This window comes from Trachurus trachurus (genome assembly GCF_905171665.1).
Source record: "Trachurus trachurus genome assembly, chromosome: 1".
NCBI lineage: Eukaryota > Metazoa > Chordata > Actinopteri > Carangiformes > Carangidae > Trachurus > Trachurus trachurus.
Genome location: NC_139891.1, coordinates 6,126,574 through 6,391,547, shown reverse-complemented (window position 1 = coordinate 6,391,547; position 264,974 = coordinate 6,126,574). Strand labels below are relative to the sequence as shown.

The following is a 264,974-nucleotide window of genomic DNA, read 5'->3' as shown; positions in this document are numbered from 1 at the left end:
AGCCACACACAGATACTTTGAATATTTCGAATGTTTTGTGTTGAGCTGCTGGACCTGCTGCTCCTACACTGACAGTAACCGGTCTTTCCAGCACTGACCTACATTTTTGGCCGTCATGGAGCAAGTTGTAGCAGTTACAGGAAATAGACTGAGATGACATGAGGGGGGGCGGGGGGGTCAGCAGGTTTGCTCTTCTGCCTCTGCACCCTCATAAGCCTTCAACAATGTGGGAGGTCAGAGTTCACGGTGACAGCTATGTGCGTGTGGGAAAATGTGACCTTTCCAGCTCTGCTGCGTGTGTTCTGGCCTCTCTTCCTATATTCTGAACACACTTTACTCTGCTTCAGCAACGTCACGTCACCATCTCTCAGGCTGATGTCGGTGTGTAGTTGGTTCAGTGGCAAAAAAATAGAAGAGAGAAATGCTGATGTGCTCTCTCTTACTTATTTCTTCGCCTTCCTGCTTCTTTTTGACTCATTTCCTGTGTTTACCTATGTGAACATGCTATGTGGTGCTGCATAACAGTCGGTATTCATTTGTATATCTACAATCAATCTTTGCTATGTGTCATCGCCTCAGCACAATGCCACAGCAATGTTTTTGCTCCTCTGGTGCCCTCGCCCTCATCTGACTATCAGTATGACATTAAAGCATTTTGTGTCTGTGTCCTGGAGAGCAGACAAAAAAAAAAAAGAAAAAAGAAATAACCAAACCAAACTGTGACTTTTCCCCCTGAGGGCAGAGCTTGTGGTTGTGGTTTCTTGTTGTCCTCCTCTGCTCTGGGGCCTCATGCCTAATTGAGTCTTAATGACTTCCAGTGTGCTCACTGCCAGACCAGGCCTCTTCCCTGACATGAACTTACTCCGACTAACATTTGGGGAAGTGGTATCATGTGAGAGCTTAATAAAAAAAAAAAAGAGTTTCTGTTCATCCCAGGTTGACTCACAGAGGATGCTCTTGTGTTTCGTGGAGTGTTTGTACTTTTGAATGGCAGAAAAAAAAACATAATTAGGAGGTTTGACCCAGACTGGGATGCAAAAATAGTAACGCGCACAGCCGTCATCATGTTCATCTGTCGATGCTGCACAATCTGATAGGTTTGCAGATGTGCATTGATGCAGCTATTTTGGAGAAATGACCTACATCATGTCTGGGAAAAATTAGGCCTTGGAGCAAAGATGAACTGTGGCAAATTTCAAGTCAACTCATGACCACTGTGTTACAGCTTCAGTATGTAGGTTCGTCACGTTGTTCCAGTGACACTGTGGGGTCAACACGTGTCATCTGCATTTGTTTTGAACGGTTCATTCAACTTAGAAATCTTTAGATCTTATCACACATGCACTAAAAGAACAGTGGGGCTATCAGCGCCAATAACTAAGCTGGTTGACCTTTATTACAGTTTAACTGATATTTGTTCAGCAGATTGAAACATTTCTGTTCACAACGTAATAAATATATAACCTTGTTGGTGGTACTAATGAGTAGTTGAATGTCACTGTATTAATTCAGAGAGGGAGCGATGAATGAGTTTCACACACTCAAGGTAATTATGTATTTTTAATTCAGTCTATTTTTAATAGTTTTATAGTGAGAAAACAAATCAGTAGGAATATTCACAACAATGTAATCACCAGTTTTTTGTGTTTTTTTTTCTTGTCATCTTTTCTTCAGGCCTCATCAGAGTAAGCTCAGTGGAAAGACGTTTAAAGGCCTCAGTTTCATGTTCACCACTGTGACACAGTGACACACTTTTGTATTCAATGAAAAGCCCTCCTTACAGTCGGCCATGTCCAAAGTCATGTGTCGCTAATTCCAACTTGTTGTGTAAGCACTGTAGCCTACATGGCTGCTGCTCACTCAGCTGAGAATAATAACCAACCACTAATCACAGATTAGTGCGTGGTTACATGTTTTCTTGCATGTGAGGCCGCGGCCGCTGTGTGGTTGTGTTTACAGTAGAATGTAAACATGTCATGTGAACAAGCATTTGTTCTGTGCAGGGGTGCAGATCCGATGTCAGGATTGGGGGGGGGGGGCACAAAAGTGATTTTTATTTTATTTATTTTTTTTGCCCATATGCAACTCATACCATGCCGCCATAAATCACAACTTGGTAGAGGCTCACCATATCATTCAAAAAGTACAGCACAGGGAATTATTTATTGTGCTTACCTTTCTTGTCCTAAACAGCCAACAGCACGTATCACTGACTGTTATATTAGTAAATTATAATTTAAAGGGTCTCGGACATGTAATGTCTACTCACATTCTTATCTTTCGCCTCCCACCGACCCTCCCAGATCCCCGATTCTTCTCACCATCTTCCTTTTCTCCCAGTGTATGGGACTACTTTATGCATGATTAATTGATATGGATGAATATCAAAATATGAATCCTAAGATTGAGGCGGTCGTTTTTTAAAATTTGAAGCCTGCTGATATCATCAACGTCTGTGTAAGAAACTACCCATTCATTTGCATCGTAGTGGAGGAGACCAGAGATTTCTGCTCTGGTTATTTGTTCCACCATTTCAGTCATTTCTTTTTAGATGTTAATCTAAAATGTGAAGAATGTGAAGTCTGAAAATAAATTTGTTCAATTTTTAATAATTTAGGGTATTTTTATTGGGGGGGACAATTCATGTTTTTCAGAAATTGGGGGGGACATGTCCCCCCCGGGATCTGCACCCATGGTTCTGTGGGTGTGCGTGTTGTGTGTCCGTCCAGGCACGTACAGATATACAGCACAGTGGGTCAGTACTGTAGATTTACTCATATTATGCTCATTTTATCATATTTCTAATGCCCATTTTGTCTCCCTTCTCTCTCTCTCTCTCTCTCTCCCTCCCTCCATCTCTCTCTCTCTCTCTCCGTCTTGGAGTGGTTTTACAGTAGCAGGTTTGTGGTGTAACAGTAGACAGATGGGAGAAATGGCTGAGACTAATCCAAAGGGGTTAATCCACTTAATAGCCACCACGAAGGGCTGCAGGTTACCTCACTCACCACACCTCTACCATGCTGTTTGTCTGTCAGGCTGCTGGAACTCCAATAATGTTGGCTTATGTGGCAAAATGCAGACTGTGCATTACTTCTGATGAAACAGCACAGTATCAGCTGTGTGCACTGTATCTGGAGTGAAGCCTCAATCTCAGATAGACATGTAGGTCAGAGCAGAGGATGGGATTGGATTTTTTTTTTCTTCCTAAATCTATCATCATGTAATGGTTGCATGAGCAGGCAGTGAAGTTGTAGTAGTGATAGGCTACTGTCCAAACAGCCATGTTACAACCACCTTTGAGCCATGAGGCAATCTCTTCCAGCACTGCTCTTTCTCTCTTTGAGTGACCGCTTGGGGCTGCATGGCTTGAGAACTAACTCAATCTCCTACAGACTCCCTTGTTAGCCATATAATCTTTACAATAAACAAACACATATACAGCCTTTATTTGTACAGTTTCATTTCATTTCATTTTTGGTTTATTCCATTCATGGTATACATTCTTCACAAGGTTGCCATTGGTCACCATGGTCACCATGGTCACCATGAATGAAAAGGAGCAGGATGAAGAAAACTTATAATACCTGCCCCTCTCTGTGTTTATAATTACATTGGCTCACTTCAACACCAATATTATACCCTATAACATAGTTGTGACAAGAAAACAAACAAAACAGCACTCGTCTATCTATCTTTTTCTTTCTCCTTCTTCTTTTTTGTAGATGCTTATCTTTTCTTTTTTTTAAATTTTCTTAAACTGAGACTACTTGTACAATTTTTCAATTCCTTGCTTTGTGAATGCCATAATTTTACACCTGCAACAGAAATACACATTTGTTTTAAGCTTAGCCTTGCAAATGAATGTTTAAAATCAAGCTTCAGTCTGTTGTCCCCTTCCTCCAGTTTGAACAAGTTTTGTAAATGTTCTGGTAATGATCTGTTCTTTGCTTTAAACATTATTTATAAGGTCTGTAGTTCTATTATATCGGCCACTTTCAACGAACCTGCAGAAATAAATAATCTATTTGAGGGTTCTCTATTGCCTACCTTGTGAATAACTCTCACTGCTCTTTTCTGTAGCAGAAACAGAGGAGCGATAATACTATTGTATATTATATATTGTATGTATAATACTATTCATATAACTCGGTGACCAGCATGTACTTCAGCTGGATACGCACCCCTCTTCTGTTGTATTGGCTGTTAATTGGGTATGGTCAGGTCCGGTGAAGATGGCGACCCGTGGGTGACGTCATGGAGCCTACATCCTTTTTTATTTGCAGTCCTCACTCCAAGTCTGGCTCCATTGTGAGCTTGAGGAGTTTTAGTGCTACACCCCCCCCTCCCCCCCTGTAAGTCTTTTAGAACTAAATGACCAAAACTTTGGAAGTAACCTATTTGTTTTGGCAAACATAGACCACTGAAGTCACATATTAAGCTAGAGAAGGACTGTGGTTTCCCCCACACACATCTTTTACATTTGAGTCATGCTAGGAAGGAATCTCTTCATGGAGAGATGGTTACACCGGCCATAAAACTCCTTTTATGTACTTAAAGGCATGTGAGGATTATATTATGTCAGGCTTGCAAGGCAAACCTGCTAAATGTTTTATTCAGCTGCAGCGCCAAAGAAAAATATAGGTAGTAGCCTATTTTATTAATAACTCCAGGCTGTGATGACCAAGGTCACATCCAGGGTTTTATGGGAATGTCCTCACATTTAACTTGACCTACTGCCTGCTGTTATCATTAAATAATGCCTCATTAACAACTCTTCATTGGAAACAGCATATAACCCCTTACTGCCTTACTGTAAAGTGTCACCAGGGTTCCTCATAAAGGCAGCTAGTCCACCCCCTCTCTGTGTTTAATTAACTTTATTGATCTCCAGAAATGCCTCCGTTAAACTATCTATAACGCAACGATGTGGCAGCTCGGGGATTTAAAACTGAACAAAACTAAAACTTGAACTCATGTGTTCGAGGGCCATCAATCTTCCTCTGGTGTCAGTGAAATATTTGCACAGTACACACAGCTAACAAATATTAATGTTTTTGTGGGAGCCAGCGAGAGGCATTCATGACACCTGAGTCATACTCTCCAACAGCTACATGGGAAACTTGTGTGTCTGGACTGAACTGGTATTCATGATTGCATCAGGTGGCGTGAGGCACACCGTTGGTTGGTGATGTGAAAGTTAGTGGAAAGCTCAGCTGAATATGAAATAGGAGCAAATAGGGCCTATAAACCTCAAGCACACACACATATACTGTTTTCAGGAAGTATATTGACTTTCCTGGTGAATCAGCAGGAAAGTCACTACATTGATTGTTTTAAAACAACAGAAGATTAGATTGTATTGAGGCTACTGGACTTCATTGATGAATGATAGCTACATAATATCCACCTGGAACCTGTGAGAAGTTAGCTTAGTTTAACTAATCTAAGCTTAGCTTGATTTATCTTAGCCAAAGTTACATTTTAGCCTAGTTCCGTTTATCTCAGCTAGTTTAACCCAGTAGTAGACTGCAAACAGGGGAGTGTTGTATCCTGACTCCAGATCATTCCTCGGCTGGGTGCAGTGATCAACTTCTTGACGTGTGGAGGTTGCCAGGCTACCAGATATGTGCCAAACAAAGTTAACCAGTTGTAACCGCTCTTAAGTATTTATTTACACTCTCTTACTGCAGGGTGGTGTCTTGTTCATTTTAAATGGCAAAACTGTTGTGTTAATACAAAGTATGGCCACTGAACGTGGTTTCCCGCTGGTAGTGAGGGGTGATAGCCTACTACTTGCCAAGTTCTTCTCATGTTGGACAAAGGACAGATGATGCTACAGTGTTGATGAGGCCAGGGCTAGTTGGCATGGGGAGCGTACGTCCCCGCTGCTGCTGGTCAATGGACTCTCTCTCTGTCTATCTGGCCTGTCTAGCCTCTACTTGGTCTTTTTACTAAACTTAACCAACTCCTTTCTTCATTGCCTAAACCCAACCAATGGGACAATTTCTCACTCAAAAATAGGCAAAAATCTGCAAAATCACAACTCAGGTATGGGTACAAAAATTGCATGTTCCCCAGGTCCTTTTGGGGAAAAGCGGGGAACATAGGACCAAAAGGGTGATAGTTAAGTAAGTAAAGAAATAATGTTTAATGCTGAAGTTGCATTGTTTATTTTTGATGAATAACTAAACAGCCACTCATGAAAATGTTGGATATGTAGCAGAAAAATAAATTAGGCCCTTTCCTCTTTCTGTTTTAAATGATGGGGAATATGTTGACATGTAGCCTAATCGTGCCATTTTCTCATCTAATTTTGAGCTAAACCATGTTTACAAAACAAACTACAATCCAGGCATATTTTTCACAAAGCATCTGTGAAGGAACAGTCTGAAAACAAGTCAGGCTCCAGCTAGCAGTCTGACAAATTCAACAGACAGATGATGGATCGCTGAAGTCAGTAGCCAAAAGGATATCACTGTCCGTATGCTCCATTTGTACACACACACACACACACACACACACACACACACACACACACACACACACACACACACACACAAACGCAAACAGACTACTTCCTGTAGCACAAGGGCACAAGATATGGTAATGGGACCCAAGGGTGCTTGAGCATTGCGTAACATGGAGCTGATTCATCTCTCTCACACACAAATGCATGCGCGCGCACACACACACACAGCTATTCCTAGTGGCCTACTTTCATTTCAAAAGTGCACAACTTTCTTGTGGCCTATTTTTATGTTGTGATTTAATGCATGAGTATTGTGTGTGTCTGTGTGCGTCGTGTGTATGTATTGTAGTGGGCCACTGAAGTCGGCGGTCAAAATCTTCGTTGTACGCCACATAATATGTAACACTCACACACATACATTGGCTGACCTATTTTCCTGTGCTGCGTAGGGCAGAGGCAGCAGGGACTGAGTGGATCATGACAGCCAACACAGCCCTCCCCTCAGCAAACAGCCAGCCGAGCATGTCCAGCAGAAGATGTCTCTCTGTCCTGCTCTCAGGTTTCGTGCCATCAGACAAATGTTTGGCCTGATTTGGTTTCACTTGAGATTGTGAAATTGCCCAGAAGACAAGTCAACAAACTTCTTGCAGTATATAGAAAAACATATTGATAAATACATGTACTATAAACAAGATCATGATGCTGAACTTATGCTTGAAAGTGCAAATTCCATCAGGAGAGATTGCACAACATCACATACCCATTGAAACTACAATCATCATCAAATGTGCCTGGAGTTTATGAATAGCTCTAATAAATCTCATTGTAGGACACAGAGGGTCTTGATTAGAGCGAGGTCCGGTCACGCTGCAAAGCATTAGAAATAATTGATTAACTGCATTCCTGAGTGATTTATACTTTAATTATAGAACCCCTCAGTGAACAGAGGCAACCTGTGTGTAATATTCGGATAAAATCTGATTATTTTCATCACGATCAGAATTATTTTGATAGCATTATTGTTTACCAGCACCACAGGTTTCTGTCCTGACTGAAATTAATTCTGAATGCAACCTAACCCTCTCCGACGATGAGTCCAGAGACAAATTATATAACTCTGTTTTCACATTAGCAGATAAACACAATAAAAAACATTCAATGAATGTTCTGAATTCAAAGCTGATTCATGTTATGTAATGAGTTTTTTTTTTTTGCAGCGTCAATAATTTTCTTCACTTTAGATCTTTCAGCAGAGATTTCTGCAGTCTGTGATGGTGTCTGAAACAGGCTGAGTGTGATACAAACTGGCCATCCTCCGTGTCAGGGTGACTCAAATTTGTAATTCAGAGGTGTGAACACACACACACACACACACACACACACACACACACACACACACACACACACACACATACATACCAACACAGGGTTGAACACACACTCCTCAGTTCTATCCTCCTTACCCCATCGCTGGCTCTCCCTGTGCTGCTGACCTACATACTGCAGCATCCCAGTTACATAACCAGCCCAGGCTGTTGATCACCGCAGGCAGCGCAGGGCCAACACCCCCCTTCTCCCTCACACACACAAACACGCACTCTCTTGCCTGTGACCTACCAGTCTTCATTAACTCCTGTATATAGTTGAAGGGAGCCACCGTCCTGAGGCGTTCCTCTGCCACTGAGCACACACACCTGACAGACAGGTGGATGTAGATGGTGCGTGTGGGTAAATATTGACAAAAATTCAAATTAGGTCAGTCAGTTAACATGATCAGGAAGCGATTCAGTGCGGCGCTATGTGGTGAGGGGAGAACTGTCATGGAGTCGTGGACCTTCATAATATATTATCTAACAAGCTCTGAGAATTAATCAGTCTCCGTGTATAAATGTCAGCTGTGTGCGTGTGTGTGTGTGTGTGTGTGTGTGCTACTGACCTGCTCCCTCATGCAACAAGGAGAGAGAGAGAGAGAGAGAGAGAGAGCTTCTCTATGTGCAGTTTGCTCAACTTTACACTGTAGAGGCATGTGATGTAACCCTCCCTCCTTCCTCTGCTTCCCTCTCCCTTTTTTCTCTCTCAATTCCACTCTGTATAACCCCCTCCTCTCTTCTCCTCTCCTCTCCTCACCCCTTCCCCTCCCTCTCCTCCATCCTCTCCTATCCCTCCTCACTGACCTACTTTTACTCTCCTAGCCTGTTTTCACAAGCCTCTGCGCAATACAAAGCAGCTTTTACAGCTCAAACATGGGTCGGGAGAAAAAAAAAAGAGAAAGGGAATAAGTAAGAGAGAAAACAAGAGATACTGATGGGGGTGGGGTTGGAGGTGCACTACAAAGCACTGCAGTTTTCTCAGGAATGTCACCTTGTTATAGCTGGCTGGTGGGTGGCATGGAGTGCAGAAGTGAAAACACATTAGAGCTGCAGGTCTATGTGTGGTCATTTGCTTGAACACACCTACATCCTTCCCCTATCTATTACAGGAAGCGCAAGAATAAACCTTCATATGCTAGAAGTGCTGTGGATGCACTTGATTTGCGTCATTAAGTTGCACAACATGAAACTCATCTACTCTGTGGATGAAACACAGTCACAAGTGGTTTTATTCCTCCGTCCTCGGGTTTGTTTAATGTTCCCAGTCCAGAGCTGATGCTGCTTCTGAGATTTTTCACAGAAACTCTGGTGTTTCCCTGAAATTGCAACACCTTCGTGTCCGAGGCTCTCCTCGCTCTAATGGCTCTTACATAACGCTTGTCACTGGCACACTATGCCAACGCCAACTCGGTGTTCCCATCAGCCATTGTTCCATTAACAGCAGGGTCGGATGCAGGCTGCCACACTTTACAGTCTGACGCAGTTTTTCTCCCAAGACAGTTGTGTAACTTGTTTTGCTTGTTGCACCCATTCTGTGATTTTTTTTCTTTTTCTGAACATTTCTCCAACTTAGACACATTGTGTCATGGGATTGAGTAATTCAGGACAGAAACAGAAAAAAATATGTGGAACTGCTTTTTTGACATCAATCTGCTGTGACAGGCTAGTAGCCAAATCACCTATTTCAGTTCTGTCTTATCTACATCAAACACTTTCCACTGCTCAGCTGCTGTTTTATTATTTAACCCCTTTCAATTTGAGTTAACTACTCAACCCTCACATTACATCATCTATAGACTCTTCATAGACAGTTTGCTGTGTAATTTGTTGTTTATACTAGAGTCTTGTATATTTTGTGATTGATTGTGCACATATAAATGTATAGCTACTGTATTATATACATATCTACATATGGCAATTTCCCGACTGAGGTTAAAACTGGACAACAGATTCCTTTCTGTCCTGCTGCAGCACACACAGTGTGTGTATTGTTGTGATTTCATTCAGTCTCAGCCAGTGGGCATGATGCGGTCAACCAGTGAAGTTTTTCTGGCTGTGTCGTTTCTGGTAAAGCTGGGCTCTATGGTAACCCGGGACGTTGCTGTCTGTGAGCAGTGAATCAGCTAGTTGGTCTCCTGCTAGAAAGGGTCTGGTCTGCATGTGTGTGAGTGTGCAACTGATTACACAAGAGTGACTCAAAAAACTTTAAAGAGACAAATATAAATTCAACAACCTTTTTATTTTTTCCCCCATTTTGAATCTTTCACAATCGAAAATGAGTGTTTTTTTTTTGTTTTTTTTCAACCATTTTGCATATCCATGTGAAGTATAGCAAATACATAATCACTTCTGGATAAGCCTTACTCATTTTTTTCCATTTTGGAAAGCCTTTCGGCAAACAACAAAGGTTATACAGTAACACGTAGTACAAATGGTAACTGGGGCAAAGGGCAGCAAGGGTAAATACACAGCACAACCAGGAAGAGCATAGAGCAAAATGACACAACAGGATGACAGAAAAATACACATAATAATAGCCAAAATAATAACCGTATATAATAGAAAATAACAATATTAATAATAAAATAATAATAAAATAATGACAGCAGTATACAAGAGAAAAGAGACAACTTTACATTTATACATAGTGACCAGAGGCAGGCACCAGGAAGTGAAACAGTTAAACTTGTAAAGACTGTATGATCTACTGCAGCTACGTAGCTAAAACAACTCAGTGCGGAGGTGAGTGGGATCATTAAGACATCGGCCAATGTGGGGACGAGGGACAACACAATAAAGAGGCACCTTATGAAGAGAGAGCAGCTTTGCTGGTTGCGACTGAAGAGCCATTTCATTTATTAGAGACAATTTTTGTCTGGAAAATGAAGGATGTATTGATTTTTGTTGAACAGTTGGCAAACAAGGCTCGCCTTGTGCTTGTCAGGTTTTGCCAACAGCGACTGCATAGCCTTCATTGATATGAAAAACTGGCCTTGATTTTCTTTTCTTTTTTTTGACAGCTTCGAGTGTCAAAGAGCTTGGGGTCAACAAAGAGCCCAAGCTTAGTCTGAAAAAAGTGTACCTTTCTTTCTTTTTTTTGTATTTTTTTTTTTTTTTTTACAAGTTGTGGTTCACACTTTGAGTTAAAAGAACATCTTTGAGGCATTTTCTAGACAAAGAGGAACTGTACAAGGTGGTTCGACAAGAACAAACGGATCACTTTTAAGTCTACAACTTCCGCATCCCACAGTTTTTTATTTTTTTGTTGTTTTTGCCACATTTTTCTTCTTAAAATATATATTCCATATATGCAAATTTATATGTCACAGTAATATACAATCTAAGTGCTTCAGAAGTGAAGAGGACTTGTGTGCAGATGATGAGAAGACCAAATGGTACAGTTGTGTTCGGAGGGAGGAGGAATGTAACTCTGCCAAAAAAGGGGGAGATGCTAAAGGAAGGATGTGAATCTTTGGTAAAAGGAATGTTCCCATAATGCCACATAAACGCTGGCCAGCCACCAAGGCAGTTTACAATGATGAATAATTGAGTAATGTCTGAATTTTCCACAAGGGAAATATCCCAGGCTCCAGCTCTGGAGAGTTTCATTCTGCCCCCTCCCTCATTGAGTGATCTATTATTTTCATTGGAGAGATAGGTGGGAGGTAGGAGAGAGTAAGGGGAAGGGGAACAGGTGACACAGTGAAACTTGATGGTGAAATCACATCCTAACCGCGCCTCAAACACAGATCACCGGCTCCCTGTCTGTCTTGTAAGGTGGCGATGTGAATCATAATTGTCCGTCTGCTGAAGACAACAACAAAGAGGTGAAAATGCTCCAGCTGCTCCTATTTGTCCTTTAATCTCGCCTCTTACTACGTCCGGCTTTCCCGCTGCCGGATCCCTTTTTCCCTCCCTCCTTTCTGGACTCCGCCCTCTCGTTCACCTGACGCCGGGCCTCCTCCGCGAACTCAGTGTCATTGTCCAGCTCTTTGCCCTCCCCGCCGGCCTGCATGCTGTGCGGGTTGCTGGGCAGAGCTAAGTAAGGATGCTGCGGCAAGGTGGGAGAGGGGGACATGGAGAAGCTGACGGGTCCTTCTGCTTGCATTCTGGCCCCCCCGTTGGACAGCGCTCTGTACTTGAGGCGGAGCTTGTGAGGCAGGGCGGTGCCCTTGACCTCGCCGTGGCACTCTCCGTACGAGCCGGCAGCTCCCGCCGCCTTCTGGTGGTAGCTGCTGCTGATGTCCGACGAGGACGAGGACGGGGACTCGTCGTCGGTGGAGCCCTCCTTGTCGGAGCTACGCGGCTCCCCGTCGCTGGATGAGGTGTCTTTGGCGGAGGAGTTCTCCTGGTAGAAACCGTCAGCTCGGGGCCCCCCCTCGTAGGTGAGGACCGGGGGCTCTTCGTCCAGTGTGTTGAGGTAGCCGTTGTGCTGTGTGAAGGAGGACTTGCCCTCCTCAGTGTTGTGGATCAGATTGGGGGCGAAGGGGTTCTGGTGGCTCTCTGTGTGCTCCAGTCTGTTCTCCTGACCCTGGTAGCTGAAGTGATGCTGCTGCTGCTGGACGTGGGGGTTGTATTTCTGCTGCAGCTCCTCCGCCGACTCGTCGTGGTCTGTGGTGTACTCGTACTGAGGCGAGTCCAGGGTCTTTGTCCTCTCCAGCTTCTCTGCGACCTCTGAGATGGTCGCCGAGCAGTCGGAGAACTTGGAGGTGGAGGTGTGCTGGCCGTGCTGCGGCGGTCTGCTTTGCTGGGACTGCTGCTCCTCGGACCTCTGGCTCTCCACGGGGTAGCAGCCGCTGCTGGAGCGGTACAGGATGACGCTCCTCTGCGCAGAGGTGGCCTGAGGGGCGGGGCTGGACGTGGTCTCCATGTGGCACTGCTGCTGCTGCTGCTGCTGTTGGTGGTGCTGGTAGTCCATGGCGTTGTCAGCCATCTGGGTGCTCTGCTGGTGAGGGGAAACCAGAGCGGTCTGGTAAACCGCGGGTGGCATTCCGTCGGGAATCCCGCTGCTCTCCAGCCTGGCCATCTCCAAACTTGACGGCTCCTTCTTTATGCTGTAGCTCATGGGCTCGGGGCTGTCTCTGGAGGAGCCGTCAGACATGTCGGAGATGGAGCCGCCGTGGGGAGAGTACTTGTGGAGGGAGCCGTGGCGCTCGCCGCGGCTCGACTGTTCGGTTTCAGACGAGTCTGAGTTGAGCATCACCTGGGACGCGCTTGAGTAGCCGCTGCTGGAGAGGTAGGCGTTGGGGGTGCCGTTGGAGCTGCTCCCGTTGCTACCAGTGTTGGCGCTCATGGCACTGTTGGAGATCTGCTGACTCTTCTCCATGTAGGAGGCTGTGCTGATGAGGCCGAAGCGCAGCTTGAGCTGAAGGAGTTCTGTCTTCAGACGGACGTTCTCCTCGTTCAGCGCCATGACCCGGTTCTCCAGCACCATGTCGTTGAGGCGGCGCTTTTCCCTTGAGCGCTTGGCTGCTTCGTTGTTCTTCCTCCGTTTTTCCCAATAGGAAGCATCTTTCTTCTCATCAGAGATGAACTCCCGCTTGCGACGGGAAGTCACACTGGGTTTGCTACCTTTACCCCCGCGGCTGCTGGACCTCTGTCCGCCTTCGGGATCGGGGGATGGGATGCTCCCGTCGTAGGGAGAGAAAGGTTCCACGTCCATGGTGTTCTTGTTGCTGGTGGATGAGAAGTGTAGACTGAGATTTTCCATTTTTTCCCAACTGGGGGCCAGAGTGACTCTGGCAAAGGGGGGGAAGGGAAAAGATGTAAAACTATATGAACCTTCTGCCTTGTTGCTACGGACTGTGACTATGTCGCAGGATCAGCAAAAATTTCTGGATGAGGTATTTGTGCTCCTTGAGGGTTGCGCCTCATTGATTTCTGTTATGTAAAGTCAAAGTTCAAGTGTCCATATTCTCCAGGAAGATTAAAAAGAGGTGGAACTCCACGAAAACCTCAGACATTGAACCACTGTTGTGAACGAGGAATCGAAAAAAAGGAAACCTCGAAAAAAGAAAGTTTGTATTTTGAGTAGAGCGTCTTCCAGTCAGTTGTTCAAAGTGCTTTCTGGAGTCTCGCCGGAGGTGATTTGGAGTTTATCTGCGTCTTCCTCAATCTTTAGCAGAGCTGTGATGCCTGTCAGGCTGCTGCTTTGCTCCTCTCAGTGTCTTGCACAGGATGTAGGTCAGTCCGTCTACTTCAGGGCTCCCTGAGGATCTGGCTCCAATGCTGCTGTTTGCTGACCACTACCTGGTTTGAGGAGACAGAAGGAGAGAGAGAGAGAGAGTGGGTTAGATTAGAGCTGTGAAAACCACTGCTGCTCATTGTGGCATGCATGGTCCCTTTAGTGAAACCTCTAAAGGCTTGTGATCATTACGCAGTCTGTTTATCGCAGTTCAACTTGCACTGAAAATCTATTACATAACCCTTCAAAGTTGCACAATGTTTGTCTTTCTTGTCTTTGTTTCCTTGACTTCACAGAGAAGAAGGAGAGTGGATGCAGAGCCTGAGTAGCGGCGCACACGAGCACTCAGGACTGCTGCTGCTACTGCAGAGCTGTTGTGTAAGAGGGAGCCACTGTCATAGTCACGTAACAGGGGCTGAGGCAGGCTGACCTGGAGCCAGCTCTGCAGAGACTGACAGATAAAAGGCTGAGGGAGGGAAGGAGTGGACTGGCTGGCTCTGGTTTATTATCTAACCTATTCTGATTTAACAAATAACAACCTCTGCTTATATAATGTAGGGGAATAAAATCTAAGTCTGAACAAAGTCACACTAATGCATCACACCAATTGAGGAATGTCTGAAATTGACCTATATATGTCAGTCATCACAGTTTCTGCCATATCTGGACACACATCTGCGTTGAGGCTCTGTGGTGTGTTTGTCTGTGGGGGAGGAGGGAGGGGGGGAGAGAGATCTCCATTGCTGCTGTAATGTCTCAGTTTCTCTGGTAGCCGTCACACTGTCTGAAATTACTCAACACCGCAAGCTGCTGAACTTCCTTATGTTGTGTCAACATCGTAGTTCAGCAGGAAGCGCCGCTCACACAAACACATCTTGCGCCATAAAGTTAAAAACAATGCCCAGTGCAGCACTCGGTGGTGGATGTGTCGACGGGGGCTCGGCATTATGTAATAACTTAGATCTGCTCTTTGTTTTTAGGCCCGTTTCCTCCGCTTCTCTCACTGCACGGCATTACGCAGTTGATGTGCAGTAATTAATGACACATCGTTACACTGAGTCCTGGAGTCCATTACAAACATGAAAACAACGTTTTATGACACACACACACACACATGCAAAGAGGGAGTGCTGAAATCTAGGTCAGTGTGCCTGTGGGTAACAGTGACTCCTCTGGTGTCAACACGGGAATCAAACAGTGAACAAACATAAAGCTCGCTCTTCACAGACCCACAGCCTCGAGTTTCTCAAATGTTTTCATTTCTTAATAAGGCCAATTTTGGAATAAGTGAAGGCACTGTTTACTAGTGGACACAAAATCATTTCAGCCGCACCTCAGCCCAGTTCGGTCATTTTTAATTGTCAGGGGACTTTTGTTCAGACTTTCAAATCTTTGATAATTAAATGCAAATACAAAGCACATGTATGCAAATAAGACATTGGTGCAGGAACTGTGGTAAGGATTTGTGTTACGCTACTGAAGCAGTAAGGACAAGAAGCATGAGGGTATCTCCTGTGTGCCTCTAAAACTACAAAAGTCAATGCTGACATAGTAAACCGAGCCAAATGAAATGCACAGATAAGTCATGGAAAGATATAGAGGGATTTTTTGGGGTGTTGCTGATGAAAAACAAGCGGTTCATGCTACTGTTTTTGTTTTAGGTTCCCTCTGTATACTGAAGCCTGGAAACTGAGACCAGACATGGCAGAAAGCAGAGAAGCAGACGTGAACAAAGAGGCTCCACACACTGTTCCCGTTATTTAAAACCCGTGGTGATGTCATGAAGGCAAAGGGAAAAAAGAAAAAAAAAACACACGCTCAGTAGAATAAAGGTGGGTGCTATTGTAGAACATATAATCTGCTGCACATTGACCTTCATTGTATTGCTCCCTCATAACAAACCACTTACTTCACACTACACCATTAATGCATCATTACTATTTAATCCAGTCTTCTCCAGACTGCCCCACCTCCCAATCCACAGTCAGTGACCCTATTGCATAATATCACATTAAAAACCCACGTTATGACCTTGAAACAGCTCAACTGCAGCTCAGAATAATTAACCATTTATTAACCGGTGTCTGAGGCGATATAACTAGGTCTAGGTCTAAACGCAGCACGCTGTTTTTTCTTTCACATTCAGTGGCAAAACACGGTTTCTTCCGCCTTTTTAGTTCAACTCCTCTCCTTAAAGAAGTGGAGTAAAGCTACGCTGAACAGAGAGGGATTTGGACGCAACCAGCAACAGATGTGGAAAAATGTAGGGTCGGCCCCCGTCTCTCCGCCTCCCTCCCTCCCTCCCTCCCCAAGCCTGAATCATTTTCATAAAGACTTGCAATGGGGAGGGTTTGGGGCGCGAAACAAAGGCGGGCAAGGAAAGGAAGCACGCATACGTCTGCGCTGTCCCACTGACCTAGAAACGACGCTAAGCAGTAAACACTCCTCCTGTCTTTGACGGTGCGCCATAAAATAGGTCAGTAGGACTGCATGGGAGGGAGGGACGGGCGGGAGAGGGAGAGAGAGAGAGACTATTAGAGTGCACGCTAAAAATAGAGCGACGGAGAAGGGGGAGGGAGGGGGGAGAGGAGCGATATGGTGTGACGGGAGGAATTCAGTTGGTGGAAATGAGAGGAATTTTACAGAAACTGCAGCAGGAGCAATGAAAGAGACAAAGTTGCACGCGCCATCTGCCCCCCCTCCCTTCCTACACATAGGCTACACACACGCACAAAAAAAATCGGATTATGAAAGACCCAGTGATTTTCAACATTAATTCCCGTTCGCTCCACAAACCCTGCGACGCGCGTGCACGCGGCAGCACATAACAATATAATGCGCCAGATGAAAAACGATAGGGAGAGAGGAGTAGGACAGGGAGACGGCATTGACGTCAGAGCACACACCCATCTCTGCAGCCACATTCACAGCTCCCTCTCTCTCTGCCTGGACTGCATGGGGAGGGGCTGCTGCTGCTGCTGCTGCTGCTGGTAGTGGTGGTGCTGCTGCTCCTAACCTACGTGCTCTGAATTTCTCTTGTTGCAGAGCAAAGCTTGTGTAACACATGCATATTACATAGCGGCAGACGCTACAGGTTACTATAGCTGTGAGAGGCTCAGACCCCCCCCTCTCTGTGTTCAGGTCCCTGAAAAAAGCAGGGTGAAGCTACAGGAGAGATGTATGCATTGTGTAGCCTACTAATAATTTCTCTTTCTCTCTATTTTTTTAACCCTCCTGTTGTCCTTCTGGGTCAAATTTACCCAATCTGTTCCTTTCCTCCATCCTTCCTTTCTCCCTCCCCTCCATTTTTCTTTCCTTCCTTTTTCCCTTCGTTCTGACTTCTTCTTCCTTCCTCTTTTGATCTAATGGTCAATTAGACCATTCTAATTCTGTTCACTCCCTCCCTCCATTTTTATTTATTTCCTTCTTTCCACAATCCTTTTCCCCTTCCTTCCTTCCCTTCGGCCCTTCTTCTTCCTTCCTTTTTGACCCAATCTTTTCACCTTCCTTTTTTCCTCCCATCTCTCCCTTTGTCCTTCCTGCCTGCCTGCCTTCCTTCCTTCCTTCTTTCCCTTCGTCCTTCCTTCCCTGACCCAGAAGGACAACAGAAGGATTTTAAAGAGTGATCTGTTGCATGTGTGTTTCCATGTTAGGCTTGGCTGAGGAAAACACAGCCACTTATGCCGCTCAGGGAGGAATGCCTCACCTCTGACCTCCTCTGAGGCAAGTGTGAGTAAAACGCATGGCATCCTCGATTTCCCCTCCTCCATCCTCACAGTGATCCAACACCACACACGTGGATGGGGCCCCCCGGCTAGGAGCCACCATCTTTCCCCCCGTGGTTTTCGTGTCAAGGAACAAAACCGAAGAGACGGAAAGCCAGACATTCCAGGTCAGTTAATGAGACCTGTGTGTGGGTGTCGACCATGTAACACTTCCTCCGAGTCGTATGTGACCCAACACACGTCAACTGGTACCAAGGGCAAGTGACTGAATAAACAGATACAACTTAAGCCCCACTTTTTTTAAAAGAAGGTTACACAGTGAATTGAATAAATAATCTTGACCTTATTTTGAAAGTTGCAAATTCGTACAAATAACATTCACATTTGCTGTTCAGTGATCTGAATCTCACTCGGTCAATAATCTCTATCTTTGTCGGTTGATTCTGATTTCCTGCATCATCCCCCTTTACTAAGAAGTCAAAAGTTTTTGCTACTTACAGTCAGTAGAATAACAAAGCAAAATCAGCAAGAGGAAAAAAAAGTTGAAAAAGTTTTGATAAACAGCCAGTAAAGTTAGAAAACTGGGCCAAAATTGCTTCATTTACTTCAGTATGCATAAGTCTGAGGTCTGTATTCCTCAGAGCCACAGATTGGAGTGGTCAAAGTAGTCCACAGCTTGTCCCGTATACCTCATGTGCCTCCTCACCCAGTTACAGGTCTGACCTATATTCAGAGTGCTGGCTGGGACAGAGCAATGCAGACGGCTCTGAAAACAGACCAGCTGGCAGCAGGCGGACTAAGAGCTCACCAGAGCTCTGCCTGCCTTCGCCAGACAGGGGTTTCCATGCATTGCATCACATCCTGGATGTTCACTTGTTATTCTAATTTCACAACAAAGTCTCACCAAGATCTCACCCGGATCTTGGGAGACAGACCAACTTAGCCTCTACTATTCCATGTTTCCTTTTGGAGGATAAAGGCTGTGCAAGTTAAAAATAGCTTGCAGACCTTGAGTAGCTCTATTACATCACTGATGAGAGCATTTCTAAATACAATTTCCCCTGCGCAGACTTGTTAAATATCTATCTGCTTTAACAATAATGAATATGGGTATGAATGATGAGAAGAAAGCACAGGGTGTGAACGGGAATCAATTACAGGCCTCTCTGTCCCAGGAGAGAGCTGCTGTTTATTGCTTCTCCCCGCTGTGCGCTGGTTATGTCATACCCTCCAACTCCCTCAAAGCGAAGCTTTGTGCTTTACTTAACCCACCTCATGAGTAAAGGAGAATCATCTAGTGACTCACTCTGAGAAGAAGAAATCAGACATTTTGTGCCTGTTTTCTCCTTTGAACTTAAATGTTTATTACTGTAAGTGATAGTGATGTAACCTAAAAGCAGTAGCACATGTTCTTCACATCTGGAGAGAAGTCGTTTTTTATGTGAATATAAGCATCACATTTTTTTTATTGCATTCATAGTAGATTACTTAATATGTTGCAGGTAATATCCCTTAGGTATCTCTTATACTCCTGCAAATGAATATAGGACATCTATTGTTATAGATAAAATGATGATGGGCATTTTTTTTGCATATAATCTTTACTAAATTTAACTATAACCTCCACATTTGCATGAAATTTAACCGTTTTTTCTCTCTCTAAATCTACCACAAACAATACCCTATAAATAAAATTGTAGGTTATTTCTATTAAAAGCCACGCTTTCATTCAGTCTTATATTTGCATCAGGTGGACGATCAGAGAGATTCATTAATAGCTCAGAAAATAAAGTCATTAAGTCAAAAACACGAAAACAATATTGAATCCGCAGCATGCCACGTGCAGGGGCTAATACAGCATACCGTGTGTCTGCATTAACCAGACAACACAGGCTGAGTGCAGCAGCTGCCCCCATTCCCTGGAAAACACCACCATGAGGGAAATTACCTCGCCTTGACATTGAGCAGCCTTCATAATGTGGGGTGTGCGGCCGGTTACGGCTCCGTTTCCTCCGTCCTAACACATGTTTCGTGTCACAAACAAAGCGAGAGCACAGAATAAAAAATAAAAAACCGGCAACAAAAGTAGCAGAGCGGAGCAGACCACCGCGTTTATGTGACAAAAACAGCCGCAAACGTCTCAAAGTCACGGACGCAGGCGCGGGTCTGCCGGTTAGAGCCGAGTCTCCATGTGAACAATAAGCGGCCATGGGCATCACGTCCTCATGTCTAGGCTACTACACGGACACACGCAGCGGAGGCGCATATATGATTAAACCATACACCACCGATTAAACAATATAGATACAAGCAGACAAAGACAAAGGGCGGAATGCGGCTCGCGCTCACTCTACATACCTTTCAATGTCCCGGAGGAGGAGGGGAAAAAAAGATTCAGGCTTTCCCGACACAAAAGCTGTCTCGCTCCTGTTTCCTCTTTCCCTTCTTGTCCCTGAAGAAGAAACCTCCCTAAAAACGAAATACGAAAAAACTTTGTTCTTCCTCTCGTGTCGGTGCTCCGGTCGGTTGTGGTTGAGTCCGTGGGTCTTTGTCGGGTGGATGCTGTTTCGGTCTCTTGGCTCGAGCTGCCTGTGTGTTGTGTGCGGTCGGACACTGCTCCAGTTTCTCTGGCTCCCTTTCTAGAAATATGTGTTAGTAGGTCAGCGGTTGCATAACAGCTCTTAGGCTGCCTAGTCACGTTTTTGTCCTCTGTCTCTCTCCGCGCGAGAGCCGCTGTGTGTGTTATTAACCCCTCTGTATTATGTGTCCTCCCCACCCCTTCACCTATATCTCAATCTTTCCTCCGCGTTGTAATACCAACTCTTTTACGGAAGTGGTTAAGTTTATATCAAGGGCATGCATGCGTCTGCACGGACACCGCGTTATACTGAGACGTCCAATAATAGCATGTAACAGCATGTCCTTCAGCGGGGCTAGCGAAGAGTCAGTGGGACATATCATCTCCGTGTCAATATATATATTTATGCTCTCCTGGGGATACTTTATGTTTAATGGAACAAAGATAAAGTTTATTCTGATAACCTCATGGTCCCAGGACTCTAGTCCGGGAACCTCATGACCCAAAAACATTCTCTGTGTGTGTTTCTTTAACACTTTGATTGCAACATAGTACATATTGGCACATGACACCATAGAGGCTGTTAAGACCAAGGGGGCAGTTAAGACCAGTTGTAAAACATATAGAAAGGTTATACACAGTTGTTACTGATATATTATAAAATCACATTTAGATCCATGTTTTCCCTAATTCTTTTATATAGATAGATAGATAGATAGATAGATAGATAGATAGATAGATAGATAGATAGATAGATAGATAGATAGATAGATAGATAGATAGATGCAATTTTCAGATACTACTTATACTTCACTAGACTTCAGAGGGGGTTGTACTCCTTACTTGTCTAATTGTATTTGGCCAATATAGTCACAGGACTAGGTTTTAGATATGGAAGGCATTCACCTTAGGCTATAAATGTGATTTATTGTTACAGACCGTCCAATAAAGTTGTTAAAAATAACAGTGCAATTTACTGGTAACTTCAGTAGGACTATATATACTGTACTGTATATAGGCTACTGTATGTACAATGTGTGATATCACTGCTATAGATAGATAGATAGATAGATAGATAGATAGATAGATAGATAGATAGATAGATAGATAGATAGATAGATAGATAGATAGATAGATAGATAGATGGATTACTTCTTTTTTTAAATATTGCTATGCTTTGTTGGAAAATGTTGGCATAATTTGTAGTAGAAAGTTTTATTATTATATATTTTCTTTTTTTATTATTATTATAGAAATAGGAAAACACTAAAGCAAACCTTTAATACATTTAAGATAAAATCGGATAAAATCAAATGAGACGAGACAAATGTATCTTATTAATCATGAATGAAACCATTGTTGTGACATTATTTTTTACATAATTTCATGTTCTTTGTTGTATTTATCTGTTCAGAAAAATGTCAGTGTATTATCTGCTTAGGAGCTTTATTATCCCACAAAGCCATGGTGTCCTCATCGCCACCATATTTCATCTGCAGTTACGTCAGCCCTGTTTGGTATCAGACACACATCCAGCCCACTTTCTCACTCATTCACATCCCTTCCCCCTGCTTTGTCTCCACACACACGTACACACACACGTACACACACACACACACACCATCATCATCACCATTAGACCATGCCGGAGAAACGGCAGCCTTGAACTTGTCTAGCTCCTCCCCCCACCAGTCCTCTGTTAGAACCACCAACCCCCAACACACAGCTCCATCTTTCCAGCTGCCTCTGCATGCAGGCATTCCCTTGGCAACTGTGGTAGTATGGTGGGGCCTGCCTAGCAACCAAAAGGCTCTCACTCCCTTGGATGAGGCTCATGGCATGGGGGGCGGGTTGCAGACTGGGCTGGATGAAGATTGATCACAGACAAAGAGCTCATGAGCATCTTGTTGTTGATGTGGAGAGAGACAAACAGCGTAAAAAAAAAAAGAAGAAAAAAAAGAATGGTTCTTCTGCAGCTGCACCGTTCTGCTGATGCCTGTTCAGACTTGACCTAACGCTGTGCTTTGTGAATAAAAATGGCCAATTTGATGGTACAAGTGCATGTGCTTCCAACACAGAATAATAGTGTTGCTTGTTCTCTATGTGCAGCATGTGGTGCTTCAGGAAGCACAATGGAGGAGATGACCTCTGTAGTAACACTGCTGTGAATGAATGAATGAATGAGAGTTGGTGATCCATGCCGGTAAAGACATTTGGCGCCACCTGGTGGTAAATATATATACATATATTTTTCAAAAGGCTGAACACTGAGGACTGAAGATGGAAATATCCCAAGATTTTGTCAATGCAGAATAATGACTAATCCAATTAATCATACATTTCTACAACAAATTCATAATTCAGTACATGCAGCTGCTACATGTGGCCCCCTGGCTTTCCACTGCTATCAATATCTACTGCATTGCTGTATGTTTCTGTCTATCTGCAGGATTTGTTCTATTTCCAGGTGTTGAGATATTCTAAACCTTTATCCTTCACTTCCACACGGACCAATCAGTCTCCACCGCAACTGCCTCAACTCTAAAAATAGCTTTCTACTGCTGACGTGATAGATGACTCATGCAGTGTCTCTCTCCCCTCCCTGCTTCCACCCCTCTCTCACTGTGCACTGCCCAACACCCTGCTGTCCCCCCTCAGTTCAGTAACCTTAGTTCAGTACGAGCTGGCGCCAAGGTGGTATTTATATTTTTTTAAATAGTCTTTAAAAGAAAACAAGGCCAGGAATAAAATCTAAAGTTCAGAGGAAAAAGAGACTTTTGTCATGCATCCTCTAACTCGAGTGCCATGACTCCATGCACAAAAACAGTCTTGCATATTGCACATCGATGGTTTAAATTACATGTGGCCATTACAGTAGAGCAAATAAAACTGTTATTAATATCATACTAAAATATCTCAGTTTGACATAAACGATTAATCAGGCTTTTGGATAAAATATATTTTTATTTTCAAACACTCCATTGAGTTACAGTGATGCTGAAAATGACTTCTAATGTACTCTGCTTTCATAAGATCAACCACAAACTGATGAAGTGAACAAACACAAATCCACAGTACAGTCACATTTAGTACAGATTCAACACAGGATAATGTTATACACAACACACCTTGTGCTGAAGAAATTAAAGGAATGTCTCAGTGACGGTGTGTGACGTGTGTGTTTTAATGTGCACATTAGTGTTGAACACGTGAAGACCAAAGCCTTACAAATCATGACTCTGTGCATGGTTAGTATCCCACATGTTCATCTAGTGTTCGTAACTGACCTGCCCAGTCAAGTGTTCAGAAATGTACAGTGACTTTTCACAACGAAGCACACATGAATCACCTCTATTAAATATTGTTTTGACGGATACAAGTCTTCTCTGGCAGTGGTGTGTTGTTGACCATCCCAGAATGGTTCAATCACTGGATTCAGCTTTTCCTGTGGCATGGAAAATCAAGTCTCTTTGCATCAGTGCAGTGCTTCACAGTGGGAACCAGTCTGTGAGATCAATTTTCTGGAAAAGATTCTGCTGAAATCGGCCGATTAGTTTCAGTCTGGGTTTGACCTGCAGGTTTCTAAGCCATCTTTGAGAGCAGCTGCTTAGAGAAGAGCCTCTTGAGCTGAGCCACTTCCTGAGACAAGCAGCTGATCTGCGATCTCAGACTAACATCCTCTGTTGTGTAGGTGGTGTCCTTGGAGCTCTGCAGAGAGATGGAGTTATAATAACCAGAGGAGGGACCCTGATACTGATGCCCGAGTCCAGGACTGGCCTCTTCCCTGGACCAAGGAGCCTGACCGACTTCCCGACTGTCCCACGCCGCCTGTTGCTGGCTCCGTACCGGGATGTTTGGCCCCACTGTGGCTACAGGTGGTCCACTGTGTCTGCTATCAGAGAGAGGAGATATCTCCCCTCCGTCGCTGCTACAACCAGGGCCTTTGAATCTGAGCTTGTGTGGGAGACTCCTCAAACTCTCAGGTGAGTCGTGTTTGTTTACATACTGACCCTCGCTGGCCTCCAAGGTGGAGATGTGGGAGTCGTAACCCTGCTGCTCCGGAGAAGGTCCGCTCCGTTCGCTCAGCGTGTCGTCAAAAAACACAGGGCTCCCCATGTTTGAGTTACACGAAGTGGAAACAGCCGACTCCTCCGATACGCTGTGACTCGACGTGGGCCCGGCCCCCCTCAGCCCATAGACGGCAGCCTGCTGCAGAGGGTGAGGCTGGATGTAGTGGCTGTTTGCACTCTGCTGTGTGTTGAGGTATGAGGGTCCCTCAGTGTGAGGCTGGTAGTAATGTGTGATAGTGGATGGTTGATGGGCGCAGAGCGACGCAGTGAGCGGCAGGATGGTGACGTCAGACGGATCCTTGACCAGACCAAAGCGAAACTTGAGGGCCAACAGCTCGGCCCTCAGGCGAGCGTTTTCCTCCAGCAGACCCAGGACCCTCCTCTCCAGCACCATGTCGTTGGCTCGCCGCTTCTCTCTGGACCGCTTGGCCGCCTCGTTGTTTTTTTTCCTCTTGTCCCAGTAGCCATCGTCTTTCTTCTCACTGGGGATGAACTCCCGTTTGCGGCGTGCGTTGTTTCCGTTGTCTTCATCACAGCTGCAGCCAGCGTTAGCTTCAGCGTTGGCGAGGCTCTCTTTGTGTTTGAGGGCAAATGTGCGACCCAGCAGGGTTCGGGCCAGTTGGCTCGTGGAGGTCAGGATGGAAACGGCCTCATCAGTGAAAGACCCGGTCCCACCCTGAGGCCTGGACTCCAGTCCCTCCACATCCCGCAGCGCTGGCACTGACAGGTCCTGGATGATGGCTCCCACAGTCTGACCCGTCATGTTCAATCACTTCAGTGCTCTGCAGGGTCTGTCTGATGGTTGGAGGCTGAGGATGAAATGCTCTATAATGGCGCCACCTAGTGGTGAAAATACACAAACACTGATGAGCTCAGGATTTGTTTACAAGGTTGCAAAACATTTCACTGACATCATGCTGCCACTTAGATGTTGTAATTATCAACTGGAAAAGACATTAAAGTCATAAAATAAAAACTTACATTCTCAGGTTGCCTGTATTTAACTGCATTTCCGAGGGATACAGCTGCATTTATATAGACTCATAACTTTTTTTTTTAAATTGAATCCAAAACGGTCTCAAAAATTATATATAGTAACCAGGGACGTTTTAATTCATCATATTCATACCAGCCAATTCACCGAAAGAGCAATTTACAAAGAGGAATTCATTAAGAGTACTTGAAAAGTTTCTAATTGGAAAAACGTGAAACATCCTAAATGGCTGATCATTTACTAAAATATTAAATTTCATTTCAGAAATTGATTTGAGTCAAGTGAATCCAGTCAAACACAAGGTAATTACCCTCATACTACCAAGATGTTTCTTTTATTTATTTAACCCTTAATCCAAAATTATTGTCAACATAAAACCAATACCATTTTCTATCCGATCAAAGATAATAACTGCAAAATATTATTCATAAACCTTAACGGAGTCTATCTAGCTAATTCCACTGGTGTGATATAGTAAAATCAGATCTGTGATAGACGTGGTTAAAGCGGCTCCAGAGGAGCGACTACTCACAGATCAGCAGCTGCTCAGGAGGCTCTTCAGGCGGACACAGGAGGCACGTGGAGCCGCTCCGCTCGTCTGGATGTCTCTGCTCCTGAAAAGCTCCGCATCTCTCTCCGTCCTTTCTTTCCCCGCTCATCGGTTCAGCCGGGGTCGGATCCTCACCCCGGGTGACCCCCCTCCACCCCCCCACTACTACCCGCCCTGCCCTCCTCCTCCCCCCTCCTCCTCCCAACGGGAAGCCGGCGGAGTCAAACCAGCGAGAGACACACTGTAACTGCATCACAACAGAGCAGATCTCAAAGTGTTTCCAAAACAAGTCTCTGTTTTTAATGTAGTTGGAAGGAGGACGAGGTAAGACACTAATAAACTGTAAGCCACAACTTACAATCAACATAATGAAAATCCAGCAGACTGACTCCTGCTGTGTTCCTGTACAGCGTTTTTATAAGTAGGTAACGTTACATGTTTGTTCTTGAGCAGTGATGGGAATAACGGCGTTACTTTTTTTTTTTTTTTTTTTTCCAGTAACCAGTAATCAAAAAAGTTAGTTACTAGTTACAACAGAGACATTCTATTTTGGTTACAAGTTACAACTAGTCGGGAAAAAGCCATCTGGAAGTAACCAACTCACTCAGTAAGTTATTCCTCCGACCTCCGCACAGACAGGCGTCGCAGTTACTTTTCCTGGTAATTAGTTAACTTTATGATGTAACTCAGCTACTAACTCAGTTACTTTTTGGAGAAAGTAACTAGTGACTATTACTTTTTAAACGTGACGTGCCCTACACTGTTGAGACAAAAAGGTAAAATACCAGCTAAGCTAAGAGTACGGTGCAGCCATGCTAACAGTCAGTGAGGTGCTAACGTTACGTGAGGCGAGCTAACGACAATGCTAACACGCCGATGCTACGTACGACGTGTTACCATGGTAGCATTTTCTAATTAGCACAGCACACAAGCTACAGATGTGACTCATGGGTGGTGTCTCAGTTTAACAGATTATTCTTGAACAAAAATGAAACTTTGACCTGATGGTGGAGTTGATAAAAAAAAAAAGTCAGAGCAGAGGACCATGTTACCATAGTTACCACGTTATGAAGTGATAACTACTCTTCTACAGATGTTTCAGTCTGGACGTACAGGGGGTGGACAGGAAACAGAAGACATACACAGAATGAAAGAATAATATAATATTATAAGTAATGATAAGTATAATTTTGTTTGGTAGGTTTAAAGAAGTCCTGAATCCTCTAAAAAATATTCATAAATCTAAATCATGAGACTGTTCCTACTATTTATTAGTTGCAGTATTTGACCACTCCAGTGAGCTCTAAATTACGGGGACGTAATAGAGTCTGGTTTTTAGTTATGAGCAGAGAAAATGTATTTATTGTGATTTTAATAAAGAGAGGATAAATGCTGAGCTTGGTCTCAGTTTTCTCCTTCATTTTTTTTTTTTTTTTTTTAAACTTTCACTGTGTTAGATTAGGTCATCTAGTTTACAAAAGCCTGTGTGCACAGCCGTCATGGTGCCGAGAGCTGTCCTCATTTGCTCTTTGCAGGTAAGTACCCATATTACTAAGCAGTTCAAGGTAACACAGTTACAGGGAATGTGTTTTATGCTGGCGCATGTGTTTTACGCACTCCCTTTGTTTCTGCATGAAAAGATCACATGGTTGTATTTTTATTTCTATCACATTAGATTATCAAACACACTGTCAAAGATTGAACATGAGGATGTGTATTGTCACTCAGTGTGTTTCCTCTTTTTTCAGAGACCGGTGGCTGCAGTGTGCAAGAACAAAGGAAGATAACTGCTGTGTCACTGCACATGTGAGTAAATCCATATGTCATAACCACGTTTTGTAAATAAAGCATGTAAAGGGCCATACAGAGAGAGTGACTCACTTGAATGCCAGTAGATAGTGTAAATGGAAAAGGGAGCTGTTATGTAATACACAGGGAGAGAGAGAGGGAGAGAGAGCATGTGAGGACTACGCAGTACTGGAAGTTCAGTTGGGGTGAGGTTGCACAGAAAAAAGGAACATTGTTCCATGAGCGATCTGCTGGACAGTGATACTTCCTCTTTGTGTATGGAAATGCTTCACACTGGATCGCTCTGTCTCCATGTCAGGCTCGTCAGTTTTTGCAAAACAAGGCAACACTTGACTTCTCGTTCTTTAGCTTATGCATGTAGTATGTCCTCTCTCTGGAGCATTTGGTAATACACACAGTTATTATTGACCTGTTGCCGTGACCTTGAGTGATCAGTTTGAACATGCTGGTGTATGGCTGTGACATGCAGCGGTGTACACACACACAATTCTGAGAAAAGAAAACTGTACTGCTGTCCCGAGGTTCAGCTGAATGAGCTGCCAAGAAATTATCTTCAATGAAACTTTCTGATTTCAGTTTATTCCTCCTGTTGTTCTATTGTATAAAAGCCCCCCACATAAATCAGAAACAAAGGCTTTAACAGCAACAACAAAAAAAGTCTACCCTTAAAATCCAGTTTTCCAAACAAAAAGGATTTAATGGCTGATCTGTTTTCCAGAGTAAATCAATTAGAATTTTTGAATTTGACCACTATAGCGTGTCCTCGCCATGATACATGATCTGATGACTGCTGAGAAATATTTTTTTACCTGGAATTAAAGAGTCTTCGGTGTTTTTCAACCTTGGGGTTGGGACCCCACGTGGGGTCACCTGGAATTCAAATGGGGTCGCCTGAAATGTTTAGTAGGCCCTAATTGATTAAAAAAAAAAATACTGATAAAAATATATATTTTAAACTAATTATTATTATTATTTTTAAAATTATGATTAAAAAAATACCACACACAATCTTAAACAACTGTATTCTATACTTCCACATTCTTTAATATAAATCAAGTTCAAATAAAATGCAGCATATAAAGATATCTGAGTTGGTGCATCTTGATTGACGGCTGTCACGTGATCGCCAGAAATATGTGATGGGGTCACGAGCCAAAAAAGGTTGGGAACCACTGGGTCTGGGTTAGTGGCTCCATCAGGCTGTACTTTGATATAACGCTGGGATCAGCATGGTACCGTGCTGTCTGACTTTTTGATGTTTAGCAGGTATCGTGTATATAATGCTCACCAAATATGTTTAGCATGGCAGCGTGCTAACATCTGTTGATTAGCAGTAAACACTATTGCTGTTCGAATTGCATCAGTTTTGCAGGTATTTGATAAACACACCTATCAGGAGAACAAAGTTGCAGCAACAACAGAGTGTCATTTTGAATCGTTATGCTAAATTTGATGTGGGTCGTTCTGCTCACAGCTATGGAGACTTGTGAACCTCCTGTTGGTGCCAGAGGAACCTCTCGGGTGTCAAAGACATTAAGCTTTATCGTTTGCTGCGATATTTCACTCTGACACAACAACGGACAGCAAGTGGGCTGAGATCATATCACTTGTCACAGTTAAACTGTGGTAATCTTCCTCACACTGCATTTTATTTTTATTTTTCTGAAAGAATCCTGGAAGAGCTCTTTTGTAAAATATAAACAGTTCCATCTGGACAATTGTATAATATCTTTACACCCACCATCTTAAGGATGATTGAAGCTGGACATAGTCTATATTATGTCATAATTGCACTAAAAAACAGTCTAATATTTCACCACAGCGAATCTGTTTCAGCAGTAAAGAGGGCGTTTGCTATGATCTCTTTAGGTGTCACTGTCCGTGGTGCAGTATGTGTGTATATGTACAGATCCTGGACGGACTTACCGTACCTTTGAACATCAGCTACCCTCCATGACGCCAACCATGTCGCCATGTTTTGTGCTGAAGGTTGGTTTTGGAAAAAGATCAACAGTGGGTCTTTCACAGGACACACTTCACTGCAAATGTCTCCGCGGTGCACCATGGATTATGTAACAGAAATATTGTGCAAAATATGAAAGCAAACAGCATGTGTTTTTGCGCATGTAAATGTGCCCTCATACACATTCTTGTTAATGTTTCACATTTCACTGATTGTAAATGTGCCGGTCATTCATCTAACACCACCACAGAATATGCAACACCAGGAGATGTGGAAAACTTTTCATCATGTTGTAGTCGAAAGATAAAGACTTGAGCAGCTATCACCCATAATCAAAATCATTTATTAGGGCCACGGGGCAATCAAAAAACTGCGCAAATTTTGCATTGAAGTCAATGGGACGGGCCGAGTTTTTCTTCTGCTCAGGCATACTTTCACCTAGAAACTCCATTTAAACTTTAAACAATAGACACAAGTCTTGTGTATTGGTGTATTAATCCACGTTTCGATAGGTCATATAATTTGTGATCAATCACTGATCAATGACCATGATCATTTTTGGAGAAATTATGAGATTATAATGGGTGTGTATTGCATGGAATGTTCGTGTCAGAGTGGGTGACATCATCACTTAGAGTGGGAGAAGTTGTCTGAAATCTTCTGAAACTTTTCTCTTTCCACACTCCTCCTGGACACAATTTACACTCTACACACATGATTTTTTTTCAAATTTGTAGACAAACTTGTTTCGTCTCTCACCATGTGCTCAAAAAATCTGCGAGACTTACAGAATTTGAATTGGCAGCCTCTAAGTGCGGCCACGTCTGTCTCTGCTCCTCATTGACTCCAATACAAAGATTTTCTGAGAGAAGCAGAACAGACCCCTGTTTTAAAATCGCAAGTGTCTCCAAAATATTTACTGTAGAAACACCAAATCATACTAAATTGTTCAGGAAGTCCTCGTAACGCTCATGGTCTGTGTTTTTTCTGATAGGAGCTACCATTTTGTCAGAATAAGCCCAAATGTGAGACCAGTGCAGAGGCAGAAAATCGCTCTTTTTCTTGACGTTTCTGTCTGCCTCAGCGTGGGGGGCCTCTATCGTCATTGACAACCACCTCAAGTTGCCGTGGTAACCTCTGAGTCTCAGGCCAGAGCTCGTTAAGGTTGATAAACAATCCACCTGGAACTCGTTAACCTGTTTATAAACACACAGGTAACATACGTGTATGCGTGCACCCCTCTCCCACACTCCCAGGTAACTTCATGTGATTAAAGTTGCAAACACACACAGATACACACAGGTGACTGACTGTGATTACAGCTTCTCCATATCAGTGCTCAGATGTGTGTCTGATCAGCTCTGTCTTGACCTTAAGATCGTGGGTTTGATTCCCATGTTGACAGAGATAGTAGCTATGCCCGGCAGTAACCCCCCGTGGTCCTATCAAAATTTCCCAGAGGACATTTTCTAGTTTATCTTTACATCATGTAAACCTCATATAGATTTCATCAGAAGTTAGAGCACAGTGTTTTTGTGTTTGTGGGGACCATTTTGTTCCGTCTTCGCGTCTTCACACAGCTGTTTAAGAGTTAAAACTTGGTTTTGGGGTCAGAGTGTTGATCACTCCCACAAATGTACTTGTCAAAGTCAGTTGACTAGTCATGAAGAGCACAAGTCAGAAAAAATATGTCTTGGACATGTTCAGACTGGATATGAGTTTGAAAGACCTGTGCGTTTACCGGAGCTTTTTCTGCTTGACCCAAATATAAAAGTTTGGATTTTGACCATTCTGATCCTGGAGTTTGTGGTTTCGATCCCTGGCGTAAAACCCATGCCAGATTAAACATTTGGAAGTTGATTTGCTGACCCCTCACAAGGGGGCAGCCAGGAACGCATTTTGTTCGGTAGTGACGGTCTTCAAAAGTATAAAGTAAGAGTACAGTACAGTATGTGTGTATGTGCATTCATGTGTATGTGAAGTTTCATTAAAGCCCCGAATAACAAAAGCACAAAGTAATGAGTGGGCACGGAGCAGACAGTGGCCTTGTTTAACTTTGTGTGTGTCCGCTCAAGTTCAAATCAGGAGAACTACACCCCCACCCCTCTCTCTCCTCCCTCCCTCCCTCTCTCCCTCCCCCCCTCTCTCTTTCCCTCCTTTTCACATCCCTCGATCCACTTGGGCTCACAATCCCTCTCAACAGCCTCAGCGCTGCAGCGGCTTTCACCACCCTAATCCTCATCCTGTGTTTGGACATCAGGCCAAGATTCCCATTATGTGAGATTGTGTAATCACAAACATGCAGCTCAGTCAGTATTTCTACACACCGATATCAATTTACAGTGACATGCATTGAATTAGTTCAGCCAACAGAGAGAGCTTATTGCGTCAGCCAAGTTTTTTCGCATTAAAAAAAAAACTTATCTGTGCTCTCTTGTGGAGCGTTTCAGTTCAGATCTGTCCATGAATGTTCAACCCCCGTACAAAATTCAAAGTGTAAATAGATATCTCAGTTTGGAGCGACGGTATCAGTGCTGTCCTAAAGTAGCAGGCTTCAATAATGCAGGCAAAATCCATTTATAGATGCTCACTGGAGAGGCAGAGCTCCTAAAATATTCATGCTACAATATTCTGTACGCTGACTGGTGTCTAAGTGTGTGTATCTCTTTGACTGTGTGTTTGTCTGGTGAACTGACGCGGTTCTCCTGTGTCTCTGCTTCTTTTCAGTAACACTGTTGTCACACACCGTTGCCATTCACACGCACATGTTATAGCGTGTCCCTGCCTAGGAGACGAGGAAGGTAAAGGATGGGATGGCATAGAGCTGACTGTAATGTTTACGGCATGTTTTTAAATGTAGCAAAACAAGTATGTTTTTAAGACTTGAATCTTAAATTTAATGTCATAAGGAGGGTTTAAGTAAACATAAAAAAACATGTTATTCATGCGGCACCCAGTAAATGATCAAATGAAATAAATTGTTTCATCTTTCATCCCTCCCAAGTTCCCTTTCCACTTCCTTCTTTCCTGAATCTAAGCAAACAAGTGTCCTGAAATGTCCTCTCCATGGAGAAAAGTTATCCACAGAGACGGATTAATGTGCATTTCTCCACAGAAGAAAACAAGACAGAAAGGGTTTATTTAATTACACATGTGTCCTCAGTGAACCTACCCTCAAAAATCTAATTAGGGGGGTATAATGAGCTTATTTCCATTAATAATTTTACAGCATGCCATGGGGATTTACTGGAAGTGAAACTTACTAACCTACAGAGGAGTCGTCATCTACTAAAAGACGAAGTGCATGAGAAAAACGTTGTTTATGTATGCTGTGTTCAGACTCTAAGCTTTGGCCCGCTCGCCGTCGTAACTAAAATGTCATTGTCGAGCTTTGCTGCTGACCTCTTGTCCCCCCGCTGTATTTTTCAAGGTAAATAGTTCATGTTATGTTCTTGCTGCGTCTTTAGGCATGTATTACATGATATAAACAAGGCAGGTCCTCCTAGAAAAGAGAAGAACAGAGGGCAATTGCTCAGGTTTTGGATTATTTGTGCTTTTCAGTGTCACCTCAGGTCACTCCCCTGCCTTTGTCCTTGTGTCATCTCTAAATCCTGGATCACATACTCCTGAGCACGGCACTAAAACAAACTCATATTGCATATATGACCATCTTCAATCGACAAGTGAAGTAGAATTTCTCTCAGTCTCAGTGGATAACAGATTATTCGTGGAGTATATAGTATATCTGTGACTGATCTGTGTAATTATCAGGATTACTCCCCGTGTGAGTAGGGCAGCAGTGTGTTGCTGATGTGTGTGTCCAGTGAGGATATTACTGGCTCACCTGTAATCATGCCACCCCGGATGAGCAGGTTTAACACTCCAAACATAGCCATGATAGTACACCAAAAAGGAAACTTGGAGTGGAGCTCAGCACTGTTACCAAACAGAGATTAATCACTAGTCCCCTAAAGCTTTTTTGGGCAGAGTAAGGATGAATAAAACCTATTAAACAATTAAATCACCTACAAGTATTTAACATATATTACTAATTTACTATTAAACTCTGTTTACTGCCATAAAGCTGGAGATTCAAAGAAGTAGAGTCTGGAAAGTCTTGACTTTTAGAAACAGGACTCTGTTTATTTCAGTTGCAGTGTGCTTTTACTTGGTATTATATTGTTTGATTGCTTGAACATCAACATTTCTTTTCTGTTTCAGTTGTGATGTTTTGTGCAGTTATGTCGACCCTGCAGATGGGGTTAGTTCATATGGGTTAACAGTTGACAAATGCATGCTAATTCATTTTAATGTGTATATGCTCAAGCATGTGTTGCAAATGATGGCAAGTGAATGTGTAATTGTGTTTGCTTTTATCTGTGTTTGCCTTTCCAGAGGCCACGCATGCCTGTGCATGTGTCTGTGTGTTTTGGAGAGAAGGAAAGAGAGAGAGAGAGATAGAGAGAGAAAGAGAGGGGGAGGGAGCTCCATAATGTGATGACGACTTCCATCATCTGACATAATCAGGATGAATCAGTGAGCGGCGAGTTACATAAACAGATTCTCATCCCTACCTCACCCTCACCCAGATTAGAAACAGTGCACATGCAGCTGCCAACAGACGGCTGATACCAGCCTGCAGGCAGGAGAGCTTCATCACACTGACACCTAAAGGCCAGAGCCCCACATTACACGTGGCATTTGCATATATTTACATTTATTTATATTTCTTAGATAACTGATTTTTCCAGCAGTTCAACTTGAACAAATCGGTTTTACACGGAGGCAATTTTACAGCATTAGAGGTCTTTATTGGAACTATGCTAGCAACAATTAATAAAAAATAATTCATAACTTGAAAAACTTGAAAACACTCCTCAGAGAATAGAAAAACATTGTACAATAATATAATATCTTCTGTTGATATAAAAGATTGTGTTAATAAATATGTTTCTCATTTTTAGATGATAACAGACAATTGAGAAAGATGCTAATTATTTACACATTTAAATTCTGCTTTATGAGAGAGAGAGAAAAGCATATATGTTTTTCTTAAATAAGAATTCCTAAATAGACAAACAAACAAAAAAGTGGGATGGCAAAAAGCCATTAGCCCCTGCACTAACTGTACAATCATATACATAGAGTTACATTCATTATTACCACAGGCGGCACTGCAGTTCAGACAAAAGTGTCAGATCATCCCAGTGCAAGTTTTCATGACTTCATGAATGAATCTTTCAACACTGTTATAACCTATGTTAACACACAATCTTAGTAGGTTTTTGTTAGTGTTTAGGTCTGCTGTCTACATGCCCATAGTGTGTACAGTGTCTGTCTGCTTTGTTGGCCTCTGAAGGGGGAGCAGAAGACTTCTGAGAACCACTGGGAACTCATCACACCAGTCAAGGTCCTCAAAGTCTTAATCCCCAGTGTTGTGCCATAATGATGTCCAGGTAACCAGTCTGACCTCGTGTAATCTGAACTTCAATATAAAAAAACAAAACAAATCTAGATTCTCACATTAAAGGGAAATAAAAGTGTGCTGGTTCTAAGTCAGATCCTGTTACAGGTCTGTTAGAGTACTACAACGCAGCCTTTCGCGGCTCCACAGGAAGCTGCGTGAAGGCCGATTGTAATGTCACTTGAATCATCTCCAGTCGGGGCAGACGACTACAAATCTTAGAATAAAAAAAGTTGAGTTAAAGGGATAGTTCACCCGAAATTCAAATTTCACTCATTATCTACTCACCCTCATGTGGACTAAGAGCTGTGAGAATTTTCAGAGTCCTCCGTGCCTTCTCTGAGTTACGGGGGGGGGGGGGGGGGGGGGGTGCAGCAGTATTTGTCCATATAATGGTTGCGAATGGATACCAACTTTCTTCGTCCAAAAAGACACACCAAAAAACATCCAAATACCTCCATACTGCTCGTCTGTAATGTCCCTCTTGTACTGAAGCCCCGACATGAGAAATTGTTCTAAAAAAATTAAATAAGTCTATATTTTAAGCTTGTTTGTAGTGGTAGCTCCCAGTGTCTCAGTTCACTGCTCTTCCTGTGTCAGTGCAAACCGGCGGAACAATTTCTCATGTTGGGGCTTCAATACAAGAGGGACATTGCAGACGAGCAGTATGGAGGTATTTGGATGTTTTTTGGTCTGTTATTTTGGACGAAGAAAGTTGGTATCCATTGACAACCATTATATGTACAAATACTGCTGCGCGGACCCCCCCGTAACTCAGAGAAGGCACGGAGGACTCTGAAAATTCTCACAGCTCTTAGTCCACATGAGGGTGAGTAGATAATGAGTGAAATTTGAATTTTGGGTGAACTATCCCTTTAAACATCTTTTAGCCCACTCCTCATCTCTGTCTGAAGCTGGAGACTCAGGGCTACATTAGCTGCCTCTAGCATAACACACCTGAATCCACTTGAATCTCCAATTGATATGTTGCATTGTGGGTAATGTAGGTGTCATGCCATGATATCTCTGTCTCTTCTTAATCAATTCTAAAACTTTATCTGGTGATCTTGAGGCTGTGGATATCATTTGTGTCTTCTAAAAGAAATGTTCATATTCTGAATTAGACAAATTGTCACATTTGTTTTTGGATGCAAACCAAAACTAGACATGCAAGTCTGACAATTACAACACCAAACCTTTCCCAGGCAGCATGAACTTTGTGACGCCAACCAACCACTGGTTGTTTTGTCAGTTTTCACAGCCTAGTCTAGTCTGTGAGCCTGTACTATTAATGTTCAGGTAATATCTGATTAGTTTTTTTTTAATTAAAGTTTTTATCTTTTCTTCTTTCTGTGTGTGTGTGTGTGTGTGTGTGTGTGTGTGTGTATGTGTGTGTGTGTGTGTGTGTGTGTGTGTGTGTGTGTGTGTGTGTGTGTGTGTGCGCGCGCGCGTGTGTGTGTGTGTGTGTGTGTGTGTGTGTGTGTGTGTGTGTGTGTGTTCTTGTACTTACTACGTTGTGAGGACCGGCAAGAGTTTTTAACCAACAGAGTGAGGACATTTTGGCTGGGTGGGGGGTTATCTCACTTTTTCCCAGGGCTGTTTGAGGGTTAAGACTTGGGTTAAGATTTTAGGTTATAATTAGGTTTAAAGGCCCCACGCCGTGCACTTTTCTCTGGGTTTATTTACCTGCTGATATCCCTAACAAGATGTATCATTGGTTTTGAGTACCTGTGATCTGCTTAATATCGTTTATACTGCCCCTTTCTGTTGCCTCTTTCTGGAGCTCTAGCAGGCACAGGTCATTTGGCCAATCAGAAGAGAGAATGAGAACCTCTCCTCTGATTGGCTGACTGTTTTTGAGTGGCATGTGGTCGGGCCAATCACAGGCAAGTAACTGAAACCTAAGCTGCATTCATAAAAATTGAAAAAAAAAAAAACTGGTCATGGTGGGCGGAGTTACCTTATGTGTGACATCACAGAAAGGAGGAAGTGCTATCTGCTCGTCTTAAAGAGAATGTTCCTACAAATGGGTGGTGTGCGTTTCTCCGTTTATGACCAGTTTAATGCATGGGGCAGTATTTACGTGGCCCAGAGACCTCCCCAAGCACGAAAAAATAACCAAAATCACATTTTTCATGCCATGGGGCCTTTAAGTTAGTTTAAGAGTAATGGTTAAGGTTAGGCATTTGTTTTGGATGGTTAAGGTTAGGGTAAGGGGCTAGGGAAAACATTATGTCAATGAGTGTCCTCACAAAGATAGCCATACTAATGTGTGTGTGTGTGTGTGTGTGTATGTGTGTGTGTGTGTGTGTGTGTGTATGTGTGTGTGTGTGTGTATGTGAGTTTCAGGTGTGTCTCTTCATGTGCAGAGCCAGGTGGTCGGAGCGGGAGAAGGCCCTCTGACACAGCAGACACTCGTAGGGCTTCTGGCCCGTGTGCTTGCGGTAATGACGCGTCAGCTCATCTGAACGGGCAAATTTCCAGCTACAGCCCTCCCATGAACAGTGGTAAGGCTTTTCCCCTGATGAGTACACAACAAAACCAATGGTAAATATCAAACAATCCATGTATTGAGATCAGATCTCCTTGTCATATCTTTGTGTTAACCCTACCTGTGTGGGTGCGGAGGTGAGCCTTGAGGTGTGAGCTCTTGGTGTAGGTTTTGCTGCAGCCGGGGTATTCACAGCTGTGGATGGCGGGCCGCTTTTTCCCCGTGCTCCTTCGACCACGCTTCCCCTCCGCCCCAGGAGGGGGCAGCTGGGGTCTGACCAGCAGAGGCTGCTGGCGGAGGGGCAGATGACCGGCGGTCTGGCCGTGGGTGTAGTCGCAGAACAGGCTGGCGGCGTGATGACTGAAGTTGGGCATGTAGCTGTAGTGTCGAGGGTCTGGGGTCACAGCTTGAGGTTGGATGAACCTGGCGTCGGTGAAATTCACCATGGTGGGGTGCTGCTGTTGGGCGTAGTAGGGGTTGAAGTCCCATTGAGCGACCTTACTGTGGTTTCCTCTGCTCCCTTGGGGGAAGCCAAAGTGATCCACAGTAGGTAGAGTGGGAGCTGAAGTCCGGCCCGGCTGCTCACTGTTATAACCACGGTGGTACAGCTCCGGCTGGACCACTGAGGTGTCTCCAGGGGACAGCAGCTCGGCCATGAGGCTGCCGCTGTTCACCTGCAGACACTCCTGTGCCGGCGGCGGGTCCTTGAACACACCGCCCTCATGGTACGCCGTGCTGGGGTCCAGCTGCGGGAGATGTTGATCTGTGTTTTCCAGAGAGGGATTGAGGTCGGATGAGGGGTTGCTCCAGTCAGACAGCAGAAACTCAATGTCCCAAGATGCCCGGCTGTCATCGTCCAGGAGCTCCTCCGTCATTTGTTGAGAGACCTGCAGCTGCTCAGAGCCGCCTGGTAACAGTTTGTTACTGAGAGAGTCCGGAGGGAGAGAGACACCCTCAGTCTTCCACACCTAGATTCACAAAACATGAATGCAGAGGTTCATATTTGTTCGTAGCTATTCTATCTTCAAACAATACTCACATGGCCTGATATATTTAAAGCAGAAGTAAGCAGAATGTTTGTGTTAATATAAGTCTTAAATAGTTATATCTTCCGACAGCAATCCCTTTTATAAAGTGTTTAGTCTGAAACACGGGTCTGTCAGTCACTCTGCTCTGCTGTAAGCTGAGGAGAAAACTTTCCTTGTATCCTACAACCTTTATCCAATGAGGAGAGAGAATGGCATAAAGGGGCGGTCCTCTCTATGGCCCTCATTTATCAAACTTGCGCAGGATCTGGTGTAGATTCTGGTGTAAATATCAGTGTAAGCCAAGTGTCACGTGTGATTTACTAAAAGTGTGTACGCAGCTGATTTCGGCGTAGAACCGGCATGGTGGTGATAAATCCGGCGGCTGAAAACCAGCGTCATTTAAATGTCACGCCCCGATATATTCCTGCTTTAGAGGCGTCGCCCTGCCCCTTTTACGACATGGAGACACGGAAGACGGCAAAGAAGAGAGACTTTACTGGCGTTACCGCGTTGAACAGGGAGAGGGCGGCAACATTAACTATCTGGACATTGATAGATTGATAGTTTTTGTGATTGATAAGCGTCATCCCGGTGGATGGAGGCTGCAGACGCGCTTGTCACCGACCACGTCAGGAAAGCCAGCAATCTCATGAAATGCTGCTGCAGTTTACTAAACACAAGTGACTGAGGAGAAATCATATAGGCATATTACTGCTGCGAACGCGACTTTATAACCATCAGCAGTGCACCGCTGGCATGGTTCGGCTGATGGAGGGATGTGAAACACCGGCCCGATCTCCCGCTGACAGGTCCCGGTGACGGAAAAAAAAAAAAAAAAAAACCTCCGCCGCGGAGATCAGCTGCACCTGGACAGGTAGCGGAGCCCCCGCCCCCCCCCCTCTCTCCCCCTCCCCAACCGAGGCTCCGGTGTCCGGCAGAGAGAGAGACTGAGGAGCCGTCCGGTCATGCTCTGGTGCAGGAGATGTTGGAAGTTTGTGTGTGTGATCTACAATAACAGGTCTGTCTGTCATTCACTATTCTGTTGACACAGCTGATTAACGAGCATCTGTCACGTCGTGGTTTTTAATTCATCTCAGTTGCTCAAAATAAAAGTCGAGTTACATTTTCAACACGGACTTGGTGGTATCGTTTTTTTTTTTGGCTACTTTTTTATCAATATAAACAACAACAACATGTGGTCCACATCGCTGCGTTAGACTATGGTTTAATAATCGTTCTGACACAGCAGCACTCCTTCCTGCATGTTCTACGCTGGTTCCAAATGTGCGTACACCTGGTCAGAGCTGGCGTGAGATTTGTGCGTACCGTACGCTCACGCTCAGATTAATAAATGCCGATCCTTGCGGTGAATTTGGTGTACACCCATTTTTTGGTGTACGCAAGTTTCATAAATGAGGGCCATTGTGTGCAGCCAAGGGATGCGCGTGAATGTGGTGATGTAGGGACGAGGGCGGGGACTGCTAACTCCATCGGCTGACAGGAAGTTAGCCAAAACCACCGGATCGCTTACTTCTGCTTTAATAGTTGTGACAAATTGTCACCAGACCAAAAGTGATCTGTCATCTGCAGTTATTAGTCTTTCAAGTACCAAATTCCTATTTTGTTGTGACAGTGAAATAACAATGTCAAAAGAATGGTAAATTAAAATATTGTAAAAAAAAAAAAATGTAGATGAACAGATAAACTATGATAGTCTGAGTGAAAGTCTTTTATATGTCTCTGTATGTACACATGCTGGAAAGTCAGCTTCATGTTTTTCTTCAGTAGTGAGAGGTTGCCAATATGTGTGCAAGGTGCAGGTGTAAAAACATGTAGCTTTTGTGCCAGAATTGGTAGTTTTATTTGTATGTGAATTGACTATGTATAAATATTATTGAGGACAAAATTAATCTGAACTCATCTGGAACCAAAACACCCTAACCTTCAAAAAGATACAGACTTTATTTCTAAACTTAGATGTCAAGGCCTCATTAAATTCAGTTGGACTTTGAGAGTCATTTTTACATTTCACGATGAATTTGGATTTTATTCTGTCACTTGCACTTGCACGTCTGCCCGTCCTGGGTGAGGGATCCCTCCTCTGTTGCTCACCCTGAGGTTTCTCCAATTTTTCCCTGTTAAAAGGGTTTTCTATGGAGTTTTTCCTCAGTGGATGTGAGGGTCTAAGGGGAGAGGATGTTGTTGTGATGCCATGTAAAGCCCTTTGAGACAGACTGCACATTGTAACTGCTTTAGGGAGGGATTTCTTTGCAGCCAGTATGGATGACTGATTAACAATTAATCACTTTTGTCCAAAGCAATTTACAATAAATTCACTCAAACTATTTGATCAAAAACGGGGACGGGTTCCTCCTAAACAACAATTTAAAACAACCACACATATGACTTCTCATACTGTTCAGAAACAGGTTTTGAACATTAATCTTGATAACATAAGTCGACAGAAAAGCCACCTTACGGGCCCACGACCATTACAATATCCCAACAGTTCCCTTAATGAGCAACAACTGTGTCTAAATACATGATGCTGCCACCATTTCCAATTTTTCCTTCAGTAAATAGAAATGTCATTCTATTTCTCTAGAAACAGAAATGTGAAAATCTTCCATCAAACCTGGTTGGACTGAGGAAAACAAGCTTTTCACATGTCAGGTGTGAAAGTTCCCAAGTTCAGGGCGGACACATTTGTAAAATAAAAATTGACTATGAGAAAGAGTAAATTACATGTGACATGTAGGAGTGACTGTCACAGGTTAACATTACCTTCATGATATTCTCAGATTTGCTTTTACATTCATTTTTTGGTTCAGGTTACACTGGACATTATTTAGATCAATTCTGATATTTTTTTTTTTTTTACAGATATTTCTGAGAGTCAAACAACATGGTACTTACTTTCATATTGTCAGTGGAGGGAGCGAGGCTGGAGAAGGAGCTGAAGGAAGGGAGCACAGCCTGTGCAACAGCCATCAAGCACTTTGATGCAACAACAGTTATGTTTTTCTCTTCTTTTTGCTTTTTCTGTTTGTTTGTTTTTTTTTTTTACATGATTTGGTTCATCCTCAGAAAGAATGGAAAGTCAAACCCTAGATCCTCACACCGCTCATCCCAGTTACAGTCCACTCAGAGCTGAAGGCCTCAGAAACAGTTTGTTAAAGCGCTCTCCTGCTCTCCATTCCTCCTCTGCTATCTCTCCCTCCTCTCGCTTGTCTATCTCTGTCAGCTGTGAGTCCTACTTCAAATCTCTCTTTTTCATGTAGGTCTTGACCGTTAGGAGGTGGAGCGTAAACGTGAGTTTCTGAGCTGGCTACTTCTCCTTATTCCTAAAGATTGTTCATTAACACTGATGAAACTCAGCGGTGTCACCTCCACTTACTGTCTTCTTGTGCTGTGGGAAAAACACAAACTGACAAAACTGAAAAATGTGGAAAAAAAAACAAAACACTGCTCTGTTAAATACGTAATGCATATAATACAAACTAATAACTAAATAGCCATGATATGCTACAATCACTTCACACATCTTTACTGAGGACATTCCACTGGTGTCTTAATGGACTGTGACCTTTCCAGAGAGAAAGAGGGTTTAATATATGCTCCAACTTGGGCTGACTGTGCTGGGGAATGAAATTACTCCAAATATATATATATTAAAAAAAAAGTAGCTGAAACATTTTTCTAATTAATTTCTGCAATATGGTATCTAGTTGCAATGTTGCATAATAATGAGAACGAAATAGATCATTTCAAGTGATTTGAACTAAAGTGCATGACTGGAATATTTCCTGTGAGACTTCTCTGATTATGAATGAAGACAAACCAAACATCCTGCCGGAGTTTCTCACTGGCAGATGTAAAAGTTAAGGTCACTTCATCTTGTGAGTGGCATAAAAAGAAAGAACGTGGAAAAATGAACACCAAAATGTGAAGGGAGACATATTAAACTCCCCTAAATGTTTGAGCATCAAGTAAGTCCTCATAAACACCAAGATAAAACATCCTATATGTATTCCTATTTAGAGAGAAAAGCAAAACAAATAATCCCAAAGTTAAGATCCTTCAAAACATAGTTAACCTCGCAAACCACCGTTAAATGTTAAATTCCACCTCAACACTGTAGATCAATGCAGTCCTCACTGTTTTTCATTCACAAGTAAACATTGGTCATTATCAGATGACTGGCCACTATCTAATAAAGCATGCTTTGGCACGGCCTGCAGAGAGCATGTGTGGTGAAGTGTGTGGGCATTTCATGAACATGATGTGTGTGGCACAAAAATAACTTAATTTATTTTCATTAATTAATTTAATGTTCATTTAAACAGTGATCAGAGATGAGTTTTTATTCATTACAGGGGTTCAGTGTGAGAACTTAAACAAGTATTGAATTGAAAAAGTAGAGAGGTGTGCAGGCTGACATCATGAACAATCACACACCAGTATCTAATACATTTCCCATTCTGGTTTAATATCTGTAAAAACACTGTCTTATTTATTTAGCCATCTCTGTTAGTTTGAACACACTCTATATACTTGCATTCAGATCAGTCTTGGTCTTCCCAGTGAGGACGTGCAGTTCTGACTTCTGAGAAGCCCTACAGTATGTGTGAAAGGTGATTATAGTCTGGCTGCTGTTTATCTTCTGACATGTGGCGGAGGCAGGCTGCTGTCTTCCCAGAGATAATGTCCCCTGACTGCTGCTGATGGCCGATGACTAGCCCACCACTGATAAAGACACAGTGACGACTTCTCTACACATCCATTACGCACAGTGAAAGCTTTAGGGGGAGAACCTCACAGAATAAGCCTCCTAATGGCCTAAACACATCACATGGAGTTCAACTATAGTCTGTTTAACAAATGAGACTTCAGTTTAAAAATGCTTACGGCTGGATTATGAATTTATGTGTGATTGCTTTCATTGTATGAAAAAAAAAAATCCTGAAACCAAGTGGAGATAATCTGTGCTGTACATGACCATTATCTGTGTAATTTAGTAATTGTAAACAGTCAAATAAATACTTTTAAATATTTATAACATAATTTGGAAACATAAACAAATAAATAATAGGATGAAACACAAAAAGAGTGGACATTTTCATCCGTATGCTTTGCATACAGAGCCCCACAATCCCCTGTTTTAATTTAGGGGTTCTTAAATAACTTTTTATGATCCTATTTTAATATCATTACCTACCTTTAAATAGCCTACACCTGAAATACTTTTTCAGATAACATTTATTTTGGCCTGAAATTATATAATACAGACTTTAAAGACCTGTGTCCTAAATTGGAACCCAATGGCAGTTAAAAGTTAAGTAAAACAGCACTATAGTGTAGGAAATATTGTTGTTTTTTCTTTTTTTTTGGATTTGATCAATATTTTCAGACTGATGCTCTTCAAGTCTTCATCAGTTGTAACATATAGCCTAACCTATGGCTGTGTAACCCAGGGCGATTGATATAGCTACACCATAATAGACCCATGATAGATCCATAGACACATGTATATGTTAGAGTGCCTCTAGTATATGTCTATGGATCATACTTGCCAACCTTGAGACCTCAGAATTAGGGAGATATTCAAAAGAGGCGGGGGGGTCATATTTTCTGGCGCGCGGGGGGGGGGGGGTGCGCTCACCATTAAAAAATAATTAGCCTACATTATAAGGGAAAAGTCAATTTCCAGCAGTTCAACCCCAACCAAGTAGATATAGATTTCAGAAGGCCAACATTCCTATATTAACAATGCTTAAAAAAAAATTAATTTTATTTGTGGGGATACTGAACTTTAGGTCTTCATTGAATGTTTGCCATAATTATGACTATTAAAATAAACTGAATAAATAAAGACATGGGATGTTGATTTGAATTAGTGACATAGGCCAATTACTCTCCCATGATATTCTAATGCACCTGTAGGCCTACATCAGAAACAATAGGTAGGATATGCAATAATTAACTAACTGTTACAGCATATTTCTTGACAGCTCTACTTTACACTGTTGATTTGTATAATCCCAACAGACATGTCCAGTGATTTTCAGCCTTCTGTGTTTACATTTGTCTGTTGTGATGATACAAGTCAGCAGTCCTAAATGTGTTTCTCTTCTACATCGCGGAGGCGGCGTCTTTCCACTCAGGGCTTCCCTCACCTCTGAAACGGGGCAGAGCTCCGTGGGAAACACCTGCCTGACACAGCAACGTAGGGAACCGTGCACGGGGGATACGCGCCGCTTAACGAGCGCGTATGCCGCGCGTCTACATTATCAGTATAATCAGAGGCACCCGGTGTGAACGCACTGTACTGCTGCTCGCCATGGTCTCTTCTTCTGCTTGTTCTGCCGCGCTTGACTTCGAGCCGGTGTAACCGTTATTATGTCCGGCCGGAAACGGTGCCCAGTGAAGGATGATGTAGCAATATTGTTGTCCGGTGGAAATCGGGAGAAATTCAGGAGAATTGTGGCCCCGGGAGATTTTCGGGAGGGGCATTGAAATTCGGGACTCTCCCGGGAAAATCGGGAGGGTTGACAAGTATGCTATGGATAGATCTACACTTGTAACTTGTAACTGATGTAGAGTCAACACAAAGGTCTGTCCGTGCTCCATCTAGTGGCCATGGGTCGTCACTGCGCCAGAACCATAGACTAAGCAGAAGAGTAGAGTAGAGTAAAAACAAACCAACAATCAAACAAACAAACAACAACAACAAAACCCCGGTATATCTAAAGTTTGGAGCAAACAGCAGCCTCAACACAAAGTTGTTTGTTAGTTGCCACAGCAACGCCACTCGGTTACAGAGGGAAGGACGCTGTGATGAAGCAGGAAGAAAGAGGCTGAGTGTGTTTACAGGAACCTGTGATAACAAGACTGTTTCAGTAAGTTGTTCTTATTGTGTGGACTTGTCTTCACTTTATTCCGTGTAACGTTACAGTCTCTGACAGCCAGCTGTTGTCATTAGCAGGAGCAGCGTTAGCATGTTTAACACGGTGTAGGCAGCTAATCCTGAGCTAACTTACGAAGAGAAAATCAATATCTACAATCACAAAGGTGTTGCTCATGAACTCATTAGTATTTTTAGCCTGGCTGTTTGTAATTGAAGATAATTTATAAGTATATTATTTTTTTTATTCTTGCAGTGGATTTGCTCACATTTAAATTACAGCTTTTTATTCTTCTCTTTATTTTAACACAAACTAGTCAGGCAAATATTATATCTGTGTCCAAAATGTAACAAGAGCAGGCATCATGTTTCAGAGATAAGAATCATGAATAACATTAAATAAACCAAAATTAAGATATGTGAGTAGAAAACAAAACAAACACATATTAAACACACAAAAAAAACATACATTAAATCAATTACAGCTGACATGTAGCTCACAACATAACAGAGATATTTAAATGACACCAAGGGGATTGTGGGTGATGTAGTATTTGTTATGTGTCTGTTAATTACAGATGGAGGCCTTCAGTCAAAGCAGAGCTAGTGGGGGTCTGTGGAACAGCCCCCGGCCCAGCACATACAGCAAGGACACGCAGGACATGCTGAGAGGTGAGCTGATGCTGCTGAAGCTCTGCTGAAGATGAGATGGTTGGATAGAAATGGGATAAAGGTGTAGAGGCGTCTACCACTCTGTGCTGTCTGTTTTTATCACACTCTCCCCTTTTCTCAGTAATGATGCAGGAGTCAAGACTCACCAACCGCCAGAAAAAACAGATCAATGAATGTCTGAAGAGTAAGTTTGAGGTCAATCAATCAATCAATCTATCAATCTATCAATCTATCTATCTATCTATCTATCTATCTATCTATCTATCTATCTATCTATCTATCTATCTATCTATCTATCGTTGTTGAAAATATTTAAATGTGGAGTAATCCCTCAACAAATTATTTGAATTATTAAACTTTCCCTCATTAATAACTTGTATTTTCTTTTTCTTTTTTACAAACCTTTCCTCCACAGACGGAACAGCTTTGCCACTGCCCTCTGACTCCAGGTCAGCTTCTGCCTCTGAGCCTAAACCCAGTAAATCTGCCCAGAGGCACCTGCCAGCAAAACCTCAGAGACGCAGCGCTGAATCTTGTCGTTCTGGGAACAGCTACGCCAGAGAGAAGTTCCGCCCTGCTCCAACAAGTAGGTCCTTGAAGCTGACACCTGAACCAGGATCGACAAGTCTACAGTACACTCTGCCACAATCCAATTTTCTTTTAAGCATTTGGGGGCTTTTTTTTTCGCCTTTATTTGATAGTATAGTTGAGAAAGACAGGAAAAGGGGAGGCAGAGAGAGGGGGAATGGCATGCAGTAATCGGGGCAGACTGCAGCGAGGACAATAGCGTCTGCATATGGGACGCTTGGCTCAACCCACTGCACCACACGGTGCCAGTGGTGAAAAATAATTGAAGAGGAAGAAAATGTATGAACCTGCTGGGCTCTGAAGTTACCATTGGGCATTGAACAATGAGTGCAACCCGGCCATGTTCATCACCATTTAGAGTCCTCTAGGAACACCTCCTGAGTTGTGTGACTGTGTCTTGCATATTGACTTTTTTCTGAATTTGCAGTGTGTTTGTTTATTTTTCAGCTCTCAGGGTCTCTATCTTTTTCTCCTCTTATTCCAGGAGACTTAGAGAAAGAGAAGAGGAGGCTTCAGAGTATATTGGCAACAGGACAAGAAGAGCCTCCCCCAGACGTCTTTACATGTTGTGAGCCGGAAGTGAAGGAGAGAGACCGATATCAGGAAGGTGAGAAAAACAGACCATGTAGAAGAGTTACAGAAACTGTTTCAACAGAGGATTGTGTTTGTCCATTTCAGCTTAAATTCAATTCTACTCTCTTCAACTCTGATTGGCTGAATATGTCCACTGCTGCTTGAATGAGTCTAATATTAACTTGTGTCTGTGCAGTTCTGGATGAGATAGAGGAAAGGAGACAGTTTCTGGAAGACATGGCGTCTCTAGGTCAGGACGAGCAGTACATCTACATAATCAACTCTGAGATATCCCAGGTAAATAAGCAATGGTTTATAGATCCCTTGTACTTTGAAAAAGGTTTATGTAACTTCAAATGTATAATCATAATATTGAAGGGCAGAACAGTAGCATAGTAGTTAATAGATCCTTAAGGCGCCAGATTCTGTGCATATTAAAAGCCAGTAAGTGCCATTTCTTCTCTTTTGAAATAAAACTGTACTGAAACCTGTGTTGTGTCACGGCTCCAATCCAGAGACTGAGAGAACTGGCAGTGCTGGACAAAGCCCAAGGTCACAAGAAGGATGCAGTGACGTCAGAGAGGAAAGAGGAGAGTGCAGAAAATGTGGAAAAGACTGACCGCTGACGCACTCACCTGGAAATTAGCTGCAATAAATAAAAACCACAGAACCATTCGACAGCGACTCCAGATTCTGAGTTGGAGCAGTGGAGACAGAAGATGCATTTGAAAGCATTAAATTCATAAGAAGGAAACATTATCTACTTGCATAACTTATTTTATTCCTCTGCCTTCCAGTGTCAGTATCTTAAATGATCTTACTGCTGTTTCAGGACAATGTATGGTGCTGCAGGAGCCATTGGTTTGAGCTGGACAGGAAGACAGGCACAAAGCAGAAACACACAACAGGGATTACCATTTTAAATGGAGGACAACCGGACAATTTAGATGCCGAAACAGGAACAGAAAGCGTAAACAATATGGGTTTCACCATTAGCTCCAACAAGTGTCGCTAATCCACGCATACAATTAAATAATGGCACTCGAACAGGACAAACAATCTCAATATTCATGTTTTTTTTTCTCCACTTTTTTAAAGGCAACACACTGAAACATAAGGAAAAGGCATGGTAAAATATAAATTAATGATTGCGTATTAAGGTTTCCCCCCCAATGGTTAAAACTGTCGTACAGTTCTTAAAAATACTGAACATCTGCCTTTTCTAATATTTATTATTGCATCTGTGACCTTTTGTATTGATTTAACATCTGCAAGTTTAATACTTTCTACAACACTGTCCTCCACAACTCCTGTTTTCTGATTTTTAAATCCCACTCATAAATGTGTCTGTGTTCATCCACGTGTCTGATGATTTGCATTTACACAAATGACAACATCCCAAAACTCACTGAGGAAACTCAAAACAAGGAAATGATAAACAATCACAGTAAAGCAGCTATAAGAGCTCATCTATCCACTGTAGATTGAGATCAACTTAAAGTGGGGTTCTTCTTAAAAATATTAGTACAAAAAAAAACTTTTACTTTACTAGTACCACAGGTCCAGACATGGTATAAAACCTCAGATATCCACCTACTGACCTTTAAACAAGGAGTACAGGAGACAGGCAGTCAAAGTGTGAGTAAAACATGTTTAAAATGAATGGATATCATGGGTAAAAGCTGGATTCATTCAATTCAACTTTGGAGGAGAACTGCGATATCACGCCACTGATGAAGCACTGATAAAGATCTAAAAAACACAAGAGTGTAGCTGGGCAATGCAGGGAAATCGAAGCGAGAACTTAGAACCGATCAGTGCAGTAATTTATAAACCTAATCTACCGCTTCACTAGCTTGGAAAGTCAGAGAGCTTTACAAATACATCAGCTCTTAAAGCACTTGAGTAATTGTACTGTTTTAACACACGAAGGCAACGGATAAATGTCGCTGAGGAGACTTTTAGGGGAAGCATCAAGTACGATGTGATGAGGGAGCGGGTTCTGAGCACATTAATACGTCAGTTACAGGAAAATGTTCTCTCCTCTTTTCTTCACTTGATGTACTTCAGTTCTCACACCCTTTTTTTTATTTTTGCGTCCTTAGTCTTGTTAAAATAGTCTTGTATCCTGTCGGAGAAGTACAGTGCTCTGCTGTTCAGCTCTTCTCCTTGCGTGGGCTGTGGCTATTTCCTGGTTCTGCCTTATGGCTCAGCCGCTTCAGCACTTTAATGGGTTTGAACTTTGGTGTCTTTTTCTTGGGCTGGTCGCTGTCTGGTTCCTTATGGAAGTCTGGTGAGAAGGAAAACAGTAAAGTGACGATAAAACACAGGTTGTAAAACGTGGAGGATAAAGAAACAGAGAGATGTTAGATGCAACACATGACCCACCTTTCTTCTTCAGCATGGCTTCCATGAGTTTATCCTCCTCCTCTTCCCTGTGACAGAGAGGTTGTTAGATCATTGCAAACATCAGTTCATCCTGGCTCTCTGTAGAGTGACTACGGATTATTGATTACCTCTGCCTGTCCTGATCCATGTTATTGACAATTTGGTTGCGCTGTTCAATGATGGTAACCAGCTCAGCCATCAGCTCCTGCTCCCGGTTCTTGTCCTCCTCAGTCCACTCTTTCTCTGAGACGGAAAAATGTAGGTGTACTGTTTACTACTCATATATTATTTATTATATAAGACATGAGAATTCAGTAAAAATCACAACAGTTATGAGCGCACTTATTTATCAATTATTATGCAGCAACATCAGTACTGAAATGTGTTGCTCCTAGGGATGTCACGATAATAGATTTTCTTGGTACGATTATTGTCAGAGAAATAATCACGGTGTTACGATTATCACGATTATTATGCATTAATTAATTTCACAACACTATTAAAGCAGAAGTAAGCGATCCGGTCATTTTGGCTAACTTCTTGTCAGCAGATGGAGTTAGCAGTCCCCGCCCTCGTCCCTACGTCACCACATTCACGCGCATCCCTTGGCTGCACACACAGAGAGGACCGCCCCTTTATGCCGTTCTCTCTCCTCATTGGATAAAGGTTGTAGGATACAAGGAAAGTTTTCTCCTCGGCTTACAGCAGAGCAGAGTGACTGACAGACCCGTGTTTCAGACCAAACACATATAAGTGATTGCTGTCGGAAGATAGAACTATTTAAGACTTATATTAACACAAATATTCCGCTTACTTCTGCTTTAATGTGTAAAATCAAATATAGTTAAAATATACATTACTAATTATAAAATATCTTAAATATCTATTAAAATATGACCAATTATTAATCCGCCAGGAGAAGTGTTTGAAATATTCAAGTAATTAATTGTCATCGATACCAAATGTTTAAGTTAATTTTAATCTTTTCTTTTAAATTACAAATGACACTCTAGCATTTAAATTCCTACCAATTCAATGCTATGTTAGGTAAATGGACCAGTATCTGTGCATTTACCTTTACTTTGGCTGCTGACACGGTTCATACATAATTTTTTTTTGGAAAGTGACGGTATTTAGGAATCAATTAATCGATCAATTAATTGTGGCGTTTAATACCGCGATTAATTGTGAAAACAACAACATTGTGACATCCCTAGTTGCTGCTTATCCTATCTCCTCTACCATCAGAGCAGATGGCCTTCAGACAGTCTCTCCTGGTGAGTGCAGCACTGAGTGATGAATCACACTGACAGTGATCATGACCAAACACACCTGGTTTGTTGAGAAGACACCTCAGCTCGTACTCCACATCAGCCTGCCTCTCCTCCAGGTTCTGCTGCTTCGCCCTGCAGTGATCAACACAGACTATTACAAACTGATGGTACAAAACAAAGAGTAGTTTGTGTAGCAATAATGTACTATCTTTGCAATGTATTAATTCTGACTATTTTCAAAACTTAATAACAATTAGATCTACTTCTCTGTCCGTCATTATGCTCATTGTTCCCCAGTATCACACTTCCTCCAAACATGGCTCAGCTTCAGTCTCAGCCCTCAAATACAACTGTCACTGCCATAATTAGAACCGATGCATCCTCCTATCTCACTCATTAATAAGGAAGTTATTTGTAATCTTTATCACGTGACAGACTGTAGTTTGTTTGTGACAGTTTCTCTTTGTGCTGCCTGAAACTCACGTGTAGACCAGCTCGGCTTCTCGTCGCACTAGAAGGTGTTTCTCATGGATCAGAGTGAACCAGTCCACCAGCAGGTGCTCCTCATCCTCATCTGAAATCACACAGGAACAGAAGGATACATATGAGATTTAGATCACTATTTAATCTTCTTTTAGGTAAAATTAATTCTTTTAAATTCTTGCCAAAGTGACAACTGTATTTAATTCTCTCCGATTAAGAAATATTTCAATTTTTAATATAGTGAAACTTTCATGTGGTGGCTCAAGCAACTCTCCTCAAAGCATTGCAATATAATACCATTAGGGTTGTCTCGGAGTTTCTTCTCTAGCTCCACTCCCCTCTGCTCCATCTCATCCAGCTGTTTCTCCAGCTGACTCATCTCCCCGTGGATGTCTTCCACAGGGATGAACTGATCCGACTGCACCTGGAGGGAGGTTTGGACACGATGAGCCGTTTGAATACTTCTGTGTCTGACACGGAATTGGAAATGTTTTGCTTCTGTGTCGAAACGTATTCTGTCTTTAGTTAATATACCTTGCGTTTGATCAGTGGGAAGCCGTGACCGGGGGCCGGGGGTCTGGCAGGACGAGGGCCTTTGGGTGGTCTGCTTTTGGATTTAGCAGGAGAGGGAGAAGCTTTCCTGTTGAATGGGTTCTCTTTACATATCCGCTAAAAAGGAGAAAAGAGACACAGCTGGATTTATATAACGTACAAAATCTAAATTTTGTTTTGCATTATTTCATTTTAAAAGGGACAACGAGGAGTTTTGGAAAGCAAAGTGTTCTCACACTACATTTACCATGAGCCTCCGCGCGCACAGTGAAATTCTTGGACCGGACGTCTTGCCAAAAATGTTTTCATTCATCAAGAATGAAAGACAGAGGTTCGAATTTCTCATGTTGGGGCTTCAATACAAGAGGGACATTACAGACGAGCAGTATGGAGGTATTTGGATGTTTTTTGGTGTGTCTTTTTGGATGAAGAAAGTTGGTATCCATTGACAACCATTATATGGACAAATACTGCTGCGCGGACCCCCCTGTAACTCAGAGAAGGAACGGAGGACCAGTGTTAATTTCGTCAGACGAGACGAGACGAAAAATATTCGTCAACGATGGTTTTTTTCATGACGAAAACGAGACGAAGATGAGACGAAATCAATGCCCTTAAACACTGACTGTGACGAAATGTACACACATTTTTTGTTGACGAAAAAAGACGAAACGAAATCTACTTAATCAAATAAAAACTTAATAAAATGTCTCTTTCTTTTTTCGTCACAGACTTTTAAATTAGCTACAATCCAAAAAGTGCCTTCACTGGATGCATGTCATGTTTTTATCCTCCTGCGCTGCTGCCAGGGGTGTGTGTGTGTGTGTGCCTGAGTGAGGAACACACACACCGGTGCTGTCTGTGCTATGTGCGGCGAGTAGGCTACAAACACTGACTGTGACGAAATGTACACACATTTTTTGTTGACGAAAAAAGACGAAACGAAATCTACTTAATCAAATAAAAACTTAATAAAATGTCTCTTTCTTTTTTCGTCACAGACTTTTAAATTAGCTACAATCCAAAAAGTGCCTTCACTGGATGCATGTCATGTTTTTATCCTCCTGCGCTGCTGCCAGGGGTGTGTGTGTGTGTGTGCCTGAGTGAGGAACACACACACCGGTGCTGTCTGTGCTATGTGCGGCGAGTAGGCTACAAACTGGTTATGAGGGGCGGGGGGCGCATGGCCATTGCAGGGGGGTGCGGGCGCTGTAAACCGGCGGCGGAATCGCTGCGAAGCTCCGAGCAACGGAGATCATGTGCGAGCCGGAGCCCTCCCGTTCACATCATCACATTTGTCAATCGCCGTGTTTTATTTTGAAAATTAACCGGATTCTCTCGTTGTTTCTTTGTGCGACTTCCTGCCAGGCTTGACAGGATCGCACGGGGCTGCGCCGCGGCGCTGGTGTGAACGACACAATCGTTAACATCAAAGGGCTTCGCGGCTACTCGCGGTGCTTCTGCTGCTGGTGTGTCCCTGGCGTATAGACGCGTCTCCGCGCTGGTCGGTCGCTTCTGCGCTGTGTGTGTGTGTGTGTGTGCATCTCTGTTTAGATACTGACAAATAGCCTTCATAAACGCACACACAAGCTGGAAAGTTGGCTCATCTGACAGCTGCCTGTCAATATTGGTTTGAGTAGATTAGTTGTGATTAACATTACTGTCAATCTGCTTTCAAAGACTAAAAAAAGACTATTGACTAAAACTAGACTAAAATACTTTGGATTTTCTTTGACTAAAACTAGACTAAAATGCCAAGACTTTTCGTCGACTAAATGTGACTAAACAAAAAAGAATACAAGCTGACTAAATATGACTAAAACTTATAAGGGCATTTGACACAAGACTAAGACTAAAACTAAATTGAAAAATAGCCGACAAAATTAACACTGCGGAGGACTCTGAAAATTCCCACAGGTCTTAGTCGACATGAGGGTGAGTAGATAATGAGTGAAATTTGAATTTTGGGTGAACTATCCCTTTAAAGGTGGGGCTATTACCTTGATGTGCGATTGGGCGCCTCCTGAAGCCAGTGGGCTCGGGGTGGTCGGGGGTCGTGGCGGAGGGGCTCCTTTGCTCCCTGAGCTGCGACTGGTCTGTGGTGTGGCTGGAGCCGAGCTGGCATTGGATGGCATGGGAGAGGGGTACGGGCTGCTGGAGGGATGAGGCAGACGCTCGGTGGAAGAGGAGGAGGGGGAGGGGGGGGAGGCGGCGGAGTCGCAGGGGGAACAGATGGAAGGCTCTGAGACGCTTTTGGTGAAGGCGTGTTCCTGGTCGCTGCTGGCACTGCCACTCAAGGGGGGCTGGGAGGAGCTGTGGTCGGAGCCAGAGGACAGACTCTCTATGCTGAGAGCTGGAGAGGGAGAGCAAGAGGAGGGCTGGGAGTGAGGGGGGGCTGAAGAGGAGGAGGTCAGTACAAACAGAGCAGGGAGTGCAGAAAAGAACCAGGAATCAAAGTAGCAGTGGAATGAAGACAGGGTGGGGGGAAGTACAAAAAACAGTTAATGTTAATAATAAACAACATCTCACTCTCTGTCACTATTTGAATAGAGGGAAACATTTGGTCCTTTTGCTCTGTACTCCAACTTTAGAGTGACTGTTTCTAGTTTGGACTGTGCTGAACATCTAAATCTTTATCTATAGGTGTGTGACAAACTGTTTAGGGGTGGGGAGCTGCACATAACACTTAGACTTAGTTACATAATGTGCACAAGAGAAAGTAGAGGGTGTGAAGCTGATGACATTTGTGGGTTGGCTGCAGCTGCTGAACGCGAGAACAAGAGGAAGTGAGAGGAACTAGAATCAAAAATCTGACAGAGTCAATGTAATGTACTAAATAACAGATGAGCTGTTTGGTGTTTATGAAGGACTACAGAGTGGACTACAGAATACTAGTGTAGTGGTTAAGAAGAAATTGTGCAACAATCATCAAGAGCACCCCACACACACCCCGCACAGGGCCGAGGTGATCGACTGTAGAGCTGTCGAATGTCACAAACTTCATCAGTACAACCTCAGAGGGTAACCACAGCACATAGGACCTCAGACCAAAGTCACACTAAACTAAATGTTAAATTAAACTATAGTTATGGCTACACTTTAATGTGTCTAATTGCATTTCATTCCAAACATTACAAAGTGTATTCAAATAACAACCTCATGGTTTATTTTCAACACCAAAATAAATTCTGTAAAAAGAAAAAAAAAACTGTGGTTTTTCATGAAATGTACCAATAAATGATTTAATACTATACTAACTCCACAGTAATGTGTATAATGTAGCAGCAAATAAAACAACAACATGAGCAGATGCATGCTGTCGTTGTAGAAATGTGGGTAGAAATTTATTCATTTCTAGTTTTACATCTTCATCTGTACAAAATAACCTGCCTGTAAGTGTTTCAGATGATTGTGTTATGTGTTACTATGTTGTAATCTCAGCAATATTATAATATTGTTTTCATAAGAGCTGCACTTAATAACCTCCCACTGTAACCAGCTGTATAGATCCAGCCCCCCCTTCCCTATGCGTGTGGTAATGTATGTTTTTTTTTTTGTTTTCTTCAGTGTCTGGTAGGTGAATGTTTCAATGTCTGGTCAGTGTACATTGTGTTTGTATGTGTGACAGACTGTAAGAAAACTGTCCCCTTGGTACAATAAAAGGCATCCATCCATCCACCCATCCACCCATCCATCCAATCCATCCATCCATCCATCCATCCATCCACTCTGAGAATAGAGGATCAAATCTTTAGTGCTGTCTCTTGTATGTCCTTCCTGCTCTGATAAGAACTGACCTTGGTTAGCAGCTGCTGTTTGAGGAGCGCGGGGTGCAGGACGTTTCTTGTTCCTTGCGCTCCCGGGGCTGGCGGAGCGCGACGAGCTCCCGTCTCGGGGGGGCGTGTCTGTTCCTGTTGCGTCGGCCGCCTGTGTGATGCTGTACCACGGGTGGCTCGCCGCCACCGTGGGCGGGACGGCACCCCCCTCGGTCCCCTCCTCTTCCTCTACCTCGTTGTTTTCGTCATCGTCGTCGTCGTCGTCAAACGGGTTGGAGGGCGGAGGGGGCGTGCTGGGTCTGGAGCCGTCCCCTTTGAGAGAGGACAGAGAGCCGGTATTGGGGGGTGTTGCCAAGCCGGCGGGGGGTGGGGGAGGGGCTTTCTTCTTCTTGGTGTCTGACTGGACCAAGGCGAGCCAAGGTGGGTCTTTGGGTTTATGGGTGCCACTGGACAGGCTGGACAGTGAAGATACACAAATATGGATGGAGGGGTCACACAGGGGAAGACAACAAACCACAGACACACAAAGGAGCAAACCAGTGCAGTGCATGCTGTAACGAGAGAGACTGTGCTGACGTGATTAAAGCAGGTGAAATGGTAACAACGGACAGGAGAAGAAGAGACGGAGCTACCTTCCAGGAGACTGGGATCTCTCTCGAGGTTTGGGAGGAGTCGGAGGCTTCTGGCGTTCACCTGTGATTTCAGGTATAATGTGAGGGTCAGTACCAAATGCTATTATGTACTGTATCTTTATTAGGGATGTCACGATTATACATTTTCTTGGTGCGATTATTGTCAGAGAAATAATCACGGTACTACGATAATCATGATTATTATGCACTAATTAATTTCACAACACTAGGAATATGTAAAATGATCAAATATAGTCAAAATATAATTACATTACTCATTGTTTACACAAAACATTCCCATTATCTATTAATATAGGACCAAATATTAATCCTCCAGGGGAAGTGTCATCTATACCAAATGTTTACGTTTATTTTTTATTTTTACTTTTTATTTATTTTTTGTTTTGTTTTGCTTTTTTAATTAAAAATGACACGCTAACATCTACATTTCTACCAATTCAATGTTACGTTTGTTAAATGGACCAGTATCTGTGCATTAACCTTTATTTTGGCGCACATCTGGTGATATGGTTCCAACATTGTTTTTTTTTTAAATAAAGTAACGGTATTTATGAATCTTTACGATTAATTAATTGTGGTGTTTAATACCACGATTAATTGTGAAAACAGGTAATCATGACATCCCTAATCTTTATAACAGTGCATGTTCAGCAATGGGTACAAACCAGCTGCAAGGCCGTCCGTTGTCCTCGGTAACCGGATCCGCGGGGCAGGACGAGGAGGAGGGGTAGGCTCTGAAACCCTGCGGGGCGCCGGCACCGGCACCGGCCGACTGGCGCCTTCATGATGACTGACGGGTGCGACGGGGACCTCCCCGTTGGCTGTATGTTTGTCTGGCGTTGGGGTGTCTTCCTCTTTCTCGCCCTCTTCCTCCTCTTCGTCGCTCTCGTCAAAAGGGTTTGGAGGAGAAGAAGAACGTGGCGTCTCCTCCGTCGCTCCGCTGCCGTCCTGCTCTCCCGCTGTTTCTGAGGAGTCTGCTTTAGTAGTTGGAACAGGAGTGACGGTGACATCCGAGTCATTTGTGGGCGTGTCTGTGTCGTTTGTTCGTCCCACCGGGGATGGAGTCTTAGCCGGGCTCCTCTCGGGGGGCGAGGTGCGAGGAGTCGTGCTGCGACCGATCCGGGCGGACTGCGCCGCCGCCGGTCTCTTACTGAGATCTGGTCGGCCATTCTGGTTGGCTAAAGCCGACCTCCCGAGGTGATGTCTGCAGACCAACACCCCAGAGTCGCTCCCCAGTTTGTAAGATCCAGGAAGCAGGGTGCTGTGGCACTCTGAACACCTGAGACAACAGTGACACAACAAGACAGTGAAATAATGTCAGAGACTGTTGAGATACTGTATCCACCTTTTTCCCCAACGTCAAAAACATAAGCCGGTTTGCTCTTCCGGTGGAATTGAAGGTTTACGTTTCCATGGTTTCAGTAGTCGGAGTAAACGCATGGATCTTTTTTCTTTTTCATTGAAAATCTGTAAAACGCATGGATCATCACACCAGCTTTTAACAATGGATATAACACAAATGGACATCCATTGTTAAAAGCCAGCATTAATAGATCCATGCATTTACCGCAACTATGACAACTACTGAAACCATGGAAACGTAAACATACAATTCCACCGGAAGAGCAAAACGGTTTCTGACACTCAGAAACTTGTGGATAAAGCTACAAAAGATGAATGATTATTAATTGAGCACAGATAAAACAAAATACAATCAGATGTCTGCTTAGTTTGCGTAATATAAATAACTAGTTTACCTGAAACTCTCATTTTTAATATCATTAACACAGCTGTTTTTAAGCAACAGCCAAAGTATGAACATTATACAGTGTAGTAACCTCTCTATATTAGTCGTTTTCATTGCCAGTAACATTCTCATAAAGCAAAGCAAACATTTCCTCCTGCTTTCATGTAGTCTAACTAAAAGCATTCAGCTGTTGTTATTATGGCCCGATGGAAACAGGCCAATTATTGACTGAGCTCTTCATTAAAGCAATGTGCTTATGTGGCTGCACTGTAAACATACACCAAGTACTCTTATCTTATATTCATTCGATGGTAGATAGTGAGGGAATGTTTGCTAGTAACTGCTGTATTCAAATGTACTTTATAGAGGTGTGCCAAAAAATCGATTCACATAAGAATCGCAATTCTCATTTAATATGATTCAGAATCGATATAATGTCCCAAAATTGATTATAAAAAATAAAAAAAATGAAACAAATCTGCTGGCTGTCGGCCTCCATTTCCTTAGAATTTAAAAGGCAGCATAACTGCACTATTTTTTTTAAATGAAGAGGCACTTTTAATTTTGTTACTTAAAGCAGAAGTAAGTGATATATTTGTGTTAATATAAGTCTTAAATAGTTATATCTTCCGACAGCAATCACTTACATAGAGTGTTTGGTCTGAATCACGGGTCTGTCAGTCACTCTGCTCTGCTCTGAGTCGAGGAGAAAACATTTATCGTATCCTACAGTTTTTATCCAATGAGGAGAGAGAACGGCATGCAGGGCTGTGTGTGCAGCCAAGGGACGCCGTGAATGTGGTGACGTAGGGACGAGGACTGTTATGGTGCGTTCAAGGAAACTCGTTTTTTTCCGACCTGTGAAGTCGTACCAGTTCGATCTGGTACATAGACTGTACAAAAAGACGTACTGGTACGATTTCACGGGTCGGACGTTACGAGTGGCCGTTATAGTGACTTTCACCGGTAAAACAGGTCGGAAAAACACGAGTGGGTTGCCTGGAACGCTACAAAGTCGTAAGTTGTGACTTGAAGCTGTAATTTATGATTTCAAAAGCCTGCCTGGAACGCAGCATTAGCGAAAACGACCGGATCACTCACTTCTGCTTTAAGCAATATGTGATATTGCTTTTATGCAACAGTTTCAACAATGTTTAAAACTCAATAAATGTGGAAAAGACACTCATTCTGTCTTGCAAAGCAGACTGGAGTAGATCATGAGGATCCTTTGCACACCCATAGACTGAAGCAGAAATCATTAGGAATCAAATCATTTTGAATCAAAAATCGTTTCTGAATTGAATCGTAGCCCCAAAAATCTGAATCAAATCGAATCGTGAGATAGTCAAAGATTCCCACCCCTAGTACTTTACATCATGGGTGTCAGCAAATCAACCAAGACTGAAATCTTACAGATTATGACTTCAAAAAACAATATTGTATATTTTTTTCATGACAGTATTAGAAACACAGGGCTCCAGACTAGAGCAGTGTTCACTCAGTCAGCATGAAACAGTAGTGGGATTCACCTGAAGCAGTTGCGATGGTAGAGCTTGCCGTCCACCAGGAACCTCTGCACCAGGTGGACGTGTCTCTGGCAGGCGGCGCAGGTGCTGCTGAGCGTGCCGCGCCTCGCCTCCGCCAACGCCGCTACACCTGTCTGCGTGGGCTGGCTCGGCTAGTGCAAATGACCCGGGACGGTTGTACGCAGGGGGGGGGGGCAGAGACGTCAGGGGGAGAAGGGGGGAGATGGAGAGTAATGGGGGAGGAGGGAGGGGGGGAGATCAAACACGGAGTCAGGATTTGAGGATGCGGAGCGTTCATTCTGTTGAGCTGGCTACATCTGCTCGCTCGCTGTGACATCTACTGCATTGACTCATGTGGTTCGTCTCCTTTTGATTCCAAAATCACACGTTGACTGATACAAAACTATATGTCATGATTTAAAAAGTGCTTAATAGTAGAAAATCCAAACAGCCTGGGTTAGTGGCTCTGAAGAGTCACACGTTTGGGATATGATTGATTTCTAGGTCTAATATATTGTTTTAGGCATTTGTTTTTCATGTAAATAGAAGCAGCATTTTCAAAAACTTGGCACGCAGCATTAGAATAGTGCAACAGTAAGAAAAAAACAAAACAAACGAAAACAAAACGGCTGACCTAACTGTTTAGTTTTCACCTCCGAGCCCACCCCCCACCCCCGTCCTACTGCCTAGGCTCAGGACCAGAGAGTGGAGGGGGGTTCAGATGTGAGGAGGAAGAAGAACAGGAAGAGTAGGGAGTCGAGTGGTTTTCCATCTGAGGAGGATTTGAGGGGTGGGGTGGAAGTGAAGTGGAAGTGGCAGAAGAGGAGGGTGGCAGTACATGGGAGTATGAGGATGGAGGAAAGAGGTTGAAGGCATGCGAAAGAAAAGAGAGAGACAGGATACAAAGGCTATCTTTATAGACTTACTCTACCTCTGATGCTTTGGTTTTCCCCTGCTGTGCAACACAAAGCCCACACGAGGAAGTGGGGATTGTAAAATACATATGTGGATTGGGCATTGTTCACTTAAATGGCAGGATGGGATTTGTATTGTACATATCTGATGAGCTAATATCCCCAAAATAGCTGATGAGATATTCCAAGGCTTCAGATAGACACTGACATACTGCTCAAAAAGTCAGATGTGTTTATCCAGACTTCAGGGGAAAACCATAAAAAAAGATAACCAAAAAAAAAAATGTTTCCATGCAGCTCATGATCCTGCAGATACTGTTAGCATTCAGAGCATGTAGAGTTTACTGTCCTCTATCTAACAATCTACCACATGCACATAGGTACATCCTGCCACGTGTGTGTTCTCTCTCCTGATGCCAAGTCTCGTTCTTACCTCAGACTCAACCACTCTGTCTCCCAAAGCGGCCGGGGTCCTTTTCTGGACTGGCTCATTGTGATCAACAGAACTCAGCCTTTTCATGCAAGGAGGGTTCGCTGTGAAAGAAGGGAGGAAAGAAAGAGGAAGTTACCACTTCAAATGCCTACAATGATGCAATCAACGAATTAAATGTTGTCACTGGTTGTTGTTGTCACTCCCACAAGGTGAGTTATTGTATCTCAAGATGTGCTGGTGGTGGATAGTTCACATGGCTTTCAAATTATGATTCAATGAGAAAAACACTGAATGACTACACCACTAAAATGTAAAGTTAAAAAAAACCCACACATAGTGCCTTTAATAACAAGATAAAAATCACACTGTTTAGTGCACCAACCTTGAGACTTGTTGTTGAAGAAGTTGTAATACTGGGAGACATAGGTGATGACGCTGAGCCGGTCAGGCACTTTCATGGACACCATGTCCTCTGGGTCCAACAGGGCTGGAATCCCCAGCTGTGTCTCTGCCACTTCAAACGCCTACGATGAGGTGATAACGGAGAGAAGGACGGAGGTGGGAGAGGGAGACAAGAGAGAAGCTGAGTTCACATGGATGCTAATAATTTAATTATACTCACAGACAGTGATCTGATCATCACAGCTATTGTTTCTTCATGTGGGCTGACTAATATCTGGGCAGGAGCAGACTTCAACAAACCTTCAATAAATGTTTTAGGACAAATTATTTAGTAGAAAGTAATGGAGAAGGATGATAATGAGGTCTATGGATTATCCTGACTTTGTGATATTGTGTCTAACTTCACAATGCTAAAAGCAACACAATGAAAATCCAATTGCCTTTGGCACAATGAATGTCATTGACATATCAAACCTCAGCAAATAAAACTAAAATTATAAACAACGCTATATGCCGGTTAAGGCAAGCCAGAAAGTATGTTTTAATAATTTGTGTGAATCTACTCTTTAATTAGGCTGTCAAATAAAAAAAAAAGTGAGATTACAACACAGCGTGGAAATATTCAAATCAAACTGAAGCCTTAACTGAGTTCATACTCAGGAAAAAATCAAGTCTGTAATGTGTGCAGCGAACCAGGATGCTTGCCATTGCTCAGCAGCCCGCAGATACTTGATGCCCTGAATAATGTCACTTTGCTGCCAAAACATCAGTCACTTGTTCGCAACGTAGTGGTTAATCCTTTGAGGATAACCATCACGCTGATGAAAAATTCCATTGAAGAAATGAGAGAGCGGCTAAGGTTACATAACACGATACAGTACAATCGCTGGCAGTTGCACAACACTGATGTAGTCCAGCAAACAAACATTATGAACCCTGAATGAATCAAAATGCATTGTACTGCTCTGCACTCTGTCCTTAGTGGTTCTTCTTAGTTCTTCTCCCCATCTATTTCATTGGAATTTCAATAACACCAATCATAGTGAGTAGACTCAGAACATCTTACAGATCCATCACACAGACCATAGTTCACGGCTAACAAGCACGCTGCTACGCCAATAGCTCACATGAACCTACGCTCGCATGATTGTTGTTACCAACAGGATGCAAATATGACTCGCAGCCCACTCACACTGATGCAGCGCTCAGAGCCAGGTTGTTACAGTACGGTATATTGCTACAGTAATAGAGTCTTGTTTATGTCAGTGTTGGTGTGGGTGAAACTGATACCTGCACCCATTTTATTAATTCCCCATACAGTGTAATGTGATTTGACGGTAGCTCTCTGAGAGCTGACATGAGATCAGCCTTCGACAAACACAGGTTCAACATGTATTCAGTGTACCTGCATCTCCTGTATGAAAAGGCTACAACAGATGGAGCTAAAAAGAGGCATGAGCATTGTAAAGCACTTAATGTTGCATTTTTATATGTATGAAATGTGCTATATGAATAAATAAAGTTTGAGCAGATATAAGGAGATCCCATGTGGCTCTTGGACAGGGCCATCTGACCTCGAAAGCTCTGCATATGCTCTTTACTGTCACTCCTGCTTCCACCAACAGCCTCGTTTTCCCTGAGAGCTGCTGGATGACAAGAATGTAAACAGCAGCAGAGCACTGCCAAAGCTCAGCTCAGCCTGAAGATGAGGAAACTCCCATTTCACCTCACCCTCAGTGTTCTGTTGGCAAACGGATGATGCAGAAAAACCCAACAAGGAAAATACATTTCAAAAAGTTCTTGGATTCATCCTACTTAAACTATGAAGCTGTAAAATCAGCACTTTCCCCACTCTTAAACCTCTCTCTACGTGGTCTCTCCACGGGCTTATGTCAGGGATTTTCTTCTTCTTTTTTAATTTTTTTTTATCGTTTTTGGATACTGATTGCTCTGGCTCCCTTCCCTCTTTGCCCTCATCAGGGTCCAACAGGATTAAGCAAGACTTCTCTTCACACTGACAACAAGTCAAATACACAACCACACCCACCATGACTGCATGCATACGTAAGGCTTATTCATTCTGTAGCTGAATGAAGCACATGCAGTGACAGATGGATGCAACATCTGAAGCCAAGAGATGGATAACAATTAGCTCACAGGTGATTAAACTCATGTTCCCTCCAACGGCCAACGGCCACGCCGACATCCACGCACAGAAAAACATCACAGGAGTGGCATATAACTGGAAAACATACAACTGCAGCACCGACTCACCAGTCGATTGTTCTCGTAGACATTCTCTTTAGACAGCGAGCCAAAGTTGCTGGAACGACAAAAGAAGATGAATGTTAATCCAAAGTAACACATAGGACAAGGTTGAGTATGTTATCAATGTGTAACATTATGTAACAACTGCAACTCATTGTGGTCCATTGTTTTACAACAAAGTTCATACAGAAGATCGTAACAATACAATTTTGTGCAATACTAATACAAGTACAGAGCTGTATTTAGCTTCCAGTTATGCTTTACCATCAGTGGTTTGACAGCATGACAGGCAGAAAATGGTTATACTGGGAAGTAGCTATGCTTCCCAGCAACCACCGCAGACAACTGATCCCAAAAAACACGCATAAATGATGCCTGATGTGAAAACTTGCCAGACGAAAAGGAAAGAAGTGGCTGCACTAAACAGGAGAGATGGGCTGATAATTACAAGGCTGCGCTTTGAAATGCCTGGAGCGAGGAACTAAAGCCAGCCAGGCCCTCCCCGTAAACATCCTGCAGTAAAACTGGAAAATGTCTGAGGTGTCGTGGGGATGAAAGTGTGGCCGTGTGTGTGTGCATAAAGTAAATTCATGTTGAGCGAGTGTCTAGCAGAAGGACAACAGCAATGACGGGGGGGAAAAACAACACATCAACCCTGGGGAAAGCTTGTGGAGAGCATGTGGAGCTTTCAAGAAGGCAAAAACCCTGTGAATGGGCTCCGTGTTGGAAACACACAAAGTGACCTCTGTTCTCTCTAATCTAGTTCCCATGGTCACACACACACACACACACTGGGCAGCACTCAGAATATCAAGATCACGTCGAAACAAGTCCACTGGGTCAGGTCAGCCTACACAGGCATGTGCAACTTCAAAAAAAAAAGAAGAAAAAAAACTCTTGTGGGACGTTTAAATGTGTCCCTCAGAGAACAGACAGTCCTGACACCGACATGGATGATGGAAGGCTGCGTGTGATCTGAGTTGCGAACCTAATCCACTGTGACTCAGAGTCTCGCTCCGAGGTTTATTTTGGGAAGGAGCTGCTGAGGAACGGTGTGTGTGGGGAGTATTTGAGTGTGACAGGCATTTAAAATCCACATGATCAAGACCTGGATGGACCAGTATATCCACTGGATCTGGTTGAGTCAAATGGAAACGTTTGTGCTGGGACACGCAGAATTGGGATTTGGTGACGTGAGGTTGTGTCAGTTAAAAATGAAACTTAATCATCCGTGACGAATAATCGGTCATATTAGTAGAGGACCTAGTGAGATAAACAAGTTTATTATGTAAGTTTCAATTGGGAGTGCACACTGAAACAAAAAACAGGGTATAACAGGAATCTTGACGTTAATTTTAATACCTTTTTAAGACTTTTCAAGACATCGCAATATTTTTTAATACCTCATCGCCACTTCAAGTTGTAACCATTTACATCAGTGACACTTTTAACTTAACAGTTTTAGTTTGTGATAAAGACTATAGACCATTATGGTACAAAAGAATTCAAAATAGGCTGGGGGGGTGTCATGTGACATATGGTGCATTTGTATTATGAGACAATTTACAAACGCACCCACAATAGCCTAGTTTTTTATGTACCGGTTCATCTTTGTTTTTTAATAAAATGAATAAATTCACACACTTTCACAATGTTTTTTAGGACTCAAACTCTTGGACAGCTAATTCAGAATTTTTCCAAAATTGATTTATCACCTTTTAATACTTTTCAAGACCCTGCAGATACCCTGAAAAAGCATTAAGCAAAATCTGTGATGTGGGTGAGTGCACTGCTAAATTGCAAAAACAAAGTTTGATTATGAGCGCTACATGAAAATAATTTAATCCTAATGCAATTTTGGCTGCGCCGCCTCATGCAGTTTGGTTAACTAGGCCACTGATGATTTCTTGAAGGCTCTTCAGTGAGCTGAGTGGCCATTGGTCTCAGCTGAAGGAACAGAGATGAGGCCATTTGCTGTACCGCCGCCTCTCCTCTGAATCACTGTGATGTATTTTGATCAGAATCCAATGGCTGCAATGAGTGCAGTGTGGCTCTACAGCGGCCTGGCCCGGCATTAGAGTTAAATCCAGTTTGACAGGCGGAGGTCTCAGCTGCAGATTAGCCTGACGGACTGTCTGCCTGGATCAGAGCACTTTGGCTCGGGCCACTGCAGCGACACGGAGGGTTGAAGAGGGAGGGCGTGCTGCTGGGGCCCAAATTGACAGGACAAACCACAAATGTTTGGGTGTTTTTTGGGTTTCTCCACTATCATACATTGAGTCTTTCTACTACGATGTGAATGCAGATATATTCCACTTCGCTGACTCCTCCAGTGACTGCTCCAGTGAATGTTTGCTCTGCTGCCATCCAAGCATAGCCCAATTTGCTCACAAAAGTCTGGACCACCTCAGAAGTTAACAGCATGAGCAAGATGCCTACTGTCTAAAATCATTCCATCAGATCCCATTCTTCTTCCAGGGGAAAAAAGGGACACAACATGTCATTTTCTAGATACTTAGGCACAGTTTGTTGTGCAGGAACATGGGCTACTGACTTGTTTCAGCAGGAATCAAACCTCAAATTGTGATGCTGTCAACAGGGACACACTCATGGCACAGGGATGCATTTCCACTGTGAGTCATATGAATGGGTGATAATAGTCCCAAATGACACAGATGTTTTTGTCAAATAAATAATGCATACTTTGCACTTTTATTGTGATGGAGCTAAGGCTGGCTCGACTCATGTATCAACTGTAAGTGAGTCATCAGCAGAGAGTTAATAAGAGAGCGTGAGGTTATCTGTTTTGGACGATACCAAAACAATAGAAAGTCACCACTTCCTCATGTCTATAACGGGCCATTTCAGCTCACACAGACAAGGCTGCTGTGTTTTGTGGCGGCTTCTGTGCAGTGTGAGTAGGTGTAAAATGTAGAGAGGAGGGGTGTGTTGTTACAGACAGGGTATGGCTCGTCAGTCTGAGTTACTTACACAACATTAGCCTCTCACTCTCTGCAATGCTCATAAAAATATTTTCACTGGTGGTTTTGACTGAGATATAGGCTATCACACAATGGCACCTTATTAAAAATACAGTGATGATGATAAATTTAACACAAATGGCATATTTAAAGCAACAAAAGTTATATAATCATAAACATAATCACATTCAACCACATCATTCTGGAGGCTTTCTACTTAAAGGAAAAACTGTAATCTGTGGACAGGTGCTTTACATAACCACAGCCCATATAAGACTTTTACCTGATAAAAACACTAGAGCACAGGTGAGTTCATGACCTGGTTACTCAGTGTGCTCTACTGCTCTGTAACTGTATCCTGTATGATTCAACACTGTCAATATGTATCAAAAACCCCAAAACAATCATATCCATGAGTTATCAGCCTGTCCCTCCTGGAGCCACCCTTTCTAAATAAATAAATAAATCACTGTACACCAGCCATAATACTACTGTTAAATGATTGCTCGGTTGTAATTTTGATTTAGTTGCAGTATTACATAGTTAGACTCCAGGCTACTTACATTAAATCCGGTCTGTAGCGATGTATTATGGCACAAAATGCCAACCCGTCCCGAAAGGACGTTGACATGTCCCTTATCTCCACATCGTTGTAGTTTTCACACTGTATCCGACACCACTCCTGCAGAGCCTTCAGAGATCCCATCATACCGTCGTCACAGAAACACACAAAGTATTCCCGTTAAAATTAAACCTACGTTTCTTGTCCCCGACGAGACAGGAGACAATACAAAGTCTTTTCTTCAGTCATAGGCGAGTCATCGCCAGCGTCTCAGTGCAGAGAGGCGACCAGCGAGGCAACACCCGACGTTACGACTCGTTACATTCATCCACGGCCAGTGAGTCACGTTAAAACCGCACTAGCACCACATGCTAGCTGCATGTTAGCTAACTTTTGCAACTACAACGAGCATAATGTCCCCGCTTTATCTCCGGTACCGAGGTTTCCGGTGAATAACGAACAGTTACAGCATCTAAACGTGAACTTTTAACCAGAGCCACCCAGTTGAAACACGGCTCCTCTCCGCGGTAAATGACGGCGTCCTGCCAACAAAGTTCTCGACGTAGCCAACTTGACGTAAGGTTAACCAGCTGACGTTAACCAGCTAACGTAGCCTGCTGCGGTGTGTGCAGTCTGTGGAGTTGCTGCCCGTGTTTGGTGAGCGCTGTCACAGTGAGTCTGGTCTTCAGTGATGGTAGAGGTGATGGTTTCCTCCTTGAGGTTGACCACAACGCTTTTATTGTCTGCTGGTGCAATAACTGCAACACCGCCTGTTAAAACCCTGGATGAAAGGTCCGTTACTCCGCGCGCTGCTCCACGCGCCCTCCTTGAAAAACTAAATTAAAACAGCCCACGGTGCAAAATACACGTCGTACAACTCATGTCGATAAACGCAGCTTGACGCCGGGTGTCGAGCCATGTTAGCTGTATTGATTGAAACACTGGCAGCCCGCCTACCAGCGTACTCTGCCACAATGTCACGGACCGGTGTTGTTTCTCCTCTCGACCAGCTGGGGGAGCGAGCATAGACTGTAAAGGGAGCGAGCTGCACCGACGCCTGTTCACGCGATATGTTAGAAAATCCCGCGATGTTTGGACACTTGTTTATTCCCGAAAGATGGCGGAGGCGCCTCCAGATGAGGTTAGCCTGCAGTCCCGAATCAGTAAGTCTCCATACATTACGATACCAGCTTAACTTGTGAAAGGAAAGCGATAACCGAGACACCGCGGAGGGATAGAGAGATAAACTGTCTGTTTGAATTGGCCATTGTCGACCTCCGTGCGCTCTCTGGGGGATAGTTTTATCTGAGAGTCAAGAGCGAAATGTCATCAAATCAGAAAGTGCAGTTGGCTTTTGAGGAACACACTGGTTGTGATCATGTGTCGTGTTTGCCGTGGTGTGTTATTGCATTGTCAGCTCACGTTGTGTTCAGTGTAGAAAGGCTGAGGGTCGGCGATGTTATACAAACATGTCGCTTAAATTTAAAAAATCCAAATAATTCCCAGCTTAATGCTAACACATCAATTAGCCAGTTAGCTGCCGACTGAGTCATGTCAGCTGAATCAAAGCGACACCCAAACCAGGAACCGCTCACCTCAGCAAAAAAAACACAAAAAAAACAGGATTCAGTCACACATTCAATGCAGACACGACCAACTCTCCTCATTTGCATAGTGCCAACAACCAGAAGCTACAGCTGCTGACAAGCAGGTGTGAGGTAACTTTACCTCACACCTAACCCTCAACTTTTCCCCTGCGAGATGTGTGTGTGTAGAGTGTGTGTCATCAGTTCAGCAGTTCACTCACATGCAGCAAATTTCAAGAACTTTTGTCTATTGTGTTTTTCTTTTTGCACAGACAAGGCAACCAACCCTCTGAATAAGGAGAATGACTGGGACAGTATCAAGGGATTTTGTGATCAGCTCAGCGATGAGCCAGAAGGGTGAGGCGATGTTGTTGGTGGTGATGAGGATGATGATGAATCACACCACTCCTGAATATCTGTTCCTTTTCTCATCTGAAACAAAATGCACAAACACACCAACACCAACAGCTGGTAATAATGCAGGAGAAGACTGTAATTACTGGGTAGACACATTTCTCCCACCCAGTATAGCTGTGTAGGGTCTATACTCTATAGCCCTTATAACACAAAGCTCAGGGTTATTTGACAGATGTGTCATGGTGTCAAACAAAATCACCGTAGTAGTATGTTGTTGTGGAAAATCCTTTGCAGTCAATGACTTCAAATACACCAGCAGATGTTTCATGTTCTTCCTGGTGGTGTTCTCACGGCACTTTTTCTCATTGGGTCTACCAATAATGTTGGTTTGACCATATGCTAAAAATGTTATCCAGTCAGTTTTGAAACTTTTGTTGCTCATCTATACCTCTGCATTCACTATTGCTTCAGTCACGAGTTAAATTATTGGTGCCTGTTTTTTATAGGTCTGTGTATTGGCAAGAATCTGGCAATACGGTCCGTGGCATGATACAGTATGCTGCGGTATTTCAAGAAAGTGATATATTGCATTTTTTTTGCGAAAAAAAAAAAAGTGAGAAGCTACAAACCTGCACTCTCGTGAGATCTCGTTGTTCTGCCAACTAGCAGTCAGAGTTTTAAATACAACACAACAATGAACCACCGCTGTGAATGTTTGTACATAAATTGTTGATTTAAAAAAATTGATACAGTGCTTTTGAATAGCGATTCAGTATTACAAAACAAAATTGTGAGCGATATTTTGTTACAGCCCTAGTTTATTAGTCTGAAGAGATCCACCACCATGTTTGATGGATGGATGGATGGGGTGGTGGCTCTTTTGTTTCTCTGCATATTCCTCTTTCTCAGATTTGATGGGGAATGATTTGTGTTTTCTCTGAATTTGGTTGCAAAGATCCACTGGTCTCATTTGTTTTGCTTTTTAAGGCTTGCCAGGAGCTTGCATCTGTTAGTGCTTTTTTTTTTTTTAAGCTTCATTGTTTTCTTCACTCCTTTACTCTTTGTATACACCTGAATCTAAATGGCCACTCGATCATTTTTACCTTAATTAACCCTGTAAAACCCAAATATAGAAAAACGCAAAAAAAAAAAAATTCAACCATTCAGATGTTGTTGTAGGAGGCCTTTGGGGCTGAAAATTGAGTGTTTTCAAAAATTTTATGTTTTAGTAAGGTTTTACGGAAATGTTGTAATATTGCAACGTTGGGCTTAATGGGGAGCAGAATCTCCTGTATTTCCACTCATTGTCTGAACAGCAATACAGATCTAAGGATTCATTTGCAGGGTTTTGCTTTTCCCAAGCCAGTATATAACATGAATAATAATCTCAGTCATGTTGTTATGAAGAGTCATTTATTCCAACAAGAAGAACTTTGACATTTATTTATATTATTTACAGTGATAGTCCCAGAAGCAGTTCTTGTCCTCTGAAAAACAGAGGCAGACATCCAACCCAGTCTCACAGCATCACACTTGCTTTGGGTATTAGTATACCTTTTTGAATGCTGTACTCATTCATATTTGTTGCCAGAGCTTGAACCATGTCTTCTGACACAAACTTTTGGAAGTATTGCAGTGGTGTGAGGATCATCTGTGAGAGCTGGACCAGAAAAATCAGTATTGGGACTGATAAAATCTTTTTTTTTTGCCAGCGACATCTGTCACGGGGCATGATGTGTTTGTTTGATTGGGGCTCAATGTCCACATTGGCTGGGCAATCAGTAGGTTCTTGGTTTTCTTTGTCCACACAGGCATTGCTATCGGATTCTTCGTCACTTGCATCAGTGTCGTCGAAATCCATGTCCACATGTCCCATGTCCTCTCTCCGTTTTGGACGATGGCAGTTACATCCTGCACACTGTACCGATGATCTCTCCTTGCTGGTGGCATTCTGAAATGGAAAAAATACAATTTAAACAAATGTATATACAAATAACACACATGCTTACTATATTCTAGATGGCCAACAGGAAAGATGGGGTGGTGGGGAGACTGATTTCATTATGAAGTGTTTACAAATTGCACTGAAGTAGCCTGTTCACACATTTCACTGGTCACACAATACTGACCTATTGACCTATTGGAGACTGTGATTATCATCCTTAAAGGTAATGCATGTAGCCTCCAGCTTACAACCACACCTTACATCCATGAACATTAACACCTGTTCCAGGACAATGCCACAGATGCACCAGGAGCATCCCTGCTTTGACTATGAATTGCTAGGAACATTTTCTTATCAATAGAGACTAAGACAAAGGGCAGACATGCACAAACTGAATTTATTTGTAAGAAAGTCCTGCATTCTGTGATAAGGAGAAAATACTGTGTGTTGAAGGTGGTTAGAAATTAAGTAAATTAAAATGTTTAAATATGGCAATATATCTTTGCTCTTTAGTTTCTAATACAATAAAAATATGTAAACATGTAATCCAATATAAGGCTGAAGGCTAGAATGTGTAAATCATGTATAGTTTAAAGTTATATTGTGAAAATGTCAATTGAAGTTCCCCTCAAAAACAGGCTGTTTTGGCTACCACTCTGACCCAGCGTTGTAATATTACAACAATTATAAAACAAGCTCTAAATAAAATGTAGGGCATATTTTCCACAAAAAACTATATATGTTCATGTTCTAGACATTGTAATAAACACAAAAAAAAATATTCAAAGCATTTTACTTACTTGAATTAGATGAATCCAGTCCAGTGAATCGAAGGGATGTTGCTCGATCAAAAAATTGGAGGTTGTGTGACTTCTTGACCTGAGGGCGGGCACTTATATACAAATGTTGGATCCAATCGCAATGTGAGAACAAACTATAGGACCCAATGATCATGTTAATATGGTTGAACCCAAAAAAAAAAAAGAATTAGACGTTTTTGGGGGATAACCAAAATTGTTGTAATTCTGCAACACTGGGTCTTACAGGGTTAAACATCTTTGGAGTAATTGTGATGGTTTAATAAATGGCTTAACTAGTTACGAGGGAGAACTCTCCGCCTTCCACGTGTGTGTCACTTAGCTATTGTGTCTCTTGGCTGAAAAACAACTTTGCAAGATTGTGGACGCCACCCCGGTGTCCCAGCTCCTGTCTCTGCGCCGTGACACAAAACTGTCCCATAAAGCGTAATGTCTTGTTTATGACAGATTAAACTACACAAATATACATGTCGTAACATCGTAACACGTTATCAACCGCTCTATTGATTGATTTCTGGTCGGTAAACAAATGCACGTGGCCGAGAGGAGGGTTAGCGAAACAGAAGCAAAGCCACCGGACTTGCATAGTTCTTCTTTAATGTGGTCCATTATCTTGTCTCAAATTGCATGTGCTGAGCCCTGACCTGTACATTTGGATAACTTGCTTTCATTCAGTTTCACAGCTTTTATGCCATCATAGAAAACATAATCTAAATTATATTTAAAATGTCTGTTCAGTCTTTATTTCAAGGGTTTGCATGCTGTCAACTATTCAATTATTTAAATTTTTATGTGAATAATACTTAGGTCGAGGTGGCGTCTGTGAAAAGTCACCGCGGTAACGCAGTGAGGAGAAATGGAGCGTTAATCATTAATCATATAATCTAAATTATATTCAAAATGTCTGTTCAGCCTTTTTTTCAAGGGTTTGCATGCTGTGTCTGTTGGTACTAACTAAGTGTTTTCCAGTATTGGGTGAAGTGAAGGTTAAAGTTTGTTTTCATCCCTCAGTCCCCAGCTTGCAACCAGACTTCTGGCCCACAAAATCCAGTCTCCTCAGGAGTGGGAGGCCATGCAAGCGCTAACGGTAAGAGATTGCAACATTGACATCTGTAGTTGAACTCAAGTGTTTCATTTCCCACGTGTCATGTGATGTGTCGTCATTGCAACTGTGGCTGAAATCTAAAACCAGCCAACTCTGACCTGTTCCCAGGTTCTTGAGACATGCATGAAGAACTGCGGAAAGCGATTTCACAATGAAGTGGGAAAGTTTCGCTTTCTTAATGAGCTCATCAAGGTGGTCTCACCCAAGGTAACTTCTGTTGTCCACTGTGCAACTATATGTCCATGAAAATTACTATTTGCAGACAATTATCAAATGGTGAAACTATCAGAGAAGTCACAATTTTTTGGTATCATCAGATTTGAAAGAATAAACACATTCATTAAAAATTGTCAATGCCCTCCCTGCTCTCTGTCTCTGTGCAGTATTTAGGTGCCCGGGCTCCAGAGCCAGTGAAGAAGAAGGTGTTGGAAGTGATGTACAGCTGGACAGTGAGGCTGCCAGATGAGACCAAGATAGCAGATGCATATCAGATGCTGAAAAAACAGGGTGAGTGCTCCAGAGGTTTGAGAACACGACTTACTGAAGGACCTGACAGATCCTGTAGTTGTGTATTTTGTCAATTTGTTAAATTAAACAGCACAAGCATAGTGGGTTATTGCGTATACGTATAGGTGTCCACCGCCCCCCACGGGTTAGATTAGCAAACCATCCACAAATAGCAACATGATAAAACAATGCAATTAACAATGATGAGTGAAAATCAAGACATAATAGATGATCATAACACACAATAACAATAAAACAAATTGATTTAAGCATTGTCACATGGAGTCCAGTCCATCTGGATTTCAATTGTTTCTAATGGGTTTTTTTGTTCCCACATTTCACTAATGTGGGTTTTGGTTCCTGACACCGTCCTTGTTTCAACGAACAATGCTGTGCACATAGTGGTATCGGTTCTCCTTTTCATGAGGATGAGAAGCAAACATGAGACCGAAGTCCTTAGTCATGCCAAAGTCAATGTAGTGCAACGGTAAAAGGTTCCCAGTCGAGCTGCTGTGTTACTGCAGAACAGTCAGACCCCATGTTGGGTTGTGTCTAAACCACACCTGAACCACAGTGGTGTCCTTTCACTGTGGGTAACAGACTCCCTTTCTTGTAGAGTCTGTGTTTACAATTTGATACAGTGTTTGAGCAGCAGTGTGTCAGAATCCTGTGACTGACAGCTATGCACTGTAAGGTTTAATGTATAGAATGGAAGCTGCGCCCTTGACCCATAGGCACCCTTGCCCTCTTCCAGGTATTGTGAAGCAGGATCCTGTGCTTCCTGATGACAAGCCTCTCCCACCCTCTTCGACCAGAGCCAAAAGTGCCATCTTTGAAGATGAAGAGAAATCCAAGGTATGATGAAGAAGAAATTGCCATATTAATCAGAATTACAAAGGGAAGGACTAGGAAATAGTATCATCTCCATGTCTGATCTTTACCCATCAAATCCTTCAGATGTGAAGGGGAGGGAGAATTTCTCACGTACCTATGGTTTACAAGTCTGCTTCCCCTCTTGTTCCTCTCCCTCTTGTGTCCTATCCTGTTTTTGTAGATGCTGTCGCGCTTGTTGAACAGCACCCACCCTGAAGATTTAAGAGCAGCAAACAAGCTCATCAAGGAAATGGTGCAGGAAGTGAGTCATCGGTTTTTGTTAACTAAATGTGCTGTACAGTACGTCTACATGTACCTGGATTCGCTCACCGTTTGTATTATGTAGTATGATGCTATTAATGCAGCTCAGTAATACTCCCACGGGCCGTTCGACTATTCAATTATTTACATTTTTATGTGAATAATACTTAAAGTGAAGCACTCGGTCTCCTCCAACACTTTCAAACAGATATGAGAAGCTGAACATCCAATTAATAATCAAGGCTAGGATCCAGGTAAAATCAATCATCAGGCTGGAGGTTCTTTAAAGGGACATTGTGTAACTTCTCCTGTTATCTATTCACAAAAATCAATTATTTGGTTCAAAAGTCTGTTTTTCATTAATCAGTAATCCCCCCATCAACAAAGTGAAGTGTTCCTTTCAGCTCTGAATCTGCCGTTCATATCATTCATATCTACATGGAGCGGGTAAGCTCGGTGCTGGCTGCCATGTGGTGTCTCCATGTTTTTACGTTCAGTGGCAGCGTGACGGTAGGAAACCACGGAAACTCAGCGGAGACACCGGAGCTGTCGGCTCAGGTCGAGGTGGCGTCTGTGAAAAGTCACCGCGGTAACGCAGTGAGGAGGAATGGAGCGTTACACTGATGCTGCATTCACCTGCAGTCGGGCAGACGGCCGTCGGTAGCAAACCAGATGTCATTTTAGTCACAGAAGTCCAGAGAAAGCCGGTAAAACGTGGGTCAGGTAAACAATACCACATCGCCATGACAACATATTGTCACGTGTATTGTTTTGCCTCGTGCTGACGGACCACTTGTTTACATAGAGGCTTGTTTATGCCGTTATGTGCAGCGTCTGTTGTCTGTCTGCCGTCTGCCCAATTCCACGTGAATGCAACATGAAAAATACGATTGAGTACGCTAGATGGGAGTAATTCTTACACAATGTACCTTTAAAATATTTAAAGTTAATAAAATAAAATAAAATAAAATATTAAAAGACACCCTCATACTGTGGCTGTTTGCTGCAGTAGATAAAACTGTAATAAAACTTCAATAATTCCTTGTCACATCACTGATCAAATACGGCCTGGAAATCAAGGTCTGCCAAAAAAAAAATGCTTCGGTTTTAGATTTAAGATTTTCAATGTCTGATCCAGGGCTCAGATACTATTGCTCGTTTTTTTTTCTTTTTTTCCAAGGATCAAAAGAGAGTGGAGAAGGTATCAAAGCGAGTGAACGCCATCCAGGAGGTGAAGGAGAGTGTTAGCCTGCTGAGCCAGCTGCTGGAGGGCTACAGCAAGGAGAGCTGCTCCCAGAGCAACCAGGAGCTCATCAAGGTTGGTGCAGCTCAGCACATTAAAACCACGATTCAGCTTCAGTCTCATTATCCCGCTGGGACCAACTCAGTACAAGTGTGGCTTTGGTGTTTTTTAACGTGGCTCTAATTACAGGATCTTTACCAGCGCTGTGAAAAGATGAGGCCCACGCTGTTCCGATTAGCGAGTGATACAGAGGATAACGACGAAGCCCTCGGTAAGTTGGGTGGTTTGTGTCATGTAAGAAAGAAGACATTGACAGATCTCAGGGAATTAGACTTACAGCAGACTGACCAGAACACTACTGTGATGTTTCCTGCTTACAGCGGATATCTTGGAGGCCAATGACAGCCTGACCCAGGTCATCAATCTGTACAGACAGCTGGTGAAGGGGGAGGAGGTGACAAAAGATGACATGACCTCACAACCAGGTAGGTACATGTGTTTTGCATTCATGGAGTCACACATATGTCCCAGACATTCCCGTGGACTATTAAATCAGATGTCTGGGGGTGGATTTTCTGTCCGAAGCAGGCGGCAGTAGCTCAGCACTCGTAGACCTGATGGGACTCAGTGCATCACTCAGCACAGCACCGTCCAACGCAGAGCCCTCCAGCCTACACACCCTGACTCAGAACATGGGGGTTAGTCTCCTGGATGATGAACTCATGTCTCTAGGTGAGTACAGCTCACTGCTTTCAAATAAACTCATCTGTTTTTTGTTGTTTTTTGTTGTTTTGTTTTTTACATTTCTTTTGGTTTTTTACCATCAGCACATCTCAGTCTGGCTGTTGCCTGGCTGACATAAATTCTGACATTAGCAGTGATTTTTTTTTTCATTGGAAATCTTTTTAAACAGCATTTGTTTTTAATGTTTTAGACGCCCAATAAAATAAATCGTTCAACATTTTGGCAAATTGGCCCATTGACATAATCCCTATAGTTTTAGGAGTAGGTTCGTTCGTTACCTTTAATTGTCAGTGCAAGCTACTTTTAGAACGGCGGAGCAGAGCCGCGAGTTGCTCAGAGCTACGCTACGGAGGCTCTTGGGATTTCTTGGTTTTCATCATCAAACTCCTAGCCTAGCCTCCGTAGCATATCTCTGTGTAGCTCGCAGCTCTGCTCTGCCGTTCTAAAAATGGCTTGCACCAACAATTAAAGGAAACGAACCTAATGCTAAGACTATAGGGATTATGGTAATGGGCCAATTTGCCAAAATGTTGAACTATCCTTTTAACAAACTTCTTGTTGTTGTTTTTTCTCCTCAGGACTGAATGTAATAGAAAACTCTTCACACTCCCACAACACTTTTAAGGTGCGGCTTGTAAAATATTTTTGTACATGCTCATTATAAAGGCAGAATTTCAAGTTGAGACTTTGTTACCGATAGAAAGACAATAAAATAAAATAAAAAGTCTCCTCACTTTAGCATTGAAGTGGACACCAATATAATTTTTATGGTTTGTAATAAGACTAATCTCCTCCCCTGCACACTCCTGACACGTGAACTCTTATCCTTTTGATTTTTTTTCAGTCATCTAATAGCACAGATCACACATCTGCTCCATCGGTACCAGCTGCTGTGTTGCTACCAGCTGTGGTCCAGGCACAGCAGGCTCCACCAGCAGGGGGCTCCACTGCCCCTCCCAAAGCCATGGAGGAGCTGGATTTGCTGGGGAAGACCCTGCTCCAGCAGTCCTTACCTCCAGAGAGCCTCCAGGTCAAATGGTAAGGCAGACAGACTCCTGCTTGCAGGTGACTGGACCCGGCTGTGTGTCCTGCTCCTCTACAGCCTCTGATCATGTTGCTTTTTACATGCAGGGATAAGATCCAGAATCCGTCCAGAGTCACTTTACGAGATCTCCAGACCAAGTCCAGCAACAACTCTAGACCTCTTCCTCCTCCTACAACCACCACCTCCTCTGGTCTAGCTCCTGTCCCGGGGCCCACGTCCGGCCTGTCCGTCCAGTCGGAGCAGCCCGACTCCGTCCTCCTCTCCAACCTCAGCGTCACAGCCGAGAGAGGCCCGTCACCTGCTGCCGACTCCTACGACAACATCTCCCTGACTGACGTTTCTGTGCCTCTGGAATCAATCAAACCTAGTGAGCACACACCAGCAGTGTTGAGTTTTCTCTCTCTATTTAGTTCACCACATCATATTGAGATGTTTGTTTTTTCCTCTTCTCTTGTGTCTTCACCAGGCAGCTTATTACCAGTGACTGTATTTGACAAACACAGCCTCCGGGTTTTGTTCACCTTCGCTCGTGACTGTCCACCATCACGGCCTGACGTGCTGGTGGTGATCATCTCCATGCTGTCCTCGGCCCCCATCCCTGTTAGCAACATTCGCTTTCAGGCAGCTGTTCCCAAGGTGGGTTCATGTGGTGATCCAGTCCTGTTGTCACCTGGATAGTATTTATGGATAATATCTCTTGCAAATAATACACTATGCCTTCACTAACTCTGTGTAGTTTGATGCTGAGCCACTAGTGCACAGTGGGTTTTGGAGGTTTTCTGTAAACTAAGGCCTGTTCAGACCTGGTGCTAATGTGAACACATCACATCAGATGAGGAAATTTAACAGACAAATAGCCAAAATCTATACATATATACCTATACATGAAATAATACACATGGCTGGAAGAACCTCCAGACAGTCTTAGCAGTAATGGAGAGAGTGTGTGACTGTTAAAGGGATAGTTCGACATTTTGGCAAATTGGCCCATTGCCATAATCCCTATAGTTTTAGGAGTAGGTTCATTACCTTTAATTGTTGGTGCAAGCTATTTTTTAGAACGGTGGAGCAGAGCTGTGAGCTGCTCAGAGCTACGCTACGGAGGCTCATGGGATTTCTTGGTTTCCCTCATCAAACTCATCAAATACACAATCCAACAACTCCAAAACGCTCTGGTGGACAAGTTGTGACCTGCACATTCACCACGCTATGAGATAATAACGGAACGTTACCAGACAGAGTTGTTTTAGAGCAGGGGTTCCCAAACTTTTCCAACTCAGGGCCCACTTGACAATCTAAAAATTTTTCGAGGCCCACCTTCGACCAAATGATGCATTCTCAGAGCTTTTTTTTTTTTTTTTTTTTTAATTGAATGATAAAGATTGAGGACTGAACTGAAAGCAGGGGGCATGTAAGCTCCACAGTCACTACTGTAACACAGCTGATGCTGCCAGTTGGAGGAGCATCCTGACTAAATCCTGAATAACAGAGAAGGCTTCAGTTTGGGAGGATGACATGAGTTCACTTTCATGTTCACTGAGAGTGAGACGGACCACAGTTTGGTTTGATTTAAATTGTTGTTGTTTTCCTATAACTCTCCAGAAACACCATTCTGTCCATTTCATTTTAAAGAATATTAATAGGCCTATTTTATCATATTTTTTGTATTATAATATTTTCATTATAAAGACGTTCATGCCTCTCTATTCAATGTTAGACTGCATTAGTTAGGACTAGGCTACCTGCAGTGAGAGGGATAGGCAGCTGTAGGCTACATCTACTACTGTTATTTTGGTAAAATAGGATCTCCTTCTATGGATCTTGATGAATATTTAGCTTTTTTACTCTGAAAGTTTTAGTGCTCTGACTCAAAGCTCACGTCAGCTCAGGTGATCAGCAGGTTATTGTTTCACTTCACTGCCGACGCTCCCGTGTGTGTGTGTCTGTGTACAGCGCTGACACACACACACACACACACACTGTAACCCTGCATCTAGCCTACAAGAGCCTGTTCTTCACGCCGTTGACCAGTCAGCATATGAAACGTGTTACCGCAGAATAAACGACACGAGCAGCTCCGTGTTTCCAAAGTCGGGGTTTTTTCCTCCACTTTCTTACCGGAGTATCATCGCGTTGCTCTGACTGCACGCTGCTCCTCACAGCAGCAACATGAAGCTGCTGGAGCCTCCTCTGTCTCCTCACTGGCCCGCTGCTCTACTGGACACTCAACCCTCTGCCCCCGACACTAATGAAAGCAGGCGTAGCCTACGGTACTTTGCTGGGTCGCCGGTTCGAGGCTTAAAACGCATGACGACCCGACACAGGCGAATGGACGGCGGGTCGGACTGAACCGCTCCACACGTTCGTCACTTTAGTTTCCACTTCTAGTTGCTCCACTTCCACTCTTTTCCAACTTTCACCGTTTCCTTCTTCACTTTAGCTTTAGCTGCTGCAGCTCAAACGACAGCGTTCACACCGGGTGTGAGTAAAATACTCGCTCTACTCGCTCGAGCGCGTTCACAGCCCCGACGGCAGACTGACAGGCTGCTGTCGCATTTATTTCTGCCATAGCCGATAATCGTAATCGCGGTCCAGATTGGAGATTGTTTTATCGCCCAGGCCTATAACATATAATATATATATTTTTAATGTTTCCACAAAAATCATACTATTTTGAAAATGATTTGGCGGCCCACTTGCAATACCGTTGCGGCCCACCAGGGGGCCGCGGCCCACAGTTTGGGAATGACTGTTTTAGAGGTAAATGCAGAGACTGCTTGATGAAAAACTCCCCCCGAGGGGAATGCACACGGCTCTGCTCCGCCGTTCTAAAAATAGCTTGCACCGACCATTAAAGGTAACGAACCTACTGCTATGACTATAGGGATTATGGCAATGGGCCAATTTGCCAAAATGTTGATGTTAATACCAGGTCTGAACAGAGCAGTGACAGGTCAACAGTAAGCTGCTTCATGAATCAGAGGGGAGCTGCAGGTTCCACTGATGATCTCCTCCAATGATTACTGTACTGATGTTCTCTACAATCACCTTTTCACCGATCGTTCGTTCTCACATTGTTATTTGTTAAATAGCTGTTGTAGGAGCTATTTGTTCTAGCCTCTTAGCTGTATTTGTGTGTGTGTCTGTGGATGTGTCTATGTTGCCTAGGTGATGAAAGTGAAGCTGCAGCCTCCCTCTAGTACTGAGCTCCCAGCCTTCAACCCCATCCTGCCTCCAGCTGCCATCACACAGATCCTACTACTGGCTAACCCTCACAAGGTAGATCCTGTCTCCCCTGATTGTTTACAAGGGAACCTGCACAAGAGAGACAGACGTGTCTCATCATCAGTGGTGATGTCACATTGCACTGACATTTTTTTTTCTTTTTCTGTTTCAGGAAAAAGTGCGTTTGCGGTACAAACTAACATTCAACCTGGGAGACAAATCTCACGATGAATCCGGTGACGTGGACCAGTTTCCCCCTCCAAACAACTGGGGGAACCTTTAATGAGAGGGAACACTCTCCTGTCATCTGATCATCTGATCTGCTGCTTCCTTTAGATTTAGGTCGAAGTTGTCCCTCATCACTGGCAGAGGCAAGATGGCCTCTTCACTAGTGTGAAAATACATGAGACCAGTTGTGGGAGTCAGCTTCTACCTTGTGCCTTCCTTCATAGCCTCCCTGTCCTTATTTGATCATCTCCATGTTGCTGTATCCTGTACCTAACATTCCTCTCTTCCAACAATCAGTTCAACGCAGAGATATATAGCAAACTGTCAGAAACACTGGCTCAATGCAGTGACTTCTGGGAAAAACAAGTTGAGCCTTTAAAAAAAACACATACACAAAAAAACAAAAAACAATGTGTGCATTTGTCTGTTAGTCCCACGTCATGTGAAGTACGTGTAACAACTGGTGTCTGACATTATTTGTATTTGTATTATTTTTATTACAAAACCCAAAGTTCAGTTGGAAACGAGTGTCTGAGGCATAATTAAGTCGGGATTCAGAATGTTACATATTCAGAGTATTGTCATAACTTGTGTGTCCAGTGTTTATTTTGAGTGTTGGAGGGAAAAAAAGTTATTTCCTTTCAGTTCATCAATACTGTTTCTCATTTAAACCTAGTCAGCTGAAGGCTTAAAGTCATATTTTATAAGTGCTACCAATCTTACCCAAAGCCAAAAAAAACACCCATATGCATTCAGTTCATTATACAGCATTAGATAACTTAACAGACCTGAAACAGTTTTCATATCAAACGAAGAACTGATTCATTTCTCTCAATGTTTCAGCAGCACTCAGGAGGAGCTGCAATATCAGTGCAACAGTCAAATTGAATCATGCTGAGCTTAGTGGAAAACCTCCTTCATCTCTACCCCATAATGAAAACTGTTGTTTGCTAAGCACAGAGTTGAATGTGGAAATAATCCAATCAGATCCCACCTTTTTAAATCATTACTTGTAAAGAATTCATCTGAAATGCTGTAATAACTGTCTACGCACTGGGAGGAGAACGTTAACCAAGGAGCATACTGTATGTGATTTTAAATATTAAGTATAGTTTTAATGTACAGTGTGAGAGGTTAGAGCTGGACAGTGTGTGTCCACACTGTGGCAGTCATCTCTCCACAGCAGCAACATTAACAGTGTCCCTCTGTCCCAGTAAGCCATGACAGTGGGACAGTGAGTCAGCATGCACAACACCAGGACTCTCAAACTAAAGCAGCTAAATGGAATTCAGCCATCAGTCGTTTTATTTATTATATCTCTGCTTTTTACTACTCTGGTGTTATTAGAGCGTCTCTGGGGACAAAGGCCCATGAAGGAAGGGCAGTGAATCTCCGCCCATTTATAAAACTATCTTTTTTGATTTCTGCACTTTTCTTTATTTTCAGAAGATTGGGACACTATTCAATATTATGTTTCACTCAGGACTTTGATTTGGAGATTATTTTTTTCTTACTAACCTGAACTTCACATGCACTTATTTTTTTTGTTTAAATTTTTGCACATGAAACCATTCCCTTTGACTTTGTCATTCCTCATCCGCTGCCTTTCTACTGTTTATTGACCCAAAGAGGGACCTGAGCTGACGTCGCTGACATCCAGTTTGATTCTACCACATGTGCCTGAGATGAAACTTTTGATTTTTATTTGCTTTGTACATATATGTATACAAAATGACTGATTTGATCTTTTGCTTCTGTTTTCATATGTTCATGTCCTCATCAGAAAAGACTTTGTGAAACAAAATGACGCATTGTACGATGTTACAGTATCAACCGAATATCAGTGGTCATGAGTTGATTGGAGTGTGGGTCTGTAATCACCTCTTAGGGTCACACAATAAAGCAAGATTGGAGGCAGACCAATTCAACCTAAGAAATAAGATTTGTCTAAGTACAGTAGAGATGAAGCTGGAGCTATGGGATGGCTCAAAAATATGTATTCATTTTAACACACACTGAAAAGTAAGTGTTAATTTTCAACCGTGCAGTTCCACCAATCAATCTGTCAGGCAGTTTTCTAATACGATCAATCAGCCTGTTCATCCATTTACGCGGCTAACTTGGCTAGGACTAGGGAGTTGTTTGGGAGCAATAATGAGACTAAAGTAGCCTCAGTGAAAACCCTTGTGTCATTTCATTGATCAGTTGATTGTGGCTGATTGTAAATAATGATTAATAAATATTTGCCTCTCCCAGCATGATTTAAGGTAAACTATGCATTAAGGGGGCTATTACAGCTCTTGATAGGTTTACATCCTCACATTCAGATCATATTCATGGTGGTGTAAGTCACATATGCACATTTGCCTTGTGCCATGGTGTCAAGTTTAAGATCATAGGCTTCATCTTCTCCATCAACTCAAGTATGGTGGCAACCTACTCTGGATGAATAGCACAACATTTGACTTTAGTAGTAGTGGTAGCTCAAACTGGTCATGTTTTGGGAACAACAGACATTGTAAAGGATTTATCCTGAGGAGTAAACTCAATAACTCATCCCTGTCTGTATCCAAATACGTGTTTGACAGACAGATGCACTGACTCCCCCTGAGCTAAAGCCATCTTACCTATTTCATGTCTGGCTTTATCCACGGAGGTCCACTCCCCTCTCAGCAAACCAGCTACAGATTACAAATTCCAGTTTTGGGGAATGTGAGTATTTATTACTACACATTTTACCTTTAATAACTCATGTGATTCAAAATATGGATCAGACAGGACCTCCCACATTAACTGGAACAGGCCAGAAAAACACAATCAACAACTTGGGACACTAATAACTGGATCCAGATTTTTTTTTTTTTTTTGGAATGGTACGCAACAAAACGAGTTAGTGTTAGTGGAGGACAGATTGCAGAGGTCTTTCCAGATATATTATTATTACCGTATATATATCTGAGAAAGATAAAGTCCTTTCCATCTGTGCTCCTGCTGTAAATAAAGGCTTCATGCCATTATCTATGTTTACCAGTAAAAATAACACACGTGTACATACTGCTGGATACAAACTGAGAATGTGATTTAACTGTGTATTTAAGGCAAATAAAGTCATTTGTACAGGGAATTCAATTCATCTGATGTGTAAATAATGTGATCAATAACTTGCTCAGTAAAATAAAAGCTTTGATTCATTCATTTATTAAGAAAACACTGTAAAGAGCACAATGTGTTGAAGCTGAAACAAGACGAACTGCAGCTTAGTTCACAGTCTGCATGAAAACAAGTCTGCATCACCTGATTTCCAAATTAAAACAATGTGAGTTTAAAAGTTACATGCAAACATAGATATTCATTCAGAAGTTAGGGCATGCATGACAAATCAATCTATAGCTAGTGTGACAGCCCATGACACCAGAGAAACATGGTATAGTAATAATAGTGGTTGCATGTCGTTAAATCTGTCGCAGAGGACTCACATTTGAATGTATATTTAGAATAACACAAACCCAAAATGCAAGAATTAAAATAAATTGCAAATATATGTATATATGTCCACTCTCCTTCCAGCTGCACAAGTGAGAGACTTTGAAGCTAGAACAAGACATGACACTGGAATGTGACGGTATATTCAAAATGATTTTGCCCAAAGACCAGCACCTTCAAACACACACCACTGAGGCTCGTTTTCACTCATCCTAACACAGTTGATAAAAGCACAGCTTGTACTAGAGATGGTGAGATCCACACTGTGGTTTGATTTTTCTGCACGATTAATGATTAAGGGCAACTGTCTGAGTCTTTGGAAGTGACAGTCTAGGCTGAACATGAAGACTAAAAGTTCTCTATTTACTTTTTTATATAGGAAAACTTTAATTCCACATGTTGGGTTTATTACAAAGTACAAAACAAATAGAAAATATATGAGCTTGTCAAACCCAAACCCCTCCACCTACACTGTAAAAACTTTCATTAGCACAAAGTGACTTCTACTTGCGGGGAGGTGCAGGGCCTGGAGGAGGAGGGGGCGGAGCAGCAAAGGGGTACGGCGGTGGAGCCATGAAGCCCATCAGTGGAGCCTGAGGCGGAGCAAACTGCTGGGCCATCAGCGGCTGCAGCCCACCACCTGATGCTGGGGGAGGAAGCTGGACAAACTGAGCCTGTGGCTGGTTGGACTGATCCTGACCTCCACCTCCACCTCCACCACCGGCCTGGCCGCCGTTACGGGGGTTGTACCCCCCGCCGCCGCCGCCGCTGTAGCCCTGGTACTGATCTGAGCTGGAGTTGTAGCTGTTCCTGCGATCCCGACTCCTGTCCCTGTAGGAGGAGGAGGTGGTGGAGGTGGTGGAGCGCTCTCCATCGCGACTGTTGCGATTGTCCCGGCCGAAGCTGCTGCGGTTGTCTTTGCCGCCGCCGCCGCCACCGGAGCGCATGCGCCGATCGCACTCGTCCTGGTACATCATGTTAGGGTTGTTAGAGTTGCTGCCACGGTAACGCATTCTGCCACCTGTAACAAAGATTTTTTTTTTTAATCACCTCTTCTTCTCTTCAGATCTGTAATGTGTAATGATTCTTTCTTCTTTTCTTATTTATTCATTAAAGCAGAAGTAAGCGGAATATTTGTGTTAATATAAGTCTTAAATAGTTCTATCTTCCGACAGCAATCACTTATATAGAGTGTTTGGTCTGAAACACGGGTCTGTCAGTCACTCTGCTCTGCTGTAAGCCGAGGAGAAAACTGTCCTTGTATCCTACAACCTTTATCCAATGAGGAGAGAGAACGGCATAAAGGGGCGGTCCTCTCTGTGTGTGCAGCCAAGGGATGCGTGTGAATGTGGTGGCATAGGGACGAGGGCGGGGACTGCTAACTCCATCGGCTGACAGGAAGTTAGCCAAAACCACCAGATCGCTTACTTCTGCTTTAATCATACTCTATTACAAATACTGCTTTCTTTTCACTGCTATTGCCATTTGCTATTTATTATCTGTTTGCTGTTGTCTGCTGCTGCAACCTTATACATTTTCCCACTGTGGGACGAATAAAGGATTATATTATATTTATACATGCCTCATTAACCATGTGTTCCCCCTGTTTTGTTTTGATTGTTTTATTCTTTATAGCACTATTATTATTATTATTATTTGGAATATGTTCGTGTGGGTGTAAGTACGTATGTATGTGTATGTATCTGTGTTTATAATGATATTAAAAAAAGAAGAGATATATAAATACTCCTCCTAACTGCACTGTGACAAAAAAACATGTGTTCCCCTCTACAGTCTGATTATCTGTGATCTTAATTTGAGAAACAGTGACGTCCTCACCTCCTCCTCCTCCACCACGGCCTGAGTCCACAAGCTGAAGCAGTTTTGGGTTGATGGCCTGCCGCGCCTCCTCCAACACCCGCACCAGGTCTCTGGCTTGGCGCAGGTTCCCCGGCGTGAAGAAGGTGTAGGCGGTGCCTTTGTTGGTGCTGCGGGCCGTACGGCCAATACGGTGGACGTAATCTTCAGAGGAGTTGGGATAGTCATAGTTGATGACGAACTTGACGTCCTCCACGTCTTTTGCATAAAGAATGATCAGTGTTGCAGCAGAGGGAAAGGAAAAAGATGATAATCTCAAGAGGGGAAAAAAACATCCAAGAGATTATTCAAATCCAAAAACTGATGGCTTTTATTCAAATAAATTACAATTACAGCTTTTCTTATTTTTTTACTATAAGGATGATTGTTGAAATATTTAAAGGTACATTGTGTAAGTTATCCTGTTATCTATTCACGAAAATCGATTATTTTGTTAAAAAGTACTTTTTTCATTCATCAATAATTACCCCCATCAACAAAGTGAAGTGTTCCTTTCAGCTCTGAATTAGCCGTTCATATCATTCATATCTCCATGGAGCGGGTAAGCTCGGTGCTGGCTGCCATGTGGTGTCGCCATGTTTTTACGTTCAGTGACAACGTGACGGTAGGAAACCACGGAAACTCAGCGGAGACACCGGAGCTGTCGGCTCAGGTCGAGGTGGCGTCTGTGAAAAGTCACCGTGGTAACGCAGTGAGGACTGTGGTGCAGTCGGAAAAACGGCCGCCGGTAACAAACCAGATGTAATTTTAGTCACAGAAGTCCAGAGAAAGCCGGTAAAACGTGGGTCAGGTAAACAATACGACATCGCCATGACAACATATTGTCACGTGTATTGTTTTGCCTCGTGCTGACGGACCACTTGTTTACATAGAGGCTTGTTTATGCCGTTACGTGCAGCGGCTGTCGTCCGTCTGCCGTCTGCCCAATTTCACGTGAATGCAGCATGAAAAATACGTTGCTTGCGATCTACAACCGCACCACTAGATGGGAGTAATTCTTACACAATGTACCTTTAAGGTTAGAAGTCAGAGTAACTTACCTGCTGTATCAGACACTGTGCAAAAATCCACACATCCAAAGTTTCGTTTGAGTTAAACACCAGTGTCATTTGTTAAAAGTTAAAGCTGAATTTAACTTGAGGGTGTCAGGCTCACCGATGAGCAGCCAGCCTGACATCCAGGTGTAAAGGAACCAGGAGTAGTCTTTGTAATCTTCACACCAATGTGATTACTGTGTGAAGACACCGAGTCTGTTTCTCATTACAGAAGATGTGGGGCTCTGACAGCACTGCTGATCAATAAGTCTCCCTGTCCCCCTTCAAATCAACCGCAGCCTGCTGGATCACAGCGTGGCCATGTCCCGGGATAAAACTGTGCTGTGGTTTTGTCTAAAATATGAGCACGGTGGGATGTATGGTGAGCTCGTGGAGGAGTTGAGAGAAAGGGGCGGTGAGGTACTTACCCCCTTCGTGTTGTTTTTACAAAGGTAGTCAGTCCCCCCTGATCAGTCCTGGTTCGTAGGGAGGGGCCGAGGCGGAGGGAGACAGGCTTCATCCCTCGCTTTCTGCGCACGCCAGCAACGTCAGACGGGAGCAGAACCATTTAAAACACACGACACACACATACAGACACACGCCGGCCGGTTCTGTTGCTCCGCTGGCTGCGTTGCGGGGGCCCCTCCTCACACCCTGGCCAGGACTGGATCCACACGAGCCCGTCTGACTCTCTTCCCTGTCTGTCTGCTTTTTTGTTTTTGGGGACAGACCGACGGGCAGACGTACAGGCGCCTCAGGCTGCTCCCAAGGAAGGCTCGTTGGATTTACAAAGTCTGACAATACTGGGCAGGGGGGATCTTAAGTTAGGCAAGAAGAATACGAGGGGGCTTTACCCCCTCTAAAACTAGCCAAGCGTCTACTTTAACGTGACTGAGGGGGCAGTGACAGCAGTGCAGACTGTCATGTGCTGCCAAACCCTGAGAGGAGAAGAGGGGGAAAAAAGAACAAGGATACGGTCATGGGAATTTTGGCAAGTTAAAGACACTTCACTTATCCCCCCTTCTCACATGTAACCTGCCAGTAAATGAGATGTCCCTAGCCTTCCCTGATCTGCAAAACATAACAAAATGCATCCTTTTGCAGAACAGCTATACAATTTACTCTTCTGTGTATGAGATATGTAATATCAGCAACATTCATCAGTAAATTTGTACTGACACCATGAAGGAGACATGAGAGAAGGTGTGCAGGAGCGTCTGCCCCACACACCCCCTTCCTTTTCAGGCAGCGTGCCAAAGAGCCCCGGTTGAAGGAAGCTTTTTCACTGCAGTAACAAGAAACAGACTATGAAGGCCTGCAGCCTCCCTACTGGACGTTACAGCTCATTAAACTGTCAGCTGACAGAGATACGGGTCACTTGATGTTGGATTTATTTCACTGTACATCACTAAATTTAATCTACTGTGTATTTTCACACTTTTGCTGAACACTACATATTTTACAGGCTGATGTCCTGCATAAAAAAACTGTCATAATGTCACCTGAAAAAAAAATTCAGAAGGAAATGCTTTTGTTTTGTTTGTTATTTGTGTTGTGGGTTGATTTATATTTGCTGTCTCTATACAGTATATGGAATAATTACGAGCTGCTGTCGATGCCTTTTGTAGGTGGTCTAGTGATCCACTGTATACTTACCTACTGTCATCAATAAAAAGTCCAGTTATATTTGATCTAGTGATTATGACTGTTGTCATCTTTCTGTTATTCTTTTATGTTTAATAAGCTATTGTTTAAAAATATGACACAAAAAACTCAAAAAGGAGAGAAAAGACCTGATGTGATCAGAATTAACTGTGTGTGTGTCTATGTATGTGAGTCTGTGTGTGTGTGCGTGAGGAGACATACCCAGACCACGAGAGGCGACATCAGTGGCGATGAGTATTGGAGCTTTGCCACTCCGAAACTCTGTGAAAATAAACAAATGAAAAACACACTGAAAATCAAACTGAAGAAAAAGATGGACGTCCACATTTAATCATCATTTATGAATTGTCAAAGTCAACTCAGACAACAGTGGGTGAAACCTAAAAGAGAATTCCGGTCATTTTCTAAGTAACGCTGTACAGCTCTCGGTCCCTGAGTGCGACCTTAGGAAAATATCAGAGAAAAATCTGTGCAGACCGGACCTAGCTCTCCTCCTGATAGCTGCGCTACACTGCAGTTAAACAGTGAAGTAATGGGGGCTGTTAGAGCCATTTTGGGGTTATTTGTGTTTTGTTTGTTTTTTGTTTATTGCCTGCAGTCCACAGTAGGTGGCGCTCTGTACTGTGTGTGCAGGAAGTGTGAAATACAGCCACAGGTAATCACTCAGCAGGTGTGCTGTTGACGGGAAGAGCACACAGTTTTTCGACCGTCACCGTCGTCGTCCTTTGTCGCCTTTTGTTTGTGTTGTGGCAAATATGTGAGCCTTTGTGTTATTCGTATGAACAGTGCGGTTAAGGGCGCGTATCATGTCAAGAGCGCAAGTCTGAATAAATGTCGATGATTGCAAGCAAAAACGTGTTGGATTCATTGGACCCGGAAGACGACGGGCGCGTCAATTACTAAGTTCCAGTCAGCAGCCCCTCAGTGGCTTAGGTTCGTTTTGTTGTTTTATTTTAAGAACAAGTCACTACAGGGGCAGTTCTTCTAACCACCACTTTGGCCTCTATATAATGCTCAAAATATCACTACACATGCTTTGCAACATCCACCAGTTCCTTACCACTCAACACTGAGTGTGCATTACTCCGTTAATATGAGAGAGCAGTGTTAACATGTGTGTTTTTATCACGTAAAAATGATTTTGGATGGGAAAAAAGCATCAATATGAATATAACTGCTTTTTTCCCCATCCAAAATCATTTTCCTCTCTTAAAGGGATAGTTTGGGTCTTTTGACATGAATCTATATGGCATCCCCATCAGTAGTTCAGCATCACATAGCCTATTCAGGTTCATAAAGGTCTCCCTTTGGCTCTGTGCTAAAACAAGGGATGGCTTCATCACTTGTGTCATAGTCAGATATGTTCACGTGAACTATCCGAGCAGTAAACTCCATGAAACAGGTGATGGAAACGCACACAGCCGTCTACAGGCGGCTGCGCGCAGTGATACGGAGGGAGAGAAAATAGCGCCAAGCGATTGTGAGGTCTGACTTTTTCGTGGACAACGGTTTTGTGATGCAAATGTATCACTCTTTTGAACGCATATTGTTTTGAGAAGCAAAACGCTTTATTTTCGTGACCCCAGCCAACTAGCCGGACTACATTCGTCAGCACCAAAACCAGGCCGGAACTCCGCTCACGGGACGCAGTCTGGGGAAAGTCACTGTTGATGCACGTAACTACTGATGGGGATGCCATATAGATTCATGTCAAAAGACCTGAACTATCCCTTTAAATCCATGTTTTCCTCGAGTTTTTGTCTTTGTTGATATGGAAACAGTCCTGAGCTCGACAGTCAACTAGTAAGGTCTACCCAGGAAGATAGAGTAAACAGAGACACATGTTAACACTGCTCTCTCACATTAACGGAGTAATGCACACTCAGTGTTGTGTGTTAAGGAACTGGTGGATGTTGCAAAGCATGTGTATGTGTAGTGATATTTTGAGCATTACATAGAGGCCAAAGTGGTGGTTAGAAGAACTGCCCCCATTACTTCACTGTTTAACTGCAGTGTAGCGCAGCTAGCAGGAGGAGAGCTAGGTCCGGTCTGCACAGATTTTTCTCGGATATTTTCCTAAGGTCACACTCAGGGACCTAGAGCTGTACAGCGTTACTTAGAAAATGACCGGAATTCTCCTTTAAAAGTACTGATGAATAGTCTCAGTAGATGCGTTGACATACTCTTACCTGTGAGAACCCAGTCTCTTTCTGGTTGGCTCTTGTCTCCATGGATACACATGGCCGGCCACCTAGAACACAAAACTGCAATGTGGCATCCCTTCTGTCTTTTATGTCATATTAGCATAATTCATCCTGGAACAACTGCCATCATGTTATTTGTAATTTCTCACCCGTCCCGCCTCATTCTTCTGGTCAGATCATCACAACGCTTCTTGGTCTCCACGAAGATGATGGTTTTGTTTTCTTTTTCAGCCATAATTTCCTCCATCAGCTGAAGAAGTCTGTAGGCACAGAGAGAGACTCAGTTTCAACTGTGTCACAGTTACAGCAGAGATGGTCGGAGCATGGTGTTATTTTACATCAGAGATGCTCTCAGTGGATATCCTTACTTGTTGTCCTTTTCAGTCTCCATACAAACATCAACTATTTGCAGGATGTTGTGGTTGGCACTCAGCTCCAGAGCACCAATATTAATCTGGATGTACTCTCTCAGGAAGTCCTCTGCAAGCTGCCGAACGTCCTTTGGCCAGGTTGCACTCCACATCAGGGTCTGTCTGTCAGGCTGAAAGACAGAAAGAGAGAAAGCATCCAGCTCATCAACGTTCACTCTAAATTCAGTCATCGTGGTGGTAATTAAAACCTTCCCCTACCCTGATTTGATCGACTATCTTGCGAATTTGTGGTTCGAAGCCCATGTCCAGCATGCGGTCAGCCTCATCCAGCACGAGGTAGGTGCAGCGACGCAGGTTTGTCTTCCCCACCTCCAAGAAGTCGATAAGACGACCAGGTGTAGCGATGCAGATCTCCACACCTAGAGGTATATGAATGTCAATGACAAGTTGACCTGCACATTCACCACGCTATGAGATAATAACAGAATGTTATGAGACAGAGTTGAGCAACTCACGGTTCTGCTCCGCCGTTCTAAAAATAGCTTGCACTGACAATTAATGGTAACCAACCTACTCCTAAAACTATAGGGATTATGGCAATGGGCCAATTTGCCAAAATGTTGAACTATCCCTCTAACACTTTTACAGTCATCTTTATTAATGTGCACTGTCCTCTTCAAATAAATACATAAATAAATAACATTTTCAGTGAGATCATCCCTGTCCTGGCAAAGGCTTTGAATTTCATACTAATTTCAATAATCCATTGAATGTGTCCGTCAGCTACCCACCCCTCTCTAGATCCCGAATCTGTGGTCCTTTGGGTGCTCCACCGTAGACGCAGGTGCTTTTGATGCGGGAAGACTTGCCATAATCATATGCCACCTGTTGAACCTGCTGAGCCAACTCTCTGGTTGGAGCCAGCACAAGACACTGAGGAGAGAGGAGACAGGGTTTTACAGACTGTGTATGCTCAGACAGTGATCACATGCAGGGGCTTCTAGTCTGTACGGTGTCCTGGGTGACCCCCCACCCCTGCCTCCCTGACAAACTGCACTGAAAGGGAAAATTTTGGTTTTAGTCTGTTTAATCATCTTAGAAACAAAGGAATGATTGTTTAATCAATAAGGGTCAGCTACTACTCCGAGTTGTAGCTGATGTCGTCGGACTCGGTCATATGGACTGTCTTTTAAGACAATGGTATTCATGTACTTTGAACTGTCTGTTTATCTGTAACTATCTTGTATTTAAAGGGGACCTATTATGCTTTTCCAGCTTTTCAGACTTTTATATGTGTTTAAAATGTTGGATAATGGTTCTAGAGGCTGTGGAAGTGTCATATCCTGAGGTTAATGCATTTGGAGGTAAACCCTGCTAGATAATTGGGATTTCTCTGCACACCTGTTACACTCGGTTGCGCTGAGTTTTTTTTTACATGAGCTCGCGTCTACGTCGATGCGTGCCGGACTCCCCTACATGGTCATGCCGAGGTCTCTGCTCCAGCCGGCCCCGCCTCCTCCCATGCTGTTCTGTTGTGCCTGGTGTCACAGCGGAGAGCGGAGCGGACTACTTCCTGCTTCTTCCCTGCATGTTGTAGCACTGTCGCGCCACTTTACTGAGTTTTATTTAGGAGTTTACGCCGACGTTTCATGTAAGTGAAGCTGTACCTGTGTGAGGACCGACGTACCGCCGGGGCGACGTTGTTCGTCGGACCGACGTAACGCTGGACCACCGGAGCACCGGAGCTCCGGAGCTGCAGCGGCTCCTCACACAGGCAGAGCCCGTCTGCAGGCCTCCTTGGCCGGGCAGGCGCCCGTGCTCATCGCGGTAGAGAAAACCATCGCTAATAAACATACCCGCGGGTTTTTTAGACGTTTACCGCTGTGTGGTTATTCTTTTTAGGAGATAAATGTTGGTCTCATTGATGAAATCTTGTGGCAGTTGAATTAGTTTGAATGAAAAGTGAAGCTGTGAGAAGGAGGAGGAGAGGAGGAGCAGTGCTGCTGTAGCCTAGTCTATGTGCACAAATCACCACATTTACATCAATAAATAGCCTAACTGTTTTACAATGAACTGACCATTCTGCATATATTTTTAATTTATTTTATATATTTATTTTTGCATTTTTATATTACATGTTACATGGTTACAGTAGCCTACATGGCAAAGACTACTCTATACCATCTTTGGTTAGGGTGAGACTAGGTCATGGGCACATTTCATTACACAATGTAGACTGGTCAGATGCAGACTGGAGATCTGGCAATTTGCCTACTGCAGATTTAGCTTTTGTTTGCATACTACATTTTGGCCAAATCAGTATAGGTACTAGTAGTAGACATCGTCATGGTAACACAATGCTGAGGGAGTGGTTCATTTGCATTTAAAGGGAGGGGCCACTGAAACAGACCGTTTTGCAGAGCCCTGTTTTTGAGAATGCTGTGATGTTTGATCTTTGGGGTATTTTGACCGAAGCACGTCACAGACATGTCTTTCAGACACCCAGGAACTATTTTAGTTTGTGCAAAAAGGAGCATAATAGGTCCCCTTTAAGGTTGAGTCATTCGTGTGTCGGTAGTAGTAGTAGGTGTCCAGACTCTTGAGACCTTTGTGGTTGAGAGAGGCTGCACTCTATTCGGCCGAATAGTATGACTCTGTCTTTATTTTGATGATCATTGTTTATTATTTACTGGTTGTTCCCTTTGGTTAGACAGAGAGTTGTAATAAATTCTCGAAACCTCGGGAAGCCTTTGTTGTTTCTTATTCCTCGGCAGAGGGCGATGTTTTTGCCCCCACAGGCACCTGATGCTGTCACCTGCATCTAGATCCACTATGGCTCAGATGATTTAGAATAACATATTTGCTGTAGGTACTCACAATCGGCCCATCTCCCCTCTCCAGATAGGGCTGATGGTTGATGTGCACAATAGCAGGAAGAAGATACTGCAGGAAAGAACGAGACACACGAAAGACAGTTAGAAAATGGGAAACAGGAAATCTGGCCTATCAATTATTTAAACTCTGTCCTTCTGCATCTGCGCTGCTTTTCTTTATGTAACATACAGATAGTATGGCGCATTTTCTTTTATTCTCTATCTTGTGAAATGTGCTATGTAAGGAATATTTACAAACATATCCAATAGGCTAAAGTGTCATCAGCATGCAGTACAATGATAGCCAGGTTTCCATCCTTACAGCCAGTGTCTTCCCTGAGCCGGTCTGTGCAATCCCCACCATGTCTTTGCCACTCAGGGCCACGGGGAAACCCTGAGACTGAATGGCTGTGGGCTCCTTAAAGTTCTGCTGCATCAGCACATCCATCACATACTCTGAGAGAAAATACAGGCAGACAATCACCAAGGCAGTTTCACAGCAGGAAGTACAAGTACAAGTGAATAAATTATGTATTACATTGTGTATATTCATGTTCCCCAGAGATTATTTGTACAGATATTGCCATAAGTGTATGGTATGTGGTTTACTAACGAGGAAAATGTGCCTGGTGAAAAGCAGTGACTGGTTTTGGACAGCCAGAGCCTCTGATGGTGATCTCCTTCTTCCTGCGAAACTCCTCCAAGTCATACTGGGCACAACAGGAAAAAACATAAAAAAAAAACCACAATATTTAATATTTATTAGGATTTTTCAGAATAACCTCTGGTATGAGGACTTTAAATTTACCTGACTGATGTGTTGGACCTCGGGGTGCTCAGTGTAGAAGTTCTTCTCAAATTTTGGCAGCTCATCCAGATTCCACCTCTTCTTGCGCAGACGTTCACCTGGATTCCCAAACTTCATGGGTGGCGGTCCACTGCGACCACCACCGGAGCCACCGAACCGTGGCCTGAGGAATAAGAGACAAGACGTGAGGATCACTGGAGAATCAGGGTCTTCTCCCCAGAAATCACCTGCTGATCATTTCACTGTCTTTATAGTGTTTCTGTGACTAACATGTTTATGGCTGAATCAACATGTCTGGATGAAGTCCAGATTGACAACTTTGTATTTCACTAAATTCACACGAGAGCTCATGAGGATTTAATGTATGTGATACTCACAGTGTGAAAGTGTATGGGTAGGTTATTTAGACATTTATCTATCTCTTAGACTCTTTTATCTAGTGTACTTATATAACAAAATTTGATACTACAAAAATACTATATTTACTCATTTATTCAGTTTGCCTCAGTTTGCAGGGCTGTAATCTGTCTTATCTGTAACAACATCTATTGCACGTCTGTCCGTCCTGGGTGAGGGATCCCTCCCCTGTTGCTCACCCTGAGGTTTCTCAGATTTTTCCCTGTTAAAAGGGTTTTCTATGGAGTTTTTCCTCCGTCGATGTGAGGGTCTAAGGACAGAGGATGTTGTTACGATGCTATGTGAAGCCCTTTGAGACAAACTGTTTGTAAAAAACGGGCTATACAATCAAAATTGCCTTGCCTTGCCTTGCCTTGCCTCAAGTGTTCAGATATCTGTTTGTTGCATGCCTGTGTTGTTTACCCATCAATTGGGAAATATGTCTAGAATTTGTGCTTATTTATTACAAATCACAAAAGTTCAGCATGTGGACCTTTAATTTGGTCCTTCGTGGAGGTCCCTTTCCCAGCAGTTACAGGTTTAAGTATTCTTGGGTAAGTCTCTACATGCTTTGCACATCTCAATTAGGGCAGTTTATCCTTTCCAGCTGGGAGCTGGATGGGAGACATCTGTAAACTGCCGTCTTCAAGTCTCTCCACAGATGGGGCCTGGCTGGACCACCCTTTCACTGTCAGACACTCGTCCTGAAGACATGTCAATGTCAGATCACATGTACTCTGGAACATAGTCTTTTCTAGGTCTCCTCTGTAATTGGCTGCATTTATCCTTGCCCGTTTCCTGTCTCTAATGCTGTGCTGACAAAACCCTGCATCCTCTTTCGTAGCATGGTGCAGACACACCACTATGCTTCAGTTCCTCAGAGTGGGGATGGGACTGATGTGATAAGCAGTGTCTGGTGTTTGCCAGATATAGTGTTTTGAGTTGTGTCCAAAGAGTTTAACTTTTGTCTCATCAGACCAGACATGTTTTTCCACATGCTCTCAGAAGCCTTTGAATGCTGTTTGGCAAACGTAAAGTGGTCTTCCATGTGCCTCAGAGGGGCCTCCATCTGTCATAGTGACTGGTGACTGGTTCTTGGACTGGTGGGCTCTGCTGGGTTCTTGGCCTCCGTGACCAAGGCAGGGCTCTTGCCCATTTTGCCAGATGGCCTAGACTAGAAAGTGTCCTGGTGGTTCCAGACTCCTTCCATTTCACAAATATTGAGATCACTGAACTCATGAGCCCACTGGAGGCTTCAGAAATGTGTTTTATGCAGCTTTGTCATAGTAATCTATAGAGATCTGCTTGATAGGCTATATGATCCTATGACATGTTTTCCTGACATGCAGTGTGGACTCTCAGTCAGTCAGTAAAAGACCTTAATATTAAATATATGTATGTAAAAATCTATGCGTATGTTTGACTATGTGGATGTACATAATGTGTAGCGAGCACGCTTATGTATATGTTTGTGCAGGTAAGCAGATATATGTGCAAATACCCACTAATGTCAGTGAAGACAGATTGCTGCTTTTCCACTTATTTTTTATTGATTTAGATTTTTTTGTTTTTGTTTTTGTTTGCTTGTTTTGTTTGTATTTTGTTTCCTTGTTTGTCTATATATATATATATATATATATATATATATATATATATATATATATATATATATATATATATATATATATATATATATATATATATGGGTTAAACAAAAAAGAAGAAAGAAAGAAACTGTACGAGTCACCCCATCATCGATATTGTTTCAGTATGGATATTTTTGTTGTTGTATCTTTTTTGTTAATTTATTGGAAATAAAAACATATATATAAAAAATAATAATAATAATAATTTTTAAAAAAAGTCAGTAAAAACAAAGAGGGTCTTGCAATCTGGTCCAAGGAGTGCCAGTACTTATAACTTATAATAATAAAATATTAGCCTACTCTTTTTATGTTCAAAACATTTTAAACATTGTTAAAACCACTGTGGCACGTGTTGTACATCAAAACCCGAAAAATAAGCTATAAGATGTCATAATATCATAACATGTAAACATAGAAATTTCGGTTGGAAATTTGAGAATTTTGGTACATTTGTATTCCTGTAGGCTACAACAAACCCATTGTAGAGACCGTGTTACTACAGCGCCACCATCCGACCATATTTACAAAATATTGACACCAAGACCTTATTCCAGACGCCACTTTAAGGTAAATTTTCGGGGAAATTAACACTTTTATAATTGCTCTTTGGACTGTATATGTGAAAGTAAAAGTCTGCAGAGAGGCTGTGTGAGGCTTGTTGTGTTTCTCTGCGCTCAGTGTTCAGGGCCTTGGGTCAAACTTCCTGTGTTGTTTAGACCTTACGCAACACTACTCCTATGGTAAACAACATGTGTGTTTTCATATGTCAACCGAAGAGTTACCTGTCTCGGTCTCGTCCACGGTCCCTGTCTCTGTCTCCATAGGACGACCCCCCTCTCATTTTGTCGAGAAACCCAGCACTATCTCCTCCACTGTTTCTGAGACGTTAGCTTTAACGTTGGACTCCAGCGGAATGTTGACGTTATGCGTCGTAGTGCAAAACGTGCGCAGTTTACGCTTGCAAAAGAAAGTCAGGACTTCATTCGCTTTTAAACATACGTAAATATACGCCGATAATTACGCCTAAAAGGGACTTTAGCAGGCAACTACTGCATGCGTCACGGAGCAAAACAACTGCCTCGTCTCTACACTCCCCAGTCCCTGCCCTCTTTAGCAACGTAACTTCCACTAGTAATTATACGTAGCTTCGCATCGATGGAACGAGCCCTACGTAAAAATGCCCGCTTAGTAGAAATGGTGAATATGATTGGTGTGCGTAGTCGTGCCTTTTAATGGTTGGTGGCGGTGTAGTATCACCCCCGTTAAGACGAACCCGTAGAAGAAGAAAGCCGAGGAGGAAGTGGTGCTGCGGTCGCTGCGTTGTGTGGATGATATGAGATATTATTCAGCCATACGAGGATGAAGTTACAGGTCTTTGTAATAGTTTAGTAAGTGGCTGGTTTAAAAGTGGACTTGGCTGTAGGAAATGCCTTTGTTCATTGAAAACAGAGGACTAGACTGCATTAGTGCGACAGCGGAACTGTTCGACAGATATCCACATTTACAGGTTTGTTCCCAGAAAGTGAGGCTAAATTTAGCTCCCTGACATGATAGCGTTAAGTTAGCAGTATATTTGCTTCAAGTTGCTTATCACTTTATAACAAACTGGCAGTCAGTGCTCAATATAAAATGGTCATTACATGTATGAACCGGATGTGGCTGAGAAATGTGGTGTTAGGTCTACGCAAATCTGTAACTTAATGGACAATAGGGCAAATGTGTCATAGCATCATTTATTGATTTGTCTTATATTTCATAGCTTATTGTCTGTTCTGGGTTCGTGTATAAAAATACAATCAGAAAAAATATCACATAATTGAAAAATGTTTAAACATTTGATGACTTGTGTCTGATTGTTAAATGGTGACTAAGGTTGTGAAGTGACATTGACAAGGAAGGTTCAGTGTTCTTATTGTGGAAGAGGCTGTCTGTTCATGTTTGTGACAGCTTTCAAAATAAATTGTGTAGCCACTTAATACGATTTGTATAACTTCTAATAAAGTAACATTACTGATGAAATGTTTTTATGTACTCAGGAAAACTCAAGAACATTTCGCTCCAGGCCGCTGGTGGACGTGGACCCAAAGTGCCTCCTGTATGTCCAACAGAGAGAGTTTGCTGCAACAACGCCAGCAGACAGTAAGTGAGGCTACATGATGGGAACAGATCATCTAAATATCAGTTGCTCTTTTTTTCCATTCCCTTAATAATATTCAGAATTACTAATACCGGTATTGAATATACTTTGTATATCTTGTTACTACTCACCCTCATGTCGACCAAGGGCTGGGAGAAGTTTCAGAGTCCTCCGTGCCTTCTCTGAGTTACAGCGGGGCTCGGCGCAGCACTGCATGTCCATATGACGGTTACGAACGGAGCTCACTTTTCTTTGTCCAAAAAAGACACACCAAAAAACATCCAAATACCTCCATAGTGCTCGTCTGTAATGCCCCTCTTGTATTGAAGCCCCAACATGAGAAATTGTTCCGAAAAAAATTAAATAAGTCTATGTTTTTTGGTGTGCCTTTTTTGGACGAAGAAAAGTGAGCTCCGTTCAGACCCCCCCTGTAAATTTGAATTTTGGGTGAACTATCCCTTTAATGCAGTAAGCACATGGGCACAATGCGTGTTTTTGAAAACTGAGCACTTGTTGATCTGATTACACTGTTTGGTCTGAAATCTTGCACTTATAACAACTCTCACTCCTCACTTGCTCTCTGGATCACGGTTGTAATACAGGCTGTCTTGTCCCATCTTTCTCAGATAGTGTTTCATTCATTGGATCTGATGATGCTACCACCTGCCATTTGGTTGTGCTGCGACACACCGGTGAGGTTCCTTTTATTAGATGTATGCTGTGTGCCTCAGTCTGCCTCTGTATGCAGTTAGAAATGACATTTTTAATAACTGCCGCGATTGAATCACACTATTTCAAAGGAAGTGGAGCTGTTTGCCTCGCTCACTGTGATGGGTCCAACACTTGGTCTGAAGTGCCGCTCCTTGTGAAGGCTGTAACGTCATTGAGTAATGTGTGCAAAGAGGGAAGGTATGAAACACTCACATCACTCAGTTTGAGCTTCCTTTTCAAATGTTTGAAAATCTCTTTCTTCTTTTATTTGGTTTATTTTTATGTAGACTGGAGCTCCATCTTGTTGGGGGATTTAACGATGAGTCAAAGACATCCCATAAACTCAGCCTTAACATACTGGGTATAGTTCTTTTAAGATATCTCATGTTTTGTGGAAAAAATTACACCAGCAGTATTTGAACTTTCTCAAATCTAAAGAGCTCTTCTCCACTTCACAGCCGCGTTCCAGAAACAGAAAGAAGACATTCACCTGGAAACATGTTGCATTACAGGTAACATTAATACTTCATATATTATTTTATTCATAGTGTTGAGAAATATCTCACCAATCACGTCTTCATTCTCCTCTGTTGCCGTAGAAATGAATGACGTTGTTGTTGATGGAAATCACAGACCAATAGTATATGGAATAGGTAAGTGAGGAATATACTGAAAAGCAGGAACAACACAATGATTTCATGGCATGTGACCTTATATAGTGTCATTGTTGGTGTCTGTGCAGGTGTAAATGTTAAAACAGGAGAAGTGTTCCCTTCGTCATTCACTCATAAAGGACCGGCAGAGGAGCTGCGAGCAGCACGGACCTTCACTGGGGAACAGGTAATCTACAATACCAAGTTTATTTTCTACGTATGAATAATTTTGACTTTTCTGTGTAAACAACTTCTACTCATGTGACACAAAACGAGCAGCTAATGAATATTTCCATTAGTAAATAATTAGATTAATTTATGCATGAACTATTCTATCATTTATTATATTACATGTCAGAAAAATATATTTCCAGAGCCCAATAAAGAGTCCTTACGGTATATTGTTTCCAATATTTCAAAACGTGCCACAAAAGATAAAATCTTCAAGAAACATCTCAAGGCACACTGTAGGATTGGTGATAAAACCTTTTTTTTTTTTTTTAATGCCTCTATTTTACATGGCAGTCATTTTAAAAATCTCTTCATATTATTTAATGGCCAACTATGATTAATAAGTCCTAGGATATTTAAATCACAAAGGTATAAAAGAGAGAGAATTGCAAATTCTCACATTGGAAAAGCTGGAAACAGACTTTTAAAATCTGTTTTGTTAATTAATTAATTAATTATTAGTATTGAGTAGTTATACAATCAACTAATTGTTTCAGCCAGATATTTTAATTTTTTTAATTAAAACATGCACACTGTCCAACTATTCAGATATTTTATCTATATTTTCCAGACACAGTCTCATTTTTATGAAGCTGAAATGGCAAGGTTCATGTTAAAGGTCACCAATAATGAAAATGTCTCGTCCTTGCAGATGGCTGAAATATACGACTCAAGTCGAGGACTTGTCAAAATCGGCCCCTGCAAGTGGTCTCCAAATCTGGATATTGCCTTCTGGTTGTCACAAAGTGATGACACAATTTTAAAGGTAAGGGTATTCTAAAGTAATTTCCCTTTCGGTGTTCATTATCCTTTTTATCACCAACAAGATATAGCAGGAACATCTTTTGGGAATTTCTTCACATTTTGTACAAACATTCACTTGAACTAGAGGATTAACTGTGTAGATTTTAGGCGGTCGAAGGTCACAATCACTGTGATCTCACACAGCACGTTTGTGAATGTAACTCAAGAATTCATGGGCTAATTATGACCCATTTGATTACATTTCTGCTAGGATCAAAAGATGAAGTGATGACTTTTTGCAAGGTGAAGTTCATTTTGTGATATGCTCTGAAAGTCCCCTTATTCAGTGCTGTAAGGAGAAAACGTGACCATGTTTCCTGCAACTGAACTGGTTGGCAGAGGCATGCAACTGCAAACCAGAAATTCCAGTTTTTCATGCAAGGCATCTATTCTGACACACACACTTATCAATGCCCGGGTGTGGATTTTGATTGTGTTTTTGATGGCTGGAGCTGTTTTAAAAGACTATAAAGTATCTACCTATCGAAATGGGCAAAAAATGAAAACGTTTTTTTTTTTTTTTTAACTCTGGTCTTTCTCTCTCCTGCTCAGTACCTGTCCACCTCTCCAATGGCTGAGCCGCCACACTTCGTCCAACACATGAAATCCACCATCCGCTTCCTTTTAGCGCACCCCAATCCTGACAGCCTGTTCCCTGGGGGTCAGCCACAGCTCTACCGCAGGACTGAGAGGGGGGACTGGGAGAGGGCCGTCCAGTCATAGAGACCCCACTCCCATCCCATTATTTTTTTTTTTTTTTTACTGAACCTTAACATGGAGCCTGACAACTTTTGCCTCTCAGTTAATTGGATACACTGTGACCCTTCCATCCGCTGTCTGTTTTTTTTTTTTTTTTTTTTTAATTCATTGTGTCTTAAGAAGAAGGTGAGCCCAGACTGGACCACATGTCTGCTCAGTGGCTGTCCTGACTCATCTGGCTGGTCCAGTAGAGAGATCACAGGAAGATGAAGGGATTCTGTTGATGCCTGCAATAGTTAATTTCCACTCTTACGAGGTGGTATAAAGTGTGCACCTTACACCTCCTGCTGCATTGCAGTAAGTCAAGAGTAAGTCACGTTTTGATTAATTGATTTTTATTTTATTGCTTTTTTAGCGAAAGAGCTGCGACCACTGAGCGTTTTTTCAAAGTATAAATTTAGTTTATACAACTGTAAAATGAAAAATCAACTTGAAATTTGATTGAACTAACTGTATAACATTGAAATCTCACCTGAAGGGAAAACAACGAGCTGAGCAGATAGATGGATGGATGTTGTGAACTAGAGCAAACCATTTTATGAATTGAAGGATGAAGTGGTTTGCTGAGTAGTTGTTCAGTGGTTGACATTTCATTCTCACGCATACTGTACCCGAAGGCACCAACGAGATGTATATGATGATAACCTAACTGCCAAAAAATGAATATGAAAAGTAATTGACCGATCTTTACTCAATTAAATATCTGAAATCAGTTTATTTAGATCAGAACTTTCAAAGGCACCCAAAGACTTAAAGTTATACAATTATATAGGCTATCACTTGTAGTTAACAGGCTTAAACGTGCTTAGAAATATCTGTATGGCTCTTAGATGAAGACTTTAACTTACTGGTGAGGACTAACTCGAGTTAAAGTTTATTTTTCTTTACAAATGCACCTTCGTGATGAGAGTGGAATATGACATTTCATCACATAATCTCCATGATGCTGTACACTTGGCTATGAATGTGTATGTTTTAGAAACTTGCATGTGTAAATGTGTATGTTAATCTGCAAGAGATGATTCAGATTCTATTCAAAAAGCAAAACAAAAATTTAAACTAGTGTGTCTTTTTTTGAAACGGTTAAAAAATACCATGTACTACATAAGGCCTTTTCATCAGACGCTGTGTTCAGACAGTTGCGGGGTGCTTATAGCATTCAGTGCAAGTTGTTGCAACTTGTGAACATGCTGTATTGTTTGCTAAATAAATGGTCAAATCTAATTTGAAACGCTGAGTCCGATGAGTTTCTTCCTGACTTTTGTCAACCATTCATTCCAGTGTCATTTGATAACATTGTAATTAGTGGGTAGTACTGTATAATTACATGACATGGTGAAATAGCTTTGCATATGCTTCTGTTTCTTGACTATCTGCTGGCAAAGATGTCAGCAGATAGTCAAGAAACAGAAGCATATGCAAAGATATTTAGAAACAGTATGTCCAAATTTTAAAGGAATCTAACTGATCTGTAACATGGATAAATATCAGAGGGTTTACCATAACATTTACACTGAATACTCTTTACACCTGACAGTCATTACTCTCAGCCAATTAACTTATCTTTGTCAGATTTTTTTTTTTTAAATCACATCAGTACTAGAGTGCGTCCAGTTTCACTTTTTATTTACATTTTGCTACTTTTTTTCTTTAAAAAATCCAAACTAAATCCTGACCTGTGCAGGTACTGTCTTTGAGCAGTGGTAGAGGTTTCCACTATGCTCCGCCCTTCAACTACTCTCACATTTTTCTACGTAAAAAGGGGCGTAGTGATTTTACGCAGAGCGAGGGGACCCAGCTGGTGACAGGCACGCACACAGTCCCGCGCCGGGTGTTTCATGGTGACCGACGAGTATCCTATCTGACGTTATAATACTTTGACGTCCATCATATCAGAGAAGTATAAAGCCCGTGGTTCGGTCGGTGGATAACCGGACAGACAGCGGTGTACGGAGTGATGCGGCGCAGATCATCATCACAGAGACGTCAGTGTGGTAACGTTAACGTCGGACTAGCTAACTGACCCCTTCACTTCACGTCCGCTCACCGGCTCCAGTAACACGTTCAGCTAACTTTGTGTTCGTCCCACGGGGTGACGGAACCGTGAGATAATGCGAATAGCCTTCCTCAGACATGTCCGCCGGTTTCCGTGGGTCACCAACGTCACTCTGTACGGCTCTCTGTTCGCCGGGGGGGACTTCGTCCACCAGTGGGTCTCGCGGAGGGAGAAAATGGACTGGACCCACACCAGGAACGTCGCCGTGGTCGCGTTCTGTTTCCATGGCAACTTCAATTTCTTCTGGATGCGGTTCCTGGAGCGGACGTTTCCGGGCAATTCCGTCAGGATGGTGCTGAGGAAACTGCTCCTGGACCAGACCACAGCGGCGCCCTTGGCCACCAGTGTCTTCTACACAGGTAGGTGGTGGTGGTAGTGTCTGTGGGACAGCTGCCTGCCTGCCTGCCGGCCGGCGGCTCCCCGGGGCACGAGGGCCTCTGCGGGCTGTAAATGGTTAACTGGAGAGCAGAGCACATACAGTATCACATATCTGTCAATTTGTAACGTGACCCACGTGCTCTCTGTGCTCTGCTCTGGTGCTGCAGAGATCAGCAGTTGTTCATTGTCTCGTCAAACTAACCTTGACTGGCAGAGGTCACGTGAAAGACACGGTTTGGTTTTGTTTTTTTGGAGAGGAGATGCTCCCAGCAGATAATAGACTATGACATCATCAGTGTTACCAGTGTGTGTTGTAGGGTAGGCTACCTCTATGGGAATTTAAATACCTACAAACAATTCACATTGGACACAATTTAAGGCTTATTTCGGGGTGTTAGATTACATTAGAAAAGTTGATCACCATCATTGAAATATTAAATAAATACAGGGATGACAATTACAATGAAATGGGTAATTGCAATAGCTTAACCTTCCTCTGGTGTTCAGGTCACCAGTGACCAGTTTTCAGGTTTTAAATGCATAAAGTACCACATCAATTTGTTCATCATCATCATTCAACATCAAGGCTTCTTGTTCTTGACTTTGTCAGGAACGTCTATTTAAACAAAATAAAACAAAACACTTTTTTTTGGACAAAATTCTAAAAGGCTCTGGTTAAAATGATGACATTCTTGGTGTTAGGGTCAATTTTGACCCGGTTATAACGATATAAAACTGAAATCATAAGTGCAAAACCAACCTTTTCATGGATAAGGAAGTCTAACAATGTAACCAAGAGATGAGAAACAAATGGGATGATAAATAATTGTTTTAATGTGTCAAAACTGACCCTAACATCATAGATGGTAGCAGAACGCTGAGGTTAAATGCTTAATTAAAAACAATGGGTGTCCTTGTGTGGTTAACACATTGTTTTCCTATCTCCTGTGAAACATACAGAACAAACTGTGCATGATTTCATAAAATCAACCTCATCTAACATTTAACATTCTGTACACTCTGTGTCTTTCAGGTGTGAGTTTCTTGGAGGGCAAAGAGGACATCCTGGAAGACTGGAGAGAAAAATTCCTGAATACATATAAGGTGAGAAGGAGCAGAGACAGGCTGTCACATCATGTTCCTCTCGTCTGTGCCGTCTTCAAGTGCTTGTCACTAAACTGCACCGTAGATTGAGCTGTGATATGTAGTGACAGTGAACCTGTGCTGCTTCACATCAAAACAGAGAAGCTTCAGCGAGCACTCATATCCAGAAGAGATGCAGTGGCAGTTCATGTCCTATATATCCACAGTTATTTGTATAGTTAAATTTATCATACATTATTTAGTTTTAGAATAGATGAAGATATCATGTCTGTATTTTACCAAAAGCAACAGCTCTGCCGCTCTGTCACTAAAGTTGAAAGACAAACTTTACGTCTTGTCATCGTAGCTTCCAGCTTTGTCAACAGATCTTTATCCTAAAGTAAAGTAAATCTGCAGCTGACTGTTGTCTGTTCTGTTTGTCTCTCTTTTCAGACAGGACTTATGTTCTGGCCCTTCATGCAGGTAAATATTAACATCCTCTGTTCAGACTCTTGACCTCTGGGAACAGTATGGTAAAGGAAACCCAAGCTGAACAGTCGTTTCACTAATGATTTATCACCATAAGATTGAGTGTGTGTCAATAAGAGGATCTTTACTCTTACAGTCTTTCATTTCTTCACATTTCTATTATTTTATCAGGTGCATCAATAAGAACACAATGACCCGGACTCTGTTTATGTCACAATATGATGATTTTGAAAGATAAATGTGACAAGCAGCTTTTCAAATAATATACACATCCCATTAAAACACCAATCCATTTTCATACTTAAAAAATGGAGTTGGTCTATAAAACTCATACTAAGTAACAACTGCTAAGAGATGTTGTACTTTTAGGAACTCACACCCAATTTTAATTACTTTACTAATCAGTAAAAAGGATGTATGTGCTATTATATGCTCTCTGTCTGTTTCCCTCAGTTTCTGAACTTTGCCTTGGTGCCTCTGTACGTGCGGACTGGTTTCACCGGCTGCTGTGCCTTCGTCTGGGCCACCTTCCTCTGCTTCTCGCGTCAAAGCGGAGACGGCACGGCTGCTGCTGCTCTGGCGTGGCTGTTCCCTGCCAAAGAGGATGAAGCAGAATCCACAGAAGGGAAAGTGGACTCTGAAGACAAGATAGTGAATCACAAAGACGAAACAGCAGCGTCAAAAACCAGCCAGAAGTGAAATATGACGAACAAGTCAAATACAAAACATGAAGAGGAGAACACTGGTCTGAACAGGTCTGTCCTGTCTTTGGCTGATGTTGCATCCGGCAGGGTCTGAGATCAAAGTCTCACTGGGATCGAACTACAAATATGACATAACCTCGTAAGGTGGTTTGGGAACCAGCTTCAGGCAAAAGGAATGTATGTATTTACAGTACATTTTTCAATATTCACACATCAGCTTCGTGGGAAAATACTGTTACAACAGTACCCCTCCATCATCATAGGTTTTAATTATTGTTTTTATAAATGCAGTCTACGTTTCCAACAAGTATCAACTGGAACATTGTGGAAAGGAAGATGCAGATACAGTATGGGATGCAAAAGTTTAACCCATATACATCCAGTATCTTTATTCCTCTGCTTCTCACATAAATGGAAATCTGTGGGAAAGATTTGTCCACCATGTGGAGTGGCAGCTAAGATGTTTAGCTTCATACAGTATGGGCACAGTTATAAAGATTGAAACATCACACTCTTTATTAGCTCAAGCGCTTTGACTGTTATGTGTGCAGCTGTAACAGAGTGCCTCATCCCCACAGACTGTCTGCTTTAGGTCCATTTTACACTCTGGTACAGGACGTGCCAAATACAGATGCACACTGCACAGGTACCAATAAGCAGAATATTCTAACGTGCATCTGTTTATTTTCTATAGGTGGGTATTTTCTACATAGGGACCATCATGCCCTGAGAAAACAGAAAATAGAAAATAAAAATCATAAAAACACACTAAACATATCTGAAAATAAAATGTGAGATTTCTGAATTTTGAACATCTAGTTATTATAATGAGAGACTACTGACGACATCCATTTACTTGAATGTGGAAATGCGGCCTCCCTCTTGTTCTTTATGTTAATGCAATACTGTGGAGTGCTCCCTCTGTTCTCTCTCTGCACCGTTGCCAAATCGTCTGATGCAGTTTGCTACTCTAACATTTATCTGCCTCTTTGTGAAAATGTGACTTTACATGTTTGAAGTGTAACACCAGACGCCTCGTTTCTAAACAGAGTGCAGCTCAGTGTCCATACACATAGAGTATAACATGGTTGGGGCAAACTTTTCTGTCCCAACCAAATCATTAACAATAATATTCAAATGATGTGTCTATTTTTGTGTCTTTTAATGTGATTTTAAAAGATAGTTTGTATGTTATGCATTTTAAAGTAGCATAAGCTAGAGACACTGTGTGATCACATTGTTTGGTGTGTCTCACAGAGCTGAAGTAATACTGTATTGATAATCCTACAGTGTGTGCATTAGAGTACTAAAATACATTGTAGTCATCACTGCTGTTTGATCCCTTTTATCAGATGTTTAAATTGCATCCATTTGTATAGTAATTTAATATTAGTGTGGCATTTGAGTGTTTGTTTCTTATTAATTAACTTATCTCATTGATTAACTTGATAGTTTGTGATGTGCTACACTGGAACTGAACGGTCAGATCACTGAAGACTGAGTCAAGCACAGAGTTCTCTGCTGCTGCTGTACAATTTGAAATTTCTGTCTTGATTATTTTAAACAGACTTTGATATCACAAAGAACAACAAGCTGATTTGTAATGTTGACTATATAATATATAATGTGTTGAACAATTTGGTCGCATTTTGCACTACAGTTACACTGTATAAATGACAAGATGGGATATACTATACTATACTATATACGGGAATACTATTTATTGATGAATAAACTGAAAACACTAATGTCACTTGAGTGTGTTCACTGTGGAGTCATGCAGCTATAGCAACACAAAGGGAACCAGCTCTTACTTGCACCATGCATTTTTCACAAATCACATGTGTGATGTCTTCTGTCAGAGGTGCATGCTGGGAGTGTTATGGCTTGTGTTCGGTGAGAAACCGAACCCAGCCGTGTGTGTTACTCATCATTTAGATGGCTCATCTCTATATGAGAACATTATGTACTTTGAAAGGTTTGTTTATCACACATTCCTAATCTGCATTTTGAGTTTTCACTGTCTTGCCTTATCTGTTTTTCTCACCCTGACCATATCCTCAAAAAATAAACTCTAGAGATGTATCAATAAAGTTGTTTTTCAATTTGTAACAGTCCTCTCCAAGAGATTTCATTTGATTAGTTGTACTTTGTGCACTGAAAAAAATTTGGAGTGTTATTTACTTAGGAAAACCTAGGAAAGTTTTTGCACTTAGAAATTGTAAGTAAATTCTACAAGGGCGATCATCAAGTAAACCTTACTTGCAGGATACAAGTTACTTTTACTAGCAAACCTCAAGTAATTTACTGATTATTATTAATATGGACATTGAATTTTACTCTCTCCTTCTTTGTAAGTTTTACTCAGACTCTGCTGCAAACTGAAAAATCTCACCTAAAATCAATGGCCTTTCAAGGTAATTTTAAATACCTTTTTAAGTTTTATTTATGGACTATATGTAAGTAACATTTACACAGCATTTTACATATTTTCTGCAGTTTAAATTGCCTAAATTTGCTCTTAATGTTTTTGTGTATTGAAACAATGACTTTAAAAATGAGGCAGCTGTTAATTCAACACATTTATTTTTCTGTGAAAAAATATGTTTTTCAATCAAACATGTTCCACAAGGTTTGCAAACAATACAACACTCACATCTGTGACCCTTTGAAAATGGCCCCACAATCCAACAGTTGAGAACCTCTGGTTTACCTTGAAAATGCTGATCTAACTTTCCTTCATTCCTTTTCTCTATTCCTTCCCTTCTTCCTCGACCCGAAGACAGCACGCATTCATTAAGTGCAACAAGTTAAAATAAAAAATAACATAATTAAAACGAGAACATAGACAAATAGCCACATAAACAAATGTGCCGTTTTTTCTTTTAGTTCCCTCTTTGAAAGGACAACCCTTGGGTCAAACATGTGCACTGAAGCTACAAGCTTGTTTTGCAGAGACAGGATCTTTGGGGACAGCTTAAGGACATCAAGCTCTAGAAGAAGCTTCTGGAACACTTCAAAAGTGTGCTTCATTTTTGGTTGGTAACTCAAGTTCATGGCATAAACAATGCCCATCAGCAGGAGACAGGCCTTTGCAACACTTCCATAGTTGTCAAGTACCTCAGTCCCTTCAACCAATCGACACATCAGCGTCGGATGCACCTTCATCTTCTTCTCCTGTGTGGTAGACACAGATCCTCAGGACTTGCTCAGCCTGGTCCTCTTGAGCTGCCTCTCTGCTGATACCCTGTAAAATATATGTGGATCCATGTTCAGGTGCATAGTAGAGCTTAATTTTTTATTCAAGTTACAGACTACTGTCAAAAATATAAATATTTTGATAACAGCTTAAGTTTGCCATCACTTTTACATTCACAAACAACCTGTAGTAAATCAGGCCTTATGGACCTTATGCACAACTCCAGTGATTCCTGAACTTTATTTCCTGTCTAATTATGGAAAACACTAAATACAGATGTGCATGTAGCATGCAGAGGAGAGGAGAAGAGAGAAGGTGGGAGGTAAGAGGACAGAGGAGAAGAGAGAAAATGGGAGAGGAAAGGAGGAGAGAGAATCAAAGAGAGGAGATAAGAGGAGAAAGGAGGGGAGGAGACAGAAAAGAACACAAGAAAAGGGAGGAGAGAGGAGAAAAGAGAAGCGAGGAGAGACAATCGTTACCTCAAATTTTCGAATATCATCGTCTCCAAAAATGATGCGGAGCTTTGCTGGCGTGCCCATCCTGGCAGAGAAAGCTGTATCAGAAACACAAAAAATATTTGTTAATCTTTGCAGACATTCATTCTAATGTTACGTTTAACTTTTAACTTAACTTTTTTTTTTTTACCTGAATAGCCAGATGACGTTGTTTGTGACACTGCTTGCTGTAGTTGCTGCTTGAGAAGGGACTGTGTCAACAGCAGAAAGTCGGTGGTTTGGGCTTAAGGACAAAAAAACATAGACAAGATAAGACATTAAAACTACAGAATACTACACTAAAACTACAGAATCATGTAACCAAAATAAACTGTACCATTGTCAAACCCATGTCGTTTTGATAATATGCTTTCAAAATATTTTAAAATATCACTTTTACTTAAAAAAAACTTGATTGAAAATCAATATAGTTCGATTGAAACTCAGTGGCTGGTTCAGATAGACCGCAGCAGAAGGGGTGCGTTTGATTTCATCTCCGGGCTGCCCAGCGGCACACAAACAGCGCGTGAACGTCATTCATAGAGGCTCCGCCCGCTCGGTTCTAATGTGCTGAGCGTGAACATAATCAACGCACCCACCGGCGTGAGAGAGAGGAGACGCGGTGGTGTGTGTTTGCTGCTGTCAGGAGTCAGGTCTTGGGTACCGTTATACTTCAAACAGCCCAACTACTGGTGGGGAGAGAAGCACCGCGCCGTGTCACAGCCTCTGGCCGCAGAATGTGATGTCTCTCGGTCAAAGCAGGTCAGGAACAACGGCCCCACACCGGTGGTCGTGGCCCGCTTCGGCAGAGAGATCACCACTTTCTGCAGCTGTAGGACACGGTGCTCGTGCTTTGAGCTGCAGGAACGAGTCGCGGGTGAACGTGAAGCAGCTGAGCTCCAACACAACCCGTCCATGTGCCTGTGTAACGTAACGCCAGCGAGGGAGAGAGAGAGGCAGGCGAGGCCTATGGCAAACACTGGATGCGACGGTTAACAAGTGCCCCCCGCCGCAGTCGACAAAGGAGTATTCCAGTAACGTTAGGCTACTACGGTACTCGAGTAGTGACCCCGAACCTTCGGATAGTTAAATATGCCACTCGTTGCAGCCCTAAACATGTCCGGCCACATAACCACCGTCAACTTCACATTAAAGGAACGTGCTCGACCTTCCGGAAGCTACACGTTTCATAAACACAAAACAAACCACTCGTTTTGTATAAACCTAAGATAATTATCAAAAACGATGATATTTGAACTTTTCATATGCAGGAAAACCCCTGAATGACTTACCTTAAAGGTGATTTAGCCGCTCCTGCTGCCATTAAACCTGACCGCCGTCACCGTCTTCAAATGTTGGCGGTTATAGACGCGCATGCGTCCTGGAGGCGAGCATGGTCACAAGGCGCATGTGCGGATTCATAACGTGAAACACTATTAAAACTTACTTGATATTTCTAAGTTAATGTGCAATGACATGAAACCTTTGAATATTATGTGAAAATATCTAATAAAACTTACTCTTCCCACACTGTTTATTTATTACATGAATGACATATATAGATTTACTTGAATAATTCCAGTTCTCACTGATACTTACAATTACAAAATAAAAATTGTGACAGTTAACCTAATAAATATTACTACACCACAAAATCATTTTTTTCAGTGTGCCATAGTGTAATGTAATATCAACATGCTGAATATCAAGTAGCCAATAAGACTGATGACTTCCAGCACCTCTCACATTATAATAAACACATCAAATATAATCCAGTCATGGTGATATTATGCATTAAAGCGAGACACTACAGGCAAAAACACTGTTTTTTCATGCACTGATCAATTTTGAGTTTTTGGGCTATTTTTCTTCCTTAACATGTCTTCTTTCAGAAAAGTCAAACAAAATGGTAGAACATCCACATTAAGGTTTTTATTTTACTTCATTTTGTCTCTTTCATCAGTAGATTTCTCCTAAATTTTACCAAAAGTTAACAGCTACTGTGACATACTGAGCTGTGTCTGTTGTCTGACTCATGTCATGTCAGGTATCATTGTAAAGCTCTCTCTCTCCTGAATAATGTCATAATATCATTCAAAGCCTGATTTATACAACATTTTATTCCTAAAAACATGCCAAAATTAGATTTTTTGGGGGGCTCATTTACAAAGTGATAAAAAGAGATATCCAAAATCCCCTCTGACTTCAATATGTCAACAGATTTCGGTTCTGGAAATGTATGCAAATTAGCGCATATTTCATCATATATTGCCTCATTTACATATTTAAACATACAATTTGACAAAACTTGTAATACAAAAAATATTTGTCTTAATGTAGGCTAAGTGATAAACTTGGGAAGTTTCATGGTGATATCTGTTATTTAAATTTTTTTTTTACCCTTTTCACGTGTCTCCCCTTAAAAACAATTTCTTGCCATAGACTGTAAACAGGCTAAACAAAACTTCGATGCAACTGTGTGTGTGTGTTGTTTTATTTTGAACGTTATCTCGGTGCCAGTGGGTGTCTCCGGGTCCCTCACATCCCTGCCCGCACTGCGCATGCGCCCTACATCCTCTCCTCTCCTCTCCTCTCCATCCGCACGTCGAGGGAGGAAAAGCCCGAACAAAGATGCTCAACGTCTCGGGTCGCTGGAGTCTTGTCACCGGGTGAAGCAGAGTTATCTGGGAGGACACACACTCACACACAAACACACACACTACCTACACTACACACACAGAGGAAGCCGTGCAGGTTTAGCAGAAGGACATCCTCCTCCTCCTCCTCTTCCTCCTCGGGTCTCGGTTTCCAGCGATATGGAGCTGAAGAAATCTATTTCGGACACCGAGCGCGCGCTCAGGAGCTACGGCGCCGTGTCGGAAACAGCGTGGACAACTGACAAAGGTAAGGTGTGCTCAGTCTGTGCTCAGTCTGCTCCTACTGACACACACATCTCATCACATCAGCTCTCCTCTCCGCGCGGGCAGCAGCGTCCGTTCGGCTGAGTGAAAAGTGAAAACCCCCAGCGAGCACGAGGCGGCGCTGAAACGGTTAACGCGTGACTCACAGAGGTTTAGGATCATCATGGATCCATAGGATGGATCAGATCAGGGACCTTGCCCAAAGGCCCCACGCTGCATGCACACCGTGGACACTGCACGGTCTCTCTCCGTGGGGGTTGAGCCATAGAACAGCACTATAACACAAACACAATAGCACCTGCGCAATTTACAAACTTGTGTGTGTTTGATCCAGCCTGAGCATGGACAGCTGTGAGTCAACACCTCTCTGATCAGTGTGTGATGGAGCTGTCACATTTACACTGACATCTGAGTGTGTGTGTGTGTGTGTGTGTGTGTGTGTGTGTGTGTGTGTGTGTGTGTGTGTGTGTGTGTATGAGACAGTCAGCAGCTGTCCCACAAATCCATATAGGTTTTAAGTTTGACTTTAACAATGTGCTGATTTGACTCCATGCACACAAGCACAGAGTCAGCACAGTAACAGCAAACAGTCACCATGATAAAAGCTGCGTATACAGTCTGAGGCATGACGATGGGGCTGATCAGATTCAGTTCAAATGAGAAATAGACTGGAACGCTGTAATTGTGTCATTTTCACCAGAGCAGATTATTTTCTCAGTGAAGTGACTGAGCATGTGATCTGTGAATAGCCCACTGGAAAATGGTTTAAAGAGAGAGAGAGAGAGAGATTTCAATACCCCACTGTGACGTCTGCAGCTGTTTTTTTTTTTAGAATAAAAAAAAAGAAGTTAGAAACACAAAAAACATGCGCAACAATGCAAAACAGACAAGAGCAGCAGAAGTCAGAGAATTCTGTATTTTTGTTTGATAGGTGACTAATTGGCAATTCACCTTCTGTTACCTAATTGACCAATCAATTAAGCTCTAAACCATACCACAAGTCACAGCATCAGAAAATGACAGCGGTGAACAGAGTTTCAACAAAAAATAAACATTAGTAGCTGCAGAGCCGCTGCATGAGACTTTTCTATTGTTTTGTCCACTGACCAGAGGAGATGATGATGATGATGATGATGATGATGATGATGATGATGATGATGATGATGATGATGATGATGATGATGATGATGATGAGGGGGAGTGAGTGACGCATGTGTTGACAGGAGCAACAATGATGTGATTTCAAACGGTGAGGAGAGCTCGTCACAGCGGAGTGAAGAAACTTCCAGATTAACTCAGAGAAGAAGGGGGAGAAAAAAATCTGTGGGTATTTTTAGACACCGATCCAGTCATCGCTCTCTCTCTCTCTCTCTGTCTCCCACAAACACACACACACACACACACACACACACACACACACACACACACACACACACACACACACACACACACACACACACACACACACACACACACACACACACACACACACACACACACACACACACACACACACACATACACACAGCTAAACAAGACAGAGGTAAAGCAAAGCCAACCTCCCTTCTCCAGGTCTATCTCCTCTTATTTCTAAAACAAATACTGCCTGTGTTTACCTTGCACTTTCCATTTTATGCTCACCATCTGTTTGTTTTTATTCTACCTTTGGAGGAGGGGGGTGAGGCATCAGCATCAGCAGCACTGTGTGTGTACAGTGTGACTGCAGGATGTGTCAGGGGCGTCTGCATTGAATGTCATACAGATGCTGACGTTTCCTGGGTGCGGAGCCTCCGGTGGCTGCTGCACGGTGCACCGTTCATTACTCATTATACCACAATCCTGAAGAACACCAACGAGCCAGTTTGTTTGTAATGAAACTGGGAGGTAATTCAATCAGATTAATTAGGTGTGTGGTGGTTTACATCTTGCCAGTGTAGGCTGTTACGTAGCTGAAAGTTTGGAGTGGAACCTGGCGTGGCCCCCGGATGAAAAAGCTGCACTTAATTAGGAAGAAGCATCAAAGCTGTTTGTTTCCTCACACTGTTTTTTAAAAGGCTGAGTATGTGTGAGTGCGTGGCTCTCATCAGATGAGGAGGAGCTGTTAACTGAGCTGGCAAGTCGCCACCTTTAACGGCCCATTTGGGACTTAATGCTGCTCGGTCTTATTGATGGCGAGCACGTGGCCTGAGAGTGAGGCGGTGCGTTCTTGTGTGACAAAAGACAAAGGGACGGAGGAGAGAAACGCACTTCCCACGTTCATCGTATGAACTTTGATTTGTCAGCGTCCGTCAGCAGCAGCAGCAGACACCTTTTTGGTTGATGATTCAGTGTCAGTGTGGCACAAACAAACCCTCCTGTGCACGCTTCTGTCTGCTGTGGTGAGTCAGCTCCGTCCCCCCCAGCAAGCATCCACCAAAAACTACCAAAAACACAGACTGCAGTTGGTGCTGCTGCAGGAGGACGAGGAGATGATCCAGTCCTCTGATGGTGATAGAGATACTGTGAATAAATGTTGAGTGTTACATTTGGCAGCTTAAACATGCAATAGTCTGTTAGGCCCCTCTTACTGTCTGGTCATGCACAGGAGGGATCACTTATAACAACTGTTTTCATGAACATATGGAGAACTGAGAGTCCATATGGTGTCTTCGTTTTGTTTTTTCTTAGCTTTGTGTGATTAGAAACATGCTACACTGAAAGAGATCATCTTGGGGGAATTCTGATGGACATTTTTCTAACAATTTATTGATCAAGAAATCAGATGTTTAAAGCAGAAGTAAGCGATCCGGTCGTTTTGGCTAACTTCTTGTCAGCCGATGGAGTTAGCAGTCCCCGCCCTCGTCCCTACGTCACCACATTCACGCACATCCCTTGGCTGCACACACAGAGAGGACCGCCCCTTTATGCCGTTCTCTCTCCTCATTGGATAAAGGTTGTAGGATACAAGGAAAGTTTTCTCCTCGGCTTACAGCAGAGCAGAGTGACTGACAGACCCGTGTTTCAGACCAAACACTCTATAAGTGATTGCTGTCGGAAGATAGAACTATTTAAGACTTACATTAAAGCAGAAGTAAGCGATCCGGTCGTTTTGGCTAGTGCTGCGTTCCAGGTAGGCTTTTGAAACCGTAAATTACAGCTTCAAGTCACAACTTACGACTTTGTAGCGTTCCAGGCAACCCACTCGCGTTTTTCCGACCTGTTTTACCTGGGAAAGTCACTATAACGGCCACTCGTAACTTCCGACCCGTGAACTCGTACCAGATCGAACTGGTATGACTTCACAGGTCGGAAAAACACGAGTTACGAGTTTCCTTGAATGCACCATAACAGTCCTCGTCCCTACGTCACCACATTCACGGCGTCCCTTGGCTGCACACACAGCCCTGCATGCCGTTCTCTCTCCTCATTGGATAAAAACTGTAGGATACGATAAATGTTTTCTCCTCGGCTCAGAGCAGAGCAGAGCAGAGTGACTGACAGACCCGTGTTTCGGTCCAAACACTCTATGTAAGTGATTGCTGTCGGAAGATATAACTATTTAAGACTTATATTAACACAAATGTATCACTTCCTTCTGCTTTAACACAAACATTCCGCTTACTGAGGGAAACCAAGAAATTCCTTTAGCCTCCATAGCGTAGCTCTGAGCAGCTCACGGCTCTGCTCCGCCGTTCTAAAAATAGCTTGCACCGACAAGGCAACAAACCTACCCCTAAAACTATAGGCAGGGATTATGGCAATGGGCCAATTTGCCAAAATGTTAAACTATCCATTTAATGTTCTGCTCGAAAGTGGAAGATAATTGTTGACGATGTAAATTCACAGGGAAACAACCTGAATCATGTGATTGAGGGTTTATCACTGCATTGTAGTGTTGCAAGAAGCTGCTGAGATGATTTTTCAGTGTTAGTGTTGTACAGCTAGTCCAGATATGTCTTGGTCCCCTCCTCTTTAGCACCCACACTGTCACCACCCGCCACCCACTGTCTGATGAGTGATACTCATTGACTGATGACTTCCTGCAACTCTCACATCTCTGCAATGGATTTTATTATAGAGGTTTGAGGATTTTTTGTCGGTAGGCTGATTGTCCTGAAAGATGTTGCATCATGGGAAGTGTAGGATCAAGGCTTTTTGGGACGTGATGGTTGAGGACATTCTGGCCCCTGCTGTTTCCTATTTTATCCCATCTCTCTCAAGTCCCTGATAATGGAGAAATAATACTGAATCATGTGAGGTTCACTGGAAGATCTGTATAACCCAGTTATGGAACTGGTTAATTGATATGGAAGAAAATAGATTAATGAAAAGATATTGATATGGGATAAACAAATAACTGGGCCTTGGGTCAAGAGATGTATATGAATTCTTATGTAATGTGATGATTTATTTAATAATAATAATAAACTTTTTTTTTCTATAGCACCTTTCAGAATTATTGCACAAATGCCAGTCTGTAGGCTACATGTGGGATTTTAAAATGATACACAGACTCAGCTGATCTGATACTGAGGGGGGGCTTGTTCCATAGCATTGGAGCTAAAACAATTCAATTCAATTCATTTATTAAGGACTGCACAACAAGTCGGCAGAATTTGCTTTCGGCACAGCATAGTAGCAGCACTGTGGCAACAGACAGTTATACATTTAACATACATGAACAGACATCAACATCAGACCAGACATTTTACATACAGACTATACATTTAACACAACAAAACAGTAATTTACAGTTAATAATGAAAAAAAAGTCAGTATTTGAATGTTCAGAGAATCTATACTAACTGAGTATAGTAAGGGCAACATATGAAAATCTGGGAACTAAATCCTTACCAAGAAATTTCTTCACAGTTGTCTTTTGGAACATGCGTAGTATGACGTCTTAAAATGTTGAAATTCAACTCCCGTGGGAAACCCCCTAAAAAACGACTCAAAGTTGGGGTACCCGGTAACTGGATTTTTGAACATTCCGAAATGTTAAATTTGGCCTTAAGTAACTTGTGAGGGGTCAAACTAGGGGTTTTTCATGATTCTGAGTTGATTGCAAACATTAGTTTTACACCCAAAACACTCCTTGGTGGAGAAAAAAACAGCCACACCCACTTTTCTTGTTCATCGGAACCCCCATCACCACCACCAATAGAATGTTGGTGCAGGGAAGTTCCATAGTGCAGTTTCAGCCGACGCGACCCGGCTCAGGCTGCAGCGGCATTCATCCTATTAACCATTTTTCTACCATTGCAATGAGTCTGGAAACATTATTTTAAGGCCGAAAAACTCCGCAATGTTACTTTAATGCAAATTCAATCATGAATTCTTTGGCCTTACCACTGCAACTTTTCTGCAAATTTGCTATCATAGACCGCTGTGGCTACTAGCTGTGGTCAGCTGTGGCCACAGTGTTTCCATTACGTTTTTTTGCATGTCTGTATTTTTATTACTAGTTATTGTTTTCATATAACATTAAGTTGTATGCGGATCGGGAGCGAGAGAGAAGGAAAGACATGAGGTGCACACCAGATTTCACATACCAGTAAAAACGGAAACATACACATAGCCTACACACAGACACACACTTCTCACTATTGGGTACATGTACATTAAAAGGTTGCTTTCTTCTACTTTTTATTCATTGCCATGGTAAATCGGCCTAAGTATTGTTTAGTGGTAGTTGTAGTTGGTTAGCATTAAAAGTGAGGAATTTTGGAGTTAGCTAGTGCTAGACATGTTGAAGCCATATACAACCTTAGATCATTGACAGACACTTTTTACACCTTATGTGAGAGCATAAGAACTTGAAATATGTCATGTCATTGCGTTGATAACATGCATAAGAAACTTAAAAATTGTGGTAACACTTTATTTGATGCCTATCTCTATAATGCATTATTGTCATACTTATAATGGGTTATAATAATAAAAGTTATAATGCAGTTATAGCACTGTATAACTATGGTTATAAACACTCATAAATGATTATAATGCTTTATAACAATAATCATAACACACTATAAAGCATTTTATCTTGTCTTATAAGGTCAGGTATTAATATATTATAACTATTAGGAACTCACTGACAATGCCCACATTGATAATGCATTAAAATATAGTTATAATGTGTTACAATTGGCTTATAGTTGTGTATAACTATCATAATAAACTCTCATAAATTACCATAAGGCTTTATAACAATAAGCATAACATATTATAGACCATTATAACTCTATTGTAATACTTGACCTTAAGCCATTATAAAATGCTCTATGATGTGTTATGCTTATTGTTATAAAGTCTTATGATCATTTATGAGTGTTTATAATGATGGTTATACACTTTTATAAGCCAATTATAACACATTATAACTATATTTACGATGTATTATCGACGTGGGCATTGTCAGCCAGTTACTAACAATTATAACGTATCATTATACCTGACCTTATAAGTCATCATAAAATGTTTTATAGTGTGTTATGATTATTGTTATAAAGCCTTATGATAATTTATGAATGTTTATAATTATAGTTATACAATGCTATAACCACATTATAACTCATTATAAGTATGGTTATAATGCATTATAGAGATAGGCGTCAAAGTCTTACCAAAATGGCTGTTAGTTGGTAAATAACAGTAAATAATATGGTTAGTTAGCCAACTCCTATGTGCGACTGAATCTGATGACCATCTCTGACCATTTTATTTTCCTAAATGCTAGCTGACTGCCCCATTAGCTATCAAGCTAGGAAAACATGGCGTAGGCCTATTGTCATCGCAAGGATTTTTGCAGAACGGTTTAGGCTATTATAATAAAGGTGATCTACTATACTCAATAGAATACATTAGAGATCAGCTATTCCTGTGTATGACAGAGGTTTTCTTTAATGTCACAAAAAAACTTCTACTATTACTACTGAATATTTAATATAACTTATATTCTACCTTTTTACATTGTTGGACATTAATCTAGCTGGATGTCAAAAAATTAATAATGTCAAAAACCTGGGGGCCAGATCTGTCCTGCGACACTTTTATATGGCCCTATTATGTTAATAATGGCCCACCAATATAGCATTCACATTACTCACATTACAAATCCCATAATACACTACAACAGCTACCACGGCCATGACCAAGCAATAGGCCCAAGCTGGAATGAACAAGTTTGTGACACACTGCAACATCTTTTTCCATTCTTCAAAAACGACCTCTTAGAGCCTGGATGCTCGATGGAGATTGATGCTCAGTGTGTGTGCAGATTAACATTACCATGTTTGCAATCAATGTAGCACCACTGTGTATTTTTTGTACTTTTCCCATCTTCATTTCGAACAAACTTGTTTCAGTTGTTGCTGGTATGTGAAATCTGGTGCATGTCCACTGTCTTTTCTCTCTCGCTGCTTGCTACCAATCTGCATAATAAATTACATCTATAATAACTTTTTTAATAAATTTAGCGACACCACAAAATCCTGGAGGGTCTGTAGAAATATAATAGAAAAAAAAATAGAAAAAAGGGTAGAAAGTTATATTGAGTATTTAGTAGTATTATGTAACACAACCTCTGCAATGATAAGGAATGGCTTCTCTGCAATACATTCTATTGGTGGTGGTGATGGGGGTTCCGATGAACAAGAAAAGTGGGTGTGGCTGTTTTTTTCTCCACCAAGGAGTGTTTTGGGTGTAAAACTAATGTTTGCAATCAACTCAGAATCATGAAAAACCCCTAGTTTGACCCCTCACAAGTTACTTAAGGCCAAATTTAACATTTCGGAATGTTCAAAAATCCAGTTACCGGGTACCCCAACTTTGAGTCGTTTTTTAGGGGGTTTCCCACGGGAGTTGAATTTCAACATTTTAAGACGTCATACTACGCATGTTCCTAAAGACAATTGTGAAGAAATTTCTTGGTAAGGATTTAGTTCCCAGATTGGTCAAATATCTGCTAAAATGCCCTTACTATAGGGAGAAGAGGAAAACAAGATTTTTTTAATCAAGATAAGCTGCAGATTGTACAATTCATTTGAAATGTTTGTCGTTTCTTCTTGTAGGAATATCAGCCATACAGTATCTTCATTTAGGCTAATGTTTCTGCATCTTTTTTTGTTGATATTTGTGAAACCCAGAAGATGAGACTGTATTGTGACGTCATCTTCTAATCCCAAGTGGGAAGGGCCAATAAATAAGAATTCTAACTAACTCACCACTGGAGAACGCTTTAACTTCGGCTCCACAGTTGAATAGAATAACAGGCTGTATGTGTGTGTGTGTGCTTTAAGATGCCGGTGTGGCCGGTCTCCTGCAGGTGCTGCAGCATTAGCAGTGGTCAGTGCATTGATCAGAGCAGTGAGTGTCTGGTCGGTGTAGTGAGTGTTCAGTGGTTGCAGTGTGAGTCCGTGGTCTGGCTCAGGAAGGAAAAACCCAGTCATCAAGAATCCACAGCTGCTCATTGATCCATGTGAGGAGGATTATCTCACCTCCACATCAGCAGGCACTTCTCACTGTCTGCCTGTCAGCTGTCATACATCCTGCTTCTCTGCACATACATTTTCACCTCATCACTGACATTCAGTCATTTGTGCCTGCAGCCATGCTGTGACTCTTAACTTCAAATCACCTCTCACAATTACATATGCTGCTGCTTCCTCTCCAAATGCCAGGTTCTTGGCATCTGTGAAAACACATAGAGAGAGGGAAATGAGGTGTGAGAACTTTATTTGCCAAGAAGCTGATGCTACGAGAAAGTTTGCAAGGATAAAAAAGACTGGAATTAAGAACTCTTGAATGCAACTGTCACATGAAATCATACCAATTTCTAATAGGACACGAGCATATTGTCACTGGAATATAGTTTGGTCTTGTGTAGTGAGTATTCTCTGTGATTTAAAGCATTAAATACCCTTTAAACCCTTAAAGGGATAGTTCACCCAAAATTGAAATTTCTCATTATCTACTCACCCTCATGTCGACTAAGGGCTGGGAGAAGTTTCAGAGTCCTCCGTGGCTTCTCTGAGTTACAGGGGGTCTCGGCGTAGCAGTGCATGTCCATATAACGGTTGCAAACGGATACCAACTGTCTTCGTAACAAAAAGACACACCAAAAAACATCCAAATACCTCCATGCTGCTCGTATGTAATGCCTGTCTTGTATTGAAGCCCTGAAATGCAAAATTGTCCCGAAATAAATTGAATAAGTCTATATTTCAAGCTTGTTTTGTAGCGGAAGCTTCTCGAAGCTCCTCTTCCCGGTTTGTCAAATTTGGATGAACTGGGAAGAGGACAGACCCTGGTTCGTCCAAATATGATGAACCGGGAAGAGGAGCTTCCGCTACAAACAAGCTTGAAATATAGACTTATTTAATTTCTTTCGGGACAATTTCGCAGAAGACATGCACTGCTACGCCGAGACCCCCTGTAACTCAGAGAAGCCACGGAGGACTCTGAAACTTCTCCCAGCCCTTAGTCCACATGAGGGTGAGTAGATAAGTAGATTAGTATTAACTATAGGCTACTATTATTAGTAGAAATTTCAATTTTGGGTGAACAATCCCTTTACGCACTGCCCAAGGTAAAAAGAATTGTATAACATAACAGACAAGACAAAGCAGAGCTGTCCTTGTGGATGTCTCTTATTAGAATACTAGATGTTTGTCCTGCCCTCCCTGTCTCCGTCTTATTCATTTAGCTGTGTGTTCTGTCCCATCCCTCTCAGGTCACTCAGACGTGTCCATGGCGGAAAGCACCATGTCTCCAGACGAGATCGAGGTGGAGATGGCCCGTATCCAGCGGCTGAGAGAAGTCCTGGTGCGCAGGGAGTCGGAGCTGCGCTTCATGTGAGTGGCTCAAGTCTCCACTTTCTGTGTTTTGGTTTCACCATATGTGCTTACAACGTGACTGAAGATTTAATCATTACACACTGTCACACCGATTCCCGTTGCCATCCTCGAGCGGATGCAGCGTTGTTGCCATGACACACGGCCGACACTCTCATCATGAGGCACTGCAAAGATATTCAAGTGCTGTGTGTCTTAGTGATATAAGCCGGTTGTTTTAAGACGGTTCGATACTGGAGTGCTGCAGTCCATTTGTCCATCGATTACCCCGGGGCCAATAGCAAGTCGAATGAGTCACCGGCCGCGATCAACTTGTTGGCTCCTCATCAACAACGGCCTGAAGGATCATGGATCAGTGCTGCATGTTGTTTCCTCTGCTGCCTCCGCACTATCAGCACAAATACACAACATGAGTGTCACAGTATGAGTTTAATGTTCAGTAGACACTGGGGTGCAGCTGATAATTATAGTCGTTATAAATTAACCTTTCATCTCAATTAATCACTGAAGGAAACTGAATCATCTTCCCAAAGACTAAGCCTTCTATACGGAAATATAATGAGATGATTTATGTGTATCAACTATGAGAATTGCATTAAAACATTACAGGCAGTTTTGAGAGATGACTAAAATAAAATAAAGCTAGGATCAAGGACTATTTGACTACTGCATGCACATGTTCTCTCACCGAACGCAGCTGGTGATTATACTGTAATGATGTGATTTGCCAAACTGTTATAGCTGTCTTTATGTCACTTTATGTGGACCTACTGTGCTGCTCTCTTGGCCAGGAGTCAGGACCCCCTTGCAAAAGAGATTCTGAATCTCAATGGGATTATTCCTGGTTAAATAAAGGTTAAATAAAAAAAAAAAAAAAAAAAAAAAAATATAGATTTCAATGATTAAATTATAAGAATAGCTGATTTTTTTTAACTGTTTCGTTACATATTGATTGCTTAAAAAACCACTCATCCTATTTATATAACTTTATATTGCAATACGTTTCAATGTTGCACTGTTGGTTGTATTTGTTATAATGCAAAAAAGAGATTTCCTTTCTGTTACATAAACTGTGCTGTTGAAAATGCAAAGTATTACAACTTGTATTATGCATCAGTTCATCTTTATAAAACCAAATTGAACGTGGAAGAGGAAGCCAATGTCTCAGGCAGTTTATTTTTCTCTTGATCGTCAGTATATTTCAGCTTGTATCACCACGGCGACGTGTCCAACTAAACTGTTTATGGGCCATTGCGCTCGCACGGTTGTTGTGTCACATGAAGCTGAGACACGTCTCAGAAACTTCACTCCAGTTTATACTGTTTGTCGGCACGCCCACGTGAAAGGCTTCATTAGGCCGCCACGCTGCTCGTTGCTTACGTCTCTGTTGTCAGGCTCAGTGTGTGACTCAAAAACAGCACATAGACACACACACACACACACACACACACACACACACACACGGACGCGGTGCAGACACACACTGACTAGCAGATGGCGTGTCAGAGTGCAGAAGCTGCTGGAATCCACAGATAGCATTGAAAGAGTGGAGGGAGAAAAAGAAGCTGAAGGGACATGGGGGAGAAGGGAGAGAGGAGGGGGAGGAGGAGGAGGAGGAGGAGGGGGGGCTGGAGGAGGGAGGTGTAAAACGGAGCAACAGGGATAAATGCAGAGGGAGGAGGAGGAGGAGGAGGAGGAGGGAGGAGGAAGGAGGCTGTGGATGAGTCATCGGCCTGATCTATCACAGGGAGAATTAAATGTGTGGTAGCTGTCACAGCTCCGCATAGAGGGAAGTGGGGGTGGGGGGGGATGTGGAGTCCTGGAGGGTGAGACGTCAGGAGGCTCAGGGAGCAGCGTGGACTGATTTATGCTGCATGGTTTCTATCTGCACACACAGGAGGCTGAAGCTGTGACGTCTCAATGACAGTACAGTGCAGCACAGTGATTAGTGCTCAGCTCATGTGTCTATTAGTCAACTATTCACCTGATACATGACAGAAAATACAGTCCCAACTGTTTTAATAGCTGACTAATCATTTTATGATTTATTGATCTATAGATGTTAGGAACAGGTTTGGTATGTCATTATATACTGGACATCTTTGGTTTTGGACCGTTATAATTATGACCAGTATGTTTCATCTATGAAGACTAATTTATTGAAAAGAAATTGATTATTTGTTGTCAAAATATTCAATGATAAATCTAAATGCTAACATGCTCATAGTGACATAACATGCAGATGTTCAGCAGCTAACATTTGCTACAGTTAAAGGGACAACAAGGAGTTTGTATTTGGTTATAAAAAAGTCTCATATTAATGTGGATGAATCTACGTTACCTACACTTGTTAATGGGTCAATTTTCGATAAATATATCGTTTTGTCTCTATCGTTATTTTGTTATTATTAGTGGTGGAAACGCTGGGCGAGCCGACCAGTGTTTCCTTACTTTCGGTTTCGCGGAAGCTGCCCGGCGGGTCATGAGAATAACGCCGCCGAATCGCCGTTTATGGTCGGAACTACGACGGTATCTGATTGTCTTCCAACCTCTGACTTTAATTCTTAATGAATGAAAACATTCTGTGAAAACACATCGTTTCCCAAAACTCCTCGTTGTCCCTTTAAGGCTGATCATGAAGTCATATTTGGTCAGAGCATTGGAGACGATGACCTTTTTAACCTGATGTTGGCACTGGATGAAAAGGCATCAAGGTCGTTACAGTTCATCTTCATGGATACGAATATATGTGCAGCACATTCCATGACACTCCATTAAACAGATGTCGAGAAATCGCAATCACGTGAAACATAAAGGAACAAGGGTCACTAGAGTCAGGAGATACACCACATCACGCGGTATCCATGACTGTCTGTGAAGGATTAGTCGGTATTTGAGGTGTTTTGGTTTGGATGGAGCTGCTAGTATGAATTGAATAGGAGCAGAAATAATCAGGATAATTACAGCACAGGTTGGGATTTTGCATATTACAATTATTGTAATATTCTATACAAATAATTAGGGTTATCTGGCAAAAAGTAAAATATACATACATGCATTTTATTGATGCTTCTTTACTTTATCAATAGAGATCTGGTTTTTCAACTACGTCTGCTTTTCTTAAAGGGCTGGTTCTAGGATACAAAGCTGTCTAACATCATTTCAGTCAGATAAAGATGAATAAAGTGGAAGCAGAAGCTGATGGAGCCAGTGATTAACTGTTTTATTTCTCCTTTTTTCAGGATGGATGACATCCAGCTCTGCAAAGACATCATGAGTTTAAAGCAGGATCTGAGACAGATTGTCGCAGTACCAGGTACACACACACACACACACACACACACACACACACACACACACACACACACACACACACACACACACACACACACACACACACACACACACACACACACACACACACACACACACACACACACACACACACACACAGACAACCACATCAAGACATCCAGCTGTAAGCCTTTCAGGAAACACACCTCTCAGAACTGATCCCCTGTGTGAAGCTGTCCGCGCTCGACCAAAAATAGAGTTTTTTGGCACCAAGCGTTTGTGTTTACAGCTCGCCGGAGTCCCATAACCTCCGCGGGCGTCACAGTGATTCATGGGAAGTGTCACGACTCTAAACTATGTGGGACAGATTGTAAGTCTCAGGGATGTGAGTGAGTTATGAGGGAGAGATCAACGTGCACACACATCAACACACATGCATCATCGCTGTGAAGGCAATAAGAGCGTTGTGGACAAGGTCTCTCTACACTGGAACTGATTTCAGTAAACACTCCTTTTGACTCCCCGGGTGTTTTTGTGGTGCAGAGCGCAGGAACAAATATTAGTCCAACACCTCAGTCAGTTCTTTTATTGTCTCTGTATCTGTAATGCTGCTGCGTCACCCATAGTAACACACTGCACACGGGGAACCTGGCAACAGCATGAAAACACACCTCTCCTGTGAGTGTTTACATCAGGTGTCAGAGGAGGGGCCAGCAACGGGACACTAGGACACATGGGTGCTCATCAGCTGTTCTGGGACCTGTCAAACACAGAGAGAGGGTTTCTTAGTGTGGACAAAATAACAGAAACGCCAGATGGTCCTGTTGTACGATGTAATCCTGTACCTGTACAACAGCGCAGCTGTGTTTGGGCTGTTCAGGGCTAAAAAAAATAAAAAATAAAAATATTGAGGTCATGAATCCGCCCAGTGTGAAACTCCCCAGATACCAACAGGGAAAGCTGACAAGACAAATCCAATTGGAAGCGATCCTGGACAGCAGAACTGTGGCAAAAAAAGGCAATTACAGGATGACGTTAAAGGCTGGAGTGTGGTTTAGTAGCAGCATAAATAGAAAAGAACTCTCTCCATCAGGTAAACAACAGTGTGTGTCTGAAGTTTGCTGACATTAGGTCCTAATAGCCACCAAGAACAAAGTGAAGGCTGTAGCAGCAAAACCTCAGAGCTGAGCCAAGCATTTTGTTGTCTGTGAATTCGACTTCTAATGTATGAGGGAAGATTTAAAGGAGACATATGATGCCCCTTTTGCACAAATTAAAATAGTTCCCATATTCCTTCTATAAAACAACAAAAACAACACTCAGAAAGTACTTTTAAAGGCAAAATAATAATGTATTTACAAATATATAACTAAAATGCATGAACTTTTTTGTACGTTTATGCTGTCACATGACCTCTGCCCCATGGTCAACCTCTGCTTGATGCACGACCTGTAAATTACACAAATATATAGAATTACCATAAAAATACATTTGGAATTAGAATGGCAGCCAATGAGTTAAATGCAAATGAGCCACTGCACACCCTGCCCCGCCCCCTCTAACGGTACAGTTAGAAAACTCGAAAACTAATGACATCATTGTATGTCGACAGAGGGAAATCGTAATGGATATCAACCTTTTTTTGTCAATTCTTTCATTTTGAGGTCTGGTAGGCAAACCAAAAAGGAGCCCTCAAAAACGTATATTTCCATAATACGTCCCCTTTAAGATGTATTTACACACTTGCTCTGGATCTTTCACTCGCACTACATGGTTCTCATCAGCAGTTAAACATTCTCTTTATGTGTTGGGTTTTGTTGTCTGACAGTTTGTGAGTTGTGATGTGACTTCGCTCTCTCTACAGTCTTGCACTGTTCTGTTGTCCGCCCCCTGTCCATTTGGGATGACTGGTCACACACAAACTGCCCCTCGCTGACGTTCCCACAAGCCACTGGGGCCTCATGCGGAGCGGGCGGCGGGGAGGGGGGGGGGTCTGGTATCCCACTGCTGCACACCAGCACAATGAAGAGTCGCTTAACGAACCTGCATGACCCTGCATGTTGCCCCTCTGCTCCTGCTCCTCTGACATTGGAGAGTGTGTGTGTGTGGGAGCCATGATGTGCCCCACAGATTTTCCTGCCCCCCCCACCCACCCACCCACCCCCACTCCCACTCCCACTCCCACCTGCCCCCAGGGGATACACACTGGAGCTGCACTGCTCCACTCTATTTCCAGCAGGAAAAAGAGCTGATGCTTGCAGTCATTTCTCTAACTCTTTTCGGCCTACATACCAGCAGCACCAAACAACCTACAGTACCTCTGCAGCTGTTGGCCAATGTATTTTTGTGTGTGTGTGTGTGTGTGTGTGCTCATTGTTTGGTCTGTTTCTGTGTGTCTTTTCCTGTGCTCCGGAGCGTGAAGGTTAGGCGAGTGAGACAAACCAACAGGGGATGTTGAGTTTGTGGATCTCTTGACTGTGAATGCAAAAACACAGCTCCCCCAGCATTTGCATAATTAAGTCTGTGCCTTATTTGCTATAAATTATACATGAGCACAGAATTAAAGGTCTGTTTGTGATATGACTCAGTGTTCAAGAGCCAGCTGACTTTGCTGTGAAGTCAGTTTTGTAACACGAGTTGTAAAAGAAACTTACGTGGACCGAACCTGCATTTCTATTTCACACAAGAAAATAAAAAATAATACTAAGGCTTCAGCTCTGCCTGCCTGTCCTCCACCTTCAGGCTTCTTATATATTGGTTTATGACTTTCATTCATTCTCTTTCCTCCTTTCCTCCAGAGAAAGAAAAAAACAAGAAGCACAGGCAGCGGGAGGAGGAGCTGATCCTGAAGATCCATAAACTGGTGCAGAAGAGGGATTTCCTGGTGGATGATGCCGAGGTGGAGAGATTAAGGTGAGAGCGTCACTCAGGATCCAGGATGACATTCCCGGGAGCGAACTGTCAGTTTGTTTACTCAGGGAGTGTCAGAATGAAGCGCATCCACCAGTTTCTTCATTCAAGGCGCAGGGTGGATGAGAGGCAGCAGGAGGAGACTCATTAGAGTAAAATGTGAGAGTGAGTGACAGCAGGGGGCGGGGTCACTCCCTTGTCACTCGCAACAGTGGTGGCTGCTGTTGTGTGTGTGTGTGTGTGGCTGTGCATTGTGATTTTCCTCCTTCTCCTCTGTTGTTGCCATAGAGTGTGCTTCAAAGATAACATTCATATAGACAGGATAGAAAATGAGGGAATCACAGTCTGCTTTTAAATCACTGGATGAACAATTTATCTCTGTGTTTGTGAAATATCAGGTTATTATTTATCAAGTTAAACAGCGTATGCACTGAGTCACCATAGAAGTCTGTTCACATTATAATATGTATGTATTATGTAATTAAGGCCACATTCAGACTCAGTTTGCCTCTTGTGTATTATCATTACACAACGGAGCATCACTTTTACCCTGAAGATCTTTGGAGAACACAAAAAGCTACAAAGGTGAGGCTCGGTCCTCTACACATGGTTTTGTATAAAATATTAAGGTTAACCTGGTTCTAATACAAACATGTTAGGTAACACCTTATTTGACGCCTATCTCTGTAACACATTCTAACCATACTTATGAGTTATAATACAGTTATAGCACTGTATAACTATAGTTATAAACACTCATAAATGATCATAATGCTTTATCATAACACACTATAAAGCATTTTATCATGACTTATAAGGTCAGGTATTATATGTTATAATTGTTAGTAACTCGCTGACAATGCCCACATTGATAATGCATTATACTGTACATATCATTGGCTTATAAACATGTATAACTATCATTATAAACACTCAAATGATCATAAGGCTTTATAACAATAAGCATAACACATCATAGAGCATTTTATAATGGCTTATAAGGTCAAGTATTGTAATAGAGTTATAATGCTCTATAATGTGTTATGCTTATTGTTATAAAGCCTTATGATCATAGTGTTTATAATGATAGTTATTTTTATATGCCAATTATAACACAGTATAACTATATTTATAATGCATTATCGATGTGGGCACTGTCAGCAAGTTACTAACAACTATAACGTATTATAATACCTGACCTTATAAATCATGATAAAATGCTTTTTAGTGTGTTATGATTATTGTTATGAAGCAGTATGATCATTTATGAGTGTTTATAACTATAGTTATACAGTGCATTATAACTCATTAGTATGGTTATAATGCATTATAGAGACAGGCGTCAAATGCCGTTTGTATTAGGCTGTTTACAAAGAACCATGAAGGGGAAAGGTGTTTGGCTCCAGTGTCATGTTAGTACGTTAAGGGCCGGATTTACTAAAGGTTTGCGTGTATTAAAACGTGTGCAAACGTGATTGCACGCGCAAACACACGTGGAACCTGATCTACTAACCGGACGCACCGAGGATTGCGTCTCTCAAATGGGCAAAATAGCACGAGCAATCCATTTAGCGTGTTTGCCGTGATGAATATGTAAATATGGGCGTTTCTGCCAGAACACGCAAAATACTGGGAGGAGTAGATGCAAATCGATTTATTTAGCGAGGGCAATGTGATTTACCAAACCAGGAAGAGATTGCGGTGGCTGTTTTTGCGTCTTTATTTACCACGCCTGAAAGCATGTACTAACTGATACAACTTTGCCAAAACTTATGCGTTTATTGATTTGATACCTGTCAGAGCCCCATGATCTTACATCTCTGCATTTCCTCACGTCTGGGTAATTCTGTAACAGTTTTTCAGCCGTGTTAAAAGTCTTTTACGCGCCGTTACGCACGGGGCACGTCTGTCCTGCAGTGCGCTCCTCTCTTTTCCTCTCCTCTCCTCTCCAGTACCTGGCTGCTCAGCTTCGTCTCTCAGTCCCTGTCCCGGACTGTCACCGCTGCGTTCACCCGCCTTTGATCCCTCAGGTCAGTGGTCAGAGCGTTTAGATCCGTGTGTCCCACCTGAGCTCTCTATTAATCCACTGGATCATGGGCGGCATACACACACACGTTATAGGTGTGTGATTGTCGCTGCAGCTGCTGCCTGTTCGTCAGTATATGACGAGTTGGGCCCTGTAGCGATTTGTGTTTATTTATCTAAACAGAGCGCGAGAGAGATAAACACACATGCTGTCATTGTATGCATCGGATCAAATGTCATTCTGTCCCTTCGTCCGTCCAGCTCTCTGTCCACTCTCTCCATGGCGGAAACGATTACCAAGCGCAAAACCCTCATTTACATATTACGGTTTGCACGTGTTTTCATTTAGCGGGTTACTCTTAGTAGATCAGCTGTTTTGCGTGCACTAACCAAACACGCAATATTTTAGAGGGCACAAACAATATAGCGCCCGCTATCTGGGATCTTAGTAAATCCGGCCCTTTGGGTACAAACGCTCGCTACTGCCAAGTATAATACTGTAAGTCAGGTAAAACCAAGTAAGGTGTGTGTGTGTGTGTGTGTGTGTGTGTGTGTGGTACCTCAGGGAGCAGGAGGAGGACAAGGAGATGGCCGAGTTCCTCAGACTGAAGCTGATGCCTCTGGAGAAGAAGCTCAAAGACGCACAGAGTGAGTGAGAGATTAAAACACGACCCAGGGCGTCGCACACCCCCACTCCTATGATGTGTGATCATTTTTTCTTTTCTTTCTCTTTATGACAAGACCCTCCAAAGCCCAAGAGACAAATCCTGGAGCCGCCCCCTAACAAACCATCCATCACCAAGTCAGGAGTGGCCATCATCAAAGACTGCTGTGGAGCCACCCAGTGTGCCGTCATGTAACTGACAGACAGAGACCTCTTCATCAACACACGTCACAAACACAAACATCACATGACATCTCTAACTTCCTGTGACTCAGAGAACCCCAGTTAGCCAGGTCCGGTCCGTCCCCCCCCCCTCCCTCCCTGTGCTGGAGCAGCTTTTGTATGCGAGGACTGCTTGTTATTACAGGGTTATTACATAGATAAAAGCAGATATGAAGCATGAGGACAGGAGACGGAGAGAAATCGGTGTTGTAGATCATGTGTTTAGTCAGAAACATATTTCTTTATCCAGCGCTGCTTTTCAAAGAGGCGATGTGATCTAAAATAATGTATCCGATACACAAGGGTAGAGAACTGCAAGCACAAGGTCCACAATGTGAAATGTAACACGCTGGGTTTCTCTGTGTGACAGGAATAAAAACACCCGCCATCACCTCATCATGTTTGGTAAAGGATATTTCTTCCATTTCAGCCATTTAACATAAACCGGTTAACCTCTGTCACCCACAACTCCTCACACTTCTATCACTGTCACCGAGTGGGTGGAAATGCTGGAGAGCGGTGGTGGCAGCCAGTGGATGTTTTTGTGCTGCATAATTCTCAGTGTAGGGAATTGGCAGATTAAAAGTGTCTGTAGTCTGTGGTCACTAAAAGCTTTGAAATGATCAGACACTTTAAGCAAGAAGGGACTGCGGCATAACTGCAAACACTGTAAGGCCGGATCATGTTAGCTAGAACTGAGACGACGAACTGAACTTCAAGCTGCAAATCATCAATTAACACATTTGTATTTCTTAAAAATGCACAAACCACAGGGCCACGAGACCAAACCATAGGAATAAAATAAAGTGAATTACAAGTGAAAGACCATTTTGTAGCGCCACACTGAAATGTGTGTCCAAACTTTTTGCATTACACAATAAAAGCTCAAACCAACATCAAGCCCATGTGCCACTTTTCTAGTAGCATTCCCACTAATAAAGCTTTCATTATATTGGCTCTATGATTTTATTATACTTTTAAAGAATAAAAAGTAAAAATCCACTTACTCATTCCTTAAATGCAACATAACCCTGGCCATATTGACGTCATCTTAGCCATCAGCTACCGGGAAAAACTGACCGGTAGCATGACATCATTCATGATTATTATGGATATTGCTGACAAACAACCTGCATCCTCTGAATTTAGTCTTGCGTTTTTAAAATGATAAACACCAGGAAATGAATGCAACTTTCTTGCAAATGCCTACAATAGATGGTGTATGTTTGAGTGTATTTAGGACTTTAGTGACTCCTGTCCAGCAAAGTGTTGCTCTTCGTCACTTTACCTTCCCCTCGGATAAACTTAGTGTTCTGTAGTAGTAGTACATTTATGAAGGTCCTAATGTTGAATATTGAACAAATATGCAGAAAATAAGCTGAAACTACCTGTACATATATGTTTAAATAAAGAGCATCTTTCAAGAACATGTCGTTTCTTGCCATTTCCTTCATCGTAACAACCACAAACCAACACGTGATGCTTGTGAAATTTATTAAATGGAAATGTTTTTTGGTCCCTTCAACAATGATAGACTGTTACAGTGACTACTGGTGCAGTGAAGAAATAAAACGATCTGAGTGAAGGGGTGGGGGACATCACTGAGTCAGCTGATGAACATGTAAACAAAACAATACAATACAATCACAAGGCAGGAGTTTTAAGGACACTGCAGTGGTGACTAAAGTAAGGACCCTTTAACAGTAGGTTGCACAGCTGTAGAATTGTTACGTAAAAACTGAGTAAGCAATACAAGGTGACATACAGAACAAAGAGGCCAAAGACAAACATGTTTTGAACCCCGCTCCAAACACTGAACATAATTTCACATGTATGTCATGAACCAAAACTATGCAGAAGTGCATATTTTGACAGGTACAATAGCTTCTCACTGATGTAACCTGATGACGAGAGGAGGTTTACATAAGGGAAGTGAAGTATACCGAGTTAGTTGTCACTGGGGGTACTGAGGAGTTCTACTGTTTGCCCACATACACAAAAAGTCATGCATCCAAATTTTAAATCTAGGCATTTCCTGTGAGCTTTTTTTTTCAGTGATTCTAAATCATTACTTTGAACTGCTCATTCCTTCAAAGAGGTTTCCAGACAGTCGGTGAAACATTGTAGAAGAGACGAGTTGGCAGGTGGAAACGTCTCAGCACCAAAGAGGCTCCGAGTCGAAAATCAAGTCTGACAAAGAAAACTCATGGTATAACACTGCTAAACACCAAAACTGCACAGAAACTGATTAAAATGGGCTCTTGCCCATTCCTTGGACAGCGGCACACGTTAGGTTGTGCTAAACTTCACAGACAGTGACAGTGACATTAGTTGGTGGCAGCAGCCAGCAGCCAGCAGCCTTGTAAACACTTGAGAGGGGGTTGGGGGGTGGGGGGGGACAAACGGAGAAAACCAACACACACCAAGTAAGTAAAAACTCCTCTACATGGGATGAGAGAGACGGGGAGATAACGATGGCGATTCTTTTGGCACCGTGGCAAATACAAGCCATTGTAAAAGCCCGGCATTGTCCAGAGAGCCGCAGAGGGTCCTCTGTGTGTCCGTCAGTCTGTTCAGGAGGCGGCTCAGAGCCCCCGCACCCCGCAGCCCCATCGCCCCCCCTCCCCCCGGCCCGCCTCTCCTCCCTAAAACTCACAACCAGTCACCTCGTCGTTAAAAATCAAAAACTCAGGAACGCTCGCCGCTCCCCTCCAAACGCATCAACTCAGACGGTGAGGACGCCGCCGCTGACGCAGCGGCCCGCCAGCAACAAGGTTGACTCAAAAAACCTTGAGCGTTTCTGCGGCCGCTGCAGGGCGACGCCGACTCTTAAGATCCTTAAAACATGGTGGAAATAAAAGAGTGATCTTAAAGAATGTTTTACGATCATGTGTTCCTGTCTGCTCGTCCTGGGCTTACACCATGCATAAACTCATTTATGCACACCATTCACATTTCACACCACCGACTCCAGTGTAAACCACACACAGACAAAATATATAGCTAAGACAACACAAACGGCAGTGGCTGCTGGCTCAAGACTAACAATCCATTTACGTGTCAGTTCCTGCTGCCTGAGCACACACCTGGCTGGAGTTTAGAAGAGCCACCTTTTCTCTTTCAGGCCGTCATTATGTGGCCACAGAGACGAGCCAAAGTCTTCGTTATAAATTAAGTCAAAAATACTACAAGAATAAAAATTCCTGAGAGCAGTGCTTGTTGCAACATCTAAATTAATCCAAACTTTAACCGTTCAAGAGGCTGTTGGCGTCCGTTAAAGAAGACACTGGCTGAACAGTTAACAGTGTGGTTTCTCTCCAGTTACATCATTGAGTTTGCCACCATGTACACCACATATTTAGGCCAAACTCCTCCACAGACGACTAAATACTCTGCATAATATAAAAGGAACTGAAAATACTGTCCTTAGGCTACTTTACAGAGACAAAGCATGAGAACGTACCTCAAAGAGAAGCTACCTCTTTAGAAATCTACAGAGAAGACAAAAAGAATGGGTCGGTCAGGGGCTTAGCAGCCAGATAGGTTGACATGTCTGGTTACCTACAAAGTAAAATCTCCAAAAATGTGAAATAAGTAAAAAAAAGAAAAAGAAAAAAAAAAGAAAAGATTGAATGGCACAAATGAAACTTTCTGTTATTTGGGGAACACAGCAAGGATGCTTATTATGAAGGTTTCTCAATATGGAACAAAACATCTCTACACGTCTTCAGTTACTTGTCTTTTAAACTGAGGGTGTGGGCAATTTTTTTTTTTGGAATTCATTTCTCTCATTGTTAATTAATACTCTAAACAGTGACAACTAACTCGGTGTCATTCATTATCTGCAAGTTAGCGTGCCCTTCAATACAACATGGTTCTAAAGTCAAGATGCACATTTGTGGGATATAAAATAACTTCACTGGGGGATGAAATCAAACACTTGTGAGGGACGAGTTTGGGAAATTAAAGAATTGCAGAAAATCTGCAAGAGGAAATAAATCACAGCTTGATGAGCATCACTGGAAGAACACGCCGGGTGAAATAAGTAAAGAAGAAAGTAGAAGAATGCAACAGCCTGTCTAGATGTGGAGGGGACGATCACTCCTCCTCTCTGCGGTTTATTCCTGTGTAGTGAGTTTAGTGTAGCCGGTCAACTCTTGCATTCAGAGTTACACTGTGTGTGGACTGGTATTGCTTTGTGTGGATGAGACTGAAGGGGGATGTGTGAGGGGATCAGAGGCCTGCAGTGAAGGAGAAGTTGGCAGCCAGCTTGAATCTGCTGCGTGTAGCTCTTCTGCTGGGACTGTCCACGGACAAGGGAGTCTTGGTGTCGGGGGCCACCGGCGCGCTGTCGTCTGTCGTCTGCTCAGGTGGATCAGGCGTGGCGTCGGTGACTGCGGCAGCTGCCACCTCAAGTTCGTCGCCCTCTGAAATCACAAGAACAGACTGAGCTCGTGCTTCATGGAAGAGGGAAGGTGCAAATAAATGTGTTATGTGCTCATTAAAATGTTTTTTGATTCTCACTTGTAGTGTAATTTTTTTTTTTTTAAACAGAAATCACTCAACACATAGCTATGCCAAGGCACACAGAGTCTTACAAAACGATAATGATTCTAAATCAGCATCTGGATCATCATCAAAATACACAGACTGACTGAGGGACACACCAGTTTGGGAGACTGCTGTAAACTTATATAAAAAAATATAGATAGTTCAAATCTTGTTGCCACTTCAACTTCCGTATTGTTTAGAGTCTGATTCTTTGAGTAAAAACAAGCCTGCAGTCAACGCTTTAATTGGCCGATTGCTATACAGATGAAAAATAAATAAATAATCTGCCTGGATTCTGCCATAACTATTGAAGTGACACTCAAGAAACATGGAGCATTGAAGCCAACCTGTTGGTGGAGGTGTTTTCTCCTCAAAGTGAATGAGGTCAGCCTGCTGCAGGAGAACGGGGTCAGGGTGGAGCTGGGGCGATGGTAAACAGGACGGTACAGGTCCACACAGCAGGTCCACTGGAGACGTCAGGCACAACAGCTCCGACTCTGCAGCCACACGGAGACGTGGACTTTACTTCACAGACATCTAAACTGAAGCGTTACCAGTTCCCTTCATTTCTCATGTGCACAGAACTAAGCTTTGTGCAGCTATATGAAGGATAAAAAACAAAAACAACACTTGCATTACCTGGACTCTGGGCTCCAGATGTTGTGTTGCCAATGGGGCTGTCTCTCTGGCTTTCTGGATTCTCTTCTGGCTGTGGGCTGTTGGGGACCGAAGAGCTTGTCCTTGCTACACACACATAAAAACAAACACACACATACAGATGTCCAATGCAATCTCATGAAATCACTTCCTGACTTGCATTAACGGTTTACAATATGAGAAAATTAAATTTACCTTTATCTTTCATATCGTTCTTCAAAACGATAATCCTCTTGTGACCATGTCCTTTGATCCAGACCACCTGATGACATCACACAAAATGTAGAGATGCTACAAGACTTGTATAAGAGCCATATAAAGGCCTTGAAAAGACTGAAGCGGCACTACTATCACAGACAGGCACTGACATCATGTTCAGTACAAGAGGTGCCATGATTAAAATCATCTACTGAGATTATTCCCACCTGTGGGATGGCGCTGAGCAGCTCGTCGGTGTTGGCGTATCCGTAGGAATGTGGGTCGAGGCTGCAGCCTGTGAATTTGCTGTACGCTCCCTGGAACTCGGTCAGGAAGATCTGGTTGTAGTGGTAGGTGTGCAGCAGGGCGCGGATGTTACGGGCGAACTGGTACAGCCTGGTCAACCTCACCCACTCCTCTCCGTGGTCGGCGGCTGTGCAGCCCATTTGACGGTCTTCATCATCATCAATCTCCTCATGATACAGCTACAGAGATAAAAGCACAAACACTTGTCAGTTGTGCTGTGGAGGCGACGGCACAGATTGGAAATAAAATCGTGAGCTTCAAGCTTCTTTAAATGCATTACAAGGAAGTTAAAATAAACTCGTTGTACTCGCCTCCACTAGATAGGGCAGACTCTTGAGTAACTCGCTGAGGGAGAGGAATCCGTATTCGCAAGGGTTGAGTGTGGCTCCATGGACGGCCAGGTAAAGCTGACTCAGCTCTTCCACCCTCAGACCCGTTGTGACCTGCTCCTCTTCCTGGGACATGAGCAGAGCCAGCAGTTGGGACGTGAGAGAGCGCAGAGACTTCCTGTTGATCAGCTGCACCTCTCGTCCCTCTGAGCCGTCCACCACCTAGAAAACAGGAAAAGCACCAGTTGGTTTATTGGCATTTAATGACTGTATTCAGGCTGCACGATATATCGTTTTACATCGCGATGTGCGCATGGACGATAGCCACATCGCTATGGCAAGTGGATTGAACATTTAAAAGCTAAGTTTGATTATCCGCAATTAACACTGTAGGTATCAACAACGTCTTTCTGACTAGACGCATTACATTTTGAATAGTTGGATTTTTTATTCAAGATATCTGTAATTCAGTTTTGCCTAGTCAAAAAGAACATTTCAGATATTGACAACTACATTCTTCCTAGGACAAATGACATCACTTTTGCCATTCATGTGTATGGGGTTTGTCATTACAGATATCTACTATTCAGTTGTCTCTATTCCTAATTCCAGTTTGAGATCTACAATGTCATTTAGTCATAATTCCATTCACAGATATCTAAAACATCATTTTGCCTGGTAGATATCTTTAATATTGATATTTTGTGAGATTAACAAACAAACTTTTTTACTTAATTCCAAAATGCCAGGACTGCTATGGTTTTAACCATTAAATTAATAAAAAAACAAACAAATAAACCAAACAACAAAAAGACCCAAGAAAAACAAATCCCTTGAGGTTTACCTTGACAACATGGCAGAGTTTTGTGAGCAGAGCTGGCAGGGAGCTGGCATCGTAGTCCTGCAGGCGGAGGCCGTAACCGAAGGTCTTGCTGTACTCTGTGAGCAGCTGGCTGACAGGAAGGCTGGAGTTCTTCTGAGCGCGCAGCAGCTTGACCAGCTGAGCTGCTAAGGCTTTGATTCTCTCCACCTCCGTCAGAGTCAACACTTTCTCCTCGCCACACTCCAACACCTGACACAGGGCGAGGACATCAGATGTTACATTGGTTTCCAGGAATGGGGTTTATACATGGGGTTTATAAGTTCTTTGAACAGAGCACCACATGTTTAATTGGACAAAACATGGATCAAATTTCCCAATTTGTATGGCAAAGGACAAAAACTTCAATGCAGCAGGATCTGGCTCAGTGAGAATTTCCATATCCTCTAGTAGGGCTACACACAAGATTCACTTATAAAGCCCAAACATGAGGCCTTATATTGAATTCAAATTACAGATGTCTTACCATCAGTACATCGGGGATTGCCTCGAAGAGCTCCATCAGCTTGGTGAAGCCATAGTAGCTGAGCTTGCACTGACGGCCAAAGTGATGGTGATAGGTGGGGATGAACTTGCTGAAGGGCATTCGACAGTGAGGCTGGTGACGGAGAAGGTCCACCACCTCCTTTGCGAACTGCTTGGTGCGCTCCATTTCATCCACAGTACGTTCTGACGACAAACACCACAAACATTTGTTTAGATGTTCTCAAGCTGCTGATGTTCTCATCTTAAATCAGCTTCACAACATATTTCACAATACAAATGTTTAGCAATTGTACAATATTTCAATTGAGAGCACTGGATGTTCTCAGAACATTCTGACCACAACTTGAAAAGTAAAACATGAAGATTAATTGATGCAACAAACGTTCACAAGTCACATCCACCTCGATTTTTCACTCAAGTGTCTGGTTTAAATTTACCTCTCTTGGGAACAGAGATGACCGTGTCTGTGCTGTTGTCCGTTATGGTGATGGTTGTTTCAGGGATCTCAGACAGCAGGTCCATCAGGTCACATATGCCGTAATCAATAACCCTCCAGTCTCTGGAGAAACACCTGAAATGCAGGGTAAAGAATATATAATGCACAACCGTGACCCTGATGATTCATACTTTTAAGACCTCTAGAAAACAACGTGAAAGCATTGACTGCAGCTTGGAGCTGTGCTGACTGACCAGTGGTACGCCTGCATGAAGTCCTTGATTGCCACTTGTTTGCTGGCTTGGAATTTGAGCAGCTTGAGCAGGTCTTGAGTGAAGCGCTTTACTTGAGCACGATGGGTCAGGGTCAGGAAACGCTTGGTGCCCATGCCCAAGATCTGCAGGTTAAGATATTTAAATTTAAAAACACATTAGGAAAAATAACAGTACAATTGGGATCGTCGGAAGAGTTTAAAATATGGATGCAATTATAGATCATATGTGATCTTTCTCACTACCTGGAGAACATGCGGCACAGCCTCCAGCAGCTCCAACAGCTTGGAGTAGCCGTAGTCAGAGACGCGGCACTGCTTGGCAAAGTGATGGTGGTATGAAGGTATGAACTTGCTGATGGGCATGGTGCAGGAGGGCTGACTCTTCAGCAGGTCAATAATCTCCCGGCTGAACTGAATGAGCTGAGGGTTGCCCACTGGACTTTTGCAGCGCTGAATCCACGGCTCTGTATGATAAATAAATACTTTTATTTCTCTCGAATGTGTGAAATATGATCATTATAGACTCAGCAGAGTCCCCAAACAGCCTCAAATTAAATGGTGAAGTTTGCAGATGTGCCTACCGGTTTGGTTTGGCGCTGGTGGTTTGTTGTGGATCCACTTGATGATCTTAAAGCCATTCTGAGCTGTGACTATTGTGATGCTGGGGACGCAGGTGATGAGGTGCTCCAGGGGAACGCCACCCTCCAGTGTCTCGTTGCCCAGGTGCAGTGGGCTGAATTGAGCTGCATAGCAGTCTGGAAAGCTAAAGGGAAAACATATATTACTGTTTTTATTATTATTATTCTTCACAATGTATGGCCTTAGTCATCATGGTCTGTTCAATATAAAAAACATATACTGTACATGAACTTAAGAGCTGGTTGTCACCTAAGTAGTGGAAGGGTTCCCTCATGTGACTGCAACAGACTGTGGACCTCAGAGGTTAAGGTGCTCAGAGACATCACAACAAATGGGATTTTATAGGAGTCGGGGTCAAAGTCGGCCTCACTATAGAAAGAGATGGACAAGACACTTATCAGTGAAGGAAACAAGTGAGACAGTCATTTTAAGCAGTACAGTTTAGATAATGGTGCCCAACACTGACCCCACCATAGGTATCCTATTAAATACTGTAAGTTGAGTACCTGAAGTCCTGCTGTGCGTAGTGTTGTCTGCAAACAGGCTCATGGTACTCCAACTCCTCAAACACCACAGGACTGCCACTGGCAGAGGACGAGCCTTCCTGCGACTGGGAAGATCCCAGCGGACTCTGGCGGATTTGGCTGCTGGGCAGAAGGCACACGAGCCTCGAGCCCCCCTGCTCCCGCACCGCCACCACCTCTGGTAGTCTGTACAGATCCCCGACCGCCAGCTTTCGGCAATACCTGGAGATGGAACAAAACAGCATCATCTACTTTGTAATGCATAGTTGAAAATGTGTTTTTAAGTTGTTCAAGTTTGAAGGTTTGAAGTTGAAAATCAGATATTTACTTTTTTTCATAGATCTCAGTGAACTTGAACAGGGGAAGACAATTGGCAGGTGCATCCTGAAGAATGGTGATGATCTCTGTGCTGTATAATGACAAAGGAAAATTTTAATTAAGGGATCTGAAAGTCTCAAACTCTTCATGTCAAAAAAAATCAAAGGAAGCTGTGACCACAGTTTTGAGAAAAAAAAAAGCCTTTAATGTAACTCCATACACACTCTACCTGAGCAAGGCAAGAGATTTGCTTCCACCACCGGTGAGCAAAGACACCTGAATGCGCTTGCTCCCAATCTTGTAGCGGTGCAGGCCGCTGACAGCGCTGATGGCCTGCTGCAGGGACAACATCTGAACCGTGGCCTTCAACTGATAGTCAGTGTGGGGGCTGAGCTCCACAGCTTTCACCTAGACAAAACAAGTCATACCAGCAGGGAGACAACAATTAATTTGATTTCAAAGAGGAATATCTGCAAACACTGTCATTACAAAAAGGAATTATTTCATCCTAAGAGCATTTTGTCAGACAAGATGATACAACAAGCATATTTTAATCATCCATCCCCATCTGTAAATTAACTTTACTGGAATGAGGCTTACCCGCCCGTATCGAGAGAAGGTGTCACGTAGTGTTTGTTGCAGATCCTTGCGTGACATTCTGTAGTCCAGGTTGCCCACCTGAACCTCAGCCCCCTCGCTAAATGGCTCAGGCGGACCTTCAGGACATGGGCTGCGAGGGGCTGTAAGAATAGGTGAGGAGCGGCTGGACAGGCAGGGGGACACGCTCCTTTTGTTGGAGAAGGAGAATATTACATGTAATATCATGACAGTCTGTACATCGAACATATGCGCCTGTGTATGCTTAAAGGGATAGTTCAACATTTGGGCAAATAGGCCCATTACCATAATCCCTATAGTTTTAGCAGTAGGTTTGTTACTTTTAATTGTCAGTGCAAGCTATTTTTAGAATGGCGGAGCAGAGCCGCGAGCTGCTCAGAGCTAAGCTACGGAGACTCATGGGATTTCTTAGTATCCCTCATCAAACTCATCAAATCCAACAACTCCAAAATGCTCTGGTGGACAAGTTGTGACCTGCACATTCACCACAGTACGAGATATAACGTAACATTACGAGATGGAGTCGTTTTTGAGGTAAATTCATGCAAAACCACTGATGTGCGTTCCCGTCTGGGGCGGTATTTCGGCAAGCAGTCTCTGCATTTGCCTCGAGAACAACACTGCATGTATTTGATGAGTTTGATGAGGGGAACCAAGAAATCCCACTGGCTGCCATAGCGTAGCTCTGAGCAGCTCGTGGCTCTGCTCCGCTGTTCTAAAAAAAGCTTGCACCGACAATTACAGGTATTGAACCTACTGCTAAAACTATAGGGATTATGGCAATGGGCCAATTTGCCAAAATGTTGAACTATCCCTTTAAAACTGAGTGAATTAAACGGTTGACACACCTGGAGGACCAGGAGCCCTGGGAGAGGACAAGGGGACTGAAGCTCCTGTGCAGGTTCAGCTTGCTGAAGGCCGAGGGTGTGCTGATCTGGAACTCCCCGGTCCTGTCGACTTGTTCTACGGGGGATTCAGTCACGCTGCGAGGATTGGAACCCTCCCTCCTACATGGAAACATGGGAGGAAAAAAGAAAAAAAAGGACAGATAAGTGCATTGCCTCTAAAGGCTTTGTCCTTTGATAATTGGCTCCACACTACATTTCTCTAGTGACCAGCAAGTCACAGTCATAGTGTTTTTAACTACATCCACACTGCTATGTTTTCGTTTTCTTTTAACACATTTACTTTTTGCGTGTCTACACAACTCCCAAACTTCAAACCTGATTTTCTGAGCTTCAGTGCCCTTGTCTTTGCGAGCAACTGCTGTGCAACTGAATATTGCGTTGTGCACAATCTGTTTCTTTGAAATGATCAATCTCCATCCAGTTTTAACTACAAATCACAAACCAAAAGTGTGGATGTAGCCTACAGAAAGTGCAAGAAAGGCCTGTCCCTCCCCGTGTTTACCTGCGTCTGTATATGGATTCTCCGATGAGGCTTGGTTTGGACAACTGATCCAGGGCACTGGTCTCACCATTACTGTGGGGCGATGAGGAAGCAGCACGCCCTCTGTCCAGTTGGTGGAAGCCCATTCTGGACTTGGCTTCCAAACTACCCAGCTCCTGGATCAGACAGATGGGAGATATTGATCTGCATTGATCGGCTAGATCGTGATGAAGTGCTTATGTGCGTGAATACATGAGCGGGAGGTTGCTTTGCTGTGGGTGCTCATTTAAAATCAACAAGCCACCTAGAAAACACATTAAAAGCAGAGCGGCTGATTGTTTGATCATGTTAGTTACGAAGAACGCATTGACTTGTGTGTTAGTCAAATGTACCGTTAACACAATTTGCTGTTTTCTAGTTACAATGGCAAGAACGCTGATATGCTCAAAGCCAAGCTGAGACAGCCAACAGAAGGCACATAATGCATCAGAGAGATTTGTGATGGCTACTCATCATGCTGTAGGTGACAAGTATGGTAATTCAGGCAGCTAGGTCACGACCATGTCACTGCACCACGAACCAAAGCCATGACAGAAATTTGACTGCATCTGTTTGTGCATCAATTGTGTCATTAGTCATATGACCTTCAATCTGTACAAAAATGTCTACATTAATTTAATATTCTTGGTGGTTTCAATGTTTTCCAACAATTTCAGCATCAAATGTTATTGGACAAATGTCAAATTGAATTTGTGTGGGATCTAGGAACCAAGATCACGCACAAATAATTATTGGCATGGACAGAACACAGAAACTGGCTACTCGCATGACATGCAGTAGTATACCATCACTGATATACTGGACAAAACGTATGATTTTCATGCAGATCTCATGCAAGACAACAAGGGGCACATGAAGCACTGGCGACAACATACATGCTACATGCTAGCAGAGGCAGACAAACGAAGCAAGCAGCTACAAGCCGTTAGTGTCAAAGCAGCAATTACAGGGACACTGGGGGAGGGGGGAGAAGCTACTGCCATCTACAGCCCAGACACGGACAGAGGGTAACGGAGGATAAGGCGAAGCGGGCACTGATGCGAGTGCTGACCTGACGGGGCTTGGCTGGAGCACCACCGGGAGGCCCACTGCACCCCCTCCTGGGGCTGTAGGGCCTTTCAGGCACTGGGCCAGGGGTGTGGCACGGGCGTGTTGCTCGCCGTGGCCTCCTGGGCGACCTGGGCTTCTCCAGGGGCAGAAAAGAGAAGGAGGATATGGATGGGGGAGGGGCGAACACTGACTCCTGGGTTTGAAAGGGTTGGGGCAGAGCCTGAGGCAAGTGATGGGGCTGAGGGTGAAACTCAGACTCAAGACTTGCGTCGTCTCTGGGCCGCGGGGAGAAGGAGAGGCTGATTCGGCGGCCGTACACATCCTCATTTTCCATTCGCTTGCGGGCGCGTGCAGCCGCCTCGGGGCTGCCGAACCGCAGGACCGCTGTGCCCTGGGCCATGCCCAGCACCTTGCCGCCGCAGTTGTCAGACAGGCGGCGCAGCCTGAGCTTCACCGAGTTCCGCAGGCTCTTGTCACAGTTGACAGGGAGGTTGTGCACATAGAGGAGGTTGAAACCGGGCTGAGGGAGGGGAGGAAGAGACAGCGTGCCTGTCTGGTTTGTATTTACACTTTAAAGAATGAAAGCAGCAGTCTTTCTTTCAGTAGAAACAATCAGGAGAATGGCTGAGAGTGCTATAGAGTGGGGGAAATGGTAATGACCCCTACAAGACAGTTCAGTAGATAATCACATTCACATTCCAACTGCCTCACTTTCTGTCCTCTTGGCCCACCATAAAATGAGATTCTGCTCGATTACTTTTGCCAGCATGAACTTACCTTATTTAATACTATCTTAAAACTGGGGTAGGCAGGATTTGTTTTAAAAACAAAATATTAACTTCTTTAAAGAAAACTGTGTCTTCCCATTCAGCTATCAGTAAGGAAAGGTCTGTGTTGGGGCGATCGCAGTGTCCCTCTATGTCTCTGTGTGCAGCAGCCTGAAAAGCCTACAGCTACTCAGTCGTCCTCCTGATTTGTTAGGACAGACTATGGCCGGCCCCTCAACCAATCAGGAACCCTCAGACTAGAATAGATTTGATTGGTCAAGGATACTGGGAGCTGTAGGCTTGTTTTCAAAACAAATCCTGCCTACCGCCGTTTTAAGAAGGAGGCAGGGGGAAACGTTTCTGAGGCATACCTGTGATTTGACAAGCATTCGTGGTGGCAGATCAGCTGTCATCTCCTGAAAGGACACGTGGCGGTGGGCGTGCTGCAGAAGGGCTGAGGATGTATGGTTGCCATGCACCAAGACTACCTGGAAACCATGGCGATGACGCAGGTCACTCAACTCACTTGCAAAGTTCACGTCGGCTGTTAATAACGGAAAAGATAATACTCGTTATGGCGCAATCCGAATTGTGGCAGCAACACAGCAGTCCATTGATGGGAATCTGAGCTGAACTCACAGGATACTAGTACAACAGTAGCAGGGGCAGTGTGGGTCTCAGCAAAGCGTCGCAAGCTCTGGCGAAGTTTGTCATCTGCAGCATTCTTGGCTGTGGCATTGATATGTGCAACAGTAACCTGATAAAGCAAAATTATGTTTAGTCAGAATTAACTCCTGCTCAAAAAAAATTCAACAAAATCAGGAAGGACACTGACATTTTATGTTATTTTAGAGCTAAAGGTTGACATGTAACCAATTACATCTGGCAAGTTAAATCCAAAGCAGAGTATTGAGAACTGTATTTTTCCTGAAAGCTCCAACATCCATTTTTGGTACAAAATGAAATAAATAATAATATGAAACATTAGAATATGAGGTCAGATAAATCTGGTATTAAAAGGTAACTATGCAAGTCCGGTCACCTGCTCTCTGTTCTGGTAGCTTTTTTCTTCACGGAGCTCCCCCTACAGTCTCGGAGTGCATATTTTCAATATCGTAAAAACTCATTGCTAACCCTCCCCTCCCTCCCCCCCGGCCATATGCATTTGTTTTCAATGAATGCCGGCGAGAACGTAATCTGTGGAGCGATGTCTACTGAGGTGGGTAACATTAACAAGAGATCACCGATTACTGCGCATGTTTGTGTCGTAGTTCAATAAATGTTTCTCATGAGATGCAAGATCAGCACCTCAGAACCGGTGTCCAAGATTTTAAGGTTTTCGGCCGAGGGACCCTAGATGGAAGACAGAGAGCCTCCATTCTCCCCATAACAAGTAAATTTAACCATCACAATTACCCTAAGGCTGTTTAATTAAGCTAAAAATATTGCAGGGTTCCCCTTTAAACCCCAAGTTTAAATGGTAAATGTGCTCCTGTTTTGGCCCCTCAGTTGTAGGGGACGATCCCATCAGAGTAACCACGAAAATATTTCCCAACAGACATTAAGAGTTTGTACCTGGCAGTTGTTCAGCTCTTGGATGACAGCTTTACTCTCCTTGCTGATGTCACAGACACAAATGAATTCTGCCTCACGGTGACCCTGGAAGAAACGGCTACGGATACGCTGGACCACAGCTCCAGCAGAGCGCCCACTGGGAACACTACAGTTTTCAATGTCCCAAAAGACACCAACTGGGGGGATGTTCTCAGGACCACTACTCTCTGGTGAACCTGACACACAGTAAACAAGCATTCAAAACACAGCATGAGTTACGTTATTAATTGGGCCCATTATTAGTTATTTCAAAATGTTTCATTCATTGAGCAAATTCCATGGAGGTTCAACCAAAACATTTTGAATCCATTCTATATAGAAAATGTACAAACAGTACAGGACTGCACTCTAAATTCAAGTATTTTATTATGGCATAAAAAAAAATTGAGTGCGGACCTGTACTGTTTGTACATTTTCTTTCTTTCTTTTTATTCATTTATTTATTTGATTAGGACATTGCAACATGTCAGCCAGAGCATCAATGTAAATATGCCGAAGTTAGCATAGATGCTAATTCACATCCGTTGTCCTAAGGCAAGTCAAGAACATACAAACAATATACCAATATACAAATAGATAAAAAACAGTTTTACACAAAAAATAGGTCCCATCACATTAAGAGTCCATATAGAAAAATAGAAAGACAAAAAATTATGTATGAGACTTTATGGACTTTTTGAGGATCCAGCACCCATTTATATTTTTGGAGGGTGAACGCATTGTTTTTTGGATTAAAAATTATATAAAACATTAAGCCTACTAACCATACTTCTGGCCAATCTTGCCATGGTTGGTGGATGGCATGATCATCATGCCATCAGAAGAGGTGCCACAGCCATTGCAAATGGGGATAGGGATAGGAGCAGTCTGGGGAGCAGGAATATTTGGCCACACCTTCTCTGAATCTGATGGCTGCAAATAGTCGTATGCATACATCAGTCAAAGAAAACAGACACGACACCCATTTCTTTAAATAATATTTAACTGTATACATAAATACTGTACATAAACTCCACCTGGGTTTACATGACTGGGGTCATCTATGCATACCATCAAAGTTATCAAAGTGATCTTCATGGCACTCAAATTCAAAGAAAAACCACAGTGAATAAAAGAGAACTCCACCAACCTTCAACAAGCACTCTCGGCAGTAGTGTGCCCCCTTCACACAAACAGTGCGTTCTACATTTAGGTGCATAGGCTTAGAGCAGAAGTGTGCGGAGGTGGTTGTGGTAGTGATGGTGGTGGGGGTTGGGTGGTCACCAAGTGTGCCTCTCTGGGATCTTCTGGCTGACGGGCTGCAGTCCACACCACAGGTGTAGTAGCCAGAAGAGGCCAGGCAAGAACCATGCAATGAAACGGGTAGAGAGGAAACGGAGGGAAGAGAGGAGGCCAGAGGAGCAGAGGAGGAGAAAAGGCTCGGTTGGCTGCACGGAAGAGGTACGGCCGGGCAGGTGTGGAGCAGTCCTGAGCAGCAGGGGAGGTAGGGGTGTGATGAGACAGGCTGAGAGGTAGCGACAGAAGAGGGCAGCTGAGGTTTATAACCAAGACTGAGCAAAGAATCGAGGGTTTCTCCTTCGCTTCTAAAGCTCAGCTTGTTTGAATATTGATGAACAGATGAGGCAACAGAGCAGGGCCCAGACCTGCTAATACTGCTGCTGCTGCTGATGGGTGCTCCCACAGAGCCTGGGGCGATATAGAGTGACACAACGCCGGCAATGCTGCTGCTACTGCTGCTGCTGCTACCACCACCAACGACACCTCCACCACCCAATAACCCATAGCCATCTCTGTTGCAATAGTCACAGCGAGTGCAAATGCTTACTTTGGGGCTAGTCCCCTCATGTTGCTGCTGCGGGGGCTGTTGTTGGTGGGAGCCTTGTGTAAGCTGAGGCGGAGGGGGCAAGCGGGAATGAGGCAAAGGGAGAGGGGCAAGAGAGAAGGGCTGGGATGATTGGGAGGAGGAAGGGTGGTGTGGTGGAGGAGGAGGGACATCTTTCAGTTCCAGCACAGGCTTTCTGCTCTCCATGCAACTGGTCTAGGAAATAAAAAAGGACAAGACATAACATCTCAAATTAGCATGTGTCTATGTCAAATAAGATATCAATATGTATACAGGTTTATACACAGCAGGATACAACTGCCCTGGCCACTGGTAGTGTAGTCCTGCAGAGGGAAGGCCCAAACTCTAATGCTCTTTAACTCACAACTAACTGTCTGAACATGTCATTTCCTACACGTGTGACCAGAGTGAAAGCACCTGTATTGAAATTCTCAGTGTTCAGATTTTTGTCATTTAGTCCTTCCTGTGTGCTAGTTGCTAAGGTTCAGATGTTAATTTACATAAGAGATGACAGTGTCAGCATTGGAGATCCCTCAAAATATGGACATTTCTGAGGCGAGTTATGTAAGTTTCAAGAGCGATGTGTTTGAAGGACGTTAGGCATAGAAGTGCAAAGCTAAAACCAATATCATTATACAGTAACACCTATTACTTTGCCACGCAGTTATGTATGCACTGCAAATTCTGATCACAGTTGCTCAACTGCATGAAAACTCCCTGACCGCATTGATGTGATGATGCAGATACACCAATAGACATTTCTTATGCAAACTCTTCTTTTTTCTATCATGTACTCTTGGTAGGTATGAAGAGAAAACTACAGAACAAGAGGTGTATGGAGTATGGACCACAGCACATCTCCAATCTCATAATGTCCTATGAGATACAGTCAAATCTTCATGGTTTTGATTCTAAACAATCACAACCCATTTTATTAATAACCAGAAATTGTAGTATTGTCTCATTCATAATTAATACACTACTCAAACATGTAGGCTGAAGAAATGTTTGCACCTTTGCTAAAGATAACAAAACATAACAGATAATCAAAACAATACATTTCAGATGTATAAATGCTGATTTGCATAAATATTTCAGATATTCATTACATTCCCTCCCTACATCCAGCTGAAATTACTCCAAACACATCACGGAGGGAGGCAAAGAACAAACAAAACAGTTATTCCACTAAAGTTCGCTAAAGAGCACCTTGGCAGCCACAACACATGTAATTGAAGAGGAAATAAACTCCAAGTTTATCAAGGTATCTTCAAGGATAATGTCAGCTTGGCTATTCCCTTGCTGAAGCTCAGTACAAGTTAGATGATGCAGAAGGACAAAGCCCTAAATATCAAAGTCAATCTACTGAAAATGTCTTCAAATATTTTAAAAAAAAAATAGAAACATTTTGAGTGGCCCAGAGCTTAACCCAAAATAGAGATGCTGACATCTCTGTATATGGCTGACCTGAAGCAGTTCTTTTAGGAGGAATTCTCCTGATGCAGGTCTGAGACCAAAAGCTTAGCTTTTAATAAAGTGAGATTGCATAGATCTAAGTGTGTGGAGATCTCTTTCTTCAGTTTGGACACTTTTGATGCCTCCAGCACCTTAGCAAAGAACCAGCTGGGTGAAGCGGCAGCCCCTTTTTGCAGGTCTGACCAGTAAAAGTGGTTGGATGCAATTAGTGCCAACGGAAGTTTGCCTTTTCCCACCACCACATTTTCTGACTAATCAAGGCAGGGCTCGTGTATTTTCTCTCACCAGTTTAAAACCTACCTCTTTATCCGTGTGATGAGAAGTGGCTGTCTCAGAGGTGGAGAAGCAGTCTTTGAGTTTCCATAGCAGGGTTGAGGCCTCTGTTTGGGGGTGACTGAGCCATGGGAAGGGACTAGCGCTGCATATGGATCTCTCCTTTCCCAGTCCTTCCATCATACAACCCGGAGAGGTCTTTCACCATACTTTCATCTCTCTTCTCTCTCATTCTTTCCTAGTAGTAGGAAACGAAAGTTCACAGTCGGTTAGGTCATCGAGTCAATAAATTACGTGAAACACTACACGTTTAAAGTCCTTCGTGACACATTCACGGCAGCAAAGGTCTGGCCATGATGAAAATGCATTGAATTTAACTCAGCGTCGTAACTAAAATCAATAGCGAAGAGGACAACTCTGTGTAAATACCGTTTACAAACTTGGCAAGTCCAGGCTGTTCTGAAGCTAACAAACGCCGCAGCTATGTTTTTATCAAAAGCCTGTCACCAAAGAGCTAGTTTAACGTCGTTTCTCTACGTGTATAAACCATCGTCTGTGGCAGATTTACCTTGATTATACTGTGAGCTTTGTGTTGCTACTGGATTTAGCTCATTTAACTTACGTTATCGTCCAAACGGTAAGCTACAGCTAGCGTTACATCTGAGCTAACAAGAGTCACCACTCACGTTACATGGTTGTTATGCGCACACTCAGCTTCTCCCACATACTGTGTGTATGTACATATTGTCTTTAGGCAACACAAAAAACCGTTTGTTTTTGTGTGTGAAACATTTCCAGAAGTGTTGTTTAGATACCTGAGAAGGTCTCGTCGTTCACATCTTCCTCTATGGACTGTACCGTTCCCCTCTGTCTGTCGCCCTGGAAACCTGCACCTTTTGTAACCGAAGCCTGCCGGAAAGCCCGCACAGCTGTCGCAAATGTTATTGTCATATCAAATTAAAGATACCGTAAGCGTGATTATCGGGAAATGTGCGTTTAAATAGCCTTTATTTATTTATTTTTAATATGTTTTTAATTAGTAATCAAACATGAGTGTGTTTTTTTATTTCATTCATTCAAAATAGTAATCAAATTTCGCTTTATTTGCTACACTTAATTTACAGTTTATAATGTAATGTATTTGACTGACTAGCTATGACCTGTTTTACTAATGTAGAAGAAAATATTCATTGAGTGTAGTGATTAGACTTTACAACTATGAGTGTCTCTGGTTTACACTATTGATCTTTGGTCCCTCAAACAATGCCACTCACTTATAGCGCGGTGCTTCACCAACCCATGATTATTGGACCTCGTATATTGTATAGGCTAGATTGTGTTTAAATGCACCTATACATTTTCAGGTTAAGATGTCAATGGGTATTTTTTTATTCTCTTCAAAAGATACCTTTTTGCTGTTGTAGCTCATCATCTTCTGTAGCCTTACTCGCTGGATAAAAATAACCACACATAAATAGAATCTTTACTTCACATACATTTTATTTTACATTTACTCAAGAAAAAAAAAAGTTTATTCAGACTATAGGTCCCTCTATACTACTTAAAGCAGATATCAGTGGAATGTTTTTGTTAATATAAGTCCTAAATAGTCCTATTTTCCGTCAGCAATCACTTACATGAAGTATTTCAGCCTAAACACGAGTCTCTCCGTCACTCTGCTCTGCTGTAACCCGAGGAGAAAATTTTCCTTGTGGGATACAAGTGTTATCCAATGAGGAGAGAGAACGGCATGAAGGGCTGTGTGTGCAGCCAAGGGATGCGCGTGAATGTGGTGACGTAGCACGAGGACCAATTGATGCCTGACAAGGGCGGGGGCTGCTAACTCATGGTGCGTTCAAAGAAACTCGTACTTTGTGTTTTTCCTTCCTGTGAAGTCATACCAGTTCGATCTGGTACGAGTTCACGGGTCGGAAGTTACGAGTGGCCGTTATAGGGAACTTTCACAGACAACAGGATGGTAAAAACACGAGCTACGGGTTACCTGGAACGCTACCAAGTCGTAGTTGTGACTTGAAGCTGTAACTTACGGTTTCAAAAGCCTGCCTTGAACGCAGCATTAGCCGAAACGGCCGTGAAGCTGATATCTGCTTTAACAACAAAAAACTAAAAGAATGTAGGCCTACTCTTTTCCATAATATTCACAGCTGGTAATATTCAAAACTCAACCTTAAACAACTACAATAAATAATCCAGTTTTATAGCATAAGGTTAGGGGGCTTTTACTTGGATGGATCATCATCACTGTATTATTATAGGCTGGTTATTTGAATGAAATTTTGACTCCACACCTAGATAGTTCCTCCATTACAGCTTGAAATTATATACAATAATAATAAACTAGAAAATTTCCTCTGGGAAATTTTGACAGGACCACACGGGGCTACTGCCGGGCATACCATCTCTGTCAACATGGGAATCTAAAACCCACGATCTTAAAGGTGTACAGAAATGGCCGTTTGTCCTGTTTGTCGCGCGACACGCACCGAGTTGTTACGAGCTGCAACACGAGTTTACCCGAGTAAGGAAAACGAATTTGATTGGTCGTTATCGAGCGGGCGGGATATTCAAAGCTTGGGGCGAGACCGAGCTCCGTGTGTGTGTGTGTGTCTCAGACGTTTGAATGACGGATTACGGATCCAATGTCAGTGGCTGATGAATCGTGTACAGGCTGACGTATAATCCGTGCGCCTGCATTATCCAATGCGAAAAAAAAAATACACACTTTCATCCCGGATTTACTCAAAAATAGAATTTTGCACAATGGCCTACATCGTCTAAAAGATGAGTTATTACATTAATTTTATGATCCAGAGTGGGCTCAAATTCAATTTTCTTTTCTGTACACCTTTAAGGTCAACTGATCAGACAGACACATGGTCATCTTTCACTGAGCACTGATATGGAGGAGCTGCTGGTGTGTGTGTGTGTGTGTGTGTGTGTGTGTGTGTGTCTCTATCTCTTTAATCACATGAAGCTACCTGTGTTTTTTTTTTTTGTGTGTGTGAGTACTGGCCCCTACAGCTATTTCATATTTCATAGCTGTAAGGGCCAGTGCTCGGTGCGATTGCCCCGTGGCCCTAAAGAACGTTTAACAAGCAGAACTAACTATAGCCTAAAAAAAAACAAAAAAAAACTAATAGACTCACTAAAACCATACAGTCTAACTGAAACAAAACCTGTTTCAACCTCTTTTTTTTTATACAGTCTATGGTTTCAACAAAGATGAACTGCCTTGTGTTGACTTTGTGGACGGTGGATGGCAGTCAGATGGCAGTGAGCGGCTCAGCAGCGCCCTCTGGCGGCCGGTGGCCAGCCCGCCCCTCTCCGCTGTCTGCCCGGGAGGTCTGGGGTTCAGTAACGGGACAGCAGCAGGTTCAATCACCAGTCCCACAGCGGTGACTGACTGGAGATGGGGAAACCATAACGGCTCCGTGTTTTTTCTACGTTATGTCCACTTCTCCACCGCGGGAACTCTTTCATTAGTTTCAACCTCAGACAGTCGCAGCCCGTTTTTCATTCATTGAGGACAAACTGACTCTTCTATCAGTTCTTATTACAACACCGGGTTTTTTTTTTGTTCCCGTCCGTCATGGCGATCGCTCACGTAGCCACAGAGTACGTCTTCTCCGACTTTTTGTTGAAGGACCCCACGGAGGCCAAGTACAAAGGGCTGCGTCTGGAGCTGGCGGTGGACAAGATAGTGACGGTGCTGGCGGTGGGGCTGCCTTTGTTTCTCATCTCTCTGGCTTTCGCTCAGGAGGTGTCAGTCGGTGAGTTGTTTCACATCGTGAGCATCCTCCATCATCTGAGCTGAGTTTGATCGTGTAGAGTAAAAACAAAAAACAAAAGAGTGTGGTGAGGCTTCTTTGTTTTCCCTGGTTTACACAACAAGTGCTCCATGTACTGTAGGCTATGACATGTGTTTGAGTGAGAGCCGCTCCTTCCTTCGCTGTGTGGTGGATGAAACACAGTGATGTAGCCTCTACTGAATGTATTAGTAAATGTCCGCACAGAAAAGAGGTGTGAATGGTGGAGAAGGTGTGGTTTCAGTCTCCACCCTGCTGCTGCTCCTCTCACGCCCAGACACACTCATCCACACACTGCTGCTGATAATCAGAATGATAACAGGCAGCTTCACACACCGACACACTCTGCTACATGTAGGCACACTATCATGGAGACTTCATCCATAGATAAGCTAGTGCCATATGGGCTGGTGTTAACACAGTTAAACAGCAGGTGATGCACTCAGTGTGCAGTGTAAACACAAGCTCAGCTCCATATGGAAGGCCATTTCCACCACTTGATGGAGAAAAATAAGATCCAATAACTCAAAATTATAAGATACTTTCTCAAAATAATGAGAAACTGAGTCAAAAATAACAAGATACAGTCAAAATAATGATATACTTTGGTAACACTTTACAATTAGGCTCCCTTAATGAACGTTAGTTAGTACATTATTAATCATTAATTAACTGTTTACATATTAACAATCATTATTATGTATTACTTAGGATTAGGAAACACATTAATTCATGTAAGCAGTTAATTAATGTTTACTACTCAAAGTTAGTTAATGAATTATTAAGTAATAATAAAAGTTGAATAATATAATTATGTATGCATTACTTATGCATTAATTAACACATTAGTTTATATATTGCTTACCTAACGTTAATTAAGGGACACTTATTGTAAAGTGTTACCGATACTTTCTCAAAATAATGAGATAACTTACTGACTCAAAACAATGTAAATTTCATGCAGGTTTCCCGTGTCTTAAAGCCACACTATCAACAGTTGATTACACAGTTTTGTCTAAGCAAGTACAAATGACAAAATGTAGTGAAATAATGCTGATTTTATGTGTTCTATTTGGCTAAAACCTTAGATGCAAATTAAAGGTAGAGTCTGTATCTCATTATTTTGAGTTATCAGATCTTATTTTTTTTTCCATCAAGTGGTAGAAATGGGCTTCCATAGCTCCACTAGCAGGTTATCACACCCACATGATCCTAATAGTTCATAATGCACACTCATGTTGTTATCTGCTGCTGCTGCCACCCTGCTACAGACACCAAGGCAGGATGGAGCCATTACACTGCATATCTGGACATATCTTTAATTGTGCCTCCAAGACTGAGGGAGCGTTTATTGGCCAAAATCCCACATCGATTTTCCCTATCAAATACATTACATCAACTATAAAGGGTCAAGGGACCAAGAGAGGAAGGCATTAGTTGTCTATTAGAACAAGACATATGGGATGTGGAGCAGCTGTTATTTACAGCAGACGAGTTTGGACTTGTTGCGGCTCAAGCACATGTGTTATTAATAACATTAATAATGTCTCAAGTGTCCCAGTCAGTGTTGACAGTTTGACCACAGCACATGAACCTGAAGCAGCTACATGGAGTTGAGCCATTCTTTACACCTGTGCTTTTGTCACTGCTAGACCAGAACATACCAAGACCAAGACTTTCAGGGGGTCTAGACCAAGACCAATGGGGAGGGCAAGACTTAGGCCAAAACCAATGCAAGACCATTTTCAAGACTGTCAGTAGGCCTACTCATAATCATAACTGAGCAGCCAGTTTTTCAGATGGTTACACAAGCATACACTTTTGTGTTACAATTCACATTATCTTAAAGTTATTGAATTACATTACATAAACCAAAGGGAGCGAGTGACAGAGAGACCATTACAGTAAAAAAAAAAAAAAAAGATGTCACTGCAGCTGTGGTCTTGACAAAAAATCCAGAGTCCAGCTCAACTGAGACCGAGACAAGAGCGAGTAAAAATGGAGTTCATTCTGAGGCAAGGACCAAGACCTTGAAAATGTCAAACTCAAGAGTACCACAACACTAGTTACTGCCACTAACATGTGCAAATGTCATCAGTAAAGAGGGAGAAGAAGGTCCCTGTTTTTGCACATCAGAGATCAGTCTAAAGTGTGGCAGCAAGACACACAGAAATGATTAAAACAGCTATATCAAATAATATGTAATATATAATATATCTTCCAAAGCAGTTAAGCAGATCTATTGCATCCTTTATATGACAATACACTAAAGCAAACTGTAATCCCGAGTTTATGCAAGTTTATTTTGAAGCAAAAATCTTCTCCAGAGTGATGGTATGATACTTTTGTCATTATTACATAATAGTGAACTAAATATTGATTGATATAACAGAGTTGGAGAACTATAGGCTATATGCCATAAATAGAAAACAGTCAGAAAATTGAATTTCTGTGCTTGGTTTGTTTAAATCAACAACCTCTGAGGTTTTAATATGACAGTCCTGTGCTGCCAGAATACCACTGTCTGTTGACTTTCTGGGTCATTTGTGAATTTTACATGCCTGACTGAATTTTCTATTGTACCATAACGAGACGTGCCATAATTACTGACACAAAGTATGCTGTAAACATGAAACGGGGCAGTGAGTGCAGAGGAGCGACTGACACTTGTTGCAGCGATTGGTTCTTTTTTGTTGATTTATCAAAAATACCTGTTCACTGACTGACTGTTCACCGTCCTCATCCAGGAACCCAGATCAGCTGCTTTGCTCCCACTAACTTCTCCTGGAGACAGGCTGCATACGTGGACTCGTTCTGCTGGGCTGCAGTGCAGCAACAAAGCGACAGTTCCCCACTGTGGCTGCACAAGGTACTGATGTGACTCAACATTCACCGCCAGGGAAACTGATAGGGGCTGCTTAATACTATTGAGAGCTAACAAGCAAATATACAGTGCTGTGAAAAAGTCTTTGCCCCCTTCCTGATTTTTTCCCCCCACAATTAAATGTCAAACTTCAGATCTCAGAGCAAACAAATTTAAATATTAGACAAAAATAACCCACGTAAACACAATATGCAAAAACTAGCAAAACCTATACCTAGACCTATGTGAAAAAGTCATTGCCACCTAAACCTAATAACTGGTTGTGCCACCCTCAGCAGCAACAATTGCAAGCTGCAGTGAGTCTTTCACATCGCTGTGGAGAAATTTTGTCCCACTCTTCTCTTCTTCAGCCGCATTGGGCCGTGTTTTCGAGCATAAACGGCCTATTTGAGGTCATGCCATAGCATCTCAATTGGATTCAAGTCTGTATTAGTTTTACACCAGATGTAACAGGACCAGGACGTAGGCTACACCTTCCAAAAAGTTCAGTTTTTGTCTCATCAGTCCATAGAATATTTTCTCGAAAGCCTTACAGATCATCCAGATGTTTTATGGCAGAAATGAGACGAGTCTTTGTGATCTTTCTTATTGTTGAGTCATGAACACTGACCTTAACTGAGCCAAGTGAGGCCTGCAGATCTTTAGAAGTTGTTCTGGTTTCTTTTGTGACCTCCTGGATGAGTCGTTGCTGCGCTCTCTTGGAGTATTTTTTATCGGCGGCCACTCTTGGTAAGGTTTTCACCACTGTTCCAAGCTTTCTCCATTATTGGATAAAGGCTCTCACCGTGGTTCGCTGGAGTCCCAAAGCTTTAGAAATGGCTTTGTAACTTTCTCATCTGTTCTTGGAGTTCTTTGGATCACGGCATGAATCATGATGCGTTGCTTTTTAGCCATTAGACCATTTAGCCTACCACACAGTGTCAGACAGGTTCTATTCAAGTGATTTCTTGCTTCAACAGCTCTTGCAGTGATCAGGGTGTGTTACCCTAAGGGGCATAACAACGGACCACCAACAACCCCCAAAACACCCACACAAATAAACACTAATAAAAATAGGAAAAGATTTAATAACCATAAGGATGACACGATCAAGACAGGCCATTGACTAAATCAAACAAAACCCAAGCTGAGCGGCAGGCAAGCCCAGCAGTCCCCATGTGCTCTGCCTCTGCTTCTGGTCCCAGCTGCAGGGCTTTTAACTCCTCAAGCCCAGGCCAGGTGGGTCTTGTTCACCAATCAGGGCCTGGGTGGAGCTGAAGGGGAACAAGAGGAGGGAGAAACAAAGCCGAATCCTCCGTAACAGTGAAATTTAATTCAACTTTCCAAAAAAAATTGATTTTCCACAGTTAATTCATGATTTAACAAGGATAGGCAATTACTTTTTCACATTAGGCCAGGTTAGGTTTGGATAGCTTTTTTTAGGTGATTACTGATGAATGAAAAACAGACTTTTGAACCAAATAATTGATTTCGTGAATAGATAACAGGAGAAGTTACACAATGTCCCTTTAATAAATGAAATCAGTTAAAAACTGCATTTAGTGTTTGAATTTACATTTATGTAATTATCTGAATAACATGCTCCACATAGTGAAGAGCGGTCCATTGTCCTGTGGTGTCGGGTCCACGTTGGTTTGGTTATCCATTCTGGGGAAGACAGCAGGAAATAGACGTTTTGCTGAGTTGTTGTAACCATTTGGGGCAGGAAAACCCATTTGTGCAAGAATGCTGAATCAGGTTATCCTGGGGGAGGTCAGAGCACCCATGGGATATCTGGATGATCTCAAGGTTTGGGTTAAATGTTAGGTCACTAGTGTACATGTGAGGATGTTCTGGTTACACTGTTCAACGGTGACACAGGAAGGCCAGTTTTATGGCTCTGAGTTGTTTGCAGCAGGTTGATGGTGATGGGGAGGTCAGGCAGAACTGCTGCCCTCAGTAATAGTAGAAGAAGAATCCTGCATAGATACACACCTATGATACACACTGTCTTAAAGGGATACGCCAACATTTTTTTTAGTAGGTAGGAGGCAGGCTATTACTACCTGTGCACTTCCAGCATTTGAGCTAAGCTAATTAGCGGTGCGCCAGCTTTGCCCGTATCTCCCTTCTTACTGCACGCACAGTCGAAAGGATGGTGTCTATCTGCTGGTCATGGACTCAGGAGTGAGGCAAGACACGAAAAAAAAAATGTTGGCGTATCCCTTTAACTAGTTTGCAACATTTTCTAAGCTCCTTGACCAAAGAGACAAGACTAACAATGTTTACCCATTTCTCCATTTACTGAAAAAAGCTAAATGTGTGCTTTCTAGGGTTATTCATATTATTCACTTGGATTTCAGTGCTCTTCATCTAACGAGATGTTTATCTCTGTGACCCCCCCCCCCCCCCCTCCTCTGACTGACTCAGTTCTTTCCATATATCCTGCTCCTACTGGCCATTCTCCTGTACATCCCAGCCCTGTTCTGGCGTTTCACTGCATCTCCTCATCTGTCCTCTGACCTCAACTTCATCATGGAAGAGTTGGACCGCTTTTATAATCGTGCCATCAGACTGGCAAAGAACCTGGCATCCTTAGATACCAAGGATGGGCCTGAGGACACTTCGAGGTAAACATCTCACTGTTTCCTTCTACAACATCCATCTATTTTAAAACCAATTGCTTGGACTAATTGCTATTTTTTTAATGCTTTCTTGGTGTGAGTGGACAAGTTGTAAACATGTGAAAACAGCTGCTTGTTGTATTTGTAAAGTCCACTAAAAAGAGTGGTGAGATGGAACCAAAACAGTGAAGTAACTGTTACAAACAGTGAAAACCAAACAAATAGCTGAATAGTGCTAAAATAATCCATATAGCACTTCAATAGGATGATAGTTCTGAGTGTCTTTGTTTGTGTGTGACACCTCTTCTTTAAAGGGATAGTTCAACATTTTGGCAAATTGGCTCATTGTCATAATCTAGGGATGTCATGAATACTTGTTTTCACAATTAATCGCGGTATTAAACGCCACAATTAATTGATCGTAAAGATTCCTATATACTGTCACTTTCCAAAAAAGATTATGTCGGAAGCATATGCGCAGATGTGCGCCAAAGTAAAGGAAAATGCACAGATACTGGTCCATTTATCTAACGTAACACTGAATTGGTGGGAATTTAAAGCAACATTGCGGAGTTTATCGGCCTTAAAATAATGTTTCCAGACTCACTGCAATGGTAGAAAAATGGCTAATAATCGTGATAATCGTGATACCGTGATTATTTCTCTGACAATAATCGGACCAAGAAAATCTATAATCGTGACATCCCTACCATAATCCCTATAGTTTTAGGAGTAGGTTCGTTCCCTTTAATTGTCGGTGCAAGCTATTTTTAGAACACTATGAGATAGTAGTTGTTGAGTTGTTTTCGAGGCAAATGCAGAGACTGCTTGCCGAAAAACTGCCCTCAACAGGAATGCGCATCAGCGGTTTTGCATGAAAACAACGTTCCATTATTATCTCATAGTGTGGTGAATGTGCAGGTCACAACTTGTCCACCAGAGCGTTGTGGAGTTGTTGGATTGTGTATTTGATGAGTTTGATGAGGGAAACCAAGAAATCCCATGAGCCTCCGTAGCGTAGCTCTGAGCAGCTCACGGCCCTGCTCCGCCGTTCTAAAAATAGCTTGCACCGACAATTAAAGGTAGCGAACCTACTCCTAAGACTATAGGAATTATGGCAATGGGCCAATTTGCCAAAATGTTGAACTATCCCTTTAACATTACACAGTCATTTTGTTCATAGGAAATGATAGCTTTAAGGTCACCACAATTACTACAGTGGTGGTGAGAGAAGATGGGTGTTGTTGACCCTTCCCTGATCAATAGCCTGTCACCAACACATGTATTGGCCTTTAGAACACTGATGCTCCAATAAATTCACCACAACTCTTCACAAATGGAATTAAAATGTTCTCATTCATCATTATGGTGTGCTTCACAAGTGAACTTTTATTTTTGCTTTAAATTCTGCCACAGTGCTTTGGACCTGGCAGAGGGCTGCTTCAAATACCCTTTAGTGGAGCAGTATCTGAAGACCAAGCGCTTCTCTCACTCTCTGGTGGTGAAGTACCTGGTCTGCCGGGGAGTGACCCTGCTGATCCTCCTGCTGGCCTGCCTCTACCTGGGCTACTACATCCATCTGGCCTCCTTCACCGACGAGTTTCCCTGCGACCTGCGGACAGGAGTGCTGAAGAACGACAGCATGGTGCCATCTGCTGTCCAGTGCAAGCTAGTGGCGGTGGGTGTCTTTGGGCTCCTCAGCTACATCAACCTGGGGGTGTACGCCATGCTGGCTCCTCTGGTGGTGTACGCCGCTCTGGGACCAGCGCGCCAGAGCTCCAGCTTCCTCCGGCCGTATGAGATCCTGCCGGGGTTCGGCGCTTTGGGGGTGGTCACGCCCTTCTACAACGACCTGAGTATCTATCTGCTGTTCCTGCAGGAGAACCTGAGTGAGCTCAAATCTTTTAAGTGTCTGCAGGTGGGTCACAAGAGCTGATACTGAAAATATGTCACGTCTTTTGTTTGTTGTTGGTTTGTAAAGGGAGTCATAATGTTTTATTTACAGGTGCTGGAGTTATTGCAGGAGGCTGGTGAAGAGGGCTTTGACACCATGTGCCTGCTGCGAACCCTGGGTCAGGTGAAGACTGACGTTCTAGACAGCAAGAGGACGTGTCCACGCAAAGACACCAAAACAACGAATAAGGCTGCAGAATGATTCCTCTGAGGTGAGGGAACACATGTACACTGTTCGGTCCTGGAGAAATTAGCAGAACATTTCAAGATAGCATTAATGAAGTCAATTGATTTAAACTTAAAATTGTTTTATTTTCCCACAGATCTCTCTACCTTGTTGTTGAGTAACTGACCGGTTGAGGAGAAGCCCTGCTGTGACGGAAAAAAGAAGAAGTGGGAGCAAATCCTGTGCACTTACCTTTGCCCGAATCGCTGCTTATGTATTCATTTACAGCAGTATTTGACAGGAAAAACAGAAGTGACCTACACTCATTTACACATAGTGTAGTTTGGCCGACATAGGTTTAACTGTTTTATTTTTTGTGTGTTATTTACCCTGAAATTAAATCCCTGTTTTTTCGTTTTCGTCTCTGATACATGTGACTTTTCTCAGGGTCTCTGAAATGCCTTCCAATCATTATTTATAATAAAAGCCATGTTCCTTGGACTGAAATCTGTATGTTAATTTGTCACGTGAGGGACCCTTGTTCCTGACCTGTTTGGAAAAGTTTCAAATTGTGCTCAGATGTGTTTATGGTCTAGGCGCAGCAATAAGAAAGTGTATGACTGCTGAAAGTGTGTTCAAAGTAAGCATGGAATAAACATAGATTGTTCGGTATTATTACAACTGCTGGAGCACCTTTGTCTGTACTGTAAAGCATGTGATTTGTGTGTATGTGTTGTTAACAGCAGCATTGTACTGTATGTGCATATTGAAAGGAAAATTGAGCTCTATTTTATACAAAAAATGAATGAATAGTGTTTTTTTTATTTGTTTTTTTAACTATAATAAATAGTAGTTATCAGTTATGGTAGTAGGGCTCCTTTTTCAATTAAATAACATTGCAATGTTGGATGTTTACTATCATCACCAACCATTAGATACTAATATTATGTAAATTATACAAAAATATATAATATCACCATACCAATGTTTACCCTTTTTTTTCATAAACTTGTCATATGGATGATAGATGCAAACCATACATAGTAAAATCAATTAAACATAAAAGCATTCATACCTAATGTAAAGGACTCAACACTGTTTCTCTCTCATTACTCCATAAGTTCCCTGTTGCTTTCATCCAGTCAGCCATTCACATAATGTGCCAAATACAGGCAAGTTGATTTAAAAAGTGATTTACTTCCATGTTACTCTCTCTGTCAAACATTATTAATATATAAAAAATATTCATGAATCATGACCAGTACTCTTGCAACAATTGTACATAATAGCCTAATGTAATGCAAACAATTGCTTTTAATAAATTTGGTATCTCCAAAGTTCAGTTTTAGTTGAGATCTCAAGTCTGTGGTACTCTGAGGATTTACTTTTCAAACTTCGGTCATGAACATTTTTTTTTACCTGCTTGCAAGAAGACATCACTACCAACCCAACAGCAGGGGGCACTAGTCTCGGGGGCCCCGCCTTCCGCGCCTACAAGTCCCAATATGATTGGACAATATTTGCTTCAGGTCAGCGGCGCTGTCCAATGACAAGCGAGAACCGGAGCTTCGTTTATATTTGGTTGTTGAGTCGAGCACCCGTTACAACTCAACGTAATAAGAGATTAGTTTTCAAGTCACAGAAATCGTTTCTTTATTCGTTAAATGTATCAGCATCTCGAAATCCATTCCCTCAGTAGTAGTGTGTTTTAATCGCCTCCTTATATGCAGGTGAGTCCGCTTGGTTCATATTTATCTCTGTTTAGGGATAACACATTCAAGCTAAGGCGCTTAGCTAGCTACATTAGCTTAGCTAAAAAACTTAGCTCAGGTATGTGCAGTGTCCAACACCGCTATTACCTTCAGAAAGTAACAGCACTCTCACATACGTCTTCATATTTTATTATGAAATAGAAAGGGACTGAAACCATTCATATGTGACCACTCCTGGCCTCCAGAGTTCGTCTTCGGTGAAGGCGCTGGTGACTTATATTAGCTAACCTTGTTAGCAGTCGCTAACAGTCTGGTGCTTTGAATTATTATGGTGCTCGTGGGCTCATGGCAGATAAGGACAGCATTAACGACTCTAATGGGATTAATTTTGTTGTCAGGTATCTCATTCACACGCTACTGACTCAGAGCCGACATGGTAGAGCCGACAACACACAAGTTTGCATCCCTGGAGGAGGAGGTGTGTTTCTGGAAGGAGCAGGCAGTCAGACATCAACAAAGGTAACAGCGAACGGCAGGAGCTTCAAGGCTCACACTGCTCGTTAAGAAGTGGCTTTAAATAATAATAATAAATAAAGACAGTACAGCTATTTGCATGTGTCGCTGTCTTGTCATCAGGGCTGACGAGTCTCAGGAGGAGCTGCAGGAGTTTCAGCAGATGAGTCGAGACTATGAAGCAGAACTGGAAACAGAGCTGAAGCAGTGTGAGAGTCGAAACAAAGACCTACTTTTGGACAACAACCGACTTCGCATGGAACTGGAAAACATAAAGGTTAGAGCACCTTTTTCATGTAATGGCCTTGGTTGTTACAGAGCTGGGGCAGAGCTCTCTGCTGCCCCAGTTTGTGATGTCAGAGAAAGATCTTATCAGTAGATGTTTTGTTGTTGGACGTATCATCTGTCAGACAGAGAAGCAAACAGACAGACACGCCCACACTCACAGACAGCCTCACACCACCCTAAATTCAGCATATAATTTCCACTGCCACTAGGAAAATTGCAGTCGAGCTATAAAGCAGCTGACTGCTATTTATATTCATTGGTCCACTGGGGAGGAGAACATCAGTGTAAGAAATGAACACAGGATTGAGCCAAAAAATCCTGATTGCTCAGAGGTTGATGGGGACAAGGAAGCAGAGAAAAAGAACAGTCCAATCCAGTCAGAGTCTCCAAAATACACAGATCCTTTCATTAAAATGTGCTTGCAGCTGCGTTTGTAAATAATCTCCCATGACACAGCAAAACTGATATTTTGTCAGTGTCGGTTTATTTGATGGCTGCGTGTGGCGTTTGCAGGAAAAGTTTGAGTCGCAGCATTCTGACGCTTTGAGGCACATCTCGACCATGGAGGACGATCTGGCACAAACCACAGCAGTCAGAGATCACCTGCAGAAATACATCAGAGAGCTGGAGCAGGCTAACGACGACCTGGAGAGGACCAAAAGGTCAGTGTTCATGGCGTTATCACACCAGTCGTCTGATGACCAATTAACTGGCTGTGACCGTGGTATACATCCACACACACATAAGGATGCTAAACCTATAAACACAGCTCTAATTGGCCGGTCCTCTCTGTTTGGCCCAGGGCGACCATCATGTCTCTGGAGGACTTTGAGCAGCGAATGAACTCAGTCATTGAGAGGAATGCCTTTCTTGAAAGCGAGCTGGATGAGAAGGAGAACCTGCTTGAGTCTGTTCAGAGGCTCAAGGATGAAGCCAGAGGTAAATGCACGAATGTCCACTCACTCTAGCTACTCATCACTGTCTATGTATGTCCTGTGTATCCCTCCTGTTTGTCTTGTACCTAGCCAGTAATGAATTTTAGTGGTTTGTCAGTTTTTCATTGAACCATATTGTTCATTGGAATTCAACTACTTACCTTTACTGACTAAGGTCTCTTACATTGGCTTGGTGTTTCAAGACCTTTGCATTATTACCCTGTAGCAATGCAGTTTTTGTTTTGGAATTGATTTTGAAATGTGTCCTGTATAAATACAAAGCTGATGTGACATAATGATTGGCCTGTTTCCGATAGTTCTGACGCATACTTTAATGTTTGTACCCAATTGAATGTTGTGGAAACTTTTGTTGTTCTATTTGTGCTTTTTTTTTCTTTTAACAAGACACAATTATTTCAATTTGAGTCTTACAAGTGTCTGTGTGTTTCTCTGTTTGTGGCAGATCTTCGCCAGGAGCTCGCTGTGCGTCAGAAGGAAAGACGTCCGTCCAGCAGCCTGGGCAAAGACACAGATAGAGTAGACCTGCCGTGCCCCTCGGCCGGTAACCCATCCTTCCCCGTCACGCCCTCCAAACCTCTCAGCTCATTCGTCACACCCCCTCCTTCCAGCATCCGACGAGGTGAATAGAAAACAAATGCACTGCTGTATTTCCTCCAGTAGTTATAATGACTTAGTTTGTACTGATGTCCTCTGTGTTCATGTTGGTTTTGTTTCAGGCGATGGTCTCACAGGGACTCCCCTCACTACGTCTGCTAGAATATCTGCACTCAACATCGTAGGGGAGCTGCTGAGAAAAGTCGGGGTAAGAGATTTGATCGTTGTAACTACTACATCCTCACAAAGCTGCGCGTGTGGCTCCAGGTTTGCATTTTGCATGTATGAGCTGACAGATGTTATATCTCTTTAAATTCCTGCCAGAATCTAGAGTCGAAGCTGGCATCCTGTCGAGACTTTGTGTACGACACGTCTGTTAGCAGCAGACCAGCACTTCCAGCTGGTGCTGGCAGTCCTTCGGGTTTAGAGGCAGGGCCTGAGGTCCAAACTACCGGCATGACCCCCCCTCCTCAGTACGACAGGTGAGGAAAAACACAGCAGCAACGTCAAGTGTGAGAGGTGGAAAAACTGTCAATAATTACACAAATGTCAGTTTTTGCTGGTTAACGAGTATCTTACTTGTAAACATAGCTACAAGTCTTAAAGGGATAGTTTAACATTTTGGCAAATTGGCCCATTGCCATAATCCCTATAATCTTAGCAGTAGGTTTGCTATCTTTGAACGGCGGAGCAGAGCTGTGAGCGGTTTTGCATGAATTTACCTCGAAAACAACTCTGTCTGGTAACGTTCTGTTATTATCTCATAGCGTGGTGAATGTGCAGGTCACAACTTGTCCACCAGAGCGTTGTGGAGTTGTTGGATTGTGTATTTGATGAGTTTGATGAGGGAAACCAAGAAATCCCATGAGCCTCCGTAGCGTAGCTCTGAGCAGCTCGCGGCTCTGCTCTGCCGTTCTAAAAATAACTTGCACCGACAATTAAAGGGATAGTAGCATTTTTTAAAAGTGGGGTTGTATGATCTACAAATAGCCCCTAAGTACTTTAATTGCAGTAGAAGACTCTCTACACTCCTCCCGTTAGCAACGCCAGCCCATAGCCCTGCCCAGAGATTTACAACATACATTGTTGTGAATTGACCCAAAGAAACGGCTTATTTTCGCGAAGAGGTTTTACCTGAAAAAAAATACACAGTTCCATTGTTCGCTATAATATAATTTTTTCCGGCCCTTCAAAGTGCAGGAAAAATGTAGTTTTTATTTGGATCTAACCAACTTGCGTATCCCTCCACCCAGGGTTATCGCCCGCCAATCAGCAGTTGGTTAGTTCCAAATAAAAACTGCGTTTTCCTGCACTTTTAGGGGCTGGAAAAAATTATATTATAGCGAACAATGGAACTGTGTATTTTTTTCCAGGTAAAACCTCTTTTAGGCCGCGAAAATAGGCCGTTTCTTTGGGTCTGTTCACAACACTGTATGTTGTAAATCTCTGGGCAGGGCTATGGGCTGGCGTTGCTAACGGGAGGAGTGCAGAGAGTCTTCTACTGCAATTAAAGTACTTAGGGGCTATTTGTAGATCATACAACCCCACTTTAAAAAAAATGTTACTATCCCTTTAAAGGAAACAAACCTACTGCTATGACTGACTATATGGATTATGGCAATGGGCCAATTTGCCAAAATGTTGAACTGTCCCTTTAAGTGTTTGATCACAAGCTGTCCTATCTGGTCTTATTTGCATGGAGCTTTGTTTAATTTATTTCCAGCATCATTTTGTTTTATGACAGGAACAGTAAGTATTTGGACTTTTTGTTCTTTGTTCTTGAGTATATGCACTTTGTCTTGTCTCCCAGTTTAGTGAAGCGCTTAGAGTTTGGACCAGCTCCTCCAAGAGGGGTGTCCCAGGGGGCCCAGTCTCCACAGGGAGGAGTCAAGATCCTGCTATGAGACAAAAAGAGTCACCTCTCTCCTTCAATGACCTCACCCCGACTCCCCTCCCACCTACCGTATTAATATACTACAGCAATGGGACTCTGAGCTGAGCTGTCCTCCCCCGTGGCCACCAGCCCTGCTGAACTATTGGAACGAGAAAAGCCACTCTCCTCACTCCATGCCCCACATAATCAGCGCACGGACTCCTGCCGCCCTCAAGCTAGTTATCACAGCGTATCTATCATAGGAAGCGGCACTACTACAGCTTGTATGAAATCAAGAACGCAGAACCAACTGCTCACACTCTGTATCCTAGTGTATCTCTGACGCTGTAGTGGGTTGCATCTCAAAAACCAAAACCCTGTCTGTCAGCTGATTTGCTTTCTGTGACGGTTCAAGCACAACAGGGCTGTTGGAACATTATCGCTCCCAGAAAACTCATTTAGGGTGGTTTCTGCACCTTCTCATTGGTTCATTGAAGTGGGGACCCAAACTAGAGCCAGTTACTGTTTCATTGATAACAACCACTGGATGTGTGACCCTGGTATAGGGACCAAAAACATGGAGCGAAAGTTGCTTTTATGACCAAGTTCAAACCAAAGCTGTGATAAATGGATTTTTTTTTATCTGATATGATGTTAAAACTTAGTTTCTAATTTCATCATAAATTTTTTTTTCTTAAATTTTTTTAAACTATGGATTTGAATAATGTAGCTCTTATCATGTATGGCAGATTACAGTTAACCTGTAGACAGACTGGTGTGGAGGGGCCGGACACGATGGATAAAACAATGACGAGAATGATTTTTCTGCCTCAACTCTCCAGATACAAAACAAATGTAGTTAAGAATGAGTTAGTCGCTGCCACGAGCTGATGTTTTAGCCATCGCTGCCTTCGTCATTGTCATTACCTCTTCAGTTTGTAGGCCTCCCTTTGCTGTAGCAGCTAAAATAAAATGTAAAAAAGAGTGATCTATTCCTCATGCCTCGTGGCTTTTTAAAAATGAGGAAATATCATGTTCCCTGGGACTAGTTCAAGCAGGTTCACACATAGTGATCAGGTCATTTCTGTCTCCTCCTTCCTGCCATTGCACAGACTTGTTTTAACACACTTTTTAATTTCTGGTATGTAAAGATGATAAATGTGAAGAGTAGGTTTAGGTTCTCTGCGTTGAGATGTGTCATGTGGCAGATTTACAGATTCACCATCTAGTGTTAGCAAAAACTTTTTTTTTTACAAAGATTATTTTATTTGACTCTGGACTGACACATGTGCACTACTGAATGTACAGTAATAATTCTATAGGTGTGAGACTTGTCTGCCATTGAGGGTCATATGGCGGGCGAATTGGGGAGAAGAGACAAAGCAATAATAGATTTTAACAGGTCAAAGATAAGCACAGCTCATACTATATTTGTGTAGGTATATAGAGCCTTTATTGAAAAAAACCCTTCTCCTGCCTTTGAGTAAGAGAGATGGTGGATGGGAAATCTGTGATTATCAGTTTGAATGTGACACGTGAGCTTTTCCCTGAAATGTTTCTGGTTGATCTGGATTCTCACCACTGCCACACAGCAGCTCATCAAGCAGACGATTCAGTACGAATCTAAATATCCCACTTCCACAGCAGTCATCGCTCCATACTGCGCCGTAGCCCCGTGTGTAGGAATCTACTTCGTACATATGAGAAAAGCAGTTCCTGCTCCTCTTTGCTGTTTAACCTTCCTCACACTAACACGAGCTAACTGTAACCGTAGCGTGTGACCACTGTGTAGCAGGTGTTTGTGTGTGTGTGTGTATGCAGCACCTGTATGCGACTGCTTGTGTATGTGGATTTGAAACTGTATGTGCCTGAGGTACTCTACCCAACTTTTATCCTGTTGGTTTGCAGTTGTTTTTTCTACTGAACTGAACAGATGAGAATCATGTTCTGTTGTGATGATTCAGTTCGATCTCTGAAGTTACTGACTAAGACGGAAACATTAAAAGAAAAACAATTTAAAGCGCTTCTTTTTTTTTTCTTCAAATATCTTTATTTCTTGTGCAGGTGGTTCAACAATTGATAGATACAAATGGTGTCATGTAAACATCAGTTGAGTAGATATAACCTCAGAGAAATGAGAATCAGTTACTTTAGGGTGATCAGCGGCATTTGTTTTTTTGAACATGTACAGTAAATCTGGACAAAGGAAAAAGATTGAAGATGCGAGTGCTGCCAAGTGTCCGATACCAACATCTGCCTCATGAATTTCTAATCGGAACAACCCTAAACCTTATTCACCCACAGCAATTCTGTTACTAAACATGATCTAAACATATCTGGGCGCAGGAAAGGTGCAAATAATATAAATCTGTGACTTTAGAGAATGATTAAGAGCTAAATATTTGTTGATTGGGTACGAGTGGCAGCACTGAACGGAAACAGACCGTCTACATGGCCACTCTGATGAACCAGTTCAGTGCTGCTCCGAAACACTAACAGCAGTCACAGGCAACAGGACGACAGTCGCTGATAATAGTACACATCTGTAGATTTACATTATGTCTTTACTTTCACTTCTATAAGGTCACTTATGGTGGAGACCCGAGGTTTCGCTGACAATATAGCGTGGTAATTAGAGGCACCTATTTTTGTGTACAAAACCTTGCATAAGAAAATATTTTTAGTCATTCAGTGCAGTACAAAACAGTGTCAATGAAAAACAAAAAAAATTAAAAGGAACCGCAAATCACACATCAGCAGAGCCACCAAAACAACTCCCCCCCCTTTGATACCGAGTCCTGATTGGTTTGTGTCAAGAAAAGGTGCTCTAAAGAAGACAGATCAGTACACTACTGGAAACGGGAGAAAATATATATTTTTGAAGTGATATGGAACAATCAGATAACAGGCTTCTGAAGGTATTCTTTATTCTAAGTGGCAGACGTTGCCCTGGAAGGTGACGTGGACATCTGGCTCTCAGACGCCTCTCACTCCGCAGCCTTTGTCCCATTGAAGTCGCTCTGGGAGTCGGCCTCCTCCTCTGAGGCATCCTCGACCACCCGCCGGCCTCCGCCCATACGCCGAGGTGCGCTGCCAAAGGAGGGCTCATTTCCGCGCCTAAAATTTGCCACAGGGACAAACAGACACACAAAGGCAGAGACGCAAACAAACACAAACACAGCGTGACAGTGAGAGGGGCGGTTAATGTGGCAGTTACTGAAGCGCGTAGGGGTGGTTTTTTTATTTTTCATTTTTTTTATGACAACCACTCAACGTGTTGCACACTGAGAGGAGGATTGATGAAGAATGTAGAGACTGTGCTTTGGTTACAGGTTAAGCACGCTGGTTATCTTTTTAACTCATTTTCACTCCTGACTCAGGAAAATGAGTTTGGTTTATGGCAATTAAACCAAGCACTGAGAGAAACATGGCCACCGGGAAAGACTGGGAGCGTGTGCTGGAGACCGAATGGTGCAACTTGACCTTTTTTTTTTCAGAGTAAATCACTGGGAGCCAATGAGCCACATTTCTCTCAGTTAGGCCCGAATGAAAGAAATGACAGCAATAAGAGTGTGCATGAATGAAAAGTTAACGGTAAGTAAATATAGAGATGGTGATGGGGTAACGTTCAGGGGCAGAGGTACCTGCTGTGTTACTCCTTGGGTTCAGGGTTGCCTCTGGAATAGAGATGGACATCATTGTTTTGCTGGTGCTTAATAAGGCTACGTTCACTGGACTCAATAACAATCTGCTTTAAAGGTCTGTTCACACTGCTCTGAAGATAAGTGTAGATCATCTGCTCAGGGTAACATGAGGACAATCAATGTGTAATTCATTTGTTCTGAGTGAGAAGCTGTGTGTGTTTGACATATGTGCTGTCGGGGTATGGAGTGTTTAGCAATTTATTTTGACTTTTGCTCTGTCTGTGCAGTGTTGGAGCTTTGCAGGAATAAAAAGAACACCACAGATAAACAGACAGACAGTTGAATAGAATAAAGAGACGGATTCCTCTGCTCTGTGTCTTACCTGAGTTTGCTCTTGAGAGAGTTGACCTCGCGGCTCATGGCGTCGTTGGCCTCGGTGGCTTCATCCAGCTCCCGCTGCAGCTTTCTGCGGGCGGCTGTGGCTCTCTGAGACTCCTCCTCCGCCTCCTCTAGCTGCCTCTTCAGCTGCTTCATGCGAGTATTTGACTTGTCCGCCTGATGAGAGAAGGGTGAAGACATGCAGGATTTACTATTCGCTGGCAGGCCGCTCCATCAAAACGTGCAGACGTCTGCAGACAGGTGAGTGCATGAGCGGGTTGTACCTGGTCTTTGTACTGCTCGGCCTGTTTTCTCTCGTCCTCCACCTGCATTATCAGGTCCTTGAGCTTCTTGTCCTTCTGGCGAATGCTCTTGGCAGATGCCTGCTTGTCCCTGAGGAAAGATAGAAGAACTCCGGGTGATTGAGGAATACAAGTTAAACTGATGTAATTAAAACAATTAAAAGCAATACAAGAGTGTGTTCTTGTTAAAGGGATAGTTCAACATTTTGGAAATTGGCCCACTGCCATAATCCCTATAGTCATAGCAGTACATCTGGTTTGTTACCTTTAATTGTCGGTGCAAGCTATTTTTAGAACGGCGGAGCAGAGCCGCGAGCTGCTCAGAGCTATGCTACAGAGGCTAATGGGATATCTTGGTTTTCCTCATCAAACTCATCAAATACACAATCCAACAACTCCAAAACACTCTGGTGGACAAGTTGTGACCTGTACATTCACCACGCTATGAGATAATAACAGAATGTTACCAGACAGAACTGTCTAGTCAGGAACGCGCATCAGTGGTTTTGCATGAATTTATCTTGAAAACAACTCAGTTTCGTAACGTTCTGTTATTATCTCATAGCGTGGTGAATGTGCAGGTCACAACTTGTCCACCAGAGCGTTGTGGAGTTGTTGGATTGTGTATTTGATGAGTTTGATGAGGGAAACCAAGAAATCCCATGAGCCTCCGTAGTGTAGCTCTGAGCAGCTCATGGCTCTGCTCCGCCGTTCTAAAAATAGCTTGCATCGACAATTAAAGGTAACCTACTCCTAAAACTATACTGTAGGGATTATGGCAATGGTCTAGTTTGCCAAAATGTTGAACTATCTCTTTAAGTGAACGTTCAGACAACAGAGGTATTACTGGAACAGGCAAATAAACTCCTAGTTTTACTTTTTAGATGGATCTAAGTGTTTTGTGACATGACAGCACCTACCAACAATAACTTGTATTTTTATTTAACAGACACAACGCTTGGTGTCTCCTACCTGTTCTCCTGCTCCAGCTGCTCCTCCAGCTGTGCCACTTTAGCCTCCAAGGTGGTGATGGAGGACTTGAACTTGGATTTGACCTGATTCTCCATCTCCTGGAGCTTGGCCTTCAGCTCCTTGTTCTGGCGCTCCATCTGCTGCCGAGCGCTCTCGTTCTTCTGGGAGGTGCTGCGTTCTGTCTGCAGCTCGTTGTTCAGCTGGTCCACCTGAGGAGGGACATATGTGCTGTTAACAAGAGAAGCAGTGGTGGACAGAGGGACGGGGTCTGTGTGGTATCTTAGAGCCTTGTGGAGACTGATATGGCTGCAACGGCCTGGTCACCTGCTGCGTGCTCTTCCTCAGCCTGTCGTTGAGAATCTCCATGTTGCTCTGCTCCTCCTCCAGCTCCTCCTCCAGCTGGGAGATCTTCGCTTCCAGGCGACGCTTCTCATCTGCCAGGGCTGACCTGAGCACAGGGTTGACAGTGGAAATCAAATCATATTTTCTTTCCAACTTTTACTCGGCAGACAAACACAAAGCGCAAACTCTCCACCCACTTTCCAGAGGAGTTGCTGGCCAGCTCGTCAGACAGCTCGTCTCTCTCGGCCTCCGCCTGCTTCTTCCCCCTTTCAGCTGCAGCCAGGTCCTAGAAGCAGATTAGAGATGAATTCATTATTTCATGTTCTCAAGCAAGTTTCTGCCTTGTTAGGTATCGACCGTATAGTGTTACCTCCTGCAGCTGCATGAGCTCAGCCTCCAGACTCTTGGCCTTCTTCTCACTCTCCTTCGCAGTAGTCAGCACCTCCTCCCTGGCAGCACGGGCATCCTCCAGCTCCCTCTGGTAGTCCTTCATCTGGGCCTGGAGCGAGGAGGAGAAGAAACAATCAGCATCAGACTGTAATTCATTGACCAGGTGCATCCACAGTATTTGAGTCATGTGCTGTGTTCACGTTAAAGTTTTCAGCACATTCCATGTGTACTGAGGCTAACAAGAGCTGCCCAGCATGTCTGACCAGAGCCATCCAATATGAGGTAGCTTCCCCCTGAGAAGTCTAATATACGTACATACTGTATGTATATGTAGATATACCCATAGCCAGCTTGTTTATATGCTATGACATGCTTTGTGCAAGTTCTTTAAAACAATATTCATCACCACGCTATGAGATAATAATAACGGAGCGTTACGAGACGGAGTTGTTTTCGAGGCAAATGTAGAAACTGCTTGCTGAAAAACTGCCCTCAATGGGAACCTGTATCAGCGGTTTTGCATGAATTAACCTCCAAAACAACTCTGTCTGGTCACGTTCTGTTATTATCTCATAGCGTGGTGAATGTGCAGGTCACAACCTGTTTTGGAGTTGTTGGATTGTGTATTTGATGAGTTTGATGAGGGAAACCAAGAAATCCCACTAGCCTCTGTAGCATAGCTCTGAGCAGCTCACGGCTCTGCTCCACCGTTCTAAAAAACAGCTTGCACCGACAATTAAAGGTAACGAACCTACTCCTAAAGCTATAGGGATTATGGCAATGGGCCAATTTGCCAAAATGTTGAACTATCCCTTTAATAGAAAGATATACATGCATTTTTGAATGGTATTAACATGTATATAAAATTGTTCCAAATTGTAAAAGGTTTTACGAAGATTTTTATGTACAGCAAAGTTCTATATAAAGCAGTGCTGCTGCATCTCTCCCAGCCCCGCCCTCTCACCTGGAGCTTGCGGAGCTGCTTGATGGCCTCCTCTCGTCCCTTGTTGGATGTCTCGATCTGTCCCTCCAGATCTTTCATGTCTCCCTCCAGCTTCTTCTTGGCCGCCGCTGCCAGAGCTCTCTGTTTACGTTCATCCTCCAGCTCTGTCTCCAGCTCACGAACCTGCGATCAGTGCACACTGTCACTTTGACTTCTGACTTGCCTTAGTGGATCAGATCAAATTCTTCCTATGGGGAGTTCTCGTGGTTCTTTACCTGCTTGACCAGCTGCCTCTTCTTCTCCTCTCCCATCTCATCCCGTCCTAGGAGGTCTCTGTCGAACTGGGCCTTCAGTGCCTGCATGTTGACCTCCAGACGGAGCTTGGCATCTTCAGCCGCCTGCAGCTCGTCCTCCAGCTCCTCCAGCTGAGTCTTCATCTCGTCCACCTGAGCCTCCAGGCCTCGTTTGGACTTCTCCAACTCGTGGACCTGGCATCAATATATTTTCAAATGAGCCAGAATACTGTATACTATAATACTTTAAACTATTTACTATTATTAACAAGCTCCACTAGTGACATTGTTGGACTTTTAGCCTAAAAATCGGTCTGAAGTGTGACTGCATCTCAGCACTAACATTTTTTCCCACGTCATCCTTGGAGCTGATCAGGTCCTCCATCTCCATCTTCAGGGCCTTGTTGTTTCTCTCCAGCTCCTCTCTGGAGTCCTGGGCCTCCTCCAGAGCTCGGGCCAGAGACAGAGCTTTAGTCTCCTTCTCTCTGGCCTCGGCTTCGGCACGGTCTCTCTCATCTGCATATTTACTGGAGATACTCTTCTCCTCAGCCAGCATCTGTACGACAAATAACCACAGTAAATTAGATTGTGTAGCCTCAATCCAACATGCTACACCTGACATAACCTTAAGTTATGTCAGTTAAATATCTGTTTTCCCATTATCCTCCAAAACACCATAATAATTCTGAAAGGTTGCAGTAATTAGATATACGTTTTTTTAATCATCACAATTCCCTGTGTTACCAGTTTTCCTGATTGATCTGACCTGGTCAAACTTCTTCTGTTTCTTCTCCAGGTTGGACACATTCTGTCTCTGGTTGTCCAAGTCCATCAGCGTGTCCTCCAGCTCCTGCTGCAGACGGTTTTTGGTCTTCTCCAACTTGTCATACGCAGACGCCTTCTCCTCAAACTGGGTGTTGGCCGCCTCCAAATCTCTCTGCAGACGTTTCTTGCCTTCTTCAAGCAGTTCAATGTTTCCTGTCATCTCATCTAGCTTCTTCTTTGAGTCAGAGAGCTGCAGGCAGAACAAGACCGCGTCAACCACCCACAATAAAAAGAGGAAATGTTGCTTTTGTTTTCACGTTATCTGAAAACTCTTGATAATTGCCGGCTCCTAGTTTGATCTCTGACCTGGATGTTGAGGGTGGACACGTGTCTCTCCACGTTCCTCTTGGCCTCCATCTCTTCTTCAAGCTGCTCCTGCAGACTGTTCTTGTCATCCTCGGCTTGCCGCAGCTTCGTGGAGAACTGCAGCTTCTGACGCGTCTCCTCCGCCAGCAGCTCCTGTAGCAGCACACCAGGTTAAAGTTTTCAGTTCGACTTTGTTTGTGTTTAAAAATCATAGGAAATGTTACACATAAACTGTACAGCTGGGTGGGGTTACCTGTGTGTCTTGGAGTTGGGCGGAGAAGCTGCTAACATCTTTGCTCAGTTTGATGTTCTTGCCTTCTGCTTCATTCAGTAGGTTTGTCACACTCTCCAGTTCAACCTGTATGAAGACACAGAGAGATGGGGTATTGAGGATGTTTATATTGAGCATGTATGTGTGATAGTCTAAGCACTGATTTAAATGATGATTTATTTACAGTGATCTTGGAGCAGCGCTCTCCCAGCTCAGCCTTCTGCTTCTCGCTGTCGGTGAAGCGTGACTGCAGATCTGCCACCTGGCCTTCCAGCTTCTTCCTCTTGTGCTCCCCGTCTTGTTTGGCCTGGACCAGTGAGCGCACCTCTATGGTTAACTCTGACGTCTCCTTCTCCAGAGCCTGTTTAGCCTTGTCTAGGTTTGCCTTCACCTAAACAGGTGAGACAGAGTAGAAGATCAGTATCAGAGAAAAAAAAATCAGTTTAAACCGAATAAACAAGCTGATTGGCACTAAGTTATTGATAAGAGAGTGTGACAGAAGGCCGGCCTACTCGTTTGGACTGCTCCAGCTGCTCTGTGAGTTCCTCCACAGCCTGGGTGTGTTTCTGTCTCATCTCCTGGACCTGGCTCTCGTGGGTTCGGTTCTCATCCTCGATGGCTCTCTTCAGCAGGTTCACCTCCTGCTCACGTTTGGCTCTGCACAGCAGGTGGATGGATTATGCAGATTTTTACTATATGACCTTTGACACCTCTGTCTAAAGTTCTAATGACAATGTAAAATGTAATAGATATTTTAGTATTCTGTGACTGACCTTAGTTCTTGCTGAGTGGCAGTTGTGTCCAAAGTGTCCTCTAGCTCAGACTTGAGGGCCTCCAGCTCCTCCCCAAGGTCCCGCTTGATCTTCTCTGCCTTGTTCCTGGCCGCCCGCTCAGAGTCCAGGTCCTCCTGCAGGTCAGAGATGTGTCCCTCCAGCTCTCTTATCTTCTTCAGAGCGTTGACCTTCTGGGCTGTCTCATCTTCTAACCTGAGATTTAATAATTCAGAACAGAGGATGATGTTATTAAGCCTGACAGATGTTATAGACAGTACACAGGATAGGGTGGTACACATTTGTAGTGTCAGGTGCACTGAAGATTACATCTATAAACGGTTAATGATGTAACTTCTCAGGCCTTTACCTGGCCAGGGCGTTCTGTAGCTCCTCCTCCTTCTTGGCGAGCTGAGCTTTGAGCTCAGCGATCTGAGCCTGCAGGTCGGCTATCTGCTCTTGTAGATCATTAGACTCTGCCTCCAACTTCCGCTTGGCCTTGTCCAGTTCCTGGCGACCCTTTTCTTCCTTCTTCAGGCGAACTACAGGGGAGAAGTAACAGTTAACATACACATACATAAATATATGCCAGAGTACAGCTTTGACTGTGACATCAGTAATGGTTCGAGGGAGTTAAATAAATGACAATGCATAAAATATGATTACCCTCTAATTCAGAGATCATAGACTCGTGTTTGTTTTTGAGCTTGGTGAGGTTCTTTGACTTCTCCTCTTCTTCAGCCAGATTGCTACTGAAGTCTGCAATTCTCTCCTCCATCAGCTTCCTCTCCTATAAAATACAGTGAAGTAGGTCATCTGTTTGCATCCATCTACATTTTTTGACCAATAGTAAGGCCTCTCTGCTATATACTGTACTTACCTTTTGCAGCTTGTTGTTCTGGTCCTCCATTACAAGAATGTCATCCTCCAGCTTTTTGACCTTTCCCTCAGAGGTGACCTTCTCTAGCTGTAGCTTCTGACGGGCATCCTCCTCCTCTTCCAAATGTTCCTCCAGTTCCTACACAATTTCAATTTCATCATATTTGTGTGAGTATCAAAACGTGGAGATAAGCAAAATTGAAATTCTACAGCCCAATAGCAAAAGAGAGATGTGTAGACCTGCAGCTGCTGTTGCATCTTCTTCTTATCCAATAGCAGCGTCTGAGAGCGTTCTTCCTCTTCGTCCAGCCTCGCCTCCATCTCATGAAGGATCTCCTCCAGCTCCTGCTTCTTAGCTCCCAGACGGACTCTCATCTCTTCAGCCTCAGCATACAGCTCTGTCTCTGCCTGAAGCTGCTCCTGCAGTGCGTTTCTCTCCTCCAAAACCTGCAGCACAAAGAGAGAAAATGAGTTGGCTTAGCTTCCTTTTTACTAGAGCCCAGCTGGACAATTCACATCATCTTATTTTTGTTTTTATTTAACACTGTAAACCACTGAAAAGGAGAATTGAATCCATTTGACACTTTGACACAGTTTTAGATGGTTGTGACATCCAGTGATAGCAAAAAAATGAAGATTTCATCCTTTACCGATGTGTGTTTCAAACTGATCTCCTTGAGCTCAGATTCAAACTTTATAGCAACTTCTTTGGCTTTGTTCAACTCGTCCTCCTTCAGAGTCATCTCCTCCTCCTGTCGGGTCACTTGCAGCAGAGGCTTGACCTGTGGTTCAGGGGAAGGGGCATCATCAAATCATCATTAAAATGGGGTCAAGAAGTCAGAGAGTATTGAGCACAGAGATGTCTTGTGATGCTGTTACATGAATAAGTCACTAACCTTGGTGAAGAGTCTCCACCACTGCCAGTTCCTGAGTTTGAGGTAGGCAGCACAGTTCCTCTGGATCACTTTCATGGCTGTGAGCTGCTGTTGCCTCTTGGCAAATGCCCTTTTACAAAACAATGGCAGAAGCAACATATGAAGAACATGCAAAGTATTATAGATTATAGTTTATTGTGACTAAGACAGCACGACAAAAAAAGAAACCTCTCTCTACAATAAAAGAATAAATGTACTGAAGCTGTGAGCAGTATAACGCATAACAGAATGGAAATCATTAGAGGAGAGTGTATATTCATACTTCCTGGCCAGGAAGCCTCTAGCCTGGGCCTGGAAAGCGATGATGATCACAGTGATCTTCAGATCTCTCTCTTCCTCCAGCTGAGCCAACACTCCAGTTCGGAAGAAGATCTTACTCTGTCCAATCCTGTACAGGTTGGGGTCCAAGTCCAGATGTTTGATCTGCGCAGACAAGAGTCAGTGAAGAAGACAAGGTGTTAATGGCTATGGGTATAACATACATGTGACTGCTCTAAATGTGGATTTTGTGTGTGGGATTTCAAGGTAGGTTTACCATGATGCAGCAGGCTTGTTTACCGTCCATGAAACCTTTGGGAATAGCGCTAGCAGCCAGGATCTCATAACTGTAAGGAGACAGAAATACACCAAGCTTAATACATTATTACATGGTTTTCCTTCAGTTCATTAGTGAGTCATCAGATCTCACTCACCGTTGACGGAACTCCTGGAAGACGATTCGGTTGGGAAAGCCTTGCCGGCAGATCCTGATCCCCTCCAACACACCATTGCACCTCAGCTGCTCCAGAACCAGATTAGCATCCAGTTTCCCTGCCTGAGGAGAGCAGGAGTTCAGAGTTTAATGCACTACATTTTAAGAAGGAAATACTCAAAACCCCCTCAATACTGACTGGTTGCTGATAAAAACATGTGGATGTTCTGTTGTTTTTGTATATTTGGAAATAGCAGAAAAGCAAATCTGTTTAATTGTATGATGGGATAACAGAATTAAGTGCTTCATTGGTTGGAAATACAATTTTTCCCCCTGAAACATACAAATATGTCTTGAATGTTCATTCTTTTCAGGTTCAGGAGGGTCAGAGGCGGGTCAGCCCTTCACGAGACATAACACATGTAGCCAGATGACAGTGCAAATCACCACACTTCTAAAACAATGACTTGTTATTTTTACGACCTACAATAATCACTGTGTCTTCAATGGAACTTTGCCATGTGAAACACTAGTGTAAGTGACATTGCGCTTTTCTTTACCCTCTTCTCGTGGTTGGGAATGATGCATCTGACGAAGTTGGGCTGGGTGTTGTGCAGTGTGGTCATGAGTTTGGCCAGAGACTCCTTGTAGAGCTGTCCCACCGTGCGGAACATTCCCTTCTTGGTTTTTGAGGCGCTCGGCATGGAGGTGTCCGTCATCTTGGCTATCGTGTCAAGACCAACCACTCTGTCCGCTGCAAAATACAACATGTTTGTGTTAAATGGGAGAAAAAACGAATGTCAATTCAGCTTAAAATGCAACAAAGTGGAACCAACCTGTTTGATTCCTATTCTAATTTAATTGACAAAATATGAAAACTTCTGAATCTTTAGTTTGTGGAGAAATAGGAAAATCCAGATGCAAACTGGTGCAATGCTTGTTTTGCCATATATACTTTCATCACAGTGTCCACAGGTTAGGTTTGTGTGAAGTAGCAGTGGCATGTGTTGGTGCCTACCACACTGTGATATAGTCATCTAACAGACTGTGACTTTAACCACAAGGTGAGTTGTGAAGAATAATCTGTCCGAGCGGGCAGCAAATATTGAAATTAAATCATATATATGACTGATTCTCAAATGTAGCCCACTGTTGAGCTGTGTTAGGCTGAAAGCAGCTTTGTAAAACATCTTACCGTCTTTCCAGAGATCTTGCACAAACTGGTTGGAGGAGTTGTTGAGCAGAGATGTGACGTTGTCGTTCAGAGGGTCCATGTTCTTTGTCAACCAGGCTGAGGCGTTGTAGGTCACCTGCAGACAACATCGACGCAATGTCAGCGTGATGTGAGAACACCGGAAGGTTTACACGCTCAACAGGGCAACACATCATGTTTATATCATATTACACACATTCATTCTTACTCACCTTGCCGGCATAATGTAAAATAGAGAACTCTGTCTTGTCTTTCAGCTGTTTAGGTTTGGCGAATTTCATATGGTTGCCTTGTGTGTTCATGAGTTTCTCTACGAAGGAGACATCTGTAGCTTTGGGGAACCAACACTCTTCATCCAGCAGGGCCAAGATACCAGGAGGGTTGTTCTACAGAGAAAAAGCAGTGAATGCATAGTTTTACCTACAATTACAGTACATACTAAACCACTAAAATCTTAATCTCTGATCTGTCCACAGGCCACTCACTGGTCTCTCGATTAGCTCGATGCAAGGCTGCAGGTCAAGGCCGAAATCGATGAAGTTCCACTCGATGCCCTCCCTCTGGTACTCCTCCTGCTCCAGGATGAACATGGTGTGGTTGAAGAGCTGCTGCAGCTTCTCGTTGGTGTAGTTGATGCACAGTTGCTCAAAGGAGTTATCCTGTAACGACCAAAAGACAGAGCTCGAGACGCCTGTGTGCCTGGTCCTTTCTGACTCATCAAGGATTGACATGTTTGTACCTCAAAGATCTCAAAGCCGGCAATGTCGAGGATTCCCAGGAAGGAAGCACCTTGGCGTTTGGTTTTGTCCAGGGCTTTGTTAACGCGGGACAGGATCCAGCGGAACAGTCGCTCAAAAACAGCCTTAGCCAGAGCTTCAGTGGCAAAGTCAGCCTGACAAATACACACAAACAGGAAACGGCAAAGTGAGTGGTGAATAGGAAAATCTCTAACTCGCTGACAGGTTTGAGAAGGGTTCTTTCTGAGTAAAATTGTTTTCCTTGTTCTCACGGTTTCACACAATGCATCACTTGTAGTACCTGCTCTTTGGTCTGCGCCTTCTGCACCACCTCTCTGCCCACTTTGATTCGAGGGGTGAGGATGGCTCGGGTGAAGTCTGTCACATTGATGCCCTGCAGGTGGCACACCTTCTGAGCCGCTGGAGAGACAAGAAGAAATGTGTTGGTTGTCTTAAATAAAACGCCACCTTCTTTCTCTATAATAATATAAGGTGGATTTTACATTGTAGTGTGTCAAATTTGCAGGTGGATAAAGGTGTCTAACCGGTGTTATCTGGCATGGTGGCCTGCTCCTGGTTCCTCTCTTTCTTGAACTCAATGTTGCCCAGCTGCATCACTGTGGAGCACACCTTGAGGATATCTGAAACAAAGAGTTGTTATAATTAAAGTGAGTGGCGTCCAGTCCGGTCCTGCTCAGAGAGATTAAGATTAGATCAGGTCACTGATACCGATTCTCTCTTCCTCAGTGAGGCCCATGATGCTCATGGCCTCCATGGTCTCTTCATACATCTCATCGTCTTCCTGGCCTGCGACTTGAACGTGGCCCGCACTCAGGAAGCGGTAATTACCAAAGGGCTCCAGCAGAAGCTCCTCTGAGAATAAAACACATTGAGTCACAAAGTTGGTGATTTAGTGTATCGTCACAGTTTTTATCAATGTCCTGTCAATAATTTATGGGGGAATTTATTGCTGCCATAGAACAGCAATACATTTGTCATGGTTTGACATTATTGAAAGGATTATATGACCCCTTTCTAAATCCTAATAGATCAACTTATACACAGGAATCAAACTGAAACTGAGAGTCTCCCATCTATTGTTTTTCATTTATTTACTTATTCGTAGGACACCTTTGTTACTTATATTACAAAATATTGAAGCATTGCATAAACCGAGATGGATGTATATTTGATATACTGTCTGCTTCACAATAAAAACATTTGAAACAAACTGAAACTGAGAGTGACTTTCTGTTTTTAAGCTTTTACATCAGAGAGGTGATGTGTTCACATGGCTGTGGTAATGTGCTACGTGTGGTCAATAAGCCTGCGCTAAGTGTTAAGACAGGGAGATGTAGATTGTAACTCACCACGCAGTTTGTCTTTGGCACCAGCAATCATGTAGTAGAAGATGTGAAAAGCTCTTTCTGTCTTGGCCTGTCTGATACAGCGAGACTTCTCTAGCAGGTCTGAGAGCAGTCTGCAGTTAAAGAATACAACTCTTCTGTGCTCAAGCTCAAGCATGAATTTATGAAGATCAGAATTCAAATTTAATAGATGAGATGATACCATCCAACATTAACCAGTGCTGCATTAGTATTAGTACAGTATTTAACTTGATGTACTGGTGAAAAAGTCACAATACAACACTATTCATGTTCCAGAGCAAAGACTAAACACAGCTGTTTTCATAGTGTGAGCAATAATGTGAACAATATGTCATGGATTATAAAATGAATGAGGATACAGGTCTCAATGTTGGCTCCAACAATGTAGCCTGTCACATCAAAGTTGATACGGATGAATTTTCCCTGTTTGAGTGATGAGAAAAGAAGATGTTACGGAATGAACTGGTCTAAAACGGTCTAAAGACAACAATTTACTGATAGTGTGACTTTAAAGAATCATATCAAATCAGAAGCAACACCAAACAGCTGACTTACAAATCGAGAGGAGTTGTCATTTTTGATGGTCTTGGCATTTCCGAAGGCCTCTAGGATGGGATTGGCCTGCAGGAGCTGCTTCTCCAGCTCCCCCTAGTGATGACAATGATATACAGAGACACTGCTGTTACACACTGGAAGGCTGCTGGAGGTGGGGTGGAGTAGGTGGTGTTTGGTGGGGATGAAGTGGTTTAGGGCAGGTGTGGGTTAGGGTAGGTCTACCAGAATACCATAACTGATGTATGAAAAAAAATGAAAAATAACAAGCTCATTGATGCTGTCAGGTAAATCTACACCTATCTGTAACAGCATTATATAATTTCCTACGAATATCATTTTAGTTTCTGCAATATAACAGACACATGACCTACGGACTTTTCTACCTGCAATTGTTGAAATGAGGAGAAGCTCCTGCTGAAGATGCAGAGACAGCAGGAGATGCAAGACTGAGGTTATGTTGGGTCACACAAGGAGCTACATTATGTGAGCATTAAAGAATCCTCCAACAGACTTTGGATTCAGCGCCTGCGCAAACTGAAATGATTCTGGTTCATAAACACACTTGCAGCAGATGCCATTTGCCCTCAGCGTGACTGCAGATCCTCCGGACCGGTGGGCGGAGCTGGGTAATGGTCAGTAAATGAGGCAGACACAACGTCACTTTGCATCGAGCTAATCCACCTGATCAAAGGGGTCCGTGTCAGCCGAGCGTCAAGGTCAGGAGCTGCAGACCTCTTACCTACTCTCTCACTTAAAAACACTCCCTTCAGCTTCCCTGTAAACGAGCTAAAGCCACGAAGAGAAGGAGAGCCCCACGTATGTCAATACTGTGACTTGAACTGGAAACATGAGATGACTAATTTCAAATATTGATGATTGGGAATTTCATAGAAGGGAATTTCAATATACTTTTTTGTATGATAAGTAAAGTTGTGCTGCCATATTTATTTTGTTTTTAATTTGTACCTTTGTTGTCCTGTTGTAAAGGCCTAATAAATTCATCAGGATTAAAGTATTTACTATTTATTCAAGTTTATATAAAGAGAGGAAAGATACAGACCAGCTGTTGAGGCGTAGATCAGAGTTGGCAAAGCAGAAAGGAGCGTCCTTTTCATATACAGTAAGTCACTGGGAAAGAAAGGAGAGAAGAAAAAGACAAAAAGAGCAAGGCAAAAATAGAAAGCAAGTGAAAGTAAAAGCTGATGGGAAAGATTTTTTTTTTTTTTTTACATAAAGATCCTCATGAGAACAGGAGCAGCAGGAATCAAAGCAGGAAAGAAAGTGAGAGCAGAGCAAAGAGATCAACCTCAATGCTATTTCTGTTCAGAAAAGGTCCGTGGGAGCCTTTAAGTCCTACACAGGACAGAGCACAGTCCTACAACATTTCCGTCAGGGCAAACCCCCCATGGGTGAGCAGGGTGAACAGGGTCAGTGATGACAGGGGAGTGACACTTGGACCCACAAACGAATCCCACTGTCACCTAAAACCTAAACCACCAGCATCTACACTGCAAAAACTCAAAATCTTTCCAAGAATATTTGTCTTATTTCTTGTCAAAATGTCTCTTTTCTAGTCAAAACTAATCTCTTTCCATTTAGAATAAGACTCATAACCTAAAAATTCACTTGTTTTTAGATAATTTGCACTTGTTTCAAACACATTTTTACTTGAAATAAGTAGAAAAATCTTCCAGTGAAAGTTTTTTTTTTGCTTGTAATAAGAAAGAAAAACTTGCCCCACTATCAGATGATTTCAAGTGAAAATATGCTTGAAAGAAGTATAATGAGATTTGTTTTGACTAGAAATGACATTTTGATTAGAAATAAGACAAATATTCTTTTGAGTTTTTAGTTTTTTCAGTGTAGTCGGGAGTCGTCATGTCACCATCCTGCTCAGTCGTGATCCCGGCTGAAGTGCAAAACGAATTCACATCAAAACCTAAAAAAGGGATGTCTGAGCTTATTGCCCAGAAACCGCAAGGTCAAATAAACGCTACAGGACAACACAGTCAATGCCCCAATGCCAGGGCAACTGGGAGGTAGGTGGATGAGGAGGAGGGGAGGAGGGGAGGGGAGGGGGTCGGTGTTTGATAGGCAAGAACAGGAGATGGGCATGCTCACACTGTGCTCGTTGATCTGTGAGAGACCCTTTCACTGCCGGGGAGGCTTCAATCTAATCTCGGCTGGCAGTGAAAGGGTGTTCATGAGAGGACAGATGACACAAAACTCAACTCGGTAAACCCGTTCAGACGTATGCAACACTAGATGTCCCACACATTTGATTGCGAGTCAGTACTATGATGATGACGATCATGCAGTCTAAATCAGTTCTAGTCGGGTAGAGATACAGAGACGAGAAATGTTAGGGGAAACACCCTCTACCTCAAGAGCAGTAAGATCTGGGATCTTGAACCCTGCTGTAAGAAAAATAATCAAAACTAAAAAAAAAAAAAAAAAAAAACTTTGAGAGAACTCAGTGATACCATCTTCATGCACTTTTCTACCCTACTGAAGGAACACACACAAACACCACACACAAAAAAACCCACTCCAGGCATTCCCCTTTACTCACGTAGGCAAACTGTGATCCTGATTGTTGCTATTTGGAGGAAACGGCAATATAGAGGATTAAACTGGGCAGTCTGCCACACATGTTGAAGACTGAGGGAACTGGATGGCAGATCCTCACTTATAACACAACTTGCTCGCTTACTGTAACACAGATACTTACAGCACTGCTGTCCTTCTTGCCTTTGTGCGAGGAGGCCACAACAGCCAGGTACTGGATGACCTTCTTGGTGTTCTCCGTCTTCCCAGCGCCAGACTCGCCACTAGAGATGAAAAAACCAGAGGGGGATTAAAAATTCAAGGAGGGAGATAGTGAAAGGGAATGAGAGAGAGAGAGGGAACAAGGAGATTATCAGAACGGACAGATTGTCTGTTCACAGTTCAATAAACCAGCTTAATTGAATGGAAATCATGTGCAGCAGTGATAACCGCACCAACGCCTGACACAAAGCATAATGTTATTGTTCAGTCCTGATCCTTTTAAAAATGCTCTCTTTCCAAGTTTCCAAGAGTTAGATGACTAGATCGATAACTCTCATTTGTGTGTGCTAAATGTGATGCTTGTCTTTACATTTATGCTTTTTTTTTTTTTTTTTTTTTTTTACAAAAGACTGAGACAGGAAATGTGAGAAGAAAGGGATGTACAATATGTAAGGAATAATGTAGAGTTTGGAGGTTGTTATGTACAACATACAAAACAGGTGTTTAACTTGTTTTCAGTCTTTATACTAAGCTGACAAGCCGCAGGCTAAAGCTTAATATTTACTGTACAGACATGAAAATAAGTCAGACTTCTTATCTAACACAAAAAACATGACTCAAAAATGTTAATTTATTCCTTTAAATAAATGTTCCGGTAGCACAAAAACTAACCACCTGACACTTAACTCATTGGCTGCCAGCCATTTTCAGATCAGAGAGCCCCATACTGCCAGCCATTTTAGAGCATTTTGAACGATCTTATAAGACCCACAGAATATTGTGTTCTATGACTATATAAACACCGAAACTACCAAGAGAAAAGTAGACTCTCTTTGTTCAATAGGAAAAAAAAAGTTTGTTTCTACCTTTTTCCGTTCTTTTGTAAACAGCAGTAGAACATAGGCTGGTTTCGCCAAAAACAGCAGTTTTTGACCAAAACACTGAGAAAACGAGCTTTTTGTGGAAAGAAACATGTCAAGCAGAACAGTGACTTTGACGTTGATATTTTTTGCTTTAGTGACACCTCACACATCTGAACAGTGTTTTCCTTCTATAAAACAACAAAAACAACACTGAGAAAGGACTTTTGATGGCAAAATAATAATTTATTTACAAATATCAGTAAAAATGCATTAACTTTTTTGTACGTTTGTAGCTGTCACATGACCTCTGCCCCATGGTCGACCACTGCTCGATCCACCACCTGTAAATTATAGAAATATATAGAATTACCATAAAAAATACATCTCTTATAGATGTAGTCAAGTGTGATGTGGAGTTTTTTTTTTTTTTTTAACCTTTCCGATCAAAGCGATCCGCCCTTCTCTAAGCAGTAAAAGTTAGCTCGCTAGCAAGTTAGTTTATTTTATTATTTTTACCATTGATGTATTATATTATTACCTTCATGTCTTTCTGGAGCGTGGGGACGCTGCTGCTCCTGGTTGATCCGGATGGAATCGCTCGGGTCACGTCCACCGAGCCGTCAGTTGAGCTGGGCTCTGGTCTGTGGTGACACCGTCAGCTGCTGATTCTCACCGGCCGCTCGGCCCGGCTGGATCGCCGGTGTCCAGCGTCGGTGTCGGTCGTCGGTGTCTTTTTCAATGATCTCCGTCATTTTCTCACGATCGCGACCCTCTTCCTCTCCGAACTACCGCGACACACACGGTACATAATGTGCCGACGTGCGGAACACATAGGCTCCGTGCATAAGTTTCTTTAGCATATCTCTTGTCATCTCGCTTCTTCTTCTCATACCGTAATACATGCTGATCTCTCATCCAAAGAGGGCACTGCTGCCCCCTACAGGCCGCTACACATCTTTACACTAGTTTACAAGCCTGATATTGATGGACAAGCTCCGCCAGACCTTCCTCCAGCCCTTCCCGTTGAAAAACGCAATTGACGTCTATCGACGTCAATGGCAGTGAACGGTTGTAATTAGATTGACGTCTATAGACGTCAATGGCAGCCAATGAGTTAATGTCAACAAAATCAGAGTCTAAGGAGGTTCATCTTGACTTATGATGGTTATATGACAGATACTCTCAAAGCAGTCAGGCGTCTAAAAGATGAGCCATCTTTTAAGAGCAGTTTTTAACTCAAACATTTTCAAACAGAAGCCAGATCACATTCTTTCTTCCCTGAAAACAATCTCACACACTTAGACAAAGTTGAACGATCCCAGAGCCATGGGCCAGCAGTCGAACACACAGACTCATCCTCATGCATGGCTCCATAAAAGGCATGGGATGCTCTCTGTGTTGGGCCTTGGCAGCTCTGAGAGGAATCTAATTACCCTGTCCTGTTCATGTCTGCTAAGGACACACGACATCCAGGCTCCTGCTGCAGACAGCTGTTAGAATAAAATAAATTCTGATGGGAGTTTTTTCCGACAGATGGTCCATCACACTGCCTCATCGTGCACACCCTGCTTACCATCAGTACAGGTGTCACTTGCAATCAAAGGATTATTTGAAAGGATAGAGCGGATTAGATCACAGTAGCCAGAGCAGAGATACCACATTGCTAATGTTTAGATGTGGTATCATACTTTATCATTATTTTCCGAGACTTTATCCTTTAGTTAAATGGTCTGCTTCGCTGCTAAACAGAACAAGAAATGTGTGCAAACTGTGAGGAATGTGAGGGGGGGATTACATTATTTAAAAAGGTCAAAAGCCAATAAAGCTGAGAACCACAAACGCTTGACCTCTCAGTTCTTTAGCATTACGAAGAAAATAAATTCAGTGACAGTCTCAAGAGATAAATTCAGAGGATTCCTCCCTCTCCTCTAATACACAATGCATTCCAGCATCCGGCCACTTCGTGACCTCCATCTGATCTCTATTTTTCCTTTTTTTTGGACAATTCTTTATTTGGGTATAAGTTTGGTATGGTTTTAAACCTTTTTGCATTACAACATTTATTTATTACAAAAAGCTCTGTGGTTACAGAGAGCAGGGAGTCTGCAACAAGTGACCACCAGCATGATCTAAGATCATTCCCTCCTCATTAAAAAGATCCATCCTATGAAACTACAATGGGAAAAATGATATGTGACAATTGAGTGTGAAGTTGGAGAATTTTTTTTTCTTCTATCATCTACTTTGTCTATTCCTGTACTGAGGAGGAGTCAGGAAAACAGCCAGTGCCTAGTGATAGTTGTCGTAATATCAGAACACCAAATTAGTTGCAATCCACTGGAATTAACTTTCCTTACTGTAAATAAAATTGTTAAACAGGTTTTATGTGCATCTGACCAGAAATCTCTTAAAACTAGACATTCCCAAAAGAAAACGACACCTGTGTCCTGACACCCAGACAGTCTCTGTGCTCTGTGCTTTCATTTTCCCATTTATTTTTAACAGACTCTGTGGAATGAGATTTTTTTTTTGCCATGAAGCCCATATATAGATATAATTCCTCTATTTACTGTAACTCTGACAAATAGGCTTCTAAAACCTCTTTCATCCATATGTAATTGCTCATTGTAACAACTTAATGGTACTGTAACTATAATGACATAATTAAACATACACATTGAAATCCTGCTTGTTCAGAGCATATTTTTCTTTCACAGTCTGGAATTGTTTTACTTATGCCTTATCTGTTATTGTGGAGAACTCTGTTATTCCTTTGGACATTCACTTTTTGAATCTCAGATCAAAATTATTAGTCTTAAATTAGGGTCATGGGCACATCATCTAACTTTTCTTATCCTGTAAAATAAACAGAGCCTTGAAGTTGAGAATTATATCCATGGGTTTTGCACCAAATAATTTCTTATATTATTATTTCCCAGTGTTGCCTGAATCTGAGGTTTCTGTAATTCATAACATTTCATTATCTTTCAATCATTGGATTTCCAGTGTCAAGTGAACCTGGAAATAATTTCATCCCTACCAGAGAATTATTTTGTGGAGATTTCATCAGCCCCGTTTTTCACACACATACATACAAAGGAAACTGGTGACCCTGCGGAGATGAAATGTCAACATCTTGAGAATGGATTTAAGTAGCCTCTCAGCTATTTCCCATGTCAACTTCTTGTTACTGTGTGGAGGAATCAGAGGAATAATAACCGGTGGAATCACCAGAATATACTTGTTGCAATCAGTGCTGCATCATAACATTGAAAAGTATTTGACAGTTGTCGCTTCAACGTTGTGATCATTTTAAATACGAAATTATGGTGATTGATCCACAGTTTTCTTTGTTGCTTTGTGAAGCCTTTTTTATAGAAACTAGGTCCCATGGTCTCTGCTAGTTTTGACATGTGTTTTTGAGTATCTTATCATTCAAAATAATTATCAAACTAATTGGGAAATATTCTTTGTTGGTATACATGGCATGCCTATGCATAATACAATGTGGTGGGGGTATCATAACTAGATCTGTGATAGTCAGAGTCAGATAATTTATTCTGTAGGAGGAAGTTGTTGAAAAAGACTGAACAGTTTTGCAAGTAATTCTCTAGTGCAGGTACAGTATCACTAGAGTTTTCTCTCCATTTCATCTCCCTCCAATCATGAACCACAGTGTCAGGACATGAAAACAGCGTCAGTGTCAGTTTGGCCACATCTCTGATCCACTGGTTCTGCTTTAATCTGAATATGTCTTATAATGACTCTCTCTGTCTGGACGCATTTTCTCCTTAATAGGGAAGTTAAATGAACTGCTGTAAAAATAAGACTGACAAAGAACATACAGTACACACATGTACTGTATACACACACACACACACACACACACACACACACACACACACACACACACACACACACACACACACACACACACACACACACACACACACACACACACTCTCTCTCTCTCACGCGTGCGCACACACACAAGCAGAATGTCATACATGACATTCCATGTATCGCCCCAGAAACATTTCTCCTTATATGGCTCCAGCCTGCTGAGGCCGTCTGGCTGTGACTGTGTGGTCCTGACGGACAGAGGCAGAGTTTGTTTTTCACCTCTACTGTATCATATCACTTCCAGTTCATCAGTTTAAACTGTTACAAATTGGACTCGGTGTATGTTTAGTCACATTAGCGACAAATTGTCAGATTTATGTTCAAAACAACCGGTGCTCCGACGCTGTTGTTAACCAATAACATGTCCACACGCAGTCAGGGGGAAGTGCTACTAAACCTTTCCACAGTTTCCCTCTGATAAAAGCTTGATAGTTGAGGAAATGGTCTGATGTGATCAAAGAATCTTCTGCATCCGTCTGCAGCAGTACATTTACAGTAGAAAGAGCCTCATTTCCTTCACTGGGACCTCAGCTGAGTAACATGAGGTGCCACTGCTCACTCAGGGATTAAAAAGTAAATATTTTGATTTTAGTGACAGAGTGAAACAGCTGTTTGATACTAATCAACAAATTACAATGACTGTGGCAGAGTCAGAGGAAGAGCATTCATGGAGGTTACACACTGATGTAGCCTACTGTTTTATTTTTTTTCTACTGTCTTTGATTTAGTGCAAAGGAATCCTTCATTTCTGAAGCACGCCATATTTTAATACAGGAAGTGACTGAAATAAATATAGGACATAAGCCAGTGGGATGAATAGTATGTGAGAATGGAAATTTTGTTATGTAGAGAAAAACACCCAGGGAATAAACTGTGTTTTAAATACACACAGCATTCTTAGAAATGACAAACACCACTACACAAACATAAAACCAAACTGAATGAATCTTATAGCTTACTCTCTGAATGAAAGTCAAGTTCAAATCAGGTTTTAGTTGTCGGACAAAATGAGACAGTTTGTCCCTGGATGTCCAACCTCTCAGTCAAAGTTCTCAATAATTAGTTTAAAACAAATAAACAATCAACATTGAGCCCAAACATTTGGAGATCTAATCTGGTTCTCCCATCAGGATTCAGAGCAAACTTCCTGACCCAGCATCAGCGAGGAGAGCGAGACCGCAGCCCCCAGGGAGCGCTGCCGACACATTCAAGCACACTCAGTTGTGCTCCATCTAAATACAACACAAACTGGCAGTATTTTATATAACAACAAACCACAACATCCTCCTCCGAAAAAAAAAAAAAAATCATTATTAAAATTCTGAATGATTTTTGGCTGTTTGGAACTGGATGCCGAGACACCACACAGGTATCTCATCGGTCTAAATCTGTGTTTACACAAGTATTATGTAACTGTTCTTCCACAAGCGCACACACAGCCTTCCTTCCAACATTAACATGACAACCAGGGGAAAGGTTAAGCAGAGATAACACAGGTGAGTTTGGAGGTGACAGATTGTCACTTACGTGCAGAGGATGGACTGGTCCTCACGATCTGTGGGAACAGAGAGAGTTCACAGTGTCAGACCACATTAATGACAAGTCATTCTGCAAACATGTGTGTAAGTGGGTGTCCAACTGACCTTTAAAAGCAGAAAAACAAGGTGCTAAACCAAAGACATATAAGTAAACCATATCATTTTGATTATTTGTGACAAGCACAGGGGACTTATTATTTTTTGTTGATGATATGAGTAGAGTTATGCCCATTGCACAGCGCACTTCTGTACTAACCACAAGTGAAACCACAAGCCTTTCCCCAGGAATAAAGATCAATCTAGTGCAGGAGTTTAGACACCAGCTGGGACTCAGTTCAAAGCTGAGAGGAGGCTGTGTGATTTGCGAAGGCTCCCCTGTGCCTAAGGAAACATGTAACTCCCACAGATACTCTCAATGTGCTGAGCAATGACTCATTATATCGTCTGCTAAAGTACTCCCGAGAGAATACACCAAGTCCATCTACGGCTATTTTGTAACTGTATCCTTCAATAAAAAGCAGCCCTGGGGGAGTTGAGAGAGAACTGCTGAATGAAGAGATAACTTTGGAGTTATCAAAAAACACATGAAGAGTGTACTGAGAAAAACACATCCAATGTGGGAAGAAGCCATAACACAGAGCATTCGCCAACAAGTCTTTATCTTGATACAGTGTAGAGCATCACTTATGTGTGCAGCATCATGACTCTCACACTGTCGTCCTCTCATGCAGGACACAGACATGGACACACACTCAGTTACAGTATGCAGCCTGGCCCTGAACTGTAAACCAGCACGGATGCTGTTTCTCTGTTTGGACTTATGTTTGGCTGCTGTTCCACTGGTTCCATTCCTTAGATACACACTCAAAATGCCTGTTCCCTCTCTGCATTTCCTAATTAAGGCAGATGGAGGGAGAGAGTGGTGGCCAGGGTAGCAAGCTTTTTGTAAAACATCCAAAAACAATCGCTCTTGCACCACAGACTCAGAGAGGAGAGGCAGGTTGTTCATCACTGCAAAATATTAAGAATATTTTTGTTCAGTCATGTGAGGTAAAAATCAAAATATGATTACATGAGCGTCAACGTCATTACAGAATACAAATATAAGAATCCAATGGGAGCACAGGAGAACAGCACATCAGCCATTTGCTGCTGGGGACAGAAAACTCCCTTTGGGAATTTCACATTTTTATCTCCTGGACATCAAAGGCTGAGGAACATTTTCGGAGGAACGGGACCTCAGCCAAGACTGGAGGAAGAATGCTTCAAAGCTTAGCAGAGTTATCTGGATTTGCTGCAGTTATGCACCACTTCCACTCTAGCAAGTGAACTCGCCGTACTACATCAGTCAGTGTAGAAGGCCCTGCATCATTAGCCACTACTTCATGGGAAATCCTTCAAATGCATCAACAATAACAATTCCCTGCCAGCCACAATGTTGTACAGTAAAGGCTCAAAGGGATACTAGTTTTATTCCCAACAAAACATTCATACCAACATTTATACTATATTCTTCTTCAGAACAGCTTAAAAAAAGAAAGAAAAAACAAGCATGCCAATGCTTAAAACAGTTTTGGTTAATGATCATAAAATAAAACCAGATATTTTAAACTGGAAGCTAAACCCAATTTCAAAAGCAGGTACTGTCCTATCTGGGTCGTTAAAGACCATGTCAGATGATCTTTCTACATTACTGACTGCAAAACTAAAACTGAGGGGTGAGACACATTTATAGGATTGGAAGCATTTTGTCTAAAGAAGTTACAGAGGTAAAATCTCTCACTATTATCTTAAAAGCCATTTTCAAATTAGATTAGATTAGATTAGAAAACTTTATTGATCCCCAAGGGGAAACTGCTTTGCCACGCAATAAAAAACACAAACATCCACTTAACAAACAATACAAACAAATAGTCACTTTTATGGTGTTTATGAATTGTTTATGCGTCGTTTCCTTTTATGCTTGGCCTTTTTTATTTACCTTTGAATTTATTAACTGACCATGCTGTCACTGCTTTCGCTGATCCCTTCATTTGTTTTACTTGGTTTTAAAGAAGCTTAAAGCTGAATGGGTGGCCAGTGCGTTAAAATATATTTCATATATCATGAACCTAGTAAGCGAGTGTCTCATGTGTTTAGTCTGAAATAAATGCAGCAAATCAAAACACATTCTTTTCGTGCACACACTATCCTGGGCCGAAGCAAGTGTATAAAACGCCCACTAAGTCATTTCCAGCTGTGCAGGGTCTTCTGCAGAGACAGTGTGATGAAGTGGAGTCCAAACACCAATCAATCCTCTCCCTTCTTGTTTACTCACAACCCTCTGTTTACACACCATAGCTCTAATGGTAAATACTAACATTTCCTGTGTACTGGCCTGGTAAAATCCTCACATACACATGTTAGTGACTGCTGCATTCTTGAAGTACGAGACTTGTTAAACATTATGCTACATCATCTGAGAACCTTAACAGAATTAGGACATGTATACTGACAATAATGCCAACACGTCAGGAAATGGAGTGTTTTCTTAACATCTGGGCTGATGCTATACAGTCCATCTGTCCATAGATTAGAGATGGATAGTGTTGCAGCTGCACTTCTCAACCTTCTCTGTTTTCTTTTCACATGATTAGTCATGTATAGAAACCACCAGAGACCTGTCAGACATCATTTGAATACAGAGATCTTAACCAGCAAGAAACAAACAAACCTAAAAGGCCAACAGTGTTAGCTTTCATAACATATCAACAGACATATTGTATAACCAGTGTGTATGTTTAAGCAAAACTTCTTATGAGGAACAAGGACAAGATGTGACAATATTTTTACATACATACTGTAGCGGTGTTTCAGAGCAGTGATCTGTTCATAATGATGAAATATTGGACTGTTTTGAAATAATGGGAGGGAAATCTATTTCTATCAATAACAATATAACTTATCATGAGCTGATTTAAAATGGCTGAAGGAGGATAACTGACATCAAATTGATTGCTTGAGTAAATCATGATTTGTTATGCAGGGTTTAATCTTTTTATGGCGTTGCCATGAAACCACGATGGTTTGGTACTGGATGATCCCTCTTTCTCTTGAGCTCTCTAAACAATTACTTCCTCACAATTACTTAAAGTCCTGGCTAAACATCCTGTTTCGTTTGGGAAACTCAAAATTCAAATTCAAAGCAAAGGCACAGGCTCCAGCCCATTTAATGGGACCTTTAAGGAACTCCCTCACTCACCCAAAGGACAAAGTCTTTGGTATTTACACTGGCCAAAGAGAAGAAATAAAGTTAGACGATATACACGAGGAGGGGTAAAGCTGCTGGAACAGGAAATGCTTTACTGCTCTCCACCCATCTCTCAATCCAGATGTCAACCCCTCTGAGAGAACATCCTCACGTCAACATTGAGTCCAGTGGGCATGACCCGCTGGAGGCACAAGAAACAGGATTTTGTGGGAAAGCGGCCACTCTGAAGTCGTACTCCAGCCGGGTGAACTGAGAGCAATTTACTGTAAGCACAACTCTGCCAGCTCCGCTTTCCACTATCCACACCTCTACGAGACAACGACTCTCAAACGGTCCATAAAGTCCTCTTTCAGATTAAATCATGTATTTCATTTCAACCTCATTTTGTAATGAGCTTGCAGCACACAGATGGAGCTCTGACATTTTGGCTTTTGGACTGTACATAATAATGAAGACAGTTCTGCATGTAAATCCATCTTGTGTCAAATGGTGTTTTTTTATCAACCACTTTGCGAACATCAAAGTGCCAAAATAGAAAATACCACCAGCTGTCATCACACTGAGTCAGACTTTTGACAGCTCATACAACAACTCACCAACACTTAAAGCCTCCAGCCAACACTTTGACACAGATCGTTTGAAAACTTGTGAAGTCAGCACCTTCCTTTTGCAGTTTGCTTTGTCATGTGTCAGAGCTGCCAATGTGTTTTACACCAGCTCTTGTGTTGCTTTGCCCTGCCTTAGTTTGATATGACTGATTCACTTTATTTAATGATGCTGCTCAGTGGGAATTAAAGCCTAGCTCAGCATGCAGTGGGTGGGCCGACACTCTGGACAGGTTATCATTCCATCACAAAGTAAACCGAACATGGAAAAAAAGCATAATTGTGAAAAAAAAAGAGTTACATTACTCATCCACCTGATCTGAATATCTTGTGAGAGTAACCCACTGGAAGAACACATCAACTAAATTGTGTAAGGCAGAGGAATGTGAAAATCCTACCTTGCATCATGTTTCTGTAGGCGTTATCAGTGATGGAGTAGATGTGGGGCGGGACTTCGTGTCGTTTCTTCCCTTTGTACATGTCAATGATCTTCTCTGAGTAGATCGGCAGCATTTTATAGGGATTCACCACCACACAGAACAGGCCAGAGTACGTCTGAGAGAACACGCCATGACAAAGAAGGGGATTAGTTTTTCTTATTTTGTGTCAGAAGGCTGAAGCATGTCAGGAAACTTAAGTAGTTATACATATATGTATGTTGTGTAAGTAAATACTTTAAGGTTCTTTTTTTAAACAACTTTATTTAAGGCATTTTCAGTTATAGACAAAAGCTAACGAGTACCCTCCCCTCCTCCCTCCCTTGGGACAAAGAGTACAAAAAAAATGCAATTAAAAAAAAAATGCAAATAAGTGTAACATCAATGGGCTAGTCAGACAGGTTGACTAGAGAAAGTACCAAGATAACATGATTGGTTACAGATTAAACTCTTTACATACTCCTACTTTATGCTTTTTATTGTGTTTTTATTGTGTTGTAGTTGTATTGGCATACTTTGGCACTGTACCAAGTCACTAGATAAGCTTTTGCTTCTCCCGCTTTCCCTTTCGGCCATGTGTATTGTATTACTTGATGAAGTGTGATGATGATGATCTAATGGACATGCCCGAAATAAACAAATTGATTGACTTTAAGCGGGCATGGAGTCATTACAGTCCATGGTGCAATGCATTATTAATAAAAAGAGTGTGTGTATCTATGTGGATTGCGTGAAGCACTGTTGTCCAAGACAAATTTCTCTCAGGGGACAATAAAGTTGATCCTGATCCTGATCCTGAAGTATAAAAATCCAATATTGTAGGGATGCAATAGAGTCATATCAGGATGTAGCTTGGCAGGTTAAGGCTTGGATTAAGGATTACTGATGTAGTGTGTATTGTTTTGGTGTGAGAGAATGATTTAGTGAGCGTTGACATGTTTTTTGGTGCATACTTACATATATAAGGCCAGAGAAGTACCTCTCGCGGAGATTGTGCAACACAGAGGCCTCGTTCAGGCAGGTGAGCTCAGCCATGTCCTCCACCTTGCTGAACTTGGGTGGGTTCATCTTCTGGATGTCATCCTTGTTGACGGTGGCCTTCTTCCCGTTGTCAGCCAGCTCCACCAGCACCTCGTCGCCGTGCTCCTCCTTGATACTAGCGGCCTCGAAGCCATGTTTCTCCGACGGGATCCACACCAGCTTCTTGGCTGCCCAGTCGGCCTGCGCCATGGGGCTGTTCAGGAAGTCTTTGTCAACAAAGAGGAACTTCTCATCGTCGACTGGGGCCTTCTTAGACATCTTGGATTAGGTCAAGGGCCAACTGTTGGAGGAGACAAATGAAGCGAGTGAGTGAAACGTAATGGAAGCAGAGACGGAAGGGAGGTAGAAAACAAGGAAGGAAGGAAGGAAGTGATGAAGGAAAACACAGAGGCGAGTGGGAACAAAGACGGCAGGTGATAAATAAATATGAGGGCAAGAAGAGAGGTTTCAAAACAGTGTATTGTGCAGGACATGGCACTGCAGAGATGCAACAGTTACACTAAAATTGTAATCAAAAACATGATTATAACAAGAATTTCATTATACATCAAAAGATTTCATTGAATCCTTGGTGCAACAATCCTCTTTTCTTGTGTTGTGTTGTGTTAATGTGTACAGGGTTAACTACAGTACACATGATGAGACTTCACTGGTAGGACACATGTTATAAAAGTGTCCCTCTGTGTGTGGACGTAACTCAAAGAGTTAACATGTTTCATCCTTTGGGGAGTTCCACAGTGAGTCCTTCTCACAGACCTCCACCCCCTCTCGACCCTACACTTTCACACATGCCACCAGGGAGATGCACAAACAATTCCCTACCTAATTTAGATGGAGAGATTGAGGCTGGGAAATTGATTTTAATTAACTCAATAACAAAGACCCGTACATTTTGTCAACAGCTTCATGTGAAATATCCCCAAAAAACCTGTAATGCTTGCTGCCATGTAATCATACACAATCATTAAGTGATTACTTAATTGACAACATCCATTTTCTTCCATGCCTTTCCCCCTCCAGATCCCTCTCTCTCTCCCTGTCTCTGAGCTCGGAGGCTTCAGTCTCGTGCTGTGATGACCATATATGGGCCCCTTGTCTGGAGCAGGACTCTTTTCTGCGGACCTAAACAGCAAGGCAAGTGAACTCCCAAACAAAGCCCATATAGGGAATAGTATGTCTCCTGCTGGCCTCGTCATTTACTCCAAAATGATAACAGTGAGGGAGAGAGCCTGAGGGGGGCCTGGAGCTTTAACTATCATGCTTTGCATGGGCCCCTAGCGGCCCATATTCATTTTTACATGCAAAAGTCAGTGGCTATATTACGAACAAGTGTCTGGGACTCTGCCATGTCTGGGAGTTCTACCTGCAGTGGGAGGGGGGAGATGTAAAGATGCTAACGGGGATAAATGCAGATACTGTACCTGCACCTGACTCAGACTGAAAATCAACAAGAAATACAGTGCAGAAGAAAATATTTTAAATGTATCATTATGTTCTGCACGACTCCAACCACGGTGTGTCACTTCAGATCAGCCTCTGGACTGCTGAGTAGAAAACGTAGTGGTTCTTGGATTACATACAATGAGTCACCTCTGTTTGGGCCTGTTATCCCATCCCACCTCCACCTCTGTGGACACTGAGACTGGCGCACACTTTGATTCAGTGGGAACTATGAAAATAAAGGCCACCAAGTTTCCTGAGAAAGCCTATAAATGCACCCGAGGGAACCAGCAAAGCCAAACCACCCAGAAACTGGTACTGAGAGATACTGTATAAATATTAACCATAGACAGAGACACACACTTTGCTATTTGCCAGAAAAACTATCGAGGCCCGAGTCCGGTGAACTGAGGGAAATAAGGAAGGGACCAGCTGATACTTGGATGATCAGCTATTTCTGCAAATCAAAGTAAACGGACTCTTCTTAACCTCCCTCCATGTAGATGTACAGCCGCCAGCCGGTCAATGCCCCCCTCCTTAACCCCCTTTAACTCGGACCACCTTAAAACCTTTGTGAAGCCTCCACTCTGTTGTGTCAACACGGCTCTGTACTCAGCCAGCGCATGATGAAGACAGGTGTCTGAAGTGGGGTTGACAGAAGTTGCCATAGACTGACTGGAAATCTGAAAGGATGACAAGGGGAAGTGGAGGGGAGGGGCTCACAATAGCTCATTAGAAAGACCACATTGATCATAACTCACAGGAACACTGGGGCATCCACTGCAACACGCAAACTCTCTGACCCGTTTAGCTCAATGTAAACCATCAAGTCCAAACAATATTGCATTTGTTAACATTAGCAAATCTTCCACTATCATTAACTGTTGGCTCATGTTCCTAAACAGCATCACACTCAGGCCGAGAAGCAGTAATGAGAACAGAACTTATGATGAGTCCAATATACAGGACAAGAGCCCCAATCAAACATAATAAACAAGTGAAATTTCACCCAGGAGACTGAGTGACCTTTCTATTTGTGGGTGAAAGAGGTTGACCTGCAGGGCCTGTGAATGATTTTACTCATTTCCTCTCTTGGCTCTTTCACAAACATTCTTCCTGTTATCATCTTGTTAATAACCTCGACACATTGGGATTTTCTATCCCTGTGCCATGATTAGCATTATAACATGAGAAAAATAATCAAAAATCAGTGATGACAGCACTTAATTTGTCCCATTACAGACAATTAGTGTGCTTAGAAACATGCCAGTGAATGCAAAACTGTCTGCTTAATATGAATACAGCAACCAAATCAATAACATTTCAAATTCATGTGAGGAAAGTCTGCGTGATAAGACAAGGTGTCATTTCTATAGAGCAAACATGTTTGCTGCTGTATTTCATCACCTCAGGTATCTGCTCCTGATCCATTTTTTCATGTTCTGTTGAGCAACTAAGAAAGTTTGCTTTCTCAAGGGTCCATGTCAATGTTATGCAAGAGATTAATGCTAAATGTTTGTTTGGGCTAACAAACATTTCAACGCCTGAAGTTCAAGTTCACATGTATGGCGAGAACAAAAAACACAATGACATGTGTCTATGAAGTGGGCGTTAAATAAACTCCTTCGACACCATCGCTGATGAGTTTCAGTGGTGAATGACGTGTGGGAAACTGTCAGCACTGGGTTTGTCTGCATCTTCAGGCTTATGTGAAACAGCTTTATACAACCATATTTGGAAAGCAGGAAGCGCCACGGTTACCACAGAAATATTCAGATTTAACTTCCTTACACTAAGCTGCAGTGCAAAAAAAAAGAAAAAAAAGCTGCAGTGCATCTGAATGCAGCCTAAAATTAAACACACAAATGAAAGGTTGCATTGCCTAAATGAAAATTATTCATACATACTTATACAATCATTATCATGGAGGTAACATGCTTGGACAGTTTTTAAGTTAGTTTCTTCTTTTTTCTCTCTCTCTCTTTTTAAAAAAAAAAAAATATGCAAATAGCAAACACAAGCTCACTTTTTAAAAACTTTTCAGCTCGGCCAGTGTGTCAAAAAATGATTATGCATAGGCTTACAAGCACAGAGGTCCTGCTTCAGTCAGAATTCAGAGAGAGAGAAAATGTAACAACGGCACGACTCCTCTTCCTCAGACGAGTCAAAGTTAGCAAACTGTGGAAAGGATGCGGATTGACAAGTGCACCTTCAGCATCACCACCGGTCCAACGACTCTCTGCAGTAGGCTAAACGATATAGGCTATACTTACATCAAATGAAGAAATTTGTGTTCAGGGGAGCTTTGGGTTTGGAAAGTCAGGGTTTGGAGCTGCCGGCGTTGACGAGGTACTCCAAAACGAACAGTCCAAATGACCCCCGTCAAATTGACTGTCTTACCATTTAAACTGCGCACTGTCGCTAGGGTGGAGCTGCACGAGCGGCCCTCCTCCTCCTCCTCCTCCTCCTGCTCGAGACCAGCGGCAGCATCCGTCCGCGGGGCAGGAGGCAGAGGACATGCGCACCGCGAACACCAGCAGGTTAAAAACTCAAGAGGGAGTCAGAGTGTGAATGGAGACGAGCTGGGCAGGAGAAAGAGTGCTGTTCATACAGTGACAGAAGTCACTTTCTTGTCCTGACTCTTCATTGTAAACTGGAACATACTGTGTGTGCGTGTGGGTTACAAAGGGATGACAGCGGAGGGATCTATATTTTCTTGTCACTAACTTGCTTTAGCTACCTTATACCATAGACTGTAAAGCCTTATACTCCCAATGCACATTTTTTTAAACAGAAAAATAGATAGCTACATATTAGCAAAAGTTGGTGGTGCTAATGCTAAACAGAACAGAACAGGTTTTTTTTTTTTTTTTTGGAGACAAACAGGACATATGTATAAAATAAATGGCACAGCAACAGAATAGTACTAATTCAGTTTTTAGACATTAAATCGAGAAAAGGTTGGCAGATTTGAAAAAAAAAAAAAAGATTTCCTCTTTAGCAGATATAATGTAGCCTACCTAATTTTCTCCAAGTGTAATACATTTCCCAGTTCTCTCAACCACATTTCAAATGTATGAGCCCTTTCAGATTTCCAAGACTGCAGCTTTCTGGCTAACAGTGTTGAAAGGGAAATAGCCTTAGCTTCACAACTACTTTTCACACTATTTGGATTGGCCACCCCGAACAACATGTTGAATGGGTCTGGGTTACATGGATGATTAAAGGCCTTAGTGAAGAACTCAAACAAGCCACCCCAGAGTGATTGTAGCTTATGACATGACAAGAATAAGTGGAAGAGTGTCCCTTCTTCACTTTGACACTTAATACATTGGGATGACACATCTGGAAATATTTACTCCCACTGCACATATGTAACTGAAAGGACAGTCAGGAGCATTAGCAGCAACACATATTTAAAGTATCAATATAGGCCATCAGTATTAGAGGATACATGTTTGGGGTAATGGTTGATTAAAAAACAGATCTGAAAAAAAAAATACAACATCATTTTTGGGTTTAGTTTTTATGTGAAATATAAGCTTTTTAAAAAAAAAATTGTATTATCTCTATGAACCTCAAACTGTTGAGCTCCAAAGACATTTAGATGACACAGCCATGTATGGGGTAATTACAATGAGCTATCTGCTAATAGGAGTTATCTATGACATTAAAATTGTTTATGTTAGTAAATCAGTGATAATAACTATAAGCAATATACCAGACAGTAAAACAACACAGACGGTGTTCATTCTGCTGCGTAATGAGTATGTTTACTTTTGGTACTTGAAGTAGATTTTACGCATACAGTTGCAGGAGAACAGGTGTTGCTAATAACATTAACGACAGCTCTGCTCTGTTCAGTGAGTCCTGACCATCGGCCACGTCCGTAACCATGGAGTCAACATTGGGGGGGACCAAATCTCTCTCTTTCTATACTGTAGGCTATATATAGTAAATTTGCTAACACATGGGATACTTTTTAATTTTAATTTTTTTAAGCAGAAGTAAGCGATCCGGTGGTTTTGGCTAACTTCTTGTCAGCCGATAGAGTTAGCAGTCCCCGCCCTCGTCCCTACGTCACCACATTCACGCGCATCCCTTGGCTGCACACACAGAGAGGACCGCCCCTTTATGCCGTTCTCTCTCCTCATTGGATAAAGGTTGTAGGATACAAGGAAAGTTTTCTCCTCAGCTTACAGCAGAGCAGAGTGACTGACAGACCCGTGTTTTGGACCAAACACTCTATATAAGTGATTGCTGTCGGAAGATAGAACTATTTAAGACTTATATTAACACAAACATTCCGCTTACTTCTGCTTTAATCAGCTAGCTATATATTGGGGGGGGCATTTTGAGCATATCTGAATATTGGGGGGGATGTATGCATGTATATGGTAATTATGGCCTTGCCATCGGCCGTCCTTACTGCAGCATGCCAAAATGTCCTCTGTTAAAAAAGCCCTAATTGGATTTTTTTTCACTATATAATTAAAAATAATCACATGATAAGCTGGGACCCCTAGCTAGTTATACCCTCTCTCCATTTCCACACCCTGTAGGGTTAGATTATGCAATCAGTTTTAACTCCTCATAAGGAAAACCAGCTGTCCCCAGCACAGGAATCCCCCTTTTCTGTACCGGCTCCAGAGAGGTTTCCCCCCTAATACACATAACTCACGGCCCGCCCGCATAATCAACGTGGGTTTCTTTGTGCATGTGTGTGTGTAGTACGTCCACATGAGTGTCCTCTATCGTTACGCACATCACACACATTCCACTATCACAAACAGCCGCCCCGCCCCCCTCCATCCCTCCTGTTTCCAGCTTCTGTCCAATGGAACTTCCTATATAAGGACACCGTTCTGTTTGCTCCAATAAATCAAGCTGCGGCTTGATAGTTGGGTCTGTTTTCTGCCAGAGGCACAGCACTGAGCTGTTTGTGTGTGTGTGTGTGTGAGTGTATGTGTGTGAAACCTGATGACGGACCAAAGAGTGGAGGACCTCTAGGCTACCTCTGCCCAACATCAAGGGGTGGGGGGGCAGGGCAGTGTGGATGAAGGAGTGACCAGGGCCGAAAACTCAGGAGGCAGGGTGAGAGACAAGGCAGAGGGAGGCAGGCAATGAAGAACATGACAACGAAGAGGAGGAGGAGGAGGAGAGGGAAAGGAAGAAGCAGATACACTGAGCAGAGAGCAGTTGCAGTGTGTGCCATATAAGGACAGTGGGCCTGTACGGAATCTCGGCAGCTTTCCGCATAACTATCAAACACAGGCGAGCCCCAGTGACTAAATATGGTCCAGCAGCAACAGCATTGTCCAAACAAACAAAGGTGCCTCCATGGAAATGACTTAGGTGAGCTGTGACAGAGAGGTGCTTTATAACTTATCGATCAATGCTACCCTAAGGTAACAATGGGAACATGTGCTGACTAGAGGTGGCCTACACAGTGCACTCTGCTCCTGCCTCACTAACTGCTTGAGCTGAGTTGAGATTCACAGTCTCGCCCTGAGGAAACACAGACGGTGTATCTGAGAACATCCATCTCCTAAACTCTGAGTCAGTGTTTTTCTCTCTACCCAGCTCCGCGCAAGAATATTAGAGGATCATGACTCGGCTGCTGTCAGGGAAAAGGTCACTTGTATATTTTCTCTTTGCTGTGATGTAAGATGGTCCATGTGAGGACACAGGAGGACAGTCGTCTCCAACTGATATACTTGAAGGGTCCTTAAGTTTTAGCCAAAACCCCTCGCCTTCCCCCCCGGTTCTCTGAGATGAAGAATAATGTCAACGTGATTCCTCGGAGCAATTCATAAACCTAGGAAAAAGTCTGCAGTGACAGGAGGAGAGGAGGTGGTGGGAGTGAACATGGACAAAAAGTCTGAGTGAAGGATGCTGAACTCAGTAATATTCAGTGAATCTCAACTGTAAACTTGAAGTGTATTTTGTATTGGACACAGTTATAAACTAAAGAATGAATTATACTGACTGGATCAACTTTATTTACACAGCTAGATTACTGAACTTGCAGCACTCACATTTCCACAGTTCACCACTCACAACTAAAACAGAACAGCTTGTACCGTGGCACAACGTGTGGACTGTCCATCAACATAATGTGAATGTGAATTCACAGGGAAATCAACATGGACTGTAATGCAGAGATCAGTCACGTAAAATATGTTAAATGTTTTCCTCCACCTCATGTCCATAGATGGCCATCTATTGGAGAGAAAATATGTTTATGGATCCGTTTGACCCTCGTGGAATGCCGTTGCATTCTAATTTGAGCCCCGGGGGCAAACATCAGTTGACTGCGCTGCAGTCAAAAGACCACTACGTTCAATACTATTTATACAGCTGTCCCTTTTACCCGCAACTCATTTATACAGTGGAGGCGAAATGCTACCTATTACAGGGCAAACCGCCAAATGAACAATCGTGTGCCATTGTTCAACTTCCTCCGCTTATATAGCCATTTTCAAGAGAACACTCACGACTGGTGCCAATAAACTAGACGCCCCCAGGGCCACAGCCTTTAAGGGCAAATAAGGTTTGCTCCAAGTAAGCAATGTAGATTCAGACTGTTCCAGATGCAGCTCACTGTGACATTATCATCTCTAATGGGAGGGAGAAGCTATAAATTAGTATAATGTTACATCTTGTTCGAAATGCACTTCAGGTAGAGGATTACATTTCATTTTTCACAGCTACTCCCTCCATCAGAGGCACGGGCAGGCACACTAAAACACACTGTGTGCTCAATATTATGATCTCATTCTTTCAGTGAACTAATCTGAGCGCTATGATCTCACCTATTTAAAGCCTCTACAATCAAGAATGAGAGATGTGGATATGTTAGAGGAGAGAGTTCAAATAAACTTTTATAAAAGTACAAAATAACTTTAGACATAGATTAGCTTAGAGATGGTGGAAGATGTGAAACAGAGTGCGCAGCATCGGCGATCTGGCCCGAGAGAAGAAAAAGGCAGACCCCGTAGATAATCAGTTCCAGAAACTCAGGGGTCTAAGTTGTGTGAGATAAGCAAGTGAAGTTCCCTTAAATGGCGAGAGAGGAAGTGAGATGCAAAAAGTATGTGGTTGTTGCAGTAAGACATTTGCATGACCAGCACAAGCTCTGGGGTGCATATGGTGGTGTTTTTTGTATGGTATTTGTTTTTTGTATAGACCATTATGATTAAATATGTCATTTTTTTCATGATTTCATAGTGATGATACTGTAGAAGTCTAGAGGCGACCTCATTCAGTTCAGCATTAACATGTGGACCATTTGCTGCATAAGAGCAAGTTAAGACATCTTCATAATCACCATAATAATAACTAACCTGTTGTATATTGCTGAAGTAGTATTGGTAAATACACTATGACCAACTCAAGGGCAAGGGTGCAGGGGCAACATGGGTGGGTGTGGTCGCACAGAAATACACAATGAGTGCCAAAAGGTTCAGACAATCACAGGAAGGTCGGTGAATTTTAATTTAGGCCACTTTCAGGTGCATGCTTTATTTAAATGGCCTTATGATAAAAAACAGACAAAGCAAAAGCTCAAGAGCTCACCTCACTTAACTAAGTGTTATATGTTTATGAAAGTCCATCTGCTCATGTAGTGTAATAGATAAGTGTCCTGTAAGTGTCTATTTTAAAAGCTGAATTAGAGCTTATTTATTGTGGTCTGTGCTGCACTTAGGACAACTAAAATAGAACATTTTACTTCATAACAATTCAGACCTTTTAATGCCTCCTTGTTTGGATATAAGATTATCATTATCACTTTCACATTTACAGCGAGTGGCTCATTTGACAGGTGCTTTTTATCCAAACTGACTTAGACCTGTGAGACATCACCACAGCCTCAGTGCAGTAGGAGACCTAAATGTAAATACTGGGTATTGTATCTGTTTATAAGTGCAAGGTGATCAGCTACAGGGATGATTCTCCGATAGATTCTCGAAGATAGAGAGGGACGCCCCTGCTCCTATAACGTTTGGTAGCTTGCTCCATTGTGGACTGAGATCGTCTGTTTTTTGTTTAGCCTGTATTTTGGCACGTTGACCCATTACCATAATCCCTGTAGGTTTAGGAGGAGTAGGTTTGTTACCTTTAATTTTCGGTGCAAGCTATTTTTAGAACGGCGGAGCAGAACTGCGAGCTGCTCAGAGCTGCTCAGAGCTACTGTACGCTACGGAGGCTCATGGGATTTCTTCAACAACTCCAAAACACTCTGGTGGACAAGTTATGACCTGCACATTCACCACGCTATGAAATAATAACGGAACATTACGAGACGGAGTTGTTTCCGCCGTTCTAAAAACAGCTTGCACCGACAATTAGAGGTAATGAACCTACTCCTAAAACTATAGGGATTATGGCAATGGGCCAATTTGCCAAAAATGTTGAACTATCCCTTTAAAGTAGATTAGGTCAGGATCCATAAGTCATTCTGATGAGGCATAATGCTGTAGAAGTGGTTCAGGTCAGGTTCCAACAGAAAACAAGGAATCAGTGTTGGTCCTCTGGAAGGACCAGTCTTCAGCTGCGTCTTTGATAACACTGCCACCATGTGTTCCCTAATAAGAACAGCACTTCACAAATCATTTAGATTTCAGTGTTGTGTACCAATATAAAACATTTATTATTAAGAATTCAAAGACAATATTAAAGTATCAAACATTTGTAATGAAATAAAAGAAGACATCAAGGAATGTAATCTCAACCTGCCTCTGTCTAAATTATTAAAAGAGTGAGGATAATGTAAGCAGTGCCACCGTGACTGATGCGGATAGTAATCTCATCACATAAAAAGGCCATATGAGGTCATTTGGCAACTTAAAATGCAAATATTTCCTGCATTAATATCTGTCTTACCAGAACTCTTGTAGTCTGTATCGTCGGAGTCCAAAGATATGCTGCAACATTTAATGTCATTGATTGAGAAAGTTGAAGCATCTTTTCAGTCCATGCTATTCCAGTATTCAGTGCATTGTCACTTTTTTAAGCATCAGGTGCAGGCACTGTGTTGCTGGCAGCGGGGGCCGTGGGCAGAGAGGCACCCCGCAGAAACACCTTCCCTCCGTTGTCGCTACTGTTCAGGAAGTGGGACACTAAGCCATAGAGAAGAGGTCTGGAAAGTAAAAATGTTGGAAAATCAGAACTTGTAATTAACATTTTTCGCATTTTACATTCTCTCTTTTTTGGATCCAAAGTCAGAGACAAATGGTTTGAACTGATAAAGCCCTGGAGCAGAATCAAACCCAGGACCTGATGGTTATGGTGGTACATGCTTTTTCCAGTTGTTTTTATCATGTGTTGTTGAGTTTTCCCTGCACACATAGTGTGTGTAATAGGACAATCTGCTGAGTCACATGTGCTTAACTAAGACCCCCCAGAGAAATGTTAACTTTCACAATACAAACTGGATGTCGTCATGTTTTTCCAAAGCAAGGGGGGGACGAGGTGAACTAATTCAAAGTCTTGAGATATTTCAAAATCAATTACGGATGAATCACAGAGCTGATGAAATTATCATAACTTGATCCTACCACCAGAGAGTTCAGTAAGTCTTTGAACTCTGCGTTGGACGGTAAGACTGTTCAGCTATTTCCCCAAAATCCTGGCCTACTCACTTACACAGACTTGGAGCTCATATCCTCCGCGACTTTCAGCTCACTCGCCAGGAACTGTCTGTCCAAGGGAGCCTCAGGCTGACCTGATTCTGGGAAAACAAACCGTGCTGAGATTAGAGGTAGCACACTTTGCTCTGCAGTAATGACTGCTTTCAAAACAACAGCTGGAATATGAAATATAAACATGTGATTTCACATGAAAACATTTCTGTATTCAAAACAATGGCGCTGATTAGCTGATTGTATATCTGTGTAATATATTGCTCTGTTTACAGTATATGTTTTTGTATTTTGCTTTGCCTGTATCAACAGTATGTTGTGAAGCACACTGAGTTGTCTCTGACAGTAAATGTGCAATATAAATAATCTTCTTCTATACTGTTTTACTCACTGAGCAGAAAGTGACCCAATCAATAAAGTTTGAAAGAGGATAACCCACACATACAGCTCTGGAAAAAAAATGAAGAGACCAAGTCCAAAACGTTGTTAATAAATCAGCTTCTCTACATGTGGCAGCCATTTGATTCCAGTGTCTATTGAATTTCAACACAAGGACATCTTATTCTACTTAACCAGGCACTGATCAGCTGATCACCTGAGCCACATCATATTCAAGATTATAAAAACCACTGTTGAGATTAAACATTGAGATTATTCCACCACAGTGATTTCTGAAATCTTCCTAAATTAAAAACATTAGTGTTGTGTTTTTTAAATGACTATGAACTTGTTTTCTTTGCATTATTCAAGGTCTAAATTAAAACATGGGAACTTTTTATTATTATTTTGACCAGTTGTCATTATCTATAAATGACCTCAATGGCAATATTCTTATTTCAAATTTGACAGAAATGTTGTCAGTAGTTAAACAGAATAAAACAAAAGTGCTCCTTTCACTCAAACTCATTCCTATAAATAGAGAAACTGAACCAGAACCAGAGAAACTGATCATTTTAAAGCGGTCTCTTATCTTTTTTTTTCCAGAGCTGTACATACAGTAATGTAGTGTTTTAATCAGAATACCGATATTAACCAATCAATCAATCAATCAATCAATCAACCCTTGTCTAACACTATTCTGTGATCAGATCACCATCAGTGTGTACTCTGTGGTCATGTCATCCCCCAGTGTGTGAAAATACAAGCTGCGCAACGACTTTTTAATGTGCACCCACCTGCTGTCAGTACTGAGGCCGTGTACTTGTACTTGTTGAACTCCAGGTACTCCCGGATCAGCTCGTTGATGAGCAGGTTTTCGTGGGACAGCGGCGGCCGGGGCTCGCGCTGGTCATCCAGGGCGCTGAACACTTCCGCCCGGATGCGAGCCTTCAGCTGGCCCAGCACCCCGCGGGACTCCAGCGTCTCTCTGACGGCTGAAATGTTCACATTGTGGCGCAGTAATATGAGATGTAAGCAGGTTAAAGCCCTGTGCCCTGTCTCTTTATATGTTAATTCAGCTAATGCCTGTCCTGGCTGATGGTCTTCTCTGCAGTAAACCAGACCTCACTCAGTAATTGGTCATTTTGACGAGTCTTTGATAACTGACAAAGCTACAGAGCTCTTGACACATGATTTATATAATTATAGATCATTAAAGACCACTCTTCACATCGGGATACATATTCAAACCGATTTCACCCATTTCCCCACAATCTTCTTCGGCCAAAACAAAAGTCACCAAGCTACAGTAGTGTTAGCTAAAGTTTGCTGCTAAGTGTTATGCTAAGTGTTGACTGCACTAGCTCACGTTTGTGGACAATGGAGAAACCCTAACAACATAGACATGCGTGATATGTGTCATATTTTAGCCATGCCGAATTAAAATGTAGATTTTAACGATAGAGGCGGTGGTGAGTCACTTAGGCTAACACCTGCCTCACTGTTGGGGCTGATGTAGTTTAATAAAATGTCTTGTTTTTGAATGGAGAACCGGAGGTGCCATGTTATGTTCAAGATAACGTTGGTTATCCAGTGTTGCTGGTCGTGGACCATTGTGCAGCGGCTTGGTCCTTGTTATTTATTGATTTATCTTTTATTTAAAAGTGGAGAAAGTAGTAAAGGTATAAAATCAAGAAAAGTGAGCGCTTACCGCACTTCAGCTCGGTGATGGTCGCCATTGCAACAAGTGTAAACAAACGACAATCTGCTGCTGCTCATACCAGAGCAGAGACTCCCCTGCCCTCTAGTGACCGAGTTCAGTAACTACAACTAACTGCTTCATCAAAACCCCAAAGTGTGTACCGGTATTATCAAAGTCCTTATATTGATTATTATTAAAAGATCTCAGATCTCACGAGGTAGCCTATCTCATATAGACTCATACTCTATATAAGTTATTGTTACTGAATTTGGATGCTGGAGCTTCACTTCACTTTTCAGGATTTGTAACAACTTGATTGAAAGTTAATTTGACACAAGTCCTTATAGCAAAGTTTTTTTTTCCATGTCTTAAAATGTGTTTGTAAAGGATCTTTAAGCTAGATTTATATGCCTCGCTCGACCACATCCTTAGTGCATCAAATGCACCAGGGATAGAAGTGGAAATGTCAGTTTATAGCCTACACTAACACCATTCCTTCAGTCATATGTGCTATAATTTAAACTTGCCTTGGTCACTCTGCAGCATTTAAAAAAAAAAAAATCAAAAACATTTTGTTTCTATATTTGAATGTGTTTCCTGAAGGTTTATGCATTTTATTACACCCTCCTTTAAAAAGACACCTTTATAACTTCAAATAAATTTTATTTATCCAGCATGATGTATGGAACAAGACAGTACATTAACAGTAAATAGTCAGTGAAAAAATGAACAAGCTTGTTAAAAAAGTATAAATATAATACAATCCTCAAAATCTTAAGGACAATTAATACATTTTGTCATTCGACATAAATAAACTATAGGATTCCTCTCAGAATATATTGTCTAAACCAGTAAGACAAAAACAGTAAATGCCTCTTCTCTTTGAAAAGTTCATAAGGTTCTTTCCTTGGATCGAGAGTAAAGGCCAATGTGGACTATATACAGTCTGTCATGTCAGCACCAAAAGTACAATATTGATTTTTTTTTTTTGCTCTATGAATGTGTGTATGGCCTGAGTTATTGTGGTGGAGGCAGAGAGACAATCACACAAAGATTTATCACCATTGTTTTGAAGAGGCATTTTCTTCATTCATGGTGGTTTTCACTACCGGCATCAGGTTAAATCTGACCAGCAAGGTCCCTATTGACTTTTTATATGTTTACTTTGACAGAAATAAACAACAGCCACAACATAGTTGGACAGTTGCTAATGCCTTGGCTCACTTCAGTGTTTTCCTCTTTTTCTCTGACATATAAAAACTCTAAATTGGCTGCTTCAAGCTCCAGATTTTGAAGACTGCTAAAACCTCACTTCCCCTGCATTTGCCAGAGTAAACCTTTTGAAGGTTAGTGTGTCAGAGTATTTCCTGTCCCAGTTCCTGGGGCAAGAAGGCAAAAATAGATTTCTATCAATTTACAATGACAATAGTGCCTCCTTTTTGGTATATAAGGCTGAGAAACGTATGAAAAGTAAACATCAACATTTAAGCCTGAGAGAACATCAAAAAAAAAAAAAAGTCATGTGCTTTATAAACACTTACAAAAACTACAAAAATATAATATAGCTCCCGTTCAAAGAGAGAATGAAAATCCTTAAGATTTGTAGTACTTTTTCATCATCCTTTGGCTTAATCCTTTCATGGAATAAACTGACTCTTCTACTCTATATACAATATTTATAGCTTGGAGAGACTCTCAACAATCAACTCAAGCTTTCTTTTTTTCTCCTTTATGCATCATCTGAGGTTAACAATGCCTCTCAGGACAGAGTGTGTGTGTTATAAACCAACAAATATTGTAGGGACTGCATCAGCAGCTGCTCTTGAGATTCGTCAGCAATGCCCCCGTGGAGAGGCGCTTTGAGCTGCCATAAATCTTGGAATGGCCCGATTTAACATGCGTTGGAGAGCCACACGGATAAGGTGCCACATCTGTACACCATGAGTCTACGAGACGCAGCGAACGTCTAGACCAGCCCAGCTTCACGGCACATTCTGTAGAACTGTCCCCGCTGTGTGATGAGGTTGGCTGGAGAGTCCATCTCAGAGATGTGGCCTCTGTCCATTACAATCACTCTGTAGAGAAGCAAAAAAAGGAAGAGGAAGGAAGATGGGTTTTAGTTATTGATTATTGATTAATCGGCTGCATTAGCAGTAATTTCTTTAGGAAATAATAGATTTTTTATTTTAAAAACTATTGCAAATGTAATCATTTTCAAGTCCAAATGTCTTCAGGTCACAGTGATAAGAAACAAAACTGAATTTTGACATTTTTAGAAGCTGTTGCCACTAAATATTTGATTATTTTTTTGACTCTCAGGTTGGTAGTCTATTTTCTGTCATTGATTAAAATGCTGAACCGACAGTGTTGTGGATTATAACATACCTTGTGTAGTCCATGATAGTGTTAAGGCGGTGAGCAATGGTGAGGACAGTGCAGTCTTCAAACTGTGTGCGGATTGTGGACTGGATGAGTGTGTCTGTCTCCAGGTCTACAGCAGCTGTTGCCTCGTCCAAAACCAGGATCTTGGTTTTCCTCAGTAAGGCTCTGGCCAGGCACACGAGCTGGCGCTGACCCAGACTGAACAGACAAAGGAGGAGTAAGAGATGGATGGTTAAGTTAAAATCATGTATTAGAGAAGGACTGTTTTTTGTATCTTTATGACAATTTTTTGGGAACTAATTAGGCAAAACATTGTTCTTATGTACCTGAGGTTTTCTCCTCCCTCTGAGCATTCATGGTTGAGTTTGTCGGGCAGGTTGGAGATAAAGTTTTTGAGGTGAGCGAGCTCTAATGAACTCCACACCTCCTCATCGGTGTAGGTGTCAAAGGGGTCAAGGTTCATCCGGAGGGAGCCTGAGAACAGAACGGGGTCCTGGGACAGAGGACGGCAGCTGTTATTCAACACTGTCCAGATTGGCAACAGGATTATTACAATTTGTTATGGCCTTTTTTTTTTAGATTGGATAAGGATTGAAAGTATTGCAAACAGTTTATATGATGAAAGCCAGGGCTCGGTTTGTGTTATTACTACTGTCGCACCTGAGGAATGATAGTAATGCGTGATCTAAGGTCATGGAGTCCGATGTCTTCGATGTTGACACCATCTATATAGATCTTTCCCTTTGCTGCCTCTAAGATTCTGAAGATTCCCAGGGCAAGTGAAGACTTCCCGGCTCCTGTTCGACCAACAATGCCGACCTGTGAAAAGAGGTTTGTAGTCAGGGTGCTGCAATTTAAGCACTTCAAGTGATCCAGGATTAAGACAGGTAAAGATTTCAAATATTGTTTTGTATCACACAAAATGACTCACCTTCTCTTTTTCATGAATATGCAAGGTAATGCCTTTCAGAGCCAACTCGAGGCCTTTACGGTACTGCAGTCCATAGTCCTGAAACTCTATAGTCCCTGTCTGGGGCCAAGCCAGGGGCAAAGAGCTGCCTTCTTTACTCCAGCTAGCCTAAAGAAGACAATTACAAGAGGTGAGCAGAGAAGGAAAAAGTGTTGGTACTTGACAGTGACTGAATGTGTGTGGGGCCGGAGCACTGACCTCTTTCGCAGTGTCAGCGTACTCACTGACTCTCTCCACAGAAACAATGTTGTTTTCTACGTCAGTCCAGGATCTCACAATCCAGCTCAAGATTCCAGTCACCTGAAATACCCAAGATGATGAAGTTAATCATAAATCATTCTTATTTTCTGTACCGAGAACGTCTCTGTTGTTGATATGATGGATCCTGGCGGGACATTAAAGGGACAGTTCAACATTTTGGCAAATTGGCCCATTGCCATAATCTCTATAGTCACAACAGTAGGTTTGTTACCTTTATTTGTCGGTGCAAGCTATTTTTAGGTGGAGCAGGGCCGCGAGCTGCTCAGAGCTACGCTACAGAGGCTAATGGGATTTCTTGGTTTCCCTCATCAAACTCATCAAATACACAATCCAACAACTCCACAACGCTCTGGTGGACAAGTTGTGACCTGCACATTCACCACGCTATGAGATAATAACAGAACGTTACCAGACAGAGTTGTTTTAGAGGGAAATTCATGCAAAACCGCAGATACGCATTACCGTTGGGGGCAGTTTTTCGGCAAACAGTCTCTGTATTTGCCTTGAAAACAACTCAGCTCGTAACGTTCCATTATTATCTCATAGCGTGGTGAATTATTATGGCATCGGGCCAATTTTCCAAAAATGTTGAACTATCTCTTTAAGTAATCGAGGCTGTTACCTGGAGGGAGTGTGACACAGCCAAACCAACGATCCCTGGGCTCAGGGTGTTTTTTCCCATCACTGAGAGAATGGCAGCAGCCAAGACCACGCCGTTCCCTACAAACTCCAGATTAACCGCCAGCCACCTGTGGATGTAATAATGATTTAGCAGGCAGGCTCCAAAATGTAAATAATGACCATCCCACATGAACTAAACAAATGTATAATCTGAAAATAATCACATATCATCGTACCGGGTGGCCACAAATCGGGGGAAGTAGGAGGTCTGATTGAAGTCGACCCTCTTATTGGCCTGCTGAATGAACCTGGACTGTTCGCCGAAGGCCCGGATGACGCTGGCGCCCTGCACCGTCTCGTTGAAGTGGGTGTAAATGGGCGAGCGGCTCACAGCTTCCAGCCTGCGCAGCTGACAGGATGTGGCGACGTAGAAGCTCTGTAGCCCACAGTGGAAAAGTAAAACACCAGCTTTAGTGAGAGAAACCAAGGAGGGAACGCCGAGGGTTTTCCCATGATTTATACTGAATGTGTGGAGCATCTATGTCAGCAGGTGAGGAACAAAATACAAATGAAAGGCAGAATCAGCAGCGTTGGTTTTGGAGCTCAGAGCTTTTCCCATAACATACGCAAATGGAACCCAGCTCTTGCTCAGCCGTGTTTAAAGGGATAGTTCACCCAAAATTCAAATTTAACTCATTAGGCCTATCTACTCACCCTCATGTCAACTATGAGCTGTGAGAATTTTCAGAGTCCTCCGTTCATTCTCTGAGTTACGGGGAGTCCGCACAGCAGTATTTGTCCATATAATGGTTGTGAATGGATACCACTTTTCTTCGTCCAAAAAGACACACCAAAAAACATCCAAATACCTCCACACAGCTCGTCTGTAATGTCCCTCTTGTATTGAAGCCCCAACATGAGAAATTGTTCCGAAAAAAATTAAGTAAGTCTATATTTTAAGCTTGTTTATAGCGGAAGCTCCCAGTGTCTCGGTTCACTGCTCTTCCTGTGTCAGTGCAAATCTCGCGTGATTTGCACTGACCGGCGGAACAATTTCTCATGTTGGGGCTTCAATACAAGAGGGACATTACAGACGAGCAGTATGGAGGTATTTGGATGTTTTTTGGTGTGTCTTTTTGGACGAAGAAAAGTGGTATCCATTCACAACCATTATATGGACAAATACTGCTGCGCGGACCCCCCCGTAACTCAGAGAAGGCACGGAGGACTCCGAAAATTCTCACAGCTCTTAGTCGACATGAGAGTGAGTAGATAATGAATGAAATTTGAATTTTGGGTGAACTGTCCCTTTAACAAAATGCTCAAAGGCAAAATAGGGGTAAAAGTCAGGAGTGGTGAGGTTTGATGTCGGGGGGAACAGAACGTACCTGGACAAAGGCGTAAAGGAAGGCGAGGGGCAGGATGATCACGGCTGCAAAGGGCGTCGCCATCAGCACAATGATGCAGACCTCCATGAGTTTGAAGACGTAGCTCAGCATCATTTTCAGGCCGTCGGGCACCATGCAGTCGATGGCGTCGATCTCTTTGGCGAAGCGGTTGAGCAGGTTGCCGCTGGGCGTGCTCTCGAAGAAAGACATGGGAGAGCGCAGCACGTTGAGCAGCAGGTCCATGTGCAAGTGGCGGGAGGCGATGATGCCGCAGAGGGAGATGGCCACGGTCGTACCGAAGATGGCCACACCTGAACGGAGAGGAGAGGTGTTTAGGTGAAACGTCGACAAACTACTGCTGCTAACTCTTAAAGGAATAGTTCACCCAAAATTCAAATTTCACTCATTATCTACTCACCCTCATGTCAAGTAAGAGCTGTGAGAATTTTCAGAGTCCTCCGTGCCTTCTCTGAGTTACGGGGGGGGGGGGGGGGGGGGGGTCCGTGCAGCAGTATTTGTCCATATAATGGTTGTGAATGGATACCAACTTTCTTCGTCCAAAAAGACATCCAAATACCTCCATACTGCTTGTATGTAATGTCCCTCTTGTATTGAAGCCCCGACATGAGAAATTGTTCCAAAAAAAAATTAAATAAGTCTATATTTTAAGCTTGTTTGTAGCGGAAGCTCCCAGTGTCTCAGTTCACTGCTCTTCCTGTGTCAGTGCAAATCTCGCATGATTTGCACTGACTGGAAGAACAATTTCTCATGTCGGGGCTTCAATACAAGAGGGACATTACAGACGAGCAGTATGGAGGTATTTGGATGTTTTTTGGTGTGTCTTTTTGGACGAAGAAAGTTGGTATCCATTGACAACCATTATATGGACAAATACTGCTGCACGGACCCCCCCGTAACTCAGGGAAGGCACGGAGGAGTCTGAATATTCTCACAGCCCTTAGTTGACATGAGGGTGAGTAGATAATGAGTGCAATTTGAATTTTGGGTGAACTATCCCTTTAAGGACACGTGTAGTGTTTGTCCTGAAGGGCTGACCCACCTTGTGCAAAGCCCAGAGCCCCAAACACGGCCAGTTTCAGGTCTGTGTCGATCTGGGTGCCGTTGACAACAGGGTCGTCGGCCCACATGCTGAGCCAGTAGTTGTAGGCCAATGAGGCGCCCTGCTGAAAGGCGTACAGGAAGACGATGGGGATGATGATGACTAAGCCGATGGTCTTGAAGTACTTCTTGTACATCTCCAACCGCACCTATTGTTGAAAGAAAAAAAAAGAAAAGAAAACCCAGTCAGTCTCCAGAAATTAGAGAGCATGGTCAAGTCTTTGTATCAACATATGTTTCCATTTCATTTCGTTCATTAAACTTGTCTGTTTAAGTGTTTGGTCACTTTGAATGGAAACAGACCTAATGAATTTTCGGTCACCTAATGAATAGAAGTCTTTTATTCGGTTTAATTGGAGCTCTGGTTTGGTCTTCAGCAGCTTTTATGCTGGTGAACAGTGGTTATTTGGTACTTTGGTGTTTTGGAGCTTTTTTTGCCCAAAGCAGCTGCGTACTGCAACCAAACACAACACGATTTGAGTGGTGGGAAGCATTGAAAACCAAAATAATGTGCTGAAGGAAGGTGTTGATGATGATGATTCCGGCTGGGTGTATTACATAAGGACCCTTGGTTTTCCACACAGTAAAATGTCCAGTCAAAAGCCATTGTCAGACTTACTCTTCCAGTGCGGGCCTTGTCCACCACGGTCAGCTTGCCCAAGTCCTCTGGTACCTGTTCCTGGTCTTCTTCAGACACAGGCTCCATATTCTGCAGGTTAGTATTAGTGGTGTCCCCCCTAGAGAATAAGGAGAGGCCAAAGGTCAGTTTCATAAGGGATTCTTGAGATGCCACATGTTTTTATGACAGTTTACACATTGTTTACGCACCCGATGAGCTGCTCCTGTGACAGGTCTCTGGAGAACGGCATGAAGTCGACCATGCTGAGCCGAGCGTTGGACCTCCTGGAACCAGCTGCATGAGACGGACATGTTAAATACAAATGCAAAGCGCTCTTTACCACTGATTGCTATTCATCAAAATCTGAAATAAACAGAACATCGTCTCTCCAATCCTCTCTGTACCTCTCTGTATGGCGCTTTCCTTTCGCTCCGTGTTGGCAAAGGTGTGGATGAAGTCAGCGAAGGCACCGTGGCGGCTGAGCAGCTCTTGGTAGGAGCCACTCTCTGTGATTTCTCCATCAACCAGGACGAGAATGAGGTCAGCCTGTGGCAGGAAGCTCATCCCATGGGTCACCAGGATGCGAGTCTGTGTAGCAAGCCGCACAAGTCAGAAAAATAGGATGTAAGCACAATCCAACACCAAATTGAGGCTTTCTTAAAAACAAAAGGTTCAGCAAAGTGGCGGTTTCCACATTATGATAACAATAGCACAGGTCACGTGCCCGTGAGCGGTTTAGGTGTCATAAAACCCTTGGCTCTTTGTAACTGAGGCTAAATTTGCACATTGTGGCTTTTGTTACATGCATTACCTTGTCTCTAAGGACTCCTTTGGGTCCAATGACTTTGTCAAAGATGTGCTGACCGACGTGCGCATCAACAGCAGACAGCGGATCATCCAGCATGTAAACATCAGCTTTCCTGTAGACAGCTCTGGCCAAGCTCACTCTCTGTTTCTGCCCACCAGAGAGGTTCAGTCCCTGCAAGAACAATATTATGAGAAATTATTTAAAGGCAGGAAAAGATTTTATTTTATTAAAAAAAATTTTTTTTTGTACTTTATTTATAAGAAGGAAGATAACATACAGAGAGACATAGAACAAACAGTTGGCCACCTATACATTCATTCAGACGTTATACTGATGGAGTTACAAATACAATGATGGCTCAATGAGCATCTCTTGTGGACATGTACACAATCCATTTTTCCCAATAGTGCAAATCAGTCTGTAGATTTAACGAAAAGATCATCCTTTCCATATTTTGGATATTGGTCACAGTATTGATCCAGACTGACTCTGCTGGAGGTGTGGTGACGGTCTGTAACCAGCTTCCAGTTACGGTTTTCTTACTGGCTGCTAATAATATTTTTAAAAGATATTTGTCTCGCCCCAGTATATGTGATGCAATATTACCCAGGTAGATTGTAGAAAAAGAGCTGTTAATTTCATCACCAAAAATGTTTTGTATTACTTGTGTAATCTTTTGCCAATATGGCTGAATACAGAATATATGAAAATGGTCTGCTAGCTGTTCACCACACTTCCTCCAACACAGTCTCCCCTGTCTGCACACATTTTAACATAGGGGTTATGAAATATCTAACCAGATTGTGCCAGCAGAAATCTCTCCAGAGACAAAACTAGTGGAAGTTGACTGCACAGAGCCTATATTCAACCACTCTTCTTCTGTAATGACAGTTCGAGATTCTTTCTCTCATTTTAATCTAATCTTATCTGTTGAGTGTTTCTTATTAGACTGAATACGGGAGTACAGTTTTGAAGAAAGTTTCCTATTGTCCTTATTTTTGTACATGTCAATAAATATGTCGATTAAGTTGGTCTCACTTTCCTCTAGTGGTTTTATCTGATCGTTATAATAAGACCTGGTTTGAAGATACCTAAAGAAATCAGTTTTTTCTAGCCCATATGTATCTGAAATCTTCTGAAAACTATCAAATTCCCCCTTGGATGTAATGGGCTTTATGCACAGCTCCAGTGCACCAATGTTTAAACCTCCTGTCAGTCCTTGCGGGCTTGAATTCAGGGTCAAAAGCAACCCATTTCAGTAATTTAGACTGTCTTTCAAGTGATGATTCCTTAAACCAAATAGGAAGACAGACTTTAGGAAACGATGTTAAATAAACAATCTCAAAAGCAGAAAACATTTCTTTACCTTTTCTCCGATTTCTGTAGCATCTCCTGCAGGAAGGATGTCCAGGTCGGGCAGCAGTGCGCAGGCCTCCAGCACACGGTGGTACCATGTTTTTAACTTCTCACGGCCAAACACAATGTTGTCCTGGACCGTGGCGTTCTGAATCCAGGCCTGCTGGGGCACATATGCCACGGAGCCCTGTGAAAACACAGAGAGACTGTCAATATTTATGACATTTAACCCACTAATTACAAATACATCATGCACATGGAACATAAGGTCAGTACCTTGACAGTGACCTGACCACTTCGTTTCTCCGTTTCACCGAGCATGGCGGACAACAGAGAGGATTTTCCACTGCCCACATGCCCCACCACGGCAACAAGGGAACCTCGCGGCACATGGATGTTGATCCTATCAACAAAGAAGTGAGTCATCTGGTAAGTCTCTCCTCATTTGAGTATACATTTAGTTGTTTTTTCTTTCTCTCTTTCCTTTTTTTTTTGTTTTAATAAGTCATACTTTTTAAGACACGGAGGGCCCTCTGCTGACCAGCTGAAGGTGCCGTTGTCTATCGCCACGTCTTCCCCTTCTAAACAAGAAAAAAAAAAAAAACATGGGAAAATGAACAAAACACATAAGACAGAACACGTTCATCCAACCTGAGCAACAAACAAACTTTCAAAACAAAATTCCCACTTGAAGCTACTTGTTGGAGCGCAGTCTAGGCATAATTACAAGTGAATTCGCTTAATCATACAAATTACAGAGCTCTTGCTTTTTTTTCACAAGCGGTCGTAGGAAGTGTTGACAGACTACAGACAAAGGAGTGCAGCATTTTCTCATATTTCTCTATGAATCATATGTCTGAATTCATGCTATGATTTACGTTCAACCGCTAAAGGGGAACATCCTATAATTACTACGTCTACCAGTCAGGCCTAGACCCAGGAAGTGACAGTGCACATGATCCATACAAGACTGTGGTACTCCGCAGATATAAACAACATAATCTTGCGGGCTGCTTATATTATGACAGCCCAAAGATTTCAGGGAACCAAAATGAGGATATTGGTCAAATTAAATACTGCAGTATAGTAGCTTATTCATGCAACATAATATTTTACATATGGCTTAGACTCCTACCAGAACTCTTTGAGACGTTGTCCACTTTCAGTTCTTCGGCGCACAGGTACTTTCCCAGCCGTCTCAGTGAAACCATAGCCTAAACCAGAGTCAGTGATTAGTGAAGTGACCTATATATGCTTCATATGGAACCAGCATGATCATGGGTATTTCACCTACCTGCATGGTTGTGCTTATTGCAAATGGCAGCTGACTGAGTGGGGTTTTCAGGATGTTGATCAGCGCCATCGAGACGAAAACCTTCTGCGCGTCCAAGACGTTCCTGTCATCCAGCGTCACGTAGACGCCAAACATGGAAAAGGCAATCTGTGGGTAAAGACAGTAAATGTTACCTTTGTCTGATGGATGATCTCTAGAGCAACAATTTAAGGGATATGGGATTATTGTAATTGTAAATACAGTATATCCCATTGAAAGATCAAACGCAACAGCAAAGCATTAGTCCGTCTCGTACTCTTAGCCCATCTATTGACGAAGAAAGAAACCTGATATAGACATTCATGGTCTCAGGATGATCCCCTAACTTATCCTTTAACAGTAAGACAAATATCACCAGCCTTCTGCTTTACTTTGCCTCTCTCTTTCAGTTGAATGCTCTTACCAGGAATGAAGAGGAGTTGAAGGATGCAATGGAGATGGAATAAAGGACCTGAGACTTTTTCAGGGCCTTGAGCTCCTTTTCTCTGTATCCCAGAACCTGCTCCAGGAAGGCCTTCTCCCAGGCATAGAACTTCAGGATCTTTATTCCATTCAGGATCTCATTCATCAGTCTGATGCGGCCATCCATGAACTTCATCTGGATCTCCTGTTGATCAAACCAAGACTGTTTTTCTCTCTCTCTTTCTTTTTTTTCTCTTTTACTTTTTTTTTTTACATCATATTATTAAAAACTAAACGATCCCCGGCTGAAACGAGGGCGCAGTGGAAAGACAATTACCAGAGTGAGGCAGATACATACATTTGTGAACATGGGGTTTGTCTATGCTTGTTACAGCTGTTGTAGTTTTCCTGAACATCACAGAACTTGTTTAATTCGCTAAGAATTTATTGCTTGTTACGTTTTCGTGATTTTTATGACAAGGAAACAACAAAGGGCCAGGAATGTGGTCGCCGCACTGAAGCCGAAGTTTGATTAAATTGGCATCCAAATTTAAAGAACCGTCTGTTGTTTTTCCAGAGAAATGAAAAATTATGTCTTTTTTTTTTTTTACTGCCCACCCTTTCCTGTCATTGTTTTTCAAACACATTATACGGGGCAGACATCAAAAGGACAAGAGAGAATGTATCATCCAGGCCAAACACCCACGCGGCTCTTCAGCCACTATCTAAACCAGCTGTGGCATCCCTGACCTGACATGCCAGATGTCAGGGCTGCTGGAGTGAAAGTGTGAAGGATTACCTGCAGTTTGCTTCTTTTCTTCGCAATGAATCCGTTGAGTGGAAAAATGAGGATGACAGTGGCAATTCCTGCCAAGGCTGATGGGCCGAGATGCTAGACAGAGGAGAAAGATTTAAAAAAAAAAAAAAAAAAAAAAGGTGTCATGGGTGTTTTTGGATTTGTGGATGAGACGCATTGTGAAAATCCTGCATTTCAACATACCTGCCAGAGGAAGAAGAGACAAAGAGCAATCTCGATGGGAGCCAGCCAGACAGCGTTGAAGTACACCACAAAGTCCATGAGCTTCTGAGTGTCTGCTGAAACCAGATTCACAATCTCGCCCACGGTGCAAGTCCTCCTGGCCGAGCTGTTTATCACCAAAGACTGCGTTGACAATAATAGAGACAAAGACATGTAGCTTTCAGACGGTCATTCATCTCAGGATGAATGACCGAGATTTCAGAGATTTCAGACGGTCATTCATCTCAGTCATTCATCTTCATCAGAGATTTCAGACGGTCATTCATCTCAGGAAAAAAGCTGTTAATCACATGCTGTGTATCGCTATCCAGTCTGGAAGTAAAAAAGGCTTTTGTTTTCACCATTTAATTTATGATACACATCTTAAAGCCGCCACACGTTGGCGTACTCTACCCACCTTCCTGTAAACCAGGCCCATAACGGCCGTCTTCACCCTCATTCCCACCGTGAAGCAGGTGTACATGTACTGATGGTTGAAGAGGGACTGGAGGCAGGAGAGCAGGAACATGAGAGTGGCATAGAAGTAGCCTTTCCACAGCGGAGCATCATCATCCCTCATGAAACCCAGGAGGAGACTGTGGCGGAGGAGAAGAAGAGGATTAATACAGGACTATCACTTGTTTGCACATACTGTATTCATTTTTCTTTGTTTGACCTGTTCAGTGCACCTTTAACCTTCGTCTTGTGTCAGCTTTTGACTGCCATCTATGGTGTTTCGGGTCAGTTTTAACCCGTATTTGAAATCAGCTGTAAAATACACTAAATACATTTTTTTTCATCCAATTTGTTTTTCTTCTCTTGGTTACATTGTTAGGCTTCCTTATCCATGAAAATATTGGTTTTAATATTTTTTTGGCTTCAATGTAACCTTCTTCTTGTGTTAGCTTTCCACTACCATCTATGGTGTTAGGGTCAATTTTGACCCGAGTCTTCAATCAGCTGTAAAACACACTAAAAACAAATCAAATCATCAAATCAAACTTTATTTATAGAGCACTTTTCCTACATAGACATGTAACACAAAGTGCTTTACAATTATTTATCATCCCATTTGTTTCTCATCTCTTGGTTACATTGTTAGACTTCCTTATCCATGAAAAGGTTGGTTTTGCACTTATGATTTCAGTTTTAACTGTAATTATTGTTCTTATTGTTATAACCGGGTCAAAATTGACCCGCACACCACAAATGTAAACATTTTAACCAGAGCATTTTAGAACTTTGTGAAAAAAAAATGTTTGTTTTATTTTGTTTAAATAGAGGTTCCTGACAAAGTCAATAAGTCTTGATTCTATAAACAAATGTATGTGGTACTTCTATGCATTTAAAACTTGAAAACGGGTCACTGGTGACCTGAACACCAGAGGATGGTTAATATATCAAAGTCCTACTTCCTACGTCTTTGTGGATTTCCCTGGAAAGCAGTGAGTGATACAAATCACTGCAGACAGAGGGATTTTTACCCTGTCAACACAATCTTATTTACCATGTATCTGGTATCATTGGACTTTTCATTGTGTGCTTTGACCCAGTGGCTTTCAGTGTAGCTGCGGCTGCTGGCTGACTCCAGTCCACGCAGAGTGGCTCGGGTTGCACAACAGCACTCAGCCTGCGGCCCGGCTGCCCTCACACTTGGCCAGCGGCTCCCTTATTGTGGTCCCATTGCATTTCTGCCATTTAGAGCCTCCTCTTCCCTCTCTGCCCCCCCCCCCTCTCCCCATGCTGGAGCTGTACCCATGCTGCCTGTCCCCCCCCTGGCTGTGGTCTCATCTACTTTTCTCGCTCACAGCTCCGTGACCATAATTAACACTTCCACTGATTCAGTGCTGTGCATCAACAACAACATTCCAGTCTGGCTGGTGGGATGGCGGGTCAGCCGTGACCTGTTTTCACCGCTGCCAGCGTCTGTTGTTGTTAGTATAAGGAATCATTTAAAATAGAACAACGAAGGTGACATCTGAGGCGCTGCTTATACAGCGATATCTATATATCTATACAGACTGTGGTGTTTTGGTTTTCCCACAATGTTTCTTTAAATTATCATGCCATGGAAATATATTGTCTTTCACTTAAACCTCCAAATTGATCTGGACAGTTTCACAATGAAAACTTTCTTTTTTTAAACTAAGGCCTGAACTGCTGTCCATCCAGGTAATTTCAGTCTGATTTGAGGTTTGGAAATATTGGATCCAACTTTCCTCAATACAGTGAACAACAACATTTCTCCTAACTGTCCTCCGTGAGTTTGGAATCTGGATCCAGGGGGTGGGCGGTTTGTGTTTGGGGTAGTAATATTTATTTATTTGTTTCGTTTTTCTCTGATCTTATTATATGCACATGTACTTTATTATTATTTCACCTATTGTATATTTGTTTGTATTTATTTCGATTATTATTTTACTTATTCCTATATAGTATACATATTATTATTCTAGTTTTATTGTTTACTTTTATGTATCTGTACACATTTATAGGTAGGTATATGGTATATGTGAATACATATCTTATGATTTATTGTTGTAACATTGACTTGTACCTTTCTATATTTCTCAGTAAAGATAAAATAAAAAGTTGATCACAAAACAACAACATTTCTCTCCAAATACAATGACAGTTGCTATTGATTCACAACTGCCTGATTTCTTTCATTATACTAACTGTTCACATCATTGTTGTTTCTGAAACATTTTCAGCACCACAAACCAAATCCCCCTGAGCTTTGTGAGACTTGCTTGAGATTCAGCTAATGTTTCCAAACAGTGGCAAGTCACGCCACAGCAGCTTAATGCCAGATTTCACTCATGGTTGAGAGACTAGATGTAGGTCTGGAGAGCACAATATCTCTTACCTAAGCACTTGAGGGATGGCGAACATGAAGGCATCGTGGAATATGATACACAGGGTGCCGGTCAGGAAGTACGGGCCAAACTTGCGTGCCAGGGTCCTGAGCAGAAAGAAGCCGGAGCTCTGCTCCTTCTGCAGCTTCCTGAGGAGCTGAGCCTGGTCTGGCAGTCTGCTGCCCAGCGCCACGCCCGACGCCAAGGCCTTCTCCTGCCTGCCAGAGGGAGAGAATGCACACGGTTACAGACCAGACATCTGTGTCAGAGATGCCCCAACATGGTTCTGGCGCCTTTCAAACTGTTAATGTAAAACAGACTGTTAGGTTATTCTTGCCATCACTGATGGGCTCAAGAATTCGCCAACAGCAGTTAAAGGCATTATTCATCGCCATAATTATTGGACTTAACGACAGATCTTCAAAGAACAAGCTTTGAAAATGAAGTGCTGGTGTCTTGACATTATGGTACTGTATGTCCTCAAGTGACTCTTTGGGACCTATTTTTGTCCGTGGATGCCTCTGATGAAATGTCCCAAATTTCAAGTTTACCGCAATCATAGCTAAGTCGTGCTCTGCTTGGGTCATTAATTCAACCAGAAACATGTTGATGTTTGACCACATTGCTATAAAAATGCTCCTGGTTCCTTGGCTGTTAAATGGCGAGAGCTGTATGGTGGAAATCGCATACACACCGTGCCAAAATAGCGAGCCATATGGGCCAGAGGAAACATCTGCAAGCACATCTGCACACGTCAGCTCCCTGTGAGGATTGATCTTCTGCTGCTGGCTAATACATTTAAAAAATAATCACGTGGATCCCTGCGGGGGGAACTCCACAGATTTCACATAAAAGTCTGTTTATTCATTGTGAGGAGAAAAATACAGCCTGAGTTCTATTATATCATCTGTTGCTGCGGACAGAGCTTTTTTTAAAGTCTGAGAAAATAACCCGATGATTTCATTGAGGTTATGATGTCATCAGAGAGATCTTGTCTGCAGCGTGGAGACTAAACCAGGGTTCCTACACGTTTGACATGTCCAAATTCCATACTTTTTCCAGACCCTAATTTCCAGACTTCTTGGGGAAAAAAAATCTAATAATTTGTGGTATTTGAGTAAACAGATGTGCATAATATAAAAAAATAAGCAATTTGTTTTCATTATTCTGAATGTGTATGCCATTATGTCACCAGGAAATTGTAGCTATACTGTAGGTACAATAGCACATACAGAATAATTTACCCAAATAACTTCAGATAAGTATTAAGATAAATATATTTCCATACAATAGTTTCCATTTTCCATACTTTTCCAGACCAAATGTATGAAATCAAATTCCATACTTTTCCATACTTGCGTAGGAACCCTGCTAAACATTCATAAGAGAGAGTCTGCCTTGGTAAGTTGGTGCACTGGTAACACAGGGATGATCGAGTGAAATTATTGCAATATGGGCAGTAAAGTGAGTACTAGTAGGCCAGTAAATCCTGATCCTCACTCTCGAATTTTGGCGCACTCTGCTGTCCAGTCCTGTTGAAGCTCAGAGATGATCTTGTCTGACGTGTCCTCCTGCCTCAGGGTCCACAGATCCTCCGCCGCCAGTGGGGCGCGATATCCCTTCACGACCAGCCTGAGGAGGAGGAGGAGGGAGTTGCAGAGATGATTCCCGCGTGCAATCGTCACCAAAACAAACACATTATTGTAAACAAAGTGTAAACAACTGTTGCTACAAATGAGTCAGCCTAGAAATGAGGGGGTTTTGAAGAACCGTCTTACCCAGTGAACCACCAGAAGAGGATCTTTGACAGGAAAGAGGCATCTTTTACGGGACAGGGATTCTGCAACAGATTAAAAAGAAAAACAGACTCATAGTTGTTTTCGCAGTAAATCTTTCACCACTTAAAGGCTCTCGAGAAATACACAGGCGGACTGACTGGTTGATGGTTGAATGCGGCGCTTGTGTGAGGGATGTTGTTTGAGAATGGTGATGTGTGTAAATAACAGTGTACAGTCAGGTGGTCCATTGTGGGGAGAAGAGGCCATGAACTCCCACAGGACAGAATAAATAGAGCTCAGTGTTAGCGCACGGTAAGGATGACGTTCTGAGGTCCAGTGCAGACAGAGTGGAAATGTGTCATCACAAACTACACAACACAGACAAATGCACACATGCACATACAGTCCACAGAAAGTTTCTCCTCTCCTACATTCTTTATGGCATCCCTCCGCCCTGCCGCCCCCTCACCATGCTGTTTGCTCGCTTCATGACCAGCACTGTTGCTCTTCATCCCCTCACTTCCTCTCTTCCTGTGAGTAACTCTAACCAGAGCGTGGGGTGGAGGGGAGGAAGAGGAGGAAGAAGAGGAGGACACAACAAGGAGGGACCCATGGGTGTGTCCGCCACACCAGACTGCGGCTTCTCCGCTCTCAGCCTCCTCACTGCCGGCCAAAAGACTTTGTGAGGGACTTTTCCAGCTATTTTGTTTATCACCGTGGAAATATTACGTCACACGTGTGCTTTGATTGATTGGGAGCTCATCAGTGGCGTGCACAGACTTTTTGAAGGGCAGGGGCGAAAAGGAAAATAAAGGGCACATAGCGCATCCTCACCACTGAAGAGGGCACTTTTTTAGCATGCGTTTTGGCTTCCAAGAGGACACTTAAAGGGATAGTTCACCAAAAAATTGAAATTTCACTCATTATCTACTCACCCTCATGTCGACTAAGGGCTGGGATATAACGGTTGCAAATTCGTAACAAAAAGACACACCAAAAAACATCCAAATACCTCCATGCTGCTCGTATGTAATGTCCATCTTGTATTGAAGCCCCGAAATGCGAAATTGTCCCGAAAAAAAATAAATAAGTCTATATTTCAAGCTTGTTTTGTAGTGGAAGCTTCTCGAAGCTCCTCTTCCCGGTTCTTCAAATTTGGACGAACTGAGAAGAGGACAGACCCTGGTTCGTCCAAATTTGACGAACCCGAAAGAGGAGCTTCCGCTACAAAACAAGCTTGAAAAATAGACTTATTTTATTTTTTTCGGGACAATTTTGCATTTCGGGGCTTCAATACAAGACGGACATTACATAGCATGGAGGTATTTGGATTTTTTTTGGTGTGTCTTTTTGTTACGAAGACAGTTGGTATCCATTTGCAACTGTTATATGGACATGCACTGCTACGCCGAGACCCCCTGTAACTCAGAGAAGCCACGGAGGACTCTGAAACTTCTCCCAGCCCTTAGTTGACATGAGGGTGAGTAGATGAGTGAAATTTCAATTTTGGGTGAACTATCCCTTTAAACGCGCGTTTTGGCTCCCAGGGGGCACTTTAGGCACGCCACTGGAGCTCATTCTCATTCACCTGTCAGCTCTCCTCCGTGTGCTATTTCTGAGCCTGGGGGGTGAGTCAGGGAGGTTTGATGAGAGAGTGAGATGTGTATTATTAAATAATGGCTTTTGCTGGTGTGTGGTCATGGACTGCAGGCAGCGGTCATGATGTTATCCAACGCCGGAGTTGAGTGAGTGAGTCGTGTTGATGGCATGTGGGACAACAATGTCAAACACACACATACACCCATTCACGCTCCTCTCACAGGAAGCCAAAGTGGTGAAATGAGAGAGAGAGAGAGGGAGGGAGGAGGGAGGAGGGCGGGGAGGGAGGTGAATCACACCATTTCCTCCAAAAGGGGAAAGTGTCTTCACACAAAAGAGTTGAAAACCACAAGAGAGCTGCTCTGGCATTTTCTGTCCCGGGTATTAGACCGGAGTGGACATTTCTGACGGAAGTGGGATACATTCTTCTCTGCCTACCTTTTCCAAGACGGTTTTTCCCACTGGAGGCTGGTCAGCAAAACAACACAGGAAGAGCTGGGCCAGTTGGATAGTGAAGTAGGAGAAGAAGGCGAGGTATCGTACAATGTCTGAGGCAATGCCCTGTGGAATAAAGAAGACACACCAGACTGAGGAGGCTGCTACACGGCTCAAACATGTCAGAACCTCCAAGTTCGAGTTCCTTGAGTTTGTTTGCTCTAAGCTATTCCAGACATGTTTTTCTTACATTAATTGGCTTCATGGCCAAGCACATGCCACAGAAAAATAACGTTTTACTCGCATCAAGACATGGGGGTTTTCAACTGGATCAAAATGGGCTTTGGTTGATTCATGTGTTTCAACATTACCAAACAAATCACACATCCTGTTGTATACGGCTCTATTTATCTTCCTGTGGCTTTGTGTGCAGTTTTGCAACAACACTAGATCCGTTAAATGGCTTTTCCCACGCTTACACATTGTATAGCAGAGGATATGGTTTATACAGCAAGATCACACACACAATAAAGAGTATTTTGGACCTTTAGGCTAAATCAGAGTGAAAACCCAAAGTCTTTAATGGTGTACTTTATATAAATGAATAATAGTTAAAGCTGCCTCTCAGTCACGCTAAGCGGCCATATCTGTAAATAGAGAGTTTGTGGTTTTACGAAACCACCAACCCCGACTTTCAATAAAGCCCACAGCTGCAGTATTAACCACTCTGAGACTTTGGTGAAATGTAGGACGAGCATGTTATTCTTGACATACAGAAATTGTGGGTTCTGGCAGAGGTATTGTGTACTACTAGGTCAACACCGCTGCCACAGCCAGCTTGTTGTGCAGCAGTACGTGTACGCAGCGCCCAGAAAGTTGATATGAAGGGGCCGATTGGATCCGGCCGCACGGTGAAAAACAAGATGACCAGAGAGTAGGCGGTAAAAATGTAGGTCAAGCAACTAAGATTGGCCAAGGGTCCACAAACATGAACCCTGTCAACTCCAGCCATCAACACTGAAATGTAAAATACTTTGTTTAGAAAGCAGCCCACAATACATAAATATGAAGTGACACAGAAAAACTGAGACCGCACCTCGTAGAACACGTACTGCACACACACCAATCTATATCTATGTCTAAATCTATCTATACAATGGGAAGAAAATAAAGATAGACATATATAAGCTTATTATTATGTTATATGAGTGAATCAATTCCTGATTGATTGATGATTAATTCCTGACTATACTATATGTGCACATAATTGAAAAAAAAAACTAAAATAATGTAAATATCTATAAATCTGAGCCATATAAGCAAAAAAAAAATCAAAATAGTTTACAATTTTGATTCTCAATTTTTTATTGATGTTTCATTTGCACCTACATTAACAGAAAACTTTTTGGGGAATACTTTTTTCTTGCAGGTTTTAGGTGAGAAGATTAGTAAACTTTCATGTCTGCACAAAGATAACAAACCCCATCCCCGTCCAGCACCAGGCTCTATCATCTGCATATCTGACACTACATCCCATCATTTAGATGCTGTCTTAAAGAAATGATCCACCTATTGATGCCTGCTTTTTTCAGCTCCCATGATCTACAGTTTTTGGCAGAGAAGACGACAGGGCTGGACGTTATTAGGAGCTGGTTGAATACAAATTTGATATATGATATGGACAAGAAATATACTGTGGCCACGTGTGTATCCTGCGTGCACGTCCTGCGTGCACGTGAAATGAAAACATCTGTGTCTAGATCTAAATGGCTTCGCATTCTGTGTGGATGCATAGATTTCCATCTGGCTGTGTTTACGGCAGTGTAGGCCCATAAACACAGCGCTGACGTTCCTCTGGTCTGACCCTGGGCTGCCATGTCTCACCAGCATTTATCCCAGGGCCATCATTACTTTCCCCCAAGCAGTGTGGGAATGTCACACTGAGGACGATAAAACAGAAATATGGATGTGTGTGTGTTTGTGTGTTTTTATAGAAATGCAAATGCTACTACCCCACGGCTGTGTGCGCTTAAATAGAAACTTACCCCATACAACAATGATTGCAGTGTCTGATGGGAGACTCAGGAAGAAAAGGCAAACTTAAACACACACAGGCTTGACCAGAATTGGCAGTGTCATCCTCCAGCACTTGGTTAACTTTAGGTTACCTTGGTTAAAATTGAGGGATGAAATAGAAACTCTTTGCTGACACGGGGAATATCTCAAGCTGTGCTGCTGGAGTCTTGTGTCTAGACTATGGGCAGGAGTAGACCTGATTAGATATCCCTGCTCACTGCTTTGACACTGCAGGTTCAATGAGTTCAAACTCACTGAGCTGCAGCTTATTCCTGATATTCAAAAGTCCAGTAATTTTAAGCCAAAATGGGGGTTAACCTTTGAACAAATTAGCAACAGAAGCAAACTCAACTGATTTTGTATCCTCAACATGTCCTGAGTGAGGGGGAAAAAAGCCCTGAAGAATCCCATTAGGGGAAAGTTTAGAAAAAGACCAAAATATAGCCCATTCATACGCCTATCCATTAAAATTTTAACCTTTAGATATCTCCATGGAAATGACGCAGTTGATTACTTACATTAAGACAAACAAAAAATGTATTACAAGTTTTTTGAAATTGTTTGTTAATGTGATCAAATTTGCTTTTTTTTTTTTTTGACAGCACAGGTACAGTAGAAAGAAATACTATATATAGGCTATATATATATATATATAGGCTATATATATATCATCATGTGTGCAGCATCACGTTTAATTACAGGGTGAAAACTCTTGTTAAATGCTATGACATGTTTATATTACACATTAATTAATGGGCTAACGACATACCTCGTCCATGGCCAGCTGGATTTTAGCTCTGAGAGGCACCAGGGAACAGACGACAGCCAAGACCCAGAACAGGAAGAGAAACACAGAGGAACGACAGCCTCTTATTCTTTCCAACTGGATGATGCATAGGGCCAGGATCTAGACAGAGAGAGACCAAATTCATGTGTGATTCTTACTGCACGGGAGAGGAAATAAATCTGTCACAGAGACAGAGAACAGAGAGCCAAAACAACTTGGAAAGAAAAAAAAAAAAAAAAGTAAATTTCGAGTAATTGACTTTTATTATCGCACTACACTACATCTCTTTTTTTTTTTTTTTTTGGAAAAGATGTTAGTTTAACTGGGAAATGCTCCTTGAAAGCTACCATTCAGTGCTACTCCACTTAAATTCAATTGGAGGAAATAAAGCACTAGCTCTCTTGTATTAGCTGCCAGTGCCACTGCCAACGTTTCCAACAGAGCACAGAGGAAATAATAAGATTTCGGCTGATCTAACGCAGCTGATGGTGGTTTTGAGAAAGAACTTGGGTTTCTGGGATTCCCCTGGTTTGCAGGCGCACATGCCGTCTGGCAGCCTTCTGCCTATAAAATTAGACATTAGACATCTATGGTATCCCGCACACTCTACACATACTTCTCAATGTTACTATATACTTTACTTTGGGGGAGAAAAAAAGCAAAACTCTTAACTGTGATGTTTTCTTGAAAATAAGAGTGTTTCAGTGTTTGGACACGGCTGTCTGTCCATCCTGTCTGACAAGTCATGCACTATAATTGGTTCCTCTCTGAGTGGTTGGCCAAGTGAGACGTCACTTCGTCATGCCAGCTCATCACCAAGAGGAGAGAACGCGGGTTTAGCTTTCGTAATGAGAACCACATTGGTAACTTTGGGATGAGCCACAGCACTGTCCTGTTATAAACTATACTGGTCTGGTAATTATATAAGTTTTTTTGCATCAACAGCCTGATACGCTGTAGGAAGAGCTGTGTGCAGATTCCTCACTGTCCCGCGGTGAGGACGGTGAATATCTATAAGTTCCAGTAGGCGCTTGTGCATTTGGCGGAGTGATTGAACTATTTTTTTTTTGGTCATTCATTTTTACCACATACCTGACACTTGCCAGTCCATCAAAGGATGAATACAGATAGACAGACACTTACAGTCATGCCTATGGGGAATTTAGAGTCTCCAGTCCACCTGCCTTGAATGTGTTTGGGCAGTTGGAGCCAAAGGCACATCTACGGCTGGGATGTGAACACTAGGAGAACATGTGAACTCCAACTACGTTTGTCCAGGAACTTAATGCCCATGTGCTTTTGGGAGCAACTGTTAATTACAACCACTCTAGTTATTGGTAACTGTGATAACGGTTTACATTTTTATTTTACTTTGCAAATGTTTTTTATTTTTTTATTTTTCATTTTTCATTAATTAATTGTTTTTTTTGTGGGCAGCAGAAAAGGGACATATCACCACTGTATAAAGATGATATTGTGAAAATGATAGAAATACTATTTACACATGCATCAGATATAGAGCAGATACTGTCCCTGTGTTTTCACCAGGTCACTAACTTTGTAGACACTGAAGCTGCTGGTTGGAAAACTAAAATAATCATCTGAAAGACACTAAAAAGTGAGATGGGTAATTTCAACATTATGAGGGACACATTTGACTTAACACATAGTCATTTGAATAATTCTTCATATATAAAAATATTGTTAATTGTATTCCTACTTGAACTTCTTTCTATATATGTATAATTTATAATGTATATTAATGCCCTGGAATTTCTAATTTCGATCAATTCTTTTGTGAACTCCATCAGATCTACAATGTCAGTCAATAGTGGCAAGAACGGTCTGTTCCTGACTGCTGGTACTTCACGTTCTGATCTGATGAGGTTAGGGCTGCATCAGCCCAAATCCAAACCTTTATATAAGTGAAGAAAACGTATAGCTGACCTTGGGTCAGTTAGCTGAGGGCATGAGCATGGTTATTCCTAGCCTTTTCCGCTCTGACAGGCCATATTACTGCAAATCTTAAGCCCATCTGTTTGTTCAAGTCAGTGGGTGGAACTAAGTCCATCACCAAGCCCCAAATCAAAACCCTACCTTATAATTACATGGGAAGTGTGCAGTGCTGGGGAATGAGTAGGAGCTTTACGTCATGGTATTACTGATTATAGTCAGTGTCATGAGTCTGCTTTTCAATACTGACCATGATTCGTTTGTGGGCCGTCTGACATGGGTGGAAGCGTTCTCATACATTAACTTGAGTGGAAGGGCAACAAAACAGGTTGGTGACAGCAACAAGAGCACAGTGTACTAGGCACCCTGCACGCTGAGAACGGGAGGTGGTGGGTGGCTCCAATCAACATCCATCTAGAAAATTATATCCTTTATAGGTCTGGTGAGAAGACTTAAAGATTGGTGACATTGCTCATAGCATGATAAAGAAGGAGATGGTTGTTGTCTGGCCCCCTGATGTGATAAATGATACGCTCGAAATAAACAACGTTTTTGAAACGTATCCCTCGATACAAGCGACGTCTCAGTGTATTTTTTTTTTTTTACCAAAACACGTGCTGAGTATTTACTCAGGAGTCTGAAAAAGACCACAGGTGGGCAAGGCTGTCTGACTCGGAGGGAGGGAGACTGTGCAGGACCTGTATAAGGCTGCAGAGAGAGGAAGCTTTGTGAGCGAGGCTTTACGGCCCAGTGGGTCAGATTTAGAGGCTCGCTGGACTACAGCAGCTCTCTCTATCTGGGCTCTGCACCCCCCCCCCCCCCCCCCCACACCCCCTGTGCTGCATTGTAATTCTTATACCACTCCTGCTCAGGATAAACAGCATTTCTGCCATGCCACCCATGCTGCAAGCTGCACGCCTCCTCTGTTTATGCCTACACGCCAGTTAAGCGTCATTTAAAATCTCCTGAAAATGAGTGGCATCGAAGCGTTCAGCATGGTTTCCATCAACACAAGCCACTGAAAACATTTCTCTGATTGCATACCAGACCTTATCTTCTATAAATAATGTTCTGTAGCCCACCTTATACACCGCCCCCTACAGTATATCCAGGTAGGGAGGGCCATTATGGTTTGATTCAAGATGCTTATGGGGGGAGAAAAGACAAACATTTGAAAAAAATCAAAGAGCTCACCCAGACAGCATAAAGCTGCACTGGAGCTGCACTGATTTGGATCAACTGTTTCCTCTGCAGATTTTGGCATGTTTTGTCAATTTTAAACTTCTAGTTCTTAGTCCAACATAAGCAGGATGAATGTTTTGTTTCTTTGTCTTTTCTTCCTGCCTGCAAGAGGCATTGCAATTAAACATGCTGCACCTTAAATACAGTTTTGGTCAGAACAATGGCGCTCAAAGATGAAACTGGCGTCAGAACTTCTCATCCAACAGCATACCTGTTGTACCAATACAAAGAGGCTGAATCTTTCTGTGTAATTAGGGTTAAACACAGAGTACAACTGCGAGCCTCATCTTTGTATTCAGTGGTTTTGTATTTTCTAAAGATGAATCAAAATGTTGGAGGAGATTCCATACAATTAAAGTGCATGATTAGTCGATGCACTTCCACCACGTGCATGAGTGGACAAGATTATGAGTGGATAATCACTATCACTTTATGCCTGATTAGCCTGTAATCTGTCATGTAGGGTAAATACAGTTTGGAAAAGAATAGGCCATACTGACATTTAGCCTATAAAAACACCAGAATTATTATAGTTTACATGAAAAATTGTTCCTTTGTGAGTTGGCACTTTTTCATTGCACTGGAACTTTGCACATACGCACAGGTCCACATCAAATAGTAATTGATGTCATGACATATGTATTCTGCACTCTGATGAGTGATGGCCAAACACAAGCTGTGTTTTCAGGATACTGTAATATTTGCATTGCGTGCAACACTATAAATCTCTCCCTGGGTATACATCTTTGCGCCTCAGTGTCTGGCCAAAATAGTGCACACACACACACGTACTGCATATTCTTTCATGTGTTTGCACGTGGACATGTGAGCCAACGGGACACATGCTGAAATATTCCCCAAACCTCTCTGTTCGCCGGAGCAACGCAGCAGGGGTGTCAAAATGTGCAATGGCTCAATAGTTTAGGCATTTTTCACACACAAACAATGAAACCATTGAGAATTTGGTGAACTTTTGCACAATTACGCAACTCCATGCATTCACTGTGCATCATGATAACTCAGTCTTGTTTAGGAACAACAATCAAAACTTAAGGATCAGATCAGGAATAAAGCTTGCTTGATTACTAGAGATCTAGGATGTGAAGCCTTGTATCACAATTGCTTTAATATTGTAGCCAATTAAATTTAGGTATTAGAAACATAATTAAACATAAAGTTTGGTCAGCTGTAGATGCGTGAGTAAACACTTCTGTAAAGAACTGCAATATTTACCACAGTCATGCTGCGTATGATGGGGCTGAGGAGGAAGACCATATGCTGCTGGATCTCCTGGCTCCTCTCCAGCAGAATATAGAAGAACTCCACGAAGCCAAAAGAGGCCAAGAGGAAACCCAACACCTGAGCAGGACAGGAAGGTAATGGGAGACAGAACTGGATAAAAAATCTCTGGATGTTACATTTGCTAATATATTTCCGTTGACAGTGGGGGATGTTACTGAGGAAAACTAATGGATGTTTAAGCTGCTTTCGGTCATCAAAACCCAACGGGGCCAAAGTCTGGATGATGTCTCACCATTTTGGCGGTGCAGAGGCAGGACATCTGAATACGGCCGCGGTCATGGCAGTAGAGATGAAGGCAGTAGAACGGGGCCAGCAACCACAGGTAGATACAGGGAACCCACACCAGTACCGTGTTCTGGAAACACTGGGTCAGGTCTGGGTTGGCCGTGTACCACGTACGGTTCCAGTCCTGCAACCAAGAGAAAATGAGAACGTTGAGATCAAAAAGGATCTATTTAAAGGCCGTAAACTGAGCTCGCACTGTGAGATTATATTCATCGTCTGACGGACAGCTGGCCCAGAGACTTGGTGCAGGTCCTACGTTTCATCCATCAAGGCAGCGGTGAGAGAAACCACAGCAAGTTTACAGAAAATGTGTCTGTGCCCAATCCTGAGAGGGTGTGAGTTGGAAGAAGAACTATTTATTGCTAAGGAGCAGAGTCAGTCAGAGTCTGACCTTGTCTCTGGCTTGTTTTCTGATTCCAGTGGGACAGTGTAAGCTGTCAACACATTAACTATGAGGTTGGGGGGGGTTACTAGTAATTAGGCCTATAAACAGCAAAAGCCGGTGTTTTGGGCAAAAACTTTTCGGGATTATGTAACAGCAGCAGAACCAGGATAGGTTGTCCATAGCTTAGACACAGGGAGCTAATTGGCTTGTTGTTGTCTTGCTCCCCTTGTTTGTCACCTCGCTGGTCTAATGAGGGGCCGGGTGTCTGGCTGCACTAACGAGACTTAGCCCCGCCGAGTCACCACAGGAAGTGGTTTACAGATTCTAGCGCGGCGGTGCAGTCTGGCCCTGCTGATGGAGAGAGAGAGAGAGTTTATGTAACAACTGTCTGCTCACTGGATGTGAACCACGGCAGGTGAGACACACGTCACTTCGCTTCATGTCCCAGCTTGAAGAGTGATTAATACGAGTTTACCATCAGCCACAGAGCTCTTACTGTAGACGGCCTGTTTCACTTGAAATCAAAAGCATCACCTAACCACAGGTAGACGGGTAGTACGCCGACATACAGTAAATCTTCATACGGTAGCCGGTAATAGTTATATAATGAACACACCAGTGGTCTCTGTATAAGCACTGATGCACCAAAAACCTGTTTCAGTGATGAATCTCTTGAGAAGCAGTGAGTGGGAGGCTACTTTCGCAGACCCTTCTGATTCCTGCGGTCAATGGCAGGCAAATGAACAGAGCACTTTTATGTAAGAAATCCAACTTGTCAAACACAGTCCAAGCTTTTTTTTTTTCTTTTTTTTTTTCTTCTTGTACATTCTGCTCAGTACTTATCCTGTTTCTCACCCTCGGCTGAAGTGGTCGCAATAAACTAGTAGATGCCAACAGCTTGGGTGCCGCAAGGTGTCTATATTTACCTGACAAACACAGTGATGTGAAAGTGGAGAGAAAAGACAGAAAACCTTCTGAAAGTCACTTCCCTCTCATTTGAAAAACTAATGCAGTGTCTAATATCCTAATTGTAAGGAGAAAAGAAAAAAAAATCAGAAATGTTCCACTGGGTTGTGAGAAAACAAAGCAACATTATGCACCTGATGTAAGTATGTGGCATGTACAGACTAAAGACACTGTAATTTTAGGGAGCATGGATCACTCTTGACAGGACTACTAGGCTACAACTAAATATGCATTTCCTCCTGCGCTGCGCTGTGCATGCTCAGTTCTGCATTAAAACCATATAAATCCCCGGCTGTACCCCACGGCTGTGACTCATGAGTCAGCAGTGATGTCTTCCCACAAATATGTAAAGGGTTGATTTCTACTGTTAATAAGTGAAGGTACTCTGCAGCCAGCGTGACACAAAAACATCTTTTAAAACATCCTCAGTGTGATGTTCTGTGGCTAACAACGTGACATCCGTCCGCACAGCACGATACACTAGTCTAGTTTCACTTTTCCTCACAAAGTTTGATGTCTGTTGTTCCTGAGGTTTTGCAGGGGAGGGGGCAAAAACAGAGAAAGAATTGTAATGAGAAACAGAGAAGGAAAAGAAGAAAATTGGGGGGGGGGGTTGTTGAGAATGGAGTGCGTCCAGCCATTTTTGCCGTTCCAGCTGGATCGCAGCCATTCCCTCTGTTTTCAAGCTGCGACTCAGAATGTGGAGGTTCGCTAATTTACAAGACTAATAAGCCTGTCCAAAAACAGCAGCTCGTTCAGTGTGACGCAACCCTGCTGCTCAGCATCTCGCCGAGTTGAATCACAGGGAAGAGTGACGGTAAATGCAACTCACACACTCACACACACTACAGGTAAAGTCTTCTACTCTAGACTTGTATTTACACTGAATTGTTAATGCACTATTATGTAGCTACAGTCCACAAACTGAGGTCAGCGTGTGCTACGCTGAGTTTCTTACTGTACTGCTGAGAGCTGCCAGCTGACCCATCCCCCCTGTTCCTCTCTATACACAGTTTTAATACTTTTCATTCTATTATTTACATAAATCTTCAGTTGGCCAGTAAAAACCTGTCTAATGCCAGTGAACATTGATGACCAAGGAGCCAGAGACAGCATGCTTAAGTGCCTTATTCTAATGCCTTTAATCACTGGGTCATATTAATTCTAGAGAAGAATAAAATATGAGTAAGACAAAGTCAACATAAGGTCACGATAATGTCACATGTGTTAGGCACTTCAGTTTCCAAAAACACACTAACTGATACATTATTAGCCAATTCACAGGAAAAACAAAAATCCACTGGATGTAATCATACACTCTTTACAACAGGCTGGTAGGAAAAGACACAATAAACACACACACAATAAATGCATGCAATTTCAGGGTCAGTGAACGCATCACAAACTCACCCACAGAGGGTCCAGGCCGCTCAGTCTGCAAAAGGCATCCATCCACTCGCTTGCTCCTTCCTCCCTGATGCTCCACTTGTTGGGATCTGAACAGCCGAACTGCTCCTTTACACACTCAGTGCCAGCACCGGCGTGTGTGTATGTGTGTGTGTATGTAACAGGAGAGAGAGAACGAGCAGCCTGCAGTATGTGTGTCCTTAATAAACTTGTCTCTCCTCTCTCTAGCTAATGCTCGCACTTCTTGGGTTAAGCCGGCTCTTTGCTTCTCTGTCTGGGTGGCACACTGTGTGTTTATAAGTGTGTGTGTGTGTGTGTTTGAGTGTGTGTCTTTTCCTTCCCTTTAATAAAACATCTTCTCTCAATGAAACTCTGTCTGTGTCTGCCTCGCTGTTTGAACTGCTGCTGCCCTGAGATCCTGTGTCTTTCTGACTCTCACTCCGTCTGCTTGCTGTTTATGAGTGTGTCTCCTTGTTGGGTGGGTGGAAATATTTCTCTCTCTCTCTCTCTCTCTCTCTCTCTCTCTCTCTCTCTCTCTCTCTCTCTCTCTCTCTCTCTCTCTCTCTCTCTCTCTCTCTCTCTCACTCACTCACTCACACCCCTCTCCTCTCTCCCACATCTGCTGGATTTCAATCAAAACACCACATATACTCCCCTCAACGGGATGACAGTTCCACACCCAGACACACTCCTCAGACTCTCACTCACTCACTCCTCCTTACCTCCTTTCCTAGTTTCCCCTCTTTCCCCTCTTTTCCCCTCGTCCCACACCGCCAGTCGTCTGACCACACAGTCTCTGTTTGTGCACACACACATACCTTTTAAACCCAGACTAGATACACAAGGATAAAAAGCTCTCCACTTAACTAAAATCCAACTTATTAGCATCACCAGTCACTGTTGTGTGGCATCTATCCACATGAACCAGCAGCGTGGTGTCGAGCTTTAACCCAGCAGAATCTATGTATGTATGTATGTATGTATGGAAACACCTTTGTACATGGACACTTATAACATACTGGAGTTGTGAAATTAAGTCCAGACATGAAACTAATTGATTTGACCGTTTTTGTCGAGTGGAAAATGTACAGTCACTGGTGCACAGCATCACATGCATCTCCAGCTATTGCAAAACAACGTGCTGATATGTGAAGAAAAGAGAACAAACTGGTTAATTAGTCATCCTATTGGACTGAAACTTGCAGTGCAAGGGGAAAATATGAAAACGTCATTGAGCTTTGTCCTAATGTGTCCTGTTGTATTAGACAGGATGAGGTTAAGTTTTTATGTGTGTGGCCATCTTGTCAGACAGGCTTGGCTGTTAACATATGGGTTAATGTCACCATTTTTAATGCCAGTTTTGTGTCGTTAAAGATGAGTGTGTAACTGACACTGGGGTGAGAAAAAAAAAAAAAAAAAACTATCATAAAATAAAAAATGCAACAAAATGTGTCCCTAGAAATATAATTATGCACCATATGAGCAGAAAAACAAGAGTGTGCGTCCTTAAAGCTCTTTGTAGTCTGCTGAAGCGCATCATCCAATGGCGTGATGATGGTCACTCTGGTCAAAACGCAGGGGAAAACTTCAGAGCAGCAGCTGCGCAGGAAAGTATGACACCGTCTGGACTGGGACTAACACCACCGCTGCCATCATCACCACAGAGAAGAAACATGGAAAGTTCGGCAGAGCGGCAGACCACCACGAGGCCCTGTGTCTCGCCATGTGCAAATATGAGATTATTATTCTTTTAAAAATGAGTCATCACTTGCAGGCAAACAAGTGCTTTTATTCGGGGCCTTCAGATCCTCGTGCAAAGTGATGACAATTATGTAACGTGACATATGAATTAATTTGAAGGTATCGTTTAAAAAAAGAGAAGTTGGACTGGAAGCTGCTGTTTTATGGTGCATCTGGGGCTGTAATTTGTGGTTACAGGAATTGGTTAGAAATTATTATTATTTTATGGAAGGTGCGCTTTCTGGTCTGGTCAGAAGGTCAGAGAGTTCAAAACAGCCGTCAGAGTTTATGCCGCTGGCCTCAGCGTTGACTAAAGGCTGCAGAAAGGCTTATAAGAAAAAGAAATTAGAGCAACAAAGTGTAATGTAGCCATCAGACAAATGTAAACACAACGATCGTCCATGGTCAGACCCACTGTTGTGTTATGTCTCAGTCCCATGGCCTGACTTGAGAGTTGCTACCACCAAGAAATGGTCCGAAACACCTCGAGGGTTATACCGCAACCAGTGGGGATGGACAGTGTATGTGCATGACTGCAGCCTGCAGTGTTTACAGTGCACCTTTTCGTCCCAAATAATACCCATGGTCCAACATGGTCCAAACACTGAGAGAGAAGAAGACTTGGCACGAGTTCCCTTTCTGCTTAAACACGTAACTTAAATGCTTGAATCTCTGCGGCCGTGTGTGTTTGTGTTTTCTAATCAACAGGAGACAGATGACAACATCTGGTGCTTGGACATTTTTAGAGGTGTCTGAGAACCTTTTTCGAAAAGGGGCCCTGTGGTCTCTCCCCCACCGCCCCCACCCAGGGCTAAATTGTGCTGCGCTGTCTTGTTTGTCAACGCTATTCGTCAAGGTTGCTATAGTAAAATGTGCTTATACATTCTATAGGCTCTTGACCAGAGGAGAGAGTTTAATATCAGGCCTGTCGCGTCCAGAATAAACTTCATGGCTGCCTCTGAGCCAAGGCTCCTCAGCTGATCTGACCCAGACAGGAGCTTGAGGTTGGAGTGTTGCAATGCGTGGAAGAAAAAGTAGCACAAAAACAACACGCATGCTGCTGCGTCGCGCACATGCACTGGAAAAGCGAGAGCTGTGCAAACCAGCGGCGTGGGTCAACGTACACAAACATACACACGTCTGGCCTGTAAACGAGCTCCGGCTGATTGTTTACACCAACGGGGAGAGGGAGGGGGAGGAGGGGTGGGGGGAGCACCCGGCATTGGAACCCAATGGGAGGCTGGCACTGGAGCCGGGCCACTTGTGGTCATGGCGTGTAGTAGTAGCTTGTGGAGCTGGCAGGCGGGTGGATGCAGAGGGTGGCTGCGGGGGCGGCAGTGCCCCAGCCAACCCGTGGTGGAGCGGTGGTTAACCAGCCTAGGTCACCTACACTTCCTCTGGCTTCTCTCCCTGGGAGGAAAAAACAGTCTAGTCAAAATAATGGTGTCATTTTGGCTTCTTACGTTTGAGCAAGGGGGAGACAAATTTAGCAACAGCAAAGCAAAAAGGAGGGGCCAAAAACAGATTAAGAAAGAAGCGAACAAAATATCAGCTCTGTGTTTTTTTTCTTCTCTTAAATAAGCAGTTTTAAATGAGTAGCAGAGCTGCAGCACAGCCTGTAAATTCAGATATGTCAGCCTACGCAAGCAATTATAACTGGGCCCTGACTTCCGCCTTTCTCCCTCCCACTTTTACCCACAATGCCATCTTAAATCTGTTCTCACTGCGTCGCTCTTTAGTTGAGACTGAGCTTTGACTCTGACCCACTTCCTGTCTGTCGGCTGGACTGCTGTGCGGTGCAAGTTGACATGATCGGGATGATACTGTGAGTGTGTGTGTACTGTATCAGTGTGTGTGTGTGTGTCAGACCTGGCTCTGCAGACTCTAGACCAGTCTCACATGCCTCTGTGAGTGATATGAGCCTTAAGGTATTTATCACCCCGCTGGCTTGGCACCTGCTGAGGAGCTACTCATTCATAAGAAGTCCAAATACTCTCACCTTGATTACTCACATAATTATAAAGAAGACGACACACGCTCGCGCACACACACACGCACAAACAAACACACACACTGGTTGCAGTTTAGCACTCAAGGTGTTGCGGAGACATGACACAACAGTAGGTTAGACTGTGGATGTTTGCTTTGCTGCATAACACTGACAAATTAATGTATTTTCTTCACTGCAAAAACTCAAAATCTTTCCAAGAATATTTGTCTGATTTTTGTCAAAATGTCTCATTTCTAGTCCAAACTAAACTCTTTTCACTTAAAAGAAAAGACTCATCACCTAAAAATTGAACTTGTTTTTAGATAATTTTCATTTGTTTCAAACGTAAGTAGAAAAATCTGCCAGTGAAAGCAGGATTTTTGTGCTTGTAATAAGAAAGAAAAACTTGCTCCACTGCAGATTTTTCTACTTATTCCAAGTGAAAATCTGTTTGAAAGAAGTAAAAAGTGTCTAAAAACAAGCTACGTTTTGAATGTGATGAGTCTTATTTTAAGTAGAATGAGATTTGTTTTGACTACAAATAAGACAAATATTCTTGGTAAGGTTTTCAGTTTTTGCAGTGTTGTAATCCTTTCTGCAGCCTTTTGCCAGCAGGAACCAAACTCTGAGGACAACAAATGGTCATTTTGAACTTTCTGACCTTCTGACCAGACCAGAAAACACACCAAACACAAAATAATCATCTCTTACCACACTTCTGACCACAATTATAGCCCCAGTTTCCTGTCTTTTTTAGGTCACCTCCAGATGCACCAACCACCTGCTCCCTGTATGACAGCCAGTAGCCAGTTAGCTTATCTCAGTTTAGCGGTCAGATTGGTGACAGTGGCAAAAAGCCAGTTGAGGAAAAAGGTGAAAGAAGTGGAGCTTCTGATATTAGTCTGAGGCACACACATGGTTGTTGTGTCCAATTTGAGCTAGCTACTGTACACTATTCCTATGTATTTGGAACAACATGGACCTCACAAAACCAAATTGTGAAAACAACATGTGTTTCTTGTCATTTACCCTTTTTTGGTGGGTCATAGTTTTTGGGGATACTCGACACTGTATCTATTCTTAAGTTAGCTTGGTCAAGCTAAGGTTAAATGTCAGAAGTCATAGGTTAAATTCTGTTTTTAGATCCTGTCTTTGTCTGACCATCTTGGTCAAACATATCGTTATATTGGAAAAAGGTGGAGTTTTAGAAAAGGTATATAAGGTTTGGGGTTTCAGGCTAAGAGAGAGTCATCTCAATTCTTGGCACCAGAGATGCTCCACGATTCGGCATTTTTGTACACTGTTCTTCTTCTTGTAATAAACTCTTTTTGAATGCAAGAAAAGACGTGTCGGCGGTGATCCCTTCTCTTCATCAACACATCAATATACCACAGCAGTTTTCCAGGGGGTTATTTGCCTGACGTGGAATATTTCTCAATTATTAAACATGTGTTATTTATTAAGTTGTAGACTTGCTTATTTCATTATTATGCTGTAGATATAGCTAACACACTGTTTCCCTGTTCCCTGACTTTGTACTAAACAAAGCTGAATAGTTGATGTCTGAAATCACATTGGACAGATATGGAACTCCTCATTTAACCCTCAGCAAGAAAGTAAATACAGTATGCGCACTTCCCAAAATGATATGCAGGGTCAAATTTAGAATCATCAGATGATGTTTTTTTTCCCCATCCTTTATGCAACATTAAGAGACAAATGTCACTAGAACTGGTCGCAGAACTAATTTAGAATAGGAAGTTAATTACTAAGGCCCAAGTTTTTTTTTTTTTTTTTTTTTTTTTTATCTCAACCCGACATCTCCAAACCTCAGACACAGTAAAGATGCTCTTTTTCTTCTCAGACAGCAGATGGCTTGCCATAATTTTCCCACCCGGTTCTGGAACCAGAAGGTGTCTGAATGAGACTGTGCTGTGATTACCCTTCAGAGGAAAACCACGCGAGACGACAGCCAGTCAGAGAAATAGCAGAAGTGGTGCACAACTGGTTTGGAGCACCCACTCTCAAACAATGTAAATAAACAGTCTTCAGTGTCATTTTTATTGCATTTTTTTATGCTTGTTTATGTATGCTTATATAGTATAGCAGAAGCTGCATACTTTATGGTCTACTCTCTAAATAAAGAAATAAACTTTACAGAATTAGGCAAGTTAGATTAAATGTCTAAACTGATTAAATTTGGTAAGGATGCAGTGTGTTGGCTTCTCGGTTTCTAATCTAATGATAATTTCAGATTCTAACACTGTCAGGAAGAGGACGGCACAGAAACTGAAATTGCGAATGTTTCCTCAAAATGAAATCTGTTTTTCATTTCCCCTTGAGTTTCATCATTGATTCCCAGATGTTTTTGGCAGCGCATTACCATGTGTCATGAGTTTTTCTGGGTCTGAGTTCAAGAAAATGAGTGATGAGGTGAGTTTTCATTGATAATGATGAAAGACTAAGTAAAGTATAAATCTGGTCATTTATCTGATGTATTTCATCTTAGGGAACAAACCGGTGACATCTTTTTTTTGCCAATGGCTCTGTGTCAATACATTAATATGATGCTCCCGAAAACTAGAATTAAGTCAAATCAGGTTTTTATTGTTGAATTGGGACTTTGATTACTTTTGTTCTATTTCCCCGAGGATAAAAACAATTATTATGCTTTATGAAGAGTAGCCTTCATAGACTCTGAATAAATGCATAAAAACAAACTCTTATAAAAGGGAGAGCTTTTTTTGGGTAGCTGTCAGCCAGTGGTGAGTTTTGGTTGGGCCTGACCTGGCTGTGCTACATCTGACCTAGCCACAGTCCAAACAAGTTTAGACAGCCTCTAAACAAAGTGGAGGACACAGCATGGCTAGACTTCTGCAGCAGCAGGTGAGAACTACCTCATCAGTGCAATTGGCCTTTTGTCCTCAAATTTAAATACGTTTTGAAATTTCACTTATACATAACGTTTAAATTGGGGGCTAAATTGTGTAAATGTGTAAAGATTAAACATATTCTTATTTGTGTGACCTAATGATTAACGAATAATGGTCATAGTAATTTCCATAATGTCCATCCATCCATCCATCCATCCATCCATCCATCCATCCATCCATCCATCCATCCATCCATCCATCCATCCATCCACCCACCCATCCATCCATCCATCCATCCATCCACCCACCCATCCATCCATTCTATCCATCCATCCACCCATCCAATTCATCCATCCATCCATCCATCCACCCATCCATCCATCCATCCATCCATCCATCCATCCATCCATCCATCCACCCACCCACCCACCCATCCAATCCATCCATCCTTCCATCCATCCATCTTCAGCCTTGATCTGTCTCCTGCACCATCTGCAAAGACTCAGAAGCCTCAGAGTAACCAGGCAGGCTCTTTGAGTAAACACTGCTCAATTACTTTAACAATTCTTAATAGGATATTGTGGCTTCTCACTAAACTGAAAACAGACCTGCTGCAGCCCTGAAATAGCAGCGAGTGGAAATCCACGGGACGGTCCCCCGTCACTAGTTGCCCAATAACCTGGGTGAGTGGCTCCCCCCTTAATAGAGCCTGGAGCCTGACTCCCACTCATTCTGGCCTCTTGTGACGTATAGAGGCACCAGCTCATCACGAGTCACCACACTGAAGTGGTAAGACAGGCATCAACAAAAACAAGTCCTCGCTTTTTCACTTGAGGATTGTGGACTGAGCCCCTCTAAAAATATCTCCAAGAAAAACTGAGGGGGAGGCCGGAATCGTGGTTGTGACATTTACTGGGGATTTGTCCACTCCCTGCACGTTGTAAAAACATTGTCTTTTTCAGACTGGAAAACAAATGGGATGAGTACAATGTGGTAAAATGATGAAGTGATGACCAGCACAATTTTCTTCCACTTGCTGCTGTTGTTACAATATCATATTTTTATGTTCTAATTACCACACAATTCAGCCACAGCCCTAATCCTGGATTGCTTCACTTTATATATGTCTTTTGGGCTGCATCCAGCTGTTGGGCAAGACTTGATTCATGGCTGTTCCTCAGTTACATTAACAAAGATAGTTAATGGGTGCTTGCTACTAGCAACATTTTATTTTGCCACTTAGGTGCCATTGGTGACTAGCAAGTTGCTATAGTCACCAACGGCACCTAAGTGGCAAAATGACCCCAAAACATATTGAATATTTTTGTGCTTTAGCTTGGGACTCCATCTGCAATTCATATTACTGTAACCCCTGATCTTGGGGGAGGGGTTAAACATGCCAAAGTATTCATGGACACAAGTCATTATTTCCATGTTTTCATACTATGCTTCACTACTTTTCCCTCATTTGGAATTCAGTCATATAATTGCTGGAAAAATGAGCACCATACACAAGACTAAATGATGCATCTGCCCACATGGCCATACTATATCCAAAACTTAACAGTATCACTCAGCTTCCTGCTGCAGGGCCATTTGTACTACAGTATGTATTACCCATACACTGGAAACCCACAGTTTGCACTCTGTAAATCAGAGAGCACAAACATGATTTCCGGAAAACCATATAGTAAAGCAAAGGCCGGGATGTCAAAGCAAAGTGAGCCACATCCTGTGGCTAACAGGAAATGTTGGTTAAATGACAGGTTTCATAAATTAAGGGCTGCTAAGCTTTCCCTGCCATCACACCCTGCAAATGGATTGTTTTCCAAAGTGTGTCTGCTTCTGTCTTTAAAAATCAGTGTAAATGAGAAAGCCATGATCAAGAATGGTCACAGTCTCTCCTCATCAACACATACACATCATCAGCACATGCTCTTCAAAACATCATCCATCTCGGTTCATTCTCACACTGAGCACACCTCCTTTACATATACTAGATGTGTCTGAGCTTGCCATCCAGGTAAATATAATTTCTGTTGACAAGGCTGTACTTTTGCCTCATTTTCCCAAGCTTGTTTACATGCTTCATTTTAACAGTCTTGTTGCCATGAATGTGTTTTTTCAATCAGCTTCCTATCATAAATGGTGGTTATTATGTGACTGGTTCATTCAGAAATCTCTCTTAGCGTCTTGATGAGTTTTGCCTGAACACGCGCACGGGTTTTCTATTCCCCCACAATAAGGACCAGATTTAAACATTATCTCCTATCCCTTTGGTTAGAAAAAAAAATATCACTGAAGGAATAGTGCCAGACAGGCGAGGGCCATTTAACTTGTACCAGACGAGGCTAAATACACTCTCCAGTATCCATGAAAACAGGCGGTTTAGAGTGTGATTTAACTAGGTCTGCACGGTGTGCAAGATAGATTTTCTAGTGTAAACAATTCAATAATGCAAGAGAAATCTCTTTACTCTGGTTTCAATCTCACGGAGCCATCTATAAAAAAAGGTTTGGTGGCTTTTTAGGAGACTTGGAGAATTTAAATCAGAATATGAACCTCTTTTTTGTACTATTTTATGAGACATCTTGCCTTTTCCAGAGGGATACCACCGCACCATAAAATGTTTGTTTTTTTTAAACAATGTTGCATAACTTTAATTTCTCTCTCGACCTACTTTTGTAACAATTTGGATTTGGAATAACTGTTGTTTTTAAGGGGAATACCGTGGCCCTAAAGAATTTACATCGTAAAGCTGCAGCCCCACCAATATTTGTGACTATCAGCCAGGCTCATAAATGAAACCAGAGTGACATGCAACTCCAGTTGTGACAAATATAACTCTACAGGCTATAACAGGCTTTTTTCCTCTTGTAGATCTTGCACTTTGACATATGAATGAAAAGGGTCAAAACAAAAGGCAATTTTACAAGGAAACTGTTGATTCTTACATCACGATCAGTAATCCGTTAAAGCTGAGTAGATCTTAAAATCACAATGTCAGTGGTGAGCATTGTCACCTCAGAGCAAGTCCTTCATTCAACAGTTTTCCTCAGTCCTTCTACATGTGTCCTTTAGAGTCCTATTGAATACTAAGAGCTAATATACACTGCTCACAAACAGTTAGGGATATTCGACTTTTGGGTGAAATTTATGGAAAATGGTGGTGGGTATACCACAACAAAACATGTCATTGTGTCACTAAGTTGTCATGTGGCCAAAGGACGTCCACTTCTCTGTCTTTATGTGACTCTTCCAGTCTTTCTCTGTCTCTGTTCAACCTGCTGACTACACTCTGTGACACTCTGAGCTCAGTGGACACGTCCCTCTGACAACATCCCATCATCTAAAGTCTGGACATGTCCAGGTACTGTTGATGGACAGTTAGGTGTCGTCTTGGTCTCATGATGTCAAACTGTGAACAGCATGATGAAGAGGACTGTTTCAATACAAATAGTTTTTGAAGCAGAACATTTAGTGCCAATTCATGGATCAGACACTTGTTGTGATTGTTGCTGTTAATCACCGAGAACAGCATGTTATGTTATGTTGGACATGTACATTCAAAAGTTTAGAGAAAGTCAAATTAAGTTCACCCGTAAAGACTGTAGCACATTTAAGGAGCAGTTTGAAACCTCATCCTAAAGACCAATAAATATCCCTAACTTTTTCTTAGGCCGTTGCATAAGTAGCTTTATGAAAAGAGAATTGATAATAAGAAAGCATGTTAGGCAGAATAGTTTCAGGAAAATGAACATGTCAAATTCAGCACAGGAAATACCACTACTCTGCCACCATCCAAACAGATCACAGGTCTGCCGATGAGCACTCCACCTTTCCACAGTCTGAAAACACATCCATTTAGTGGTTTCTTCTTCTTACAAGAGTGAGAATTCATTGTCCTGGGATAGAAGACAGCACCCAGCTGTGTCAGTGAATAAATATGGGATGCTATAGAATATTTATGAATTAAACATTTAACTGTACTCATGAACAGGCCTGACCCATGGCACCAGTGAATAATTTTCCACTTCAGTGTTTTTCTGAGTCTCCTGGAGGGACAGTTGTCCAGTTCCATGGGCATAAAGAGAAACTTCAAGTAGGCCTACTGTATGTGCTGTCTTTTCATTTCAACTATGGTAAACAAGTGAGAGGACAAAGCCTTCTCCATTGCTGTCCCCTCCCTTTGGAACCCCCCCCCCCCCCAATAACATATAACACATTTGCGACTGCACAGACTGCACTGTGTCTCATTGCTCAATTTGTTGTTCATTTCTATTGTGTTTATCTACAGTATTCTTATGCTGTTATTTTATGCTTTACTATTTTACTGTGCTTGTTCTACCATGTAAAGGGACTTTGAGTTCTTTGAAAAGCGCTACAAATAAAATGTATTAGTATTATTATCATGATTTATTATGAAGTAGATTGAAATTTTACTAGAGCTTTGTACAATTCTATCATTCTTGAGTGGGAAGAAAAATGCTAGTTTTTATAAAGAGCTACCTCCAGTGACGTAAAGCAACGCTGTTAGCCGCCCTTATCTGTAGAGCATCTTTTCTTATAGAATGCAAACCAGCTCGCCAATCTCATCACTTGTCCAAGAGCAGTTCACTGGCCTCAGATCTGCACTGAAGATACAGCGCAGCGCTGGCCACCGGACATGTTACAATCCCTTTTGTCTTGAACACAACCATGAATGAAGCTCTTGTCAAACGACAAACAACACCACCTGCTTCTGGCAAGAAACGATGTCGGCAGCAGAGGAAACTTTCAAATAGCCATCATTATAGGACAATTAACATTATTTTCCTGGCTGTTAACTGTTTTAGCCATTCTTAGCCATTATCACACACCCACACACCCACACACACAGACACACACACACACATACAGTACATACAGGGCCATTTCCGCAAAGGAATTTGAATGTCTGAGATGATGCAGATGTTGACCTTTACGTAAAACAGTTATCATCCACGGATGAAAAAGTCTGCCTCTGCTTCTTTGGCTTTGAAATACATTGTTTTGTTTTTTTTATTTCGTGTGTGTATTTTGGTGAGAGGAAAATGTAGTCAAGAACAATATTATGCGTGTAAAGGCAGACACTGACGCATGTCGGTGTCATTTATTCTACATCTGCGTAAACACCTAATGTTACTTAAAATCATGCATGCCACACACACACACACACACACACACACACACACACACACACACACACACACACACACACACACACACACACACACACACACACACACACACACACACACACACACACACACACACACACACACACACACACACACACACACACACACACGTTTTGGGAGTCCCACCACACCAGTCAAGGACCAAATGAGACAAGACCTATCATGTCTCCTCTCAGTGAGAGCAGACATTGTTGACTCACTGTAGTCTCGAGGCTCTTAGCCTGAGTCCCACCACAGCTATGCGCTGTCTGACCAGAGCCTCGAAGCAAGGGTGTGCAGACTCACACTCGTCCATGGATGCATGCAAACATTACACAAACACAGACACATATACATACAGGTACATAGACACATACATAAACCAGCCTCACTCTTTTTTCCATCTCTGTGGTTTTGCTCTTTAATACACTCATCATTCAAAACACACCGATGAGTGAGAAAACCCGTACTTTGTCTCAGCCTTCCCCTTCCCTCACTTGTTGTACCAAATTTTAAACTCAAGTGTTGATTACTTCATATATCCGCTACAACCTGTGAGGCCGTGTTTGCTCTTTGGGGATAGACGTTACATCTGTCAGACAGCTTCTTAAAGCCCTCCTGAAAACCACTTGTGTTGAAAGGTCTCAGTTTTCTCTCCACAAATCCCCCGACCATGTGGCCTGAGTGTGCCAGACACACTCCAGCCTGTCCACCAACACCAAAACCCATCTCCAGACACCTTAGTGCAGTGGTTCCCAACCTTTTTTGGCTCGTGACCCCATTGTGACATCACAAATTTCTGGCGACCCCACCGCCAATCAAGAAGCTCCAGCTCAGATATCTATATCGTATATCTATTATATTTATTATATGCTGCATTTTACAACATAATACAATAATAAATCTTTATTGTCCACCATGGTGGAAAATTGCCTTTGCCATTTGCCATTGCCATTTTATTTTATTTGAGAAAGTGAAAGTATAGAATACAGTTGTTTAAGATTGTGTGTGGTGTTTTTAATCATAATTTTAAAAAGAATGATAATTAGTTTAAAAAAATATTTTATCAGTAATTCTTTTTAAAGGTATAATATGTAGGAATTCCCCCCATCTGGCGGTGCGGTTGCATATCAGAACGTATTCTTGATGTTGCATTCAGGTGAAATCGGGCAGACATCAGACAGACAACAGACACTGCATGTAACAGGATAAACAAGCCTCTATGTAAACAAGTGGTCCGCCAGCACGAGGCAAAACAATACAGGCGTGACAATATGTTGTCATGGTGATGTCGTATTGTTTACCTGACCCACGTTTTACCGTCTTTCTCTCGTCCAGTAAAAGGACATCCGGTTGGTTTTCCGACGGCCGTCTGCCTGACTGCACCTGAATGCAACATCAGTGCCTCCGTCCTTCCTCACACTACACAGTGGTGACAGTTTTAACAGGCGCTACCTGGAAAACTTTCTCCCCGAGCCGACAGCTCCTCTGAGTTTCCGTGGTTACCTACAGTCACGCTGCCACTCAACGTAAAAAATGGCGATGCAACATGGCCGCCTCGGTTCGGTGCGACTTATGTATTTGTAACGACTTGTAACAACTCATTCTAAGGTACGAGAAAGCTGATTCCACTTCAGTGAAATACGTATTTATGAAAGACATATTTAATTTTTGCTAATAAAAAGCCCCCATTTGAATTCCAGGCGACCCCACGTGGGGTCCCGACCCCAAGGTTGAAACACACTGCCTTAGTGAATCCAATGATGTTCAGGTATTGATCCCCTGAGTCTTCACACACACACACACACACACACACACACACACACACTTCCCCCTCACCTCCCCTGCTTTGCATGTCGCTGTAGCTCAACTCCACTACCTTCATTAATTACAGAGCACACAGGAGACTAGACAAGGAAACTTTGCGATTAACCCAAACAACCATGTCTCTATGCACATTATCACACCCTGCCCCCAGGATTTCTCTGTCTGACTTTGTAATGATGAAATTAAACACAATTCAAGAATGTGTACTATTTACAGTTTGGTGTTGCTCTTCCACAAAGTTACAGCCACATTAAAGCGACTATAAACAATAGTTTTATGATAGCAATGCGTCAAATGACAGTGTTAAAAAACATGACAATGTGTTTAAAGAATTGAACCACTGAGAATGATCAACTGAGCCTCCAACTCTGCTCAGCTTTATGGAGCTGTGGCAGGCAGTTGTCTAAAATCACAAATAACCTATCCGCTCAGCACCTAATAGTCACAAAAACATGAAGTTAAATTGTGATTTTTGGAATTTCATTCCTCAGCCTGATAGAAACACCACTGTGTAACTGTTGGCCAAGGGTTATATCTTGACCTTGGTCTCTCGTATGCTGGATCCTTCATTTCCCATACTACAGTATACGACTATATGACGTAATTATTTTTTTTCCCTAGAACAGCTCCCTCTTGAGCCAAAGTGCACTAACAAGTGTCCCTTGACACTAGTGTGTGTCAAATGATGACCATTTACGACTCAACCTCAGGATTAGGTGAAAAATACAGGGTCTATCTTATTTGATATTGTGCGGTAGTAATGAAAATTTCTGCATATTGCAGTTCATTAGATAATCAGCATCACTCTGCTGTTAAATCAGCTTTCTCATCACACCTGTGACCTACACACAAACACACACACACACACTGACCCAACAGAGAGGACAAAAAAGCTACACACATGGTCCGGTGTGCAGCCACACATGCGTAGCCACCCACAGTCAGACAGACAGATAAGGAAACACATAACCGGTGTCTCACCACAAACACACAAACAAACACACAGACAAAACCGACACATTCCTCTATTCACCGTCCTGGCCTTGTTTACTCAAGACCATCGCCGCTCTTCAGCAGTCAACCCCATGATTCCACAGATTCCTGTGTCCGAGCACAACTTTATGTGCTTTGCAGAAACACTTCTGTTGAGTTTTTTTGTCCATTAAAGACTGCAGGGCCCTGCTAATGCAGTGGAAGTAAAGAATGGTGATATTCTCAGAGCAAATACATCAAGTATTTCAATCGGATATTTCCAAATGGTTTGCTTTTCTGCATTAGAAAATATGAAATCAAAAAGTTTTGCATGTTGCCTTGTTTGCAGGGTCCCATTGCAGTGCCCTATACACCATCAACAGTAACTGATTGCTCCATAAATGTGCTTGATTGCCTTTTTGTCAGGTTAAGTCTTACGTAACAGGCCAAAACAAAGGATGCACTTAAGATTTGTTTGACACAGAAAAGCAGAGAATGTCTGGCCAAAAGGTAATTGTCTGTATTTACTTTATTCTTTTAACTGCTTGGTTTCCTCCCACAGACCAAAGATATGTGGACCAGGTGAACTATGTGAACTCTAAATTGCCTGGCAAGTGTGGATTTATTTGTGTTGCCTGCGAGCACAGTGACAGACTAGTGACCAGTACAAGATGCTGATGTAGACTCCAGATGACCCTGTGTGGTGCATAGCAAAGTGCAGCGATACAGACTGGATGGAGAAGTAAAGCTACAGCAGATCAATGATACAAGAAAATTATATTAAAAGAAAACATTAAAAATCACTGACAAATGTTTGTGTGCTACAAAAAGTAAACAACGCTTATAAGTCAAAGTATAATCCCCTTTGTATTACTACACTAAAATGTGTTGATCGTTTAGGTTACTTTGAATTTGTACAAACGTTTAAATCCATCCCTCTTGCATTTGTATGGGCCTACATGTGGAATATTTTAGCCCTACCAACTTAATATTGACATGTTATCTCTAAAAGGTTTAATATTACATAGTTCAATTTTGAGCTAACCAGCTATGTGGTACTGCCATCTACTGGACAAAGTCTGGACCTGCAGGCTGACAACGTGAAAAAAGCAACAACTGTGCTCCAGTGTGACAGCAGATACAGTGCTTTTAGTAGATATTTGGAGGATTCATTTATTCACAGCTGTAACACAACAATAGGCCTAAATTAATAATAATAATAATAATAATAATAATAATAATAATAATAATAATAATAATAATAATAATAATAATAATAATAAATAACAGAGGTAAATTGTTTATAATAGCTAGCATTAATCAAATTAACGATTTTAGGTAAGAATAAAGGGACTTTCCATTCAACCAGACCGCTAGCTGTCTTGATATACAAAATAATATAGTGTAGGCCCTACGTGTTTGTAAAAGCGGTCTCAGACTTTTTGACCCCACTGTGGTGGACTTCAAAATTGCTCGTGGGGGGGGGGGGGGGGGGGAGGGTGTCGTAACGGCATTACGTCATACGTGTGCGCCACATCCACCCTCTGACAGTTCAATGACAGTTTGCACACATTTTTCTCGGTTTGTTTGGTAACGCGGGCAGCCGGACCACAGACCGTCCGCCATGCAGAGAGCCGCACACACAGCTGTACACGGCTGGTCTCGGACCGGCGCTCCGGTGGTGATCCGCGGGTGTTTGAAATGCAGAGGTAAGCAGCGGCTAAGGGTATGAGGTGTACGACAGCTAACGGCTAATGCTAAAAACAACTTGGTGTAACCGGTGGGACCTGGTTAGGGTATACCTGCAGAGATAACGTTATATATCACACCTCCATCTGTAGGCGTAATGAAATGACGTTATATAAATACATGTAGCCATACGTAAGTACTCATTTGTTGTCATCATTGTCATCATGTGCTGTAACGTTAAATGAACTCGTGTCAACAGAGACACAGTGATGTGTTTTACCTGTGGAGACTGTTTTAGCTCCCAGTGAGGACAGTGGCTTCTGTAGGAGACAGGAGCGTGTCTTCCTGACCCCAGAGTAGCCCACCTGTCCTAATACAGTCTAATGGTCCTAACTCAACACACCTGTTGTTCTGTAACAGCGCCTCTGCTGCAGGGCTCGCGCGCCTACAGTGTGATCCCGACCCCGCGCGACAGTGAGGAGAAGGAGATGCTCGACCGGATCCTGCGCGTGGACCACGCCGGAGAGTACGGTGCCAACCGCATCTACGCCGGCCAGATGGCAGTGTTGGGTCGATCCAAGACCGGACCTCTCATCCAGGTCTGGGCTCAGTGGGGTCCGAGGTTTTTATTTTATTAAAGGAGAATTCCGGTCATCTTTGACCCCTAAATTGTTGTCCTGATGGTCACCCAGTGTTGGGGGGAGCAAAAAACGCGACTAAAATTGATGCAGGCAAACCTGAGTTACACCATGGCTACCCGGCGCTAGGGATAGCAACAACGCTAACCTATGGGGGCAATTCTTTCAACCACAACAAACACTCACTGGCATCATGGGCTACATCTGGAGCAGTGATATCAAAGTGGTTTGCTTTGCTTTTTTTTTTTTCTTCCATTGAAGGAATTCCTTCATATTCTATATATCTATATATTCTAGGCTATATAGATAAAGACAACGTAAGTTGTGAAAGTGCAGAACAAGGTGTTTTTATTGACTAGAAACACAGAAATCCCCATGAATAGAATTCTTTTTTTCTTTCATCACTGCTGATAATATCAGACACCAGATTTTTTAATTTTTCAATGTGCTAAGAGTGGCACATTGAAATTATCATAATTAGATTATTAAAGCTCAAAGATGGAGCAAGTGCACATTCAGGTCAGTTGCTGTGGTGATATGTGAAATGCTGTAGTTGCTGAGTGAATTAGTTCTATGTGCATGTTCACGGTGAGTGTACATATGTTATCTTTCTATAAAGCTCCATGTACTTATTTGTTTTCCTTTAGGAAATGTGGGATCAAGAAAAGAAACACCTTGAGAAATTCAATGAAATTCTTGCTGAGAACAGAGTTCGGCCCACTGCACTGTTACCGCTCTGGAACATCGCTGGGTTTGTATTAGGTTGGTACAGTACTCTATCTATAAACAAAGCAAAACATTCAAAGTTATAAGATCACTTACTTCCAGGGACAAAAGTCCATGATAGATTTTCTGTCAGAGTTTAAATGGTACCTTGGCTTGAATCCTCACATCCACATCCTAAGGTCGAATATGTATCAGCGGCAAGGTAAAGATAAAATACCTTTGTCCTCTGATTGCATTTGGCCACCCACATATTACAACTTGATTTAAGAGCTGACAAGTGCTAGCTAGTCTGCTGCAGTTTTGATGAAGTCAGGTGTTGCTTTATCAAATCTAAACCCTGTACTTTCAAATATCCACCAGGGGCATCCACTGCACTGCTGGGAAAGGAGGGGGCCATGGCCTGCACTGTGGCGGTGGAGGAGAGTATCTCAGAGCACTACAACAGCCAGATAAGAGCTCTGATGGAGGTGGACCCAGAAAGATATACTGAACTGTTGAAAGTGAGTTTTCTCTTTTGAATATTTCCCACCTACCAACAGGAGAAAAACACAATGTGTCAAAAATAATTTAATGCAGGTCAGTAGAGTGTGAACAGAGTGAACAGTAAGTATATACACACAGAGATAAATAACTGTTGGCAGTCAGTACTGATAACAGATGCTGTATTTGCACCATATTTGTTGACTTTGTCTGCTGCAGTGCATGCAGATCTTTTTGCAAGGCCTTGCTCACTGTCCAAGTCTTGACTTTAAATGGTCAAGAGTGTCATGTCATTGTTTATCTGATACATTTTCAATTTATTTTAAAAGAGTCGGTTCCTAACAATTAATTCCCCTTTTTTTAAACAGAAAACTATCTTTAGACTACACGACAGTCAGAAAACAATCATAAAAGAGTGAAATGGCATGACACCAGCCTCCCATCCACATGCCTGTACTGAGTGCTGTGTACACATTACTCTATTACTTACTGTGTGTGTGTGTGTGTGTGTTAGCACGTGTCCTAAACATGTGCTGTTCAACCTTGTCACAGGAAGATGTTACTTTGTAACAGACAACACATTTTCTTGAATCTTGAAAAACAACCACATTGCACTGGTTTTTAGAGATGTCTTCTGTCAGCAAGATGGACAGTTTGCCCATCTTGCTTTCTACTGCATGCAGGTATTAATGCAGGGAGACAGGGTGCATCCTAAGTGCATCAGACTGCTGGTGTTTTACTCTAAAATATGATATTACTTAAATATTAATGACTAGTTAAACTGGCTAACATTTTTGCTACCAAATAGTGAGGGTAATCCTTTATTCTACTAAGTTTGCACACTTTGTCCAGCCAAAGCAGGGAACTAATGGAGTAAAACCTGAATGGGCTCACTCTAAATCAATGGTTTGGGGTTGTATTTTAATAGGTTATAAAGGAATTCAGAGACGATGAGATGGAGCACCATGACACTGGATTGGAACATGATGCTGAAACGGTAAGTATATTGTGTAATTTTGGTTGTTTACAAGTGCTTGTGTTGCTTTACTTGATGTTGCAGATGTTTCTCGTGGTCCTGGCTAAGTGCGATTTGTTTATTAAAAGTTTATTTGACTCAAATCATGGAAATAAAGGAAACTAACTTTCATATTCAGTCCACACAATTATTCACACAGAATTATATATATTTTTTAATCATTTATTTATTTATTTATTTATTTTAGGTTTTCATCTTTGCAGTTTTTACTGAATGTCATGTAATCCACCGTGATCTTATTATGATTTATTTGTTTTTCATTTCAGCTTCCTGGATACTGGCTACTTAAAAATGCAATACAGCTGGGCTGCAAAGCTGCGATATATGTTTCTCAGCGTGTCTAACTGTATTCAACACAGTTACACTTTTCAAATATTTGTTTTGATATTTTGAGTCAGTTTTTCTAAGAGGGTTCATTTCAATTTTTGTTGTCACACAATTTCCAGATTAAAGGTATTGTATACAGACATTCATATTTATCTACATAAATCAAAATTTTATTGGTCTGTGCAGTCTATATTTCATGGATCATTTAAGTTGGTGAAGGTGACCCTGTAAATTAAATGTCAGATCTCACATTGTTTTGTGTGTAAATGTTTTTTTTTCACTGATATTGGTGAGAAAATCAGTGGAGCAACAGTTTTTGAATTTAAATGATCGGAGTTACCTTCCATAACACCTTTTGGTAACACTTTACTTGACGCCTATCTCTATAACGCATTATAACCATAATTATAATGAGTTATAATTCATAGTATAGTATATATAGTTATAAACACTCATAAATGATCATAATGCTTTTGTAACAATAATCATCACACACTATAAAGCATTTTATCATGACTTATAAGGTCAGGTATTATAATACGTTATAATTGTTAGTAACTCGCTGACAATGCCCACATTGATAATGCATTATAAATATAGTTATAATGTGTTATAATTGGTTTATAAACGTGTATAATCATTATAAACACTCATAAATTACCATAAGGCTTTATAACAATAAGCATAACACATCATAATAATTATAACATATTATAATACCTGACCTTATAAGTGCTATAACTGCATTATAACTCATTATAAGTATGGTTATAATGCGTTTTAGAGATAGGCGTCAAGTAAAGTGTTACCCATCTGTTCAATGACTTTATTCTACATCGATATCGTGCCTGCACATGCAGAGATGGACATTCACCTGCACTTGAAGATCTCATGCTTGCCTTTGGCTAAGAGTATATACCTGAAATACACATGATAAGGACATATTGATACTAGCGTGGTCCATACAGTACCATCATACCCTTCAACAAACTCTCCTGTTTCACATGTAATAGTCCATATATCAAGCTGAGCAATGACTTGTCATTCTGGCCTAACTGCTAAGCACCCTCACACAGCTGTTGTGGGTACATTATGTCACTGAGAAGGCTTGTCCACGGGCCCCTAATCTATTAGGCCTTTCAGCAGGTTGAGCAAAGTGTTCATTCCCCTCTTAGTCAGTATCAGTTTGCCCTCAGTGTACTTTGAGTACTGATCCAAAGCCCCTACCCATGCTACAGCCTTTTCAAGCACCAGGGACATGACGATGCTGTGATTTATGGCCCGTGGCAGGAGCTGATAGGACTTAAATGAATTCCTTTGGTGGTAATTTGTCTCTTGGCTCAAGCAGGCAGTAATGGTGATTACTAAATGGAAAACCAAATGCTATACAACATACTTGTTAATACAGATGAGTGGAAAATAAAGCAGACAGAGCCTTGGTCAGATGTTGGGCCACTGTGAAGGGTCCAGGCAACTTCAGACTCTGGATCCCCGGAGGGATGGAGGACCGTTCTTTGATGCTTTGATAATGGTGATGGAAAATACTGTTGGACACATAAGTATAAAAGCTTAACACAAATGTCCTTGCTTAAGTATTATTATTATTATTATTTAGCTGATACTGCCGCACAGAGCTGCAACCATGGCTGCATAATGAACAAGCAACAAGCAGATGCAGCACTAAGTGTTGTTACATGTAAGTCACATTTGTCTTATCACACTATGACATATGTAGTATAAATGATACCAACATATCTACTTTTCATCTTCATCGTGTGATGAACTGAATATGTACAGCTTTGGGCTGCTGGCCTTATACAAAGACCTCAAAATGTCAATTTGGGCTTCAGGTATCTCTGATCAACGTGCATGATTTTGTGATAATCAGTGATCACTGATCTATGTATCAATGACTGCACTAGATGTGTCTCATGGAGGTGAGGTGTTACCCAGGTTCACAGGCTCGGATCTATCTAGCCCAACATGAGGTCAGAGGAGTTATTTTAGCTGTGGTGGGTTTGCATATCAGACCTGACCTCAAAGGTTAATGTGCCGTATGGCCTCCACCCCTTGAAAATAGGTGCCTTTTTACCTTCCATCAGCACAAGTAAAGTAAAGTTAAATGACCACATCTCCACCATGTTTGTTATGATGGTGGATCTTATGAGCACAGACCTTAATTATGTGATGCAATGGGTAAATAAGATGGGAGTCTAGCTCAGTGATCACAGGATACTCTGGGCATTTGTGCTTACTAAGCTCTAAGGGGCATCCTCAGGGTTGTAGCCACCCTAATGCCCCATAAATCCTCTGTTATATTAACAAGATAGTATTGCTGATCAGTCTGTACCTATCATGCCTATTATGGTCACTGTGTGCTGCATTTATTACTCTATTATTCTACTCTCACTCTGTTACCAAATAGACAAACGTCAGTTTTGATGTGACAAGGACGGAATGAATAACACATGTAAGTCACTTGGATGGTCCTAGGAGGTCACTCACTTTACATAAACATCATGAGACAGTGAGCAGCTTTGCAAATCAAAGGCACAGCATCATTCAATATCTCAGCCCCAGAGTAATAGTGCTGACAGTTTTATAGCAAGGTGCTACTGTTTAAATAAAGCAACAAATGTACAGCTCCATCTGTGGCACCATCTTGTGTGATTAAATTACCAGTAAATAAAAACAGGAGTGATGACTCACTCACAGCACTGATGTTAATAACCATAAACCAACAACTCTCGCATCTAAATTAGCTGCCACATATGACACCTGTTTTATATAGTACACAGTACCTGTATGTGATCAGTGAGCTCGAGTCTGTGTCCATGTATGGCCATCAGGAGTTCATGCGAATTGTTTAGGTTCTTTTCTCAGAATTGCGTCCAAAAGAATCTGCTGAAACTCTGACTGAGAAATTTGCAACAAGAATTTGAAGAGGGCAATAAAACTTTACTAAACTGGGATTGTCTTGCCACCCGTGAATAATTGTGGCTGTAAATTCTGAGCAGCACGAATAATACAAATCTCTGTGAGTCATGAAAGCTTTCGGATACAGATTGTATTGCTTCTTGGCTTGGATATATTCAGACTGTCAATCATCAGTCCTTAGAGAAACTAATAGGTAGCATAAGGCCCATCTGTAGCAATGAGAAGCCACAGGGGCCTCGATGGATATTGTTTCAAGTTAGAATCAGCTTTTGGAGTGTAATAGTATTAATTTAGTCCCACAACTTTCAAAATATTTTCTTTAAGTATAAATGCACTGCAGCATAGAAGGATTTGCTCTCACATTAGCCCCTTTAAAATGACATATTACACAGAATCATCCTTAAAACAAACATCGCCTATTCTTTGAGGATATACAGTATCTAAGACAAACCAGCTTCTGTTGTATAGTTTTTGTAT

General features: G+C 42.5%; 17 protein-coding genes across 35 annotated transcripts; 8 read left to right on the top strand and 9 right to left on the bottom strand.

Moving 5' to 3' along the window:
* Nucleotides 1–10,922: 10,922 nt before the first annotated feature.
* nfil3-5 (nuclear factor, interleukin 3 regulated, member 5) lies at nucleotides 10,923–20,550 on the bottom strand. Of its 3 annotated transcripts, none has more exons than XM_083973787.1 (2): nucleotides 20,107–20,550; nucleotides 10,923–14,088 (listed from the first exon to the last, which is right to left on the bottom strand). In XM_083973787.1, exon 2 carries the CDS (start codon nucleotides 13,547–13,549, stop codon nucleotides 11,699–11,701), a length of 1,851 nt encoding a protein of 616 aa, XP_083829913.1. In that variant the 5' UTR covers nucleotides 13,550–14,088; nucleotides 20,107–20,550; the 3' UTR covers nucleotides 10,923–11,698. The 3 variants fall into 3 exon arrangements, with proteins under 3 accessions (XP_083829913.1, XP_083829912.1, XP_083829914.1); XM_083973786.1 differs by having other exon boundaries at nucleotides 10,923–14,084; XM_083973788.1 differs by lacking the exon at nucleotides 20,107–20,550 and adding an exon at nucleotides 18,247–18,846.
* Nucleotides 20,551–23,292: 2,742 nt separating this feature from the next.
* On the bottom strand, nucleotides 23,293–26,048 carry LOC310994854 (uncharacterized protein). Its single transcript, XM_083983728.1, has 2 exons — nucleotides 25,923–26,048; nucleotides 23,293–25,236 (listed from the first exon to the last, which is right to left on the bottom strand). Exon 2 carries the CDS (start codon nucleotides 25,157–25,159, stop codon nucleotides 23,909–23,911), a length of 1,251 nt encoding a protein of 416 aa, XP_083839854.1. The 5' UTR covers nucleotides 25,160–25,236; nucleotides 25,923–26,048; the 3' UTR covers nucleotides 23,293–23,908.
* A 10,707-nt stretch (nucleotides 26,049–36,755) lies between these two features.
* On the bottom strand, nucleotides 36,756–38,857 carry klf1 (Kruppel like factor 1 (erythroid)). The gene is made up of 2 exons (XM_083995028.1): nucleotides 37,789–38,857; nucleotides 36,756–37,697 (listed from the first exon to the last, which is right to left on the bottom strand). The coding sequence occupies exons 1-2, from the start codon at nucleotides 38,540–38,542 to the stop codon at nucleotides 37,522–37,524; spliced, it is 930 nt and encodes a 309-aa protein (XP_083851154.1). The 5' UTR covers nucleotides 38,543–38,857; the 3' UTR covers nucleotides 36,756–37,521.
* On the top strand, nucleotides 37,552–48,191 carry cUnh22orf23 (chromosome Un C22orf23 homolog). Of its 9 annotated transcripts, none has more exons than XM_083995142.1 (9): nucleotides 37,552–37,683; nucleotides 41,579–41,708; nucleotides 41,977–42,006; nucleotides 46,178–46,271; nucleotides 46,393–46,455; nucleotides 46,687–46,857; nucleotides 47,344–47,466; nucleotides 47,629–47,729; nucleotides 47,948–48,191. In XM_083995142.1, the coding sequence occupies exons 2-9, from the start codon at nucleotides 41,601–41,603 to the stop codon at nucleotides 48,056–48,058; spliced, it is 801 nt and encodes a 266-aa protein (XP_083851268.1). In that variant the 5' UTR covers nucleotides 37,552–37,683; nucleotides 41,579–41,600; the 3' UTR covers nucleotides 48,059–48,191. The 9 variants fall into 9 exon arrangements, with proteins under 9 accessions (XP_083851268.1, XP_083851270.1, XP_083851276.1 ...); XM_083995148.1 differs by lacking the exon at nucleotides 41,579–41,708 and adding an exon at nucleotides 43,260–43,329 and having other exon boundaries at nucleotides 37,643–37,723; XM_083995143.1 differs by lacking the exon at nucleotides 37,552–37,683 and adding an exon at nucleotides 40,175–41,368.
* A 1,394-nt stretch (nucleotides 48,192–49,585) lies between these two features.
* micall1a (MICAL-like 1a) lies at nucleotides 49,586–68,351 on the bottom strand. 2 transcript variants are annotated; one of them, XM_083993405.1, is made up of 16 exons: nucleotides 67,393–68,351; nucleotides 63,855–63,903; nucleotides 61,561–61,702; nucleotides 61,179–61,279; nucleotides 59,835–59,983; nucleotides 57,224–57,837; nucleotides 56,538–56,598; nucleotides 55,927–56,360; nucleotides 54,130–54,524; nucleotides 52,112–52,246; nucleotides 51,875–52,001; nucleotides 51,578–51,668; nucleotides 51,153–51,226; nucleotides 49,949–50,063; nucleotides 49,821–49,867; nucleotides 49,586–49,722 (listed from the first exon to the last, which is right to left on the bottom strand). In XM_083993405.1, the coding sequence occupies exons 1-16, from the start codon at nucleotides 67,536–67,538 to the stop codon at nucleotides 49,589–49,591; spliced, it is 2,814 nt and encodes a 937-aa protein (XP_083849531.1). In that variant the 5' UTR covers nucleotides 67,539–68,351; the 3' UTR covers nucleotides 49,586–49,588. The 2 variants fall into 2 exon arrangements, with proteins under 2 accessions (XP_083849531.1, XP_083849532.1); XM_083993406.1 differs by having other exon boundaries at nucleotides 54,130–54,482.
* A 156-nt stretch (nucleotides 68,352–68,507) lies between these two features.
* LOC311002813 (ADP-ribosylation factor-binding protein GGA1-like) lies at nucleotides 68,508–84,452 on the top strand. Of its 2 annotated transcripts, none has more exons than XM_083994338.1 (17): nucleotides 68,508–68,554; nucleotides 69,250–69,334; nucleotides 73,109–73,184; nucleotides 73,311–73,409; nucleotides 73,586–73,709; nucleotides 74,464–74,564; nucleotides 74,764–74,844; nucleotides 76,024–76,161; nucleotides 76,276–76,357; nucleotides 76,467–76,571; nucleotides 76,675–76,818; nucleotides 77,409–77,455; nucleotides 77,675–77,868; nucleotides 77,962–78,242; nucleotides 78,342–78,511; nucleotides 81,044–81,154; nucleotides 81,273–84,452. In XM_083994338.1, exons 1-17 carry the CDS (start codon nucleotides 68,509–68,511, stop codon nucleotides 81,381–81,383), a joined length of 1,995 nt encoding a protein of 664 aa, XP_083850464.1. In that variant the 5' UTR covers nucleotide 68,508; the 3' UTR covers nucleotides 81,384–84,452. The 2 variants fall into 2 exon arrangements, with proteins under 2 accessions (XP_083850464.1, XP_083850463.1); XM_083994337.1 differs by having other exon boundaries at nucleotides 76,672–76,818.
* Nucleotides 84,453–84,529: 77 nt separating this feature from the next.
* LOC311002938 (putative ATP-dependent RNA helicase DDX17) lies at nucleotides 84,530–98,788 on the bottom strand. Its single transcript, XM_083994548.1, has 13 exons — nucleotides 98,469–98,788; nucleotides 95,645–95,807; nucleotides 95,450–95,546; nucleotides 95,159–95,292; nucleotides 94,841–94,906; nucleotides 92,755–92,896; nucleotides 92,222–92,382; nucleotides 91,961–92,133; nucleotides 91,742–91,852; nucleotides 91,578–91,639; nucleotides 89,590–89,649; nucleotides 86,651–86,887; nucleotides 84,530–85,832 (listed from the first exon to the last, which is right to left on the bottom strand). Exons 1-13 carry the CDS (start codon nucleotides 98,525–98,527, stop codon nucleotides 85,315–85,317), a joined length of 1,983 nt encoding a protein of 660 aa, XP_083850674.1. The 5' UTR covers nucleotides 98,528–98,788; the 3' UTR covers nucleotides 84,530–85,314.
* A 160-nt stretch (nucleotides 98,789–98,948) lies between these two features.
* On the top strand, nucleotides 98,949–104,213 carry ntan1 (N-terminal asparagine amidase). Of its 2 annotated transcripts, XM_083973912.1 has the most exons (10): nucleotides 98,949–99,193; nucleotides 99,723–99,825; nucleotides 100,450–100,515; nucleotides 100,624–100,732; nucleotides 100,822–100,895; nucleotides 100,993–101,046; nucleotides 101,134–101,187; nucleotides 101,277–101,374; nucleotides 102,071–102,184; nucleotides 102,775–104,213. In XM_083973912.1, the coding sequence occupies exons 1-10, from the start codon at nucleotides 99,113–99,115 to the stop codon at nucleotides 102,943–102,945; spliced, it is 924 nt and encodes a 307-aa protein (XP_083830038.1). In that variant the 5' UTR covers nucleotides 98,949–99,112; the 3' UTR covers nucleotides 102,946–104,213. The 2 variants fall into 2 exon arrangements, with proteins under 2 accessions (XP_083830038.1, XP_083830037.1); XM_083973911.1 differs by having other exon boundaries at nucleotides 100,993–101,187.
* Nucleotides 104,214–104,781: 568 nt separating this feature from the next.
* On the top strand, nucleotides 104,782–109,371 carry LOC310996907 (mpv17-like protein). The gene is made up of 4 exons (XM_083986431.1): nucleotides 104,782–105,396; nucleotides 106,449–106,519; nucleotides 106,952–106,981; nucleotides 107,441–109,371. The coding sequence occupies exons 1-4, from the start codon at nucleotides 105,093–105,095 to the stop codon at nucleotides 107,684–107,686; spliced, it is 651 nt and encodes a 216-aa protein (XP_083842557.1). The 5' UTR covers nucleotides 104,782–105,092; the 3' UTR covers nucleotides 107,687–109,371.
* Nucleotides 109,372–114,191: 4,820 nt separating this feature from the next.
* On the top strand, nucleotides 114,192–133,227 carry bmerb1 (bMERB domain containing 1; the record flags this gene model as incomplete). The annotated part of the gene is made up of 6 exons (XM_083984452.1): nucleotides 114,192–114,288; nucleotides 124,018–124,138; nucleotides 127,381–127,454; nucleotides 130,231–130,345; nucleotides 132,933–133,015; nucleotides 133,109–133,227. The coding sequence occupies exons 1-6, from the start codon at nucleotides 114,201–114,203 to the stop codon at nucleotides 133,225–133,227; spliced, it is 600 nt and encodes a 199-aa protein (XP_083840578.1). The 5' UTR covers nucleotides 114,192–114,200.
* A 1,539-nt stretch (nucleotides 133,228–134,766) lies between these two features.
* marf1 (meiosis regulator and mRNA stability factor 1) lies at nucleotides 134,767–152,855 on the bottom strand. Of its 3 annotated transcripts, none has more exons than XM_083979568.1 (27): nucleotides 152,757–152,855; nucleotides 151,969–152,179; nucleotides 149,479–150,387; nucleotides 149,114–149,261; nucleotides 148,311–148,525; nucleotides 147,375–147,492; nucleotides 147,107–147,279; nucleotides 145,970–146,488; nucleotides 144,880–145,034; nucleotides 144,318–144,476; nucleotides 143,452–143,638; nucleotides 143,081–143,259; nucleotides 142,862–142,942; nucleotides 142,516–142,755; nucleotides 142,259–142,378; nucleotides 141,952–142,133; nucleotides 141,614–141,834; nucleotides 141,351–141,493; nucleotides 141,098–141,231; nucleotides 140,641–140,843; nucleotides 140,139–140,366; nucleotides 139,277–139,516; nucleotides 138,887–139,144; nucleotides 138,657–138,723; nucleotides 138,444–138,548; nucleotides 138,152–138,301; nucleotides 134,767–137,680 (listed from the first exon to the last, which is right to left on the bottom strand). In XM_083979568.1, the coding sequence occupies exons 2-27, from the start codon at nucleotides 152,122–152,124 to the stop codon at nucleotides 137,487–137,489; spliced, it is 5,484 nt and encodes a 1,827-aa protein (XP_083835694.1). In that variant the 5' UTR covers nucleotides 152,125–152,179; nucleotides 152,757–152,855; the 3' UTR covers nucleotides 134,767–137,486. The 3 variants fall into 3 exon arrangements, with proteins under 3 accessions (XP_083835694.1, XP_083835695.1, XP_083835696.1); XM_083979569.1 differs by having other exon boundaries at nucleotides 145,970–146,104; XM_083979570.1 differs by having other exon boundaries at nucleotides 145,970–146,101.
* A 2,696-nt stretch (nucleotides 152,856–155,551) lies between these two features.
* LOC310992979 (pannexin-1-like) lies at nucleotides 155,552–163,724 on the top strand (the record flags this gene model as incomplete). Its single annotated transcript, XM_083981206.1, has 6 exons — nucleotides 155,552–155,732; nucleotides 158,516–158,637; nucleotides 161,062–161,261; nucleotides 162,672–163,173; nucleotides 163,261–163,420; nucleotides 163,532–163,724. 5 exons carry the CDS (start codon nucleotides 155,552–155,554, stop codon nucleotides 163,408–163,410), a joined length of 1,155 nt encoding a protein of 384 aa, XP_083837332.1. The 3' UTR covers nucleotides 163,411–163,420; nucleotides 163,532–163,724.
* Nucleotides 163,725–164,965: 1,241 nt separating this feature from the next.
* Nucleotides 164,966–171,188, top strand: LOC310984352 (nuclear distribution protein nudE homolog 1-like). The gene is made up of 9 exons (XM_083969538.1): nucleotides 164,966–165,104; nucleotides 165,485–165,605; nucleotides 165,723–165,876; nucleotides 166,401–166,549; nucleotides 166,690–166,826; nucleotides 167,286–167,462; nucleotides 167,560–167,645; nucleotides 167,762–167,919; nucleotides 169,248–171,188. Exons 2-9 carry the CDS (start codon nucleotides 165,520–165,522, stop codon nucleotides 169,339–169,341), a joined length of 1,041 nt encoding a protein of 346 aa, XP_083825664.1. The 5' UTR covers nucleotides 164,966–165,104; nucleotides 165,485–165,519; the 3' UTR covers nucleotides 169,342–171,188.
* A 651-nt stretch (nucleotides 171,189–171,839) lies between these two features.
* Nucleotides 171,840–209,980, bottom strand: myh11a (myosin, heavy chain 11a, smooth muscle). Of its 4 annotated transcripts, XM_083979869.1 has the most exons (43): nucleotides 203,264–203,436; nucleotides 199,467–199,830; nucleotides 198,471–198,627; nucleotides 194,207–194,234; nucleotides 187,876–187,975; nucleotides 187,717–187,743; nucleotides 185,145–185,237; nucleotides 184,949–185,012; nucleotides 184,572–184,670; nucleotides 183,931–184,074; nucleotides 183,747–183,842; nucleotides 183,503–183,621; nucleotides 183,204–183,356; nucleotides 182,950–183,123; nucleotides 182,677–182,850; nucleotides 182,447–182,561; nucleotides 181,812–182,005; nucleotides 181,253–181,374; nucleotides 181,096–181,165; nucleotides 180,823–180,983; nucleotides 180,522–180,630; nucleotides 180,276–180,407; nucleotides 179,866–180,072; nucleotides 179,627–179,764; nucleotides 179,413–179,536; nucleotides 179,117–179,288; nucleotides 178,750–178,962; nucleotides 178,489–178,633; nucleotides 178,161–178,367; nucleotides 177,959–178,063; nucleotides 177,706–177,858; nucleotides 177,341–177,589; nucleotides 176,918–177,130; nucleotides 176,557–176,769; nucleotides 176,303–176,464; nucleotides 175,319–175,447; nucleotides 175,146–175,234; nucleotides 174,931–175,054; nucleotides 174,607–174,815; nucleotides 173,617–173,725; nucleotides 173,337–173,509; nucleotides 172,955–172,987; nucleotides 171,840–172,427 (listed from the first exon to the last, which is right to left on the bottom strand). In XM_083979869.1, the coding sequence occupies exons 2-42, from the start codon at nucleotides 199,806–199,808 to the stop codon at nucleotides 172,963–172,965; spliced, it is 5,832 nt and encodes a 1,943-aa protein (XP_083835995.1). In that variant the 5' UTR covers nucleotides 199,809–199,830; nucleotides 203,264–203,436; the 3' UTR covers nucleotides 171,840–172,427; nucleotides 172,955–172,962. The 4 variants fall into 4 exon arrangements, with proteins under 4 accessions (XP_083835995.1, XP_083835993.1, XP_083835992.1 ...); XM_083979867.1 differs by lacking the exons at nucleotides 172,955–172,987; nucleotides 203,264–203,436 and adding an exon at nucleotides 209,877–209,980; XM_083979866.1 differs by lacking the exon at nucleotides 172,955–172,987.
* On the bottom strand, nucleotides 209,618–212,772 carry cep20 (centrosomal protein 20). The gene is made up of 4 exons (XM_083979900.1): nucleotides 212,724–212,772; nucleotides 211,810–212,007; nucleotides 210,639–210,723; nucleotides 209,618–210,132 (listed from the first exon to the last, which is right to left on the bottom strand). The coding sequence occupies exons 1-4, from the start codon at nucleotides 212,749–212,751 to the stop codon at nucleotides 210,003–210,005; spliced, it is 441 nt and encodes a 146-aa protein (XP_083836026.1). The 5' UTR covers nucleotides 212,752–212,772; the 3' UTR covers nucleotides 209,618–210,002.
* Nucleotides 212,773–213,437: 665 nt separating this feature from the next.
* Nucleotides 213,438–242,473, bottom strand: abcc6a (ATP-binding cassette, sub-family C (CFTR/MRP), member 6a). Its single transcript, XM_083980633.1, has 31 exons — nucleotides 242,068–242,473; nucleotides 239,254–239,430; nucleotides 238,953–239,078; nucleotides 234,507–234,644; nucleotides 231,665–231,787; nucleotides 229,628–229,689; nucleotides 229,350–229,481; nucleotides 227,861–228,067; nucleotides 225,410–225,587; nucleotides 224,974–225,135; nucleotides 224,773–224,865; nucleotides 223,975–224,178; nucleotides 223,533–223,679; nucleotides 223,374–223,452; nucleotides 222,750–222,819; nucleotides 222,515–222,641; nucleotides 222,249–222,425; nucleotides 220,886–221,053; nucleotides 220,479–220,662; nucleotides 220,284–220,368; nucleotides 220,075–220,192; nucleotides 219,397–219,604; nucleotides 218,337–218,647; nucleotides 217,185–217,384; nucleotides 216,950–217,076; nucleotides 216,265–216,366; nucleotides 216,028–216,174; nucleotides 215,757–215,915; nucleotides 215,423–215,589; nucleotides 215,100–215,294; nucleotides 213,438–214,789 (listed from the first exon to the last, which is right to left on the bottom strand). Exons 1-31 carry the CDS (start codon nucleotides 242,107–242,109, stop codon nucleotides 214,681–214,683), a joined length of 4,524 nt encoding a protein of 1,507 aa, XP_083836759.1. The 5' UTR covers nucleotides 242,110–242,473; the 3' UTR covers nucleotides 213,438–214,680.
* Nucleotides 242,474–258,200: 15,727 nt separating this feature from the next.
* coq7 (coenzyme Q7 homolog, ubiquinone (yeast)) lies at nucleotides 258,201–261,814 on the top strand. The gene is made up of 6 exons (XM_083983633.1): nucleotides 258,201–258,373; nucleotides 258,774–258,952; nucleotides 259,639–259,753; nucleotides 260,078–260,217; nucleotides 261,126–261,194; nucleotides 261,500–261,814. The coding sequence occupies exons 1-6, from the start codon at nucleotides 258,289–258,291 to the stop codon at nucleotides 261,575–261,577; spliced, it is 666 nt and encodes a 221-aa protein (XP_083839759.1). The 5' UTR covers nucleotides 258,201–258,288; the 3' UTR covers nucleotides 261,578–261,814.
* Nucleotides 261,815–264,974: the final 3,160 nt, after the last annotated feature.

What these genes read in the sequence shown, in the direction of transcription:
- nfil3-5 (XM_083973787.1), bottom strand. Translation starts at nt 13,549, where the DNA reads ATGGAAAATCTCAGTCTACACTTCTCATCCACCAGCAACAAGAACACC.
- LOC310994854 (XM_083983728.1), bottom strand. Translation starts at nt 25,159, where the DNA reads ATGACGGGTCAGACTGTGGGAGCCATCATCCAGGACCTGTCAGTGCCA.
- klf1 (XM_083995028.1), bottom strand. Translation starts at nt 38,542, where the DNA reads ATGACGGAGGAGCTCCTGGACGATGACAGCCGGGCATCTTGGGACATT. An exon ending in TCACCTCCGCACCCACACAG is followed by an intron (nt 37,698 to 37,788) that starts GTAGGGTTAACA and finishes TGTACTCATCAG; the next exon opens with GGGAAAAGCCTTACCACTGT.
- cUnh22orf23 (XM_083995142.1), top strand. Translation starts at nt 41,601, where the DNA reads ATGGTACTTACTTTCATATTGTCAGTGGAGGGAGCGAGGCTGGAGAAG. An exon ending in GAGAGACCGATATCAGGAAG is followed by an intron (nt 47,467 to 47,628) that starts GTGAGAAAAACA and finishes GTGTCTGTGCAG; the next exon opens with TTCTGGATGAGATAGAGGAA. An exon ending in TCAACTCTGAGATATCCCAG is followed by an intron (nt 47,730 to 47,947) that starts GTAAATAAGCAA and finishes GCTCCAATCCAG; the next exon opens with AGACTGAGAGAACTGGCAGT.
- micall1a (XM_083993405.1), bottom strand. Translation starts at nt 67,538, where the DNA reads ATGATGGGATCTCTGAAGGCTCTGCAGGAGTGGTGTCGGATACAGTGT. An exon ending in TACCATCGCAACTGCTTCAG is followed by an intron (nt 57,838 to 59,834) that starts GTGAATCCCACT and finishes CTGTTGTCTCAG; the next exon opens with GTGTTCAGAGTGCCACAGCA. An exon ending in GAAGCCGAGCTGGTCTACAC is followed by an intron (nt 51,227 to 51,577) that starts GTGAGTTTCAGG and finishes TGATCACTGCAG; the next exon opens with GGCGAAGCAGCAGAACCTGG.
- LOC311002813 (XM_083994337.1), top strand. Translation starts at nt 68,509, where the DNA reads ATGGCGGAGGCGCCTCCAGATGAGGTTAGCCTGCAGTCCCGAATCA. An exon ending in ACTCCCACAACACTTTTAAG is followed by an intron (nt 77,456 to 77,674) that starts GTGCGGCTTGTA and finishes ATTTTTTTTCAG; the next exon opens with TCATCTAATAGCACAGATCA. An exon ending in GAGAGCCTCCAGGTCAAATG is followed by an intron (nt 77,869 to 77,961) that starts GTAAGGCAGACA and finishes TTTTACATGCAG; the next exon opens with GGATAAGATCCAGAATCCGT.
- LOC311002938 (XM_083994548.1), bottom strand. Translation starts at nt 98,527, where the DNA reads ATGAGAGGGGGGTCGTCCTATGGAGACAGAGACAGGGACCGTGGACGA. An exon ending in GATTCGGGATCTAGAGAGGG is followed by an intron (nt 92,383 to 92,754) that starts GTGGGTAGCTGA and finishes ATATACCTCTAG; the next exon opens with GTGTGGAGATCTGCATCGCT. An exon ending in CCGTGGTGGAGGAGGAGGAG is followed by an intron (nt 85,833 to 86,650) that starts GTGAGGACGTCA and finishes TCTTTGTTACAG; the next exon opens with GTGGCAGAATGCGTTACCGT.
- ntan1 (XM_083973911.1), top strand. Translation starts at nt 99,113, where the DNA reads ATGCCTTTGTTCATTGAAAACAGAGGACTAGACTGCATTAGTGCGACA. An exon ending in TGCAACAACGCCAGCAGACA is followed by an intron (nt 99,826 to 100,449) that starts GTAAGTGAGGCT and finishes CATCTTTCTCAG; the next exon opens with ATAGTGTTTCATTCATTGGA. An exon ending in AATGTGTGCAAAGAGGGAAG is followed by an intron (nt 100,733 to 100,821) that starts GTATGAAACACT and finishes ATTTTTATGTAG; the next exon opens with ACTGGAGCTCCATCTTGTTG.
- LOC310996907 (XM_083986431.1), top strand. Translation starts at nt 105,093, where the DNA reads ATGCGAATAGCCTTCCTCAGACATGTCCGCCGGTTTCCGTGGGTCACC. An exon ending in CACCAGTGTCTTCTACACAG is followed by an intron (nt 105,397 to 106,448) that starts GTAGGTGGTGGT and finishes TGTGTCTTTCAG; the next exon opens with GTGTGAGTTTCTTGGAGGGC. An exon ending in TGTTCTGGCCCTTCATGCAG is followed by an intron (nt 106,982 to 107,440) that starts GTAAATATTAAC and finishes TGTTTCCCTCAG; the next exon opens with TTTCTGAACTTTGCCTTGGT.
- marf1 (XM_083979568.1), bottom strand. Translation starts at nt 152,124, where the DNA reads ATGATGGAAGGACTGGGAAAGGAGAGATCCATATGCAGCGCTAGTCCC. An exon ending in ACCAGCGCCAAACCAAACCG is followed by an intron (nt 141,835 to 141,951) that starts GTAGGCACATCT and finishes TTTATCATACAG; the next exon opens with AGCCGTGGATTCAGCGCTGC. An exon ending in CTGTGCCGCATGTTCTCCAG is followed by an intron (nt 141,494 to 141,613) that starts GTAGTGAGAAAG and finishes CTTAACCTGCAG; the next exon opens with ATCTTGGGCATGGGCACCAA.
- LOC310984352 (XM_083969538.1), top strand. Translation starts at nt 165,520, where the DNA reads ATGGTAGAGCCGACAACACACAAGTTTGCATCCCTGGAGGAGGAGGTG. An exon ending in GACCTGGAGAGGACCAAAAG is followed by an intron (nt 166,550 to 166,689) that starts GTCAGTGTTCAT and finishes TGTTTGGCCCAG; the next exon opens with GGCGACCATCATGTCTCTGG. An exon ending in CCCCCTCCTCAGTACGACAG is followed by an intron (nt 167,920 to 169,247) that starts GTGAGGAAAAAC and finishes CTTGTCTCCCAG; the next exon opens with TTTAGTGAAGCGCTTAGAGT.
- myh11a (XM_083979867.1), bottom strand. Translation starts at nt 199,808, where the DNA reads ATGTCTAAGAAGGCCCCAGTCGACGATGAGAAGTTCCTCTTTGTTGAC. An exon ending in CACCATGCCAGATAACACCG is followed by an intron (nt 183,622 to 183,746) that starts GTTAGACACCTT and finishes TTGTCTCTCCAG; the next exon opens with CGGCTCAGAAGGTGTGCCAC. An exon ending in CTACAGAACGCCCTGGCCAG is followed by an intron (nt 178,963 to 179,116) that starts GTAAAGGCCTGA and finishes ATTAAATCTCAG; the next exon opens with GTTAGAAGATGAGACAGCCC.
- cep20 (XM_083979900.1), bottom strand. Translation starts at nt 212,751, where the DNA reads ATGGCGACCATCACCGAGCTGAAGTGCG. An exon ending in CATCACCGAGCTGAAGTGCG is followed by an intron (nt 212,008 to 212,723) that starts GTAAGCGCTCAC and finishes TGAACATTTCAG; the next exon opens with CCGTCAGAGAGACGCTGGAG. An exon ending in GGCCTCAGTACTGACAGCAG is followed by an intron (nt 210,724 to 211,809) that starts GTGGGTGCACAT and finishes TTGTTTTCCCAG; the next exon opens with AATCAGGTCAGCCTGAGGCT.
- abcc6a (XM_083980633.1), bottom strand. Translation starts at nt 242,109, where the DNA reads ATGGATGCCTTTTGCAGACTGAGCGGCCTGGACCCTCTGTGG. An exon ending in CAATAAGCACAACCATGCAG is followed by an intron (nt 223,453 to 223,532) that starts GTAGGTGAAATA and finishes ACTCTGGTTTAG; the next exon opens with GCTATGGTTTCACTGAGACG. An exon ending in ACAAGGCCCGCACTGGAAGA is followed by an intron (nt 219,605 to 220,074) that starts GTAAGTCTGACA and finishes TTTCAACAATAG; the next exon opens with GTGCGGTTGGAGATGTACAA.
- coq7 (XM_083983633.1), top strand. Translation starts at nt 258,289, where the DNA reads ATGCAGAGAGCCGCACACACAGCTGTACACGGCTGGTCTCGGACCGGC. An exon ending in AGACCGGACCTCTCATCCAG is followed by an intron (nt 258,953 to 259,638) that starts GTCTGGGCTCAG and finishes GTTTTCCTTTAG; the next exon opens with GAAATGTGGGATCAAGAAAA. An exon ending in GATATACTGAACTGTTGAAA is followed by an intron (nt 260,218 to 261,125) that starts GTGAGTTTTCTC and finishes GTATTTTAATAG; the next exon opens with GTTATAAAGGAATTCAGAGA.